This window comes from Triticum urartu, chromosome 2A (assembly GCF_056163025.1).
Source record: "Triticum urartu cultivar PI428250 chromosome 2A, HENAU_Tu73, whole genome shotgun sequence".
NCBI lineage: Eukaryota > Viridiplantae > Streptophyta > Magnoliopsida > Poales > Poaceae > Triticum > Triticum urartu.
This window is the reverse complement of record NC_141874.1, coordinates 739,379,363-739,667,720: the sequence shown is the minus strand read 5'-3', so window position 1 is coordinate 739,667,720 and position 288,358 is coordinate 739,379,363. Positions and strand designations below refer to the sequence as shown.

General features: G+C 46.5%; 15 protein-coding genes, 2 long non-coding RNA genes and 1 pseudogene across 33 annotated transcripts in view; 6 read left to right on the top strand and 12 right to left on the bottom strand.

Annotated features, from left to right (window-relative positions):
- Positions 1-9,031, top strand: part of LOC125540252 (uncharacterized) — an 11,370-nt gene extending 2,339 nt beyond the window's left edge. For 4 of the 15 annotated variants that reach the window (XM_087545339.1, XM_087545338.1, XM_087545334.1 and 1 more), the window contains exons 6-14: positions 837-1,067; positions 1,572-1,774; positions 4,040-6,283; positions 6,414-6,842; positions 7,592-7,772; positions 7,864-8,083; positions 8,422-8,558; positions 8,654-8,692; positions 8,797-9,031. In XM_087545339.1, coding sequence (XP_087401465.1) covers positions 6,033-6,283; positions 6,414-6,842; positions 7,592-7,772; positions 7,864-8,083; positions 8,422-8,558; positions 8,654-8,692; positions 8,797-8,808 — 1,269 coding nt within the window. In that variant the 5' untranslated portion in view covers positions 837-1,067; positions 1,572-1,774; positions 4,040-6,032 and the 3' untranslated portion in view covers positions 8,809-9,031. Of the gene's footprint in view, positions 1-836; positions 1,068-1,571; positions 1,775-1,939; positions 2,380-2,419; positions 2,721-2,787; positions 2,844-3,237; positions 3,508-3,586; positions 3,670-4,039; positions 6,284-6,413; positions 6,843-7,591; positions 7,773-7,863; positions 8,084-8,421; positions 8,559-8,653; positions 8,693-8,796 lie in introns of those variants that run through there. The other 11 variants (XM_087545336.1, XM_087545337.1, XM_087545335.1 and 8 more) reach the window with 11 other exon arrangements.
- A 91,967-nt stretch (positions 9,032-100,998) lies between these two features.
- LOC147987496 (uncharacterized) lies at positions 100,999-101,925 on the bottom strand. Its single transcript, XM_087542404.1, has one exon. The coding sequence runs from the start codon at positions 101,923-101,925 to the stop codon at positions 100,999-101,001; it is 927 nt and encodes a 308-aa protein (XP_087398530.1).
- Positions 101,926-117,564: 15,639 nt separating this feature from the next.
- LOC147987495 (uncharacterized) lies at positions 117,565-118,927 on the top strand. Its single transcript, XR_015615291.1, has 4 exons — positions 117,565-117,987; positions 118,188-118,338; positions 118,433-118,471; positions 118,576-118,927. It is a non-coding gene; the product is annotated as an uncharacterized LOC147987495 (long non-coding RNA).
- Positions 118,928-120,381: 1,454 nt separating this feature from the next.
- LOC147987494 (uncharacterized) lies at positions 120,382-125,505 on the top strand. Of its 3 annotated transcripts, none has more exons than XM_087545327.1 (12): positions 120,382-120,725; positions 121,091-121,174; positions 121,280-121,567; positions 121,650-121,931; positions 122,016-122,297; positions 122,382-122,663; positions 122,748-123,029; positions 123,114-123,395; positions 123,480-123,761; positions 123,846-124,127; positions 124,212-125,030; positions 125,185-125,505. In XM_087545327.1, exons 2-12 carry the CDS (start codon positions 121,161-121,163, stop codon positions 125,261-125,263), a joined length of 3,174 nt encoding a protein of 1,057 aa, XP_087401453.1. In that variant the 5' UTR covers positions 120,382-120,725; positions 121,091-121,160; the 3' UTR covers positions 125,264-125,505. The 3 variants fall into 3 exon arrangements, with proteins under 3 accessions (XP_087401453.1, XP_087401454.1, XP_087401455.1); XM_087545328.1 differs by having other exon boundaries at positions 121,088-121,174; XM_087545329.1 differs by lacking the exon at positions 121,650-121,931.
- Positions 125,506-154,852: 29,347 nt separating this feature from the next.
- LOC147987493 (uncharacterized) lies at positions 154,853-156,306 on the bottom strand. Its single transcript, XM_087542403.1, has 3 exons — positions 155,971-156,306; positions 155,354-155,531; positions 154,853-155,224 (listed from the first exon to the last, which is right to left on the bottom strand). The coding sequence occupies exons 1-3, from the start codon at positions 156,102-156,104 to the stop codon at positions 154,853-154,855; spliced, it is 684 nt and encodes a 227-aa protein (XP_087398529.1). The 5' UTR covers positions 156,105-156,306.
- Positions 156,307-159,188: 2,882 nt separating this feature from the next.
- Positions 159,189-165,038, bottom strand: LOC147987491 (uncharacterized). Its single transcript, XM_087542402.1, has 5 exons — positions 164,750-165,038; positions 161,507-161,884; positions 160,919-161,096; positions 160,600-160,791; positions 159,189-159,485 (listed from the first exon to the last, which is right to left on the bottom strand). Exons 1-5 carry the CDS (start codon positions 164,992-164,994, stop codon positions 159,189-159,191), a joined length of 1,290 nt encoding a protein of 429 aa, XP_087398528.1. The 5' UTR covers positions 164,995-165,038.
- Positions 163,436-164,422, bottom strand: LOC147987492 (uncharacterized). Its single transcript, XR_015617666.1, has 3 exons — positions 164,288-164,422; positions 163,671-163,848; positions 163,436-163,543 (listed from the first exon to the last, which is right to left on the bottom strand). It is a non-coding gene; the product is annotated as an uncharacterized LOC147987492 (long non-coding RNA).
- Positions 165,039-165,949: 911 nt separating the features above from the next.
- Positions 165,950-167,262, bottom strand: LOC147987490 (uncharacterized). Its single transcript, XM_087542401.1, has 3 exons — positions 167,066-167,262; positions 166,449-166,626; positions 165,950-166,321 (listed from the first exon to the last, which is right to left on the bottom strand). The coding sequence occupies exons 1-3, from the start codon at positions 167,260-167,262 to the stop codon at positions 165,950-165,952; spliced, it is 747 nt and encodes a 248-aa protein (XP_087398527.1).
- Positions 167,263-169,684: 2,422 nt separating this feature from the next.
- On the bottom strand, positions 169,685-170,584 carry LOC147987489 (uncharacterized). Its single transcript, XM_087545326.1, has 2 exons — positions 170,298-170,584; positions 169,685-170,213 (listed from the first exon to the last, which is right to left on the bottom strand). The coding sequence occupies exons 1-2, from the start codon at positions 170,540-170,542 to the stop codon at positions 169,832-169,834; spliced, it is 627 nt and encodes a 208-aa protein (XP_087401452.1). The 5' UTR covers positions 170,543-170,584; the 3' UTR covers positions 169,685-169,831.
- A 3,720-nt stretch (positions 170,585-174,304) lies between these two features.
- Positions 174,305-175,841, bottom strand: LOC147987488 (uncharacterized). The gene is made up of 3 exons (XM_087542400.1): positions 175,423-175,841; positions 174,806-174,983; positions 174,305-174,676 (listed from the first exon to the last, which is right to left on the bottom strand). Exons 1-3 carry the CDS (start codon positions 175,824-175,826, stop codon positions 174,305-174,307), a joined length of 954 nt encoding a protein of 317 aa, XP_087398526.1. The 5' UTR covers positions 175,827-175,841.
- Positions 175,842-178,253: 2,412 nt separating this feature from the next.
- LOC147987487 (uncharacterized) lies at positions 178,254-178,981 on the bottom strand. Its single transcript, XM_087542399.1, has 2 exons — positions 178,660-178,981; positions 178,254-178,575 (listed from the first exon to the last, which is right to left on the bottom strand). Exons 1-2 carry the CDS (start codon positions 178,902-178,904, stop codon positions 178,254-178,256), a joined length of 567 nt encoding a protein of 188 aa, XP_087398525.1. The 5' UTR covers positions 178,905-178,981.
- An 879-nt stretch (positions 178,982-179,860) lies between these two features.
- On the bottom strand, positions 179,861-181,680 carry LOC147987486 (uncharacterized). Its single transcript, XM_087542398.1, has 4 exons — positions 181,436-181,680; positions 180,974-181,351; positions 180,358-180,535; positions 179,861-180,232 (listed from the first exon to the last, which is right to left on the bottom strand). Exons 1-4 carry the CDS (start codon positions 181,678-181,680, stop codon positions 179,861-179,863), a joined length of 1,173 nt encoding a protein of 390 aa, XP_087398524.1.
- A 2,066-nt stretch (positions 181,681-183,746) lies between these two features.
- LOC147987485 (uncharacterized) lies at positions 183,747-187,213 on the bottom strand. The gene is made up of 5 exons (XM_087542397.1): positions 186,969-187,213; positions 186,507-186,884; positions 185,890-186,067; positions 185,636-185,766; positions 183,747-184,128 (listed from the first exon to the last, which is right to left on the bottom strand). Exons 1-5 carry the CDS (start codon positions 187,211-187,213, stop codon positions 183,747-183,749), a joined length of 1,314 nt encoding a protein of 437 aa, XP_087398523.1.
- Positions 187,214-190,220: 3,007 nt separating this feature from the next.
- LOC147987484 (G-type lectin S-receptor-like serine/threonine-protein kinase At2g19130 pseudogene) lies at positions 190,221-191,086 on the top strand (annotated as a pseudogene).
- LOC125527952 (G-type lectin S-receptor-like serine/threonine-protein kinase At2g19130) lies at positions 190,848-191,789 on the top strand. The gene has a single exon (XM_087545325.1). The coding sequence runs from the start codon at positions 191,112-191,114 to the stop codon at positions 191,787-191,789; it is 678 nt and encodes a 225-aa protein (XP_087401451.1). The 5' UTR covers positions 190,848-191,111.
- Positions 191,790-203,887: 12,098 nt separating this feature from the next.
- LOC125527548 (uncharacterized) lies at positions 203,888-206,060 on the bottom strand. Its single transcript, XM_087542396.1, has 6 exons — positions 205,666-206,060; positions 205,050-205,227; positions 204,715-204,922; positions 204,385-204,524; positions 204,261-204,299; positions 203,888-204,151 (listed from the first exon to the last, which is right to left on the bottom strand). Exons 1-6 carry the CDS (start codon positions 206,058-206,060, stop codon positions 204,065-204,067), a joined length of 1,047 nt encoding a protein of 348 aa, XP_087398522.1. The 3' UTR covers positions 203,888-204,064.
- Positions 206,061-207,923: 1,863 nt separating this feature from the next.
- On the bottom strand, positions 207,924-211,263 carry LOC125527547 (oryzain beta chain). The gene is made up of 5 exons (XM_048692061.2): positions 210,662-211,263; positions 209,326-209,564; positions 209,099-209,239; positions 208,539-209,006; positions 207,924-208,256 (listed from the first exon to the last, which is right to left on the bottom strand). Exons 1-5 carry the CDS (start codon positions 211,164-211,166, stop codon positions 208,191-208,193), a joined length of 1,419 nt encoding a protein of 472 aa, XP_048548018.2. The 5' UTR covers positions 211,167-211,263; the 3' UTR covers positions 207,924-208,190.
- Positions 211,264-212,639: 1,376 nt separating this feature from the next.
- LOC147987483 (uncharacterized) lies at positions 212,640-256,019 on the top strand. Its single transcript, XM_087542395.1, has 2 exons — positions 212,640-213,957; positions 255,880-256,019. The coding sequence occupies exons 1-2, from the start codon at positions 212,640-212,642 to the stop codon at positions 256,017-256,019; spliced, it is 1,458 nt and encodes a 485-aa protein (XP_087398521.1).
- Positions 256,020-288,358: the final 32,339 nt, after the last annotated feature.

Here is a 288,358-nt window from a genome sequence, read left to right as displayed (position 1 = left end):
ATGGTCTTTTTTCAGGGGGGAAATGGTACCTTATTTACTATTTAGTTGACTACATGCTTCCTGAGGTGCCTTTGTTTCGAAATAGTCATAGAATATGATTTTCAGATTATTTATTTGAAAGCATATATTGGGCATACAACTGAAATCTCCTTATGTTGGAGTCGATTTCCACCACCCTTAAATTCCCTTAGTATGACTCTTTATATAACCTTTAAGGCAAATGTGAAGTTAACTCAAGAATTTGCCAGGTGATTATGCACTGACACTTCATTTTATCTCTATGATCTCCTCATGAAAACAATCATAGTGCAGGATGTTGTTCCCCAATTTGTCATTTATCTTTGAATATCCCTTTATATTGGGGCTACTACCTATCTAGCTCACTGAGTGTTATCCAAAGTGCTCTTCTAGCTTACACTGAATGATACAAAGGTGTCTTCTCTGCCTTTGTTTTATATTTTTGCTAAACATGCTGGTATGTATCTTCATTTGTATATCATCTCCTGTGTTTTGTGATACTTCGCCGGATTCTTTGTTAATAGTTTGAATAAAGTCTCTTAAACAATCTGATTAAAGGATAGCTACAATGAATACATGTGTAGCTAAATCTAAATGCATATTGTTTTGGCTAAGAGTTAAATCCATATACCTACATTGTTGTTGTTTTAATTTTCCTCAGTTGCACCAGTGTGATACTACTTTTCATGCCTCTGCTAATTAACGGAATAGTTGTTATAAAGGTCTGATGCGTGACGAAATCCTTGGATTTGCAAAATTACCACTCTGTTTCTCTTAATATCATTTTCTTTTGATTCAAATTTGCTCTTGTTTCGCAGGGGCGCCATAGCTAAAATCTGACGTGAGAAGTGCAGCCACGACAATGGGCAGCCGAATAAAAAATATAGGGAGACACAAGGAGAATATAACTGGTCATACTTCAACAATGGCCACACTACTTATGATGGTTCAAGAGAAGATATCCGTGATACTGAGCCTGGTGATGAGGACATCAAGACAAAGATATTAATTCACAACTCTGCTGTTGATAGGTTGTACAAATTTACAAGGTACCACTATTTCTTTCTATGTATAAATTTGTGAGCACAGCTACTTGGAAATTCAGCGATTCATGGTGGAAGCAAGTTTTTTTGTTTTCCTTTAGTCATTTCATCATGTGTTCACATCTTAGTTTCTTGCATTATGGAATTATTTTGTGACATCAGACATGTATTCTTGCCATTAAAGTGTGACAGATGTGCCATAGAAAAGGTGTCATCCATCGGGACCTTAAACCAGAGAACTTATATGCGAACAACAAGGAGAGTTCTCCTCTAAAGGCAATTGATTTTTGTCTATATGTGTTCTTTAGGCCGGGTATGCTCAGTAGACAACTGATGCTCAAGAACATACGTTTGCAGCTTATAATCTTGACATGCTAAAATAAGTGATGTAGATCTTCCTATTTTTTCTCTGGTTTGTGTAGTAATTTCAAGCCTACCAATATATATGTTACACAGTGAAGTCCTGAATCTACTGTTATGACAGAATTTGAATTTCATTGACTTCTGTAGGCACCATGATATGTAACTTATGTTTGTTGCTTCGGAGAGTACTGCCATGCTGTCATGGTCTTCAAGATGTGGAAGGTGACTTTTGCTTGATCTAGAGTGGATGTTGAGTTGCCTTGTGGTGGCAGTAGACAAGGAAGTCGCCCATCGATTGATCTTGAGATGGCCATGTCCCTGCATTGCGGACGCTGAAGACAGTGTGTGTGGTATGAGCCCTGTCTCCTCCAACTTATATTTTGGAAGCATGTTTTCATCACTATCCGCGCCAAATTTTCTGCTCATCCAGTCCTACAATGTGTTCCTCCTATTCCATGGTTGTACCATTTTTGCTGTGCTCTGTTTGAGTGTCTGGCATCCTCTCTCTGCCTCAGACAAGAGATGCACTAGCTGCGAGGAGATATGGAAGGGCCAGTTTGGAATCTTCATGGAACTACTGAATTTGAACGCATACTTTGGCCTCTTTCTGGTCCAGCGTTTTTGCATCAACATTTGAATCATTTTTTATAAATGTCTTGAGAATATGGTGATTACGGTTGTCTGATGTTCAATTCTGTTTTTAGCAAATTATTCAGGAAGCCACCATCCTTAGTTGAGGCTGATGAGTGGAGGAATTATGTAGTACTGGTGGCACGCAGTTCACACTCCAACCCAATTCGAGTTCATCTCCCGTCAACCCTACTGCACACCGCCGACAAATAACCCTGCGACGCTAAATCCCTTTGTTCCATGGTCTGATGAATTTAACAGAAAGCCTCAAATAGACCGGCTTGATCCGTAATGTTTCATCAAGAAAAATGTTTTTTTTCGTGTCTCTCGTTCTGCACTACTCTTTACCAAATTATATATTGTAGGGAGCCTAGGAGAATCAGCTAGGGTTATGCATCACCTGAAGTGGCACCCTGCAGCAAGCTTGCGTTCACTACATACAGTTCACATCGATTGTTTATAGGAGCTTTATAGAAGTTCTTCCATTGACCCCTATGTTTGCCAACGGAGTTAGTTGATGATTCCTACATGGAGAGGATTCCGATGTTGTATATTGTTTCTTACAAACCAATAAATGGTAGCTCTCAGATTAATAATTCTCTCTCTATATGTAATAATTCTCTCTTTGAATATTAATTAAAGGAATGTCTGTTGGCATTTAAGTTTTACGAGCTTGTCGATTTCTTCAAATCATTATAATAGAGTGTGTAATATTTCCTTGGTATATCTGTAGTAAGGTATCGCCTACTTGGAGATATAGAGGTTTTTAGGACACCACACACATTTATGGTATGTTGAAAAGGGAACCAGATCTATGTTTTTAATGTTTAACATTCATATGAAGTTTTTCTGCAAATGTGACCATGGAATCCATATTTCTAGGTTCGCTTTTAATAATATGCATGATCTTTCATTTGTAGTTCCAGAGACCTGCTACATATTCATAATTTCATACTCCCTCCGATCCGTAATAAGTGTCGCGGGTTTGAAATAAGTTGAACTAACCTTAGTTCAAAACTACGATGCTTATTATGGATCAGAGGGAGTAATATATTTTCAGCTGCACATCAGAGTGCCATTTCATCTATTTTCATTTAAAGAAGTGAGTAGTGCACATTGTTAATGATATAAATATTGTCAGTGACCAAATTAATAGATTTATGCATTCGATTGTATGTACCAGAATTTTTAGAGTACATGCTTGGCACTACATCTACTACTCTTAAGATTATGTGGTGCTGCCTTGCTGACCCAAATGTCTGGGGTCTCTTTAAGGAGAAGCCAGATGGAACAAAACATGATAAAGGTCATTTGCCTTTCTCTGGGTAATATCGAAGTGACTGCTCGGCTACTAACCAACGTCTCACCTTTTGTTTCATTGTGTATGCTGTCAACTGGCACTGAAGAAAATAGTGATTTGTTGCTAACTGACATAGTGAAAAAAAAAGAAGAGGTATAGTTGAATCAATAGTACTTTTCCATAAGCATGTCTCATGTAGCTAAAAATTTGCATCTTTTTTCTCATCATGTAGAAAAATTAGCAACGAGTCGTCCTTGCCTGCACACTCCCACAGTTGACAGGCAAGAAGGGCAGGAATTAAATCAGTAACCTCATGTATATAGATTCCATCTTCTACTCACCTTTCTAAGAAATTCTTTTGCGTTTGTTTTTCAGCATGTGGTTTGTTGGATCTAGCCAGAACTGGTTACCATGATTTATCTATTGGCTCGCATTGGGAAAATAATTATGCTTTTCCTTTTGTTATAGTTCAGCCAACAATAGAAATAGGCAACATCATGTTAGTTAAATGCAACCGTTATGGTTCTATGATATTATGATATTGGTACGGCTTGGTCCATCAAACATCACTTGTTGTCTACTTATTCTTTGCTGACTTCCTTTTTTTATCTCTTATGAAGAAAGGTTATTACTCACTTTATTTATGATGTCCTGTTTCTTGTCTCACGTTGCATCATTTCAACAGGTGTGAGTCTTTTGGTGGTGCCTTTTGGAGATAATAGTTATGTAACAGAGATAATAGACAAAAAACAAAGAAGAATTATCGGGTACTCAACTATGATATGGAAGGCATTTCTGCTTTTGTCAATGACAACCCACCAAATACACCCATCACGAAGAGTTGCTTAGATGTTGAGGTCATTTTTCATACCAATGGAACATGTAGCGATGACTCTACCTGATGTAAATGACTGCATAACTTAGTTAACATAAGCTGAATGACCAGAGCTATCTATATGATGCATTTCTGCCTATGTAGCTTTGCTTATCATGAACTGATCTCATGCCTTTCTTTTGGCCTATAAACCCACCATGCATTGTAGTATATAATATTATGTATGAACAGTGACTGTGTATGAACATCATACCTAGATATTTATCTTCTTATGCTTCAAGTATTTTATGATTGGTCTCTAAATATTCTTACTTGCATGGTTTGAAAGCTCGGTTTGCTCTCGCCCTTTGCGCCATTGGCGCAACTGGTCAGGATTAATTTCATTGCTCAAAACTTGTCAGAAATATCTTGGAAATTTTCACATATACTACTACTTATATAATAAAACTTTGTGAAAATGACTTTTCAGGAGTATTTGACTGCCCTTTTCCAGATTTGGTTTCAAATATGCCCTGAGTTTGGGTTTGAACTGTAAGCCGGTGATATGAAATTCTGAAATTCATTAATCTTTCACAAGAGTTTGTAAATAACACATGACTCGGAGATATAGCATGGAGTATGACTTAGACGTGTCAAACTATTTTAAAAATTTGTTTGCAGATAACTCTTGGTTTGGATCAGTTTTTTTCGTCTTAGAAAACATGTATCATCACGAAATATTTTAATGCACATTCTTACAATACTTGGCCTACACTTGGCCTTTGCGCCATTGGCGCAACGGGTCATCTAGTATGCATTGCATCTGACTCATCTGAAGTGGTGGCAAACACTCAGACCTTTGCTCTGTGTTGATATGTTGCTATACTTCGTGAAATAAATCATTGACAGGGATCGTTTCGAGCAACCAGGGTTATTCATGAAAAGCGGGAGCACAATGTAGAAGCTCATTCTTCGGCTAAGGCTGCTACTTCATTTTCTTCCGGACGCCATGTGTGGCTTACTGTCTTGCCCGATATCATATGTATGCCTATGACCATTGATTAATAAAGGTCTATAGTTTCTAAAAAAAATTACTCTCCTGGTAGCGAGCGCAAACATATAAAGCTTCGTTAAGTATGTCTTAAAAACATAAAGCTTCATTAAGGTAGATTAGCTGGCAATCCTTTTGCACCGTTTTAGGAAGCTTTCGATGGTTTTTTTTGGTTATTCTTTCCTTTGCTATTTTTTTTCTGCTAGGTTTTTGTTCTGTTTTATTTTTCTTTTATTTTTGGGTTTTCTTTAAATTTATATTTTAATTTTTTTCATTGTATAATTCATGACCTTTTCAAATCCGTGAACAAGTTGAAAAATATTTTTAAAATTCATTGAATGTATTTTCGCATTCATGATTTATTAAATCCATGAACTTCTAAAATTCTTAATAAAATATTTAAAACTGTGAATGTTATAGTATCAAATGTGTGAATTTTTCAAATACGCAAACGTTTTCTAAATCCATTAACATTTTTTCAATTAAAAAAACATGAGTTCTCAAACTTTTTTAAACAATATCTTTTGAAATTCATGATTGTTTCAAATGCGTAAATAAACAGTATCGGTTTCTTCTAATCTAGAAAAAAAAAGATCGAGTGGTGAGAAAAAAGTTCGTGCCAGCGACGGACTGCTATTAATTTTGGCTGCGGCCCACGAACGTCCGAGGGAAAGGGCTGGGCGGCGCCTTCACGAAGCGCCGGGAGACGCGCGCCTCCCGTCGAAATAGCCGTCCGATTCTCCTCAATCTGAGAGGATTATCCCGTAATTGAAATCTGCAAACCCCAATCGTCTTCCTCCGGCGGCGGCTCTCATGGCGTCCAAGGCGCTTCTTCCTCGGGAGTGCCTCCCCCGGCGCAGTCCCCGCGGCGGCTTGGAGCCGATTACAGTCTACGTCCGCGTCGACGAGGAGGGGAACTATCACCCGAGGTACATCTCCGCCAAAGTTGGGCGAGTGTTCCGAGATCTCCAGGATCTTAAACAAGCAGTCCGTACATTCTACACCAGCCTCTACATCGCCCGTCACCTCCTAAAGAGGCCTCTGGCTCCGCCGCCGTCTCCGACGTGTGTACCTCTCCCTCTCCCTCTCGAATCTTATCTTCTACTTATTCCAGTTTATTACTGTACTACTTTATTTCATTTCACTGATCGATCAATGGAAATTCCAATTTATTTTGATTGCTTTTCCTGCCAGCGACGAGGTATTCCAGTTCAAGTTCGTGGTGGAACCTGCAGCAGATGTGTCGTCCCTCAAGGCTAGTACATCATTGGAGGAGAAATCGTCCGGTTCCGACAAGGTTCCTGATGAGAAGCCTGCAGAGGTGTCTTCCCTCAAGGACTCGCTCAAGGCTACAACATTGGAGGACAAATCGTCTTCCTCTGGGCAGCAGCCGGATCAGGACACGGTTATGGCCTCACCACCATCAGCGAACTGCCTTGCCTCACCTTCTGGACCAGGCATTTGGCAACGAGAACGACAGGACTGGTGTTTCGGATATTACATCAGGCTTGATCTTAAGGGATCTTTCCACACATATCCGAATGCAGGCGGGCCGTTTAAGAGCTTAGAGGAAGTCGATAAGGCTATGGATCGCTATTTTCATCAACATCGGGATCCAAAGCTGTAAATCTCCTCAACTCAATTCTGGATGAATGTTCATCGCTCTTACCATAGTGCATATCTGCTATTGACTCGTTATGTCGAATTTAATAACAAATGACTTTTCAAGCTGGATTCCTCTGATAACCTAACAATTTGATTGTAGGAAACACAACTAGTATACAATGATGATTTGTAGTATATCCCTGTTTCGATGGCACCAAAAGTTAGTGGTATACTTTTGTAAATGTATTTGCGAGACAGTTGTTTAAATAGTGCATGTATGTATGTATGTATAAATCATAGAAATAGCTGAAACTAATATAGTACTCCCTCTCTCTGGAAATACTTGTCTGAGGAATGGATGTATCTAGATGTATTTTAGTTTTAAATACATCCATTTGTATCCATTTCCACGACAGGTATTTCCGGACGGAGGGAGTATCACACACCTCTATTTCTGTCAATTAATGGTGATAGCCAGAAAGTTCGTCTCTGTTAGTTAACTAGGCCAAACAGTTTGCAACCTTGAAATCAAAAAAGGGATAGCTTTTTCTCTAGGAGTAACGCACCGAGAACTTATACACATGTGAACAATCCTGGTTTTCTTTTCAGGTCTTGTTCTTGTTGCTCACCAGTCTGCAACCTTCTGTCCAAACTAGTGCATCGTAGTCCTACTGATAACATTAACTTTTGTACAGTATAACTTACTATTGTCCACTTCTGAGAAAGTACAAGCTACTAACCATATACAATGCTCTGATCTAAATTAGGCTAATGAATAAAGGTGGGGTTCCGTCACGAGAGATTTCTATAGAAAAAGCTCGTTATTGGCCTGATGGCAGAAGGAAGAAGCTTTCCAGATCCTATATCATCAAGCAATTCCATAATCAAATGCGCCGATTACTTCAAGCTTTGGTGGACAAGCATAATGAGGATCACAGCCTTTCGGGGGTTTGCTCTCTCTCCTCTCTATCTCTCTCTCTTTCTCTCATTGTTTTATCCATGCAATAGTTGTTGATCAGACCCATGCTTCTTACGATAGGATCTTGCATATGAACTCAAAGATGTTTTGCACGCCACAACAATTTCTGAGGGGCGTACTACATGCTACTATCATCTCAATTTCACGGTGACTAAAGGAGCTGGTGATTCTAACACTGGCATTGAAAACCTTTTCTTTGCGGAAGTCAAATGTGTGCTACAAGGAAAAGAAGAGGAATTTTCGGTCACCTGTTTCTGCCCGGTTGAATCTACCGATAATGGTACATTCTACCCTTTTCTTAGATTTTGAGTATTGATGAAATGCATTTTGTGGTTGGCACCAACTTGAGATTATCTGTTACATATAGCCATAAATGTGTTTCTGACCACAGCACTTGATCTTTAGTTTCGTGAGTTGTTAGTTTGCCCCTTGCTTAGATCCGTGAGCTTTAGATTTGTGAACATTTTCAAACTGGTTCATGCATGGCCATGACTGATGTGTACAAAGAAAATCTTTTACTTTCAGTACTTAAAATAGTCAGCAATTATGATGTAGTATTGGTGCCTGGTTGGTTACCTTGCAGTTAACTCTTTTCTTGTGTTTTTTGTTAATATAAAGGATACTGCTATGGTTGTACCATGCATAGGGATGTCAATATGAAGCACCCCATCAGTGCCGATGCATACCTTGCCGGTCAGGTGAAGGCGGGATATTATTGTTATGAAGGCTGCAGCAGCGACTCAGACGACGAAAATGTATGAACGATACCATCTTTAATTTTTTTGCTGAGCCTTGTACCATTCTTGTTGCTTTGCTGTTAACTATACATGTGTTTCACCCTCTTTTGCAGATGGAAGCTAAGAAAGGAAAGGTAAGATATATTTGGACGGTAATGCCATTCTTTGACACTCTGACGTTAATTAGTACAACTAACACAATGCTCCTGGTTACTTGGTTGGTTGTAAATCGTTTCTCGTGTATTTATTTCTGTAGGACGGTTGCTGATAAAACGTGTATGAAGATGTTGACGCAGCCTCCGACTATGAGGGCTTTTGACGCCGACAACATGACTTTTGACGACGCCAAAACCTACGTTTAGCTAAAATAAGTAGACGTAGCATAAAATTTGAGATGAGCATAGCACAACAAGGCCAGCTTGCCTCCATGTCAGAGAAAAAACAACTTGATTGCTCCTACTTTCGTACGCAACATCTATGCTAGTACATAACTAAGAGGACTACGAAAAATGACGGGTGATCACTCGACGGCCGCCGATGCACATTTTATACATCGCTTCACTTCTTTGAAGAATGAATTGCTGCCGTGTTCACCATGCAAAGAACGTTTTTGATGCAAACAACATACGGCAGCAAATACAACATAGATGTGCGTTCTCGTTTCATACTAACCTGGGTGGATGTGATAAAAACGCCATGGACAAAGCGGTCGCTAGGATGGAGATATGAACACCAAATGAAACATAGATAATTCCCAATATTAATATGTGACAGCATCTCTACTAAATAGGGAATAATTATCTCTATCAATAAGCAGAAGCAAACAACTGAAAAAAGATAACCATCTCATTTCAATCCTTACATTCACACGCCAATTTGGCCTCACCTCCGCGCCCCAGCCTCACTTTTGAAAGCCTGCAAGAGCGCGAGAGATGGGAGTAAGCACAATATCCTGCAATCAAATGAAAGAGAGTCAGGGAGCAATTAGCATTTTTGTCGTGCTCCCCTGCTCAGACCATATTGGTGCCGCCACATCTCGTTCAGAAAAAAAAGCAGTAGCAACAGCACCCAATCCCCATGGAGATATCTCAAGCAAGGTGCCCCTTCTCTTCTGTACACATCACCACTCCTCACCATCCAGCACCGGCGGAGCCTCATAGAGGCCAAACAGATCATGACCCTGCCTTCCAAAACTGCAAACAAAAAATTACTACTATGCATACTAAGTGTTTGATCCAACCCATTAGTGAATAATACTCCTCCCAACCCCATTATTAGTACTACCTCCGTCTAGGTGAATAAGTCATTTGCGTAGTTCTAGGTCATCGATTTGAGCAATTAAATATGTGTTATATGTCATGAAAAATATATCACTAGATTTCTACACGGATGTAGTTTTTAGATATATATTTTTTGTCACGTATAATACATATTTAGATAGTTAAATCATTGACCTAGAACTACGCGAATGACTTATTCACCGAGACGGAGGTAGTAGATGAATACCCTCGATGGATACACACATGCATATTCGTGTGTGAAGCTAGCTAGCTACTCCATGCAACTTGATTGAATGTTGTACGAGCAGCTTCCTGCTGCATGTGCACATAATGCTTGCTTACTGCTACATTAGATGGATTCACCCGGCTGGTGGCTGCCTGCTGCATATGTTGGCATTAGGTCGATTCGCCCCCTGCTTGCTGCTGCGCCTACACGGACCATCTCATGCTATGCGCGCAATCGGCAAGACGATGAGCTGACGACCGTTGATGAGCCAAGCTGCCAAAGGATGGAAGGAGTATATGTTCGATTACAGTGTAATTTTACTTCTAGGCTATTTTGAATTAAAAATTTGCTTTGAGTTGAAAATTTGCCCCCTTCCTCCTTGATTGCTTGCCACGCTCCGCCACTGCCATCCAGCGCTGCTCCTCCTCTTCTACATCCATCTCCCACAAGTGGCTTGCGTCACCCCTCCCCCAGCTCCCACCTATCAACGGATGGCCGTGCTCCACCCGCACCCTCGTCGCAACGCCCGTGCTCCAGCCACACTTATGAAGCCGCATAGAGAGCTCAGGCTCCCTTCCTCTTCCCTGACCGTGGCAAGGGTGAAGTTGCCGCCCCGTGCTCCCTAGACCTCCATCCGCCCGTGATCCATCCCCCTACCATCCAGAACGGGCATACAAAAAAACGGGGCCATCCTGTACTCCCTTTCCCTCCTCCACAACCAAGCAACTGCCACATGCTCGTCCACCAAGCGTCAACTGTGGCGCCCGGATCGAGCATGGATGCACGCGCCGCCTGCCGGATCTGGCACGGATGCGCGCGGTGGCTCCTGACTTCCCTGATTTATGGGAGATGCCGTGTTGGGCATGTGATGCCCTGTCGATCGATGGGGTGAGGGAGGCTAACGACATGAAACGACAATGTACTCCCCTTTAATAGTAGAGATATATGGAATTTTTTATTATAAATTCTTGATCAACCAATATTTAGCACCTGGGGAGCTGGGCCAATAAATAAAGCCTACATGCTACAAAACGAATAGGAAGGGCTCATATGGACACAAAATCAAGCATCTATCCCCATTGGATGTACATATTTTAAGCACGAGCACTTTTGAGTTTCAGTTATACAGGTTGTTTTAGTAAATTCGAAGTGCAAATGTGTGATATATTAAGAGATTTACTCACACTGCATATGCAGTACATGAGCGGCAGCCGGCAGGCATAGCAAAAAAAGGAGATTCTAAACTTCACAGAAAACACAAGATCACCTTCCAATCTGAGTATAAAAGGGTCTCATTCAGATCCAGAAATATCATAAAAAACATGTCTTTTAGGAGGCATATCTAGGAGTTTTTCTGATGATGGTGAAACAAATCCCTACATTACATATAGTTTTTAGTATCGCAAGGAGCGTACAGTTGACAATATACAAAATGGTACACCAATAACAAAAAGACTGCCCTTTTTTACTAACCTAAATTTGATCTTCAATTTGGCTCCTGACTTCAAGTAGAGGTCAATATAGCAGCAGTAGGAGCTGCATAATAGAACATACAATTTATACTAAGCAGGCAAAAAGAAGGAATGACTGAACAGATAAGCAATCTAGGCAGACAATTAAGATGTTACTACAGAGCCTAGCTAGCTGCTCAGGTTTATCAATAAGCTCACGGCATGGTCCTTCCCTGTCATATGCATTTGCATAGAGCAATCCAGAATATGCACATAGAAACATTACCATGCAATGATTTACATCCAGGTTGAATAGATTATAGCCAAAAATTTAGTATGAATGTCACCTGCCCTTCGTACTGATCGCAGTAAATAAAAACATATAATTTGATACATTTTTTTCTTCTGTTACGGTCTAATGACATGGTTGGTACAATTTAACATACCTTCCCTAGTCCAAAGGGGACACAAGCTTCTATTGATAGTCCAAAGAGGCTAAGTATGCATGCTTAAACAATACACCATGTCTATTTAGTCACATGTGAGCTCTTCTTGATCATGAAAGGTACCAGCCGTACCAGGTACCACAAAAATAGTTCAGCACCATCCAAATTAAATAAGGACCGAATAAATTGGCAATGAATCCTAATGCAATGATTGGAATAAGAATAAGACAAAAAAGAGAAGCAACATAATAAACATAGAAAGATTAAACGGACAGGTGATATAATGTCTGCCTCTTCTCGGAAAATCTAATGGCAACTCTATCAATTTCAAGTACTCTTATTATAGATAACATCAGCATAAAACTTATGTATATCTATTGATTCAAGGCTACGGATTTCTTTCTTGAAAAGGAAGACAATTTATATATGAAAGGTAGCGGCTTTCATCGAAAAAGATTCTTGCTCCTGACACATAATTTCTTTACTGGTTTCTCAGCTACGGAGAAGAAAACGATTTCTTACCCACACACAGAACCAATGGGCACCAAGAGCATTTGCTCATTTCAATTGACTTGATGCTTCAAAAAAGTGTCTCCTCTGCCCGAACAACTGAACAAATGTTGAAAACTCAGAGGCCATGGCATGCTAGAAAGGGAGGGAGGGAAAGGAGAAAATATTACATGAACAGCAGCTCGGGTCTCCCATGTCAGCTCACCCCCTCAAGCAGGCCCAGATCTCTTTCCTTGCGCCCGTTCAAACAATCGATCCGTCCGTTGTATGCAGGGGATTCCACAAATGCGAGCCATGGCGGTGAACCTGCAGAGCAAACACATGCAATGACTGAAATGAATGGGATGCTTTTCTCGGTTCTTCGAGGCCCATGCATACTCGAACAGATTGATACCTGTGTTCATCCTCCAAACAGGGCACGGCCGGCACGGTCTCCTCCAATCAGTGCAACGCGACCACACCCTGCTCTGTTCGGCGGCGTCTGCGTCATCGGTGGGGATCCGCAGCAGCGGCGGCGGCCGTGGGGATCCGTGGCCAATTCTTTTAATAATCAAACATGACTCTTGCATAAGTGATATCAGTATCCGATTAAGATGATTTTTTAAGGCACCAAAATAAGAACTGGGTGAAGACAACAATAATATATATTAGTATCCGAGTAAGATGATCTAGCTAAATACATGTGGGTTGCCACAGAATAACTCCTCTTGACATGCACGTCAATTGCCTCCCTTTAATAGCCCTCCCTTTAATAGCCCCTAATGCATAAGTTTACAACTACAAGTCGTGCTTGGGAACAAGATCACAAACATATATTTATTTCATTGATCAAAATAGATTTATAATAACTTATTTCATTTGTCGAAATAGACCAGTAATCCTAGAAGAAGAAAAGTAATATACAACATATATTATAACTCCGCACTACGGTCAACCAGCTACATCACCCATGCGGCTTCACCTTCGACAACTAATAAAATTTCTAATATCATCCACCTTGAATAATATAATAACATTCACTTTCATTTTATTTTTATCTTGGAGCCTCATGGTCACATGTTCTAGGAATTTTTAATTTCAGACAGCAATGGTATCTACCAGCAACAAGATTTCTAGATGTCCAGAAATGCAGTATATTTCTGTGTATGGCATCATCAGAATTATCCATGCCATTATAGGATCTATCAATTCAAAATAAGTGAAAATAATGGGTGTTATCCCAGTTTGCGAAATTGATGAAGTTTTACCTTGGCGCTGAAGCTGCTGGAGAACTACATCGCAAGCAACCCAGAGGAGAAGCTTCCTTGACTTCCTTTTGATACTCATTTGCTCAGTCCCATGCTTATCAATGGTGGCTGCAGAAACTGGAATCAAGGAGCAAGCTATGCTTTTGCGTCTTTTTCTTGGCCCTCCGGAAAAAATCATTAAACAGTTAGGCAATTAATTCAGCGGGGTAAATGCGGAAAATTGTATGTGATTTTCCTATCCTTGGAGTGAATATCCTAAGTAAAGTCGAAGCAAAGGAGAGCCAATATGCTAACAGTTCATAGCACAAGTTTAACATACATGACAAAAAAAATGCCGTCGCTGCATTTTTGCAGAGCATGCCTACCATGAGATGAATATTAGAAGACTGATTGGGCCGAGAAGGCTGAGAAAGATCATCGTGATGGTGCTGGTAAACACATCTTGGGTTGGTTGGCTGGATTATACATTCACTCTCGATGGAAATCCCCAACCAGAATGTACATTTTCTAAACCAGCAGAATATCAAAGAAGAAATTCTGGTTTTTGGTTGGTGGGATATCAATCCACATATTAAATTGATTCTAAACCCGGAACCAACACTACAAGCACAACATTAAGTTTATGGGTTCGAAAGGTACATCAAAAAGTATCTACAAACAGTTTAACTTCGAAACAAGAGATTGAGATGCATGTCCGTATGTAGGTTTATTTGTTTTCTTAGCAATGAAAGTAGGAGAGACTCTTATTGTTCAATTAGGCTATAGAAAAAACAAGTCCATTTCTCTTGTCAAGCAAAATAACTCAGGAAGCTAATTAATAGTGCAAACGGAGCTTACTTTTTTCTAAGGAAATTATTTGCTTCACATAACATTTGTTCCTGCAATATTATAATTATAATATCATGTATTGTTGGTAATAGGCAAATTTATATCTGAACAAATTCTATGAGAAAGCGACGGGGCTCCATGAAACTACACGGCTCCCTGAAACTACACATTATACCCTTTGTATTAGCCAAGATCAAAAAATAGCTAGGCATTGGTAATCATGATTGTACCTTATAATCAAGTTATTTGTTGCGTTGATGTCTGGGTTGAAGTATATCCGAGACTGCTCAGTCGTACGCAAGATAGCATCTGAAATTCAGTGCATACAATCAGAGGCATGTTACCTCCAGAAATCCCTATCAAAAGACACTGGTTTCCTTCCCTGCATTACATATGCCAAAAGATACTAAGCATAACATTAACCCATTTAGTTGTCTAGATAACCAGATTAAATCATAAGCATTACATGGTTCTTATTTTAGTGAAAAGGAATACCGTTGAATAATGATTACCAATGCATGTCAGCATGCATAATTCAGAAACCACACGTTTAATCATTTAGGGGGCAGATACATTTGTTTTCAGAGCCTGCAACTATGAAATGCTAGACAAGTTTATTGTCCTACTAAAAATATGAGGAAATTATCAATGTCAAAGTTGTTGTGTCTAGTGCCAAAATTAACTACTATATCAGGTTAGGTCTGCTAGAAATAACAGTGGTAAGTAAGAAACGTGACAAAAATTAAGCATCGACTCATATGTATACATGCAAGTCTAGCCAAAAGCTTTGACACGCAAGAACAACAATAACAATGAACCTGCTCGAGTCTAGGCATATACTTGACTTCCCGTGCAAATCTATTCGCTATATTATTTACCCATAAATCACTCTTCATTATCTTCTTATTTCTCTAACAGCTATATCTGCATGACCAATCCAAGTTCACCACCTCTGATAATGACATATCCAACTCACAATCCCCCCTTCCACCTCCACCAACACACTTAGAATTTCAAACACTTACCGGTGCACTTGTCTTCCACGGCTCATTATATTTACACGGTGTAATGCAACTTCTCGAACTTCATCCCGGCTCATTAACTCCACCACTCTAGCGCACACACAAAATATTGATTATGCTCTATAGAACAAAGAACAAAAATGGCACACTGTTTCGAGAAGCTGATCAATACTCGTAAGATCTGTAGTAGGTACAGATGTTGCATAAGTTGATGTACTTTCTGAAGCCGGGATGACCATGCTAGAAAAGCAAGTTGTTTGCAAATCTAATTGGATGAATAAACTGGAAGTACAAATGTACTTAAAATAAAGAAGTTTTGATCAAGTTCATTAATAAATAGGGTTAATTATCCTTTTGCCCTCAGTGGTGTTCATGTACTCAGTTTTGTCCTCATATGCGAATTGTGCTCAGTTTTGCCCCTAGTCCATGCGCACCGACTCGTTCCGTGAACTCTGCCGTCTCCGTCAGGTCAACCTTTTGACTCGGCCCTTACAGGTGGGACCAGGCGGCAGAGACGGCCAATTTTATTCAGACCGTTACACGCGTGGCTTGTGGGACCCAGCAGAGAGTCGTTGGCGGGTGTGCTATATAAACGGGCGACAGTGGCGGTGACCACGGCGACAGAGAGCACGGCGGTGACCACGGCGAGAGAGAGAGAGCACGGTGGTGGGAAGCTAGCTATGGAGGGCGCGGCGGTGGGAAACTAGCTGTGGAGGGCGCGGTGGCGTTGAGATCCCCTTTGGCTCCGAGCTCCATGTCTTCCTCAAGCTCCCACGCCACCTCGCGGATGCAGAGTCGGGCGCGTGTGGACATGCCTGTCTTCGTCTGTCCCGGTGCCGGGCGGGCATTGATCGGAGGGTTTCTCACACACCGAGGAACCAGAATCGTCTGTTCTACGTGTGCAGCGAGAATGGGGTAAGAATTCGGGCAATTGCACCATTTTCGTGGTCGGGATCTTTGAGCAATGGGTTGATCTGTTTGGTGTTCATGCAGGTGACATGTTTCTTTCTTTGGGTCGATGCTCTGGCCAAGACTCTGATGAATGAACTGCAAGAAGAGCATGAAGAATGGTTGCGCATGCTGCCACGAATGGCAGTGGCCGCAGCACGAGCTCCGGAAGAAGAGATGGAGGGCGAAGCACGCACTGACAGAGAGCTAGCTGTTGAGCTTAGGATGTTGAAGAAGAAGGTTAGGAAGCTTGAAGATCAAGCACTACCAATACCCATTTGCAAATACTTTTGTGCATTTGTAGGTATGGTAATCGCACTGGTTGTAATGTTGAAAATGTATGGAAAGACATGAATTATGGACGAATTTGTAATCTTGAAATTGTATGAGAAATTCACCTAGTTTAAATGTTGGTCAAAGTTGTTTAAATGTTGAAAAAAAGAGAAGAAGTGACCGACATTTAAATATGTTGAAAAAAGGAGAAGATATGAGGAATTCAGAAACTTTTGATCAATGAAATGCAGCTCTCTGCTCTGCCTTTCTGTCAAAAAAAAGGTTGCTCTTGGGCCAAATTCAGAGCGTAGAGCCAAGTGCAGGCTAGACTAATGGGCCAACTGCATCCAATTAGGCCAATTCGGGGGTTCTCTTGCGTATTTTTCTGTTTTCCGTTCTGATTTAATTTAGGCAGTAAATTATAGTGCTGAAACTTTTTGTGGAAGCTAATTGAATTATTCTAGAGCCAAACAATTAAGGTTAGAAATTTTTTGGAGCTGTTAATTAATCCAATTCAAATACACCATGATTTAAATCAAAGACCAAAATGTCATGAAAAATGTGCCTCAGCTTTGGTAAAGGTTTACACCTGGTGCCAAAATAAATGAACATTTTTTAAGGGCATTGCATTGAGAAAAAAATAATTTGTTTAAAAAAATGAAGGGTGGAAAATGCACAAAAAAATGGTGCGGCTGGGGACTCGAACCCAAGACCACATGGGTTTATGGTGTTTAGGACTGCGTTGGTAACCTCTAGGACAGATGGCAGGACTTTTACATGGGTAGGGAAGGAAGGTATACATAGTGAGACTGTGAAATTTGTCAAAAAAATAGTGAGACCGTGAATGTTTGCACACGTGTGAGAGTGGTTTTTCTTTGTTTTGCACTGAAATTTTGGAGGGTTGGAAGGTTGAAAACGTATGTTTGCACTAACACATGATTTTGGTTAGAGTGGCACTTGGTTTAGGATTTAAAGGGAATAAATTTGCATGTTAGTTCATGACTTATTTTTTTGAATGAAACAGAGGGCTTCTCACCCCCTCCGATTTTCATTAGGGTTTTCATTAATGAAAACCACAAGTTCTCGAACTTCATGACTTGGTTTAGGGAAGAAATGATATGTTTGAGCACGGACATTTTTTAACACACATAATAAACCCTAATAACTTAGATAAGATGCAACACACCGTACCATTACTATAAAAAGTTCACGGACACATGACGAAACATGACACGGCACGACACGACATAGAAAAGCAACAAAATAAAAAAACGAAACATGACGAGCTTGACTCCGGGCTTGAACATATTCTTCTTGAACTCCTTCTCCACCTTGGCCTCGCGCGCCCCTTCAACACGATCTTCATCTTCACACCTCCTCCTCCTCGTCGTAGGGAAGGGAGTGCATCTGGCCTGGAGTGGGGAAGATGCTCTCGTAGTTGGTGTAGATGTTGTAGACGGTGAAGAAGATGGCCTCGCAGCCGCACCAAAAGACTTGGCCGAGGAGCTTGCGCGCGTCAAATGGGTTGGTGAAGGTGACCGTGAGCAGTAGGAGGTTGCCGCCGCGGTCACGAACCTCGTTGAGGGTGAACATCCTCGCCGAGCCCCGTGGGAGGTGGGCATAGCCGGCTCTGAGGAAGGCGCAGGTGAGTTCGATGGAACCCCTCCACCTTGATATAGCCCACACACGGATCTCCCTGTCCACGAGCACGCCCGGTGGGTAGTGCACCTCCGGCACGACAGGCGGACGGTTGAAGGTCGGCCCGTTGAACTGCATCTTCACTTGGTCTCGCTTGGGGAGGGCTCGGTCGCGAGAATGGACCGGATCTGGCTTGTGGGTGGGAGAGGAAGAGAGGCACCCCATTTATAGTCCTATGGGTGGAAGAGGAAGAGAGAAAGGATGAGAACGGTGCGTGTGTGAATCCGGATGCGTGTGTGTATCCGAACGCGTATGTGTATCCGTTACGTTTTGCACTCTTAAATTTTTGCACGAAAATGATGCGTGGGGCGCGTGCGTGCATCTGACTCACCGCATAACTCTTTGACCAAGCGGTGCATCTGACTCGCTGCCCTGAACCACTGCCCTGAACCACCTAGCTCGCCTAGCGCGCCTCGCTCGCCTCGCTCGCATGCATGCACGTCGCCGCCTCCCGCACATGCAAACCCATGTCGCCGCCTCCCATGCATGCAAGGCCTGGAAAGGCTGAGACGGGATATTTACTGTGGTCTCAGGCCCAGACAACGAGACGGCCCAACGGTCCATCCAGCGCGCCCGATATTTGTTTAAAAAAACAATCTCCCAGCCAATCAGATTGCATCTCGCGGATCGCCCCCCTCCTCCCCACAAATTCATTCTAGAAGGGTGAGATCGACGACCCTTGATCGCCGCTAGGGTTAGATGAACGGTCCTTGTTCAGCGCTAGGGTTAGCGGGGTTTGGGAGGGGTTTGGAGCAGTCAAAGCTATGTTTGACCAGATTTCAAATGAGCATAATAAATTAAATAAAAATCAGAAAAATTAAAAACCTGCGCACATAGTCTTCTTATGTCATATACTAACGATTTAAGTTGAAAAACAAGGTTTACATACATTTAAACGGTAAGTTCATGTGTATTGTGTGATATCTCAAGTATCTCAAACTCTCTTGTATGAAGTGAAGAGAAGTGTTTTGGGGAAATGAACATGAAAAATTCAAAAAACTCACCACAGCTTCATTTTGGAGTGATTAAGAAGGATCCAGGCTTAGTTTTTCATTTTGATGTTTTACACTTGTTTAAATCTTGGTCAAAGTTAAGTTTGACCAGAATTCAAATGAGCAAAACAAAATTAAAAAAATCAAAAAATGGAAAAACCAGCGCACATAGTCTGTATATATAGAATATATGTGTAGGGAAGTTATTTGGATGATTTAGACAAGGTCGAAAAAAACCTTGCTTACAAATGAGGCTGTGTACCCTACCTTTGGACCCCTCTTTTTAACACATTTTTCATGAAAATTTCAAAAACCTCACCGCAGCTTCATTTTGGATTGACTAAGAAGGATCCATGCTTAGTTTTTCATTTTGATGTTTTAGACTTGTTTAAATCTTGGTCAAAGTTTGGTTTGACCAGAATTCAAATGGGGAAAACAAAATTCAAAAACATCAAAAAAAGGAAAAACCACGTGCTCATTCAAACATCATCCAACAGATTTAAATATCATGTCAAACATACTTCTAACATAGGTCCAACATCATCCAACAGAAATACTGAAGGAAATATGCCCTAGAGGCAATAATAAAGTTATTATTTATTTCGTTATATCATGATAAATGTTTATTATTCATGCTAGAATTGTATTAACCGGAAACATAATACATGTGTGAATACATAGACAAACAGAGTGTCACTAGTATGCCTCTACTTGACTAGCTCGTTGATCAAAGCTGGTTAAGTTTCCTAACCATAGACATGAGTTGTCATTTGATTAATGAGATCACATCATTAGGAGAATGATGTGATTGACTTGACCCATTCCGTTAGCTTAGCACTTGATCCTTTAGTTTGTTGCTATTGCTTTCTTCATGACTTATACATGTTCCTATGACTATGAGATTATGCAACTCCCGTTTATCGGAGGAACACTTTGTGTGCCACCAAACGTCACAACGTAACTGGGTGATTATAAAGGTGCTCTACAGGTGTCTCCGAAGGTACTTGTTGGGTTGGCGTATTTCGAGATTAGGATTTGTCACTCCGATTGTCGGAGAGGTATCTCTAGGCCCACTCGGTAATGCACATCACTATAAGCCTTGCAAGCATTGCAACTAATGAGTTAGTTGCGGGATGATGTATTACATAATGAGTAAAGAGACTTGCCGGTAATGAGATTGAACTAGGTATTGAGATACCGACGATCGAATCTCGGGCAAGTAACATACCGATGACAAAGGGAACAACGTATGTTGTTATGCGGTCTGACCGATAAAGATCTTCGTAGAATATGTAGGAGCCAATATGGGCATCCAGGTCCTGCTATTGGTTATTGACCAGAGAGGTGTCTCGGTCATGTCTACATAGTTCTCGAACCCGTAGGGTCCGCACGCTTAACGTTCTTTGACGATATAGTACTATGAGTTATGTATGTTGGTGACCGAATGTTGTTTGGAGTCCCATATGAGATCACGGACATGACGAGGAGCTCCGGAATGGTCCGGAGGTAAAGATTCATATATTGGATGATATGGTTTGGCCAAGGGGTCAGGCCCATGGGGCTATAAGTCGGTGCAAAAGGTGTTTTGCGGAGGCCAGGGGGCCAAACGCCGGAGACCCTGGGCCAGACGCCAAGGCCCATGGCGTCTAGGCCAGATGCCAATGATTGTGGCGTTTGGTCCTGGAGTCCGAGTGGGACTCTTGCCTTTCAGGCAAAACCGACTTTGAGGAGGCTTTTGCTCCAAGTTTCGACCCCAGGGCTCAACATATAAATAGAGGGGCAGGGTTAGCACCAAAGACACATCAAGAAACACCAAGCCGTGTGCCGGCAACCCCGTCCCCTCTAGTTTATCCTCCGTCCTAGTTTTCGTAGTGCTTAGGCAAAGCCCTGCGGAGATTGTTCTTCACCAACACCGTCACCACGCCGTCGTGCTGCCAGAACTCATCTACTATTTCGCCCCTCTTGCTGGATCGAGAAGGCGAGGACGTCACTGAGCCGAACGTGTGCAGAAATCGGAGGTGCCGTGCTTTCGGTACTTGGATCGGTCGGATCGTGAAGATGTACGACTACATCAACCGCGTTGATATAACGCTTCCGCGAACGGTCTACGAGGGTATGTAGACAACACTCTCCCCTCTCGTTGCTATGCATCACCATGATCTTGCGTGTGCGTAGGAATTTTTTTGAAATTACTACGTTCCCCAACAGTGGCATCCGAGCCTAGGTTTTATGCGTTGATGTTGTGCACGAGTAGAACACAAGTGAGTTGTGGGCGATATAAGTCATACTGCTTACCAGCATGTCATACTTTGGTTCGGCGGTATTGTTGGATGAAGCGGCCCGGACCGACATTACGCGTACGCTTACGCGAGAGTGGTTCTATCGACGTGCTTTGCACACAGGTGGCTGGCGGGTGTCAGTTTCTCCAACTTTAGTTGAAACGAGTGTGGCTACGCCCGGTCCTTGCGAAGGTTAAAACATCACCAACTTGACGAACTATCGTTGTGGTTTTGATGCGTAGGTAAGAACGGTTCTTGCTAAGCCCAGTAGCAGCCACTAAAACTTGCAACAACAAAGTAGAGGACGTCTAACTTGTTTTGCAGGGCATGTTGTGATGTGATATGGTCAAGACATGATGCTAAATTTTATTGTATGAGATGATCATATTTTGTAACCGAGTTATCGGCAACTGGCAGGAGCCATATGGTTGTCGCTTTATTGTATGCAATGCAATCGCCCTGTAATGCTTTACTTTATCACTAAGTGGTAGTGATAGTCGTAGAAGCATAAGATTGGCGAGACGACAACGATGCTACGATGGAGATCAAGGTGTCGCGCCGGTAACGATGGTAATCATGACGGTGCTTCGGAGATGGAGATCACAAGCACAAGAAGATGATGGCCATATCATATCACTTATATTGATTGCATGTGATTTTTATCTTTTATGCATCTTATCTTGCTTTGATTGACGGTAGCATTATAAGATGATCCCTCACTAAATTATCAAAGTATAAGTGCTCTCCCTGAGTATGCACCGTTGCGAAAGTTCTTCATGCTGAGACATCACGTGATGATCGGGTGTGATAGGCTCTACGTTCAAATACAACGGGTGCAAAACAGTTGCACACGCGGAATACTCAGGTTAAACTTGACGAGGCTAGCATATAACAGATATGGCCTCGGAACACGGAGACCGTAAAGTCGAGCGTGAATCATATAGTAGATATGATCAACATAGTGATGTTCACCATTGATACTTCTCCATCTCACGTGATGATCGGACATGGTTTAGTTGATATGGATCACGTGATCACTTAGGGGATTAGAGGGATGTCTATCTAAGTGGGAGTTCTTAAGTAATATGATTAATTGAACTTAAATTTATCATGAACTTAGTCCTGGTAGTATTAGCATATCTATGTTGTAGATCAATAGCTCGCGTTAGCTCCCCTGTTTTATTTTTGATATGTTCCTAGAGAAACTAAGTTGAAAGATGTTAGTAGCAATGATGCGGATTGGATCCGTGATCTGAGGTTTATACTCATTGCTGCACAGAAGAATTATGTCCTTGATTCACCGCTAAGTGACAAACCTATTGCAGGAGCAGATGCAGATGTTATGAACGTTTGGCTAGCTCAATATGATGACTACTTGATAGTTTAGTGCACCATGCTTAAACGGCTTAGAATCGGGACTTCAAAGACGTTTTGAACATCATGGACCATATGAGATGTTTCAGAAATTGAAGTTAATATTTCAAGCAAATACCCGAGTTGAGAGATATGAAGTCTCCAACTAGTTCTATAGCTAAAAGATGGAGGAGAATAGCTCAAGTAGTGAGCATGTGCCTAGATTGTCTGGGTACTACAATCGCTTGAATCAAGTGGGAGTTAATCTTCCAGATAAAATAGTGATTGACAGAATTCTCTAGTCACCATCACCAAGTTAGTAGAACTTCGTGATGAACTATAATATGCAAGGGACAACGGAAACGATTCCCAAGCTCTTCGTGATGCTGAAATCGACGAAGGTAGAAATCAAGAAAAGCATAAAGTGTTGATGGTAAACAAAACCACTAGTTTCAAGTAAAGGGACAAAGGGAAGAAAGGGGAACTTCAAAAAGAACGGCAAGCAAGTTGCTGCTCAAGTGAAAAAACCCAAGTCTAGACCTAAGCCTGAAACTGAGTGCTTCTACTGCAAAGGGACTGGTCACTAGAAGCGGAACTACCCCAAGTAATTGGCGGATAAGAAGGATGGCAAAGTGAACATAGGTATATTTGATATACATGTTATTGATGTGTACTTTACTAGTGTTTATAGCAAACCCTTAGTATTTGATACTAGTTCAGTTGCTAAGAATAGTAACTCGAAACGGGAGTTGCAAAATGAACAGAGACTAGTTAAGGGTGAAGTGACGATGTGTATTGGAAATGGCTCCAAGATTGATATGATCATCATCGCACACTCCCTATACTTTTGGGATTAGTGTTGAACCTAAAATAAATGTTATTTAGTGTTTGCGTTGAGCATGAATATGATTGGATCATGTTTATTGCAATACGGTTATTCATGTAAGTTAGAGAATAATTGTTGTTCTGTTTACATGAATAAAACCTTCTATGGTCATACACCCAATGAAAATGGTTTGTTGGATATCGATCGTGGTGATACACATTTTCATAATATTGAAGCCAAAAGATGCAAAGTTAATAATGATAGTGCAACTTATTTATGGCACTGCCATTTAGGTCATATTGGTGTAAAGCGCATGAAGAAAATCCATGCTGATGGGCTTTTGGAATCACTTGATTATGAATCAGTTGATGCTTGCGAACCATGCCTCATGGGCAAGATGACTAAGACTCTGTTCTCTGGAACAATGGAGCGAGCAACAGATTTGTTGGAAATCATACATACTGATGTATGTGGTCCGATGAATATTGAGGTTCACGGCAGGTATCATTATTTTCTGATCTTCACAGATGATTTGAGCAGATATGACTATATCTACTTGATGAAACACAAGTCTGAAACATTTGAAAAGTTCAAAGAATTTCAGAGTGAAGTGGAGAATCATCGTAACAAAAAATAAAAGTTTCTACGATATGATCGCAGAAGTAAAATATTTGAGTTACGAGTTTGGCCTTCAGTTAAAACAATGTGAAATAGTTTCACTACTCACGCCACCTGGAACACCACAGTGTAATGGTGTGTCCGAACATCATAACCGTACTTTATTTGATTTAGTGCAATCTATGATGTCTCTTACCGATTTACCACTACCCTTTTGGGGTTATGCATTAGAGACAGCTGCATTCACATTAAAAAAAAGGGCACCATCTAAATCCGTTGAGACGACACCGTATGAACTATGGTTTAGCAAGAAATCTAAGCTGTAGTTTCTCAAAATTTGGGACTGCGATGCTTATGTAAAAAAATTTCAACATGATAAGCTCGAACCCAAATCGGAGAAGTGTGTCTTCATAGGATACCCAAAAGAAAATATTGGGTACACCTTCTATCACAGATCCGAAGGCAAGTTATTCATTGCTGAGAATGGATCCTTTCTAGAGAAGGAGTTTCTCTTGAAAGAAGTGAGTGGGAGGAAAGTAGAACTTGATGAGGTAACTGTACCTGCTCCCTTATTGGAAAGTAGTTCATCACAGAAATATGTTCATGTGACTACTACACCGATTAGTGAGGAAGCTAATGATGATGATCATGTAACTTCAGATCAAGTTACTACCAAACCTCGTAGGTAAACCAGAGTGAGATCCGCACCAGAGTGGTACGGTAATCCTCTTCTGGAGGTCATGTTACTTGACCATGATGAGCCTACGAACTATGAGGAAGCGATGATGAGCCCAGATTCCATGAAATGGCTTGAGGCCATGAAATATGAGATAAGATCCATATATAAGAACAAAGTATGGACTTTGATTGACTTGCCCAAAGATCGGCGAGCCAATGAGCTTAAATGGATCTTCAAGAGGAAGACGGACGCTGATAGTAGTGTTACTATCTACAAAGCTAGAATTGTCGCAAAAGGTTTTCGACAAGTTCAAAGTGTTGACTACGATGAGAGTTTCTCACTTGTATCTATGCTTAAGTCTGTCCGAATCATGTTAGCAATTGCCACATTTTATGAAATCTGGCAAATGGATAAACAAAACTACATTCCTTAATGGATTTATTAAAGAAGAGTTGTATATGATGCAACAACAAAGTTTTGTCAATCCTAAAGGTGCTAACAAAATATGCAAGCTCCAGTGATCCATCTATGGACTGGTACAAGCATCTCGGAGTTGGAATATATGCTTTGATAAGTTGATCAAAGCATATAGTTTTATACAGACTTGCGGTGAAGCCTGTATTTACAAGAAAGTGAGTGGGAGCACTACAGCATTTCTGATAAGTATATGTGAAAGACATATTGTTGATCGGAGATAATGTAGAATTATTCTGCAAAGCATAAAGGAATATTTGAAAGGAGTTTTTCAAAGAAAGACCTCGGTGAAGCTGCTTACATATTGAGCATCAAGATCTATAGAGATAGATCAAGATGCTTTATAAGTTTTTTCAATGAGTAGATACCTTGACAAGATTTTGAAATAGTTCAAAATGGAACAGTCAAAGAAAGAGTTCTTGCCCGTGTTACAAGGTGTGAAATTGAGTAAGACTCAAAGCCCAACCACGGTAGAAGATATAAAGAGAATGAAAGTCATTCCCTATGCCTCAGCCATAGGTTCTATAAAGTATGCCATGCTGTGTACCAGACCTATTGTATACCATGCCCTGAGTTTGGCAAGGGAGTACAATAGTGATCTAGGAGTAGATCACTGGACATTGCTCAAAATTATCCTTAGTGGAATAAGGATATGTTTCTCGATTATGGAGGTGACAAAAGGTTTGTCGTAAAGGGTTACGTCGATGCAAGTTTTGACACTGATCCAGATGACTCTAAGTCTCAATCTGGATACATATTGAAAGTGGGAGCAATTAGCTAGAGTAGCTCCGTGCAGAGCATTGTTGACATAGAAATTTGCAAAATACATACGGATCTGAATGTTGCAGACCCGTTGACTAAACTTCTCTCACAAGCAAAACATGATCACACCTTAGTACTCTTTGGGTGTTAATCACATAGCGATGTGAACTAGATTATTTACTCTAGTAAACCCGTTGGGTGTTGGTCACATGATGATGTGAACTATGGGTGTTAATCACATGGTGATGTGAACTATTGATGTTAAATCACATGGCGATGTGAACTAGATTATTGACTCTAGTGCAAGTGGGAGACTGAAGGAAATATGCCCTAGAGGCAATAATAAAGTTATTATTTATTTCCTTATATCATGATAAATGTTTATTATTCATGCTAGAATTGTATTAACCGGAAATATAATACATGTGTGAATACATAGACAAACAGAGTGTCACTAGTATGCCTTTACTTGACTAGCTCACTACTACAAAAAGGGCTATAGATGGGATTGACACTAATGGTGCACCAGACAAGCGGTGCGCCATTAGTATATACTAATGGCGCACCACCTTCTGATACGTCATTAGAGTTGAAACTACTAATGGCGCACTTGACCCAGGGTGAGCCATTAGTATCAATTTTTTTTGAACTAGTGCGCCTGTCCAAACATACTAATGGCGCATCCAGACACAGTGCGCCATTACTAGTTGTAACTAGTAATGGCGCACCTGTCGGAAAGTGCGCCACTAATGTTGTTTTTTTTATTATATTTTTTATTCCTTTTTTTGCAAAACTACTAATGGCGCACTGTCCTACAGTGCGCCATTACTAGTTTAAACTAGTAATGGCGCACTGTGGGACAGTGCGCCATTAGTATGTTTTTTTACAAAACTACTAATGGCATACTAATGGCGCATTTAGAGTTGGTGCGCCATTAGTAAGTGGGCAGCAACAAGATATTTTGGACAGCCTCTCCTACCCACACTCACTTTCTCCCCACTTCATTCTCTCCACCTCCTCCTTGTCTCGGGTGCCTCCTCTTTTTTACCTCATTTCCACCATAGATTCATTCAATTTAAGTTGTTAAATTACCTTGTTTTGATAGGTAAGTAAGGGGGGAAGCTATATTTATGTTGTTCTCCCTACAACAATGTGCACATGCACTTTTTATGGCCTAGCTAGATCTATGTATGTTCGTGGTGTTGCATATGTTTGTGGTGTTGCATATGTGTTTGTGTTTGGAGGTGTACCGGTATTTGAAATGCGATAGTTGCCAATATTTTGCCGGAATGTTGATTCATTTCCGTTTCGGCGAGAATTTTGGCATTAAGCATTCTTTTTGGTCCTATTTTTAGGGAAAGTCATGCCAAATTTTTTCTTGGTTCTAAAATATCGTTTTGCTCTACCCCGCAGGCGACCATGGTCCGCATGATGACCGAAGGCATCGTGAATAGGTTTTTGAGGTCCGCGAAGGCCGAGATGCTTCAAAAGAATGAGACGGAGATAAGATGTCCGTGTCAAAGATGCAAGCTGAATTGCCTTATTGCGGACCCGGAATCCGGGCAGGTGCGGGACCACCTGCTCTTGCGTGGTTTCATGGATGGCTATCGGTGGCAAGGTGATGAAGATGACTACGAAGTCATCCATGGGGGCCGGGCAAGAAATGAGGAAGGGCAGCAAGACAACCACCGCGGCTCGGGCGGGCGAGAAGACGAAGAATCCCCAGGAGATGATCACGACGGTGATGCTGTACACAGTCATCATGTAGAAGATGCAGGACATGATGATGAGGAAGATGCCAGAGCAGACGACGGGCATGATCATGAAGATGATGATGCCGGCGGAGCAGACGACGCTGGACCATCGATGGGCTGGGTGTAGGACCCTCATATTCAAGAGCTGCTTCTCAAGCAGACGGATAACGCAAGAGCTGCCGCCCGAGAGAAAGCCAAGATGGATCAACTTGAGTTAGACACGGTTACTCCATTGTATGAAGGATGCAGGCCCGAGGATACCCGCCTGAAAGTAACGCTCATGGCTCTGGAGATGAAGGTAAAACACAAAATGACCGACGCATGCTTCGACGAGAACATGTCATTCTGGCACGAACGTCTTCCCAAGGGGAACAAGTGCCCGACCAGTTTGGAGGAGGCGAAGAAAATCGTGTGTCCTCTGGATTTACCGCACGTGAAATACCATGTGTGCATGAACAATTGCATCATTTATCAGGACGAGCACGTGGAGTCTACCATATGTCCGGTGTGCGGCCTCACTCGATACAAGAAGAGGAAGAAAGCTCCTCGAAAAGTGGTGTGGTACTTTCCGATCACTCCTCGTCTGCAGCGGTATTTCACGGACCCTAAGGTAGCAAAGCTCCTGCGTTGGCACGCGGATAGGGAGGAGAAGAAGCGAGAAGATGATGCAAATGATCCGGAGATAGATAAAAAAGACAAGAAGCTGAGTGACCCTAAGGATGCGAGCCAGTGGCAATCGTTGAACTTTGAATATCCAGAATTTGGGAAGGATCCAAGGAACATCGTGCTGGGCGCGAGCACCCATGGAGTCAATCCGTTTGGCAGCCAGAGAAGCACACATAGCACCTGGCCTGTGTTTGTGTGGATGTACAACCTTCCCCCTGGTTGTGCATGAAGAGGAAGTACATTCACATGAGTATGCTAATTGAAGGGCCGAAATAACCAGGGAACGACATCAATCTGTATCTGGGGCTGCTGAAGGAGGAGCTAGACACAATGTGGAAAATGCCAGCCAATACGTGGGACGCCGCAGAGAAAGAATATTTCCCTATGAGAGCCGCACTGCTCACGACGGTGCACGACTATCTCGGTTACGGATATCTCGCGGGGCAGGTAGTCCACGGATTTTCTGGATGCGTAAGGTGCATGGATGACACAATGTATCGCCAGCTAGATAGAGATCCCGGGTCTTCGAAAACCGTGTTCATGGGACATCGAAGGTGGCTTCGCGACGATGACCCGTGGAGGAAACGCAAGGATCTGTTCGATGGTGAAACCGAACCCCGAAAACGCCCGTGTACGAGGAGCGGCGAGGAAATAGACAAGCTGTTGAAAAATTGGAAAGACTGCCCACTGCCGGGAAAGAAGCAAAAGGCGCCAGAGCCGGGAAAGAAGCGAAAGGCGCCAGAGCCGCTGCTGAAGGTATGGAAAACGAGGTCAGTTTTCTGGGACTTGCCGTACTGGAAGATCCACCGTGTGCCTCACAGCCTTGATGTCATGCATATCACGAAGAACGTGTGCGAGAGTCTGCTTGGTACCCTGCTCAACATGCCAGAGAGGACCAAAGATGGGCCGAAAGCAAGGGCAGACTTGAAATCAATGGGCATCAGGCAGGAGCTTCATGCTATATATGATGATGATGATGATGATGAGGCGAAGCAGGACACAGAAAGTCGTCGCAAAGGCAAAAAGGCCAAGAAGACCGGAAATGACTACCCTCCCGCGTGCTTCACTCTAAGTCAGGAGGAGATCGAGCAGTTTTTCACCTGCCTCCTAGGAGTAAAACTTCCTTACGGTTACGCGGGGAAGATAAGCAGATACCTAGACCCAGCGAAGCAGAAGTTCAGCGGGATGAAGTCTCACGACTGTCACGTGCTGATGACGCAGATACTTCCAGTTGCAATCCGTGGGATCATGGATGCGCACGTCCGTGAAACGCTATTTGGCCTATGCAACTTTTTCGACGTCATCTCTCGGAAGTCGATTGGCGTGAGGCAACTCAGAAGGCTACAGGAAGAGATCGTGGTGATACTATGCGAGCTTGAGATGTACTTCCCGCCCGCATTCTTCGACGTTATGGTGCATCTGCTGGTCCATATCGTGGACGATATCATCCAACTCGGGCCGACGTTCCTGCACAACATGATGCCATTCGAAAGGATGAATGGTGTCATCAAAGGATACATTCGCAACATGTCACGTCCAGAGGGAATCATAGCCAGGGGCTTTCTGACCAAAGAGTGCATCTCCTACTGCACGAATTATCTAGGCATCGAGAACCCCGTTGGTCTGCCCGTCAACAGGCACCTCGGCAGGCTCGCTGGATGGGGTCACCGTGAGGGTCGCTGCGAAATGCATGTCGACTTCGAGGGTCGACTCGCCGACTTTGAAAGAGCAAACCTAGTCGCGCTACAACACATAGACGTGGTCGATCCTTGGGTGGTAGAGCACAAAACCTTTATTAAGAAGACGTACAATGACCGAGGCCAACAGAGGACGGACGGAGATATACTCAAAGAGCACAACTCATGTTTCACGCGTTGGTTCAAGCAGAAGCTTCTGTCGTACCCTTTACATGAGGATTCTTTCGCGGAAGAACAACTCATATTCGCCTTGTCACAGGGCGCCGAGCACAACCTAATGACCTATGAGGCGTACGATATCAACATCTACACATTCTACACCGAGGCCAAGGACATGAAGAGCGATGGTTATCAGAACTCCGGGGTAACGATGGAATCCTACACCGGTAACGACAAGGACAGATACTACGGAAGGATCGAGGAGATCTGGGAGCTGAGCTATGCTGGAGAGAAGGTCCCGATGTTCCGTGTCAGATGGGCGAAGAGCGTCCTAAAAGAAGACCGGTATTTCACCACCATGGTTATACCCGAAGCCAAATCCAAGACCGCGGGCGCAAACATCACCGCGAAAAATGAGCCATGGGTACTGGCTTCCCAAGTGGACCAATGCTTCTTCATTACCGACCCGTCAAAGCCCAGTCGTGTTGTCGTGAGGAGAGGCAAAAGGAAGATCATCGGAATGGATGGAGTAGCCAATGAGGAAGACTTTGACAAGTACGGCGACCCGAGGATCGAACATGACGACGATGATGAAGTAGCAGCATACACCACAAGAAGAAGCAGGACCACCCTACCTAAAGGACGTCCGTTCCACAGAAGAACTCCATTTGCGAAAAAGACGGGCAAGAAGATTGTGAACAGATAGCTAGCTAAGATCGATTGTATTTAAATCGTAGCCTTCATTTCTCGATTGTATTTCATGGGCACTTTTTGAACTATCATGAATATTTTTAAATTTCATGGACACTCGATCTCGATCCCCCTCCATCTCGATCGCTATCCCACCTCGCCAGATCCGGTCCCCCTCGCCGCCGAGCACCCCCCGGTCCACCGGCCGCCGCCGCCGACCCCCCGCACCCTCGATTCCCCTACTCAACCGCCGCCGCCGACCCCCCGCACCCCTCCCCTACTCAACCGCCGCCGCCGACCCCCCGCACCCTCCCCCGCTCCACCGGCATTACTGTTTGATGATATTTTCTAAAAAATTATTACTGTCTTATAAAAAAATATTACTGTTATGATTTAAACAAGTTTGAACATATTTAAACACAAATAAGTATCAAACAACATTTTAAATGCATAAAAAAATTGTGGAGCCTGGGAATCGAACCCAGGACCTCCTGGTGTGAGAACTAGCTGCTGACCAGTCGAGCTAGTAGAGGGAACTTGGTGTGGATCAGGTCAGGCGGAAGATAACCTGTTGGCTCGAGCAGAAAAAAAATAAATACTAATGGCGCACCAGGGTGAGGTGCGCCATTAGTATGGATGTACTTATGGCGCACCGAGGGGTGGTGCGCCATTAGTATTGTGCCGCCCCCATCCATATTTCCTCCCCGGCCCAAACCTATCCCCTCTCTCTCCCTCGCCCTCGCCCTCGATCCCCTTCCCCTCTCCCCTCTCGACGCCGCTGCCCCGCCGCCTCGACGCCGCCCCGTCGTCCTCATCTCCTCCCAAACGCGATCTGGATCGGGGCGCCTTGCCCCTGCGCCCATCGCCGGCGCCCCGTCGTCCCTTTCGCCCGTCTCCAACCACTGCTGCCTGAGGCCCCGATGTCGGCGCCGCTCTCCCCGTCGCCCCACCTCGTTGGACGCCATCGCCCCGCCGCCCTCGTCGCCGGCGGCCCGGACGCCGCCCCGTCCACACCACCGTCGCCGGAGCACCACCACCACCCGGACCTCGTCGCCTCCTCCCCTGCGTCGTCGTCGTCCCCGACATCCTCCCCGCGCCCCACTGCCCTATCCCTACGGCCCCCGTGAGCTCCCCCTCCTCCTCTCCCCCTCTCCCCCTCGCGCGCACGCGCTTACGTCGTTTAGCACATTCTCGGTCATGTCCCGGATTCATGAGTGGTTGCTCGGCTGTGTCCGTTGACGCGGTGTAGATCTTATGTTCGTCTAGATTTGGGGGGATCTTTGCGCACTGGACCTACTTTCATGCGTTCATCAAATTGGATGGTTGCTCCGGTGTGAATTTTTAGGCGGTTTGCTATTTGGGGGTTGATTTGAGCAAGTGCAAGTTATACTAGTATGCACTGGCAACAATCGCTGAATGCTGGCCTTTTGTGATTATTATGTGAATCTTCTGATGCAGGTAGTTGCTTAGTTATGCCCATTGACATGATAGCTGTTCTGCTTGTGTAGTGGGGGAATTGGGGATGTTTGCAAACCTGCCTCTCAACTGATTATATTTGCTCATCATGCTTCTATTTTTTTTCTTTCTATTGGAGCTTTGGTTGGATGGTTGCTGTGATATGGGGCTTTTAGTTTGTGTGGAATTGGGCATTGGTTTTGGGTCATACATATAGGATTGCAAATAATATCAGTAGGCACTGGAAAAAATGTGTCAGTGTTAGCCTTCTGTGATCATGTGAACCTTCTGATGTAGGTTGTTTCCTAAGTTATGCCTATCGACACAATAGTTGTTCTAATGGTGTAGTGGGTGATTTTGGGATCTTTGCAAACCTGCCTCTGAACTGATTTTATTTGTTCATCATGCTTTTGTACTATTGGAGCTTCAGTTGGGTGGCTGCTGTGATATGGGGTTTTAGTTTTCTTGGAATTGGGGATTGATATTTGGATATACAGATAGGATTGCAAATGCTGTCAGTAGGACTGACTACTGATAGGCACTGTTGTTGGGGAACGTTGCAGAAAACACAATTTTTCCTACTCGTTTCACCAAGATCATCTAGGAGTTCATCTAGCAACGAGTCATTGGATGCATCTACATACCTTTGTAGATCGCTCACGGAAGCGTTCAAAAGAACGGTGATGATGTAGTCGAACACGACGTGATCCAAATCACCGATGACCAGCGCCGAACGGACGGCACCTCCGCGTTCAACACACGTACGGGACGGGATACGTCTCCTCCTTCTTGATCCAGCAAGGGGGAAGGAGAGGTTGATGAAGATCCAGCAGCACGACAGCGTGGTGGTGGATGCAGGGCGTCACAGTAGCAGGGCTTCGCCTATACTGCGAGAGAGAGACGTAACGGGGAGAGAGGGAGGCGCCAGGGGCTGGTGTATGAAATCCCTCCTATCCCCCACTATATATAGGAGGGCCAAGGGGGGGTGGTGCGCAGCCTAGGAGATCTGATCTCCTAGGTGCGGCGGCCAGGGGAGGGTTTCCCTCCCCCCCAAGGCACCTCGGGGTGCCTTCCACCACTTGGACTCCTCCTTGGTGGAAACCCTAGGCGCATGGGCCTATAGGGGCTGGTGCCCTTGGCCCATATAGGCCAAGGCGCACCCCCTATAGCCCATGTGGCTCCCCGGGACAGGTGGCCCCACCCGGTGGGCCCACGGGACCCCTCCGGTGGTCCCGGTACAATACCGATAACCCCGAAACTTGTCCCGATGGCCGAAACAACACTTCCTATATATAATTCTTTACCTCCGGACCATTCCGGAACTCCTCGTGACGTCCGGGATCTCATCCGGGACTCCGAACAGCATTCGGGTTTCTGCATATACATATCTTCGTAACCCTAGCGTCACCGAAGCTTAAGTGTGTAGACCCTACGGGTTCGGGAGACAAGCAGACATGACCGAGACGACTCTCCGGCCAATAACCAACAGCGGGATCTGGATACCCATGTTGGCTCCCACATGCTCCACGATGATCTCATCGGATGAACCACGATGTCGAGGATTCAATCAACCCCGTATGCAATTCCCTTTGTCAATCGATATGTTACTTGCCCGAGATTCGATCGTCGGTATCCCAATACCTCGTTCAATCTCATTACCGGCAAGTCACTTTACTCGTAACGTAATGCATGATCCCGTGATCAGACACTTGGTCACTTTGAGCTCATTATGATGATGCATTACCGAGTGGGCCCAGTGATACCTCTCCGTCATACGGAGTGACAAATCCCAGTCTTGATCCATGTCAACCCAACAGACACTTTCGGAGATACCCGTAGTAGACCTTTATAGTCACCCAGTTACGTTGTGACTTTTGGTATACCCAAAGCACTCCTACGGTATCCGGGAGTTACACGATCTCATGGTCTAAGGAAAAGATACTTTGACATTGGAAAACTCTAGAAAACAAACTATACGATCTTGTGCTATGTTTAGGATTGGGTCTTGTCCATCACATCATTCTCCTAATGATGTGATCTCGTTATCAATGACATCCAATGTCCATAGTCAGGAAACCATGACTATCTGTTGATCAACGAGCTAGTCAACTAGAGGCTTACTAGGGACATGTTGGTGTCTGTTATTCACACATGTATTACGATTTCCGGATAACACAATTATAGCATGAATAAAGACAATTATCATGAACAAGGAAATATAATAATAATGCTTTTATTATTGCCTCTAGGGCATATTTCCAACAGTCTCCCACTTGCACTAGAGTCAATAATCTAGTTACATTGTGATTAATCGAACACCCATGGAATTCTGGTGTTGATCATGTTTTGCTCTAGGGAGAGGTTTAGTCAACGGATCTGCTACATTCAGGTCCGTATGTACTTTACAAATCTCTATGTCTCCATTTTCAACATTTTCACGAATGGAGTTGAAGCGACGCTTGATGTGCCTTGTCTTCTTGTGAAACCTGGGCTCCTTGGCAAGTGCAATAGCTCCAGTGTTGTCACAAAAGAGTTTGATTGGCCCCGACGCATTGGGTATGACTCCTAGGTCAGTGATGAACTCCTTCACCCATATTGCTTCATGTGCTGCCTCCGAGGCTGCCATGTACTCCGCTTCACATGTAGATCCCGCCACGACGCTCTGCTTGCAGCTGCACCAGCTTACTGCTCCACCATTCAACATATACACGTATCCGGTTTGTGACTTAGAGTCATCCAGATCTGTGTCGAAGCTAGCGTCGACGTAACCCTTTACGACGAGCTCTTCGTCACCTCCATAAACGAGAAACATTTCCTTAGTCCTTTTCAGGTACTTCAGGATATTCTTGACCGCTGTCCAGTGTTCCTTGCCGGGATTACTTTGGTACCTTCCTACCAAACTTACGGCAAGGTTTACATCAGGTCTGGTACACAGCATGGCATACATAATAGAACCTATGGCTGAGGCATAGGGGATGACGCTCATCTCTTCTATATCTTCTGCCGTGGTGGGACATTGAGCTGAGCTCAATTTCACACCTTGTAACACAGGTAAGAACCCCTTCTTAGAATGATCCATATTGAACTTCTTCAATATCTTATCAAGGTATGTGCTTTGTGAAATACCTATGAGGCGTCTTGATCTATCTCTATAGATTTTGATGCCTAATATATAAGCAGCTTCTCCAAGGTCCTTCATTGAAAAACTCTTATTCAAGTAGGCCTTGATGCTGTCCAAGAGTTCTATATCATTTCCCATCAACAGTATGTCATCTACATATAATATGAGAAATGCTACAGAGCTCCCACTCACTTTCTTGTAAACGCAGGCTTCTCCATAAGTCTGCGTAAACCCAAACGCTTTGATCATCTCATCAAAGCGAATGTTCCAACTCCGAGATGCTTGCACCAGCCCATAAATCGAGCGTTGGAGCTTGCACACCTTGTCAGCATTCTTAGGATCGACAAAACCTTCCGGCTGCATCATATACAATTATTCCTTAAGGAAACCATTAAGGAATGCCATTTTGACGTCCATTTGCCATATTTCATAATCGTAGAATGCGGCAATTGCTAACATGATTCGGACGGACTTTAGCTTCGCTACCGGTGAGAAAGTCTCATCGTAGTCAACCCCTTGAACTTGTCGATAACCCTTAGCGACAAGTCGAGCTTTATAGATGGTCACATTACCATCCGCGTCTGTCTTCTTCTTAAAGATCCATTTATTCTCTATGGCTCGCCGTTCAATGGGCAAGTCAGTCAAAGTCCATACTTCGTTTTCATACATGGATCCTATCTCGGATTTCATGGCTTCTAGCCATTTTTCGGAATCCGGGCCCGCCATCGCTTCTTCATAGTTCGAAGGTTCACCGTTGTCTAACAACATGATTTCCAAGACAGGGTTGCCGTACCACTCTGGTGCGGAACGTGTCCTTGTGGACCTTCGAATTTCAGTAGGAGCTTGATCAGAAGTATCTTGATCATTATCATTAACTTCCTCTCTAGTTGGTGCAGGCACCTCAGGAACATTTTCTTGAGTTGTGCCATTTGCCGGTTCAAGAGGTAATACTTCATCAAGCTCTACTTTCCTCCCACTTACTTCTTTCGAGAGAAACTCTTTCTCTAGAAAGATTCCGTTCTTGGCAACAAAGATCATGCCTTCGGATCTTAGGTAGAAGGTATACCCAATAGTTTCTTTAGGGTATCCTATGAAGACGCATTTTTCCGACTTGGGTTCGAGCTTCTCAGGTTGAAGTTTCTTGACATAAGCATCGCATCCCCAAAATTTTAGAAACGACAGCTTAGGTTTCTTCCCAAACCATAATTCATACGGTGTCGTCTCAACAGATTTCGACGGAGCCCTATTTAAAGTGAATGCGGCAGTCTCTAAAGCATAGCCCCAAAAAGATAGCGGTAAATCGGTAAGAGACATCATAGATCGCACCATATCTAATAGAGTGCGATTACGACGTTCGGACACACCGTTACGCTGAGGTGTTCCAGGCGGTGTGAGTTGTGAAACTATTCCACATTTTCTTAAGTGTGTGCCAAATTCGTGACTCAAGTATTCTCCTCCACGATCTGATCGTAGAAACTTGATTTTCCTGTCACGTTGATTCTCAATCTCACTTTGAAATTCCTTGAACTTTTCAAAGGTTTCAGACTTGTGTTTCATTAAGTAGACATACCCATATCTACTCAAGTCATCAGTGAGGGTGAGAACATAACGATAGCCACCGCGAGCCTCAACACTCATTGGACCGCACACATCAGTATGTATGATTTCCAATAAGTCGGTTGCTCGCTCCATTGTTCCTGAGAACAGAGTCTTGGTCATTTTACCCATAAGGCATGGTTCGCACGTGTCAAATGATTCATAATCAAGAGAATCTAAAATTCCATCTGCATGGAGCTTCTTCATGCGTTTGACACCTATGTGACCAAGGCGGCAGTGCCACAAGTATGTGGAACTATCATTATCAACCTTACATCTTTTGGCACTCACATTATGAACATGTGTAGCATTACGTTCGAGACTCATTAAGAATAAACCATTCACCATAGGAGCATGACCATAAAACATATCTCTCATATAAATGGAACAACCATTATTCTCAGATTTAAATGAGTAGCCATCTCGAATTAAACGAGATCCCGATACAATGTTCATGCTCAAAGCTGGCACTAAATAACAATTATTGAGGTTTAAAACTAATCCCGTAGGTAAATGTAGAGGCAGCGTGCCGACGGCGATCACATCGACCTTGGAACCATTCCCGACGCGCATCATCACCTCGTCCTTCGCCAGTCTCCGTTTATTCCGCAGCTCCTGCTGTGAGTTACAAATATGAGCAACGGCACCGGTATCAAATACCCAGGAGTCACTACGAGTACTGGTAAGGTACACATCAATTACATGTATATCAAATATACCTTTGGTGTTGCCGGCCTTCTTGTCCGCTAAGTATTTGGGGCAGTTCCGTTTCCAGTGACCCTTCCCTTTGCAATAAAAGCACTCCGTCTCAGGCTTGGGTCCATTCTTTGGCTTCTTCCCGGCAGCTTGCTTGCCGGGCGCGGCAACCTCCTTGCCGTCCTTCTTGAAGTTCTTTTTACCCTTGCCTTTCTTGAACTTAGTGGTTTTATTGACCATCAACACTTGATGTTCCTTCTTGACTTCTACCTCCGCTGATTTCAGCATAGAGAACAACTCAGGAATGGTCTTTTGCATCCCCTGCATGTTGAAGTTCATCACAAAGCTCTTGTAGCTTGGTGGAAGCGACTGGAGGATTCTGTCAATGACCGCATCATCCGGGAGATTAACCCCCAGCTGAGACAAGCGGTTATGTAACCCAGACATAGTGAGTATGTGCTCACTGACAGAACTATTTTCCTCCATCTTACAGCTGAAGAACTTATCGGAGACTTCATATCTCTCGATCCGGGCATGAGCTTGAAAAACCATTTTCAGCTCTTCGAACATCTCATATGCTCCATGTCTCTCAAAACGCTTTTGGAGCCCCGGCTCTAAGCTGTAAAGCATGCCGCACTGAACAAGGGAGTAGTCGTCAACACGTGTCTGCCAAGCGTTCATAACGTCTTGGTTCTGTGGGACGGGTGGATCACCTAGCGGTGCTTGTAGGACATAATCTTTCCTGGCAGCTATGAGGATGATCCTCAGGTTCCGGACCCAGTCCGTATAGTTACTGCCATCGTCTTTCAGCTTGGTTTTCTCTAGGAACGCGTTGAAGTTGAGGACTACGTGGGCCATTTGATCTACAAGACATAGTGTAAAATATTTTGGACTAAGTTCATGATAATTAAGTTCATCTAATCAAATTATTAATGAACTCCCACTTAGATTAGACATCCCTCTAGTCATCTAAGTATTACATGATCCGAGTTAACTAGGCCATGTCCGATCATCACGTGAGACGGACTAGTCAACGTCGGTGAACATCTTCATGTTGATCGTATCTTCTATACGACTCATGCTCGACCTTTCGGTCTTCTGTGTTCCGAGGCCATGTCTGTACATGCTAGGCTCGTCAAATTAACCCTAAGTGTTTTGCATGTGTTCCGAGGCCATGTCTGTACATGCTAGGCTCGTCAACACCCGTTGTATGTGAACGTAAGGATCCATCACACCCGATCATCACGGCGTGCTTAGAAACGACGAACTTTAGGAACGGTGCACAGTTAGGGGAGAACACTTCTTGAAATTGTTATGAGGGATCATCTTATTTACTACCGTCGTTCTAAGTAAACAAGATGCAAAACATGATAAACATCACATGTAATCAAATAATTAACGTGACATGATATGGCCAATATCACATAGCTCCTTTGATCTCCATCTTGGGGCTCCATGATCATCTTATCACCGGCTTGACACCATGATCTCCATCATCGTGTCTCCATGAAGTTGCTCGCCAACCATTACTTCTACTACTATGGCTAACGCGTTTAGCAATAAAGTAAAGTAATTTTACATGGCGTTTCTCGATGACACGCAGGTCATATAAAAGAATAAAGACAACTCCTATGGCTCCTGCCGGTTGTCATACTCATCGACATGCAAGTCGTGATTCCTATTACAATAGCATGAACATCTCATACATCACATATAGATCATTCATCATTCATCACAACTTTGGCCATATCATATCACAAACCACTTGCTGCAAAAACAAGTTAGACGTCCTCTAATTGTTGTTGCAAGTTTTACGTGGCTGATTTAGGGTTCTAGCAAGAATGTCTTCTTACCTACGTTAAAGCCACAACGTGATTTGTCAACTTCTATTTACCCTTCATAAGGACCCTATTCATCGAATCCGCTCCAACTAAAGTGGGAGAGACAGACACCCGCCAGCCACCTTATGCAACTAGTGCATGTTAGTCGGTGGAACCGGTCTCACGTAAGCGTACGTGTAAGGTTGGTCCGGGCCGCTTCATCCCACAATACCGCTGAAGCAAGAAAAGACTAGTAACGGCAAGAAAGTTGACAAATCCACGCCCACAACTCATTGTGTTCTACTCGCGCAAGAAGAACTACGCATAGACCTAGCTCTGATACCACTGTTGGGGAACGTTGCAGAAAACAAAATTTTTCCTACTCGTTTCACCAAGATCATCTAGGAGTTCATCTAGCAACGAGTCATTGGATGCATCTACATACCTTTGTAGATCGCGCACGGAAGCGTTCAAAAGAACGGTGATGATGTAGTCGAACACGACGTGATCCAAATCACCGATGACCAGCGCCGAACGGACGGCACCTCCGTGTTCAACACACGTACGGGACGGGAGACGTCTCCTCCTTCTTGATCCAGCAAGGGGGAAGGAGAGGTTGATGAAGATCCAGCAGCACGACGGCGTGGTGGTGGATGCAGGGCGTCACAGTAGCAGGGCTTCGCCTATACTGCGAGAGAGAGACGTAACGGGGAGAGAGGAAGGCGCCAGGGGCTGGTGTATGAAATCCCTCCTATCCCCCACTATATATAGGAGGGCCAAGGGGGGGTGGTGCGCAGCCTAGGAGATCTGATCTCCTAGGTGCGGCGGCCAGGGGAGGGTTTCCCTCCCCCCCAAGGCACCTCGGGGTGCCTTCCACCACTTGGACTCCTCCTTGGTGGAAACCCTAGGCGCATGGGCCTATAGGGGCTGGTGCCCTTGGCCCATATAGGCCAAGGCGCACCCCCTATAGCCCATGTGGCCCCCCGGGACAGGTGGCCCCACCCGGTGGGCCCACGGGACCCCTCCGGTGGTCCCGGTACAATACCGATAACCCCGAAACTTGTCCCGATGGCCGAAACAGCACTTCCTATATATAATTCTTTACCTCCGGACCATTCCGGAACTCCTCGTGACGTCCGGGATCTCATCCGGGACTCCGAACAGCATTCGGGTTTCTGCATATACATATCTTCATAACCCTAGCGTCACCGAACCTTAAGTGTGTAGACCCTACGGGTTCGGGAGACAAGCAGACATGACCGAGACGACTCTCCGACCAATAACCAACAGCGGGATCTGGATACCCATGTTGGCTCCCACATGCTCCACGATGATCTCATCGGATGAACCACGATGTCGAGGATTCAATCAACCCCGTATGCAATTCCCTTTGTCAATCGATATGTTACTTGCCCGAGATTCGATCGTCGGTATCCCAATACCTCGTTCAATCTCGTTACCGGCAAGTCACTTTACTCGTACCGTAATGCATGATCCCGTGACCAGGCACTTGGTTACTTTGAGCTCATTATGATGATGCATTACTGAGTGGGCCCAGTGATACCTCTCCGTCATACGGAGTGACAAATCCCAGTCTTGATCCGTGTCAACCCAACAGATACTTTCGGAGATACTGGTAGTCTACCTTTATAGTCACCCAGTTACGTTGTGACGTTTGGTATACCCAAAGCACTCCTACGGTATCCGGGAGTTACACGATCTCATGGTCTAAGGAAAAGATACTTTGACATTGGAAAACTCTAGCAAACGAACTATACGATCTTGTGCTATGTTTAGGATTGGGTCTTGTCCATCACATCATTCTCCTAATGATGTGATCTCGTTATCAATGACATCCAATGTCCATAGTCAGGAAACCATGACTATCTGTTGATCAACGAGCTAGTCAACTAGAGGCTTACTAGGGACATGTTGGTGTCTGTTATTCACACATGTATTACGATTTCCGGATAATACAATTATAGCATGAATAAAGACAATTATCATGAACAAGGAAATATAATAATAATGCTTTTATTATTGCCTCTAGGGCATATTTCCAACAACTGTGATATGTGTTTGGTGCTGTGTTTTTGTGGTTATCTGAACCTTCTATTATGTCTAGAGTGTTGAATTCTCGCCATTACGTGTTGGACTTGCCATGTGCTGTGTAGTTTAGCTCCATTATTGTTCTCATATGTTGCCACCTTTTCTTTGGGGTAGTTTTTGTTTGGAGATTGCAATTGGAATTGTTGTATTTGGTGCATCTGTCAGTCAACTACTGCTGACCAGTTGATCGTCGTAACTTAAATCATCAACCAACTATGCAAGGGAATTAACCAGATTTGACAATGTTTAATCACAACTGTTTTAAAGCTTTTTTAGTACAACATGGGTCCACAATTGGCACAGATTCTGTTATTGAAGTTTCATGCTCCTAACTAACACTCATAATGCACCCATGGTATTATTTTCCAGCTTCTTACCTAGGTGCTTCTGTATTGTGATTATTTTGTTTCGAGGGACTACAAAAATGCTTCCATTTATCAACAGAATTCCGGTTCTGTTTTGAAAGTTGGCGACACAGAAGATGCATCAGCGTCTTGCTACCATGCTTAGTTTTTTTTATCCATTCTCAGTTTTCTATCTGTCATACCAATATTAGTTATGTAGAGTTCTCATCTTATGTAATGTTCAACTCTGACTAAACAGGTTCTGCAAACGGTCTTTTACTGCACTTGACTGAAGAAGTAGGTGTCTGCTATATCCTGCACTTGAGGTGAGTTGTGTTCTCAGGTTTACATTGCAATGGGCACTCTTCTTGTAAACACAAATTCAGATTTATATACTATATGCTGGCATGACTGTTTTTATTAGGCAGGACAGTGCAGTAGTTGATGTATCTTGGGTTAATATTAACCTAACTATTCTTTTTTCCTTAGGTTAATATTAAAATGTCCAGTGTATATATATATATTTGAAAATGATTGCTGCTAGATGTTAATTTGCTGGTACTAGCTAGAATTTGGCACTGAAAAGCAAAAGCAAAAGCTAATTAACTGCTGGGTAATAGCACTGGTACTAGGTAGCTAAAATATGTGTTCTGAAACACTGAGAGCAGAAACACTTACTACATACATATGCTCAAGAAACACTTACTAACCAGAAAAGGTTTTGACTTGAAATGTTAATAGCACAGAGAGCACCACAAGGAGCTTACCACGGATCCGAAGACCAGGGCGCTTGAGCTTGTTCTGGTAAGGAATACACCCCCGCGTAATTAGCTCCATATGGTTGCATTCTAATTAATGAAGCCAAATTTCTAAATGGTTCACATTCCTTCCGCAGGCGACTGAAAGCAGTAGCGCGGGGTCGACTAAGAGCAACCCTTGGGACACCACTCTAAATAGGGCGTTGAATGTAATGAAGAACAAGGATAAGCTCAGTAAGCCAACGTCAGCTGGTCGTGTGGCCGGCAAAGGCTTGTCGACAAAATGGTCGTCATACTATAACACTGGTGGGCGAAAGGAGAAAAAGACCAGCTCAGAAAGCCAGGCACGCGAGGTTCAAGAACTCAAGGCACAGGTGGCGCAGATTCCGGAGATTGTCCAAGAGCAAGTGCAACAACAACTCGGAGCAACGATCACCGCCATTGTGCCTACCTTGATCGCGTGGATTGCGGGCGGCCAACAGGGGCCGCCCCCGATTCCTAGCTTCAAAGCCAGCAACTCGCAGAACGCGATGGCGGGGCCATTGGTGTCTCCGGCGGAGGCGGCATTGGTGTCTCCGACGCCGGCACGAGAGCTTAATGCACCCGGGTGTACGCCGGCCGGCACCTCTGCAGCAAGCGGCCCCTCCGTCAACTGCACGCCCGCCGTTGGCGGTGCATCGACATTAGCCGAGCTCGACGCCATCATCACGGTAACTAATTAAGCCTCTCTCCGCCGAGGACTTCATCTCCTTGCCTTTGACTGGGCATCCCTGACGCCCTACATGTTTTCGCAGGGCGTCGCCGACGTTCCGTGCACTCTCCTGCACTTCGTGAAGAACGAGTTGGTCGATGTCGCCAAGGGCAAAATCGTTCAACCGGGCAACCCCTTGTTCCACGGTACCCAGATGCCACCCAACTTGTTTAGGGTTCAACTAGTTCAGGTGCTGCCAGGCTGCGACGAGTTGTTACCTCCGATTCGACCCGTCGGGGCCGACAATGATGACGTGATGACCCTCAGCGCCTGCTTGAGCTGGCCCCTGCTTTGGCCGAAGAGCCAGATTCGTTTGGGGGCGGGGGACACCACCCCAAAGACAACACCGCCAGTCGTGCCGGCGCCAAGTCGGCCCCATGGCAAGACCGCCGCAACGGTGCCGGACATCCCTATGCCACTGGATCCAAACATGCATATGGCACAGGATCAGAACGACGACGACGACGATACATTTGGCAACGTCGATCAGTACTTTGCCGATCATGGGTACGGTGGCGACTTCATGGGGCCTCCTTCTCAAGAACCCAACCCAACAAAAGACGTGCGCGATCTAGCTGGTACCGCGGAGAAGCCAAGTTACAACAGGCGTCGTCTGCCGTTCAGCTCTCAGGAGACGCCTCCAGCTGCCGACTTCACCGAGCCTCAAATAGGCGAGGTGCGAAATATTATCAGCCCCAACACACTCAAGAAGGCGGTCTGTGAGAAGAACTCGGTCCCATTACAGGAGAAGAAGAAGGCACGCAAAAGAAAGACTAACAAGGGTGCGGGCCAGCCGGCACCGAGTACGATCCGTGCTCAGGACGGGCCACCTTCACCTGAGGATTTAATGAGGAGGCTGCATGTGGCGGGTAGGCCGATGCTACCGAGAAATAAGCTCGATGCTGCAACCGGTGCTATGCGGAGTCTGCATGACAGTGTTCTTTCTTTGGAGAAGCGGCGTCTCAGAGAGAAGGATGTGGCATACCCGGTTTTTGCGGCCAAGGTGCCAGAGGGCAAGGGCTTTGTGGATAACTCCATCGGGGGTACGATCGTCCTGCGGTTTGATGACATCCACGCTATGTTGAACCTTCATCCGCTGCACTACACCTTCGTTCGGCTATTTTCGCTGAGTATGGAGATGCGGATCATTCGCGACAAGACCCCGGACATCGTGATAGTCGACCCCTTCTACATGCGTGCCAAGATCTTGGGCAGCGCTAGGGACCGGCAAGTCACGAGTTTTTACCTCGAAGGCGTCATTCTGGCAAACCAAGATAAGGATAACTTCCTCGTGCCTTACTTTCCCGAGTAAGTCCTCCCCTCAACCGCCCCGTAACATATGAATTCTTAGATTTCGATCGTTTTTCTTTTAACATTCCGTGTTTTCTGCAGTGACACACATTGCACGCTCATCCTCCTAAGCCCCAAATATTCCATGGCCACGTATTTCGACCCGGACCATCAGTCGAACGTAGACTACACAAATGTCAAGAAGGTTCTTGATGATGTTCTCCCTGGCTACGTCAAATCTGGAGGCACCTTCACCAAGCCTATTCGTAAGTACGGCAAGCACGTGTTCTCCCACAATACGACGTTCTGCTGCGTCAAGCAGCTGCCTGGCGGTCAGAAGGGTGCCTACTACGCCATCCATCACATGCGGGCGATCGTACGGGACCATCATCAACTTCTGCTACCGAGTAAACTCAAAGATTGGGCCGCGAGCGTGTCGGCAATCCAGGACGCGGACATCAGACAAGAATTCTTTCGCATCCAGTCGGAGTTTGCGGAAATCATCCATCAAGATGTCCTTCGTACCTCGGGGCAGTTCTACCTCAGAAATCAACCATCCAACAGTGACATCGACACAATGCTACAAATGCAGGCTGACAACGCCCGTTATTTCATGACTCCCACGATAGACGGCGGCTTCATCCACGCTCCGGTCCCTTGAGTCGAGTCGAAAGCAGTGATGCTGTGTCTAGTTCTGAAACATCGATCGGCTCATGTTGTAATTAAACTTTAATGAACTTGCAGTATGTCTCTTTGGTTTCGAGAGTCGTTCAACTTAGATGTAATCGATGCTATTAATGTCTTGCTTTTCTCTTCCGATCGTTCTGTTGCATACTTATATATTGCTTATGTATTGTCTGTGAATTGGTACTAACGTTTCGTTTGGCTAGTGCATAGCGATGCCGTCGTATGTCGTGTACAAGGGTAAGGTTCCCGGAGTCTACGACGACTGGGAGGAGTGTCGGAGACAGGTTCACCGATTCAACGGTAACAGTTACAAAGGGTACACCACTAGGGCTGAGGCCGAATCTAGATACGCCCGCTATCTAGCGGGAGAGGGGAGGGAGCGTTGGAGGAACCGGATGAAGACGAGTTTCATCGTGATGATGCTCATCGTGATGACCGCAGCTCTCTTCTATGTGATGGTAGTTTAGATGATCGATATCGACTTGTAATGTGAAGACAAACTTGCTACTCGCGGTCTCGAGACTTGTAATATAATGTTCTATCTTTGTTCGGTCTTTTCAATTCGGAGACTAATATGATGAATTGTATTCGGAGACTAATATGATGAATTGTATTCAGATACTAAACTTCTATTGTATTCGATGAATCTGTTGTTGATGTGTGCTGTCTACATTTTGTCCAATTATACATTTTGTAACCTGTGCAAAAAACAGAAAATAAAAAAATAAAAAAACCTAATATTCATACTAATGGCGCATCACATCACAGTGCGCCATTAGTATGCCAAAGGATACTAATGGCGCATCATTAAATAGTGCGCCATTAGTATGCCGAAGTTACTAATGGCGTATCTTGTTGTTGTGCGCCATTAGTATGCCAAAGCACCTGGGTATACATGGCCCCCTGGGAGGCATACTAATGGCGCACTGTTGTATATACTAATGGCGCATCTGAGGTCCGCCATTAGTATACCAGATACTAATGGCGCACCAGTGGTGCGCCATTAGTAAAATATACTAATGGCGTGGCACTAACGGCGCACCACTAATGCGCCATTAATGGCCAAATTAGGTGCGCCATTAGTAGGCCTTTTCCTAGTAGTGACTCGTTGATCAAAGATGGTTAAGTTTCCTAACCATATACATGAGTTGTCATTTCATTAACGGGATCACATCATTAGGAGAATGATGTGATTGACTTGACCCATTCCGTTAGCTTAGCACTTGATCGTTTAGTTTGTTGCTATTGCTTTCTTCATGACTTATACATGTTCCTTTGACTATGAGATTATGCAACTCCCGTTTATCGGAGAAACACTTTGTGTGCCACCAAATGTCACAACGTAATTGGGTGATTATAAAGGTGCTCTACAGGTGTCTCCGAAGGTACTTGTTGGGTTGACGTATTTCGAGATTAGGATTTGTCACTCCGATTGTCGGAGAGGTATCTCTAGGCCCACTCGGTAATGCACATCACTATAAGCCTTGCAAGCATTGCAACTAATGAGTTAGTTGCGGGATGATGTATTACGGAATGAGTAAAGAGACTTGCCGGTAACGAGATTGAACTAGGTATTGAGATACCGACGATCGAATCTCGGGCAAGTAACATACCGATGACAAAGGGAACAACGTATGTTGTTATGCGGTCTGACCGATAAAGATCTTCGTAGAATATGTAGGAGCCAATATGGGCATCCAGGTCCTGCTATTGGTTATTGACCAGAGAGGTGTCTCGGTCATGTCTACATAGTTCTCGAACCCGTAGGGTCTGCACGCTTAACGTTCGTTGACGATATAGTACTATGAGTTATGTATGTTGGTGACCGAATGTTGTTCGGAGTCCCATATGAGATCACGGACATGACGAGGAGCTCCGGAATGGTCCGGAGGAAAAGATTCATATATTGGATGATATGGTTTGGCCAAGGGGTCAGGCCCATGGGGCTATAAGTCCGTGCAAAAGGAGTTTTGTGGAGGCCAGGGGACCAAACGCCGGAGACCCTGGCGTCTGGCCGTGGGCCAGAAGCCAAGGCCCATGGCGTCTAGGCCAGATGCCAAGGATTGTGGTGTTTGGTCCTGGAGTCTGAGTGGGAGTCTTGCCTTTCGGGCAAAACCGACTTTGAGGAGGCTTTTGCTCCAAGTTTCGACCCCAGGGCTCAACATATAAATAGAGGGACAGGGCTAGCACCAAAGACACATCAAGAAACACCAAGCCGTGTGCCGGCAACCCTGTCCCCTCTAGTTTATCCTCCGTCCTAATTTTCGTAGTGCTTAGGCGAAGCCCTGCGGAGATTGTTCTTCACCAACACCATCACCACGCCGTCGTGCTACCGGAACTCATCTAATACTTTGCCCCTCTTGCTGGATCGAGAAGGCGAGGACGTCACCGAGCCGAACGTGTGCAAAACTCAGAGGTGCCGTGCTTTCGGTACTTGGATCGGTCGGATCGTGAAGACGTACGACTACATCAACCACGTTGATATAACGCTTCCGCGAACGGTCTACGAGGGTATGTAGACAACACTCTCCCCTCTCGTTGCTATGCATCACCATGATCTTGCGTGTGCGTAGTAAATTTTTTGAAATTACTACGTTCCCCAACAAATACAACATGTCAAGTGATAAATGTTTCATAATGTTTCATAATACAACATCATCCCTTATTCATAATGTTTCATAATTATTCATATATAGCGTTGGGGCTTCTTTCTATTCCTTGAGCTTCTTGACATCACTTTGCTCCTCGTGCACCTTGTGCTCATTGCTTCTTCTCTTCTCCTCTTGGTTGTCGATACCTTGCGCGTCTTCGTCAAACCTATCATAGAGCTGTGCAAAACATAAAGGGTAATGAGATCATGTCAAGTGATAAATGTACAGTAGTATTTGACCCTTGCAAGATTTACATACCTAGCAGAACTCACAACAACATAAGGTTGGTCACCATTTGGAGCCTCACTTGGATCATCATTTAGAGCCTCACTTGGATCACCATGATCACTATTTGGAGCCTTACTTGGATCACCATTTGGAGTCTCACTTGAATCATTATTTGGAGGATATTTTGGATCATCATCAAAATCATGCGGCTATTGACCATCATCATTTGGAACCTCGTCAAAATCATCATGTGATGCAACCGGCCGTTGACCATCGTTTTCATCATCCGTTGAGGCAACCGGCTGCTGGCCAACATTTTCATCGAAGCCTTCATCGAAACTCTCTCCGAACGCTGGATCTACTGTGTTATCACAATACTTACCGAAATGACCAGACCCACCACACCTTGTGCACTTACGCTTCCTCGCTCCAAGTCCAGCTCCTTCGCTGTGAGGTCTGATTCGACTCTTCCTTGGTTTACCTGTTGCTCTCTTCATAACTGGAGCGCAAAGCTTGAATCCAGGGTCCACCATGTCCCATTGTTGTTTTCCCTCCATAGCAGGCAAGGCATAAGCATATGTGGCTTTGAACCTTGCAACAGAGTAGTAATCATGCACATACTGTTGTATGTTCCCTGCCGGACCTGGGAGAGAAGTGATGAAAAACAAGGCATGAATGCATGGCAGCCCAGTTATCTGCCATTGCCTACAACTGCAAGTTCTAGCTTCTAAATCCAATGGATATCTCCATTCCCTCTTCTCTTTATCCAAATATGATATCTTTGCTATGGTACCCGAGCAAAGAGTCATGTTCATTTCCATGCCTGTTGTCTTCTGCTTCAGTTCATTCATCATGGTAGGGATGATAATGTGGCCCATGAATTTTGCCTCGGCTATTCCTGCATGATAATGAAATTTCTGCATGTATTCTATCCTTATCCTGTCAAGCAAATCCACCACATAATGACCCTTTAGTTTCCGGATCGTTGAGTTGAAAGACTCTGCTAGATTATTGTGCACATAGTCAACTTTGCTCACTTCACTGAATTGGCTTCTGGCCCATAACTTGGAGTGGTGTGTTTCCAAGTATTCTTTCACTTTGGGATTGATGTATAACTGCCTCAAGTGGTAGTTGTGCTTCTTCACACTGCAAGTCAAAGATGCTGGCCATAAATTGTCGGTATACACCTTTCCTTTCAATTTCTTCATGAAATTTGCAGCAAGGTGACGCATGCATTCCCTATGCTCTACTCCAGGGAACACATTGTCCACGACCACTTCTAAACCTTTGCAGGCATCTGTATGAATGACCAACCCATTGGGATGTGCAATAGCCCGGCGCAGATTATGCAAAAACCAAGTCCAGCTCTCCTCAGACTCTGTCTCCAGCACACCGTAGGCAACTGGAAATACAAAACTGTGTGCATCAACTACACAAGCTGCTACTAACTGTCCTTTAAACCTCCCTGTGAGAAAAGTGGCATCAATAGCCAAATAAGGCCTGCAGCCTACCAAAAAACCCCGGTGACAAGCCTCAAAGCAGACAAAAACCCTCCTAAAGCATTCCTTGGTCTTTGTCACTCCCCTGAATGTGTACTCCACGGTGTGGTGATCAATATCTACAATACTACCTGGGCTTGTCCTCTCCACTGCACCTTTGAATGAATACAACAATTGAAAACTTTCCTGCCAGTTACCATAAATAGAATCCATAGCATGTTATTTACCATTGAACAACCTCATGTATGGTAAATCTACCTTGAACTTATCTTTGATGTTCTTCTGCAATTCCTTTGGACCCACTTGCTGGTTTTCTTTCACCCACTTCTTTACTTCTTCTGCCACCCATCTTGACTTGGCTCTACTGATTGTATCCTTCCTAAGGGTTGATTCCTGGCATGTGTGCTTAAAAGGGTTCACTTTGACCTGAACATTAGTGCTATTTCGCATTTTAGATGCGAGCAGCCTCCATGGACAACCCTCAGTCGGACGGTGCACTCTGTAACGTACTTGATCGCTCTTGTCAACTTTGAAAGTACGTTCTACCTTGATGTGGTATGTCACAAGTGCATTTCTACACTCATTCATGGATGCAAAAACTGTACCTTCTTCCATATGAGGGTTCAAAGGGTCCAATTCAACAGCTGCAAGGTCTTCGTCCTCACCCACCACGTCATCATCCACACGGACTGCATTGTGAGCCTCATCTTGGTTTTCAGTCCGAGGTGCCCGTCATAAATTCCGAATAACATCAGAATATAGCTTCTCTTCATCAACCCCAGAATTGTAATCATCAGGCTCCACTTCAAGGGGGACCCTACTGCTGTTGCCCACACTTGTCGAGCCAACATGTCGCCGTGCACCAACAGAACTGTTCTGGCTAGAGATGCCACTACGATGACTTGGTTCTCCCCGAGATGTTGCACCTGTCATCCTAGGTCCAAATGCCTGCTCAAGCACATCAACTTGCAGCCTCACATGAAAATTATCTTTCTCTTTATGCCTAACAAACATGGTAGCTAGCTCTTCATCATTACTAACTGTCACCCATTTCTTTTCCCCATCATAGTATTTGTATACCACTTCATCAAGTAAACCCCAAGGATATTGGTTACAAATTACCTCCCCAAATTGTCTGAAACTCCAATTACTAGCCAATTGGCAACCGATAATTGCTACCTCTTGAGCACTGCGTTGGTTTTCCCCGAAGAGGAAGGGATGATGCAGCAAAGTAGCATAAGTATTTCCCTCAGTTTTTGAGAACCAAGGTATCAATCCAGTAGGAGGCTACGCGCGAGTCCCTCGTACCTGCACAAAACAAATAAATCCTCGCAACCAACGCAAATAGGGGTTGTCAATCCCTATAAGGCCACTTACGAGAGTGAGATCTGATAGATATGATAAGATAATATTTTTGGTATTTTTGTGATAAAGATGCAAAGTAAAATAAAGGCAAAGTAAATAGCAAAGGAAATAACTAAGTAGTAGGAGATTAATATGATGAAGATAGACCCGGGGGCCATATGTTTCACTAGTGTCTTCTCTCGAGAGCATAAGTATTCTACGGTGGGTGAACAAATTACTGTTGAGCAATTGACAGAATTGAGCATAGTTATGAGAATATCTAGGTATGATCATGTATATAGGCATCACGTCCGAGACAAGTAGACCGACTCCTACCTGCATCTACTACTATTACTCCACTCATGACCGCTGTCCAGCATGCATCTAGAGTATTAAGTTAAAAACAGAGTAACGCCTTAAGGAAGATGACATGATATAGAGGGATAGACTCATGCAATATGAAGAAAAACCCATCTTGTTATCCTCGATGGCAACAATACAATACGTGCCTTGCTGCCCCTACTGTCATTGGGAAAGGACACCGCAAGATTGAACCCAAAGCTAAGCACTTCTCCCATTGCAAGAAAGATCAATCTAGTAGGCCAAACCAAACTGATAATTCGAAGAGACTTGCAAAGATAACCAATCATACATAAAATAATTCAGAGAAGATTCAAATATCATTCATAGATAGACTTGATCATAAACCCACAATTCATCGGTCTCAACAAACACACCGCAAAAAGAAGATTACATCGAATAGATCTCCACAAGAGAGGGGGAGAACATTGTATTGAGATCCAAAAAGAGAGAAGAAGCCATCTAGCTAGTAACTATGGACCCATAGGTCTGAGGTAAACTACTCACACTTCATCGGAGGGGCTATGGTGTTGATGTAGAAGCCCTCCGTGATCGATGCCCCCTCCGGCGGAGCTCCGGAACAGGCCCCAAGATGGGATCTTGTGGATACAGAAAGTTGCGGTGGTGGAATTAGGGTTTTGGCTCCGTATATGATCGTTTGGGGGTACGTAGGTATATATAGGAGGAAGGAGTACGTCGGTGGAGCAACAGGGGGCCCACGAGGGTGGAGGGCGTGCCTGGGGGGGGGGGGGGGGGTAGGCGCGCCCCCCTACCTCGTGGCCTCCTCTTTTCTTTCTTGATGTAGGGTCCAAGTCTCCCGGGTCTTGTTCGTTGAGAAAATCACGTTCCCGAAGGTTTCATTCCGTTTGACCTTCGTTTGATATTCCTTTTCTTCGAAACCCTAAAACAGGCAAAAAACAACAATTCTGGGCTGGGCCTCCGGTTAATAGGTTAGTCCCAAAAATAATATAAAAGTGGATAATAAAGCCCAATAATGTCCAAAACAGTAGATAATACAGCATGGAGCAATAAAAAATTATAGATACGTTGGAGACGTATCAAGCATCCCCAAGCTTAATTCCTGCTCGTCCTCGAGTAGGTAAATGATAAAAACAGAATTTTTGATGCGGAGTGCTACTTGGCATAATTTGAATGTAATTCTTCTTAATTGTGGTATGAATATTCAGATCCGAAAGATTCAAGACAAAAGTTCATATTGACATAAAAATAATAATACTTCAAGCATACTAACTAAGCAATTATGCCTTCTCAAAATAACATGGCCAAAGAAAGTTCATCCCTACAAAATCATATGGTTTAGTCATGTTTCATTTTCGTCACACAAGAATGCTCTCATCATGCACAACCCCGATGACAAGCCAAGCAATTGTTTCATACTTTAGTAATCTCAAACCTATAAACTTTCACGCAATATATGAGCACGAGCCATGGACATAGCACTATGGGTGGAATAGAATATAATGAGGGGGGTTATGTGGAGAAGACAAAAAAGGAGAAAGTCTCACATCAATGAGGCTAATCAATGGGCTATGGAGATGCCCACTGAGGGAGTCCTGGATTAGGGGGTATCTGGATAGCCGGATTATATCCTCTGGCCGGACTGTTGGACTATGAAGATACAAGATTGAAGACTTCATCTCGTGTCCGGATGGGACTCTACTTGGCGTGGAAGGCAAGCTAGGTGATACAGATATGTATATCTCCTCCCTTGTAACCGACCTTATGTAACCCTAGCCCCCTCCGGTGTCTATATAAACCGGAGGGTTTTAGTCCATAGGACAACATACAATCATACCATAGGCTAGCTTTTAGGGTTTAGCCTCTCCGATCTCGTGGTAGATCAACTCTTGTAATACTCATATCATCAAGAATAAATCAAGCAGGACGTAGGCTTTTACCTCCATCAAGAGGGCACGAACCTGGGTAAAACATCATGTCCCCTGCCTCCTGTTACCATCCGCCTTAGACGCACAGTTCGGGACCCCCTACCCGAGATCCGCCGGTTTTGACACCGACATTGGTGCTTTCATTGAGAGTTCCTCTGTGACGTCGCTGTAAGGAAGGATGCCTCATCTCGTTGTTAGAAACAACATTACCGCCGGGGGAGCTCTGGCTGTCGGCCAAACTCTCTGGCTAGGCAGTTTCGTCATGACCGCCTGTTCGGCTGCTGCACCGACGATGACTTCTCGGGTCATCAAAAATAGCCTCCATGTTGGCTCGGAATTCGCCGAGCAGATGGATCCAATGAAGCTCTCCTCCCTAAACGAACTCTTGGATCGCATCGCCGCCTTGGGAGTCGCTAGGACTATGATCGGATTTGGCTTAAACCCGATCGAAGGGAGATTAACTCTCCACCGGTCACCCATCATGTTGCGGTGGTGGAGGAACAATGTGGTGATTCTCCCTCTATCTTGAAGACTAACTATGTCCGAATTCCTGAGCCCTCTGAGCCGGATTCACGTTTACGGGAGGACATCACCCAAACCCTAAACCTAGAGTCAGGCAGCGGGCCGGACTCATCGGGCAACATACCGGAATCCGAACTTCCAAGATCGGAAACCCCTCGGCCCCTGGGTCTCAGATCGGGTAGGGGTCCGGACTCAAATACACCCACCCACCCAGACATAAATGATCTTTCCCGCATCAGGCAAGAGCCCCATGAAACAGTACATCATTATTGGGCCAGATTCCTCCTTGTGATGAACAAGGTTAAGGACTGTCGCGAGGAAGACGCAGTCTCACTTTTCTGCAATAACTGCACGGACAAGGGAATCCTTAACGCCATAAGTCGCTGTGACATATCACGCTTCGCCGACTTGGCGTCCATAGTACAAAAGTACTATGCGATGGAAAGTGCATGGAAAACCGAAACGAAATTTTGGGATAATCCGGCTCCGTATATGCACCCAGTCCGAGGTAAAAGGGTGCACTATCATAAGACACCCGAGTTCATTACAAAGAAGCAAAAACCCTCTACAGGGCATGGAACCGTATTGGAGGGATGGCTTAACGGACCCTGCAAAATTCATAGAACAGCGGATACAATACCAACGCACAGCCTTAGAGCATGTTGGATACTCCGGCAGGTGGCCAAAAGTGGTGAGGATCTTCTTATCCCAAATGCCATAGAGCACCATCCCGTGGATAATAATACGGTGTTAACAGTCTTTGAGACCTTCGCGTCAAATAATAGGCGCAAGCGAACACTCCGCAGCATGGCCGAAATCTACCACGTAGCAGCAATAAATCCATGGAGTGACACGGCTATTACCTTCAATGCCAGTGATGAACCTAAATCCTGAACAACCCGAGCACCAGCCACACTGGTCCTCAGTCCAATCGTGGACGGCTTTCGACTCGCCAAAGTACTCATGGACAGCGGCAGCGGATTAAACCTCATCTATGAGGAAACTCTTCAAAAAATGGAAATAGACTGGAACCGCATTGAGCAAAGTAGCACAACCTTCAGAGGAATCATACCCAGTCGGGAAGCACTATGCGCTGGGAAAATCACACTAGATGTGGTATTCGATACGCCAAAGAACTATAGGTCCGAAGAAATTACATTTCAAGTGGCCCCGTTCAGCAGTGGATACCACGCCCTTTTAGGACGTGAGGCGTTCACGATCTTCCAAGACGTACCCCATTATGGGTACATGAAGCTCAAAATGCCCGGGCCCAACGGAATCATCACTCTCGCCAGTGATCCGGACACAGCACTCTGCGCCGAAAATAAAACAGCCGCACTGGCCCTTGAGGCATTATCTGAAGCCCTCTCGGTCAAGGAATTAACCACGCTACGCTCCAGAGTGGACAGGGACGACGTGATACTCGACAAGAGATCCAAGTCCACCTCTTTTAAACCAGTGGATGAAATAGTCAAATTCCAAGTCCACCCAACGGACCCTACAAAAACAGCCTCCATCGGGGCACAGTTAAACCCCGCCGTGGAAGCCGCACTATGAGAGTTCCTGCGCGAGAATTGGGACATATCCGCCTGGCATCCCTCAGACATGCCAGGAATCCCACGTAGGCTGGCCGAGCATAGCCTCAATATCCTAAAGGGATTCAAGCCAGTCAAGCAAGCTCTTCGACATTTCTCCGAACCTAAGAGACATGCCATGGGAGAGGAACTAGCCAAGTTATTGGAGGCCGGATTCATCAGAGAAATAAAACACCCGGACTGGCTAGCAAACCTGGTGATGGTACCAAAGAAGGATAAATCCAAGCGTCTTTGTGTCGATTTCAAGGACCTCAATAAAGCTTGCCCAAAGGATCCCTTCCCCCTCCCCCGCATCAATCAAATTATTGATGCTACCGCAGGACACGAGTCATTGTGTTTCCTCGACGCATACTCCGGTTACCACCAAATCAAGATGGCGGAGTCTGACCAAGCCGCAACGGCATTCATCACACCATACGGTCCCTTATGTTTCAACACAATGCCTTTTGGGCTCAAAAACGCCGGCGTAACATATCAGTGCATGATTCAGACATGTCTGGAGAAACAAATCGGCAAAACCATAGAGGCATACGTAGACGATGTGGTCGTCAAAACCAAACACGTTGACTCTCTGATAGACGACTTGAGGCTCACATTCGACAACCTCCAAACATACGGCATCAAGCTCAATCCAGAAAAATGCGTTTCCGGCGTACCAGCCAGAAAGCTCATGGGTTTCATTGTCTCCAGTAGAGGTATTGAAGCTAATCCGGCCAAAATCCGAGCTTTGCCACAGTTGGCTACCCCAACAGACCTCAAACAAATCCAGAAGTTAACTGGATGTGTGGTGGCTCTATGCCGCTTTATCTCCCTCTTAGGAGAAAAGGCATTACCCCTTTATCGCCTCCTTCGGCGCACCGAACACTTCGAGTGGACGGACGCTGCCACAGCCGGATTGGAAGAAATAAAAGCCATACTGGCAACCAACCCAATCCTGGCCGCGCCAAACATCGGCGAACCAATGCTATTATACATTGTGGCAACTCATCAAGTTGTAAGCGCTGTGCTCGTCGTCGAACGAGAAGCGGACGGACATAAATTCCCTCTTCAAAAGCCAGTATATTATGTATCCACTGTCCTCACTCCATGCAAATCACGGTACCCACATTATCAAAAGATAGCCTATGCGGTATTCATGGCATCCCGGAAACTGTGACACTACTTTCAAGAGTGTTTGATTACAGTAGCCTCGGAGGTGCCACTCAATGATATTATAAACAACCGCGATGCCACGGGCCGGATTGCCAAATGGGCCATTGAGCTCCTCCCGTTCGACATAACATACAAACCTCGGTGAGCCATTAAATCGCAAGTATTGGCCGACTTTGTCGCTGAATGGACGGAAGCCGAACTCCTTAAAGAGTACGGCGCATACTCCAATTGGATTATGCACTTCGACGGCTCCAAAATGCTGGCTGGACTGGGGGCTGGCATCGTCCTGACGTCCCCAACCGGAGATACAGTTCAATACGTACTACAGATACTGTATATAGACTCCAACAATGCAGCCGAATATGAAGCCCTGTTACATGGTCTTCGGATGACAGTTTCCATGGGCATCTAGCGCCTGGAGGTGCGTGGGGATTCGAACCTTGCAATATCCCAAATAAATGGAGACTTTGATGCCAAGGATCCGAAGATGGCAGCCTATCGTAACGCCCAGCTCGGTTCGAGGGGCTCGAATTTCACCATGTGGCTCGGGAAAACAATCAGGTGGCGGATATCCTCGCCCGCATCGGTGCAAAACGCGATGCGGTCCCCCCAACATCTTTTTAGAGAGGTTGTTTAAGCCATCCATGGTATGGGAGGGGGACACCGGCAATATTAGTCCGGACCAGGCCACAACACTCGATACCGAACACTCTGACATAATCGGAGGCTTTGCCACCGAAACAACACCTTCAGCCCACGTAATAATGGCCATCATAGCCCCGTGGACAGAACCATTCTTGGCCTACCTAACTAGGCAGGAACTTCCGGAGGACCAAAATGAGACACGCTGCATACTGTGGCGATCTAAGGCCTACAGGGTCCATGAGGGAGAACTGTATAAAAAAAGCACTACCGGAGTCCTTAAAAGGTGCATCTCTGAAGAGGAAGGGCGCAACCTTTTGGCAGAAATTCATGCCAGACTCGGCGGTCACCACGCCGCAGCCCGGGCTCTTGTAAGCAAGGCCTTCCGTACAGGATTGTATTGGCCGACTGTCGGGACCCCGATTCCATGTCACATCGATGTAGCCGGTAAGACCTCATATCACTTTGCGGCCTCACGCACGGTATTCCCACGCGTGTCGCCTTACCATGGCCCGGGACCATTTGCGCCTTTTGGCTCACGTATATGATAGTGTCGCTAGCATCCATATGACAGAGAACCTGGGCCGACATGGCTAGTCATGGACCCAAAGCGGCACATACCTATGGGGACAGGCATACATGAATCACATCGAGCATGTCGGTCAACAGCGTGTGAATCCGGGCTGTAGCACTAGGCTAACAGGACTCCGGGGAACCCGGGCTGTAGCAGGCTAGGCAGGACTCTGGATGTCACCGCGTGACATTTCCCCGAAGGGACAGACATAGGAACAAAGTGAAACACATGCCGGCCAGTCAAGTGTCCTGAGCAGTAGTGCTGGGCTAGCAGGACTCCGGTGAACCAGGCTCTAGCGGACTACTATGGCTCATGGAAGCACTAGACTACATTTCCCCATAAGAGAGGCTGCCAAGGATAAACAACTAGATTGTCGGATCCCACACATACCAAGCATTTCAATCATACACGCAATATGCTCGATATGTGTAAATACAATATGGCATCACAACATAACTCTATGACTCAAGTATTTATTCATTAGGCTCCGAGGAGCGAGAAATTACAAACATGGGTCTCATGACCCAACAATCATAGCATACAAATCAAAGCACATGCGGAAGCTCAACATGTCTGAGTACAGACATCTACAAATGAAAAAGGCTAAGAAGCCTGACTATCTACCAGATCCTGCCGAGGGCACAAGATCGTAGCTGAGGTATCAAGCTAAACGTCGAAGTCCACGCGGAACTACTAGCGAGACTGAAGTCTCTCTGCAAAACATAAATTAAGCAAACATGAGTACAAATGTACCCAGCAAGACTTACATCAGAACTAACTACATATGCATCGGTATCAACAAAGGGGTAGTGGAGTTTAACTACAGCAAGCCAGCTTTGACTCAGTGGCTAACCTGAACTACGACTACAAGCAACTCTTTTGAGGTGGCGCACATGAGTCCACATATTCACCATATCAATACACCACTATGGATACGCTCCCGTCTCCCTACGAGAAGGCCATCCATAGCCCTCACGCTTATCTTGCGAGTTTTAGAGTATCCACTTCAAGTTATCTATGAACTGTATAGGCAACCAAGCAGTCCTTTACCGCGGACGCGGCTATTCGAATAGATGATGTTAACCCTGCAGGGGTGTACTTCGTCATACACGCTCTCAGCACTTACCGTCGTTTACACGACATGTACTTGGCAACCTTCAAGCGGAAGCCCAACGAGGGTGTCGGCCATGGCCTACCTAAACACGCAAGTCTCTAGTCCAGGTTTATCGCCTATCCAGGTTCCATCCGCAGGGAGTCCGGCAGAGGTTTCCACATACGGCCCCGAACGATGTGTACAGGGTTCCAAGACACCAAGCGGGCGCCCGGCATGCCCGGCCACGGTGTATCTACCGCATCATAGCCCACCCCTAGGGTCGGCGCTACGCACAGCCGCCAACACATATCCTATAAACACCAGAAACTAGTTGCAACTCCTGGACAGAGTACTAGGGTGATTAAGAAGCCGAGAGGGTCCATTGGTTTCGGGCCCAATGCATGGTAGTAGCTGGTTCTTAAATCACATATACAGATCTCGGTGCTTAAGGACAGTTCCAATGAAACAACCCACCATGTAGTCCTACATGGCCTCTCATCGATACCTTTACCAAATCATGTTCAACACACTTAGCTCACACACAGTAGGACATGTTCACAACTTTCCAATTCATCCCCGATGAATCAGACCTGACACAACTCTAAGCAATAGCAGGCATGAAAAACAAGCATGAATGAGTAGGCACATCAGGGCTCAAACAACTCCTACTCATGCTAGTGGGTTTCATCTATTTACTGTGACAATGACAGGTAATGCAGAGGATAAGGGGTTCAACTACCGCAACAAGTAACAGATGAATCGTTGTTGTCCTAATGCAGTAAAAGACAGTAGGGGCGAGAGAGTGGATTGTATCGGAATGAACCAGGGGGTTTTGCTTGCCTGGCACTTCTAAAGATAATATAGTTCTTCATCGGTGTCATCGATCACGTCGTCGGAAACATCGTCGACTGAGAGGGGACGGTTACCGGCAAACAGAGAAGGACACAATCAATGCAATGCAACAATATGATGCATGAATGTGACATGGCAATATGCTGTTGATTGGCCTAATGCAACTAGCAACAAGTTAAATGGAGTTGGTTTGAACACTAGGTTCAAATTCAAACTCCATATGTGCTTTCTTAAATGTTATTTAATTGAATTGTCCTAAACAGAGGATATAAGTTGCTCTAACATGCATGAAAATGCCATAAACAGATTCTTTGGATTTTTCTGATCATTTTTCATATATAATTTGTTTCATTTGGAGTTACGGTTAATTTTTATGATTTTTAGAAGTTTTGGATGTTTTCTGAAAATAATAAATCATTTCTGATTTATATCAAAATTCCAGAAAGTAATTATCGCGTCAGCCTGATGTCAGGGTGATGTCAGCAGGTCAAAGGCGTCGACCAGGTCAAACCTGACCAGTGGGACCCACTGGTCAGTGACCCAGTCAACTAACTAAGTTAGTTAGCCCTAACTAACTAGCCTGGGCCCACTGGTCAGCGACTATAGTAACTAACCTAACTAGTTAATTAGTGCTAACTAGAGTAATTAGTCGGGCGGGGCCCGTAAGTTAGTGAGAGATAGGGGGGTCAAACCGGGCAGTGGGGTCAACCCACGCCGGTCAACGGGTCAGCGGTCGCCGGCGTTTAGCTGCCGGCGAGTCCAGACGCGGCGGAGGGCTTCAGAAAACGCCCACAGGGCTCGGTTTTGGACGCGGTTTGTGGCTACGGAAAGCTGAGAGTCTCGCGCATCCAACGGAGGCAACAGCTCGCGCCAGAGTGGACTAAATCAACGGCGGCGGCAACTTTTGCGACGGCCAGAGTTCGGGCAACGACGGGTTTGGCACTATGGTGCATGGGAGGAGGAACTGGCGGGCGCTTCGGGCTCCTGGAGATGCGCTGAGCACGGCAGTGTGCTCGGCTTTGAGCCACTATGCCTCAGGCCATGATGGCGATGAGGCACGGCGGCGGTGAGCTCCGGCCGTGGTGGAAGATGGAGCTAGGGGACGGAAACAGAGGGGGGAGAGCAAAGGAGAAGCAGCAGGAGCTCACGGCGGATCCGTAGGGATCGTTAGTGGGCTCGGGGACGCTCGGGAGGCGGCGAATCGACGACGACGATCTTCGGTGGCCGACGAGGGAAATGGCGACGGTGGCGGCGTTGCGGCGCGTCCGGGGCCTCATGGGTCGTCGAGGAGGTCGGGGACGTTGAGACGGAGCTCGCAGGCACGGCGAGGGGTCTAGGGGGAGGCGGTGGCCGCGGCAGCAGCAAGCGGCGGCGACGGCAGCATTCGGTGGCGTCGCGGGAAGGTGAAGAGGAGGGGGAGGTCCAGCGAGAGAGGGGAGAGGTGCAGATGGGATCGAGGGGGTCGCGTGGCAACGTCCAGGGCGAGGGGGAGCAGCTGCGTGGTTAGCAGGAGGTGGCCGCGGCTCAGCTGTGCGCGCGCCACGCGCAACGCTAGTAGGCGCGAGGAAGACGACGCGCGAGGGGCTGGGCTGGGCCTAGCATGCCGGCTGTCTAATGGGCCGCTAGTGGGCTGCTAGGTAAGTTGCACAGGTAACCTCTCTCCCTCCTTTTATTTCTGTTTTCTATTTTCTGTCTTTGTGTTTTTTTGGATTTAGTAAAATACTAAACCATTTTATAAAATCCTGAAATAAATTGTGGGCACTGTTGAAATGTTTTTCAACAGCCCTCAAACATTTTCAGAATTATTTGGGCAATTAAAATATTTATAGTAATTAAATGCCCAAATGCAAATACTTTATGGATTAATTCAGAAATCCAAATTGGCCTAGAAAAATGTGCACCATTTTTGGCAGAGGTTCTGGACCAATTCAAAAATGATGAACTTTTCCAAAGGCATTTTGGATCCATTGAAAATATTTTGAGGTTGAACCTATTTGGGTTTTTCTGGTGCTAGGGTTTATCATCCCCATTTCATATTTCTTTCAAACTTAAACATGATGCACACAAGAAGGGCTAGCCTAGTGCATACTAGAAGTAGGGATGTGACAACTCACCCCTACTAAACAAGAATCTTGTCCCGAGATTCAAGTCGTGAGGTAAGAAGATAGAGGGGTCACAAGCTAACACGATCTTCATGATCCGATTTGCCCTTCTCGATGATGTTGATTCATTTCTCCAATTGATCTTGACGTCTTTGCTTTGAAATCTTCTTGCAACTATGATGACGGAAGAGAGGAAACTCGATAGAATTCGATCTTCACAAAGATCAATCGATACACGATCAACTCATGGAATGAGACGATAGAACGTCTCTTAAGCCGGGACACAATACACACATCAAGACGGATGGATAAAAACTGATAACAAAGGTTCTATTTGGTAGGCAACATTTCCACGCTTAAGAAGATGGTGGATGCATTTCAAGTAGCAAGGAGTTAAGTTGCCCTTCATGTCAAACAGGGCACCTTAGAGGAGGTGACTCGTAGAGCTATTCCCTTAAGTGGCAAAAAGAATTACTTTGATTCAGAGATCATTGAAACTCTTTATACCAGCCTAAGGCAATTCACAACAATCGTTTGGCGGAGTACAAAGGGATGGCATACCCGGACTAGAATGGATGATGTGGACTACCTTGTTGAAGACAACGCAAAGGATGATTTGCTTATCATCGGAGGTGGAGGGGACCCATGGTAAGTCCACTTTTGAAGATGATCCTGGACAACAACTACTGAGGTGCAAGATGGGAACAAAATGCAAATGCTGGGAATTTTTCAACCATCATATCTGCCTGAGATTCAGATCTGGTTGGTAACAGGATACTTTAGACGGCATGTGCGGGGAAGGAAAGGTTGCAACACAAGTCGACGAGATGATGTTGCGAGATTCTAGGGAAATGAAGTATGGTAGTAAGCTCCCAAACACGAGCCGGTTCTGCTACATACATGTGAACACACCGTCCCAGACAAGCATGACCACGTAGTAGTCTTACAACAAAAACACTACCGAGTTCTGGTTGGGAACCATAATTAATGATATTGAAGTCTCCGCGCGGAAGTCTAAAGGATTAACACTTTAGAACAGACTCCTTTATCTTGAATAAATCAATCAGTGGCTTGGTGTGCTAGGGATACGTATAGAATGAAGATGATCAGTCTATCAGACCATAGAATACTTCGCACATGCATGACTGACTTGGGATGATTCTAGAGGAAGCAAAACAAACTTTCTCGAATTCATGGCGGCAACTTACATCAAATGCACGTGAATCAAAGGAAGTCACTTCTTTCATCCAAACATATACTTCATGAACGGGGCATGAAGAAAATGCTTACACAAGTTTCCAACACTAGCTGTATGTTCAACACAAATCATGGAGGAGACAAAATGCTGCTGATGGGCTCAATAGCAACTCATCGGAATTTCCATATCACTGGACTTCCACCATTATGTGAACAATGTGATAGTATTGGTCAGACCAAAAGATGTAATGGTGTATGCTCGAGGAGTCAACCAAGAGTAAGACAACATTACGAATATCATTGGTACTGATTTGATTTGAGGATAGCCCACACTCAAATCAAAGTTTCGACAAGACAACAGATCCAAAAACCGATCACGAGGAACAATCGATGAAGATATCATCTTTCTTCAACTAACACACAAACACAAGGATATCCCTTTGGAATGAACTAAGTGGATTAAGCTTTTATCTTCCAACTCTGAAAGTTGTTGTTTAGCTCGAGCGACTAGTTCAGGTATCCAACACAGAATCTTGGAGAATGGGTGGTTTGGAGGAAAACCGACATGATCACGAACTCAAAATAGCGGTTAGGTGAGAACCTGGTAATACTTCCGAGAAGATATTCAGAGCATCACGAACCACCAATATGTTACTAAGCTCGAGAACAATCTTGCTTTTCAGAGCAAGACGATATGAACAAATAAGTAAGGGATTGAGTAATCCTAACTCATTGATCGAAGAGTGCACCGTAAATAAGGACAAGGTAACATGATCAATCCTAGAATAGTGTTTCGATAACCAACACGCTAAGAATGATATTAGTGTCCATTAACTATCGAGCAACACGGTTGCTAGGAGTATTGATTTCACACATCATGGTTCACTTGCCGACATTCCGGTTGCGACAACGCGGGACCAGGAATAAAAAATGATGGCAAGAAGTATCATTGCATAAAGAATTCATAAGAGATGGTGCAATTCTCACGATATTCTTGACATAAAGTGGGTAATACTTCAGGGTAGAACAGAATCAAAAGCTTGATTGCATTTGATCTGCGGAATACAACTGCTTTGACCCAATCCTAGAAATGGATGAGGTACTGGAGCTTGTTTCTCCTAGTCATTCTAGAATAGAATGGCTTGACGGACCACAAGAATAATAAGCATTGATAGACAAGGATGCACAATTACTCCTGACTATCAATTGATAGACTATGGTCGGAATACAAATGAAGAGGGACAACTCAAGAGGACATATATCTTTTTGAGTTGTGGATGCATAGATTAATATGTCGAACCAAGTTCAACAAGTTTCTTCCAGATAACCCATGCAGAAAGGTAGAACTGGCAGAATCACAATTATGAATGGAGAACACCTCAAGAGTACTCTGATTGTGATATTTTGGTTCAAAAGAACTTCTGCCTTAATGGTACATGGTATTTGGAAGAAGGAAATACCATGGACCTCAAGGACTGTCGCAAGGTTACTAATATCCTAAAGGAACGAGCAAACACTATCAATAGGAGGTGACTGGAGTGAATCTTGGGTTCAAACCCAGGAATAGAATACCTACTAACTAAATGGCATCACGGGATGCTTTCTAGAATTATGGACAGAATCATCACATTGGGAACACAAGACATGACTAGATTACTAGGTGATCCTCTAAAACACCTAGGGTCATAATACTAGCTCCAACCTATATGTCGAGGCAACAGAGTGCCTCAACTCACCGATTAGTGTGGTTAATCTGGCCCAAAAGGATATCAGAAACGGGAAGAAAAGATTTGCAAATGCATCAGACTATTTAGAGACCTGGGATGACTCGGACAACATAATGGCTGTAAATGCTCAAAATTATTTGAGACATCCTACAAAATGGTGGCATAACCACTTAACATCACAATATCAAAGTTCCGAGACCAACTATGAACACACGGAAGTACTGGAAACGGAACTGAGACAAGAATCCATCAATCCTATAAATCTATGGATTAGTAACACGCCATCCTGTTAGATAGATGAGAAGGCCTAGTTTCTTAACCCCGTAGAAAAGAAGTGGTTGACTCAGATCGGAAGGGCATAAGGTAAAGGAGTAAAAGGAGCCTTACATTCCCTTCCACAATCAATTCCCTTATATAACTAAAGCATTTCTAGACTCAACTTCGACCAGTTTGGCTTGGCAATCCTACAGGCAGTCAGGCTCTGATACCAAAGCTGTCGGGACCCCGATTCCAAGTCACATCGATGTAGCCGGTAACACCTCATATCACTTTGCGGCCTCACACACGGTATTCCCACGGGTGTCGCCTTACCATGGCCCGGGACCGTTTGCGCCTTTTGGCTCACGTATATGATAGTGTCGCTAGCATCCATATGACAGAGAACCCGGACCGACATGGCTAGTCGTGGACCCAAAGCGGCATAGACCTATGGGGACAGGCATACATGAATCACATCGAGCATGTCGGTCAACAGCGTGTGAATCCGGGATGTAGCACTGGGCTAACAGGACTCCGGGGAACCCGGGCTGTAGCAGGCTAGGCAGGACTCCGGATGTCACCGCATGGCATTTCCCCAAAGGGGCAGACATAGGAACGAAGTGAAACACATGCCGGCCAGTCAAGTGTCCTGAGCAGTAGTGCTGGGCTAGCAGGACTCCGGTGAACCGGGCTGTAGCGGACTACTATGGCTCATGGAAGCTCTAGACTACATTTCCCCATAAGAGAGGCTGCCAAGGATAAACAACTAGATTGTCGGATCCCACACATACCAAGCATTTCAATCATACACGCAATATGCTCGATATGTGTAAATACAACATGGCATCACAACATAACTCTACGACTCAAGTATTTATTCATTAGGCTCCGAGGAGCGAGAAATTACAAACATGGGTCTCATGACCCAACAATCATAGCATACAAATCAAAGCACATGCGGAAGCTCAACATATCTGAGTACAGACATCTACAAATGAAAAAGGCTAAGAAGCCTAACTATCTACCAGATCCTGCCGAGGGCACATGATCGTAGCTGAGGTATCAAGCTAAACGTCGAAGTCCACGCGAAACTACCTACGAGACTGAAGTCTCTCTGCAAAACATAAATTAAGCAAACGTGAGTACAAATGTACCCAGCAAGACTTACATCAGAACTAACTACATATGCATCGGTATCAACAAAGGGGTAGTGGAGTTTAACTGCAGCAAGCCAGCTTTGACTTAGTGGCTAACCTGAACTACGACTACAAGCAACTCTTTTGAGGTGGCGCACACGAGTCCATATTCACCATATCAATACACCACTATGGATCCGCTCCCGTCTCCCTACGAGAAGGCCATCCATAGCACTAGCGCTTATCTTGCGAGTTTTAAAGTATCCACTTCAAGTTATCTATGAACTGTATAGGCAACCAAGCAGTCCTTTACCGCGGACGCGGCTATTCGAATAGATGATGTTAACCCTGCAGGGGTGTACTTCGTCATACACGCTCTCAGCACTTACCGTCGTTTACATGACATGTACTCGGCAACCTTCAAGCGGAAGCCCAACGAGGGTGTCGGCCACGGCCTACCTAAACACGCAAGTCTCTAGTCCAGGTTTATCGCCTATCCAGGTTCCATCCGCAGGGAGTCCGGCCGAGGTTTCCACATACGGCCCCGAACGATGTGTACAGGGTTCCGAGACACCAAACGGGCACCCGACATGCCCGACCACGGTGTATCTACCGCATCATAGCCCACCCCTAGGGTCGGCGCTACGCACGGCCGCAAACACATATCCTATAAACACCAGAAACTAGTTGCAACTCCTGGACAGAGTACTAGGGTGATTAAGAAGCCGAGAGGGTCCATTGGTTTCGGGCCCAATGCATGGTAGTAGCTGGTTCTTAAATCACATATACAGATCTCGGTGCTTAAGGACAGTTCCAATGAAACAACCCACCATGTACTCCTACATGGCCTCTCATCGATACCTTTACCAAATCGTGTTCAAAACACTTAGCTCGCACACAGTAGGACATGTTCACAACTTTCCAATTCATCCCCGATGAATCAGACCTGGCACAACTCTAAGCATTAGCAGGCATGACAAACAAGCATGAATGAGTAGGCACATCAGGGCTCAAACAACTCCTACTCATGCTAGTGGGTTTCATCTATTTACTGTGGCAATGACAGGTCATGCAGAGGATAAGGGGTTCAACTACCGCAACAAGTAACAGATGAATCGTTGTTGTCCTAATGCGGTAAAAGAGAGCAGGAGCGAGAGAGTGGGATTGTATCGGAATGAACCAGGGGGTTTTGCTTGCCTGGCACTTCTGAAGATAATATAGTTCTTCATCGGTGTCATCGATCACGTCGTCGGAAACATCGTCGACTGAGAGGGTTCGGTTACCGGCAAACAGAGAAGGACACAATCAATGCAATGCAACAATATGATGCATGAATGAGACATGGCAATATGCTGTTGATTAACCTAATGCAACTAGCAACAAGTTAAATGGAGTTGGTTTGAACACTAGGTTCAAATTCAAACTCCATATGTGCTTTCTTAAATGTTATTTAATTGAATTGTCCTAAACAGAGGATACAAGTTGCTCTAACATGCATGAAAATGCCATAAACATATTCTTTGGATTTTTCTGATCATTTTTCATATATAATTTGTTTCATTTGGAGTTATGGTTAATTTTCTATGATTTTTAGAAATTTTGGATATTTTCTAAAAATAATAAATCATTTCTGATTTATATCAAAATTCCAGAAAGTAATTATTGCATCAGCCTGACATCAGGGTGATGTCAGCAGGTTAAAGGCGTCGACCAGGTCAAACCTGACTAGTGGGACCCACTGGCCAGTGACCCGATCAACTAACTAAGTTAGTTAGCCCTAACTAACTAGCCTGGGCCCACTGGTCAGCGACTATAGTAACTAACCTAACTAGTTAATTAGTGCTAACTAGAGTAATTAGTCGGGCGGGGCCCGTAAGTCAGTGAGAGAGAGGGGGAGGTCAAACCGGGCAGTGGGGTCAACCCACGCCGGTCAACGGGTCAGCGGTCGCCGGCGTTTAGCCACCGACGAGTCTAGAAGCGGCTGAGGGCTTCGGAAAACACCCACAGGGCTCGGTTTTGGACGCGGTTTGTGGCTACGGAAAGCTGGGAGTCTTGCGCATCCAACGGAGGCAAAAACTCGCGCCAGAGTGGACTAAATCGACGGCGCCGGCAACTTTTGCGGCGGCCGGAGTTCGGGCATTGACGGGTTCGGCACTATGGTGCATGGGAGGAGGAGCTGGCAGGCACTTCGGGCTCCTGGAGATGCACTGAGCACGGTAGTGTGCTCGGCTTTGAGCCACTGTGGCTCTGGCCACGATGGCGACGAGGCACGGCGGCAGTGAGCTCCGGCCATGGTGGAAGACGGAGCTAGGGGACGAAAACGGAGGGGGAGAGCAAAGGAGAAGCAGTAGGAGGTCACAGCGGATCCGTAGGGATGGTTAGAGGGTTCTTGGATGCTCGGGAGGCGGCGAATCGACGACGACGATCTTTGGTGGCCGATGAGGGAAATGGCGACGGTGGCGGCATTGCGACGCGTCCGGGGCCTCGTGGGTCGTCGACGAGGTCGGGGACGTTGAGACGGAGCTCGCAGGCACGGCGAGGGGTCGAGAGGGAGGCAGTGGCCGCGGCAGGAGCAAGCGGCGGCGACGACATCGTTCGGTGGCACCGCGGGAAGGTGCAGAGGAGGGGGGGACGTCCAGCGAGGGAGGGGAGAGGTGCAGAGGGGATCGAGGGGGGTCGCGTGGCAACGTCTAGGGCGAGGGGGAGCAGCTGCGTGGTTAGCAGGAGGTGGCCGTGGCTCGGCTGTGCGCGCGCCACGCGCAACGCCAGTAGGCGCGAGGAAGACGACACGCGAGGGGCTGGGCTGGGCCTAGTAGGCCGGCTGTCTACTGGGCCGCTAGTGGGCTGCTAGGTAAGTTGCACAGGTAACCTCTCTCCCTCCTTTTATTTCCATTTTCTATTTTCTGTCTTTGTGTTTTTTTGGATTTAGTAAAATACTAAACCACTTTATCACAGTCTGGATTTAATAAAATACTAAACCACAGTCTAGACACCCTGGAGGAGGAGCGCGACGTGGCAAAAGCCCCTTCCGTATTTTATCAGCAACAGGCTCGCAGATACCAAAGCAGAGAAGTACGGGCCAAAACTTATAACGTTGGCGAATTAGTTCTACGCCTGCCGGATAAGAAAAAGAACAAGCTCGAGCCCAAATGGGAAGGTCCCTTCATTATTGACCAAGTTCTGATTGGTGGAGCGTACCGTCTGCGAGATGCATCGAATAATCGACTCGAGCCGAACCCATGGAACGCGGCCAGGCTCCGAAGATTCTACGCCTAGCGCCGGACTCTATGTTCGTCTCCTTCCTCTGTCCATTTTTTGCATATACATTATCTGCCTTGTTTTTCTTTCTCTCTTTCTTTTATTCCTTCTCTAGGCCTTCAAGGGCCAACTTGTGCCTTGCTTGCACATTATAGATGAGCTAGCCGCGCTCATCATACCTGGCGGCTTCTTTCACAGAAGCTTAATTATTTATCTGGGCCTCGTGCCCCGCACATGTGTTATGCTTCCCCATGTACCTTTTTTCGCCATTATATGCATCGATATGACTTAAGTTTTGGCCAAGATGGGTTGCCTGGCTCTTGTATTTATGCCCTATGTTCCCGTTAATTCGGCTAGGGCATAAGGGGAGCACCTCTGTGATTGTTACTGCCGGGTCAGCCGGATGTGTACCTCAGACTGGGTGAAGCCGAAAGCTAGCGTTCTTAAGGGAATATTCGGTCGGTGAACAAAAGATGATTTTTATTTATTTTCCTTATGTGCCCCCAGATGTTTTTTCCTGCGTTTCCTATCACAGTCCGGACATGCACTTTAGGGCATGCGTACTAGGGAAAGGAACCCTTAACGGAACTATTATCCCTGGAAGATGTTTCTTACTACCCATGTAATATAACATAACTAGTTGGGCACTTGTCTGTTCAAGCACTAATGACCCCTACGCCTGGTCTCCACGCATACCCCGGTTCTTATATAACTGAGCGGGTATTCGGATACACTCCGAACTATCGGGTCCCGAGGTTGAAGCGAAAAGGTCCGCCATGACAAATGATCTACAATCCGGCTAGAAGGCATTATACATGTCACTTTAATTACATAGTCATGCGGACTGACAAAATTCCTCTTCTATACCATCCAATAGGCGGTCTAGCCTACAATCCTGTTGGGAATACTTTGCGGCTAATTCTACTTGCCCATAAACTAAGCTAACGGGGATCTCTTTTCCGTCAGGCCCCACAGGTCCGACCTCGGCCATGTGATTTGGGTCAGCCTTGGTATACCGCGTCTTCACCATGGCCCAGGATTCCCTGGCACCTTGACGGCAGGCCGATATCTTCCATAATCGGAAGCGCCGCCGCGCTCCCTTGAGTTTCTCCGTAAGCTCTGCAACGCCTTCTGGCAGGGAGACGGATGGCCACAAGGCCTGGGCAACACCTTGCATCACCTGTCGAACTTGTTCGTGCAGTTGTGAGAGCTCGGATAGAAGATCACCCGCAGACCCGGGCATTTCCTCCGCGGGATGACCCGTCAGCATACCTACAGACATAACGCTGTTAGTCAGCTTCTTCGCCGAACTCCTTCAAAAGGATTCGTTCAAGCACTTACTGAAAATGCCTCGTCGAAGCCGCTTATTCTCCTTCTCGGAGTCTGCAAGCTGGGCTCGAACGTCTTTCAGTTCAACACTCAGCTTGGTATTGGCGTCTTGGAGATTGTTTTTCTCCCGCCTGACCTCAGTCAGCACGCGTTCGCCAGCCTCTAGCTGTCGCACGACATGCTGGTCCTCCGGATTTTCTCCGGATTCATCTGCAACATCTATTGTTAGATCTGTAGCCACGCCGCACACTATATGGTAACCATCATTCTTTAAAGTAAATGTTACCAGCGGGGGACTTTTTCGGTTCCTTCAATGCGGCAACAGAATCCCACAGTTGGGATTTGCATTCCTCCAGCTCCTATGACAACCTCGTATTCTTCTCTGTAAGAACCTGCACAATAAAGATGATCCTTAAATCAGTTATGCTAACTGTTTCAAGTTTCAGGGGCTACTGATACATATAAATCGTCAGATTTACTTACCCGTACATCCTTTACATACTGATCCGTGGCTCTGGCTAGACCATCTTGAGCAGCACGGAGGTACGCCTCTCTAGAATTAAAGGCATCAAATGCCTCTGGTGAGAAACAAGCGTCGCGGAGTACGGCCCGGCGGCGCCTGTGATTCATGGCGCTTTCCACTTCTAAATTTGTAGCGGATAATCTATCCGCATCCTCTGTAGGGGGATTATCCGGCGCCCACCCCATATCGGCTTCCGCCTCTATGTCCGGTCCTGGCGCCCGACTGGTGGAAGCGTGATCAGCAACATCGTCGGACAGATTCCTGTGAGCGTTTTTCTGTTAAAGAAACACGGGCGTCGTTACATTTCGAGAAAGACGACAACCACAGAGCGGGGTTTCTATTATACCTTTGCGCCGGCGTCTCCGTCCTGACCGCCTTCCTTTTTGGCCTGCCCGGCCTCGGTGCCTCTTGTTGGCGAGTTGCTGCGGGTTCGGCAGGGCGTCCCGAATGCCTTCCCTGTAAAACACCATATGTATATGGTAGGTGAAGTATCTAAAAGGGGATCCTAGTTTTTGGAGTTGGGATTTTTGGTTTTTATTATGTGCGATGCAGGAAGCACTCCGGGATAGTCAGATGTAATAGCCACCATGGCATCATCACAGCTTAACTGATAGAACTGCTGGTCTATCAGCTCCATGAATATAACCGGATCTTCTTTGAGTCCGGAGTCGAGGGCCCGGTCAGGGTCCTATGGTTGTGGAGAGGGGCTGCTGACCTCCTTTATGGCTTTTCGTAGTTCTTGCCGCAAAGTGGCAAGGTGAATACTTACGACAAAGAATGCGGGAAGAATGGGAGTAAGGAGATATAACTTACCCAGCTTGGAGGATTGTACATGGAGAATCCATCCCGTGGCTTCATGCGGATGAACTCCTCTTCCTCTCCCTTGAACAATTCGGACAGAATTTTTTCTAAAGCGGCAGCATTGTCCGGACCCTTACACCCGCAGCGGGTGGCATCATCCTCCCCGTTAAAACACCACAAGGGGTGCCCACGATATTGAAGTGGCTGCACTCCCCGCATTATGCAAATCGACATAACTTCGATTACTGTCAATCCTGATTGAGCCAGTGCTTTAATCCAGTTCATCAGGTAAAGGACTTCTCCATTGTGTTCCTCCTGGGGGCTCCGTGGGCGCCAACTTCGGCGTTTCTTCAGAGGAGCATTGCTGAATTCAGGAAGACCCCGCCAAACAGGGCCCGGAAGGGGAACGTCCTCCATATAAAACCATTCCGAAGGCCAGTCTTCGGATGACTTCTTCGGGGTACCGGACAGGTATCCGGTTCCGGCGATGCGCCATATTTCGGCTCCACCCACTTGATAAAGTGACCCCCTCTGTGTGCGAGGGACGAGGCAAAATAGCCTTTTCCATAGCTCAAAGTGAGCCTCGCAGCCCAGGAACAACTCGTAGAGAGCAACATAGTCGGTGATGTGTAGAATGGAGGCAGGGGTGAAATTGTGTAATTGGAGGCCGTAGAACTCCAGGAGCCCGCGGAGGAATGGATGAATTGGAAATCCGAGTCCCCTTAATAAATAAGGAACAAGGCAGACCCGCTCCCCCATAGAGGGACTGGGAAAGCTCTCCGCTTGCTCCCTGCCATTGTAGGTGGCAAGCCCGGCTCGAATGGGCACCATGTATGCTGGAGGGAGAAATCCCTTAGTCTGCAGTTCGATTAATCGACTGTGTGGGACTGAACACCTCTCCCAATCACCGGGCTTAGGGCTACGGGGGCGGGAGGAGGAGCTGCGGCGGTCGGCCATGCTGGAATGGATCTTTTCGAAGCGCGATCTGATGGGTTCTCGCTAGGGGAGGATGGTATGGATCGGATCTGAGAATCCCCATCCTTTTAATAGACAATTTATTTATCTGGCTAGGGGGGCGAATGTAAAAACGCCCTGGCGCCTCGTATTCATTCGACGCGTGGGAGATAGCCCTTAATGGGCACACAAGCCAAGACATCCAAACATTTATGGGACCGGGCATTGCTTTACAAACGTTCGAAATATGGAGAAGAACCCGCCTTGCAATGCCAAAGACAACACTGCACGCCGGACCCATCGACATTGAAGCCTGGTTCAGGGGTATCCGGACAGCCGGATTATATCCTTTGGCCGGACTGTTGGACTATGAAGATACGGTTGGAAATATGCCCTAGAGGCAATAATAAAATGATCATTATATTTCCTTATTCATGATAATTGTCTATTATTCATGCTATAATTGTATTATCCGGAAATGGTAATACATGTGTGAACACATAGACCACAATGTGTCCCTAGTGAGCCTCTAGTTGACTAGCTCGTTGATCAATAGATAGTCATGGTTTCCTGGCTATAGACATGGGGATGTCATTGATAACGGGATCACATCATTAGGAGACTGATGTGATGGACAAGACCCAATCCTAAGCTTAGCTCAAAGATCGTGTAGTTCGTTTGCTGTAGCTTTTCTGAGTGTCAAGTATCATTTCCTTAGACAATGAGATTGTGCAACTCCCGGATACCGTAGGAGTGCCTTGGGTGTGCCAAACGTCACAACATAACTGGGTGACTATAAAGGTAAATTACAGGTATCTCCGAAAGTGTCTGTTGGGTTGGCACGAATCGAGACTGGGATTTGTCACTCCGTATGACGGAGAGGTATCTCTGGGCCCACTCGGTAATGCATCATCACAATGAGCTCAAAGTGATCAAGTGGTTGATCACGGGATCATGCATTACGGTACGAGTAAAGTGACTTGCCGGTAACGAGATTGAACGAGGTATTGGGATACCGACGATCGAGTCTCGGGCAAGTAACGTACCGATTGACAAAGGGAATTGTATACGGATTGATTGAATCCTCCACATCGTGGTTCGTCCGATGAGATCATCGTGGAGCATGTGGGAGCCAACATGGGTATCCAGATCCCGTTGTTGGTTATTGACCGGAGAGGCTTCTCGGTCATGTCTGCATGTCTCCCGAACCCGTAGGGTCTACACACTTAAGGTTCGGTGACGCTAGGGTTGTAGAGATATGAGTATGCAGTAACCCAAAAGTTGTTCGGAGTCCCGGATGAGATCCCGGACGTCACAAGGAGTTCCAGAATGGTCCGGAGGTGAAGAATTATATATATAGGAAGTGCAGTTTCGGCCATCGGGAGAGTTTCGGGGGTCACCGGTATTGTACCGGGACCACCGGAAGGGTCCCGGGGGTCCACCGGGTGGGGCCACCCATCCCGGAGGGCCCCATGGGCTGAAGTGGGGAGGGGAACCAGCCCCTGGTGGGCTGGTGCGCCCCCCCCCCTTGGCCCCCCCATGCGCCTAGGGTTGGGAACCCTAGGGGAGGGGGCGCCTCCACTTTCCTTGGGGGGTACTCCACCCCCTTGGCCGCCGCCCCCTAGGAGATCCCATCTCCTAGGGCCGGCGCACCCCCCTAGGGGGCCTATATAAAGGGGGGAGGGAGGGCAGCAACACCTCAAGTCTTGGCGCCTCCCTCTCCCCTGCTACACCTCTCCCTCTCGCAGAAGCTCGGCGAAGCCCTGCTGCGATCACTGCTGCATCCAACACCACGCCGTCGTGCTGCTGGATCTTCATCAACCTCTCCTTCCCCCATGCTGGATCAAGAAGGAGGAGACGTCATCCGCTCCGTACGTGTGTTGAACGCGGAGGTGCCGTCCGTTCGGCACTTGGTCATCGGTGATTTGGATCATGGCGAGTACGACTCCATCATCCCCGTTCTCTTGAACGCTTCCGCTCGCGATCTACAAGGGTATGTAGATGCACTCTCCTCTCATTGCTAGTTGACTCCATAGATTGATCTTGGTGAAACGTAGAATTTTTTTCTGCAACGTTCCCCAACAGTGGTATCAGAGCCAGGTTTATGCGTAGTTACTATGCACGAGTAGAACACAAAGTAGTTGTGGGCGTTGATATTGTCAATTTGCTTGCCGTTACTAGTCTTATCTTGATTCGGTGGCATCGTGGGATGAAGCGGCCCGGACCAACCTTACACGTACGCTTACGTGAGACCGGTTCCACCGACTGACATGCACTAGTTGCATAAGGTGGCTGGCGGGTCTCTGTCTCTCCCATTTTAGTCGGATCGGATTCGATGAACAGGGTCCTTATGAAGGGTAAATAGAAATTGGCAATTCACGTTGTGGTTTTGGCGTAGGTAAGAAAACGTTCTTGCTAGAACCCTATTGCAGCCACGTAAAACTTGCAACAACAATTAGAGGACATCTAACTTGTTTTTTGTAGCAAGTGTCATGTGATGTGATATGGCCAAAGTTGTGATGAATGATGAATGATATATATGTGATGTATGAGATCATGTTCTTGTAATAGGAATCACGACTTGCATGTCGATGAGTGTGACAACCGGCAGGAGCCATAGGAGTTGTCTTTATTTTTTGTATGACCTGCGTGTCATTGAGAAACGCCATGTAAATTACTTTACTTTATTGCTAAACGTGTTAGCCATAGTAGTACAAGTAATAGTTGGCGAGCAACTTCATGGAGACACGATGATGGAGATCGTGATGATGGAGATCATGGTGTCATGTCGGTGACAAGATGATCATGGAGCCCCAAGATGGAGATCAAAGGAGCTATATGATACTGGCCATATCATGTCACTATTATTTGATTGCATGTGATGTTTATCATGTTTTTGCATCATGTTTACTTAGAACGACGGTAGTAAATAAGATGATCCCTCATAATAATTTCAAGAAAGTGTTCCCCCTAACTGTGCGCCGTTGCGACAGTTCGTTGTTTCGAAGCACCACGTGATGATCGGGTGTGATAGATTCCAACGTTCACATACAACGGGTGTAAGACAGATTTACACATGCAAACACTTAGGTTGACTTGACGAGCCTAGCATGTACAGACATGGCCTCGGAACACAGAAGACCGAAAGGTCGAGCATGAGTTGTATAGAAGATACGATCAACATGAAGATGTTCACCGATGTTGACTAGTCCGTCTCACATGATGATCGGACACGGCCTAGTTGACTCGGATCATGTTATACTTAGATGACTGGAGGGATGTCTATCTGAGTGGGAGTTCATTGAATAATTTGATTAGATGAACTTAATTATAATGAACTTAGTCTAAAATCTTTACAATATGTCTTGTAGATCAAATGGCCAACGTTGTCCTCAACTTCAACGCGTTCCTAGAGAAAACCAAGCTGAAAGACGATGGCAGCAACTATACGGACTGGGTCCGGAACCTGAGGATCATCCTCATAGCTGCCAAGAAAGATTATGTCCTACGAGCACCGCTAGGTGAAGCACCTGCTTTCCCTGCAGAACAAGACGTTATGAACGCTTGGCAGACACGTGCTGATGATTACTCCCTCGTTCAGTGCGGCATGCTTTACAGCTTAGAACCGGGACTCCAAAAGCGTTTTGAGAGACACGGAGCATATGAGATGTTCGAAGAGCTGAAAAATGGTTTTTCAAGCTCATGCCCGGGTCGAGAGATATGAAGTCTCCGATAAGTTCTTCAGCTGTAAGATGGAGGAAAATAGTTCTGTCAGCGAGCACATACTCAAAATGTCTGGGTTGCATAACCGCTTGACTCAGCTGGGAGTTAATCTCCCGGATGACGCGGTCATTGACAAAATCCTTCAGTCGCTTCCACCGAGCTACAAGAGCTTTGTGATGAACTTCAATATGCAGGGGATGGAAAAGGCCATTCCTGAAGTATTTGCAATGCTGAAATCAGCAGAGTAGAAGTCAAAAAGGAACATCAAGTGTTGATGGTGAATAAAACCACTAAGTTCAAGAAAGGCAAGGGTAAGAAGGACTTCAAGAAGGACGGCAAGGGAGTTGCCGCGCCCGGTAAGCAAGATGCCGGGAAGAAGCCAAAGAATGGACCCAAGCCCGAGACTGAGTGCTTTTATTGCAAGGGAAGTGGTCGCTGGAAGCGGAACTGCCCCAAATACTTAGCGGACAAGAAGGCTGGCATCACAAAAGGTATATGTGATATACATGTAATTGATCTGTACCTTACCAGTACTCCTAGTAGCTCCTGGGTATTTGATACCGGTGCAGTTGCTCACATTTGTAACTCAAAGCAAGAGCTGCAGAATAAGCGGAGACTGGCGAAGGACGAGGTGACGATGCGCGTCGGGAATGGTTCCAAGGTCGATGTGATTGCCGTCGGCACGCTACCTCTACATTTACCTACGGGATTAGTTTTAAACCTCAATAATTGTTATTTAGTGCCAGCTTTGAGCATGAACATTGTATCAGGATCTCGTTTAATTCGAGATGGCTACTCATTTAAATCTGAGAATAATGGTTGTTCTATTTATATAAGAGATATGTTTTATGGTCATGCTCCGATGGTGAATGGTTTATTCTTAATGAATCTCGAGCGTAATGCTACACATATTCATAGTGTGAATACCAAAAGATGTAAGGTTGATAATGATAGTCCCACATACTTGTGGCACTGCCGCCTTGGTCACATAAGTGTCAAACGCATGAAGAAGCTCCATGCAGATGGACTTTTAGAGTCTCTTGATTACGAATCATTTGACACGTGCGAACTATGCCTCATGGGTAAAATGACCAAGACTCCGTTCTCAGGAACAATGGAGCGAGCAACCAACTTATTGGAAATCATACATACTGATGTGTGCGGTCCAATGAGTGTCGAGGCTCGCAGTGGCTATCGTTATGTTCTCACCCTCACTGATGACTTGAGTAGATATGGGTATGTCTATTTAATGAAACACAAGTCTGAGACCTTTGAAAAGTTCAAGGAATTTCAGAGTGAGGTTGAGAATCAACGTGACAGGAAAATCAAGTTCTTGCGATCAGATCGTGGGGGAGAATACTTGAGTCACGAATTTGGCACACACTTAAGAAAATGTGGAATAGTTTCACAACTCACGCCGCCTGGAACACCTCAGCGTAATGGTGTGTCTGAACGTCGTAATCGCACTCTATTAGATATGGTGCGATCTATGATGTCTCTTACCGATTTACCGCTATCATTTTGGGGCTATGCTTTAGAGACTGCCGCATTCACTTTAAATAGGGCTCCGTCAAAATCCGTTGAGACGACACCGTATGAATTATGGTTTGGAAAGAAACCTAAGCTGTCGTTTCTAAAAGTTTGGGGATGCGATGCTTATGACAAGAAACTTCAACCTGAAAAGCTCGAACCCAAGTCGGAAAAATGCGTCTTCATAGGATACCCTAAAGAAACTATTGGGTATACCTTCTACCTCAGATCCGAAGGCAAGATCTTTGTTGCCAAGAATGGATCCTTTCTAGAGAAAGAGTTTCTCTCGAAGGAAGTAAGTGGGAGGAAAGTAGAACTCGATGAAGTATTACCTCTTGAACCGGAAATAGGCGCAACACAGGAAAATGTTCCTGAGGTGCCTACACCGACTAGAGAGGAAGTTAAAGATGATGATCATGAAACTTCAGATCAAGTTGCTACTGAACTTCGTAGGTCCACAAGGACACGTTCCGCACCGGAGTGGTAAGGCAACCCTGTCTTGGAAATCATGTTGTTAGACAACGGTGAACCTTCGAACTATGAAGAAGCAATGGCGGGCCCGGATTCTGACAAATGGCTGGAAGCCATGAAATCCGAGATAGGATCCATGTATGAAAACGAAGTATGGACTTTGACTGACTTGCCCGTTGATCGGCGAGCCATAGAAAATAAATGGATCTTTAAAAAGAAGATAGACGCGGATGGTAATGTGACCATCTATAAAGCTCGGCTTGTCGCTAAGGGTTATCGACAAGTTCAAGGGGTTGACTACGATGAGACTTTCCCACCTGTAGCGAAGCTGAAGTCTGTCCGAATCATGTTAGCAATTGCCGCATTCTATGATTATGAGATATGGCAAATGGATGTCAAAACGGCATTCCTTAATGGTTTCCTTAAGGAAGAATTGTATATGATGCAGCCAGAAGGTTTTGTCGATCCTAAGAATGCTGACAAGGTGTGCAAGCTCCAACGCTCGATTTATGGGCTGGTGCAAGCATCTCGGAGTTGGAACATTCGCTTTGATGAGATAATCAAAGCGTTTGGGTTTATGCAGACTTATGGAGAAGCCTGCATTTACAAGAAAGTGAGTGGGAGCTCTGTAGCATTTCTCATATTGTATGTGGATGACATACTGTTGATGGGAAATGATATAGAATTCTTGGAAAGCATAAAGGCCTACTTGAACAAGTGTTTTTCAATGAAGGACCTTGGAGAAGCTGCTTATATATTAGGCATCAAGATCTATAGAGATAGATCAAGACGCCTCATTGGTCTTTCACAGAGCACATACCTTTACAGGATATTGAAGAAGTTCAAAATGGATCAGTCAAAGAAGGGGTTCTTGCCTGTATTGCAAGGTACGAGATTGAGCACGGCTCAAAGCCCGACCACGGCAGAAGATAGAGAAAAGATGAGTGTCGTCCCCTATGCCTCAGCCATAGTGTCTATCATGTATGCTATGCTGTGTACCAGACCTGATGTAAACCTTGCCGTAAGTTTGGTAGGAAGGTACCAAAGTAATCCCGGCATGGAACACTGGACAGCGGTCAAGAATATCCTGAAGTACCTGAAAAGGACTAAGGACATGTTCCTCGTTTATGGAGGTGACGAAGAGCTCGTCGTAAAGGGTTACGTCGATGCTAGCTTCGACACAGATCTGGATGACTCTAAGTCACAAACCGGATACGTGTATATTTTGAATGGTGGGGCAGTAAGCTGGTGCAGTTGCAAGCAAAGCGTTGTGGCGGGATCTACATGTGAAGCGGAGTACATGGCAGCCTCGGAGGCAGCACAAGAAGCAGTCTGGGACTCTGGGTGAAGGAGTTCATTACCGACCTAGGAGTCATACCCAATGCGTCGGGCCCGATGACTCTCTTCTGTGACAACACTGGAGCTATTGCCCTTGCCAAGGAGCCCAGGTTTCACAGGAAGACCAGGCATATCAAGCGTCGCTTCAACTCCATTTGTGAAAGTGTTCAAAATGGAGACATAGAAATTTGTAAAGTACATACGGACCTGAATGTAGCAGATCCGTTGACTAAACCTCTCCCTAGAGCAAAACATGATCAACACCAGAATTCCATGGGTGTTCGATTCATCACAATGTAACTAGATGATTGACTCTAGTGCAAGTGGGAGACTATTGGAAATATGCCCTAGAGGCAATAATAAAATGATTATTATATTTCCTTGTTCATGATAATTGTCTATTATTCATGCTATAATTGTATTATCCGGAAATCGTAATACATGTGTGAACACATAGACCACAATGTGTCCCTAGTGAGCCTCTAGTTGACCAGCTCGTTGATCAACAGATAGTCATGGTTTCCTGGCTATAGACATGGGGATGTCACTGATAACGGGATCACATCATTAGGAGAATGATGTGATGGACAAGACCCAATCCTAAGCTTAGCTCAAAGATCGTGTAGTTCGTTTGCTGTAGCTTTTCTGAGTGTCAAGTATCATTTCCTTAGACCATGAGATTGTGCAACTCCCGGATACCGTAGGAGTGCCTTGGGTGTGCCAAACGTCACAACGTAACTGGGTGACTATAAAGGTACATTACAGGTATATCCGAAAGTGTCTGTTGGGTTGGCACGAATCAAGACTGGGATTTGTCACTCCATATGACGGAGAGGTATCTCTGGGCCCACTCGGTAATGCATCATCACAATGAGCTCAAAGTGATCAAGTGGTTGATCACGGGATCATGCATTACGGTACGAGTAAAGTAACTTGCCGGTAACGAGACTGAACGAGGTATTGGGATACCGACGATCGAGTCTCGGGCAAGTAACGTACCGATTGACAAAGGGAATTGTATACGGATTGATTGAATCCTCGACATCGTGGTTCATATGATGAGATCATCGTGGAGCATGTGGGAGCCAACATGGGTATCCAGATCCCACTGTTGGTTATTGACCGGAGAGGCTTCTTGGTCATGTCTGCATGTCTCCCGAACCCGTAGGGTCTACACACTTAAGGTTCGGTGACGCTAGGGTTGTAGAGATATGAGTATGCAGTAACCCAAAAGTTGTTTGGAGTCCCGGATGAGATCCCGGACGTCACGAGGAGTTCCGGAATGGTTCGGAGGTGAAGAATTATATATAGGAAGTGCAGTTTCGGCCATCGGGAGAGTTTCGGGGGTTACCGGTATTGTACCGGGACCACCGGAAGGGTCCCGGGGGTCCACCGGGTGGGGCCACCCATCCCGGAGGGCCCCATGGGCTGAAGTGGGGAGGGGAACCAGCCCCTGGTGGGCTGGTGCGCCCCCCCTTGGGCCCCCCCATGCGCCTAGGGTTGGGAACCCTAAGGGAGGGGGCGCCTCCACTTGCCTTGGGGGGTACTCCACCCCCTTGGCCGCCGCCCCCCCTAGGAGATCCCATCTCCTAGGGCCGGCGCACCCCCCTAGGGGGCCTATATAAAGGGGGGAGGGAGGGCAGCAACACCTCAAGTCTTGGCGCCTCCCTCTCCCTTGCTACACCTCTCCCTCTCGCAGAAGCTTGGCGAAGCCCTGCTGCGATCACTGCTGCATCCACCACCACGCCGTCGTGCTGCTGGATCTTCATCAACCTCTCCTTCCCCCTTGCTGGATCAAGAAGGAGGAGACGTCATCCGCTCCGTACGTGTGTTGAACGCGGAGGTGCCGTCCGTTCGGCACTTGGTCATCGGTGATTTGGATCACGGCGAGTACGACTCCATCATCCCCGTTCTCTTGAACGCTTCCGCTCGCGATCTACAAGGGTATGTAGGTGCACTCTCCTCTCGTTGCTAGTTGATTCCATAGATTGATCTTGGTGAAACGTAGAATTTTTTTTGTTTTCTGCAACATTCCCCAATAGATACAAGATTGAAGACTTCGTCTCGTGTCTGGATGGGACTCTACTTGGCGTGGAAGGCAAGCTAGGCGATACGGATATGTATATCTCCTCCTTTGTAACCGACCTTATCACTAGTAGAAAAAGGGTCAAATGTGAAGCACATTAGTGCCAGTTTGAATTTGAGCCGGTACTAATGTGTGCATTAGTGCCGGTTCCAACGGCTAGCCGGCCACTCTCATTAGTACCGGTTCGTGGCGAACCTTTAGCACCGGTTCGTGCCACGAACTGGTACTAAAGTGAGTGGTGGCAGGATGTTGTCAGTCCGGGGCCCCTCCAGCACCTTTAGTACCGGGTCGTATCACGAACCGGTACTAAACATCGTCCTACATAGACCCTTCGTCCACCCGAGCTCGCTCTGTTCTTCCCATTTCCCCTCTCCTCTCTATTCTTTTCCCTCTTCCTCTCAAGCTCGTCACACATTTTGCCCAAAATTTGTCAAGATTTGAAGGCCCCCATCCATTCAAATGATCACAAAGGTTAGCAACTTTGTCCTTTCGTCTCTCATTGCTAGATTAGCTCGTGCAATGCTTTATATAGTGATTGATTTTTGAGTTTAGTAATTTGGGAGGAATTATATATATGTGCTAGTATTTGATTTATATGCAATTTGAGGTCAAAAATAAGACTTAGTTTGCATATGTAGGTGTGGTTTACTTAGTACCTTCTAAATCTCCGTCGTAACCACCATCGATCGCTCGCAACGTCCCGTCGCCGGCACCACCTTGTGGTGAGCCTCTTGTTCATGAAGTTTTATATAAAAAATTGATGTTTGTGTGATTTGGATATATAGTTACTCGTATAATTATCTTACCCATACGTTGTTTGTTATACATAGTGCCATGGTTTTGATATCCGTCCCCGTCGGCCCTCGTCCGGGTTATGATTCGGATGTGGTATATTCTCTTTTAAAACTATTCATTGCATTTCGTGTTTATGACAAATTATGCCCATCAAGTTGACATAGATATTTGTATGTAGGAGGTAGTTGAACCGGAAATTCCAACCGACCCTATTGTCGAGAGGTTAAATTTAGTTGAAAGGGAAAACGAGGATTTGAAGGAAAAATTGAAAAGAATTGAGGGGGAGAAGATGGAATTGGAGTTGCATGTTGCCGATGTCATCGATGATCACAAGATTAAGATGGAGAAAATGCGCTTGAAGATTAGAAATATTAGAAAATATGCCATTCATAGTGAGGCTTGGTATCATTATGCTGTTGGATCAATTGTTACCTTAGTTGCGATCTTGATCGCATTTGTTGTTGCATTTAAATTCTTTAGCTAGAGAGTTATTTGTTTGTTGCATTTAAGTGTTGTATGATCTTTATGTATGAAATTTATGTATTGTATTAATTTGGTGTTTTCGGTGCTGTGTATTGAAGATGAGCCGGCAATGGATGTACGATGACCGATGCTCTCCCGAGTTCATTAATGGCGTGCGTACTTTTCTACTTGCGACTGAGGCAAACAAGCGGGCGGATGGTTTTATGCCTTGTCCATGTGCTGGCTGTAAGAATGGTCACAATTACTCTACGTCAAGAACCATTCACGTCCACCTGTTTGAGTCCGGTTTCATGCCCCACTATAATGTTTGGACCAAGCATGGAGAAAGAGGGGTTATGATGGAAGACAATGAAGAAGAAGAGGACGACGACAGCTATCCTGGCCATGGGTTCCCTGAATATGATGATACAACAATGAGGGAAGAAGCTAAGCCGGTAATGCGGGAAGAAGCTGAGCCGGCAATGCGGGAAGAAGCTGAAGAAGAGGCATCGGATGAGCCCGTTGATGATCTAGGTCGGGCCATTGCCGATGCAAAGAGAAACTACGCAAGTGATTTTGAGAAGAAGAAGTTGCAGCGCATGTTAGAGGATCACAAAAAATTGTTGTACCCTAATTGCGTAGGTGACAAGAAAAAGCTGGGCACCACACTGGAATTGCTACAATGGAAGGCAGAGAATGGTGTATCTGACAAGGGATTTGGAAAGTTGTTGGTAATGATAAAGAATATGCTTCCAAAGGACAACGAATTACACGAGAGTACGCACAAAGCAAAGAAGGTTGTCTGCCCTCTAGGGTTAGAGGTGCAGAAGATACATGCATTCCCTAATGATTGCATCCTCTACCGCGGTGAGTACGAGGATTTGAACGCTTGCCCAGTATGCGGTGCATTGCGCTATAAGATCAGCCGCGATGACCCTGGTGATGTCGAGGGCGAGCACCCCAGGAAGAAGATTCCTGCCAAGGTGATGTGGTATGCTCCTATAATACCATGGTTGAAACGTTTGTTCCAAAACAAAGAGCATGCCAAGGCGATGCGATGGCACAGAGAAGACCGTAAGAAAGACGGAAAGTTGAGAGTACCCGCTGACGGGTCGCAGTGGAGAAAAATCGAAAGAAAGTACGGGAAGGAGTTTGCAGATGACGCAAGGAACGTATGGTTTGGTCTAAGCGTAGATGGCATTAATCCTTTTGGGGAGCAGAGCAGCAACCATAGCACCTGGCCTGCTCATGATCACTGTTGGACAACTCGTCGATATTGAGCCCATGTCTCCGACTAGAGAGGAGGAAATAAAATGGAAATATGTCTGGGGCCAACCTTTGGTCGAGCCAGACGAGGTCAAGAAGCTCCCAACGAGAATGTATGAATTGTATCAATGGTACATGGACATTACCAAGATTTCCAATCGAGAGTCCCTCATGGTGAATGTCAAGAAGGATCATTACTACCATGAGAAAGCTGTGTCCGTTGAGTATTCAGAACTATTTCAGCTATACAATCAAGACGCACTCGACAAATCTATCGTCAGTTGCCATTGTCTGTAAGTGATTTCTTTCTGTAATTTAAATCTCAAGCTAGCTGTAGTGATCGTTTTGATCAATCATTACCTGTAATTATCCTCACTATATTCTTTTCTGTGGTATTATGCAGGATGAAGATTTATGAAATGAAAAAAGGTGGACGCTATGGCATTGGGTTCGTTGACCCAAATACCATTAATGAATACACATGGAAATTAGATCCATATTACGAAAAAAGTGTAGAGGAAAGCATGCTAGAGTTCTTCAAGTGCCTCAAATACAATGAAGATATACTACTTCCTTACAACTTCGAGTGAGTCACACCGTCTTGTACTACAAATTCTATTTTTGCCTACTAGCTAGCTACATGTTTTTGCTTACATATGCCCGCTTAATTAAGACATGCAAACGTGTGTGCATGCAGATTTCACTGGATCTTGTTAATCATTAAAGTTGATGAAGGAACAGTTGAAGTACTAGACTCACTACTTAAGAAACCAACTGACTACACCATCGTGAAGGGGATAGCCAAGAGGTAATTTCAATCATTATTAACTATATCTCGGCCTATTTAATTAGTTCGTCATTTCCTGATAACAACTATTTAATAACCCATTTATTCATTTTCTTTGTCGACGGGCAGGGCTTGGGCAAAGTTCATCAGGGCCACTCCTGGCCCATGGAAACAAAATCTGAAATGGTATCGACCCTAGGTAAGTAATTAAGTAGTACTAGCTAGCTGCCATCTCTTTAATTATCATGCTTGATTAATTATTATCTGATCAAATTCCATTCTCGTAAAGGCCCTGAAGCAGGCACCGGGGAATAATCTGTGTGCATACTACGTTTGCAAGAATATTCGCATGATGGCGTCCGAAAGGAGCAGATCTCAAAGACAGGAGTGGGTACGTTTGTTAGAACACTATTCACTTTTTTTACACCATTATCGATATCTAGTCACACAACTAATACACATGCATATTGATCTCCTTCTTAACAGTTCAAAGAGGTGCGGGAGAAGCTCCTACCAGAGGACCTCATAGAAGCAATTCAAGAGGAAATAGCGGGATTTTTGCTCGACTAGGTCATAGATCCCAAAGGGGAATACTATTACCCGCTACTGCCCCCATGAACCACTTCCAATTGTTATCGTGCTCCGAAGGCACCAATTAGGCTAATGCCACTGGCATATATATATATATATTATGATTGGTTCTACTAGAAATTCTATTTATATATATGCATAACGTGTACAATATGTAGTATCATAAAATACCAACAAACGAAAAAGAATTAAATGGAAAACACAAAATTAAATGAAAAAGAAATCATAAACCCAACCCCCCCAACCTTTTAATACCGGTTGGTGTCACCAACCGGTACTAAAGGGCTCCCTGCCCCCGAAGCTGGCTCGTGCCACGTGGTTGCCCTTTAGCACCGGTTCGTGCTGAACCGGTACTAAAGGGGGGGGGCTTTAGTGCCCACACTTTAGTGCCGGTTACCGAACCGGCACTAAAGGGCCTTACGAACCGGTGCTATTGCCCGGTTCTGCACTAGTGTATGTAACCCTAGCCCCCTCCGGTGTCTATATAAACCGGAGGGTTTTAGTCCATAGGACAACATACAATCATACCATAGGCTAGCTTTTAGGGTTTAGCCTCTCCGATCTCGTGGTAGATCAACTCTTGTAATACTCATATCATCAAGAATAAATCAAGCAGGACGTAGGGTTTTACCTCCATCAAGAGGGTCCGAACCTGGGTAAAACATCGTGTCCCCTTCCTCCTGTTACCATCCGCCTTAGACGCACAGTTCGGGACCCCCTACCCGAGATCCGCCGGTTTTGACACCGACACCCACCGATTGATGTTAATACAAGGAGTAGGGATTGCCATGCAACGGATCCACTAGAGCTATAAATGTATGAAATCTCAACAAAAGAAACTAGTGGGTGTGCATCCAACTTGCTTGCTCACGAAGACCTAGGGCACTTGAGGAGGCCCATCGTTGGAATATACAAGCCATGTTCTATAATGAAAAATTACCACTAGTATATGAAAGTGACAAAACAAGAGACTCTCTAACATGAAGATTAAGGTGCTACTTTGAAGCACAAGTGTGGCAAAGGATAGTAACATTGTCCCTTCTCTCTTTTTCTCTCATTTTTTTTGGGCCTTCTCTTTTTTTATGGCCTTTCTCTTTTTTTGGGCCTTCTCTTTTTTATGGCCTTTTTTTATTTATTCCTCACTTGGGACAATGCTCTAGAAAATGATGATCATCACACTTCTATTTATTTACAACTCAATGATTACAACTCGATACTAGAACAAAAGATGACTCTATATGAATGCCTCCAGCAGTGTACCGAGATATGCAATGGACCAAGAGTGACATGTATGAAAGAATTATGAATGGTGGCTTTGCCACAAATACTATGTCAACTACATGATCATGCTAAGCAATATGACAATGATGAATGTGTCATGATGAACGGAATGATGGGAAGTTGCATGGCAATATATCTCGGAATGGCTATGGAAATGCCATAATAGGTAGGTATGGTGGCTGTTTTGAGGAAGATATAAGGAGGTTTATGTGTGAAAGAGTGTATCATATCACGGGGTTTGGATGCACCGGCGAAGTTTGCGCCAACTCTCAATGTGAGAAAGGGCAATGCACGGTACCAAAGAGGCTAGCAAGGATGGAAGGGTGAGAGTGCGTATAATCCATGGACTCAACATTAGTCACAAAGAACTCACATACTTATTGCAAAAATCTACAAGTCATCAAAAAACCTCAGTACTACGAGCATGCTCCTAGGGGGATAGATTGGTAGGAAAAGACCATCGCTCGTCCCCGACCGCCACTCATAAGGAAGACAATCAAATAACACCTCATGTTTCAAATTTGTTGCATAACATTTACCATACGTGTATCCTATGGGACTTGTAAACTTTAACACAAGTATTTCTCAATTTCACAACTACTCAACTAGCACGACTTTGATATTATTACCTCCATATCTCAAAACAATCATCAAGCATCAAACTTCTCTTAGTATTCAAAACACTCTTAAGAAAATTTTACTAACTTTGAATACCTAGCATATTAGGATTTTAAGCAAATTACCATGCTATTAAGACTCTCAAAATAATCTAAGTGAAGCATGAGAGATCAATAGTTTCTATAAAACAAATCCACCACCGTGCTCTAAAAGATATAAGTGAAGTACTAGAGCAAAACTATATAACTCAAAAGATATAAGCGAAGCACATAGAGTATTCTAACAAATTCCAAATCACGTATGGCTCTCTCAAAAGGTGTGTACAGCAAGGATGATTGTGGTAAACTAACAAGCAAATACTCAAATCATACAAGACGCTCCAAGTAAAACACATATCATGTGGCGAATAAAAATATAGCTCCAAGTAAAGTCACCAATAGAAGTAGACGAAAGAGGGGATGCCTTCCGGGGCATCCCCAAGCTTTGGATTTTAGGTGTCCTTAGATTATCTTGGGGGTGCCATGGGCACCCCCAAGCTTAGGCTCTTGCCACTCCTTGTTCCATAATCCATCAAATCTTTAACCAAAACTTGAAAACTTCACAACACAAAACTTAACGTAGAAAATCTCGTGAGCCCCGTTAGCGAAAGAAAATAAAAGACAACTTCAAGGTACTGTAATGAACTCATTCTTAATTTATATTGGTGTTATACCTACTGTATTCCAACTTCTCTAAGGTTTATAAACTATTTTACTAGCCATAGATTCATCAAAATAAGCAAACAACACACGAAAAACAGAATCTGTCAAAAACAGAACATTCTGTAGTAATCTGTAGCTAGCTCAAGCTCTGGAACCCCCAAAATTATAAAATAAATTTCTGGACGTGAGGAATTTATCTATTAATCACCTTCAAAAAGAATTAACTAAATATCACTTTCCAAATAAAAATGACAGCAGTTCTCGTGAGCGCTAAAGTTTCTGTTTTTTACAGCAAGTTGAACAAGACTTTCCCCAAGTCTTCCCAACGGTTCTACTTGGCACAAACACTAATTAAACACAAAAAACACAACCAAAAGAGAGGCTAGATAAATTATTTATTACTAAACAGGAGAAAAAAGCAAGGAATAAAAATAAAATTGGGTTGCCTCCCAACAAGCGCTATCGTTTAACGCCCCTAGCTAGGCATAACAAGCAAGAATAGATCTAGGTATTGCCATCTTTGGTAGGCAATCCATAAGTGGCTCTCATAATAGATTCATAAGGTAATTTAATTTTCTTTCTAGGAAAGTGCTCCATGCCTTTCCTTAATGGAAATTGGAATCTAATATTTCCTTCCTTCATATCAATAATTGCACCAATCGTTCTAAGGAAAGGTCTACCAAGAATAATAGGACATGAAGGATTGAAATCTATGTCAAGAACAATAAAATCTACGGGCACATAATTCCTATTTGCAACAATAAGAACATCATTAATTCTTCCCATAGGTTTCTTAATAGTGAAATCTGCAAGGTGCAAGTTTAGAGAGCAATCATCGAAATCACGGAAACCTAACAAATCACACAAAGTCTTTGGAATCGTGGAAACACTAGCACCCAAATCAAATAAAGCATAGCATTCATGATATTTAATTTTAATTTTAATAGTTGGTTCCCACTCATCATAAAGTTTTCTAGGGATAGAAACTTCCAATTCAAGTTTTTCTTCATAAGATTGCATCAAGGCATCAACGATATGTTTAGTAAACGCTTTATTTTGACTATAAGCGTGAGGAGAATTTAGCACGGATTGCAACAAGCAAATACAATTAATCAAAGAGCAATTTTCATAGTTAAATTCCTTGAAATCCATAATAGTGGGTTTAGCAACATCTAGGGTTTTAATTTCTTCAATCCCACTTTTATCAAATTTAGCATCAAGATCAACAAATTCCGAATTCTTGGAACGCCTTCTAGGTAAAGATGGATCATATTCAGTCCCATCATTATCAAGATTCATATTGAAAAACAAAGATTTAATAGGGGACACATCAATAACTTTTAGATCTTCATCTTTATTTTCATGGGAACTAGAAGAAACACTCTTATTAGCAAATAATTTCATAAGTTCATCCATCTTTCCACTCAAAACATTAATTTATTCTACCACATGCACCTTTTTATTAGTAGATCTTTCAGTATGCCATTGAGAATAATTAACCATAATATTATCTAGGAGTTTATTAGCTTCTCCTAAAGTGATTTCCATAAAAGTGCCTCCCGCGGCCGAATCTCAAAGATTCCTAGAAGCAAAATTCAATCCGGCATAAAATTTTTGTATAATCATCCACAAATTTAAATCATGAGTAGGGCAATTATGTATCATTAATTTCATTCTCTCCCAAGCTTGTGCAACATGTTCATGATCAAGTTTCTTAAAATTCATAATATCGTTTCTAAGAGAGATGATCTTAGCGGGAGGAAAATACTTACAGATAAAAGCATCTTTGCACTTACTCCATGAATTAATACTATTTTTAGGCAAAGACGAAAACCAAGCTTTAGCACGATGTCTAAGCGAAAAAGGAAATAGCTTCAATTTAACAATATCATTATCCACATCTTTCTTATTTTGCATGTCACACAAATCAACGAAGCTATTTAGATGGGTAGCGGCATCTTCACTAGGAAGGCCGGAAAACGGATCTTTCATGACAAGATTCAGCAAAGCAGCATTAATTTCACATGATTCAGCATCGGTAAGAGGAGCAATCGAAGTGCTAATAAAATCATTGTTGTTGGTATTGGTGAAGTCACACAATTTAGTATTATCTTGAGCCATCGTGACAAGCAAGCAAACTAACACACAAGCAAACAAAAAGCAAGCAGGCAAAAAGAGGCAAATAGAGAAAGAGAGGGAGGATAGAGAGAGAGGGCGAATAAAACGGCAAGGGTGAAGTGGGGAGAGGAAAACGAGAGGCAAATGGCAAATAATGTAATGCGGGAGATAAGGGTATGTGATGGGTACTTGGTATGTTGATTTTTGCGTAGACCTCCCCGGCAACGGTGCCAGAAATCCTTCTTGCTACCTCTTGAGCACTGCGTTGGTTTTCCCCAAAGAGGAAGGGATGATGCAGCAAAGTAGCGTAAGTATTTCCCCTCAGTTTTTGAGAACCAAGGTATCAATCCAGTAGGAGGCTACGCGCGAGTCCCTCGTACCTGCACAAAACAAATAAATCCTCGCAACCAACGCAAATAGGGGTTGTCAATCCCTATAAGGCCACTTGCGAGAGTGAGATCTGATAGATATGATAAGATAATATTTTTGGTATTTTTGTGATAAAGATGCAAAGTAAAATAAAGGCAAAGTAAATAGCAAAGGAAATAACTAAGTAGTAGGAGATTAATATGATGAAGATAGACCCGGGGGCCATAGGTTTCACTAGTGGCTTCTCTCGAGAGCATAAGTATTCTACGGTGGGTGAACAAATTACTGTTGAGCAATTGACAGAATTGAGCATAGTTATGAGAATATCTAGCTATGATCATGTATATAGGCATCACGTCCGAGACAAGTAGACCGACTCCTGCCTGCATCTACTACTATTACTCCACTCATCGACCGCTATCCAGCATGCATCTAGAGTATTAAGTTAAAAACAGAGTAACGCCTTAAGCAAGATGACATGATGTAGAGGGATAGACTCATGCAATATGAAGAAAACCACATCTTGTTATCCTCGATGGCAACAATACAATACGTGCCTTGCTGCCCCTACTGTCACTCGGAAAGGACACCGCAAGATTGAACCCAAAGCTAAGCACTTCTCCCATAGCAAGAAAGATCAATCTAGTAGGCCAAATCAAACTGATAATTCGAAGAGACTTGCAAAGATAACCAATCATACATAAAAGAATTCAAAGAAGATTCAAATATCATTCATAGATAGACTTGATCATAAACCCACAATTCATTGGTCTCAACAAACACACCGCAAAAAGAAGATTACATCGAATAGATCTCCACAAGAGAGGGGGAGAACATTGTATTGAGATCCAAAAAGAGAGAAGAAGCCATCTAGCTACTAACTATGGACCCGTAGGTCTGAGGTAAACTACTCACACTTCATCGGAGGGGCTATGGTGTTGATGTAGAAGCCCTCCGTGATCGATGCCCCCTCTGGCGGAGCTCTGGAACAGGCCCCAAGATGGGATCTCGTGGATACAGAAAGTTGTGGCGGTGGAATTAGGGTTTTGGCTCCGTATCTGATCGTTTGGGGGTACGTAGGTATATATAGGAGGAAGGAGTACGTCGGTGGAGCAACAGGGGGCCCACGAGGGTGGAGGGCGCGCCTGGGGGGGGGGGGGGTAGGCGCGCCCCCTACCTCGTGGCCTCCTCTTTTCTTTCTTGACGTAGGGTCCAAGTCTCCCGGGTCTTGTTCGTTGAGAAAATCACGTTCCCGAAGGTTTCATTCCGTTTGGACTCCGTTTGATATTCCTTTTCTTAGAAACCCTAAAACAGGCAAAAACAGCAATTCTGGGCTGGGCCTCTGGTTAATAGGTTAGTCCCAAAAATAATATAAAAGTGGATAATAAAGCCCAATAATGTCCAAAACAGTAGATAATATAGCATGGAGCAATCAAAAATTATAGATACGTTGGAGACGTATCAATAATCAAAACCTCCTAGGTATTTCTTATTATCCTTTGCATCGAACATGTACCGGTCCCTTCTAATGTGCACCATGAAAGCAAACCGCAACTCCATCCTAACCGGCGAAAAACAGAGACACAATCAGCACACTAATTGGGAAAACCTACTCGAATCGAGTGTTCAAATGCACAACTAAGCTCAATCTAAACAAGAGGCGAGACTTACCCCTCGGGAACCCAGTTGTGGACGTGGCGGATCTCCGGCCCGATGCCTGCCTCTCCGAATATTCTGGGGTCGCCGCTGCTCGCCATTTCACCCTAGGGTTCTTCCTCCTAGTTCAAATAGCTCCAGCAGCCCCCACCTTTGAGCGCTCTGGCCGGGCGCACGGAAGGAGGCCGTGTCGCGGGTCCAGCAGGTGGCGGGCGCCCCACCCGTGGCGTCGCAGGAAGGTGGCGGGCGTCGTAGGTATCCGTGGAGCGTATGCGCAGGACGGTAGCGGCGGAGCAGGCCGTGCAGCTGGTGGCGGGGCAGGTGCAGGCGGCGGCGGCACAGGACAGCCGGCCGGCGGATGGGCAGAGTGAGCTAGAATGATTTGGGGATTTAGTTGCATGGGCCTACATATCAGCTCCGGACCCACATCCACACGGTCCCACATGTAAGCTCCGGACCCACAACCACTAACGCCGGCGGACGGAATGGACTCAAATATGGCCATTTGGCCTCATCATAGTTGTTGCGCATGGACTAGGGGCAAAACTGAGGACAATTCGCATCTGAGGGTAAAACTGAGCACATGGACACCACTGAGGGCAAAAGGATAATTAACCCTGATAAATAACATGCACCAAACCACTTGTTAGAATAAGGATGCTAGAGAGATTACTTGAAATCCATACAAGCCACCAAACCACTTGTTAGAATAAGGATGCTAGAGAGATTACTTGAAATCCATACAAGCGAGCAATTAGAATTATGTGGTGCAGAAGAATGACTTTGGGCTGTTAAAAATAAAGAACAATGATTGTGTCTATCTATACACGATTTTCCTCTGCTCAAGCAAGCAAGAATCAAACAACACAATATACAACAATTTGATTGCAAACACGTTCAAACTGGACGGATACGTGCACATTAGCGAACACCACCAAGTTGTGTCCAGACCATTTGCAATCAAAAGATGAGATGTGCAGGGAAGGGGGTGGAGCTCACCACACCAGGCCAGGGGGTAGGAGGAGGGAGTAGGCAGCCGCAGCAGCCATGAGGGAGGGCTCGTCCTCGTCCACCTGAAGCAGTAGGAGCAGTAGCTGGTCCAGATCCGAGCAACCTGCACAGAAAGCAAAGGAAAGGAAAGGAAAGGAATCACAAGGAGTGGCGTGAGGAAACCGACGAAGACAAGGGAAGGAGGCGCGCACACCATGGTCGGAGGTTGCCGGAGATTGAGCCGTCGGACCTCCACGGGTAGCTAGGGTTTCAGGCGTCTCAGTCCTTGGCTGCAGCCGGGTCGGACCTCCATCGACGATCTCGAGGGACGGCGGCCCGTCGGTGTGGCTGCGGATCTGAGCGCTGCCTCCCCTTGCCGCCGGATCCCTTCCATTCCCTTCCCTCCCTTGGGAGAGGGAGAGAAGGTGAGGGGGGAGGAGGAGGCCGGGCAGGGCTCCTCCCGCCTGCCCGCGATGGGAGGTGGCGGGGGCGGTAGCGACGGGCGGCGGCGTTTGAGGGAGGGGATCGGCGGCGGCTGCGAGGGCGAAGGATCTGGTGTGGCGTCGCTGGAGGGCAAAACTTCGCTCGCTCGTTCGCAACGCACGGGCAACGTCTGGCTAATTTTCGTAGGTTAACTGTCGTAGATTTTTTTAGGACGATTTTCTGTCGATGAACCGTAGTGTTTCACAACGGGCATTGTCGTATCATACCGACTTTTTTTGTCGGTCTCGAGGGCGGAAGGGGGGAATCGCTGGGTTGTTGGAGGTGGGATCGAGGACGAAAATTAACCGTCTCTGGTGAGACGAAAATTGACCGGCGGAGACTACCAACTGCTCCATTAGGATTAGAGATACGTTCTAAGCAATTTTGTAGTTGAAATCTCTATAATGCAAGCAATTATTAGACTTATTTTGAATACAAGTTTCTTTTAACTATTCAAGTTATAATCCCTGTAACTATTCAAGTTTGATTAATAACGCCTGAGGGGTGGTTAAAAAAATCAACGGGCATTTTAGAGGGATTTAGACACGGGGTCGGCTAGACCACCAATTGAAAGTTGGGGGATACCACTGTTTTCCTAAACACTCAACCACAGGTTTCAAGTCATGGTACTTGCATTTTTTTGGATTTATTATTGGCTTTCCGGCGATATGCGTTCAGTTGGAGTAGACGTTTTCGTCGACTACGAGATGTCTATGGTGACTTCATAAATCTCAAGATAATATGACAAAGGAACGCCAACCAAGAAAGAAAATTACAATCAAGACCGAAGAATCCCCGAGCTTGACACTAACGCCTTCCACCTGCCTCTAGTACCACCAAAGGAAAAATTGACGGATCACCTCCTCGCCCGAGTTCGACGCGGCTTCATCGTTGATATGCAGCTTTGTGGACTTCTAAAGTGGCTCACCAAAGGTGAAACTATTGTCGTTGAACGAATCAGACCGAGATTACACCACGAACACGCCATCAAACTCTAGATCTAACACCCCAGCACGACTAAGACGTCGGAGCAGGAAACCATACCTGCAAATCACCAACCACAAACCCAACACACGATTCGTCTTTCAGATGTCGTTCTTGCATACCGCAATCTGCATGAACGTCGTCGCAAGATCGGAGCCCGAGGACACAAGTCCGCCACAAGGATGCTGCCGCCACCACGACATCCCCGTTCCAAATCCATCACTGACCATAGAGCTGATCGCCTTGTCGAGGGAGGAATTTGAGCTTTTTTTATTCAGCGTCGCCGCTGCCGCCGCCGAAGCCAAGACGTCGAATGACTCAAAACCTAAAGTGCTAGTGCCCTAAAACCTAAAGCTACCTGGTCCGCAGGCGTGACATCTGGCGACCCCCCTCACTACTGACGATCAAGAGGCCGTTAGTGGAGGGGAGCCACACTACCGGACTCGCGGGCTATGCCTACGGCCCAGGGCCGTCGGCATAGGTCCTTTGCCGTCGGCATAGATCTATGCCTACGGCTGCCGTCGGCATAGCCCTGTCGGCGTAGATCACGTCAGCGTAGATGTGTCAGACCGTCGGCGTAGTATAGCCGTCGGCATAGGTGCATATGCCGACGGCCGTGGGATAGCCGTCGGTGTTGTTTTCCGTCTGACAGCAACGGACGGCGCCGTCAACAGCGCTGGCGATTCAGGGGACGGCAACAGATGGAAATCTATGCCGACGACCTAGCCGTCGGCATACCTACGCCACGTGTCGTCCCCCGGCTTCTCCTGGCGGCAGGGCTATGCCTACGGCAAAGCCGTCGGCATAGATGGAAATCTATGCCGACAGCTTTGCCGTAGGCATATCTCTGCCATGTGGCAGCTCCTGGTTTCTCCTGGCAGCAGGGCTATGCCTACGGCAAAGCCGTCGGCATAGTTTTTCATATATGCCTACAGCTTTGCTGTAGGCATAGATGTGCCACGTGGCAAGCCCTGGTACCTCCTGGGTGTATATATGCCGACGGCTTTGCCGTAGGCATAGTTTTTTTATATTTCCCCTGTTTTCTCTTTTCCAAATCATTTGACAGCATTTCAAAATAGAACAATATGAAATTATGCAGAAATATGACAATTCATCATGTGAACATACTCAAGTTCATCTAAACATACTCAAGTTCACCATCATCATCTAAACATACTCAAGTTCATCACATCATCTAAAGATCATCACCGACGGAAGTTCATGAACATAAAAGTAGTGCAAGACATGAAACATGATAAAAGTAGGAATATGAAAGGCATGGCACGATGGCCACATGCACGGAATCATCAAGCAAGAGCACCTCCGCCAAAACCACCACCTCCGCCATAACCACCACCACCTCCGCCAAAAGCACCACCTCCGCCAAAACCACCACCACCACCTCCGCCAAAACCGCCATCGCGACCACCACCACTCTGCCAGATCGGAGTGACTGGGGTCGATGGAGCAGGAGTCGAGCCACCGGTTCCCTACATGTTTCAGAAAAGATTCTAACGGTAAATATGATATGATAGTGTTTCATGAACGAGAACTAGTTTGCTAGTAGTTAGGCAAATGTACTAACCGGACCATCACTGCCTAGTGCCACCCATTCATCGAACGTGGGCACGTGTGGGGGTTCTCCCGCAGGTGGTGGTGGGGGTCCCATTTGTGGTGGATCCGTGCGGTTAGTCCAAGACGCCAACATAGCCTGAATGTTAGTTAAACAAGCAAACTAGATGATCAGAAGGAATGAAAGTGCAAAAATTTAGGTTGGTTTTAAGAGGGCAAAACTAACCGTCATCATCTGACGGTTGTAATCATCGTTTGCCTTCACTCGTTTCAAGTACTCCCGCACCTCGAGATTCCTATGCTCGACAAACTCCTTATATGCCTACATAATTTAGGTTGTTTCTAAGTGAGCAATGCTGAAAATAAACTGAGAATGCAAGATAGAAAAAGATAAAGAGGAAGTACTTACAGCATGCTGGCGGGCTAAGGGAGTCTGTGAACGCCCCGTACTCTCTAACTGGCTCGGGTTGCTAGCCCGAAGCTGTGTGTACGAGATCGAAGGAGTGATCAAGCCATCGAAACACGGATACCGGCCATTCTTCTTCCCCTGGATGGCCACCACCGCCGTGTCGTCAATCTGAGACTGGGCGACCTCAGCAACAGGAACATCCGGGTGCAACTCCTGATAGTGATGAATGTAAGACCCCAGGTGCTCCTCGGTCTTGCCGTAGTACTGGCTCTCGCCCTCCTTGCGATGACTCCGCTCGCGGGCCAGCTTCCACGACTCCATGTCTGAGAGCGGCCTCTTCAACTTGTCCTCCTACAACGTCAAATAGAAGTCAGCCATACATAAGAACATGACGTAAAGAAGAACAAAAATGCATCATGCACATAGATATACCTTCATGGCCTTGAAGCCCCAGTGGTTCCTGTTTCCTTGGCCGTGTGTCCCGTCGTCTCCACGGTTAGCCCGGGCCTTGATGCTCTTGGCAGCAAACTCTGCATCGGCGCCGAGCCACCTATCCACCAAACTCGCCCATCCGTCATGCCTTCCATAGCACCAACGAGGAACAACCTATGCAAATTTTGGAAGCATGACATGTGAGCACGAAACATATAGTTGACTGCTTGAAACAATGAAAAGTTAGTAATAGTTACCATCATGAACTGCTCCTTGCCCAAGGTAAGTCGTAGCTTCTGCGCTTGAGTTTTGGTCATCTTTTGGTGCAGGTAGTAGTGGTAGTACTGCGAGACGGCAACCCAGCGCACCTCGTACTGCAACTGACGAGCTTTCTTCTTCGCAGCCACAAGCAAGACCACGTCGGCTCTGGCCTTGTGCTCGTCAAGAACTCTATAGAGTTGCTGCAATCATGCATAAACCAGAAGCAAACAAGGCATGAGTTGAGTGATTCAATGATAAACTATGAACGAAACTGAAGACAAGTGATTCAGAAGAGAACTTACCCAAAATTTGGTGATCACGGCCTTAGCGGTCGTCCCGTACTCCGCGTTGCTGCAAGCCTCGTAGTGGGCCCAGCTCGTGGCCAAAACCCGCTGCTGCGGGTCCCTGTCTGGCCGCGGGCAGAATAGGCCAGGCCAAAACTCCTTCAACAGGACAGTGATAAGGTCGTTTGGTTTACGGCCCTTTCCGCGAAGGATCCAGTTTCTGCAAAAGAATCAAATGATTGCCATGTGTACAATAAGAAAATGTTGTCATGTGTTGAAAATATTATTGAGAGGCACTTACTCTGTCCCCACAGGTTCAATGAGCCACTTGTGCTCCTCGATAGAAGGTGGTGTAGGTAGTCCGGCATTACCACGCAGCCACCCCTGCGAAGAACCTGGTGGCAAGTCACCCCACAACGTGGGATCAACCTCCCCTCCACCCTCCTCGGCCTCCTCCTCACCCTCCTCCTCGGCCTCCTCCTCCTCACCCTCCTCCTCGGCCTCCTCCTCCTTGCCATCAGGAACATACTCCTCCTCCTCAGACTCAGAAGGTGCCTCTGTAAAGGAGGGCATCGAAGAAGACCCTCCTATTTCAGACACGGCCCGGAGTTTTTTGCCCCGATTGCCTCTCCCCCCATTTCCTCCTCCTCTAGGGGCTCTCCCCCCACCGCCTCCTCCTCTAGGGTCTCCTCCCCCGACCCCTCCACCTCCCTGTGAGGTGTCATCCTCGCGTAGTCGGCAGGGAACCTTGTGGGCTCGTCCACTCCAAGTAAGTCCTTTAAATTTACTGAGGAAACTAGCGCCGCTGGACTTGCCCATGATTAGCAAACCTGCATTGAGAAGAGAATAAACAATTAGTAAGGATATCAATTAAACAAGCATACAGGAAAAACATTAATACCAGAAGAGCACATTAAGCATACTATTGTAATGATCATTAAAAGAACTTACATTTTCTAGAACCCATATGAATCATCACTATTGTAATCTATTTCTGGACCAGTCTCATCATCACTATCACGCATATCTTCTTCGTTGTCTGACGGAGGTGGAGGCTCTTCCTCATCGTCAGTGTCTTCATTTAACTTTTCAAGCATAATTATGTCTCTTTGATTCACAACTGCCTCACCATCAATCCGTGCGTCGTCGTCGTTTGGGTCTAGGTCAACATAACCCAAGTCATCATCCTCGTTGTTTTGGACCACGTCATCATGTTCCTCTTGATAGAACACTCCCTCGTATGTCATGGGGTTTATGTTGTAGTAATCATCATCGTTCGGGTCCGGTAGCTTACCATGCGGCGACACCTTGAACACAACTTCCCAACCCTTTAGGTACTCTTTCTGGCATGGGTAAGGCAGATAATATACTTGTGTGGCCTGGGTAGCGGCGATAAAGAGATCAGCTCCGGCATAGACGGTTGATGGTTTAACTTCAACTAAACCAACAGAAGGCGTATGTCTCAGACCCTTATTGGGGTCGAACCATCGGCATTTGAACATAGTGAGACTTAGGTGTTCGTGGCCACGTTTGAATGTAAGCTCGTATATTTTTCCTACCCTTCCGTAGTAATCTACTTCATTATCTCCTTCAGTGAAGACTCCGGTATTTATGGTTTTGGGATCAGGCCGACTGTTCTGGTGCTCCTCTGTATGGAAGCGATACCCATTCACATCATACTTTTCGCATGTCATGACGACAGGATCAAAACCCATGGAAACCCATCTCAATTCTTCATCCATTGATTCGGTCGGATCATTTCCCTACAAGTTTAATTGAAATTATAGGGTGCATGAGTTTAATTGAAATTATAGGGTGCATGAGTTTAATTGAAAGTGTGAAAAATTACTTTCTCGATGAACCACGCAACGAAATTTTTCCTTCCATCAGCACCCTTTCGGAGAAGAGCAAGTGCCTCCGCTTCAGAAGGAGGCAGCATTCCCGTCCATTCTTCTTCAACGAATCGACTACAATAAGAAAAGCGGTATAAGAACTAGGCAAAGTGAACATAACGAATTGACTAAAAGAATGGTGCAAAGGTATTACCTCATCCACTCATCCTCAACTTCCTTGATGTTGTGCAAGATATAGAACATGACATCCTCCCACTCATCTCGTGGCATGAGATAAGATTTCGAGCATCCAGCCCTACTACCTTTCCCGATGAATAGAGGCAACTTGGGTTTATACTTGGGTTCTTCTGTATTGTATCGAGACACCTTATTGTGCAACGTGGGAACATGGTCCGGATAGTAGGCTGTCCTGAGGTCTGCCACCTCCTCTAGGATAACTGCCTCAGCTATGGAAGCTTCAATCTTAGCTTTGTTTCCACATTTCTGTCTCAGATGCTTGTTCTGTCTCTCAGGGCCGTACTGCCAACGATTCTGCACAGGGTCCCCCAACAATACCTCGTTCGGGAGGTGCAAAAGGAGATGTGTCATCGGAGTAAAGAAGCCTGGCGGGAAGATCTTCTCTAGCTTGCATATCAACTCCGGCGCCTTCTTATGCATTTCTTTTATCTTCTCGGGACATACTTCTTTAGCACAAAGCGTGCGGAAGAAATGGCTTAACTCCGCAAGCACACGCCAGACACGCTCGGGAACATAGCCCCGAACCATCACCGGCATAATCCGCTCAATCCATACATGATAGTCATGACTCTTGAGCCCGGTCACTCTGCCCGTTGAAAGATTGACCCCCTTACTTATATTCGACGCATAACCATCAGTGAACTTCACAGCGTGTTTCAGCCACTTGAATGTCTCCATCTTATGATCCTTTTTAAGTACGAAGTCAGCATCTGGCTTGAACCAAGATTTTTGACTGCCTGTGGGAGGCTGCATGTGTAGACGTGGTCTATCACAAATATTCTGTTGATCAACTCTAGCATTAACATTATCCTTTGTCTTATCAGGAATGTTGAGGATCGTGTGAAAAAGGGACTCTGCGACATTCTTTTCGGTGTGCATCACGTCTATGTTGTATGGAAGTTTGAGGTCCTTAAAATAGGGAAGCTGCGTGAAGGGGGTAATGTGAGTCCAGTTGTGCGTCTCACCATATCCTTCAAAAATTTCCCTTTACTTTTTCCTTTGCCCTCGCCCTCGTCTTTGCCTGTGGCTTTCCCTTTCCCTTTGCCTTTGCCTTTGCCTTTGCCTTTCCCCTCACCGGCAGGCTTAAGAGCTTTCAGCTGAGCAAGCACATCCGCACCAGAAAACGTTGGAATCTCGTTTACTTCATGGACAACTTTGCCTTTTGTGAAGTTCTTCTTGTCTTCCCTATCAGGATGGTCTGGAGGGAGGAACTGTCGATGCAGGTCAAATGCAACATACTTGCCACCCTTCTTCAGCCAAATGAAAATCAAGGCCTACATGCACACTGGGCAAGGCATCTTTCCACTTGTACACCATCCGCAGAACAAGGCATAACCGGGAAAGTCATGCATGCAATATTGTAGCCAAACTTTCATCAAGAAATTTTTCTGCAGATGTCGGTCGTATGTCAACCTCGGGAAGTACCAAGAATGGTGCAAATCATCCACCAACGGCTGCATAAACACACTCAAATTCTTCCCCGGATATTCAGGCCCCGGAATTATAAGCGACAGGAACATGGTCTTGCGTTGCATTATGGCGCCGGGAGGGAGATTCAGCGGAATAACAAATACGGGCCAACAGCTGTATGGATTAGACGACATACCATATGGATTGAACCCATCACCTGTTATAGCAATTCTGACATTCCCAGCCTCGGCTGCTTCCTCCGGGTACTCTATATCGAATGACTTCCATGCTTCACCTCCTGATGGATGTACAATTTTTTTTGGATTGTACCTTTTCCCTTCCTTGTGCCACTTCATCATTTTGGCAGACTCCTCAGTGATGAAAAGGCGCTGCAGTCTTTTTATAAAATCAAGATACTGAAGAACCTTCACAGGGATTTTTAGCTGCTGCTTCTGACCATGCTTATCGACCACCTCAATATACCGAGAGGAACCACACTTCCTACAGTACTTGTCATCCGCATACTCATGCCTAAACAAAAGGCAATTCTTTGGACAAACATGTATTTTCTCATAGTCCATCGAGAGCGCCTTCATGATTTTCTTCGTACCGTACATGGTTTTCGGCAGTTCATGGCCCTCAGGCAGGCTGTTAGCCCATACTCCCAGAAATGCTTCGAAGCAACCTCGGCTACAGCCGTACTCAGCCTTGACTGCCATCAGTTGCGAGATGGCATCCAGCACAGACAGCTTGGCACCCTCATAGAGAGGTTTCTTTGACGAGGCCAAGATTTCCAGGAAGGCCTTTGCGGTTTCCTCCGGCTCCTTCGGTTCATTCGCTGAATGTGACGGAGGTGTCGGCTGTGCAGCAAAGACATCATCTAGCATGTCTCTAACCCCATCGTCCTCATAACCAGCGACGCATTATCGTATCACATCCTCTCTACCACGGTCCCGCTGGGCAAAGTTTATCGGCATATTAAAGTTGGGCATAAATCCATGCGTGCGAAGGTGCTTAGTCATCTCACTCTTATCTCTGCGGATACGCCTCTTACATCTAGCACACGGGCATTCTGGCACCATCCTCATTGGACTACGGAATATCTCTTTCAAAAACACATCAGTTTTCTCGACCCACTCTGTTGTTACTTGATTCCGACGGAAAAACCCACTATACATCCACTGATTATCTGCCATCTCTGCTTTATTGGAAGCCACACAACAAAATTAAGGATTCATTTAAATTACTCACATCAATATTTTATTTTTTACAAGGTTCACGAGAAACGACATTTAATCCACCTACATCTCTAATAGGTAAAGATGGGTCCTAATCCCACCCGAGAATGTGTAGATTGAGTACGTTGTCCATGCTCTACCCCATTCCGAGACAAAATTTCGGCAGCACCTCCCCGCTGTTCTCCAAATACACGTCTCGGCAAAATGCCGAGAGAATGTGCATCCGGAGAACAACAGGGAGGCGCCGCCGAAATCCTGTCTCGGAACGGGGTAGAGCATGAACAACGTACCCAATCTACACATCCTCGGGCTGTCCGTGGAAAGCGCTGGACAATCCGAAAGAGCTGCAGTGATAAATATGCAATTGAATGCATATTTATCAATGCAACCCTTTCGGACGGGAGACCTAGGTTACGCGACTTGATGTGAAAATTTAATCTAGTGACATGGAAAAAAAAGTGGACGAGGTCATGGAATTGTTGCTCACCCTCCGATGTAGTCGATCAAAGGAGACGGACGATCGTGGACCAACACCTCCAACGTCGACAATCACTCCACGAAGATGGAACACCACAAATCCTGTTAATTACACCGAGTGAAAAAAATTTAGGTCATCACCTCACATTAAGCATTGATACTTTTAACTATGAAAAAAATCATGTTTCGTCAAGTGTCAAAAAATTTACTCTTCCCTCTCATCTCATCTTCAAATACATATATCTATAATATTGAGTATGTATCTAAAAACATAGTAAAACTACACAAATATCCATTCATCTACCATCTATCTATCTCACATTGTGCACTTAATTTTTTTCACATTTATACTCTCTTTCATTTCATTCATCTATCTAACATCCATCTATCTAATCATCTATTACTATATATATATATGCATTCATCTACAACATTACTACACAAAAAAAAGTTAAAAAAGTTCTTACCTACGGATGAGGGGGCGACCACCGGAGCAGGGGGGCGGCCGGTCAGGGCAGGGGACGACCACCGGAGCGGCAGGGGGCGGTCGCCGGAGGGGCCGGCCGGTCGGACCAGCAGGGGGCCGGCCAGGCTAGGCCGTGGGCCGGCCGGGGCGGCGTCCACGCAGGGAGGGCCGGGGTCGAGGAAGGAGGGGCGGTTGGAGCGAGGGAGGGGCGGGGGCGGCTGGAGCGAGGCCGGCGCCGGCTGGAGCGAGGGAGGAGCGGCGGCAGGCGGCGCGGGTAGACCCGACGCGTCCGTTTCCCCCCTCCAGGTGCCGGCGGTGGCGCCGTCCGTGAGGGGGGCCAAACCCCGGAGACGCGTGCTGCCTCTTCGGACATGCCACCACACCACCCCGCATGTATGAGGGCCCGGTGTGACGCTCCGGTGGCATTGCTACCCCCAGGGCCCCCGTCCCGCCTAGCCCTGTAGCGTTTGACCACGGGATCTAACCCTTTGACTTTGCACGGACGGGATTTGACCAGCGGACCTCCCCACCCGGTTGTGTTAGGTCATCCCATAGAAACACTTTGGAGCAACATCCCGGCCAGACCCACAACAAGATCCCCTCCGTGTAGACCCGACGCATCCGTTTCCTCCCTCCAGGTGCCAGCGGCGGCGCCGTCCGTGAGGGGGGCACACCCCGGACACACGTGCCGGGCGTTTGCAACCACCACAACACTTCCAAACTTGTGTGAGGCCGCCTACGCAAGATTTGGCGGCATGCTAGCCCCCGGAGGCCGCCGGCCACAGCCGTAGACGCGCGAAGGGCAATCCGCGTAGAGGGGATTTTTCGGATACTTCTCCATCACCAAAAATTATGAAAAAAATATTATCGTTCCTATAGCACATGTGCCCACGTCATGCAAAAAACTCATGATTTTATCGCGCTCCGAGTATTTAATAATATTCATGCCGCATCGTTACCGCAGAATGGCTACTACCGTGTCATCGCCGTCCGTTAGGGGGGGGCCACGCCCCGGAGACGCGTGCCGCCTCTTCGGACATGCCACCACACCACCCCGCATGTATGAGGGCCCGGTGCGACGCTCCGGTGGCATTGCTACTCCCCAGGGCCCCCGTCCCGCCTAACCCTGTAGCGTTTGACCACGGGATCTAGCCCTTTGACTTTGCACGGACGGGATTTGACTAGTGGACCCCTCCACCCGATTGTGTTAGGTCAGCCCATAGGAACACTTTGGAGCAACATCCGGGCCAGACCCACAGCAAGATCCCCTCCGTGTAGACCCGACGCGTCCGTTTCCCCCCTCCAGGTGCCGGCGGTGGCGCCGTCCGTGAGGGGGGCCAAACCCCGGAGACGCGTGCCGCCTCTTCAGACATGCCACCACACCACCCCGCATGTATGAGGGCCCGGTGTGACGCTCCGGTGGAATTGCTACCCCCAGGGCCCCCGTCCCGCCTAGCCCTGTAGCGTTTGACCACGGGATCTAACCCTTTGACTTTGCACGGACGGGCTTTGACCAGCGGACCTCCCCACCCGGTTGTGTTAGGTCAGCCCATAGAAACACTTTGGAGCAACATCCGGGCCAGACCCACAACAAGATCCCCTCCGTGTAGACCCGACGTGTCCGTTTCCTCCCTCCAGGTGCCAGCGGCGGCGCCGTCCGTGAGGGGGCACACCCCGGACACGCGTGTCGGGCGTTTGCAACCACCACAACACTTCCAAACTTGTGAGAGGCTGCCTACGCAAGATTTGGCGGCATGCTAGCCCCCGGAGGCCGCCGGCCACAGCCGTAGACGCGCGAAGGGCAATCCGCGTAGAGGGGATTTTTCGGATACTTCTCCATCACCAAAAATTATGAAAAAAATATTATCGTTCCTATAGCACATGTGCCCACGTCATGCAAAAAAACTCAGGCTCCGAGTATTTAATAATATTCACGCGGCATCGTTACCGCAGAATGGCTACTACCGTGTCATCGCCGTCCGTTAGGGGGGGCCACGCCCCGGAGACGCGTGCCGCCTCTTCGGACATGCCACCACACCACCCCGCATGTATGAGGGCCCGGTGCGACGCTCCGGTGGCATTGCTACCCCAGGGCCCCCGTCCCGCCTAACCCTGTAGCGTTTGACCAAGGGATCTAGCCCTTTGACTTTGCACGGACGGGATTTGACCAGTGGACCTCTCCACCCGGTTGTGTTAGTTCAGCCCATAGGAACACTTTGGAGCAACATCCGGGCCAGACCCACAGCAAGATCCCCTCCGTGTAGACCCGACGCGTCCGTTTCCTCCCTCCAGGTGCCAGCGGCGGCGCCGTCCGTGAGGGGGGCACACCCCGGACACGCGTGCCGGGCGTCTGCAACCACCATAACACTTCCAAACTTGTGAGTGGCCGCCTACGCAAGATTTGGCGGCATGCTAGCCCCCGGAGGCCGCCGGCCACAGCCGTAGACGCGCGAAGGGCAATCCGCGTAGAGGGAAATTTTCGGATACTTCTCCATCACCAAAAATTATGAAAAAAATATTATCGTTCCTATAGCACATGTGCCCACGTCGTGCAAAAAAACTCATGATTTTATCGCGCTCCGAGTATTTAATAATATTCACGCCGCATCGTTACCGCAGAATGGCTACTACCATGTCATCGCCGTCCGTTAGGGGGGGCCACGCCCCGGAGATGCGTGCCGCCTCTTCGGACATGCCACCACACCACCCCACATGTATGAGGGCCCGGTGCGACGCTCCGGTGGCATTGCTACCCCAGGGCCCCCGTCCCGCCTAACCCTTTAGCGTTTGACCAAGGGATCTAGCCCTTTGACTTTGCACGGACGGGATTTGACCAGTGGACCTCTCCACCCGGTTGTGTTAGTTCAGCCCATAGGAACACTTTGGAGCAACATCCGGGCCAGACCCACAACAAGATCCCCTCCGTGTAGACCCGACGCGTCCGTTTCCTCCCTCCAAGTGCCGGCGGTGGCGCCGTCCGTGAGGGGGGCCAAACCCCGGAGACGCGTGCCGCCTCTTCGGACATGCCTCCACACCACCCCGCATGTATGAGGGCCCGGTGCGACGCTCCGGTGGCATTGCTACCCCCCCCCCCCTCCCAGGGCCCCTGTCCTGCCTAACCCTAGAGCGGTTGACCACGAGATCTTGCCCTTTGACTTTCCACGGACAGGCTTTGAACAGTGGACCTCTCCACCCGGTTGTGTTAGTTCAGCCCATAGGAACACTTTGGAGCAACATCCGGGCCAGACCCACAGCAAGATCCCCTCCGTGTAGACCCTACGCGTCCGTTTCCCCCCTCCAAGTGCCGGCGGTGGCGCCGTCCGTGAGGGGGGCCAAACCCCGGAGACGCGTGCCGCCTCTTCGGACATGCCACCACACCACCCCGCATGTATGAGGGCCCGGTGCGACGCTCCGGTGGCATTGCTACCCCAGGGCCCCCGTCCCGCCTAACCCTTTAGCGTTTGACCAAGGGATCTAGCCCTTTGACTTTGCACGGACGGGATTTGACCAGTGGACCTCTCCACCCGGTTGTGTTAGTTCAGCCCATAGGAACACTTTGGAGCAACATCCGGGCCAGACCCACAGCAAGATCCCCTCCGTGTAGACCCGACGCGTCCGTTTCCTCCCTCCAGGTGCCAGCGGCGGCGCCGTCCGTGAGGGGGGCACACCCCGGACACGCGTGCCGGGCGTCTGCAACCACCATAACACTTCCAAACTTGTGAGTGGCCGCCTACGCAAGATTTGGCGGCATGCTAGCCCCCGGAGGCCGCCGGCCACAGCCGTAGACGCGCGAAGGGCAATCCGCGTAGAGGGAAATTTTCGGATACTTCTCCATCACCAAAAATTATGAAAAAAATATTATCGTTCCTATAGCACATGTGCCCACGTCGTGCAAAAAAACTCATGATTTTATCGCGCTCCGAGTATTTAATAATATTCACGCCGCATCGTTACCGCAGAATGGCTACTACCATGTCATCGCCGTCCGTTAGGGGGGGCCACGCCCCGGAGATGCGTGCCGCCTCTTCGGACATGCCACCACACCACCCCACATGTATGAGGGCCCGGTGCGACGCTCCGGTGGCATTGCTACCCCAGGGCCCCCGTCCCGCCTAACCCTTTAGCGTTTGACCAAGGGATCTAGCCCTTTGACTTTGCACGGACGGGATTTGACCAGTGGACCTCTCCACCCGGTTGTGTTAGTTCAGCCCATAGGAACACTTTGGAGCAACATCCGGGCCAGACCCACAACAAGATCCCCTCCGTGTAGACCCGACGCGTCCGTTTCCTCCCTCCAAGTGCCGGCGGTGGCGCCGTCCGTGAGGGGGGCCAAACCCCGGAGACGCGTGCCGCCTCTTCGGACATGCCTCCACACCACCCCGCATGTATGAGGGCCCGGTGCGACGCTCCGGTGGCATTGCTACCCCCCCCCCTCCCAGGGCCCCTGTCCTGCCTAACCCTAGAGCGGTTGACCACGAGATCTTGCCCTTTGACTTTCCACGGACAGGCTTTGAACAGTGGACCTCTCCACCCGGTTGTGTTAGTTCAGCCCATAGGAACACTTTGGAGCAACATCCGGGCCAGACCCACAGCAAGATCCCCTCCGTGTAGACCCTACGCGTCCGTTTCCCCCCTCCAAGTGCCGGCGGTGGCGCCGTCCGTGAGGGGGGCCAAACCCCGGAGACGCGTGCCGCCTCTTCGGACATGCCACCACACCACCCCGCATGTATGAGGGCCCGGTGCGACGCTCCGGTGGCATTGCTACCCCAGGGCCCCCGTCCCGCCTAACCCTTTAGCGTTTGACCAAGGGATCTAGCCCTTTGACTTTGCACGGACGGGATTTGACCAGTGGACCTCTCCACCCGGTTGTGTTAGTTCAGCCCATAGGAACACTTTGGAGCAACATCCGGGCCAGACCCACAACAAGATCCCCTCCGTGTAGACCCGACGCGTCCGTTTCCTCCCTCCAAGTGCCGGCGGTGGCGCCGTCCGTGAGGGGGGCCAAACCCCGGAGACGCGTGCCGCCTCTTCGGACATGCCTCCACACCACCCCGCATGTATGAGGGCCCGGTGCGACGCTCCGGTGGCATTGCTACCCCCCCCCCCTCCCAGGGCCCCTGTCCTGCCTAACCCTAGAGCGGTTGACCACGAGATCTTGCCCTTTGACTTTCCACGGACAGGCTTTGAACAGTGGACCTCTCCACCCGGTTGTGTTAGGTCAGCTCAGAGGGACACCTGGGAGCAACATCCGGGCCAAACCGACAGCTACATCCCCTCCGTGTAGACCCGATGCGTCCGTTCCCCCCCCCCCCCCCAGGTGCCGGCGGCGGCACCGTCTGTTAGGGGGGCCACGCCCCTGAGATGCGTGTCGCCTCTTTGAACATGCCACAACACCACCTCGCATGTATGAGGGTCTGGTACGATGCTCCGGTGGCATTGCTACCCCCCCCCCCCCCCGGGCCCCCGTCCCGCCTAACCGTGGAGCGGTTGACCACGAGATCTAGCCTTTTGACTTCCCACAGACGGGCTTTGACCAGTGGACCTCTGCACCCAGTTGTGTCAGGTCGCCCGTAGGGACACCCGGGAGCAACATCCGGGCCAAACCCACAGCTACATCCATCGTGTAGACCCGACGCGTCCGTTTCCCCCCTCCAGGTGCCGGCGCCGTCCATGAGGGGGGCACACCGCGGACGTGAGGGGGGTCACACTCTGGAGACGGGTGTCGGGCGTTTGCAACCGCCACAAAACTTTTGTCGGCATAGCTGTTTTTGATTTTAATAAAATATAATGATCTATATTCAAAAGAACATGATCGCACATTATTAACGTGCTCGAAAAAATACAAACCATATATATATATTCATAATATATGAAAAAAATACAAACTACATATATATTCATATGTATGTTTATATTTAACATGCTACATGTTAGTTTATATAATAATACATTAAAAAGCTTAAAAAATACATATGAAAAAAAAGTCTACCTATGCCGATGCCGTCGGCATAGAGACGGCTAGGTTTTAGGCGGCGGGCGGCGGGCCGCGGATCGCTGACGTGGCGGTATGCCGACGGCAGCCGTCGGCTTAGCTCGTGGACGGTGCGCCGCGGATCGGTGACGTGGCATGACGATATATGCCGACGGCCGCCCGTCCAGGCCGTCGGCATAGATTTGACGACGTTAGCCGCTGGTCACGGGCTGGGTCGCCGGGCCCACGGGTATGCCGACGGCCTGGGTATGCCGACGGTTGCTGTCGCCATGTTCGCAGATGGGCCGACGGCATATGTATGCCGACGGGTACCGTCGGCTTAGCTCGTGGTAGCCCGACGGCCAAGATACGCCGACGGCCAAGACGTGGCTGTCGGCATAGCGCAAAGTAGGCCGACGGCAGCCGTCGGCATGGATTTGGCCGTCGGGGTAGGGCCAGTTTCCGGTAGTGACAGGGGGACGGCGCCAGAAGATTGGAAAATGTTCCAGGCGTAGGGGCATATTCAACTTAGCAGCGCGTACAAACGAAGAAGGGGTGGTCTAGCATTTTCATTACGTGGTATAGACTTAGACGCTCATACATACACACGTACGCTCAACCCTATGAATACACACACACATCCTATCCTGATGAGCATCCCTTCATAGTCGAACGAATGTCTCCTCCCACTGAACATACATTGCTGGAATGCCTGAAATAAATCGGGGAAAATATGAGCACCGGTGCAAGTCTAGGACTTGAGCCCTGATTGGCGGGGAATACCACTATACTCCTAAATATCCAACCACATATTGGCTTGCTATAAGTCTAGCATTTTTTCTCTAGGTGTATCCGTCCTAATCCTGCACCCGTAACACAATAGTTTTAAAAATCCGACCAGACCGGCGGTTGGACCAGAAATAATCGCCGGTGAAAACCAAACGAAACAGTCGAAAAGGAGAAGAAACGGTCTCCATCAAGCCAAGATCCAAGAAAAAGCTATATCAGCAAAACTGCGTTGTGAGTCTCTGAACAGGCGTCGCGAACTGCGCCACACCTGTCGTTGTGGGTCGTCGGCTGGAGCAAATGTCTACTCCACTTGGATCATGATTATGAAGTCTTCATGCGGCAACGCTGCTGGGGGGCTCCAGAACCAGCAACCATCTTCCACCTTTGAAGAAACTCTAGGTCCACCATACCATGGGCGAGACTACCGCCGCAACGCCGGCCACATCCAACACCAATACTTTTGGCTTCGTGACAGCGCCGGAGGAACCGCTGATGTGACATGGACGAAGCCAAAGAAATAGGACCCTTAGCAAGACCTCCTCTGCCGTCTTGAAGGCCTTGCCCTGGAAGCACATCCGTGACTCCTCGACACCGACACACCGTCATGGAACGCCGTCAAGGCGGTGGTCCGGAAACTTTTATTCCTGACGAAGACGCCAGCACCGACAAAGCGACGTCGTCTGAACAAACTAAACCTAGACAAACACGAGCCAAGGAACCGGGCTCCCAAACCCAGCCACCGCCGCTGGAGCGACGAGCGGGGGGGAGGGGAGCCGGCCGCTGTGCGGCCAGGAAGCGGAACTGCTCTCCTTGCGTATCGCCTATTCGCCTGGAGAGAGAAAGAGGAAGCGGCTTTACGATTGCTATATTTACATGCTCTCAGGAAAAGAAAACTCCGTCTTGTCCCCGATCGGAATCGTCAAACCCTAATCGTCTTCCCGTCTTCCTTCCCCACCTCGAATTATGGCGGCCGCTGTGATGGCGGCCAAGGTTCTTCCTCGGGAGTGCCTCCCCGGCGCAGTCCCACGGCCGGCGGCTTTGAGCCGATCACAGTCTACGTACGTGTCGATGGGAACGGGAACTACCTCCTCAGGCATCTCTACCTGAAGGGTGGGCGGGCGTGCCGAGACCTCAAGGATCTTAAAGGCGCAGTCCGTGCATTCTACACCGGCAAGTACATCTCCGCGCATCGCCGAAACAAGCCTCTGGCTCCGCCGCCGTCTCCGACGTACGTGTGTCTATATCCACCGCCATCTCTCCCTCTTGCTTCATCTTCTATCCCAGTTTATTTGTATATCACTGATCGACCAATGGAAATTTTGATTACTTTCCCATCCCAGCGACAACATATTCCAGTTCGAGTTCGTGGTGGATAGGCCTACACCACCTGCGGAACCTGCTGCAGATGTGTCTTCCCTCAAGGAGTCTGTCACGACCCGATCGTTGGATGGATCGAGGACGCACAAATTAGCTCAGTATTTGGATCGATTTGGGATAATTTGGGAGAATTAGGGGGTGAGGAATCACAGAAGGGGATGAGGACCAGAAGGACACAAGATGAGATTCAGAACATTTATTCATTCCTTTGCTGCCTCCTCCTGTGCTCCCCCTGCTGTATATGTAGCCTTGCCTCCATGTGACTTCCATGTGGGACCAACCTCCAAGAGATGACCCACCACCCAGCTGTGCTTACCAGTGCATAGGTCGGGCATGACACTCTCGCCCTCTTGAAATCCTGCTTGCCCCCAAGCCGGGCAATGGTAAAAGCCGCCAGGGTCCCATGTGCAGCGCACATAACCTGGGGTCAATCGATGTTGTATTCCGGTAATAAGAAGCATTGTTGGACAATGGTCCTTTTGTGGTGCCGTTGACAAAGAGTTCAACATAAAAGAATTCCTCATGGTGCATACCATGATTTGCTTCCTAAAGAACATGTCAGTCGGATCCCAGAAGTTGTCAGCATAAAAGCCACTGGACATCTGACATGTCGAGCATAGGCAATATATTGTGGTTGAGCTCCGTAAACTCCTATTGGCTTCACCTATTGCAAGACTGAGATTTACTACCTGACAGTTGTTAGTTATTACTGCTGAAACACCAGGATCCCACAGCCTTTGCCCACGCCTAGCACTAATAGCTTGTGCCAAAATTTCCTTCACTGAACGAAGAATGAGCTGCCCGTTGAACAGTTTGTGACAAGGAAAAGTTCTGAAAACTCATCAAACAGTTGCAGCAAGATCCACTTAGCTGTAGCAGAACTCCATGTCATAACAACAAAAGGATGTTGATATGTACGGATGCCTCCCCAGGTGACTTGTTGTCCACTATGCAATCCTTGTCCCCAATCATGATGTATCAAGTAGCCTCCCTGCATATGAGTATGAAGAACACCACGGTTCAACTGCACTATCTTGTTCAGATTACTATTAACATTCAGCTGCCCAACACTTCTACTACTGTCGTCCAACCAAACGCTGAAATGACATTTTGTGCACAAAAAACCGAGCCTGCTCACACAAACACTTGCAGGGTCTATAAGCAATAAATGCTCAGGATTATAGCAAACAAGCTCATCCTTGTCTAACTTGTTCTTCCAAAATGTTACTTCCAGTAACCATAAGATGGTGACAGAGAAATATCCGGAAGCATTGACTGGAAAACAATGTGTTGATTCCACCATGATATTTACAGAGGAGATAAAGCATTGTACCTTCAACATGAATCCCTGTATAGCTGCAGAAAATTGAGTAATGAGCCAACTAAACTTCCGTTGCACTGAGGTGGTGCCCAAGGTTTTAGCTCAACGAAGGATAGTGAGAATAACACCAGGTAGATGAAACTGGATCTCTCCATGGTCAGCCATACAACGTAATCACTTGAACTCTTAGAGCCGCACCAATTATATGCGAGCCATTTCACTTTCCACTCGTAATCAAACCCTTTGTATTTTGTTGCCCAGAGAAACTTGTTATCTGCACATAGTCTCGGTGTTCTGTTCTCGTTGACCTTTGTCACTTCATAGAGCTTCAGGAACTCCAGTTGCCAGTTTGTGGCATGTGAGCAACACCCAAGTGCTACCCTTTGAAAGTCCAGGACAACCACCCTCAATTGCTTCTTAATGTAATTGTTCCCAAGGTTGCTTGCCCCAGCCTTCCTCCAAACGAACACATGGACCCAATTCGACATCCCAAATCCATACTATTGCAGTTTGTTCACCACACTTCCACTACCTTGACTCTGCCGCGGATCCGGCCATGGCTTCAGCTCAATCACTGGCATAATAGAATCATTCCTTGACAGCAACAACACAGTGCATGTTTCTGGTGGTAGCCATGACGGCTGGCCTACTCCCCTGGCATAGAGCTCCACGTGTGGAGATGGCGACCATGGTTGGGATGTGACCACCTTCATTGACAATGAACACGGTAACATTGCACACCAACTATGCTTGCACCACCTGACTTGGAAGACCTTGGTGAAGGTGGTGACCTCATCTCCATCCCCACCGATCTGTTCTTGCACAAGGGACGACCATGGTGGTTTTGGTGGGGCGCTGACTTGGTGATCCCCGAACAGCAGCAGTGAAAGCATGGAGCCGAACCTTAGGTGTGCGTAAGCCTCTGCCCGGAGCCGGAATGGCGAGACCATGGTGGGCGCCTTTGTCACATATTGGCTGACGGTGTCGAGGCTGACACTGTGGTTGACATCTGTAGCCCCAGATGCAAACGGGGTTGTAGTGGGTGCCGCAGAATTGCAAATGAGCGTCGGTTCAGCTGCTGGACGCAGCGAAGACCTCGGTGTAGTGGTGGTTGGGGACGCTGAGAGTGGCATGTCGACAACCTGGCCCAAGCCATCTGTCAAATGGGTGGTAGGCGTTGATGCAGCCGGGTACTTGCCGTCGATGACGTCGATGTTGTGGTTTGTGTCGAGCACTATGATCGGTGTCGGTGCAGCAAAACTGTTGGCATCGACGCCGCAGTCTGCACTGCACATCACTGGGGTAGTTAACTCAGAGGAGACAATGTTGAGGGCCTCAGTAGACATGCGACCGTGTACTCCATGGTCGTAGCCATCACCACGCTCGTTGGCGCCCATCGCCTCATCCTTCAAGATCTCTTCCTCCATTATTCGAGCAAGGCAGGACGCTCTGGTGATGCTAGACGGAGATTGTGTCTTCACGGCTGCTTGAATATTCTTGTGCAAGCCCTTGATGTAATGGTGGATGAAGCACTTGGTGCTCAGGCTGGGGTTGAGATGTAGCACATGGTGTAGACACTCCCAAAACATCGCCGTATACTCAGCCACTGTGCCCATCTGTGTCAGCTCTAGCAGTGAGCGCATGCGCGGGTCGAACTCACTCTCAGGCATTTCGTCGAACATGTGGTAGACAGGAACTGGAGTGGTGACTGCAGGACTAGTCGGAAGGAGCGGGGGCAAGTCCATCACCAGCCGCGCATATGAGGTGGAGCCTTGGTGAGGGTGGAGCGGTGACACTGCTGCTGGTGAACACGGCAGGTCCGGCGTGGGCGAGCCTGCCTGGGACGTCACGGAGGCCGTCGTGTTGTCGCACGCCCTGCGGACGCCGTCGGGCGCTTTGCGGGTAGGATGGATATGCTTTTGTAGATCATGGTAGATTTGCTCGTTGAAGGCGCGCTGCGCTCCCAGGCGCTTGTCGTTGGTGGCTTTAGTCTCATCCAACTTGCTAAGGAGGGACTCGAGCAACACCTTCAGTTCGCCGGTGTTCGCGGCCATGCCGGAGAGAACGTGGCTGTCTGGGCAGATGGTTGGGTCGGCACTGTCGTGGCTGTTGCCGAGGATCGAACCCCACGACGGATTTCGAGCGGCCTCTCGAAAGAAGCGGCACCGGACGCGATGGATGTTACCGATCGAGCGGACGAACAAATCACGGGGCAGCGAAAATTTTGGATGGATCAACCTTGCTCTAATTACCAAATTGTCACGACCCGATCGTTGGATGGATCGAGGACGCACAAATTAGCTCAGTATTTGGATCGATTTGGGATAATTTGGGAGAATTGGGGGTGAGGAATCACAGAAGGGGATGAGGACCAGAAGGACACGAGATGAGATTCAGAACATTTATTCATTCCTTCGCTGCCTCCTCCTGTGCTCCCCCCTGCTGTATATGTAGCCTTGCCTCCATGTGGGACCAACCTCCAAGAGATGGTCCACCACCCAGCTGTGCTTACCAGTGCATAGGTCGGGCATGACGGAGTCGCTCAAGGCTAGTACAGCATTGGAGGAGAAATCGATTTCCTCTTGTCCCGACACTGTTATGGCCTCACCATCATCTCCCGGGTCACGCATTTGGCAACGAGAAGCGACATGGCTGGGGGTTCGGATATTACATCAGGGTTGATCTTGGGGGATCTTTTCACACGTATCCTTATGCGGGCGGGCCGTTTCAGAGCTTAGAGGAAGTTGACAAGGCTATGGATCACTATTTTGATCAACATCGGGATCCAAAACTGTAAATTTCCTCAACTCATTTCTAGATGAATGTTCTTAAGTACTACTACTACCCCTGGTTTTGTGTGCATATCTGCTATTGATTATATCCAAACAGAGTTACTCTATTATATTAAATTAACCACAGGCTTCAGCCCACGAAAGACGAGCACATGGATAGGGAAATTAATATCAAATGACTTTAAGCTAGATTCCACAGAACCTGAAAATTTCGTTGTGGAAAACACTAGTCTACAATGATTTGTATATTCCTGTTTTTTGTGCCACTGAAAGGTTATACGGTATATCTTTGTAAATTTATCTGTGAGATAATTGTTAAAATATATAGTGTATAAATCATAAAAATAGCTGAAACTAACAAATTGCCACACGCACCTCTGTTTCCGTCAATTAATGGTGATAGCGCTCTATTAACAGTCAAAAGAGTGTGCAATCTGAAGTCAAAGAAGCGATAGCTTTTTCTAAGAGTTGTGGTCCGAGAACTTATAGGCATGTGAACAATCCTGCTTTGTTCTGTTCTTGTTCTTTGTTCTGTTCTGTTCTTGTTCTTGGGTTGCCAGTGTGCAACCTTCTGTGCAAACTAGTGCATCATAGTCCGGTATAACTTCCTATTGTCCACTTTTGAGAAGGTACAAGCTATTGACCATATACAATGCTCCGATCTAAATTAGGTTAATGAATCAAGGTGGGGTTCCTTCACTAGAGATTTCAACAGAAAAAGCTCTTTATTGGCCTGATGGCAGAAGGAAGAAGCGTTCAAGATCGTATATGATCCAGCAAGTTCATAATCGAATGCGCCGATTACTTCAAGCTTTGGTGGACAAGCACAATGAGGATCATAGTCTTTTGGGGGTGCTCTCTCTCTCTCTCCCATTGTTTTATCCATGCAACAATGGGAGAGAGAGAGAGAGAGCATTGCAAAACAATTTGTGAGACGCGTACAAACTACTATCATCTCAAGTTCACTATGACTAAAGAAGCTGGTGATTCTAACTGTGGCAACGAAAACCTTTTCTTTGCCGAAGTCAAATGTGTGCGACAAGGAAAAGAAGAGGAAATGTTGGTCAGCTGTTTCCGCATGGTTGAATCTACCGATAATGGTACAATCTACCCTTTTCTTAGATTTTGAGTATTGTTTTGTGGGTGTGGCACCAACTTGAGCCTATCTGTTACATATAACCATAATTGTGTGTTTCTGGCTATAGTACTTCAGTACTCAAAATAGTCAGCAATTATGATGTAATATTGGTGCCTGGTTGGTACCTTGCAGTTAACCCTTTTCTTGTGTTTGTTAATAAAGGACACTGCTATGGTTGTATTGTACCAAGGATGGGGATGTCAATATGAAGCACCCCAACAATGCCGGTGAATATCTTGCTGGTCACTTGAAGGTGGGTTCACCGTTTGGACATTGTTATGTAGGCTGCAGCAGCGACTCAGACGACGAAGATGTATGAATGATACGATGATTAATTTTTTGGCCAGGCTTTTAACATTCTTGTTGCTTTGCCTTTAACTATATATGTGTTTCACCCTCTTCTGCAGATGGAAGCTAAGAAAGAAAAGATAAGATATAGTTTGACGGTAATGGCATTTCTTGGCTCTATGACGTTAATTAGTACAACTAACACAATGCTGCTGGTCACTTGGTTGGTTGTAAATGGTTTCTTGTGTATTTATTTCATTAGGGCGTTGCTGATCCAAAGTGTATGAAGATGTTCACGCTGCATCAAGTGCTTTCAACGACGACAATGACTAAAGAGACCAGAGGGGCAGACAAGCCAACTAGTGGCCGGGCCCAACAAGTTCAAGTCCCAACTCCCAAGCAGCTTTGCTAGCTCTTTACTTTTGTTTGACTATCTTGTAAGCTTGGTTGTAGTGATGCTGCGCCTGCTTAATGTAAATAAACTGAGCTTTCGGGGGCATCAGGACTCAGGATCGATCCTAGATTTTACACTTTGTGCGTGTACGAATCAGGATGACATGTTTTCATCTTTGACCTGTGACATCCTCCGCTTAAACTTACACCAGTAAGTTAACCATGTTTGATTAGCCCTGTTTCGGTTAATGCAGTTAACCTGAAAGTTAAGTTCGATTAACTGGTCGGTCAAAACAGTTTTTGTAATCTTCTGAAATATAAGATGGAACGGTCTGTCTTCAGAGTGATTGACCAAGAACTTATAGGCATGCGCAGTTTTGTTCTGTTTCTGTCGATTATGCTAGCATGCGCTGGTTTGCCATTTGGGTGTCTTTCAGACTTTCAGAGTAGAGCTACTGGGATTGCGACCATGTAGAATATGACAGTTTAGATTTACCGTCGAGCGTCTTTTGATTTATTTATTTTTGCTGCTCTGCCTTTGTCGATTAAATGTGTTAGATCTGCCCTCTATTACAGGTGGAAGCTAATAAGAAGAAGGAGCACATGATTATGTTCGCTAATGGCATATCTTTGGCGTTACGACACTATTTCTACTAATTAACACGATGCTAGTTACTTGATTGGTGGTTGGTTGTAGACCATTGCTTGTGCGCCGATTTTTTTTAGGGCATTGCCTCTGGATTCATTTATGCTGAGGTCTTATGCGTGAGAGTGTGGAGCTGGAGTGCTGGACTCAGTCTAAGAAGTTCAAGACCCAAGTAAATTTGCTTTGCTCTTTCCTTTTTGCAAAGACGCCACGAAAATGAAATGGACCTACTTGCAGCAAGCTACTGTTATCGTCTCTGAAGATGCTACAGTAGCTAACTTGGCACCGAGAGTTCAATTGTTGTTTCAATATTTCTTACTCCCTCCGTACAAAAATATAAGACGTTTTTGCAGTTTAAATTGAGCTGCAAAAACATCTTATATCACGGTACAGAGATGTTTTTGTAAGGTGATGTTCATCATCATCTTGCTATTTAATTTTTTTTCCATCTCTGCTTAAAAAAATTTCAGTTTCCAAACAAACAAATAACCATCTATCAATCCTTCTTCCAATTCTGATTAGGTTTGGAATGATTGGTGATTCAGTTCATCCGACTGGTCATTTATTGACGAATTGGTGAGGGCACGACGTTTTGGCTCCTCGGAGCAAATGAACATCAAATAAAATTTTAAATTGTGATTGTTTTTCTTTGCACATGATCATGTTAGTGTCAAAAGTGTGATTGACAATTGTCATGTGAAACTGAACAACTATGCTTCGTCAGTGGAAAAAACAAAGTCTACTGGTCTATAAATGCCAAAAATTTGCTGGCGTTGTACTTTCGCTCTAAACATTTGCAGACGACATTTGGACATAAAAATTTACATGTCTAGAAAAAATCGTATTTTTTGGGCATTTACAATGCTCACGCGTAATTCGCTTTTTTTATTGGTGCATCGTTTCCCATTTTTTAAGCCCCTGTATGTTTCGGCCCGAAGTCTTAGCCCAGCCCAGCTGCAGCCCACGGCGGAAACGAAGGCACGACACGCGCACGACCCCCTTGGGCCCTACCCACGCGTCCCACTCACGACCTAGTTGCTCTCCGCCGGCTGCCGGCCGCCGCCGTCACGCTAGCTGCCTCCTCTGTGCGTCCGCCTACGCGCCATTCCCCTATCGCCCAGCAGTGCTCCTAGCCAGCCTCCCCGTCTGGCCCCCGCCCAGCCGCCGATCTCGCTCCGCTGCTCGCTGACTCGCGCAGGAGCTGCTGCCTGCTACTCCACTCGGTAACTGTGTCGGCTGATGAAATTGCTTCGAGATCAAGCGGGCGATCAGCTTCAGTTGGTAGTGTAGGTGGTGGATTGCTCTGATTCTGCTTCAGGTTCTGATCCAGGGCAACTTTGGGACAGGCGCAGCCCGCAGCCGGACCCCCGAGGGTAATTCCTAATTTCTACAGTACTAGGTTCTAATCTAAACTGATGCATCATCATATATTCTAACAAAAAATAAACCCAGATGCATACTGCATTGAACGATTCGACCAAAATTGAGTTGAAATTATGTGTATGCGGGGTGGATTTACTCAGATCTACGCGTCCCGTTACTTGCATTCATGCTGTAGAATAGAAGATGAAGAGATCTGCTCTCCTTTGTATCTCCACACTATTGTTTTATATATACATACATTTTCTCATCTTGCATCTATTTTGTTGGATTGTTAACTGTTGAGTTCAAATTATATACTTATTGTGCAATCGCTTCCGTCCTGACTCCGCCACTCTATACGGCACGCCTTCAGCAGGTCGCCCCTTCTGGTTGAGCTGTGTAGCTGTGAGAGCTGCCGTGGAATCATCCCCCACGACCTCCTCGCTATGGCGACCATGCGGTGAGTTCTACTCTCCTGCACTTGGTTCATTTGTTGGTACTGCCACACATCACAGAAATGTATTTGCTCGCCACAATGTACTCAAAATTACCCCTTTATACTCAGGCCTCAAACAATCCTACTACCGCGGCGCATCGACCCCATGTTCATCATCGACGGCAATGGAGGTTCACTAGTCAACGGCAACGACATTGGCGATGGTAAACATTTCTATTGTGCCAAGTGCATGTCTGTCGTGCCATGTGCATGTATTCGGCCCTGCTTCAGCATGTGCGACCATGACTTCTGCTCGAGCTGTGTTGCCATGAAGCTACCCCACAACGTCGCCCGCCTCAAATGCACTGGGGAGAGCTCGACGGCGTCGGAGAAATATCGCGGCGTGACGATCTTGCGGTGATTTTATTTGCTTGTGCTTATTTCATTCGTTCCTACTATCACACGGTTTAACAAACTCAACTCACCCCTTTATACTCAGGCCTGAAACGGTCCAAGTACCGTCGCGCATCGACCCCATGTTCATCACCGATGGCAATGAAGGTTCACCCGTAAACGACATCAGTGACAGTAAGCGCTTCTACTGTGCCAAGTGCATGCATGTGGTGCCATGTGCATGTATCAGGTACAACTTCACCATGTGCGACCACGACTTCTGCTCAAGGTGTGTCGCCATGAAGCTGCGCCAGAACGTCGCCCGCATCAAATGTACGGGAGAGAGCTCAACAGCGTCGGAGGAATATCGCAGCGTGACAATGTTGCAGTGAGTTTTACTGCCTTGCGCTTATTTCATGCGTTCCTACTACCACATGGTGTAACGAACCCAAAATTACCCCTTTATACTCAGGCCTGAAACGGTCCAATTACCGTCGCGCATTGCCCCTTTGTCCATCACCGATGGCAATGAAGATTCACCTGTGGACAACATCACCGATGGTAAGCTCTTCTTCTGTGCCAAGTGCAGGCATGTGGTGCCATGTGCATGTATAAGGTCCAACTTCACCACTTGCGACCATGACTTCTGCTCGAGGTGTGTTGGCTTGAAGCTGTGCCAGAACGTCCCTCGTGTCAAATGTACCGTGGACAACTCAACGGTGGCGGAGAGATACCACAGCATGGCGATGGTGCGGTGAGTTTTACATGCTTGCGCGTGGTTTATTCGTTCCTACTACCACATGGTGTAACGAACCCAAAATTACCCCTTTATACTCAGGACTGAAACGGTCCAAGTACCATCGCGCATCGACCCCATGTTCATCACCGATGGCAATGAAGGTTCACCCGTAAACGACATCGGTGACAGTAAGCGCTTCTACTGTGCCAAGTGCATGCATGTGGTGCCATGTGCATGTATGAGGTACAACTTCACCATGTGCGACCACGACTTCTGCTCAAGGTGTGTCGCCATGAAGCTGCGCCAGAACGTCGCCCGCGTCAAATGTACGGGAGAGAGCTCAACAGCGTCGGAGGAATATCGCAGCGTGACAATGTTGCAGTGAGTTTTACTGCCTTGCGCTTATTTCATGCGTTCCTACTACCACATGGTGTAACGAACCCAAAATTACCCCTTTATACTCAGGCCTGGAACGGTCCAATTACCATCGCGCATCGACCCCATGTTCATCACCGATGGCAATGAAGGTTCACCCGTAAACGACATCAGTGACAGTAAGCGCTTCTACTGTGCCAAGTGCATGCATGTGGTGCCATGTGCATGTATGAGGTACAACTTCACCATGTGCGACCACGACTTCTGCTCGAGGTGTGTCGCCATGAAGCTGCGCCAGAACGTCGCCCGCGTCAAATGTACGGGAGAGAGCTCAACAGCGTCGGAGGAATATCGCAGCGTGACAATGTTGCAGTGAGTTTTACTGCCTTGCGCTTATTTCATGCGTTCCTACTACCACATGGTGTAACGAACCCAAAATTACCCCTTTATACTCAGGCCTGAAACGGTCCTAGTATCGTCGCGCATTGCCCCTTTGTCCATCACCGATGGCAATGAAGGTTCACCCGTAAACGACATCAGTGACAGTAAGCGCTTCTACTGTGCCAAGTGCATGCATGTGGTGCCATGTGCATGTATGAGGTACAACTTCACCATGTGCGACCACGACTTCTGCTCGAGGTGTGTCGCCATGAAGCTGCGCCAGAACGTCGCCCGCGTCAAATGTACGGGAGAGAGCTCAACAGCGTCGGAGGAATATCGCAGCGTGACAATGTTGCAGTGAGTTTTACTGCCTTGCGCTTATTTCATGCGTTCCTACTACCACATGGTGTAACGAACCCAAAATTACCCCTTTATACTCAGGCCTGGAACGGTCCAATTACCATCGCGCATCGACCCCATGTTCATCACCGATGGCAATGAAGGTTCACCCGTAAACGACATCAGTGACAGTAAGCGCTTCTACTGTGCCAAGTGCATGCATGTGGTGCCATGTGCATGTATGAGGTACAACTTCACCATGTGCGACCACGACTTCTGCTCGAGGTGTGTCGCCATGAAGCTGCGCCAGAACGTCGCCCGCGTCAAATGTACGGGAGAGAGCTCAACAGCGTCGGAGGAATATCGCAGCGTGACAATGTTGCAGTGAGTTTTACTGCCTTGCGCTTATTTCATGCGTTCCTACTACCACATGGTGTAACGAACCCAAAATTACCCCTTTATACTCAGGCCTGAAACGGTCCTAGTATCGTCGCGCATTGCCCCTTTGTCCATCACCGATGGCAATGAAGATTCACCTGTGGACAACATCACCGATGGTAAGCTCTTCTTTTGTGCCAAGTGCTTGCATGTGGTGCCATGTGCATGTATAAGGTCCAACTTCACCACTTGCGACCATGACTTCTGCTCGAGGTGTGTTGGCTTGAAGCTGTGCCAGAACGTCCCTCGTGTCAAATGTACCGTGGACAACTCAACGGTGGCGGAGAGATACCACAGCATGGCGATGGTGCGGTGAGTTTTACATGCTTGCGCGTGGTTCATTCGTTCCTATTACCACGCAATGCAATGAACACAACATTACCTGCTTATACTCAGGCCTGAAACAGCTGTATCGTCGCGCATTGACCCTAATTTCGTTACCGGTGGCAATGAAGATTCACCACTGGTGGATGGCAACGACACCGGCGATGATAAGCACTTCTACTGTGCTAAGTGCATGCATGTAGTGCCATGTGCATGTATACGGTCCAACTTCAGGACGTGCAACCACGACTTCTGCTCTAGGTGTGTCGCCGTGAAGCTAGGCCAGAACATCGCTCACGTTGGATATTCTGAAGGTGAGGACGGTGATGATGATCTGTTCTATTGCAACATCTGCATGGAGATGGTGGCGAGGACCCTCAAGTTCAGCGTCAACTCGTGTGGCCACGTCTTCTGCTCGAGCTGTATCACCCAGTACGTCGCTGAGAAGCTGGACAACAATGTAGCTCGCGTCGAATGCCCTGACCCAGGCTGCAAGGGCGGTGTCGTTGAGCTGGAGAGGTGCCATGACATCATTCCCCCGGACCTCCTCGACAAATGGGGTTTCCTGCTGTGCGAATCTGCGCTTGGCACCAAGAGGATATACTGCCCATACAGAGAATGCTCGGCGCCTCTGCTTGCTGACAGCGAGGCCGGGGTGACTGCGGTCACGGAGGCGGAGTGCCCGCACTGCCACCGGCTTTTCTGTGTCCGGTGCGCTGTGCCATGGCATGGCGGCATCACTTGCAATGAGTTCCAGAAGCTTGGACTGGACGAGCGTGGCCCGGAGGACATCTTGCTCAGGCGTCTCGTCGGCAGGGAGGGGTGGCAGCGGTGCCCGAAGTGCCAGATGTACGTGGAGAAATCAGAAGGGTGCAATTACATCAAATGCAGGTACAGCAAACTAAACCTGAGTTAGTTTCTTCATGTCAAATTGCTCATTGGTCCCTTTGGAAATTACGATCTGACCATGAAGATCATTCACACTGAAATGATTTGAGCTCGGCCCCAGCTTGTTTGATATTAATTTGATTTTCTCCAATTGTAGGTGTGGATACAGCTTCTGCTACCGGTGTGCATCCAAGTTGTCCGCGCTAAACCATTTCTGCAACAAGTGCAAGCGCTGACGATTTATTTGGGGTGTGCAGACCTACGAATATATAGCCTCCTTGATTGTCTATATATATCTAATACTCCCTCCATCCCAAAATGGTTGTCGCTCAAATGGATGAATCCGTGGCTTGGATATTTCAATGGGCGATCCATAATTGTACAATGTATCAGAGGATTAATATTGCATATGCATTCATATGCACTTGAGCGCCGGCGGACATGAACACCTACCACACCACCACTTCTATAAGGTGCATCGACACACAAACACTCTATTAGGCCTGGGCGTTCGGTAGGTTTCTACTGTTCGGTTTTTTTATGAATTCGGTTACTCAAAGTGAAAACCGAAATAGACACAAAAAATCAACTAACCAAAAGTTAGGTTAACCGATTTTTCGGTTCGGTTCGGTTTTAACCGAACTATGAAGCATGTGCAGAAAACATATTTTTATTTTACAGTAGTAGAAAGAATATATAAACTCAAAACCACACTGTAAAGTGTTTCCTCGTCACGAGTTGACTGTTCTGCGCATTGTACGTATCGTACCCTGTCTTCTTAAGTAGCCAAGCTCAATATCTCATCCCCTGTAGCTAGCCGAGGTGGGACAAATCCAAGTGAAGTGACGCCATGCGCTGCCTGACAATACTATTCTGCATACTGTGGGCCTTGGCTAGTTCCATGTCACGTGGAAGGCCCACGAGAGGTACAAGGCCGTCCCTGACTCGCACATGCGGCCACGCGTAGTACGGTTCATAGCGACCTGGGCGCCGCGATTTTTGCGTGTTTGATCCCGTACTTCGGTTTGTGTTACGGTTATCGGTATAAAACCGAACTGTCCGAATTAAATTCGGTTAGTATACTTGAAAACCGAAATTTACTGTAGCATCAGTAAAAACCGAAAATTCAGTTTTTTTCGGTTTCGGCATCGGTTCGGTCTTCGGTTAGTCGGTTTTTATGCCCACCCCTACACTCTATAGATGATCGATTCTGGCTTCGTCCCATGAGTCGCGCCCCTGGTTGCCGATCATGGCTCCTGATCCGGAGAGTGGAAGCTGGGAATTGGGGGAGTAGGCTGCTGTTCTTGTGGGGAAAGAGAGACCATGGAACATCTTCTCTTCCTTTGCCCGCCGTCAAGTTTTACTTCTGTGTGTGGGTGAAAGTGCGAAGAACATTTTTTTTTCTGAAATGAAGGTGGTGTCGGTGTCGGTGATAAACAACCAGTAGCGTGCCATGTCCTGAGTGATCATGGTTCTGTTCATTCTCCTTTCGAAACGACACCGTTGCCTCTCCAAGGTCACAGACTCGAGCCATTGTGCCTGTTTGCAAGTCAAAGTGGCCCGCTATTGCACAAAGACGCATAAAGAGGCCCTTCTCCTTGCTTGAGGTCGAGGCGCTCGTGGAAGCTGTCGAATAGCTTGGAACAAGAAGGTTCAGGTGGCCTCTTGAACAACAAAGGTTCAGGTTGCAGCAAAGATGTTCTCATTATGTTGCCTCTTGGTCTGTTAGGTTCAGGTGGAGAGACGTTGAAATGCCCACGTTCGACAATATGATCTGAAGGTAATTCAGTAACCACAGCCTAAAAACTGCTGCTATTGCATTGCTGATTGCCTACTGTCAGCTACTTCTCTCTACAGAGAACATAGATTTCAGGACAAGGCTGCTCCTCCAGTTGCTGAAGACACTCATCTCTGCCTTGCCTGCCTAGAGAGGAAAACTGTTACTCTGTAAAAAAATGTTTAAAGGATGTTAACAAATTTCTGTGTTTATTCCAAGCTCACAGGTCATTTTACTTTTCTATTCTTCTCTGTTTGGTGCTCAGGCCAGGTGCTCACTTTTCCTCTGTTGATTTTGACAGCCCTTGTAAATGATTTTCTAAACTATTTGGAATGCTTCGGAATTTACCAGATGTTCATATAAAAACGATTCAACATTCCAGCTGTTGCACATCTATCCTATTAATTATTTGTTATTACTCTGTCTTGCATTGGAATTAGTTTTTTTCATTTAGAGATTAGATTTGATAATTGAAACCAGTATTTTTTTTGACGAAACTGTAATTTTTTGGCGAGAAATGGTAATCTGATAGTAAAAAAAAAGGACACAAGTTTTTTCTAGAAAAAATACTAGGACGAGTGATGTCGGCCCAGTTATATTTTGTTGGCGACAGGCTGAACTAGCTATAGCCCAGTGGATAAGGCCCATTAGCCCAACAACACCCTGCACTTTACCACTCCTCTCCCGAGCCGGCGGCGGCACATGAGCGCGGGCCTCGCCCAGCTGCTCCTCTCATGTCTCGCCGGCGACCACCTCCGCCGCGTCCTCCCAGTGGCACACACATGCATCGTCGTCTCGGATGCCCTCCCAGAGCTCTTCCTCGCCAACCTCCCTAGTCCACCGCATCAACATTTTGTCATGAGCCTAGGAGGAAAAAAAATGATTCAACAAAAGTCTAGCAGTAGGAGGAGAGCGATTTGCAATCAATTTGAGTGAGAAATAAGGAAGTCCAGCCAGAAAGGGAAGAAACCTTTGTGTTACTCCAACCGAAAGGAAATAAAAAAAACACCAGTTCAAGCAGAAATAAATAAATGATAGGCATGTGTCCATTTATTTTCTAAATAAATAATGACAAGGAAAGGAATGGGCATTTATTTTCTAAAAAAAGATAAGGTAGTAATAAAAAAAGACTGACGCCTCTCCACAAACTCTGACCCCCCACACACCCGGAGGCGACCTAGGGTGACAGGCCTGTGGGTTTAACCCGAGCAGAATTTATGTCATGACTGCTTTTGCCTCGGCAAGGCTGGTTCACCCTGTGCGTTCGGTTTATTCGGTTTACATGGTTCGGTTTATATGGTTTTTCGGTTTGTACGGTATTAATACTTTGATAAATACGGTATGAAATTAAAATACGGTTCGATTTCGGTATATACCAAATTATTTCGGTATGGTTTCGGTATATACCATAAAAATCAAAGTTGACGCGAATTTGAAAATGACGTAATAATAATTTGCAAATTTATGACTCAAAACACATTCTATTTTACACAAATAGTATATAACTATATATATAAGTATATATGCATGCATTAATTCATCTGTTGATGGTTATGGACGTGCTTATAGCATTTTAAAAAGAAAAAAATGACTATGTTACAAGAAAATTTTACATGCTTATTAGTGAATTTGACTCATGTACAAGAAAAATGACAACTTGTATGGTTGTTTATCTCAAGAAATATAAATTTATTTTTACTTCGGTTAACCGTTATGAAAAGTTCATATTATACCAAAACCAGAAATCTTAAAAACCATAAAATTGGTTCAGTTTATTTTTAGTATGGTTTTTTGGTTCGGTTTTGAAATGCACAGGGTAAAGGCTGGTACCTGCCTTGCGTCGTCGGCGAACACGATGGACGACGCAGCGTATTTAAGCCGCGGAACAAATTCCTGCGGGGGCGATGTGGTACTAAACAAACTAAAACGGGGGCGACAAAAGAAGAAGTGACGAGCGGCGGGTCTCTCGGCCCGGGTGGGGAGTATTTCGGCCCGCTAGCACAGCCCAGCCCAGCCAATTGGTGGTGTTTGCCGTTTCAATCAATTCCAAAATAAAACGACCGTGGGCGCCGCGCAGCGCGTCCGTATCCGTCGGTGCATCCCCATCCGACTGCGCCCTCTCGCCGTAGCCGGTACATGGCCGACGGCAACTTAATTTTCACTAGCAGCATGAGGAGACGCCTATGGATCACAAGCAAGTGAGGATCAATCCTGAATGCAATTATTAACACAAGCAAAGTGCAAAACCCTGATTGAAATTATGGGCCCAGGTAATGCTGAAAATGAATCCATACAGCTCACTATACAAATTCCCTCAAAAATATGAGTCATACATCAGACAAGTAGATCAAAAGGGCACACTCTTGTTATCCTTACAACTCCCTATATATACAAATCATATAGCTACGAACTAATCCATTATGGTGCTTGCAGATCATGGCATTGGGAGTCCAAGGTGGTTGCGGACGCGGGCGGGGCGGGCCTGATCTGGGCTCACCCAAACCCGTCGCGGGCGAGCGGGGCGGCAGATCTGTGCCGGATCGGCCGTGGGGTGCAGTCTCGGGCAGAGGCTGCTGCTTGGACGCCGATGGGTGTGTTGTGGCGGCTTCGTCCTGGCATGCGTTGATTCCTGCGGTCATTTTCGGAGCGGTGTGAGGTGTGTTGGGGCGGTGCGGGCGACTGGCGGTAGTGTGGTCAGGAATTTCTGTCCTTGGCGTTCGGGTCCAGATTCTCCGGATGAAAGTCTTGCTCGATGTCGGTGATGGCAACGTTCGTGGATGTTGTTTTCCTTCTTGGAGGCATCACTGAGGAGATCTATCACCCTCCTGCCTTTGGATCCTTTCTTCGGGTGAAAACCTAGATCCGTCTTGTCGGATAGGCAATGAGGCATCTTTGGCTGCCTTACTTTGTTGGAAGCATTGCTTTGGAGAGGTTCTTGGTGGGCACACTTGGTCTGAGGTGGTCTGGATGGTCGGGGCTCCGGTGGTGTGTGGAGTCGTGATGGCGCATTCGTCCGAGGATGGTCATTGGCCGTTGTGCGGTGGCGGTGGGCGGCAGGAGCACACTTGAGATGCTTGGTGCGGCGGACAAGTCTTTGTTAGTCCTCCTTTGGAGCGGCACATGGCTGCCCTACTTCGGATATGTCTTGTCTCTCCAATGTCCATGAGGTCGAGGAACACACTTTGCGGCGGACATGCTTGATGCGGGTGCCCTTTAATGTTGCAGTGAAGTCAAAGTCATCGGGTTGCGGGTGCGATGGATGATATAGATGACACTGCAAAGATCGGCGGGGTGCTTTTCTCTGTCATGTTTAGTTGTGCCGGCGACCTTGTATCTCTTGTGGTGTTGTTGGTCTGGGTTAGCTGTCAATCTTCTCTTTGGCTAGGCTGACGGACCTTTTTTCTGTTTTCTTTGTTTTCATCAGTTCGAACAGATAAAATGTAGCGTCAGTCGGAGCGGAAGTAAAAATGATTAACTTTACATTTTTATTTTGAGAAACACCCAAAGTCATCTCATATAAGATATTTATGGAGAAAATAGTAGACATCGCAAAGAAAGCAAAACAAGACACGAAACAATCTGTATATTGACTGCCTTCTTCCACCGTTTATTCATCCTCACTGTAGTTTAAAAAATAGACTGAACAGACAGTGAGTAAAAGGGACATCGACAACGTCATCGCCATGGAAGGTTTTAAAGACCACAATAGCCACTCCCCGCTAATAATGAGATCTAGTAGCCGCTAAAGGAACATCAGTTGAGGTAGCACCCCATGAAAACAAGCTTGCAATCCTTCAAGAGGGTTATAAAAAACGAGCCATGCCGCAAAAAAAAAAAGAATGAAAGAGGTCAAAGTCTTCATGACAATAGATAGCCAACTTGTTTCCTGGATAGACACACCAATCGCAAGATCCTAAGAGAACCAATAGATATTGCAACACCTATCCTCATAGGCCCTTCATTGAAGCCTAGCCTCATGTCATCAAGGTAAGGAGAGGTCAAAGAGACATTATTTAAACATGCAATTGTTGCCACCCGCTCTCAAATGCCGCTAGGAAAAAAACAAAGAGAACATGATCTACTAAAAATACGAAATGAAAGGAACGACTCCCCACTTCTCTAGCCGTTGGACGGAAGGGGACCGAGATGGAGGAAACAAAAAACTAGGCGATGACGGTTGCTACTATTGTTGGAGTCATGACAAATAATAGTTTGACATGAAAATGATAATTTGATGTGGGTTTGGAGGAAAAGAAAAACTAAATAGAAAAAAGAGATATTTAATGTAAAAAAGAGAAAGATCAAACTCCTCACACCAATAGGTAGCCAACTTCTTCTGTGGATAGACACACGAACTTCCAAGATCGCAGATCAGACAACACCGACCCTCATAGGCCATTCGTTGATGCCTAGCCTGACGTCATCGAGGTTGGGAGAGGTTGAAGATACAATATTTCAACGTATCATTGTTGCCACCACTTCGCCGATGTCGCTAGGTAAAACAAAGAGAACATGACCTGGTAAGAAAACAAAACAAAAGGTGACGAGTCCACATTTTTCTGACCATCGGTCGGAAGAGGACCAAGATGGTGGCGAGAAAAGGAAAACCTAGGCGAGGCGGTTGCTATCATTGTCGGAGTCATGACCAAAATAACTTGATAGCAGTTCGGACGAAAAGGGGGTTGCTACTATGCTCGGAGCCAAGACAAAAAATAATTTGATGTTAGTTCGGACGAAAAGAAAAACAAATTAATATAAAAAGTAATAATTTAATGTAAAAGTCACAAGGAAAAACAAATAGAACATGACATGCTAGAAAACAAAATGAAAGGGGTGATTTCACACTTTTCTGGCCGTCGGATAGAAGAGGACTGAGACGGTGCCGAGAAGAAAAAAACTAGGCGAGGCTGTTGTTACTACTTTCGGAGTCAAGACAAAAATTAATTTGATGTCACTTGGACAAAAAGATATAAATAAAAAATTCATAATTTAATGTAAAAGTCGCTAGGAAAAACAAAGGGAACATGACCTGCTAAAAAAACAAATCGAAAGGGATGAATCCATACTTTTCTGTCCATCTGGCGGAAGAGGACCGAGATGGTGGCAGGAAAGAAAAACTAGACAAGGCGGTTGCTTTTTTTTTGCGGGAGAAATAGCATTGCATTACTCAATCACAACGTCTTTACAATCATAAGATTCTATTTCCACTACTTCATCTCGACCAGCTCCTAACCAAGTCAAGGTCCTGCCTTGGGTTCTAGCAAACTTAGCTAAGCAATCACTAGCTTTATTTTAAGATCTAACTATATGAGAAATACAAGTCTTCCTTAAACCCATTAAGTGCTTAATTTCTATAACAATAGAAGAGTAACTAGACGAGGCGGTTGCTACTATTGTTGGAGTCAAGATAAAACAATCTATTTGATGTCAGTTCGGACGAAAAGAAAAAAAGTGAATAGAAAAAGTGATAAGTTAATGTAAAAGTCGCTGCGAGAAACAAAGAGAACATGACATGCTAGAAAACCAAACGAAAGGGATTGTCCCACACTTTTGTGGCCGTCAGACGAAAGAGGAACAAGACCGTGGCCAGAAAAAAAATAACTAAGTGAGGCGGTTGCTAGTATTTCGATGTCAAGACAAAAAATAATTTGATGGCAATTTGGACAAAAAGGCGGTTACGAGGACTATCGAAATCAAGACAAAAATAAAAATTTGTTGCCAATTCACGCGAAAAGGAAAAATGGTAAATAGAAAAGGGTCGGAAGGTCCGGCCTAGTCGTGCTGCTCCGGTGACTCATGGCCGTAGGTTTCCAGCTCCTCGAAGAGCCAGGCTCGAGGCGCCTCGTTGATGCGAAGCTGCCAGAGCTCGCAGAGAGTCGTTGAGGTGATGTGCACAGTCGCCCAATGTCAAAACGTCTAGGTCCACCTCCATCACGGCCACGATGAACACACGCTTCGCCTCCAGCTGAACCTCCGCCAAGCAGTGCTCCTCCAGGAGGACTAGGTTGCACTGTTTCTCCGCCTATTTCTGAACTTGGATGGTGATGAGTGGATTTTATGCTTACCTTTTAGAGTACATTTTAGTGTCAAAATCTTTCATATCATATCCATCTAAGAACTAATTCATGTCATTAATACATAGTTTTTAGTCTTTACTAGTTTAACCAAGTTCATTGCACACATTTTTTTATTTAGTTTTTCCTTGTATTGTGGTCTTTGTACATATCTTTGGCATGTTCATGGACCTGGCACATCAAAATCATCAAGTTGGGGGACAAACTGAAGAAGTTCCAGGCATAAGATTTGGGCCTTATGGAGTGTTTGGTGTTTTGACATTTATTAAAGTGTCCAAATTGAAGTTCCAGGCATAAATTCAGGAATAATGCGAGCATCGGGATTTGAACCCTGGTGAGTTGGGGATACCATTGTCCCCTAACCAACTCAACAACAGGTTGATTCGCACAGTAGTATTTTTTCGAATGGTAAAAAATAGTAGTATTTGCTACTAATAAGATGCGCATGTTTCCAAACCATACTTTCTTTTCTTTTTCCTTTTTTTGTTTTTTTCTTTTCTTCCTTTTCTGATTTTTTTATTTTTAAAATAATGTTTAAAGTATTCAAAAAAATTTAGCGCTCTCAAAACTAGTTCAGATTTTTTTAATGAATCGCATTTATCGAAAATAGTTTGAGGTTTCAAAATTTAGTCACAGTATATAAAAGGGACATTTACATTCCCCCACCCCCCTAATTTTCGTCTGACCTCATATTTACCTCTAAATAAAAATAGTGCTCAACTTTGCCCCTCTTCCATCATGTGCGTTTATGGAAATACCTTTCCATGCCATTTTCATTCGCTCAAAGGCCTTTGACCGTCTAAGGGACGTTTCCTGGACATTTTTACCCTCACTGCGTATGTCACTTACATGTGGGCCACTTCATCCCTAGAAAAAAAACACTCGCTCCCTCTCACCTCTTTTTATCTCACTTACATGTGGGCCTACCAAGAAAAAAGGGAAAACTCTCTCTCACACACCTATTTCTCTGCCAACTCCGGCGAACCCGATGCCCCGACCTGCGCCCCTGCGACCGCGAGCTCCACACCAATCTCTGCGCTCTCCCCCTCCTCTCTCTCTCTCTCTCTCTCTCGCCCTAGTTCTCTCCCGTCTCTACCCCTCTCCCACAAGAACACCCGAGAGCCCCCAGGTTGCCGTCGTCAACCACCTCTCCAAGAAGCGCTGACGAGAATCCCTCGTCCTCTTAGCCAATGAATTCGAGTAGTGAAGGACCGGATAGGGTGCCACAATGTCATCTTCCCCGCCTCCGGCCTCGGACCGCCGCCGTTGATTTGATGCCGTTGAAGTGCCCCGCTCGATATCTGCCGCTCCACGAGGATCCCGAGTTGCCGCAGAAGACGTAGGCGGCCTCCATAGCAAGCCAGTGACCTAGGGCCTCTTCCCTGCGAGCTCCGAGCCCTGCCATGGCCGCCGCCGTCGTGGGATTGGTCGTCGCCATTGACTCCGGCGACAGATGGCCCTAATCCACCACCTCTTGATGCATCAGAGCCAGGGCTATTGCCGGGTGCCCTCAGTCGGCCTCCCCGCCGCTCCGTGGCATGCCTCCGCAGAAGGATTATTACATCTCTACACAACGTGTATAAGAATGGGCCCATGACGAATGAAGGTCTTTATGTAGAGACGTGATAGAGCGCATCTAGCATAACGTCTATACATACCTAGAGATGATTTTTGAACGTCTTAATATAGTGTCTCATATGCCATGTAGACACGCTTAGCTAGCATGTCTACATGTTTTGAGATGGTCCGTGAGAAGACGCTTTACTAAATCGACTCTATGATTGCCTAGAGATGAAATAAGACGTCTCTAGCTATGAAATTGCACGTCTCCACAGGTAGATTTTCTTGTAGTGCGTGATGATTTTGAATACCTCAAGACCGCCCCTATCACTCAAGCACCACCTCTTTATTTTATCCGCCTTTCTATTTACATTTTACCTTTGCTTAGTTGATTAGTTGAAACCACACATATTATTGTTTTCATTAGCAATAGTCAAATTAAATATTTCCAGATAACGCTCTAGGTGTTATCTCTAGGTGTGAACGTAGCCGCGTGAGTGACGACTTAGCTGCGGGGCTGGTAGTTTCTTGCACAATCGCTTCATGTAGGATCAACATACTTTACTTACCGCAAAATGCAATAGCCATGTGCACTTATAGTCCATCAGATACAGCGGGGAATCGACGGCCATCACATCCTCCCTTGCAGACACGCGCTCGCCTTTTTGCGACGTACTCCATGGCCATGGTGTCGCCCTCCTCCTCTAAGCTCGGCTCAAAAGAGCTCGGAGGTTGATCCGCCATACTGTGTGCCTAGGGCCAGGTCTGAGGCGTGGACCTCCGCCACAAGCTTGGCGCGATGCTCCAGCATTAGCATGTTGTATCACATAATATTAGAGTTGCCCATGGCTATGGCGGCCGGCGGATGCGGGTTAGGTTGCTTGGCCGGCGGGATTTCGGCTTGGAGGTGTAGTGTTGGGGGTTGTCCAGCCGACTTTAAATAGTCGAAGTAGACGGAGCTACGAAGGCGTGAATGTGGGTAACCGGAGTAGGTTTCTCGGATACTGAATGCGTGAAGGGTTCTAGGGCAAGGCGTCCGAAGAGTGTTTTTGGGTGAGATGAGGGTATCGGAGTCCGACGTGGTGGACGTCTGCACTCCTTAGAATCCAACGTGGTGGACGTCTGCACTCCTTAGAACACCCTCCGGTCGGGGGAGGGTCTGTGGGATTTCGGACGTCCAAACCACCCATTTTGATGATCCGGGTTGGATGGTTAAAATTGTACCAGTATAGATAATTACGAACATTTCAATGATCGGCGTTGGAGATGCCCTCACCCCGGAACAGGCTTGAGGAAATCTGGTTGGCAGTTTGCCACACGCCCCTGTTTCTGTTGAGCATGTAGTTGGGGCGCTACATTTTTTGACATTTCCTTTGTCATTGCCCTGCGCTGGCGTAGAGTTGATGCCATAATATACTACGTATAGTACTGAAAAGTGAAAATACAGAAAATTGTACTCCCTCTGTAAAGTTCTTCACAAAGGAAGTACTATGTATAGGACAATCTTGCTTGACATCAGTACAGCTGGACACACTATTAATAAAATTAACTCTTGAATAATGGAACTCTGAATCAGTACCAAGATGAATATCTTTTGGAAGAAATGAAGGATCCCAGCGTTCCAATTCCTCCGCCCAAGTATAACGCAGAACAACTGGACACACTATTAATAGAGAGCCCTCGTCCTTGAATCAACAAGCTATTGCAATTGCCTGCATTTAAATAAATGAGAACATACTGCTTCCCCATTCTGTTCAAGAAAATAATACTGCTTCAACATGGGAAAAAAAATTACGCTCAAAAGCAGATATGATGATTTTTTAATAAGATCTAAAAAGCAAGTGCTGTATAATTAACAGTTCAGTAAAATAGACATAAAAGTCCAATCCGTTACTGCCCAAAATGTATTGATACAAGCTCAATATCCATATGCAAACAAAGACATGGATAGATAGAGCACTACAAGATTAACAAAACATCCTTGCTGATTATCCTCAAAATAGGCACGGATCGCTAGAAAACAACATGAACATATGGCATATTGAAATAAACAGATCAAGGACTTAGTGGAAATGCTAAGTCCCTGAAATCAGCATTAACAAATGCACCACTTTGCAAGCTTGTGCTATTCACCACACACATCACAAAAATACATGGGTTGCACCTCTGGATAGATGGCAAAACATATAACAAAACTCATGAAGAGCTCATGGGCATAACATGCACACAATAATCATGGCAAAAATGACAAATATCTAATTGGAGCAGCAGATCTGATAATTATCTCAAATAGCATTCTTCTAACAGCATTTCGGACATCAAGATGAACTCAAATGAAAAATGATGCAATGAGATGAAATGATGTGCTCTCCGAGACGAACAATTTTATATGCTATATGCCCAAAACGGAACTACGGATGCAAAGTTACGATGCGATGAACATGGCAAGATAATTAAGGTTTCGGGGCAAAAAGTCAACCGAGGCAATCTCGGATCTGAGATCTGCACGGTTCCCGATGCGGCTCGCCGGAGTTACTGTAGCAAGATCCGCCGGAGTTGGAAGTGGCTGGCCGGAGAGGAACTTGGCGTGGAGGTGGAGATGGCCGGAGTCGCCGGATCGGGCGCGGACGTCGAGGAGGCGGGCGCGGTAGCTCCGGTGGCGCGGACGGCGCCGGCGGAGGTTGGTGGCGGCGGCGGAGGTCCGGAGGGGCGGCACTCGCCGGCGCGGTGGCAGGCGGCACCGACGAAGGCGGCGGGGCGGCGGATCCCGCGGGATCGGGCGGGGGTGGTTCGGGCCTCGGGGGCCCGCTGCGGGCCGCGGCGGGCCGGCGGCGCGGGATGGCGATGTGGTCACGGGGGCGCCACGTGGCGGCTGCTCGTTGGACGGCGGCGGCAGGCGGACGCGTCCGGTGGCGTCCGGACGTGTCCGGTGGCGGCGGAGACGAAACTTTTTTAGGGTTTGGAAGGAGAGATCCGGAATTTGGAGGAGGGGGTCTATATATAGAGGTAGAGGGAGCTAGGGGTGTCCAAATGAGGTGCGGTTTTCGGCCACGCGATCGTCATCGAACACTCTAGATGATGGAGAGGGTTTTGGTGGGTTTTGGGTCAAAATGGAGGGGTGTTGGGCTGCAACACACACGAGGCCTTTCCGGTCCCTCGGTTAACCGTTGGAGTATCAAACGAAGTCCAAATGATACAAAACTTGACAGGCGGTCTACCGGTAGTAAACCAAGGCCGCTTGGCAAGTCTCAGTCCAATCCGGAAATGTTTAATCCTCACACACGAAAGAAAGGTAGAAATGACCACCGGAGGAGAACGGAGCGCCGGAATGCAAAACGGACAACGGGGAAAATGCTCGGATGCATGAGACGAACACGTATGCAAATGCAATGCACATGATGAAATGATATGAGATGCATGACAACAACAACACACGGAGACAAAAACCCGAACCCGAGAAAATAAAATAACTTAACGCCGGAAATGGCAAGAGTTGGATTACATAATGAGTAAATCATATCCGGGGTGTTACGCTACTGCATGCTCTACTCCGATTACTTCGCCGATGCTCCACTACACGGCGACAAAGTATTGAACTATATAATTTGTATTGAACTATTTTAATTTTTATTGATTTGCTGTGATGAATATGTGACACAAAAACCACGCCAAATATGGGCCGATTCGCGCCGATATCGGGTCATTTTTCTTCAAAAGTGGGCCGAAAGGCGGCCAGGAATGGGCCGATATCGGCGCCTGGGGCGGCCTGGGGGCGACGGCTAGATGCCCAACCACCCCCAGGGCCGATTCTACCGCCGGCTCGCCTCCAGGTGGCGATTTTTATGCCTCCTGGGGGGGGGGGGGGGCGCAACGGATGAAGATGCTCTTACAAGACTTGTCTGATCATTCAAATCAGAGAGCTTCCACTGGAGTAAATAGCATCGCAATTCTTCATCATCAGCCCTTTCAAGTATGCTGACAGCATAAGCACATACCTTCATAGAAAAAGGACAAGAATGTTTAGAAGGGTGGGAAAATGATAAACATGTCGCCCCCGGCCGTCACAGGCTAGTTACTCAAACATTCTTTAGTAACTAATAAAGAGATAGAGAAATCATCTATAACCTTAAGAAAGTTGTATTGTTCAGGTTAAAGAAGAAAATGTACCACTGCATGAGAAAGTTTGTTAAGATTAAAAAGTGAATGCTCACAAGCAAAAACCGTGGAAAAAATTATACATATTTTCATCTTTTTAATAAACAGAGTAAAAAGCCAACAAATGCCTCTACCCAAACTGCTACTCGCTCCACTCAACGGACTTGTCTGACCATGGAGCGAAGAGCTTGCACTAACTGGAGTAAGTACCATAGCAATTCTTGGTCATCAAGCATTTCAAGTATGCTTACAGCATAAACAAGGACCTACGCAGAAAAAGTACAATTTAGAAGTCCATGATTTCCAGTTTGAGCAATCAAACCATCAAAAGAAATCATTTGAATAAACTAGAAAGCACACCACAAATTAACCACGACCTCATACGCAGCTCAACTATTGTAAATGAGATGTATGTATATGTTTGTACAGTTACGAAGCATGTTACAGCTTCTGGAGGAAAAGAATTAAACTCAGAAACAGATGTTTGGGACTTCTCAACTGCCCAACTGAGTGTTGTACCACAAAAAACAACATCCGATCTAATCGTACATCTAGTGAACTCAGGCTGTCAAGCCAGGCGACCAACGTGCTTTCTTTGTGCCTGTCTCTAACATGAGTCACCCCTAACAGTCAAGAAGTTTGTGTTTCTTAAGGGGGTTTGGGTCCCTGGCTCATCATCTGGCAGTCTTGTGTTGTAGACCCTTGTCTTGAAGTTTTGCTTGCCAGCACTGGATGGTGAATCATGAGCGTCGATCTCAATGGAGATCCAGCCTCTGCGAGCTTGCAGGAACTTCTGTGGCGGCTGGTGACAATGATTGGGTGGTAGCTAACCTCTGTCGTTCCTTGGAGAAGAGAGCCATGGCATCGGGGCTACACCACAAAGGTTGCCAGGTACTGTCTGCTGCCACCGCTACTGCTGCATTGGCAGCTGCCACCCTGAGTTCGATGGCAGTATCCATCTGTTGTTTCTTTCTGGTGCTCCTCTGGTGTCCCTTGGCGGCTGCCACCAGAGCAGTCATGGGATATGCAACGTGCGATAGGGAGCGGGCCGCCATGGGAAGCACAAGTAGCTGAGCGGAAGTAGCAGTTGCCGCCGCTGCTGCTACGGTGGCATCAGAAGGCAACGCAGATGAGCTTGGGTCAGAAGTCTTGGTCAGTTGATCAGGAGGCTCAGACCTCGCCCTCTCATCAGCCTTCTTCTTATTCTTGCCTCATGTCGATTTGTACACCCTGCATATGGCAAGCTTCTCGGGCACTTGTGGTCCGCCCTAAGTGAGCTCATGCATTGGGAAGCCCGTTCTGTGCTTGTTGCCACGATCCTCCTTGATGTAGGACAAACCCAAGTTCCAGCCTAGGATGGCGGAGCTGCCGTTCAAGTCGAATGACCGCACGTAGTCTGCCTTCCATTCCGTTCTCCAGAAACCATCGGTGGAATGCACTGCTCGGTTTTTCTTTCTTGAGTGCTTCGTCTTTGCACGAACGATGGAGATGAAGTACCAGGCACTTGCTCCGTTAGCTGCCATGACCATTGGAGATGGAGGCCGGGTTCATCGTCGTAGACATCAACAATAGGAATCCACAAAGGCAGAGCTTCCCCTGATGCCACATGGTGGCCACGCAACTGTAGTAGCTTTACATCATCCGGTAGTGAGGGTAGTAGCACTGCGGCGGCCGGTGGGCGAAGGCAGGGTGGTGGGCGAAGGCAGGGTGGCGTCGTCAGTATACAACTTCGACTATTAGCACATCCGAAACCCTAAACCTAGAAATGCCCTTAAATGTGGGTTTTGGTGCACCATCATAAGTTCAAATATATATGTGGCAAACATAACTGATTTATATCGAACTTTTTAACTTTTATAATTAATATTTATTATCGGCATATTAACTAGTATAATTTCTATAATACTAGCAAATTAGATCATTATACAAATAAATATTAAGATACAATATTTTTATTATATTGTTTTAATATGAGTCATTGAGAACGCATGGTCACTAAAGTTGAAGCATATATTACAAGAAGTGTGCCAGTCGTTACTTATTCAAGACATCTTTCTTGCTTATTTATTTAGTTTGATTAAATTCTTATAGATTAGAGTAAAATAAAAAAACATGTATCTATTAGTTTCCACATTATTCACGTATTAATTTATGTCACTTAGATGAATTGCAAATAAATGTTAGTGTTTGTGTCTATTAGTTTCCTTATAAATATCGTGGCAGACAACTATGAAGTTGACCGAGTTCTCTAGAATGCATGCTTGTCTCCTAAAGAAAATTATCAATGTACTGAATAGAAAATGGAGAACATGAAAATTTGTATGAGTGGTTTGTCCTGGAACTTCTATATTGCTTGCCTGCTGGTTCTTCCAATGCCAACTATCTTTCATGTTATTGGGTTCAACAATCAGACGACATTCCATGCATTTATGTAGAGCTCCAATTAGAAACATGATATGATTTCGCACAAGTGTTGTAAAATATAATGTGACTGTTCTCATCAAAGAGATTCCATTTGAAATGCACGAGAATTGACTACTGCCTAATGTGTGTCCGCTATGTGTGTTTAGGGTTGAGGTTCTGTGGACCATGAAGACAAAAGGAAGGTTTGGGAAGAAAAGGATTCGACTTTCAGAGCAAGGAGCATCAAGGGAGAGACGGGTTGGAGCCAACCTAGACGCTTGGGCACCATCTGACATGCATCTGGACTCTCCAGGAGCTCTCTGGAGACCCAAGATTAATATTGGACATTCAGGCTACCATCTGACCACCCATAGAGGGTTTCGGCAAACCGGAAGCACCCCCATGTGCACGGATGTCTGGGTTTGCCTTGGAGGTTCCTGGTGGAACTGCGAGTCCAGGTTTGGGCACGACCCATGTAACTCCCCTTTGTTTAAGCCTTTTCGAGGGAGACATGTAAATGCCGATACACCAACACCTCTCTAGGTTAGCAATGCATTTTAGACAAACTTCATAGAGCTTTGCTCATCTACCTCCCCCATGTGGGATCCAAGGCCACCTTAAGGTGGTGAATTCAATGTCGCCGTCTTTGATAAGGTACGGCCCTCCATATATACCCTGTGATTGGAGAAGATATCTACTATTGAAAATACGCCCTAGAAGGAATAGTAAATTTGTTATTATTCTATTTTCATTTTCAAAATTAAGTTTATATCTATGTGCTATAATTGTAGCGGTTCTTGAATGTGAGATTCGGAGGAAAACTTATTTGCATGTGTGCAAAGATAAACACCATATATGTCCCTAATTCGGCCTCTAAACTAGCTCATGTATTGTTGATGGTTCTATTTTCCTAACCATGATCATTTTCATTCTAGCAAGAATGCAGACAATAATGACAATACATGTTAGGGTAAAAAGGGTGCTGGATAGACCCAACTTATGAAATACAGCAGGACCACGTCGTCAATATGGTGTTGGTATTACTTTTTTCCTTAGATCATGAGAATATCGTGTACAAAGATATCGGATGGTTAGTTCAGGGTTAATAAACGTCACTTCATAACTAGGTGGTTATAAAGGTAGATTTTGGGTATACCAGAAAAGTATGTTCTGGTGTTCGAGAAAAGTATGTTTTGGTGTTCGATATGTCAAGATTAGGATTTACTCCTCCACTGATGGAGATATACACTCTGTGCCCACTTGGTATTATGATGTCCATGATCGCTTGGCCAAGTATAGTGTGTAAGGTGTTAGTCACGAGGACATTGGAAAACGTTAACAAGAAAAGAGCACAAACCGATAACGAGGATAACTAAGTATAATGATCAAAGTGTTGAACACGGGGATACCGTAAAAGTCTCGCCTTTGTTTTGTATCATATCATGAAGTAAAGGCAATTATATATGATAACTAAAGGCTTGCTCTAAAGATATTCGTTGATATGCGGTACTTATTATGGGTGTCCAGATCCCGCTAATAATTATCGAGCGGAAGGTGTTTCGTACATGTTGCTACTAGGAAAACAGTTTTTAACAACATCATTTGTGGTCATTAAAAGTTGAATTGTGGTCATTAAAGGTCATTAACGACCACACTTTGTTGGTCTCTGTAGGCTTCGTCATTAAATGTATAATGACCACATACCTTTTGTGATGAAGCCGGCAGAGATGGCTGGAGCTTCACGATGGACGCCATTCGACCATAAGAAGCATGGGTGGATGGATGAAGCCGGCAGCCGAACATCAACGCTCGTCGATGGGTGCCGTAGCTTGCCCCTGAACCCCCAGCTGATACGCTCCAGGAAGGAATGGCTCTTGCAACTCGGTGAAGGGTGAAGATGGAGCCTCGCTTCATCCACCTTTCTCCATGGACCACCATGGTTTCTAGAAGAGGTCGACAGATGCAGGGGATCTGGGTCCTTCCGTAGGAGTACTATACACATCTGGCTCCATTCGTAGGACTGGGAGCACCGCGAAGAGGATGAAGATGGTTGCCATGCATCGGAGGCCGCTCGCAAGCCCGAGACAACACCCTCCCAACAGGCATCTAATATATACACAAACACAATGGATGCAACACACAAACTACTCATAATATAATAATAATATATACAAAAGGATTTCGAGCTCCTTTCCCAAGCCATCTCTGGCCGATGACACTGTTGGAAGAGGCAGGGGATCTGGCCGGCCGCCCTTGTCAACTCTCAAAGGGATACGATGGGGATAGAAGGTGTGGAACAGAGGAAGGGAGTGCGGCCCTGCATGCCGCCAGCAACCGTCTCGTGATGTTGGGTGCTTGTGCGAGGAGAAACTCAAACTTATCCATTCTTTGTGACACTGACTGACCTGGCGAGTGGGGCGTGGGCATGGCTATACTTTGATAAGAACAATCTTCCTAGCTTGAAACGTGATTAAGACGACAACATCTGGTAATGAGTCGGATAGTGTACTTGCAAACGAAACGATGGGTGAAATCGTAGGAAGAAAATAAAACGGGAGCCGATTAGCAACACAAAGTACAAACTCTCCCTCCATAGTTCTGAGCTAGTATAATACACGCGTAGTGGTTGACAGAGCACATCACGACCTGGAGAAGAAGCTGAAATCTAAGCTGGAACACTTGCTTGTAGTCCATTGTTCCGTTCCGTTCTGACTTATAAGATGCTCTAATAAACGGGAGCCTATTGTTGTAACACCCCCCCCCCCCCCCCCCACCACCACACACACACACACACAAAGGCCCATCATTCCGTTCTGACTTATAAGATGCTTTAACTTTTTTCTGAATCGAATGTATATAGAAGCACTTTAGTGTGTTTTTTCACTCTCACTCTGCATGTAGTACATTGAAATATCTAAAACATCTTATAGTTTGGAACGAAGGTAATAGTACTCAAGTTCGTGGGATGCTATCTAGTGCCCGAGCCCCTGGGACACCTGAGCCGCATCTCATGCCGACTCGTCCCCGTAGCCTGACACTGAAGGTGGGAATGTGGCATGCCGGTCTTGGCGACCAGGTCCTCACCTACTACCCGTCGTGTGCCCGTGTTGCTCTGGCACCATGGCGGCCTGCACAAGTGACCGACGACGGGCGAGAATCCTTCCTAGGTACCAGGCAGTTCTGAATTCTCGACAGGGCAGCCAGCCCAACCATGTTTGCATTGCCCACACAAAAATGTGTTTTTCACTCAAATCGTGAGAGCTGCTAACAAGCACTCAGAGTCAGAGTATCATTTTGTGAAGACTGAAATGTTAATCCAAATAAGTATTCTGGCGCAAACAATGTTTGAGGATAAGTGCCAAAATCAACATTCATAGAATTGAGTGTTTTACTTGTGTTTCATAGGCACTTCCGTATACATTTAAATACTAGTGAATTTGGAGAAATGAGATGAGATGACCGCGAACTCTCTCGTTGCTGGCTTCGTGATTGATTTCCAAATGCTAGAGCTAACACCGAGGGGTGGCATGCTATGCACAGACTCTCCTTCCTTCTGGATTGTACAATACTTCCATCAAGATTCAAGAAGGTCACCCACTATGTTGAAAAAGAAATAACCGGTAGCATCACACTACGTGAATAAGCTAGCATGGCACAACCACCGAGAAATAAACTGAATGATTCGTCTTCCACTTTCTTGGTTTAATTTCCTCCAGTATCTCAGAGCTCATTGACATAATGGATGGGGGTGGAAACGAATGCAAGCCAAGCATAACACATTAGCGTGGATTGTCACTCTTGATCTACATGTAGTCTTGTTTTCAAGCAACTTCAGAAGCATATATATAGTACCTGGATGTCATCCTCTAAAAGGTGTGAGCTTGCAGGTGAGTACAGGATTCATTTGTTTTGTGGTTCATAAACATTCCTTTTGTGGTTCATGTACCGTACGAGGCATGGTAGCAAAGAGGTGTGGCGTTTGGTGGCGAAGAGTGTTGGTCGGGGTGAAAGCCTGTTCTATCTTCAGACGGACCGGCAGCGGCAAAGCTCGTTCCCCTTCTTGAAGGCGTTGTCGCGGCTCTCATTGCCCGTTGTGTTGCTCCGGAGGAAATTCTGATCCTCGGGTCGGGCAGTGATGGCACTCCGGTGTCGTAACCTTCTTGAAGGCGCCGCCTTGGAGCTCACGGTTCGTTGTATGCGGCTTCATCTCCTTGTGGTGGCGTTAGTGCTAGGCGTGGTGTTGCTGCGCTTAGTGCCTATGTATCCTACCTTGGTTATATGCGTGTGTTGCGGTGGCGTGTGTTTGTACTAGATTGTTGATAATCATTGCTTTATATATAAAACGGGGCAAAAGCTTTTTCGGTAATGGGTGCGGAATTGTGTGACCCCGTCTCGTGGATGACGCTGACGACATGGCACCTGTTCAGCCCGACGTAGGTCATGAACTGGTGATCACCAGCTTTAACAAGTATTATCATTCTCAATCTACATGTTGCTTTGCTTTCAGGCAAGTTCCTAGAAGAAATTCTAGAAGTGTGAGCTTGCACTTGAGCTTGGCATTCATTCACACAGCATGTTCTTTTGGTGATCAAACCGTGATAAAAAAAATTGTACTTGAGTAGGCAGGGTTTGGAGAAAATTCAACAGAAAAGCTCCGGGACTGCCGAAGGAGCTGTAATTTAGACACCCGAAAGTAAGTACTATAGTAGCATGTTCCGCGCATCTCTTAGTGATTCAAGCGCTAGTTTCATCAATACCATTTGACATTCTTGCTTATCAGTTTGATTGACCTCTATTTCTTGTAAAGTGGTTGTGGCAGGAACAAGGGAATGATTTCTGTGGATACTACGTCTGCGAGTCCATCCGCTACACGACCTGTGAGCGGGGCTACTCTGACGAACAATATGAAGTGCATAAATAACAATATTCACAATTTTATTTTATTACCATAATTTGTGTTGAGTTTCATTCATTCATATATATATATATATGTATTGACCCCCTTCTTCAAATTAGATGTTTCGAATGCGGAATGAACTCCTAGCACCAGATCGCATGCGAGCAATTCAAGAGGAATTGGCGGCATTCTTTATTGACCACGTGATCGCTGAAGACGGAGAATACTATATGGACCATGCGTCCGTAATTTAGGAGATTATATTTGTAAGAGATAATTATTGTGTATATGTAGCCGGTAGTGTCGGATAGATATACGAGAACTTGTTGTTCCACCAATCTCTCGGAGAAGGAGAGGTGGTCGATATCACTTCTCTCTGTATGCATATATGTTCATGACGATCTTCTGTTTCCTTCGTTTGCTTACTAGCTAGTTAGCGTGTCTAGTCCTCTCTATACGTATGTATAGTACGTAGCGTCGACCAAGCACGAACATAAGAGGGGACACTTCTCTCTATTAATTAGCTAGCTAACACAATATATGAAATACCTAAATTAACCCCCCAAAACCCTCAAACCCCCCCCCCTCCTTAAAAAAACAAAAACCCCAGCCACAGAAATGCTGACGCGTGGATGTCTATTGGTTTTGGTTGGTGCCATCAACCGGGACCAAAGGCCCTCCTGCCTGGGCTCAGCGCGCAGGCCACGTGGAGGTCCATCTGTCCCGGTTCTGGTTAGAACTGGGACTAAAGGGTCAGGGCATTAATAACGACCCTTTAGTCCCGGTTCTGGAACCGGGACAAAAGGCCCTTATGAACCGGGACAATAAGCCCGTTTTCTACTAGTGTGATCTTTAAAACAGTTGATTTCCTGTCGCAGTGGAGGGTGCTGCTCCCGGAGAAACGTAAGGAGATGCTTCTGAAGGTCATTTGCAGTCTCCAGCTTCGCGAAAGCCAGCACCTCTGGCTTGGGTGCACCTCCAGGAACCGAGACAGCTCCAAGTTGGGCAACGACGGTCATGTCCTGGTTTCATGGGTTTCTCGCCCCTGGTTAGAAGTTCTACATATGTGGTTGGCTTAGCTGCTATTTGTTGGGCTATTCAACACCCAGATCAGAGACAAGCTACTGGGGAAAGACCGCTGACATCAACATCACACTTGATAACATGACTGGCCAAAGTTTCTGTCAGAAAGTAAATTAGTACTGGGAGCAGTTGAACGGCGAGGAGCAGGAGTTGTTATATCCAATCTAGGCACTTGGAAACCTCAGGGATGCTTATATTTGGCATCTGGATTGATTTTGCCAACTTGACGTCAGCTCCCTTGTATCCGCCTTGGGCGTGTGGTGTCGGGTGATTTGCCGTATGTATGTTGATCGTTGTTTTATATATAAAGCGGGGCGAAAGCCTTTTTCAGTAAAAATACGCTGAAAACAGAGACCTAACTGGGAGAACTGTGTGGCCGATCAGAGAGAACTACAAATATTTGTCAAACATCATGAGGTCTCTGTTAAATCTGAATGCTTGCCTGACATCATGAGGTCTCTGTAGTCATCATGAGGTCTCACGCAACGGTCAGAGAGAACTACAGAGACCTCATGATGTTAGACTCTAACATCATGAGGTCTCTGTAGTTCTCTCTGATCTACCATGACCTATGCGTGAGATATATATTATAATAAACAACTAGGGCATTGTGTTGCATTAACTGAATGCTTGTCTAACATCATGAGGTTAACCTTGTGGCCAATACGTTCTCTGGTAATCTTTCTAGTAAGACTGAACTACAGAGACCTCATGATGTTAGACAAGCATTCAGATTTAACATATTTGTTGCTCTTGGTAGATCAGAGAGAACTACAAATATTTGTCAAAAGAGAAAACCAGGACAGAAGCTACGCCTCGTCCTGCAGCTCTGTGTGGATGCCAACAGTGACATCCGGCTCTGGCGATCTTGCCACGTACCCGCGGGCCTTGAGTTGGTCCTCGAACATCTTCTGCAGCCTCTTACCCTGCTCCTCTATCCTCACCTGCAGACCCCGCTGAATCTGCATCACCAGGAAGTGAAGACCAACAAAGTCAGACAAGACTACTAAGGCTAGCGAACTGCTCTGAAAAATGCCGGCGATCACCGGGCGGTGTGTCACTCATATGTAGAGCCTAATTTTGTGCTTGAGCTAATTTCCTCGTACCTCGAGCTGCTCGTGGAGGCGGCGCTGCACGTCGAGCTGGACGCGGAGCGCTTCCGTGAAGCGCATTCCACTGCACACAGAACGAGTAACGACACCATTAAACCATTAGTGCATGCCATGGTCACACGGCAGGAGGATTCCATCAAAGATGTTGCTAGTAGTTATAGCGCGCGAAAGATACGTACGCTTTCGGGTCCAGATTCTCCAGGGCCATTTGCTCCTGTTGATTCACATCATGACAGGCCATGGGTGGAAACTTTATTTACACACTGTATTTGGAATCTGCGGGAGAATTGGGAAATTTGGGATTGAAGGATGAGCGCAGAGATGGCTCTCTTTTAACAGCCGATCGAGCAAGTGGCAAGAATATAAATATGCAAAGATATAGTATAGTACATTTCATTCAGACACGACAGACAATGGAGTAGGGAATAACTGGCCGGCCACCTTGGAGCTTTCACCCTTCTCCTCCTTATCCTTGTTGGGTTGCCTTGGCCCTTCTAGCCTCTAGCTCATCGCCCGTATCCAATTCTTCTCTATGTTCTTGTATTTTTCTATCCCGACATAGACATGCGAGATTATGAACTTAGTTTTTCATGGATGTGATGTCGATCTGTACATATGCCTCCAAAATCAAGAAATTGCATTACAAGAGCCACGATGAAAATGAGGGAATCATACATCTTACTGAGACAGCCCCTACTAGCAAAGCATTATTAGTTATTTTTCTGCTCTCACAATGCAGCACATCGAGAAATTTGTTATAGCAGCTGGATTTGATAGCTTCGTACTCAAATAGCATGTGATCTGCACACAAGTGCCATTTTTTTTTTAAAAAGTAGTGAAATCTCGAAATATGCCCCACTTTAAATCCTTTTCAATTCTATGATCCGGTCGTTCTTGTAGCAGATATAGAGTAACCTTTCGTCCACGTGAAGGACAAAGAGCGTCTCTTCGTTCATGTAGAGACCGAAGAGATGTCTTCGTTCCCTTGGACGAAGAGACGCTCTTCGTTCACCACGTGAACGAAAAGAGGGGTTGTCCCACGTACAGTACACAAATGCAAATTTCACTAGTAATATGTGGATTTTGTGGCAGAAAAGTGACACCATTGGTTCTATATTGAAAAATACTTTGTAACGCCATCACTTTTTTATATATGAATCAAGTATCATTTGCATGAACTTGCTTGGATTTTCAATTCACTGTGTTACGTAAATTTGGAGAAGATGTGTACAAGATGTCAACCCAGAGACCTATCAACGGACAATCTATCGACATAAAAGTTATTCGGAGTAGCATTCACTCCAACCCAATTGTCCGAATAGATATCCTCAAAGAAGGTTTAGGCTACACCTTTAGAGAAATATTTTTTCATGTAGGGGGGGGGGGGGGATGAGATAGAAATGACTCACGGTGTGCCTTTTATAGGGTCATGTGTGTCCGAATAACTTTCTCTTCCATGCCTTCTCGAAAGAAAAGAAAACGTTGTCTTTCATGACTGGTAATTCTTGTCTTTTGGCATTCCGGTGTGCATCCTATGAGGATTGAGAGCCCTTGATCAGTATCCCAGAATTCTCCCTTACAAGAAATACTACGGAGGAAAAATTATTTCTGGGTCTGTTTGGGAATGCTTCACTCCATCAAATCCACTTTGGAGCAGTTCCACCTTTGCAGCTCCATCATAGAGCAGTTTATCATGTTTGGCTTGCAGCTAGCTACAGCTTCAAGAATAAGAAATTTGGTGGGGAAGATCTATTGGGGGATATGTGGCATGGGGAGGCGAAGGGGTGCCCACTTATCGGTGGCAGTGGTGGGTAATTTTTCCCAACTCCATGAGGATTTTTTTTTGAACTAGAGTTTTTGGAGCACCCTCTAAAGAGCTTCATGAAAAACATTGAGTTGTATCTCAGATTCTAGTTTTTTTGCGGAGCGGGGCATCATGTTGCTATCCCGTTTGGCTTGAGTTCGGAGCAGTCCCAAACATGACCTTATCACCTAAAAAATAGGCACTCCATTTTCATGGAACACTATGATTCCAACAATTAAGGACCAAAGCAAAATTATGGGCCACCAGATCAAGAATATGATTACCTTGAGGCTGATATATCACAAATACAAATACTAATACCAATATTGTTCCATCTCATTTTATCAATTTAACAATGAATCGATGATTTTGAGTTTCATCGCGGTTGCCCCATTTGGGCACCAATTTCAAAAAGCATGTTTGCAATTGCAATATCCTTTGTGATAAAGTGAAAATACTCACTATGCCTTCATTTATTGAGTGATAATGTCATGTTGTCTAAACTGTGGGCCACATACATCCTACCTTTATGGATAAACCAACTTTACAGATCTGTTTAGTCTGATTGATTCCACAATTAATTTGATAGATTGTCCATGCTACAGTCTGTTTGTTTTCTTCTAGTATCTCAAGGATCACATTTATATTGAACAGGGAAGAAAAAGGAAATTTTGAGAATCGCATGACACATTAACAAGTATTATCACTCTCAATCTACATGTTGCTTTGCTTTCGGGCAAGTTCCTAGAAGAAATTCTAGGAGTGGGAGCTCGCATTTGAGCTTGGCATTCATTCACACAGCATGTTCTTTTGGTGATCAAACCGTGATAAAAAAATTGTACTTGAGTGGTAACAAATGTTATTTGTGCTTGGTCTTAGATGTGGTGCTTGGTGTTGGTTGTGGTGAAGGATGGGGGTGAACACTCGTCTGGGATGTACCATGTGGCCTTGCACTTTTTTCTAATGGTGGAAGGGTCACAACTCACAAAGGACCCGGCTTCTATTAGATAAGCAATATCAGTACATATTACACAGGGACTCAACACAAACTATGAACTGCAACCTAGTCCTAACCTTTTATAGAAAGGACCCAAAATTACATTCATGGCAATTTGATCCTGCCTAACAGCCGTCGCCAAGAACCAAGACTACCACCACTAGGGACGAACCACTTGAGTGGAGATCTAACTGCAGCATCTCCGCCAGCTCGTCACCAGTGGAACGAGATGCGGACGCCTAACGAACACTGCATTGCCTCCCTTTTGGCATCGGGCCAGGAGGAATAAGAGGAGCTGATGCCAAAGTCGTTGGAGCTTCACGAGATGGCCGTCATTCGACCAGAAGAAGCATGTGCGCTCATCGATGGGCACAATTGCTCTTGCAGCTCGGTGAAGCGTGAAGATGGAGCCTCACTTCATCCACCTTTCTCCATGGACAACCATGGCTGCTGGAAGAGGTCAAAAGATGCAGCGGATCTGGGTCCATCCGTAGGAGTACTCTCCCTACGCATCTGGCTCCATCCTTAGGACTAGAAGCACCGCAAAGAGGATGAAGATGGTTGATATGCATCAGAGGCCGCTCGCAAAAGGACTTTTTGGCCCAGCATGGACTATGAGACTACAAAAGGAGTTCGTCTTATATGGTATGACGCAACTTGGATTGGTCTCCCCGCATATTTATTTGAACTTTGCTACACTTACGAAATCAATCCCACGGAAGGTTTATTACAAACTGAGGTGGGAACTAGTTTTATGATGCTTGTTAGGCCGTCCATACTGGTGTATGGTTTATTCTCCACCATCAGGGATTGTACCTAAGCACAAGTGCTCATGATGTCGAGTGCTTGTGCAAGGAGAAACTCAACCTATCCATTCTTGTGACAGTGACTGACCTGGCAGTGGGGCGTGGGCATGGCTACACTTTGACAAGAGCAATCTTCCTAGCTTGAAACGTACCAAAGGCGACGTAGGAAGAGGCCCGGAGAGGAAGCTAGAACACTTGCTTGCTATTGTTGTAACCCCAGCGGCCCATCGCTCCTACTCCCTTTGTTCGAAACTTCGAATTATAAGATGTTTTAATTTTTTTTCTGAATCGAATGTATATAGAAGCGTTTTAGTGTGTTTTTCACTCATTTCAGTCTGTATGTAGTCCATTGAAATATTCAAAACATCTTATAATTTGGAACGGAGGTAATAGTACTCAAGTTCGTGGGACGCCATCGCGTGCCTGAGCCCCTGGGACACCTGAAGTCACATCTCATGCCGACTTGTCCTCGTAGACTGACACTGAAGGTGGGAATGTGGTGTGCCGATATCGGCGACCAGGTCCTCACCTACTACCCGCCGTGTGCTCATGTAGCTGGGGCACCATGGCGGCCTGCACGAGTGATGACAACGGGCGAAAATCCTTCCTAGGTATCAGGCAGTTCCGAATTCTCGACTGGGCAGCCAACCCAACCATGTTTGCACTGCCCACACAAAAAATGTGTTTCTCAATCAAATCGTGAGAGCTGCTAACAAACACTCAGAGTCAAAGTATCATTTTGTGAATACTGAAAATTTTAATCCAAATAAGTATTCTATCGCAAACAATGTTTGAGGATAAGTGCCAAAATCAACATTCATAGAATTGATTGTTTTACTTGTGTTTCATAGACACTTCCGTATACATTTATATACTAGCGAATTTGGAGAAATGAGATGACAGCGAACTCTCTCGTCGCTGCCTTCATGATCTCCTAATGCTGGAGCTAACACTGAGGGGCCGCATGCTATGCACAGACTGTCCTTCCATCCGGACTGTACAATACTTCCATCAATAAGGTCACCCATTATGCTGAAAAAGCGAAAACCGGTAGCACCTCACTACGTGAATAAGCTTCAGGGGATTAAGAATCCGGTTTTAGAGGTGAGGAGGTGATGTGGCTGAAACGTGATACTTAAGGGGGTTACGTATACTTTTTTTCCAAGGGAACCACAAGCGGATTCGAGTGGGACGGTAAGAAGTGGGACGGCGAGCGATTTCCGTGGTGAAAATTGGATTTGGGATTTTGGATTCTAGGCCTAGACTCTAGAGGCGAGGTGGGTGGGTGTCGCATCTCACCCAAAAGACGGCGAGCAGGCTTGTCGACGCTCCGGTGGCCAAGCAGGGTGGGTGGGTGTGCTCTAGTGTAGACAGGGAAACGATTTGAGGGCTGGGTTGCGATGCAAGAGGATGGTTCGGTTCGTTCGCCAAGCAGTAACAAAAGCTGATGTGGCCGGGCTGCTGTGGTGATCGGGCCCATTCGTAAGCCGGTATGAAATGTTGACGTGGCAGACCTGCTGAGATGGATAGGCTGCATGTCAACAGAAATAGATTAATGGGGATGAATTATTTAGGTATTATAGATATGCACGTTAAAAGATGATTAATCCCTACTAAAATGGTGTAATTTGATGAGCTGGCCCTCCCCAACAAAGCTAAACAACACTTCGGACACCCATACTCCACTTTCCTGGCTCCGCCACTGCTTCCGTATTGTACAATACTTCGATCAAGAAGGTCACCCACTATGTTGAAAAAGCAATAACAAGTAGCACCACACTACGTGAATAAGCTAGCATGGCACAACCACGGAGAAATAAACTGAATGAAGGGCCTTCCACTTCCTTGGTTTTCCTCCAATATCTCAGAACTCATGGACATATTGAATGGGGGTGGAAACGAATGCAAGCCAAGCATAACCTATTACCGCGGATTGTCACTGTTGATCTACATGTAGTGTTGTAAAAATGGGCATAACTTTTGCATACTAACTCGGATGAATTTTTTTTTATATGAAAAATCATCTACTCGAAAAGTTACATCCGAATTTGGCGGCATGCTAGCCCCCGAAGGCCGCCGGCCACAGCCGTAGACGCGCGAAGGGCAATCCGCGTAGAGGGAATTTTTCGGATACTGCTTCATCACCAAAAATTATGAAAAAATACCATCGTTCCTATAGCACATGTGCCCACGTCGTGCAGAAAAACTCATGATTTTATCGCGCTCCGAGTATTTAGTAATATTGACGCCGCATCGTTACCGGAGAACGTCTACTACCGTGTCATCGCCGTCCGTGAGGGGGGGCCACGCACCGGAGACGCGTCCCGCCTCTTCGGACATGCCACCACACCACCCCGCATGTATGAGGGCCCGGTGCGAAGCTCCGGTGGCATTGCTACCCCCCAGTGCCCCCGTCCCGCCTAACCCTGTAGCGTTTGACCACGGGATCTAGCAGGGGGAACCTCGTTAAACAGGAGGAAAATCATCTACTCGAAAAGTTACATCCGAATTTAACAGGGGGAACCCCGTTAAACATTTTCAAAATCCTCAAAAACCTAATAGAAAAAAGTTACGGGGCTTTTAAGATCTAGAGTGAAAAAAATCGAAAAAATTCAAACAGTGGGCAAACTGTGGTCAAACAATGGTCAAACTAATTATTCTAGAATATTAGTGTTACTAAATAATTATTTCAGTTATTTCAATTTTGGTCAAATCTGGTCAAACTATGGTCAAACAATGGTCAAACTAATTATTCAAGAAATATTAGTGTTACTAAATAATTATTGTTTTTTAAAACAATAGTTTCAAAATAAAACTATGAGATGTGTCACTTCATGCTCAAGCAAAATTCCTGAAGGTTAATAGGATTGACATCTTAGTATTGTTAGGAAAACAACAAGTGCAGACTTGGAGCGAGGGAGAATAGAACCCGGAAGTTAAGCGTGCTCAGGCCGGGAGAGTGAGAGGATGGGTGACCGTTCGGGAAGTTAGATGATTTGGAATGATGAGGGATGATTAGAGGATAAATTGAGAAGTGATGAGGGGTGATGATTACAAACTAGAGGTTAAAATAATTCAGAAATTTGAAAATAAAAAAAATTCAATTTTTTTTTCAAAAAAAATCATAAAATTTCCACGCCAGTAGTCCTCCTTCCCACTATTCGCCTTCTTCCTCCATGCATCCAGCCATGTTTCCGCCGGTCTTCGGGCTTCTCCTGCTCATCGCCTTCCCTCCGTGCCACGCCGCCACGGACACCCTCTCGCCCAACCAAGAGCTCGCGGGCCGCGAGAAGCTCGTGTTCCTCAACGGCAGGTTCGCGCTCAGCTTCTTCCAAACCGGGAGCAACTTCTCCGACGGCACCACACCCAAGTGGTACCTCGGGATCTGGTTCCACACGGTCCACGCGTGAAAAATGTTGTCGCCACGATCAGTTCCTTTAGTCAAAGTGAAATTGAGATGATAGTACCACCCACGCTTCTCACTGAATACTTTGCACTCCACAACATCTTTGAGTTCATACGCAAAATCCTAAAATATGAAGCATGGGTTAGATCAACAATTCTTCCATGGATAAATCAGTACAACACATAGGGCAGTCGTGATAGTGGGGCAGAGAGTGAAAGCAGGTTGGAGAGAGAGAGAGAGAAGAGAACAAACCCCCAAAAGACTGTGATCCTCGTTATGCTTGTCCACCAAAGCTTGAAGTAATCGGCGCCTTCCATTACGGGCTCTCTCAGCGTGATCTGACTTTGAACGCTTCCTGGCGCCATCAGGCCAATAAAGAGCTGCTTCTATGGCCATTTCCAGTGAAGAAACCCCACCTTGGTGCATTAACCTAATTTATATCCAAATTATGGTCAGTGCCAATTCCCAACAGTGGAGAATAGAAAGTTATACAAGGACCATATAAATGCTATCAATAGGGCTATGATGCACTAGTTTGCATAGAATGCTGTTAAAATAATTCATGCTAGTGATCAACAAATGCAGAACAAAACTGCACACGCCTATATATAAGCTCCTGGGCCTTCTTTGATTTCATATAGAAAACTGCTTTCACCAGATAATGGAACTTAACTTTCTAGCTAACAGCATCGATATAAACAGAGGTCCGTGGGGCAAAGGACTGCTAATCAACTGTGCATATTAGAGTTCAGATAAGAATAAACAAAGTGGTGCATTGTTTGCATGTGGCTAGTTAACTCTGAACATATTCAATTGCAGGTGTGCAAACAGAACAAAACCAGGAGAAACAAGTGGTTGAGGAACTTTACAGTTTTGGGTCCCTATGTTCAAGAAAATAGCGATCCATGGCTTTGTCAGCTTCATCTAGGCTCTGAAACGGCCCGCCCGCATAAGGATACGTGTGGAAAGAGCCCCCGTGATCGACCCTGATGTAATACAACATTCACAAGTCACGTCGCAGCCGTTCCCAAATGCCTGACCCAGGAGGTGATGGTGCCGAGGCCATAACAGTGTCCTGATCCGGCTGCCCGAAGGAAACGGCGGGCGATTTCTCCTCCAGTGTTGTAGCGCTCAGCGACTGCTTGAGCGACGACACATCTGCAGCAGGTTCATGCGGCCTCTGCAGCATGGGCGGTGAAGCCTGCTTCCCGTCCGCCACCACGAACTCGGATTGGAAAATCCTATCGCTGGAAAAGGCAATCCAAACGCACATCGATCGATTATTAGCAAGTAAAAGAAATCGATTTCAAGTAGAAGATGGTCGTATGTATGTTGAAGGCGGCGGCGGGTCGTTGGGCTTCCTCCGGCGATGCCAGTTGAGGTAGATGGAGGCGTAGCGCGCGCGGACGGTATCTTCGAGATCCGTGAAGTCCCGGAACGGCCCGCCCGTGATGGGGAGGTGCCTGGGGAGGTACGTGCCGTCCCTGTTGACGCGGACATGGATCGTGATCGGGTGGAAGCCGCCGGTGGGGATGCGCCGCGGGAGGGACTCCGAAGGAAGATGCTTGGGCACCATGAGGAGGGAGGGAGGGCCGCCGGCCGGCTTGATCGATTTGGGGAGGGGGGTTAGGGTTCGGCGATTTCGTCGGCGGAGGGGGGGATTAGGGTTCGGCGAGTTCGTCTCTTGGTTGGGGAGGAGGCGGAGGGGAAAAAAAGAGATTGAGAAAACTGCTCACGCGGTTGGGTTCTATACTTATTCAGGCTAGATAGACTCGGCCTGTCGTGCGGCCCGCTTGGAGCTCGGGCCGAGTAGGGCTACACTCTCCTTCCTTTTTGGTGATGTAAAAATGGGCATAACTTTTGCATACTAACTCGGATGAAAAAGTTTTTTATATGAAAAATCATCTAATCGAAAAGTTACATCCGAATTTAAGAGGGGGAACGCCGTTAAACACTTTCAAAATCCTCAAAAACCTAATAGAAAAAAGTTACGGGGCTTTTAAGATCTAGAGTGAAAAAATCGAAAAAAATTCAAACAGTGGGCAAACTGTGGTCAAACAATGGTCAAACTAATTATTCTAGAATATTAGTGTTACTAAATAATTATTTCAGTTATTTCAATTTTGGTCAAATCTGGTCAAACTGTGGTCAAACAATGGTCAAACTAATTATTCAAGAAATATTAGTGTTACTATGAAATGTGTCACTTCATGCTCAAGCAAAATTCCTGAAGGTTAATAGGATTGACATCTTAGTATTGTCAGGAAAACAACAAGTGCAGACTTGGAGCGAGGGAGAATAGAACCCGGAAGTTAAGCGTGCTCAGGCTGGGGGAGTGGGAGGATGGGTGACCGTTCGGGAAGTTAGATGATTTGGAATGATGAGGGGTGATTAGAGGATAAATTGAGAAATGATGAGGGGTGGTGATTACAGACTAGAGGTTAAAATAATTCAGACATTTGAAAATCAAAAAAATTCAAAAAAAATTCTCAAAAAAAATCATAAAATTTCCACGCCAGTAGTCCTCCTTCCCACTATTCGTCTTCTTCCTCCATGCATCCAGCCATGTCTCCGCCGGTCTTCGGGCTTCTCCTGCTCATCGCCCTACCTCTGTGCCACGCCGCCACGGACACCCTCTCGCCCAACCAAGAGCTCGCGGGCCGCGAGAAGCTCGTGCTCCTCAACGGCAGGTTCGCGCTCAGCTTCTTCCAAACCGGGAGCAACTTCTCCAACGGCACCACACCCAAGTGGTACCTCGGGATCTGGTTCCACACGGTCCACACGTGAAAAATGTTGTCGCCACGATCAGTTCCTTTAGTCAAAGTGAAATTGAGATGATAGTACCACCCACGCTTCTCACTGAATACTTTGCACTTCACAACATCTTTGAGTTCATACGCAAAATCCTAAAATATGAAGCATGGGTCAGATCAACAATTCTTACATGGACAAATCAGTACAAGACATAGGGCAGTTGTGATAGTGGGGCTGAGAGTGAAGGCAGGTTGGAGAGAGAGAGAGAAGAGAACAAATCCCCAAAAGACTGTGATCCTCGTTATGCTTGTCCACCAAAGCTTGAAGTAATCGGCGCCTTCCATTACGGGCTCTCTCAGCGTGATCTGACTTTGAACGCTTCCTTGCGCCATCAGGCCAGTAAAGAGCTTCTTCTATGGCCATTTCTAGTGAAGAAACCCCACCTTGTTGCATTAACCTAATTTATATCCAAATTATGGTCAGTGCCAATTCCCAACAGTGGAGAATAGAAAGTTATACAAGGACCATATAAATGCTATCAACAGGGCTATGATGCACTAGTTTGCATAGAATGTTGTTAAAATAATTCATGCTAGTGATCAACAAATGCAGAACAAAACTGCACACGCCTATATATAAGCTCCTGGGCCTTCTTTGATTTCATATAGCAAACTGCTTTCACCAGATAATGGAACTTAACTTTCTAGCTAACAGCATCGATATAAACAGAGGTGCGTGGGGCAAAGGGCTGCTAATCAACTGTGCATATTAGAGTTCAGATAAGAATAAACAAAGTGGTGCATTGTTTGCATGTGGCTAGTTAAGTCTGAACATATTCAATTGCAGGTGTGCAAACAGAACAAAACCAGGAGAAACAGGTGGTTGAGGAACTTTACAGTTTTGGGTCCCTATGTTCAAGAAAATAGCGATCCATGGCTTTGTCAGCTTCATCTAGGCTCTGAAACGGCCCGCCCGCATAAGGATACGTGTGGAAAGAGCCCCCGTGATCGACCCTGATGTAATACAACATTCCCCAGTCACGTCGCAGCCGTTCCCAAATGCCTGACCCAGGAGGTGATGGTGCCGAGGCCATAACAGTGTCCTGATCCGGCTGCCCGAAGGAAGCGGCGGGCGATTTCTCCTCCAGTGTTGTAGCGCTCAGCGACTGCTTGAGCGACGACACATCTGCAGCAGGTTCCTGCGGCCTCTGCAGCGCGGGCGGTGAAGCCTGCTTCCCGTCCGCCACCACGAACTCGGATTGGAAAATCCTATCGCTGGAAAAGGCAATCCAAACGCACATCGATCGATTATTAGCAAGTAAAACAAATCGATCTCAACTAGAAGATGGTCGTATGTATGTTGAAGGCGGCGGCGGGTCGTTGGGCTTCCTCCGGCGATGCCAGTTGAGGTAGATGGAGGCGTAGCGCGCGCGGACGGCGTCTTCGAGATCTGTGAAGTCCCGGAACGGCCCGCCCGTGACGGGGAGGTGCCTGGGGAGGTACGTGCCGTCCCTGTTGACGCGGACATGGATCGTGATCGGGTGGAAGCCGCCGGGGGGGATGCGCCGCGGGAGGGACTCTGAAGGAAGATGCTTGGGCGCCAGGAGGAGGGAGGAAGGGCCGCCGGCCAGCTTGATCGATTTGGGGAGGGGGGTTAGGGTTCGGCGATTTCGTCGGCGGAGGGGGGGATTAGGGTTCGGCGAGTTCGTCTCTTGGTTGGGGAGGAGGCGGAGGGAAAAAAAGAGATTGAGAAAACTGCTCACGCGGTTGGGTTCTATACTTATTCAGGCTAGATAGACTCGGCCCGTCGTGCGGCCCGCTTGGAGCTCGGGCCGAGTAGGGCTACACTCTCCTTCCTTTTTGGCGATGTAAAATTAAATGGGCATAACTTTTGCATACTAACTCGGATGAAAAAGTTTTTTATATGAAAAATCATCTACTCGAAAAGTTACATCCGAATTTAAAAGGGGGAACCCCGTTAAACACTTTCGAAATCCTCAAAAACCTAATAGAAAAAAGTTACGGGGCTTTTAAGATCTAGAGTGAAAAAAATCGAAAAAATTCAAACAGTGGGCAAACTGTGGTCAAACAATGGTCAAACTAATTATTCTAGAATATTAGTGTTACTAAATAATTATTTCAGTTATTTCAAGTTTGATCAAATCTGGTCAAACTGTGGTCAAACAATGGTCAAACTAATTATTCAAGAAATATTAGTGTTACTATGAAATGTGTCACTTCATGCTCAAGCAAAATTCCTGAAGGTTAATAGGATTGACATCTTAGTATTGTCAGGAAAACAACAAGTGCAGACTTGGAGCGAGGAAGAATAGAACCCGGAAGTTAAGCGTGCTCAGGCTGGGGGAGTGGGAGGATGGGTGACCGTTCGGAAAGTTAGATGATTTGGAATGATGAAGGGTGATTAGAGGATAAATTGAGAAGTGATGAGGGGTGGTGATTACAGACTAGAGGTTAAAAAAATTCAGAAATTTGAAAATCAAAAAAAATTCAAAAAAAATTCAAAAAAAAATCATAAAGTTTCCACGCCAGTAGTCCTCCTTCCCACTATTCGTCTTCTTCCTCCATGCATCCAGGCATGTCTCCGCCGGTCTTCGGGCTTCTCCTACTCATCGCCCTCCCTCTGTGCCACGCCGCCACGGACACCCTCTCACCCAACCAAGAGCTCGCAAGCCGCGAGAAGCTCGTGTTCCTCAACGGCAGGTTCGCGCTCAGCTTCTTCCAAACCGGGAGCAACTTCTCCGACGGAAGCACACCCAAGTGGTACCTCGGGATCTGGTTCCACACGGTCCACACGTGAAAAATGTTGTCGCCATGATCAGCTCCTTTAGTCAAAGTGAAATTGAGATGATAGTACCACCCACGCTTCTCACTGAATACTTTGCACTCCACAACATCTTTGAGTTCATATGCAAAATCCTAAAATATGAAGCATGGGTCAGATCAACAATTCTTACATGGATAAATCAGTACAAGACATAGGGCAGTCGTGATAGTGGGGCAGAGAGTGAAGGCAGGTTGGAGAGAGAGAAAGAAGAGAACAAACCCCCAAAACACTGTGATCCTCGTTATGCTTGTCCACCAAAGCTTGAAGTAATCGGCGCCTTCCATTACGGGCTCTTTCAGCGTGATCTGACTTTGAACGCTTCCTTGCGCCATCAGGCCCGTAAAGAGCTTCTTCTATGGCCATTTCCAGTGAAGAAACCCCACCTTGTTGCATTAACCTAATTTATATCCAAATTATGGTCAGTGCCAATTCCCAACAGTGGAGAATAGAAACTTATACAAGGACCATATAAATGCTATCAATAGGGCTATGATGCACTAGTTTGCATAGAATGTTGTTAAAATAATTCATGCTAGTGATCAACTAATGCAGAACAAAACTGCACACGCCTATATATAAGCTCCTGGGCCTTCTTTGATTTCATATAGCAAACTGCTTTCACCAGATAATGGAACTTAACTTTCTAGCTAACAGCATCGATATAAACAGAGGTGCGTGGGGCAAAGGGCTGCTAATCAACTGTGCATATTAGAGTTTAGATAAGAATAAACAAAGTGGTGCATTGTTTGCATGTGGCCAGTTAAGTCTGAACAAAACCAGGAGAAACAGGTGGTTGAGGAACTTTACAGTTTTGGGTCCCTATGTTCAAGAAAATAGCGATCCATGGCTTTGTCAGCTTCATCTAGGCTCTGAAACGGCCCGCCCGCAGAAGGATACGTGTGGAAAGAGCCCCCGTGATCGACCCTGATGTAATACAACATTCCCCAGTCACGTCGCAGCCGTTCCCAAATGCCTGACCCAGGAGGTGATGGTGCCGAGGCCATTACAGTGTCCTGATCCGGCTGCCCGGAGGAAAAGGCGGGCGATTTCTCCTCTAGTGTTGTAGCGCTCAGCGACTGCTTGAGCGACGACACATCTGCAACAGGTTCCTGCGGCCTCTGCAGCGCGGGCGGTGAAGCCTGCTTCCCGTCCGCCACCACGAACTCGGATTGGAAAATCCTATCGCTGGAAAAGGCAATCCAAACGCACATTGATCGATTATTAGCAACTAAAACAAATCGATTTCAACTAGAAGATGGTCGTATGTACGTTGAAGGCGGCGGTGGGTTGTTGGGCTTCCTCCGGCGATGCCAGTTGAGGTAGATGGAGGTGTAGCGCGCGCGGACGGCGTCTTCGAGATCCGCGAAGTCCCGGAACGGCCTGCCCGTGACGGGGAGGTGCCTGGGGAGGTCTGTGTCGTCCCTGTTGACGCGGACATGGATCGTGATCGGGTGGAAGCCGCCGGTGGGGATGCGCCGCGGGAGGGACTCCGGAGGAAGATGCTTGGGCGCCATGAGGAAGGAGGGAGGGCCGCCGGCCGGCTTGATCGATTTGGGGAGGGGGGTTAGGGTTCGGCGATTTCGTCGGCGGAGGGGGGGATTAGGGTTCGGCGAGTTCGTCTCTTGGTTGGGGAGGAGGCGGAGGGGAAAAAAGAGATTGAGAAAACTGCTCACGCGGTTGGGTTCTATACTTATTCAGGCTAGATAGACTAGGCCTGTCGTGCGGCCCGCTTGGAGCTCGGGCCGAGTAGGGCTACACTCTCCTTCCATTTTGGCGATGTAAAAATGGGCATAACTTTTGCATACTAACTCGGATGAAAAAGTTTTTATATGAAAAATCATCTACTCGAAAAGTTACATCCGAATTTAAAAGGGGGGACCCCGTTAAACATTTTCAAAATCCTCAAAAACCTAATAGAATAAGGTTACGGGGCTTTTAAGATCTAGAGTGAAAAAAATCGAAAAAATTCAAATAGTGGGCAAACTGTGGTCAAACAATGGTCAAACTAATTATTCTAGAATATTAGTGTTACTAAATAATTATTTCAGTTATTTCAATTTTGATCAAATCTGGTCAAACTGTGGTCAAACAATGGTCAAACTAATTATTCAAGAAATATTAGTGTTACTATGAAATGTGTCACATCATGCTCAAGCAAAATTCCTGAAGGTTAATAGGATTGACATCTTAGTATTGTCAGGAAAACAACAAGTGCAGACTTGGAGCAAGGGAGAATAGAACCCGGAAGTTAAGCGTGCTCAGGCTGGGGGAGTGGGAGGATGGGTGACCGTTCGGGAAGTTAGATGATTTGGAATGATGAGGGGTGATTAGAGGATAAATTGAGAAGTGATGAGGGGTGGTTATTACAGACTAGAGGTTAAAATAATTCAAAAATTTGAAATTCAAAAAAATTTCAAAAAAAAATTTCAAAAAAAAATCATTAAGTTTCCATGCCAATAGTCCTCCTTCCCACTATTCGTCTTCTTCCTCCATGCATCCAGCCATGTCTCTGCTGGTCTTCGGGCTTCTCCTGCTCATCGCCCTCCCTCTGTGCCACGCCGCCACGGACACCCTCTCGCCCAACCAAGAGCTCGCGGGCCGCGAGAAGCTCGTGTTCCTCAACGGCAGGTTCGCGCTCAGCTTCTTCCAAACCGGGAGCAACTTCTCCGACGGCACCACACCAAAGTGGTAGCTCGGGATCTGGTTCCACACGGTCCACACGTGAAAAATGTTGTCGCCACGATCAGCTCCTTTAGTCAAAGTGAAATAGAGATGATAGTACCACCCACGCTTCTCACTGAATACTTTGCACTCCACAACATCTTTGAGTTCATACGCAAAATCCTAAAGTATGAAGCATGGGTCAGATTAACAATTCTTACATGGATAAATCAGTACAAGACATAGGGCAGTCGCGATAGTTGGGCAGAGAGTGAAGGCAGGTTGGCGAGAGAGAGAGAAGAAAACAAACCCCCAAAAGACTGTGATCCTCGTTATGCTTGTCCACCAAATCTTGAAGTAATCGGCGCCTTCCATTACGGGCTCTCTCAGCGTGATCTGACTTTGAACGCTTCCTTGCGCCATCAGGCCAGTAAAGAGCTTCTTCTATGGCCATTTCCAGTGAAGAAACCCCACCTTGTTGCATTAACCTAATTTATATCCAAATTATGGTCAGTGCCAATTCCCAACAGTGGAGAATAGAAAGTTATACAAGGACCATATAAATGCTATCAATAGGGCTATGATGCACTAGTTTGCATAGAATGCTGTTAAAATAATTCATGCTAGTGATCAACAAAAGCAGAACAAAACTGCACACACCTATATATAAGCTCCTGGGCCTTCTTTGATTTCATATAGCAAACTGCTTTCACCAGATAATGGAACTTAACTTTCTAGCTAACAGCATCGATATAAACAGAGGTGCGTGGGGCAAAGGACTGCTAATCAACTGTGCATATTAGAGTTCAGATAAGAATAAACAAAGTGCTGCATTGTTTGCATGTGGCTAGTTAAGTCTGAACATATTCAATTGCAGGTGTGCAAATAGACCAAAACCAGGAGAAACAGGTGGTTGAGGAACTTTACAGTTTTGGGTCCCTATGTTCAAGAAAATAGCGATCCATGGCTTTGTCAGCTTCATCTAGGCTCTGAAACGGCCCGCCCGCAGAAGGATACGTGTGGAAAGAGCCCCCGTGATCGACCCTGATGTAATACAACATTCCCCAGTCATGTCGCAGCCTTTCCCAAATGCCTGACCCAGGAGGTGATGGTGCCGAGGCCATAACAGTGTCCTGATCTGGGTGCCCGGAGGAAACGGCGGGCGGTTTCTCCTCCAGTGTTGTAGCGCTCAGCGACTACTTGAGCGACGACACATCTGCAGCAGGTTCCTGCGGCCTCTGCAGCATGGGCGGTGAAGCTTGCTTCCCGTCCGCCACCACGAACTCGGATTGGAAAATCCTATCGCTGGAAAAGGCAATCCAAACGCACATCGATCGATTATTAGCAAGTAAAACAAATCGATTTCAACTTGAAGGTGGTCGTATGTACGTTGAAGGCGGCGGCGGGTCGTTGGGCTTCCTCCGGCGATGCCAGTTGAGGTAGATGGAGGCGTAGCGCGCGCGGACGGCGTCTTCGAGATCCGCGAAGTCCCGGAACGGCCCGCCCGTGACGGGGAGGTGCCTGGGGAGGTACGTGCCGTCCGTGTTGACGCGGACATGGATCGTGATCGGGTGGAAGCCGCCGGTGGGGATGCGCCGCGGGAGGGACTCCGGAGGAAGATGCTTGGGCGCCATGAGGAGGGAGGGAGGGCCGCCGGCCTGCTTGATCGATTTGGGGAGGGGGGGTTAGGGTTCGGCGATTTCGTCGGCGGAGGGGGGGGATTAGGGTTCGGCGAGTTCGTCTCTTGGTTGTGAGGAGGCGGAGGGGAAAAAAAGAGATCAAGAAAACTGCTGACGCGATTGGGTTCTATACTTATTCAGGCTAGATAGACTCGGCCTGTCGTGCGGCCCACTTGGAGCTCGGGCCGAGTAGGGCTACACTCTCCTTCCTTTTTGGCGATGTAAAAATGGGCATAACTTTTGCATACTAACTCGGATGAAAAAGTTTTTTATATGAAAAATCATCTACTCGAAAAGTTACATCCGAATTTAATAGGGGGAACCCCGTTAAACATTTTCAAAATCCTCATAAACCTAATAGAAAAAAGTTACGGGGCTTTTAAGATCTAGAGTGAAAAAAATCGAAAAAAATTCAAACAGTGGGCAAACTGTGGTCAAACAATGGTCAAACTAATTATTCTAGAATATTAGTGTTACTAAATAATTATTTGAGTTATTTCAATTTTGGTCAAATCTGGTCAAACTGTGGTCAAACAATGGTCAAGCTCATTATTCAAGAAATATTAGTGTTACTATGAAATGTGTCACTTCATGCTCAAGCAAAATTCCTGAAGGTTAATACGATTGACATCTTAGTATTGTGAGGAAAACAACAAGTGCGGACTTGGAGCGAGGGAGAATAGAACCCGGAAGTTAAGCGTGCTCAGGCTGGGGAGTGGGAGGATGGGTGACCGTTCGGGAAGTTAGATGATTTGGAATGATGAGGGGTGATTAGAGGATAAATTGAGAAGTGATGAGGGGTGGTGATTACAGACTAGAGGTTAAAATAATTCAGAAATTTGAAAATAAAAAAATTCAAAAAAATTCAAAAAAAATCATAAAGTTTCCACGCCAGTAGTCCTTCTTTCCACTATTCGTCTTCTCCCTCCATGCATCCAGCCATGTCTCCGCCGGTCTTCGGGCTTCTCCTGCTCATCGCCCTCCCTCTGTGCCACGCCGCCACGGACACCCTCTCGCCCAACCAAGAGCTCGCGGGTCGCGAGAAGCTCGTGTTCCTCAACGGCAGGTTCGCGCTCAGCTTCTTCCAAACCGGGAGCAACTTCTCCGACGGCACCACACCCAAGTGGTACCTCGGGATCTGGTTCCACACGGTCCACACGTGAAAAATGTTTTCGCCACGATCAGCTCCTTTAGTCAAAGTGAAATTGATATGATAGTACCACCCACGCTTCTCACTGAATACTTTGCACTCCAGAACATCTTTGAGTTCATACACAAAATCCTAAAATATGAAGCACGGGCCAGATCAACAATTCTCACATGGATAAATCAGTACAAGACATAGCGCAGTCGTGATAGTGGGGCAGAGAGTGAAGGCAGGTTGGAGAGAGAGAGAGAAGAGAACAAACCCCCAAAAGACTGTGATCCTCGTTATGCTTGTCCACCAAAGCTTGAAGTAATCGGCGCCTTCCATTACGGGCTCTCTCAGCGTGATCTGACTTTGAACGCTTCCTTGCGCCATCAGGCCAGCAAAGAGCTTCTTCTATGGCCATTTCCAGTGAAGAAACCCCACCTTGTTGCATTAACCTAATTTATATACAAATTATGGTCAGTGCCAATTCCCAATAGTGGAGAATAGAAAGTTATACAAGGACTATATAAATGATATCAATAGGGCTATGATGCACTAGTTTGCATAGAATGTTGTTAAAATAATTCATGCTAGTGATCAACAAATGCAGAACAAAACTGCACACGCCTATATATAAGCTCCTGGGCCTTCTTTGATTTCATATAGCAAACTGCTTTCACCAGATAATGGAACTTAACTTTCTAGCTAACAGCATTCATATAAACAGAGGTGCATGGTGCAAAGGGCTGCTAATCAACTGTGCATATTAGAGTTCAGATAAGAATAAACAAAGTGGTGCATTGTTTGCATGTGGCTAGTTAAGTCTGAACATATTCAATTGCAGGTGTGCAAACAGAACAAAACCAGGAGAAACAGGTGGTTGAGGAACTTTACAGTTTTGGGTCCCTATGTTCAAGAAAATAGCGATCCATGGCTTTGTCAGCTTCATCTAGGCTCTGAAACGGCCCGCCCGCATAAGGATACGTGTGGAAAGAGCCCCCATGATCGACCCTGATGTAATACAACATTCCCCAGTCACGTCGCAGCCATTCCCAAATGCCTGACCCAGGAGATGATGGTGTCGAGGCCATAACAGTGTCCTAATCCGGCTGCCCGGAGGAAACGGCGGGCGATTTATCCTCCAGTGTTGTAGCGCTCAGCGACTGCTTGAGCGATGACACATCTGCAGTAGGTTCCTGCGGCCTCTGCAGCGCGGGCGGTGAAGCCTGCTTCCCATCCGCCACCACGAACTCGGATTGGAAAATCCTATCGCTGGAAAAGGCAATCGGAACGCAGATCGATCGATTATTAGCAAGTAAAACAAATCGATTTCAACTAGAAGATGGTCGTATGTACGTTGAAGGCGGCGGCGGGTCGTTGGGCTTCCTCCGGCGATGCTAGTTGAGGTAGATGGAGGCGTAGCGCGCGCGGACGGCGTTTTCGAGATCCGCGAAGTCCCGGAACGGCCCGCCCGTGACGGGGAGGTGCCTGGGGAGGTACGTGCCGTCCCTGTTGATGCGGACATGGATCGTGATCGGGTGGAAGCGCCGGTGGGGATGCGCCGCAGGAGGGACTCCGGAGGAAGATGCTAGGGCGCCATGAGGAGGGAGCGAGGGCCGCCGGCCGGCTTGATCGATTTGGGGAGGGGGGGTTAGGGTTCGGCGATTTCGTCGGCGGAGGGGGGGGATTAGGGTTCGGCGAGTTCGTCTCTTGGTTGGGGAGGAGGCGGAGGTGAAAAAAGAGATTGAGAAAACTGCTCACGCGGTTGGGTTCTATACTTATTCAGGCTAGATAGACTCGGCCTGTCGTGCGGCCCGCTTGGAGCTCGGGCCGTGTAGGGCTACACTCTCCTTCCTTTTTGGCGATGTAAAAATGGGCATAACTTTTGCATACTAACTCGGATGAAAAAGTTTTTTATATGAAAAATCATCTACTCGAAAAGTTACATCCGAATTTAATAGGGGGAACCCCGTTAAACATTTTCAAAATCCTCAAAAACCTAAGAGAAAAAAGTTACAGGGCTTTTAAGATCTAGAGTGAAAAAAATCAAAAAAAATTCAAACAGTGGGCAAACTGTGGTCAAACAATGGTCAAACTAATTATTCTAGAATATTAGTGTTACTAAATAATTATTTCAGTTATTTCAATTTTGATCAAATCTGGTCAAACTGTGGTCAAACAATGGTCAAACTAATTATTCAAGAAATATTAGTGTTACTATGAAATGTGTCACTTCATGCTCAAGCAAAATTCCTGAAGGTTAATAGGATTGACATCTTAGTATTGTCAGGAAAACAACAAGTGCAGACTTGGAGCGAGGGAGAATAGAACCCGGAAGTTAAGCGTGCTCAGGCTGGGGGAGTGGGAGGATGGGTGACCGTTCGGGAAGTTAGATGATTTTGAATGATGAGGGGTGATTAGAGGATAAATTGAGAAGTGATGAGGGGTGGTGATTACAGACTGGAGGTTAAAATAATTCAAAAATTTGAAAATCAAAAAAAATTTCAAAAAAAAATCATAAAGTTTCCACGCCAGTAGTCCTCCTTCCCACTATTCGTCTTCTTCCTCCATGCATCCAGCCATGTCTCCGCCGGTCTTCGGGCTTCTCCTGATCATCGCCCTCCCTCTGTGCCATGCCGCCACGGACACCCTCTCGCCCAACGAAGAGCTCGCGGGCCGCGAGAAGCTCGTGTTCCTCAACGGCAGGTTCGCGCTCAGCTTCTTCCCAACCGGGAGCAACTTCTCCGACGGCACCACACCCAAGTGGTACCTCGGGATCTGGTTCCACACGGTCCACACGTGAAAAATGTTGTCGCCACGATCAGCTCCTTTAGTCAAAGTGAAATTGAGATGATAGTACCACCCACGCTTCTCACTGAATACTTTGCACTCCACAACATATTTGAGTTCATACGCAAAATCCTAAAATATGAAGCATGGGTCAGATCAACAATTCTTACATGGATAAATCAGTACAAGACATAGGGCAGTCATGATAGTGGGGCAGAGAGTGAAGGCAGGTTGGAGAGAGAGAGAAGAGAACAAACCCCCAAAAGACTGTGATCCTCATTATGCTTGTCCACCAAAGCTTGAAGTAATCGGCGCCTTCCATTATGGGCTCTCTCAGCGTGATCTGACTTTGAACGCTTCCTTGCACCATCAGGCCAGTAAAGAGCTTATTCTATGGCCATTTCCAGTGAAGAAACCCCACCTTGTTGCATTAACCTAATTTATATCCAAATTATAGTCAGTGCCAATTCCCAACAGTGGAGAATAGAAAGTTATACAAGGACCATATAAATGCTATCAATAGGGCTATGATGCACTAGTTTGCATAGAATGCTGTTAAAATAATTCATGCTAGTGATCAACAAATGCAGAACAAAACTGCACACGCCTATATATAAGCTCCTGGGCCTTCTTTGATTTCATATAGCAAACTGCTTTCACCAGATAATGGAACTTAACTTTCTAGCTAACAGCATCGATATAAATAGAGGTGCGTGGGGCAAAGGGCTGCTAATCAACTGTGCATATTAGAGTTCAGATAAGAATAAACAAAGTGGTGCATTGTTTGCATGTGGCTAGTTAAGTCTGAACATATTCAATTGCAGGTGTGCAAACAGAACAAAACCAGGAGAAACAGGTGGTTGAGGAAGTTTACAGTTTTGGGTCCCTATGTTCAAGAAAATAGCGATCCATGGCTTTGTCAGCTTCATCTAGGCTCTGAAACGGCCCGCCCGCATAAGGATACGTGTGGAAAGAGCCCCCGTGATCGACCCTGATGTAATACAACATTCCCCAGTCACGTCGCAGCCGTTCCCAAATGCCTGACCCAGGAGGTGATGGTGCCGAGGCCATAACAGTGTCCTGATCCGGCTGCCCGGAGGAAACGGCGGGCGATTTCTCCTCCAGTGTTGTAGCGCTCAGCGACTGCTTGAGCGACGACACATCTGCAGCAGGTTCCTGCGGCCTCTGCAGCGCGGGCGATGAAGCCTGCTTCCCGTCCGCCACCACGAACTCGGATTGGAAAATCCTATCGCTGGAAAAGGCAATCCAAACGCACATCGATCGATTATTAGCAAGTAAAACAAATCGATTTCAACTAGAAGATGGTCGTATGTACGTTGAAGGCGGCGGCGGGTCGTTGGGCTTCCTCCGGCGATGCCAGTTGAGGTAGATGGAGGCGTAGCGCGCGCGGACGGCGTCTTCGAGATCCGCGAAGTCCCGGAACGGCCCGCCCGTGACGGGGAGGTGCCTGGGGAGGTACGTGCCGTCCCTGTTGACGCGGACATGGATCGTGATCGGGTGGAAGCCGCCGGTGGGGATGCACCGCGGGAGTGACTCCGGAGGAAGATGCTTGGGCGCCATGAGGAGGGAGGGAGGGCCGCCGGCCGGCTTGATCGATTTGGGGAGGGGGGGGTAGGGTTCGGCTATTTCATCGGCGGAGGGGGGATTAGGGTTCGGCGAGTTCGTCTCTTGGTTGGGGAGGAGGCGGAGGGGAAAAAAGAGATTGAGAAAACTGCTCACGCGGTTGGGTTCTATACTTATTCAGGCTAGATAGACTCGGCCTGCCGTGCGGCCCGCTTGGAGGTCGGGCCGAGTAGGGCTACACTCTCCTTCCTTTTTGGCGATGTAAAAATGGGCATAACTTTTGCATACTAACTCGGATGAAAAAGTTTTTTATATGAAAAATCAACTACTCGAAAAGTTACATCCGAATTTAAAAGGGGGAACCCCGTTAAACATTTTCAAAATCCTCAAAAACCTAATAGAAAAAAGTTACGGGGCTTTAAAGATCAAGAGTGAAAAAAATCGAAAAAAAATCAAACAGTGGGCAGACAGTGGTCAAACAATGGTCAAACTAATTATTCTAGAATATTAGTGTTACTAAATAATTATTTCAGTTATTTCAATTTTGGTCAAATCTGGTCAAACTGTGGTCAAACAATGGTCAAACTAATTATTCAAGAAATATTAGTGTTACTATGAAATGTGTCACTTCATGCTCAAGCAAAATTCGTGAAGGTTAATAGGATTGACATCTTAGTATTGTCAGGAAAACAACAAGTGCGGACTTGGAGCGAGGGAGAATAGAACCCGAAAGTTAAGCGTGCTCAGGCTGGGGGAGTGGGAGGATGGGTGACCGTTCAGGAAGTTAGATGATTTGGAATGAGGAGGGGTGATTAGAGGATAAATTGAGAAGTGATGAGGGGTGGTGATTACAGACTAGAGGTTAAAATAATTCAGAAATTTGAAAATCAAAAAATTTCAAAAAAAATTTCAAAAAAAATTTCAAAAAAAGTATCATAAAATTTCCACGCCAGTAGTCCTCCTTCCCACTATTCGTCTTCTTCCTCCATGCATCCAGCCATGTCTCCGCCGGTCTTCGGGCTTCTCCTGCTCATCGCCCTCCCTCTGTGCCACGCCGCCACGGACACCCTCTCGCCCAACCAAGAGCTCGCGGGCCGCGAGAAGCTCGTGTTCCTCAACGGCAGGTTCGCGCTCAGCTTCTTCCAAACCGGGAGCAACTTCTCCGACGGCACCACACCCAAGTGGTACCTCGGGATCTGGTTCCACACGGTCCACACGTGAAAAATGTTGTCGCCACGACAGCTCCTTTAGTCAAAGTGAAATTGAGATAATAGTACCACCCACGCTTCTCACTGAATACTTTGCACTCCACAACATCTTTGAGTTCATACGCAAAATCCTAAAATATGAAGCATGGGTCAGATCAACAATTCTTACATGGATAAATCAGTACAAGACATAGGGCAGTCGTGATAGTGGGGCAGAGAGTGAAGGCAGGTTGGAGAGAGAGAGAGAAGAGAACAAACCCCCCAAAAGACTGTGATCCTCGTTATGCTTGTCCACCAAAGCTTGAAGTAATCAGCGCCTTCCATTACGGGATCTCTCAGCGTGATCTGACTTTGAACGCTTCCTTGCGCCATCAGGCCAGTAAAGAGCTTCTTCTATGGCCATTTCCAGTGAAGAAACCCCACCTTGTTGCATTAACCTAATTTATATCCAAATTATGGTCAGTGCCAATTCCCAACAGTGGAGAATAGAAAGTTATACAAGGACCATATAAATGCTATCAATAGGGCTATGATGCACTAGTTTGCATAGAATGCTGTTAAAATAATTCATGCTAGTGATCATCAAATGCAGAACAAAACTGCACACGCCTATATATAAGCTCCTGGGCCTTCTTTGATTTCATATAGCAAACTGCTTTCACCAGATAATGGAACTTAACTTTCTAGCTAACAGCATCGATATAAACAGAGGTGCATGGGGCAAAGGGCTGCTAATCAACTGTGCATATTAGAGTTCAGATAAGAATAAACAAAGTGGTGCATTGTTTGCATGTGGCTAGTTAAGTCTGAACATATTCAATTGCAGGTGTGCAAACAGAACAAAACCAGGAGAAACAGGTGGTTGAGGAAGTTTACAGTTTTGGGTCCCTATGTTCAAGAAAATAGCGATCCATGGCTTTGTCAGCTTCATCTAGGCTCTGAAACGGCCCGCCCGCATAAGGATACGTGTGGAAAGAGCCCCCGTGATCGACCCTGATGTAATACAACATTCCCCAGTCACGTCGCAGCCGTTCCCAAATGCCTGACCCAGGAGGTGATGGTGCCGAGGCCATAACAGTGTCCTAATCCGGCTGCCCGAAGGAAACGGCGGGCGATTTCTCCTCCAGTGTTGTAGCGCTCAGCGACTGCTTGAGCGACGACACATCTGCAGCAGGTTCCTGCGGCCTCTGCAGCGCGGGCGGTGAAGCCTGCTTCCTGTCCACCACCACGAACTCGGATTGGAAAATCCTATCGCTGGAAAAGGCAATCCAAACGCACATCGATCGATTATTAGCAAGTAAAACAAATCGATTTCAACTAGAAGATGGTCGTATGTATGTTGAAGGCGGCGGCGGGTCGTTGGGCTTCCTCCGGCGATGCCAATTGAGGTAGATGGAGGCGTAGCGCGCGCGTACGGCGTCTTCGAGATCCGTGAAGTCCCGGAACGGCCCGCCCGTGACGGGGAGGTGCCTGGGAGGTACGTGCCGTCCCTGTTGACGCGGACATGGATCGTGATCGGGTGGAAGCCGCCGGTGGGGATGCGCCGCGGGAGGGACTCCGAAGGAAGATGCTTGGGCGCCATGAGGACGGAGGGAGGGCCGCCGGCCGGCTTGATCGATTTGGGGAGGGGGGTTAGGGTTCGGCGATTTCGTCGGCGGAGGGGGGGATTAGGGTTCGGCGAGTTCGTCTCTTGGTTGGGGAGGAGGCGGAGGGGAAAAAAGATATTGAGAAAACTGCTCACGCGGTTGGGTTCTATACTTATTCAAGCTAGATAGACTCGGCCTGTCGTGCGGCCCGCTTGGAGCTCGGGCCGAGTAGGGCTACACTCTCCTTCCTTATTGGTGATGTAAAATTAAATGGGCATAACTTTTGCATGCTAACTCGGATGAAAAAGTTTTTCATATGAAAAATCATCTACTCGAAAAGTTACATCCGAATTTAAGAGGGGGAACCCCGTTAAACATTTTCAAAATCCTCAAAAACCTAATAGAAAAAAGTTATGGGGCTTTTAAGATCTAGAGTGAAAAAAATCGAAAAAATTCAAACAGTGGGCAAACTGTGGTCAAACAATGGTCAAACTAATTATTCTAGAATATAAGTGTTACTAAATAATTATTTCAGTTATTTCAATTTTGATCAAATCTGGTCAAACTGTGGTCAAACAATGGTCAAACTAATTATTCAAGAAATATTAGTGTTACTATGAAATGTGTCACTTCATGCTCAAGCAAAATTCCGGAAGGTTAATAGGATTGACATCTTAGTATTGTCAGGAAAACAACAAGTGCAGACTTGGAGCGAGGAAGAATAGAACCCGGAAGTTAAGCGTGCTCAGGCTGGGGGAGTGGGAGGATGGGTGACCGTTCGAAAAGTTAGATGATTTGGAATGATGAAGGGTGATTAGAGGATAAATTTAGAAGTGATGAGGGGTGGTGATTACAGTCTAGAGATAAAATAATTCAGAAATTTGAAAATCAAAAAAAATCAAAAAAAATTCAAAAAATTTTCAACAAAAATCATAAAGTTTCCACGCCAGTAGTCCTCCTTCCCACTATTCGTCTTCTTCCTCCATGCATCCAGCCATGTCTCCGCCGGTCTTCGGGCTTCTCCTACTCATTGCCCTCCCTCTGTGACACGCCGCCACGGACACCCTCTCGCCCAACCAAGAGCTCGCGGGCCGCGAGAAGCTCGTGTTCCTCGACGGCAGGTTCGCGCTCAGCTTCTTCCAAACCGGGAGCAACTTCTCCGACGGCACCACACCCAAGTGGTACCTCGGGATCTGGTTCCACGCGGTCCACACGTGAAAAATGTTGTCGCCACGATCAGCTCCTTTAGTCAAAGTGAAATTGAGATGATAGTACCACCCACGCTTCTCACTGAATACTTTGCACTCCATAACATCTTTGAGTTCATACGCAAAATCCTAAAATATGAAGCATGGGTCAGATCAACAATTCTTACATGGATAAATCAGTACAAGACATAGGGCAGTCGTGATAGTGGGGCAGAGAGTGAAGGCAGGTTGGAGAGAGAGAGAGAGAAGAGACCAAACCCCCAAAAGTCTGTGATCCTCGTTATGCTTGTCCACCAAAGCTTGAAGTAATCGGCGCCTTCCATTACGGGCTCTCTCAGCGTGATCTGACTTTGAACGCTTCCTTGCGCCATCAGGCCAGAAAAGAGCTGCTTCTATGGCCATTTCCAGTGAAGAAACCCCACCTTGGTGCATTAACCTAATTTATATCCAAATTATGGTCACTGCTAATTCACAACAGTGGAGAATAGAAAGTTATACAAGGACCATATAAATGCTATCAATAGGGCTATGATGCACTAGTTTGCATAGAATGCTGTTAAAATAATTCATGCTAGTGATCAACAAATGCAGAACAAAACTGCACACGCCTATATATAAGCTCCTGGGCCTTCTTTGATTTCATATAGCAAACTGCTTTCACCAGATAATGGAACTTAACTTTCTAGCTAACAGCATTGATATAAACAGAGGTGCGTGGGGCAAAGGGCTGCTAATCAACTGTGCATATTAGAGTTCAGATAAGAATAAACAAAGTGGTGCATTGTTTGCATGTGGGTAGTTAAGTCTGAACATATTCAATTGCAGGTGTGCAAACAGAACAAAACCAGGAGAAACAGGTGGTTGAGGAACTTTACAGTTTTGGGTCCCTATGTTCAAGAAAATAGCGATCCATGGCTTTGTCAGCTTCATCTAGGCTCTGAAAAGGCCCGCCCGCAGAAGGATACGTGTGGAAAGAGCCCCCTTGATCGACCCTGATGTAATACAACATTCCCCAGTCACGTCGCAGCCGTTCCCAAATGCCTGATCCAGGAGGTGATGGTGCCGAGGCCATAACAGTGTCCTGATCCGGCTGCCCGGAGGAAAAGGCGGGCGATTTCTCCTCCAGTGTTGTAGCGCTCAGCGACGGCTTGAGCGACGACACATCTGCAGCAGGTTCCTGCGGCCTCTGCAGCGCGGGCGGTGAAGCCTGCTTCCCGTCCGCCACCACGAACTCGGATTGGAAAATCCTATCGCTGGAAAAGGCAATCCAAACGCACATCTATCGATTATTAGCAAGTAAAACAAATCGATTTCAACTAGAAGATGGTCGTATGTACGTTGAAGGCGGCGGCGGGTTGTTGGGCTTCCTCCGGCGATGCCAGTTGAGGTAGATGGAGGCGTTGCGCGCGCGGACGGCGTCTTCGAGATCCGCAAAGTCCCGGAACGGCCTGCCCGTGACGGGGAGGTGCCTGGGGAGGTACGTGTCGTCCCTGTTGACGCGGACATGGATCGTGATCGGGTGGAAGCCGCCGGTGGGGATGCGCCGCGGGAGGGACTCCGGAGGAAGATGCTTGGGCGCCATGAGGAGGGAGGGAGGGCCGCCGGCCGGCTTGATCGATTTGGGGAGCGGGGTTAGGGATCGGCGATTTCGTTGGCGGAGGGGGGATTAGGGTTCGGCGAGTTCGTCTCTTGGTTGGGGAGGAGGCGGAGGGGAAAAAAGAGATTGAGAAAACTGCTCACGCGGTTGGGTTCTATACTTATTCAGGCTAGATAGACTTGGCCTGCCGTGCGGCCCGCTTGGAGCTCGGGCCGAGTAGGGCTACACTCTCCTTCCTTTTTGGCGATGTAAAAATGGGCATAACTTTTGAATACTAACTCGGATGAAAAAGTTTTTATATGAAAAATCATCTACTCGAAAATTTACATCCGAATTTAAAAGGGGGAACCCCGTTAAACATTTTCAAAATCCTCAAAACCTAACAGAAAAAAAGTTACGGGGCTTTTAAGATCTAGAGTGAAAAAAATCGAAAAAATTCAAACAGTGGGCAAACTGTGGTCAAACAAAGGTCAAACTAATTATTCTAGAATATTAGTGTTACTAAATAATTATTTCAGTTATTTCAATTTTGATCAAATCTGGTCAAACTGTGGTCAAACAATGGTCAAACTAATTATTCAAGAAATATTAGTGTTACTATGAAATGTGTCACTTCATGCTCAAGCAAAATTCCTAAAGGTTAATAGGATTGACATCTTAGTATTGTCAGGAAAACAACAAGTGCAGACTTGGAGCAAGGGAGAATAGAACCCGGAAGTTAAGCGTGCTCAGGCTGGCGGAGTGGGAGGATGGGTGACCGTTCGGGAAGTTAGATGATTTGGAATGATGAGGGGTGATTAGAGGATAAATTGAGAAGTGATGAGGGGTGGTGATTACAGACTAGAGGTTAAAATAATTCAAAATTTGAAATTGAAAAAAAAATTCAATTTTTTTTTTCAAAAAAAATCATAAAGTTTCCACGCCAGTAGTCCTCCTTCCCACTATTCGTCTTCTTCCTCCATGCATCCAGCCATGTCTCCGCCGTTCTTCGGGCTTCTCCTGCTCATCGCCCTCCCTCTGTGCCATGCCGCCACGGAAACCCTCTCGCCAACCAAGAGCTCGCGGGCCGCGAGAAGCTCGTGTTCCTCAACGGCAGGTTCACGCTCAGCTTCTTCCAAACCGGGAGCAACTTCTCCTACGGCACCACACCCAAGTGGTACCTCGGGATCTGGTTCCACACGGTCCACACGTGAAAAATGTTGTCGCCACGATCAGCTCCTTTAGTCAAAGTGAAATTGAGATGATAGTACCACCCACGCTTCTCACTGAATACTTTGCACTCCACAACATCTTTGAGTTCATACGCAAAATCCTAAAATATGAAGCATGGGTCAGATCAACAATTCTTACATGGATAAATCAGTACAAGACATAGGGCAGTCGTGATAGTGGGGCAGAGAGTGAAGGCAGGTTTGAGAGACAGAGAGGAGAACAAACCCCCAAAAGACTGTGATCCTCGTTATGCTTGTCCACCAAAGCTTCAAGTAATCGGCGCCTTCCATTACGGGCTCTTTCAGCGTGATCTGACTTTGAACGCTTCCTTGCGCCATCAGGCCAGTAAAGAGCTTCTTCTATGGCCATTTCCAGTGAAGAAACCCCACCTTGTTGCATTAACCTAATTTATATCCAAATTATGGTCAGTGCCAATTCCCAACAGTGGAGAATAGAAAGTTATACAAGGACCATATAAATGCTATCAATAGGGCTATGATGCACTAGTTTGCATAGAATGCTGTTAAAATAATTCATGCTAGTGATCAACAAATGCAGAACAAAACTGCACACGCCTATATATAAGCTCCTGGGCCTTGTTTGATTTCATATAGCAAACTGCTTTCACCAGATAATGGAACTTAACTTTCTAGCTAACAGCATCGATATAAACAGAGGTGCGTGGGGCAAAGGGCTCCTAATCAACTGTGCATATTAGAGTTTAGATAAGAATAAACAAAGTGGTGCATTGTTTGCATGTGGCTAGTTAAGTCTGAACATATTCAATTGCAGGTGTGCAAACAGAACACAACCAGGAGAAACAGGTGGTTGAGGAACTTTACAGTTTTGGGTCCCTATGTTCAAGAAAATAGCGATCCATGGCTTTGTCAGCTTCATCTAGGCTCTGAAACGGCCCGCCCGCATAAGGATACGTGTGGAAAGAGCCCCCGTGATCGACCCTGATGTAATACAACATTCCCAGTCAAGTCGCAGCCTTTCCCAAATGCCTGACCCAGGAGGTGATGGTGCCGAGGCCATTACAGTGTCCTGATCCGGCTGCCCGGAGGAAACGGCGGGCGGTTTCTCCTCCAGTGTTGTAGCGCTCAGCGACTGCTTGAGCGACGACACATCTGCAGCAGGTTCCTGCGGCCTCTGCAACGCGGGCGGTGAAGCCTGCTTCCCGTCCGCCACCACGAACTCGGATTGGAAAATCCTATCGCTGGAAAAGGCAATCCAAACGCACATCGATCGATTATTAGCAAGTAAAACAAATCGATTTCAACTAGAAGATGGTCGTATGTACGTTGAAGGCGGCGGCGGGTCGTTGGGCTTCCTCCGGCGATGCCAGTTGAGGTAGATGGAGGCGTAGCGCGCGCGGACGGCGTCTTCGAGATCCGCGAAGTCCCGGAACGGCCTGCCCGTGACGGGGAGGTACCTGGGGAGGTCTGTGTCGTCCCTGTTGACGCGGACATGGATCGTGATCGGGTGGAAGCCGCCGGTGGGGATGCGCCGCGGGAGGGACTCCGGAGGAAGATGCTTGGGCGCCATGAGGAGGGAGGGAGGGCCGCCGGCCGGCTTGATCGATTTGGGGAGGGGGGTTAGGGTTCGGCGATTTCGTCGGCGGAGGGGGGATTAGGGTTCGGCGAGTTCGTCTCTTGGTTGGGAAGGAGGCGGAGGGGAAAAAAGAGATTGAGAAAACTGCTCACGCGGTTGGGTTCTATACTTATTCAGGCTAGATAGACTCGGCCTGTCGTGCGGCCAGCTTGGAGCTCGGGCCGAGTAGGGCTAGACTCTCCTTCCTTTTTCGCGATGTAAAAATGGGCATAACTTTTGCATACTAACTCGGATGAAAAAGTTTTTTATATGAAAGTCATCTACTCGAAATGTTACATCCGAATTTAAAAGGGGGAACCCGTTAAACATTTTCAAAATCCTCAGAAACTTAATAGAAAAAAGTTACGGGGCTTTTAAGATCTAGAGTGAAAAAAATCGAAAAAAAATTCAAACAGTGGGCAAACTGTGGTCAAACTAATTATTCTAGAATATTAGTGTTACTAAATAATTATTTAAGTTATTTCAATTTTTGTCAAATTTGGTCAAACTGTGGTCAAACAATGGTCAAACTAATTATTCAAGAAATATTAGTGTTACTATGAAATGTGTCACTTCATGCTCAAGCAAAATTCCTGAAGGTTAATAGGATTGACATCTTAGTATTGTCAGGAAAACAACAAGTGCGGACTTGGAGCGAGGGAGAATAGAACCCGGAAGTTAAACGTGCTCAGGCTGGGGGAGTGGGAGGATGGGTGACCGTTCGGGAAGTTAGATGATTTTGAATGATGAGGGGTGATTAGAGGATAAATTGAGAAGTGATGAGGGGTGGTGATTACAGACTAGAGGTTAAAATAATTCAGAAAATTGAAAACCAAAAAAATTCAAAAAAAATTCAAAAAAAATTTCAAAAAAAAATCATAAAGTTTCCACGCCAGTAGTCCTCCTTCCCACTATTCGTCTTCTTCCTCCATGCATCCCGCCATGTCTCCGCCGGTCTTCGGGCTTATCCTGCTCATCGCCCTCCCTCTGTGCCACGCCGCCACGGACACCCTCTCGCCCAACCAAGAGCTCGCGGGCCACGAGAAGCTCGTGTTCCTCAACGGCAGGTTCGCGCTCAGCTTCTTCCAAACCGGGAGCAACTTCTCCGACGGCACCACACCCAAGTGGTACCTCGGGATCTGGTTCCACGCGGTCCACACGTGAAAAATGTTGTCACCATGATCAGCTCCTTTAGTCAAAGTGAAATTGAGATGATAGTACCACCCACGCTTCTCACTGAATACTTTGCACTCCACAACATCTTTGAGTTCATACGCAAAATCCTAAAATATGAAGCATGGGTCAGATCAACAATTCTTACATGGATAAATCAGTACAAGACATAGGGCAGTCGTGATAGTGGGGCAGAGAGTGAAGGCAGGTTTGAGAGAGAGAGAGGAGAACAAACCCCCAAAAGACTGTGATCCTCGTTATGCTTGTCCACCAAAGCTTGAAGTAATCGGCGCCTTCCATTACGGGCTCTTACAGCGTGATCTGACTTTGAACGCTTCCTTGTGCCATCAGGCCAGTAAAGAGCTTCTTCTATGGCCATTTCCAGTGAAGAAACCCCACCTTGTTGCATTAACCTAATTTATATCCAAATTATGGTCAGTACCAATTCCCAACAGTGGAGAATAGAAACTTATACAAGGACCATATAAATGCTATCAATAGGGCTATGATGCACTAGTTTGCATAGAATGCTGTTAAAATAATTCATGCTAGTGATCAACAAATGCAGAACAAAACTGCACATGCCTATATATAAGCTCTGGGCCTTCTTTGATTTCATATAGCAAACTGATTTCACCAGATAATGGAACTTAACTTTCTAGCTAACAGCATCGATATAAACAGAGGTGCGTGGGGCAAAGGGCTGCTAATCAACTGTGCATATTAGAGTTTGGATAAGAATAAACAAAGTGGTGTATTGTTTGCATGTGGCTAGTTAAGTCTGAACATATTCAATTGCAGGTGTGCAAACAGAACAAAACCAGGAGAAACAGGTGGTTGAGGAACTTTACAGTTTTGGGTCCCTATGTTCAAGAAAATAGCGATCCATGGCTTTGTCAGCTTCATCTAGGCTCTGAAACGGCCCGCCCGCAGAAGGATACGTGTGGAAAGAGCCCCCGTGATCGACCCTGATGTAATACAACATTCCCCAGTCACGTCGCAGCCGTTCCCAAATGCCTGACCCAGGAGGTGATGGTGCCGAGGCAAGAACAGTGTCCTGATCCGGCTGCCCGGAGGAAAAGGCGGGCGATTTCTCCTCCAGTGTTGTAGCGCTCAGCGACTGCTTGAGGGACGACACATCTGCAGCAGGTTCCTGTGGCCTCTGCAGCGCGGGCGGTGAAGCCTGCTTCCCGTCCGCCACCACGAACTCGGATTGGAAAATCCTATCGCTGGAAAAGGCAATCCAAACGCACATTGATCGATTATTAGCAAGTAAAACAAATCGATTTGAACTAGAAGATGGTCGTATGTACGTTGAAGGCGGCGGTGGGTTGTTGGGCTTCCTCCGGCGATGCCAGTTGAGGTAGATGGAGGCGTAGCGCGCGCGGACGGCGTCTTCGAGATCCGCGAAGTCCCGGAACGGCCTGCCCGTGACGGGGAGGTACCTGGGGAGGTCTGTGTCGTCCCTGTTGACGCGGACATGGATCGTGATCGGGTGGAAGCCGCCGGTGGGGATGCGCCGCGGGAGGGACTCCGGAGGAAGATGCTGGGGCGCCATGAGGAGAGAGGGAGGGCCGCCGGCCGGCTTGATCGATTTGGGGAGGGGGGTTAGGGTTCGGCGATTTCGTCGGCGGATGGGGGGATTAGGGTTCGGCGAGTTCGTCTCTTGGTTGGGGAGGAGGCGGAGGGGAAAAAAGAGATTGAGAAAACTGCTCACGCGGTTGGGTTCTATACTTATTCAGGCTAGATAGACTCGGCCTGTCGTGCGGCCCGCTCGGAGCTCGGGCCGACTAGGGCTACACTCTCCTTCCTTTTTGGCGATGTAAAAATGGGCATAACTTTTGCATACTAACTCGGATGAAAAAGTTTTTATATGAAAAGTCATCTACTCGAAAAGTTACATCCGAATTTAAAAGGGGGAACCCCGTTAAACATTTTCAAAATCCTCAAAAACCTAATAGAAAAAGGTTACGGGGCTTTTAAGATCTAGAGTGAAAAAAATCGAAAAAATTCAAACAGTGGGCAAACTGTGGTCAAACAATGGTCAAACTAATTATTCTAGAATATTAGTGTTACTAAATAATTATTTCAGTTATTTCAATTTTGATCAAATCTGGTCAAACTGTGGTCAAACAATGGTCAAACTAATTATTCAAGAAATATTAGTGTTACTATGAAATGTGTCACATCATGCTCAAGCAAAATTCCTGAAGGTTAATAGGATTGACATCTTAGTATTGTCAGGAAAACAACAAGTGCAGACTTGGAGCAAGGGAGAATAGAACCGGAAGTTAATCGTGCTCAGGCTGGGGGAGTGGGAGGATGGGTGACCGTTCGAAAAGTTAGATGATTTGGAATGATGAGGGGTGATTAGAGGATAAATTGAGAAGTGATGAGGGGTGGTGATTACAGACTAGAGGTTAAAATAATTCAGAAATTTGAAATTCAAAAAAATTCAAAAAAAAATAAAAAAAATCATAAATTTTCCACGCCAGTAGTCCTCCTTCCCACTATTCGTCTTCTTCCTCCATGCATGCAGCCATGTCTCCGCCGGTCTTCGGGCTTCTCCTGCTCATCGCCCTCCCTCTGTGCCACGCCCCCACGGACACCCTCTCGCCCAACCAAGAGCTCGCGGGCCACGAGAAGCTCGTGTTCCTCAACGACAGGTTCGCGCTCAGCTTCTTCCAAACCGGGAGCAACTTCTCCGACGGCACCACACCCAAGTGGTACCTCGGGATCTGGTTCCACACGGTCCACACGTGAAAAATGTTGTCACCATGATCAGCTCCTTTAGTCAAAGTGAAATTGAGATGATAATACCACCCACGCTTCTCACTGAATACTTTGCACTCCACAACATCTTTGAGTTCATACGCAAAATCCTAAAATATGAAGCATGGGTCAGATCAACAATTCTTACATGGATAAATCAGTACAAGACATAGGGCAGTCGTGATAGTGGGGCAGAGAGTGAAGGCAGGTTTGAGAGAGAGAGAGGGAGGAGAACAAACCCCCAAAAGACTGTGATCCGTGTTATGCTTGTCCACCAAAGCTTGAAGTAATCGACGCCTTCCATTACGGGCTCTTACAGCGTGATCTGACTTTGAACGCTTCCTTGTGCCATCAGGCCAGTAAAGAGCTTCTTCTATGGCCATTTCCAGTGAAGAAACCCCACCTTGTTGCATTAACCTAATTTATATCCAAATTATGGTCAGTGCCAATTCCCAACAGTGGAGAATAGAAACTTATACAAGGACCATATAAATGCTATCAATAGGGCTATGATGCACTAGTTTGCATAGAATGCTGTTAAAATAATTCATGCTAGTGATCAACAAATGCAGAACAAAACTGCACACGCCTATATATAAGCTCCTGGGCCTTCTTTGATTTCATATAGCAAACTGCTTTCACCAGATAATGGAACTTAACTTTCTAGCTAACAGCATCGATATAAACAGAGGTGCGTCGGGCAAAGGGCTGCTAATCAACTGTGCATATTAGAGTTCAGATAAGAATAAACAAAGTGGTGCATTGTTTGCATGTGGCTAGTTAAGTCTGAACATATTCAATTGCAGGTGTGCAAACAGAACAAAACAAGAAGAAACAGGTGGTTGAGGAACTTTACAGTTTTGGGTCCCTATGTTCAAGAAAATAGCGATCCATGGCTTTGTCAGCTTCATCTAGGCTCTGAAACGGCCCGCCCGCATAAGGATACGTGTGTAAAGAGCCCCCGTGATCGACCCTGATGTAATACAACATTCCCCAGTCACGTCGCAGCCGTTCCCAAATGCCTGACCCAGGAGGTGATGGTGCCGAGGCCATAACAGTGTCCTGATCCGGCTGCCCGGAGGAAACGATGGGCGATTTCTCCTCCAGTGTTGTAGCGCTCAGCGACTGCTTGAGCGACGACACATCTGCAGCAGGTTCCTGCGGCCTCTGCAGCACGGGCGGTGAAGCCTGCTTCCCGTTCGCCACCACGAACTCGGATTGGAAAATCCTATCGCTAGAAAAGGCAATCCAAACGCACATCGATCGATTATTAGCAAGTAAAACAAATCGATTTCAACTAGAAGATGGTCGTATGTACGTTGAAGGCGGCGGCGGGTCGTTGGGCTTCCTCCGGCGATGCCAGTTGAGGTAGATGGAGGCGTAGCGCGCGCGGACGGCGTCTTCGAGATCCGCAAAGTCCCGGAACGGCCCGCCCGTGACTGGGAGGTGCCTGGGGAGCTACGTGCCGTCCCTGTTGACGCGGACATGGATCGTGATCGGGTGGAAGCCGCCGGTGGGGATGCACCGCGGAGGGACTCCGGAGGAAGATGCTTGGGCGCCATGAGGAGGGAGGGAGGGCCGCCGGCCGGCTTGATCGATTTGGGGAGGGGGGTTAGGGTTCGGCGATTTTGTCGGCGGAGGGGGGGATTAGGGTTCGGCGAGTTCGTCTCTTGGTTGGGGAGGAGGCGGAGAGGAAAAAGAGATTGAGAAAACTGCTCACGCGGTTGGGTTCTATACTTATTCAGGCTAGATAGACTCGGCCTGTCGTGCGGCCCGCTTGGAGCTCGGGCCGAGTAGGGCTACACTCTCCTTCCTTTTTGGCGATGTAAAAATGGGCATAACTTTTGCATACTAACTCGGATGAAAAAGTTTTTTATATGAAAAATCATCTACTCGAAAAGTTACATCTGAATTTAATAGGGGGAACCCCGTTAAATATTTTCAAAATCCTCATAAACCTAATAGAAAAAAGTTACGGGGCTTTTAAGATCTAGAGTGAAAAAAATCAAAAAAAAATTCAAACAGTGGGCAAACTGTGGTCAAACAATGGTCAAACTAATTATTCTAGAATATTTGTGTTACTAAATAATTATTTCAATTTTGATCAAATCTGGTCAAACTGTGGTCAAACAATGGTCAAACTAATTATTCAAGAAATATTAGTGTTACTATGAAATGTGTCACTTCATGCTCAAGCAAAATTCCTGAAGGTTAATAGGATTGACATCTTAGTATTGTCAGGAAAACAACAAGTGCAGACTTGGAGCGAGGGAGAATAGAACCCGGAAGTTAAGCGTGCTCAGGCTGGGGGAGTGGGAGGATGGGTGACCGTTCGGGAAGTTAGATGATTTTGAATGATGAGGGGTGATTAGAGGATAAATTGAGAAGTGATGAGGGGTGGTGATTACAGACTAGAGGTTAAAATAATTCAGAAATTTGAAAATCAAAAAAAATTTCAAAAAAAAATCATAAAGTTTCCACGCCAGTAGTCCTCCTTCCCACTATTCGTCTTCTTCCTCCATGCATCCAGCCATGTCTCCGCCGGTCTTCGGGCTTCTCCTGCTCATCGCCCTCCCTCTGTGCCATGCCGCCATGGACACCCTCTCGCCCAACCAAGAGCTCGCGGGCCGTGAGAATCTCGTGTTCCTCAACGGCAGGTTCGCGCTCAGCTTCTTCCCAACCAGGAGCAACTTCTCCGACGGCACCACACCCAAGTGGTACCTCGGGATCTGGTTCCACACGGTCCACCCGTGAAAACTTTGTCGCCACGATCAGCTCCTTTAGTCAAAGTGAAATTGAGATGATAGTACCACCCACGCTTCTCACTGAATACTTTGCACTCCACAACATCTTTGAGTTCATACGCAAAATCCTAAAATATGACTCATGGGTCAGATCAACAATTCTTACAAGGATAAATCAGTACAAGACATAGGGCAGTCGTGATAGTGGGGCAAAGAGTGAAGGCAGGTTGGAGAGAGAGAAGAGAACAAACCCCCAAAAGACTGTGATCCTCGTTATGCTTGTCCACCAAAGCTTGAAGTAATCGGCGCCTTCCATTACGGGCTCTCTCAGCGTGATCTGACTTTGAACGCTTCCTTGCGCCATCAGGCCAGTAAAGAGCTTCTTCTATGGCCATTTCCAGTGAAGAAACCCCACCTTGTGGCATTAACCTAATTTATATCCAAATTATGGTCAGTGCCAATTCCCAACAGTGGAGAATAGAAAGTTATACAAGGACCATATAAATGCTATCAATAGGGCTATGATGCACTAGTTTGCATAGAATGCTGTTAAAATAATTCATGCTAGTGATCAACAAATGCAAAACAAAACTGCACACTCCTATATCTAAGCTCCTGGGCCTTCTTTGATTTCATATAGCAAACTGCTTTCACCAGATAATGGAACTTAACTTTCTAGCTAACAGCATCGATATAAACAGAGGTGCGTGGGGCAAAGGGCTGCTAATCAACTGTGCATATTAGAGTTCAGATAAGAATAAACAAAGTGGTGCATTGTTTGCATGTGGCTAGTTAAGTCTGAACATATTCAATTGCAGGTGTGCAAACAGAACAAAACCAGGAGAAACAGGTGGTTGAGGAACTTTACAGTTTTGGGTCCCTGTGTTCAAGAAAATAGCGATCCATGGCTTTGTCAGCTTCATCTAGGCTCTGAAACGGCCCGCCCGCATAAGGATACGTGTGGAAAGAGCCCCCGTGATCGACCCTGATGTAATACAACATTCCCCAGTCACGTCGCAGCCGTTCCCAAATGCCTGACCCAGGAGGTGATGGTGCCGAGGCCATAACAGTGTCCTGATCCGGCTGCCCGAAGGAAACGGCGGGCGATTTCTCCTCCAGTGTTGTAGCGCTCAGCGACTGCTTGAGCGACGACACATCTGCAGCAGGTTCCTGCGGCCTCTGCAGCACGGGCGGTGAAGCCTGCTTCCCGTTCGCCACCACGAACTCGGATTGGAAAATCCTATCGCTAGAAAAGGCAATCCAAACGCACATCGATCGATTATTAGCAAGTAAAACAAATCGATTTCAACTAGAAGATGGTCGTATGTACGTTGAAGGCGGCGGCGGGTCGTTGGGCTTCCTCCGGCGATGCCAGTTGAGGTAGATGGAGGCGTAGTGCGCGCGGACGGCGTCTTCGAGATCCGCGAAGTCCCGGAACGGCCCGCCCGTGACGGGGAGGTGCCTGGGAAGGTACGTGCCATCCCTGTTGACACGGACATGGATCGTGATCGGGTGGAAGCTGCCGGTGGGGATGCGCCGCGGGAGGGACTCCGGAGGTAGATGCTTGGGCACCATGAGGAGGGAGGGAGGGCCGCCGGCCGGCTTGATCAATTTGGGCAGGGGGGTTAGGGTTCGGCGATTTCGTCGGCGGAGGGGGGGATTAGGGTTCGGCGAGTTCGTCTCTTGGTTGGGGAGGAGGCGGAGGGGAAAAAAGAGATTGAGAAAACTGCTCACGCGGTTGGGTTCTATACTTATTCAGGCTAGATAGACTCGGCCTGTCGTGCGGCCAGCTTGGAGCTAGGGCCGAGTAGGGCTACACTCTCCTTCCTTTTTCGCGATGTAAAAATGGGCATAACTTTTGCATACTAACTCGGATGAAAAAGTTTTTTATATGAAAGTCATCTACTCGAAAAGTTACATCCGAATTTAAAAGGGGGAACCCCGTTAAACATTTTCAAAATCCTCAAAAACCTAATAGAAAAAAGTTACGGGGCTTTTAAGATCTAGAGTGAAAAAAATCGAAAAAAAATTCAAACAGTGGGCAAACTGTGGTCGAACAATGGTCAAACTAATTATTCTAGAATATTAGTGTTACTAAATAATTATTTCAGTTATTTCAATTTTGGTCAAATTTGGTCAAACTGTGGTCAAACAATGGTCAAACTAATTATTCAAGAAATATTAGTGTTACTATGAAATGTGTCACTTCATGCTCAAGCAAAATTCCTGAAGGTTAATAGGATTGACATCTTAGTATTGTCAGGAAAACAACAAGTGCGGACTTGGAGCGAGGGAGAATAGAACCCGGAAGTTAAGCGTGCTCAGGCTGGGGGAGTGGGAGGATGGGTGACCGTTCGGGAAGTTAGATGATTTGGAATGATGAGGGGTGATTAGAGGATAAATTGAGAAGTGATGAGGGGTGGTGATTACAGACTAGAGGTTAAAATAATTCAAAAATTTGAAAATCAAAAAAATTCAAAAAAAATTCAAAAAAAAATCATAAAATTTCCACGCCAGTAGTCCTCCTTCCCACTATTCGTCTTCTTCCTCCATGCATCCAGCCATGTCTCCGCCGGTCTTCGGGCTTCTCCTGCTCATCGCCCTCCCTCTGTGCCACGCCGCCACGGACACCCTCTCGCCCAACCAAGAGCTCGCGGGCCGCGAGAAGCTCGTGTTCCTCAACGACAGGTTCGCACTCAGCTTATTCCAAACCGGGAGCAACTTCTCTGACGGCACCACACCCAAGTGGTACCTCGGGATCTGGTTCCACACGGTCCACACGTGAAAAATGTTGTCGCCACGATCAGCTCCTTTAGTCAAAGTGAAATTGAGATAATAGTACCACCCACGCTTCTCACTGAATACTTTGCACTCCACAACATCTTTGAGTTCATACGCAAAATCCTAAAATATGAAGCATGGGTCAGATCAACAATTCTTACATGGATAAATCAGTACAAGACATAGGGCAGTCGTGATAGTGGGGCAAAGAGTGAAGGCAGGTTGGAGAGAGAGAAGAGAACAAACCCCCAAAAGACTGTGATCCTCGTTATGCTTGTCCACCAAAGCTTGAAGTAATCGGCGCCTTCCATTATGGGCTCTCTCAGCGTGATCTGACTTTGAACGCTTCCTTGCGCCATCAGGCCAGTAAAGAGCTTCTTCTATGGCCATTTCCAGTGAAGAAACCCCACCTTGTTGCATTAACCTAATTTATATCCAAATTATGGTCAGTGCCAATTCCCAACAGTGGAGAATAGAAAGTTATACAAGGACCATATAAATGCTATCAATAGGGCTATGATGCACTAGTTTGCATAGAATGCTGTTAAAATAATTCATGCTAGTGATCAACAAATGCAGAACAAAACTGCACACGCCTATATATAAGCTCCTGGGCCTTCTTTGATTTCATATAGCAAACTGCTTTCACCAGATAATGGAACTTAACTTTCTAGCTAACAGCATCGATATAAACAGAGGTGCGTGGGGCAAAGGGCTGCTAATCAACTGTGCATATTAGAGTTCAGATAAGAATAAACAAAGTGGTGCATTGTTTGCATGTGGCTAGTTAAGTCTGAACATATTCAATTGCAGGTGTGCAAACAGAACAAAACCAGGAGAAACAGGCGGTTGAGGAAGTTTACAGTTTTGGGTCCTTATGTTCAAGAAAATAGCGATCCATGGCTTTGTCGGCTTCATCTAGGCTCTGAAACGGCCCGCCCGCATAAGGATACGTGTGGAAAGAGCCCCCGTGATCGACCCTGATGTAATACAACATTCCCCAGTCACGTCGCAGCCGTTCCCAAATGCCTGACCCAGGAGGGCTGCTAATCAACTGTGCATATTAGAGTTCGGATAAGAATAAACAAAGTGGTGCATTGTTTGCATGTGGCTAGTTAAGTCTGAACATATTCAATTGCAGGTGTGCAAACAGAACAAAACCAGGAGAAACAGGTGGTTGAGGAACTTTACAGTTTTGGGTCCCTATGTTCAAGAAAATAGCGATCCATGGCTTTGTCAGCTTCATCTAGGCTCTGAAACGGCCCGCCCGCATAAGGATACGTGTGGAAAGAGCCCCCGTGATCGACCCTGATGCAATACAACATTCCCTAGTCACGTCGCTGCCGTTCCCAAATGCCTGACTGACAGTTCTTCTTGTTTTACTGGTCGCACATATTTGACTTCGACAAATATGTGCGTGGGGCAAAGGACTGCTAATCAACTGTGCATATTAGAGTTCAGATAAGAATAAACAAAGTGGTGCATTGTTTGCATGTGGGGCAAAGGGTTGATCCGCCGTCTCGTCTCCACGTAGAATGCCGTTGACCAGACTCCCGGCATGTACTCGTACGAGTTATCTGGCGACAGTGGTGACACTTCCATTGTTTCTATGTTCAACTCGTCCAAGCAATACTGGTCCAGCGGGGACTGGGACGGCCAATACTTCAACAACATCCCGGAGAGCATGGGTCAGAAATGGCTGTCGCTTCAGTTCACCAGCAACAAAGAAGAGCAGTACGTCCAGTATGCCATTGAGGATCCGACAGTGCTGTCACACAGCATAATGGACGTCTCCAGTTAAATGAAGGTGCTCTTGTGGTTCGAGGGGTCATCACAAGATTGGCAAGCCGTCTACACGGTGCCGAAATCTCAGTGTGATGTCCATGCTACATGTGGCCCTTTCACGGTCTGCAGTGATGTCCCGTCCCCCTCCTGCAGCTGCATGAAGGGCTACTCCATACGGTCACCTCAAGACTGGGAGCTTGTTGATCGATCTGCTGGATGCGCAAGAAATACTCCACTCTACTGCAACAGCAACAACAGTAGAGCCGGCGGTGAGACAGATAAGTTCTACCCTATGACTTCTGTCCAACTTCCTGCTGATGCCAGGAACATTGTGAGGGCCACCACTGCAGATGAATGCTCACTTGCATGCCTGGGAAGCTGCTCCTGCACTGCGTATTCCTACGATCAAGGTGGCTGCTCTGTTTGGCACGACAAGCTGCTCAACGTTCGGCAACAAGGTAACAGTGTTCTTCACCTCTGCCTCGCTGCAAAAGAAGTGCCAAGCAGTAAAACCAACAGAAGGGGACTGATCATTGGCGCTGCTGTTGGTGCAAGCACTGCCGCTTTGGTTTTCATCTTTCTGCTGATGATTTGGATGGTAAAAAAGAAGCAGTATGGTGATGATGCTCAGATTGGCATGGGGATCATCGCATTTCGGTATGTCGATTTACAGTCTGCAACAAAAAGGTTCTCAGAGAAGTTGGGGGCCGGCAGTTTTGGTTCAGTATTTAAGGGTTCCCTGAGTGACTCGACAGCCATAGCGGTGAAAAGGCTTGATGGAGTCCGCCAAGGAGAGAAGCAATTCAGGGCTGAGGTGAGCTCAACTGGAGTCGTCCAGCATGTCAACTTGGTGAAACTGATTGTCTTTTGCTGCCAGGGTGACAGGAGGTTACTTGTGTACGAGTACATGCCCAATGGCTCCGTGGATCACCATCTCTTCCAAAGCAATGGCATGGTGTTGGATTGGACTACCAGGTACAAAATAGCTCTTGGGGTTGCTAGAGGACTAGCCTATCTGCATTCAAGCTGTCGGGACTGCATTATACACTGTGATATCAAACCAGAGAATATACTTCTGGACGGGTCTTTCACCCCTAAGGTTGCGGACTTTGGAATGGCCAAACTTTTGGGAAGGGATTTCAGTCAGGTCGTTACCACAATGAGGGGAACCATCGGGTACCTTGCTCCTGAGTGGATCAGCGGAACTGCCATCACATCAAAAGTTGATGTTTACAGCTATGGGATGGTTCTGTTAGAGATCGTATCAGGTAGCAGGAAGTCGAGCAAGCAATCATCCTCCCAAGACGGTACCCATGAAGGATATTTTCCGGTGCGAGTTGCACGTAGTCTTATTGAGGGAGACGTTGCAAGTCTGGTGGATGTGAAATTGCTGGGCGAAGCGAATCTGGAGGAGGTTGAAAGAGTTTGCAAAGTCACATGTTGGTGTATTCAAGATGATGAGTTTGATCGACCGACGATGAGTGAGGTGGTGCAGTTTCTCGAGTGTCTGTCTGAAGTTGAGACGCCTCCGGTGCCAAGATTACTTCAAGCCGTTGCAGGGCAGCCAAATCCGAAGATAATCTAGTTGCTAAGTTTGGTTTCTGCTTAAATCTTCCTTTTTACATGGTAGTTGAGCCTACTGCTTTTCCTTTGTATACTACTCTTGTAATTTGGTCTCGCCAAACAGGCTGTGAAAGCTACTACTATGCTAAGCTTAAGATTCAGTTAAGGCGTGGCTACATTTGGGCTCAGGAAGAATTACGTTGCTCTGCTCACTAATCGCGCTCATGCTTTGATCTTTTCGGTTGGTGCAACTATGTCAAGATACAAATCATGTTAATGTTCAATTAGCGCCTTTGGGGCCCGGTTAGCATAGAGAAGAGGGGAATTGCAGATATTTTCAGTAGCCCTAATGTCAAATCCCCCAAAATCATGAAAAGCTAATCCTAAGATTTTCTCCCCAATTCCGAGCCTTATAATGAACAATACCGAAATGCTTGGCCTCGGGATCCCAACCTTGATTACCCCGCTCGACATCTCCGAGCAGTCGGAGTCCGCACGGCCCCGCCGCCGTGCGAATATGCTGATGGCGCGACGCCACCGTCTCCCCGGACGGCGTGCGGAAAGAACAGAGGCGCTGCGCTGGACGATCACGATGCGCGGCCGGCACGGCAACCATCGCCCTGTCGTTCCGCCGCCTTGTGCCATTCGCGCGATGCGGCTAGCGCCGTTCGACGGGGCAGCGCGCGGCCTCTGGCTGAGGCACGCTCCTCCGGCGAACGGGGCCACCGCGCCGCCGTGGACCCCGGCCGGATGGCGCCGCCGCGCCGTTAGCCGTCGACCTTTTTTTAAAAAAACTTGCCGTCGACCCTTTTTTACGGTGGTGCAGTGAAATCGGCGCAAGGGAGAGAAATGACGAGGTTTCGCGGCCGCCGGCCGTGTTGTTCCAGCAGGGCCTTGGCAGTAGGCACAGTCCAGATCGAGGCGGAACAGTTGGCCGGCCTGCGGTTGCTTCTTGCGCCGCAAAGGTTTATTCATACTACTCCCAAACGGAAGCAAATGGCATCCCTTACACCTAAGAAAACAATTATAAAAAAAGAGCTAATGGCATCTCTTTCAAATATAATAATACTTTGGTGTTATGGTTCCTTTTTTGATTATTTCTTGGAAACTGTGAGCAAAATTTTTAAAAGCGAGCAATGTTTGAAAATTTGACAATTTTTTGAACGACTTGATTTTTTTTTAAATCTGTAATTTTTTAAATAGAAACAAATTTTGAAAATCCTGAAAATTTTCAGAATTTTGAGAACATAATTTGATAATGCCAACATTTATCAAAATTTTGATCAATTTTGCAAAAGCACGAACAATATATAAATTTACCGAATATTTTTCGAACACGTGATCATTTCTTAAGTTTCTGAAAAAAAAATGAAAACCGTAAAAATTGAAATTCCTGTTTTTTTCAAATTTTAAAAAACATTCACCAGAAAGAAATAGCAGTGCAAGGGATCAAACCCTGTAACTCCCGTTGTTGACCGCTCGTCACTAGCCACATGAGCCAATAAGCTTTAGTGCCTAAGTAGGAAACGTGGAATACAACAATTATCCCTCAGCGATTGGTTATTGTAGGGAACCGATAATTTTCTCACTTTTTGTTTTTCTTTTTTTGGTTAGTTTTTTGTTTCTTTTTCATTATTCGTGGACTAAAAAAATCAACATAAATATTTTTTGAAAAGCACCAAGAAATTTGGATTTAAAAAAACATAAAAAATTGTAACCAATTGTTTTTGAATTTACCCGAACATCTTTCATATTTGTGTAGAAAAAATTGAATATAGGAATATTTTTGAAATTCCAAATAAATTTAAAAAGCATGATCATTATTTGAAACTCTTAGAGCAATTTTTTTCAATTTGTGAACAAATTTTGCAAAAGGGAACATTTTTGAATTTATGAATCAATTTTGTTCATACTATTCCCAAACGGAAGCTTACACCTCACAAAAAATTCTAAAAAAAACACCTAAAAAAGAGCCAATGGCATCTATTTTGCGTTATTTCTTTCAATATAATAATATTTTGGTGTTATGGTTCTATTTCCTACTTTCTTTGTATAAAAATATAAGAATTGTTTAGGGAAAATATATGACTTTTTTGACACTATGATAATATCAAAAAACTGTATTATATTTTGTTACAGAGACTGACTTGCTGAATGTCCTTGTGTTGTCACAAACTAGTGAAAAATAGATACATGTGTGTTGCTTCAACACAATAACAAAATAGCAGTATATAGATATTGGTCAACGTAAATTATATCGTGTCAATGGCGTGGTGGTGGACGGCTGTGGCTACACCGGGTGTGGTGCTGGCTGCGGCAGCCCGTGGTGGTGCCCAGCAATGGCTCGGGAGAGTGATAGGAAAGAAGAGGGAGAGAAGAAAGATAATTAAGGGAGAGAGAGAGCACTTACATGTGGGACCTAGATGTAAGTTAACGGTCAAACAAACAGTCAATTAATGGTTTGTTTAGTAGCGGGTCTGACCTGTCATAAACCAGATTAATTCTAAATCGTCTGCTCATTAGGATGTTTTGGAACAACGAATCAATTTTATGGTAGTTTTTCGAAAGATTAAAGAAAGTGATAGTTTTTTTTGTAGACATTGTGATAGTTTTTTGCTATATACTCGTATCGTTCTAGCCGACCGCATCACCGCCTACTCTGGATCGTTCTGACAAGGTCGTCTTTAGCGCGATGCTTTGCATCTCATCTATTTATCTCTAGCAATCTACTGTTGCTACAATTGTTTTGAGGGCAAATACCAAACGTGCTTTGATTTTCCTAGTCCATCTGCATCTTCCAAGGAGACAAAGTGTAGCTTTCCACATGTCTTCATTGCTCTTTGCATGCAGTCACCACCTCAAAAGGGAGATCCAAGATCGACACACAATATTTCAACTACGTCATCTCCTCCTTGTTTGGTACTATAAGTGCACCATTTGCAACTACATCACCTCTAAACCGTCCTAAACGTACAACAAAAGTACTAATTACAACTTAATGACAACACTAACAACATTGTGCCTGTGAAAAAAAACATAGATGGACATACTAATATTGATGTACAACATTTGCAGCAACATCTTGTCAGTATTAGTACTACTAGCAAAAAGGCCCGTGCGTTGCGACGGGAGAAAAAAATATCACACGCTCTTAATTTACAAAAATGGTCTATGATCTGAGAATTTGTAGCTACGGCCCAAATAAAGATGGTCTTAGCCTACAAAAGCGCGGTTCAAGATTCCACAGGTATTCTATTTCAACACAGCTTGCATATAGATTTAATCCGTATAAAAAAACGGGCAAGTGATCATGCATTTATTCATGTCATGTGTGAAATGGGGTATTGTTATGGGCCGGTAAGGAAAACGACCAAAAACAGACGATGAAACATTAGCACACTACGGAGACATGTGTGCATCAAGGGCGGTTTTCAGTTTAAGCATCACCAACTTAGGGTAACTCTTGTATATTTTTTTCACATGCATGTTGCTTAAATACATAAAGATTTGTTAAAAAGATACATGATTTTTTAAGCATAAAGAGAGATTTTTTTGTCTAGAAAAGAACAATTTTGTATATCGGTATTAAGAAAGACGAATAATGCATTATTGATTAACATTGCATCCTAGATAGTATATTTTTAAAAAGTTAACAATTAAATAACATCATATTCGGATTCTACATATTTTTCTAATCAAAATTCATATATAACATGTTAAATTTGGAGTTACGGTTTAGAAGATATAAGTATTTTTAAAAACATTTGAAATCTACTGCGGGTTTAATGTCAGAAAAATCAGGGGTTTTCTATAAAATAGCATGACGGTCTAAAAATACCTATTTCTTTTATTAGTAGGTATAGATAAGTGCACCATATCTTGTCCGGTCATGTTCCAAAAAATCTGTAATACAACATCACTTAGCTAATTACAAGCTCAAAAACAAACAAATTTGCACGATGCATGTCACGAAAAACTCATGTATTACATAGCCCATACCTTGAGGTTCAACTTCTTAGTTCACTTCTCGCGATAAATCATACTCAAAATGCTCCAAATGACTCACCAAAATGATCAACTAATGCCTAAACCAGCAAAGGATGCATACCTAGGAGCTAATCAAGCAAAACAAAAATAGCGTGCATGTGAACGAAAAACATATAAATGGATAGATCTTTCCTTGATCTACATTTTCTTCAACTACAACATCTTCTGGATCGGCCTTCAAATCGATCAAAATCACAGTCAAAGTGGCTATTTCTCCTCAGCGTTCTTAGTTGGAAAGGAAGAGAGCATGAGGTCAAATTTTGCCTCCATGCATAAATATGTGCTTACGCTGTACTTGTACCAGTTTGATGGAGTGAAAGGACTTGCCAGTATACGGAGAGGCATGCAGAAGCCGGCGGTTTTGATTGCTTTTCCAACGCCGGTGTCGTCGCCGGCGTAGTAGTGCGACCACTACAGCTTTGTGGCCAGCTCGTATGGCGTCCAGAGCGTGTGCCTGGCGTGGCGCTGCCCGGCCAAGGCGAGCACCTGCCGCAAGGACCGCAAACGTGTGCTGCCCGTTCGAGTACCCCGGCTGCAGCAACGCCGGGAACTCCGTACGTGAAGGCGACGCGACCCAGGACGCTTGTCCATCCGGGAGTGACCGGGAGCTAGTTGCTTCGAAGTTTTCGTCCGGACGCCATAGCCGGCCGGCCATGGGGTGCTCTACCTCCATAGACTCATAGAGGCGCGCCGCGGCATGCTCTGGGCGCGAGCCGGAGCTTTTCGCTGCGCTGCTCGCCGGTGACCGACAGAGGCTGCGGGCCAAGGACGCGTCGGTGCCAGGCAACCTCGGCAGCTCGGCCTCGCCTAGGACGGGCATCATCGGCCAACGCCAACGACGCCGCCGTGGGTCCAGTCCGACGAGTACGTGCCATTGCCTTGGAGTTTTACCCGGAGATACTGTCCGACTTCCCTTACCGGAGGTCACGTCGCTGATCATGGCTAGCTCGCTCGCGAAGACAAGGCGGAACCGACGTCGATTGATGCCAATGCATGCACGCCGGTTTCGCCGCCCACAAGGGACATGCCGGCCGGAGCTGTCCGACATCAACGCGTTCGAAGAAGAGCAACTCGAAGGTGTCTGCGGCGGCGCTGGTGTCGCCGGAGGGAAAGCGCATGGCGGTGGTACCAGCCTCGGCGGCGTGCGCAAGACGCTCGTGGACTGGTGCGCCGTGCCCAGCCACGGCTCGCGTGACCTTCTCATGTGCGCCGCCTTCAAGTGGGAGCTCATCAGGGCGCGGAGGACGTCTCGCGCACGGCGGAGGGGTGCGCAACAGCTCGGCCTCCGAGGATCTCTGACAGAGGCGCACCGCCACCCGCATCTCGGTTGGTCTCCGGCCTCGCGGGCGCAAAAGCGAAAGAGCCGTTTGCACGAACCAACTGACTAGTCAAAAGGGACCCACAAGGCAGAGGCACATCGGATCGGAGGCAGCGGACGAGTCAAGTCTGTTTCTAGATCGGAACCTGTCCCTAAAACCCTGGTCGCCGCCGCGTCGCCCCCGACCCCCGCCGTCTTCGCCCGGGCGCCCCTCGCCGTCGGCTTCGCAATCCGGCCGCCTCACGTCATCCCCGGCCGGTCGCCGTCGCCATCTCCGCCCTCCAGCCGGGTCCGGATCGACCGCTTCTCTAAGGTGAGTCGATCAACCACACACCTGCTTCCCGTGCGGCAATTTCTGGGCGCGCCGGCGTGGGCGCCTCGCCGATGAGCGGAAATGCGAGATGCCGGAGTGGAGCGGCTCGTCTCCTAAACCATTTCGTTGTGGCGGTGGATTCATGGACCCTCCTCCTCTCGTCGCAACGCGATTGCTTTGTTTGGTTGGTTACATTCGTCGTTGTTCTAATCTTGTGTTGCGTTGCACGGAACCTATTTGACAGTTTGGCAAAACCAAGAATCTGTAGTGTATTAGTATATTCTACCTCGATCTGCATGCCGTGGCTTGTGCCTTACTACTGACGATGATTAGCTGATCGAATATGAATCTTGTTATCCAATTGCAGGCAGGATGGACGGTGACTTCAAGCTGTATGACAACTTGGACGGCGATTTCCGGATGGAACGACAAGACAACGGCAACATGGAATTCTCCTTGCGCAACCAGGAGGATGAGTTGACATGCGTGTTTGAGGCCGCACTCACAGCAGCAGAAATATTATGGGTTAGGAATCAAGCACAGCATCTGCTCAACAACGGGCCAAGTACCAGCACTCCGATGGCAAGTACCGGTAGCAACACGGCCAGTAGCAGCACCCCGAGTAGCAGCAGCACGGCAACTACCAGCATGGCGAGTGTCAGTAGCAACAAGGCGAGCAGCAGCAGCACGGCGACTAGCAGCATGGCGAGTGTCAGTAGCAACACGGCGAGCAGCAGCAGCACGGCGACTAGCAGCATGGCGAGTGTCAGTAGCAACACGGCGAGTAGCAGCACCCCGAGTAGCAGCAGCAGCGGAATAACCAGGATTACCTTTGATACTCCCAACTTCATCAAGGCGTACCAGGCTCGGATCGGCATGACACTTGAGGAGGACAACCGCAGGCGCAGAGCCTGGGGCTTCCGTGCGTCCAAGGCCTTGGAGTTTTTCGAGGAAGTTGGCGTTGAGGCCACGTTAGATTCCTGGCCCAAGGCGAGGACCATTCGACTCAGTTCACACAGAACAGTGCGCCATCCGGGGTTTCGACGGTTGGCGCAGTACATTCTCAGTGGGAAACCCCTGATGGGCGTCATCCCGGTTGGCCCGGACCTAGAAAAACTCAGACCCGGCGAGATCTACGAGTTCAGTGATCCGAGGGACCCTTCGCCTGAGCCTCCGATATGTGGTCACATGGTGGTTTTCATTCGCTACGGTGAAGCTGGCCCGCTTCGAAGGAGAAGTACATGGATGAACCCGGTTACATATGAACCCATTTTGGAAAACACATTTCTAAATTCTAAAAAAATCTGAAAAAAATTACATGGGTACGTCTCCTTGTTTTATATGCGTGCATAAAGTTTCACGGAAAAACAACTTTTTTATGGCCTGTGCAAAAAAGACAAAACATTATGTCATGAAACACTATTTAGAAGCACTGAAATTTGTCTTTTTTGCAGAGGCAAAACAAAAAGACATTTTTTCATAAAACTTTGTGCCGTGCACACACATTTGCGAACTTGTATGCGTGATATTTTCTTTTGATTTTTTTGACATTTTAAAATGTGCTTAAAATGCATTTTATGAAAATTGGGTGCATATGCCCATGGGTTCAGATGGTGCCCTCTCCGCTTCAAAGGCCGTACTTACTTTTCCTCAACTCGTATGGCGAAAAGTTTGGAGAGAAGGGAATTGCTAGAGTCTATTTTGATCAGGTCTACATTGATCGGCTGTACCAGCTCCTGTGTGTCCGGCGGCCGCCAATGATGACGATGATGTCCTGCTAAATGATGAGGATGCTATTGCGGAAATCGACGCCCTTCTCGACGATTAGCATTCTGTCAGCGAAGCTGCCATCGCTTTGTCCTGAGAAAAAGTCAGAATATGCATGGTACAGTAACCATTGATCTTAGCAGTAAGTAACAACTACTAGTTGTCTTGGTTGGCTCTGTGGGCGAAGCTGCCGTGAGCTCGCGTGACTGCAACGTTTGACTCTGAGACCTCATGAGTGCTGTTACGCTATGGCATGCCACGTTTTGGCGTAAGCGTAGGACAAATGTCACACTGTGGTAACAACAAAGTGATGCCATTGTTTTGGCGTAAGCATAGGACAAATTGCCACACTATGGTACAGTAACCAAGGATTTTAAAGTAGCAACTAGTTGTCTTTACGCGGAGCTGTTTTGGGGTGACTGGGCCAAGCGAACTTTTTTAATTGTTGCAATGCAATTAACTAGTAGTATTGTCAGTTTTGCAATTCTACAATTGATGCGATGCATTATGTTTGCCCCTTATAGCTTCTGCGTTTGATGATGCCATTCATTATTTCAGTTATATAGAATTGTGGATGCCGATAACCTCTTATAGCTTCTGTGTTTGATGATGCCAATCATTATTTCAGTTCTTATAGAATTATGGATGCCGATAACTTCTGAACGAGGTAGGTGACCATGGCAAAACAAACGTTTTTATGGCAATATATATTTGTTGAGGATGACAAGTTTAGTTGGCGAGTATGACAAATCTGCCTTAGTTTATTTTTTGCTAGAAAATTGTCGTGCTTGTAAGCAAAAATTGACATCCTCGCATCAATTAAAATTGCCATAAAAAAGTTCATTTACCATGTGCACGTACGTGACGTCGGGTACTTATCATTTCCAAAAGTAATATGGTTGAGTTTTCCAGTTTTTTGGGGCTTTGTGCACATTTTTTTATTCTTCTTTATTTTCTACTTATTAAAATTTGAATTGGTGATGAGTTCACATATGAACCCAATAAAATTCATAAACGGTTAAAATACACTTCTACACACACGTGAAAGTAACAACCTTGCAAGTATGTCTTAAAAAAACCTTTCAAGAGATATAAATAAACAATATAGTTTACGCACATGTGGGACTTAACACAAATAAACTAATATGCTAATACTAAGACCAACTTTCTTGTAAAGCACATAAATAACAAACGCAAAAAACGCGTCTCAAACTCGAAATCATGGTACTGATTAAACTTTTCTTGAGGGAAAGCCAGTTGGCACTTTATTGTTGGTCCGAAAATGTTACATCCTTCAAGACATGAGGAAGAAGAAAAGTAGGTGGACCATTCATCCCACCAGTAGACCAAGTTTACATCATAAACATGTCTAGCAAGGAAATGTACCAAGGTGTTGGCCTCCCGAGAGCAATGCTTGAATCTTATAGACGGAATTTCACGGGCCAAATGAAAGCAATCCGCAAGTGTTGGTGACTAAGGAGCCAAAATATATGTCTCTCCATTGCATGCCTTGATGACCTCCAGGCAGTTTGATTCAACTAGGACCTTGGTGCATCCAATCAGCTGAACAAGCTAAAAACCGCGACGGATCGTCAATGCTTCTGTCATCATTGCACTTGCAGTAAAAACAAATGGTTCAACGACACCCGCAATAGCTTCTCCTCTACTGTTCCTTAAAACAACAGCTACAACACCCGAGCCATCCTCAAAATAAGATGCATCAGAGTTCAATTTATAGGATCCAGTGGTTGGTTTGACCCAGCCAGTTCTAACAGGGCTGCTTGACTTCTTTACTGCCGAGTTTGTCATGATTGCATGGATGGCAAAAGTTGTACTCTTTGGAGTTTTCACAATCTCACCTTTGCGTGCCTGCCAACGCTCCCACCAAATGTACCATGACGCCACCGCCACTGTTTCATGCAATCCCAGCGGACCAAGAATTGGGGAGGGACCTCTTGGCCTCCTGAGAATTTCCTCGAGCACCACCGAGCTAGAGCGACCAACCTGTAGTGCTTGATCTATGATTTCTTCCAGTCCAAGGGCTGACCAAACTTGGGTAGCACGTGGGCATGAGAACAGCAGATGTTTAACATCCTCAAGCCATGTTTGCCATATTGGGCAAACCGGCGAGACCTTGATGTGTCTATGAGCTAAAACAGACATTCCCAGAATCAGACCATGGAGTGCCCGCCAAATGAAAATTTTGGTTTTGCTTGGGACTTCCAACTTCCAGACTATATCCCACACTGGCCTGATTGTAGCTGAACCTTGGGCGTTGTTCATTCTCGCCCCGAACTGATGCTCTCACTCAGTGTAATACGCAGACTGTACGGAGAAGGAGAAAGATTTGGTTCTGTTCCATGCCACAAAATCCTCAACAAGGTGCTCTGACAATGGAATTCTTAAAATGTTCTCAGCATCCACCGGACGAAACACACTTCTGATCAGGTCTTCATCCCATATCCTCGTGTGAGGAATCATCAACTCATTTACTGTTCTCAGCAATGTATTGCCTCTCCTTGTGAACACCATCCTTGTGGGGCTCGAGGGGATCCAATGATCATCCCATATACCTATTTTCTCACCAAATCCGATCCTCCAAATGTGTCCTGTCCTAAACGTATGTAGTCCTGCCCAAATGCTTTGCCATGTGTAGGAGGAGCCTTTCTTCGATCCTACCTTTAGTATATTCACGTCAGGGAAATATTTTGCTCTCAGAACTTGGGCACATAAAGATTCAGGATGAGTAATCATTCTGCAACTCTGTTTAGGCAGCACTGCTAAGTTAAAAGCGTGTAAATCTCTGAACCCCATGCCTCCACTTGATTTTGGAAGACACATCCTCCACCAAGCTACCCAATGCATTTTCTTTTCTTATTCTATGTCTCCCCACCAGAAAACTGCCATAACACCCTTAATTTCCTTGCATACCTTCTTTGGTAATTTAGGAACAACCATAGCAAACATGGGGATTGATTGGATGACAGCTTTTAACAAGATTTCCTTACCACCGAGGGATAATAATTTCTCCCTCCACCCATTCACACGGTTCACCACCCTTTCAACAAGATGTGTAAAACTTTCATTCATATCTAATCCGATCATAGCCGGCAGGCCAAGATAAGTATCAGAGAGGGCATCAATCATAATATTTAATTCAACACGGACTTGGACCTTTACATCAACATTAGCATTGGAGCTGAAAAATATACTACTCTTTCCTTCACTCTCCATTTGACAAGAACTGGCGCAATAGTCATTCAGGACCGGTCTCAATGAGGTTGCATTAATCATCTTTGCTTTCATAAGGATCAGGGAATCATCAACAAAGAGTAAATGAGAAACCGATGATGCATTTCTACACACCTTGATACATTCAATGCCACGAACCTCCTCTGCATGAGCCAAAGCACTAGAAAGACCCTCTGCACACAAAAGAAAAAGATATGGTGATAAGGGGTCCCCTTGACGGAGCCCTCTTGAAAGCGGAGGTTTACTCCCAGAGGGGGGTGGATGGGAGACTTTTAGAAATTCCTCAAACTCGGATGAATTTGACGAAGATCAGAGCGAAGAAATAGAAATGTGAGGAAACTAAATCATCACAAAAACAGAAAGCATGCATACACGCGTTTCTACAGACTTCTCGGCATGTAGATGGCGGGGCGGTGCACAGTGGCTAGGGTAGTTTGGCGTAGCAGTAGGCGTAGTTTGCATGTTTTATGTTTTTTGTACAAATTTCAATGAAATTTCGCCGAGTTCATGCCAGATCGCCGATTTGCACAAATTTATACGAAATATCGCCGAATTCGCGCGATATTAGCGGCGACCTTCCCAGTCGTCGCCCCCACACGCCAAGTTAGCGCCGGTTCGCCCCAGACGGCTCTTTTCCGACATCCGGGGGGGCGAACGGCTGGGATGCTCTTACACAAGGCGAGGCAGGCGCTAGGCGGGACGAAGCCACGAGCCAGCGACGCGGTGCTTCCTCTTCAAAATTATGACGCGGTGAATCGATGAGAGGGCAAAACCGTCCTGAAAATTATGAAGTGCAGGCCCATACGTGAAAAATGTTGTCGCTAGTTCACTGGTGACCGGTCTTTCAGGCATAGGTGGCCGTTCAGTTCAATGGCATCAACTAGTTACCAGTGACTTGTTACGACTTACGAACAAGCACATTACATCGTAAATGAACCAGAATTAAGGGCTCATTTGATTCAAAGAAATTTTATAGGATTTCTGAAGGATTAAAATACTTCCTATGTTGGTCGTCTGAATCATAAGGTTGGATCCCATAGAAATTTTTCCTATGGAATCTAACATCCACTCCAACCTCTTTTTACAATTTCTTCGTTTTTTCTATGACATCAAACACTCATTACTAATCTTATACTCCCTCCCTTCCAAATTACTCGTCGTTTGAACTAAAACCACGACGAGTAATTTGGAACGGAGGGAGTAGGATTCAACTGGGCATGCCACTTTAACCCTATACTTTCCTATTTCTAGATTTTCAAAATCGTATAAATCAAAGAGGCCTAAGTGCTTGATCTCGCGTGCCATCAACCCAATAGACAACATCACAGAAAATCTGACAGAAATCTCATTTTATTTACAGTAAAGCAGATGCATTATCAGTACAGTGAAACGTAGATACTGACCACACAAACGAAGTAGTAACAAGGCCAACAGGGGAGCTAACAATAGGCGCTAGGAAGGAAATCCTGCTCAATTTGTCAGCGTAGCTTTCTACCTAGTGGCAACAGAGACTACTCTTATTTGCTTTGTGTCTTACAAACAGGAAAGAGCAAAGCTACTTGGGTCTCCAACTTCTTGTGCTGGGTCCAGCTCTCGGCTCTCATATACAAAGCTCCTCTCTGCTGCCCTCCTGCAAAAATGCATTCGGAGGCACCGTGGAGACTTCCTTCACCTCAGGATCAACGCCCTATACAAATAAATGCACAAGCAATGGTTCACAACCAAGCAACAAAAGTAACTAGCATTGTATTATTAGAACAAATAGTAGCTGCCTTAACAACAGAAATGCGATTTACCGTGAACACAGCTCTGAGCTCTTTCTTCTTGGCTTCCAGCTGTAAAGTGGGGATTTCACACATGTAGTCAGCAACAGCAAAGCAGCAAAAATGTTAAAAGAGGAAATAAACCGTCATGTCATACATCGTTATAATCCCAGTAGCTCCAGTCTGAATAGCATCCAAATGGCATACCAACATCCAAGTGACCACCAGTGTATTCATCCGCACTGTTGGGGTGCTTCATATTGACACTTCCATTGTTGGTACAGCCATAGCAGTGTCCTTCGTCAAGAAAAAAAAGAAAGAAAACAAGAGTTAGGCGCAAAGTGATCCAATGGGCACGAACGTATATAATAACAGCTGACTAACTGAAGGTATAAGATTTCTGTGTATTCAGCCATGCTGGGATAAGCTCAACTTAGTGCCACCCACCAAAGGCAATACTTGATATAAGGGGAGGGTATAGCATTACCGTTATCGGTAGGTTTAATCATGCAGAAGCAGCTGACTGACAGTTCTTCTTGTTTTACTGGTCGCACATATTTGACTTCGACAAAGAATAGATCTTCGATGCCACGATCAGCTCCTTTAGTCAAAGTGAAATTGAGATGATAGTACCACCCACGCTTCTCACTAAATACTTTGCACTCCACAACATCTTTGAGTTCATACGCAAAATCTTAAAATATGAAGCATGGGTCAGATCAACAATTCTTACATGGATAAATCAGTACAAGACATAGGGCAGTCGTGATAGTGGGGCAGAGAGTGAAGGCAGGTTGGAGAGAGAGAGAGAAGAGAACAAACCCCCAAAAGACTGTGATCCTCGTTATGCTTGTCCACCAAAGCTTGAAGTAATCGGCGCCTTCCATTACGGACTCTCTCAGCGTGATCTGACTTTGAATGCTTCCTTGCGCCATCAGGCCAGTAAAGAGCTGCTTCTATGGCCATTTCCAGTGAAGAAACCCCACCTTGGTGCATTAACCTAATTTATATCCAAATTATGGTCAGTGCCAATTCCCAACAGTGGAGAATAGAAAGTTATACAAGGACCATATAAATGCTATCAATAGGGCTATGATGCACTAGTTTGCATAGGATGCTGTTAAAATAATTCATGCTAGTGATCAACAAATGCAGAACAAAACTGCACATGCCTATATATAAGCTCCTGTGCCTTCTTTGATTTCATATAGCAAACTGCTTTCACCAGATAATGGAACTTAACTTCTAGCTAACAGCATCGATATAAACAGAGGTGCGTGGGGCAAAGGGCTGCTAATCAACTGTGCATATTAGAGTTCAGATAAGAATAAACAAAGTGATGCATTGTTTGCATGTGGCTAGTTAAGTCTGAACATATTCAATTGCAGGTGTGCAAACAGAACAAAACCAGGAGAAACAGGTGGTTGAGGAACTTTACAGTTTTGGGTCCCTATGTTCAAGAAAATAGCGATCCATGGCTTTGTCAGCTTCATCTAGGCTCTGAAACGGCCCGCCCGCATAAGGATACGTGTGGAAAGAGCCCCCGTGATCGACCCTGATGTAATACAACATGACCCTGATGTAATACGTTGAAGGCGGCGGCGGGTCGTTGGGCTTCCTCCGGCGATGCCAGTTGAGGTAGATGGAGGCGTAGCGCGCGCAGACGGCGTCTTCGAGATCCGCGAAGTCCCAGAACGGCCCGCCCGTGACGGGGAGGTGCCTGGGGAGGTGCGTGCCGTCCCTGTTGACGCGGACATGGATCGTGATCGGGTGGAAGCCGCCGGTGGGGATGCACCACGGGAGGGACTCCGGAGGAAGATGCTTGGGCGCCATGAGGAGGGAGGGAGGGCCGCCGGCCGGCTTGATCGATTTGGGGAGGGGGGGTTAGGGTTCGGCGATTTCGTCGGCGGAGGGGGGGATTAGGGTTCGGCGAGTTCGTCTCTTGGTTGGGGAGGAGGCGGAGGGGAAAAAAAGAGATTGAGAAAACTACTCACGCGGTTGGGTTCTATACTTATTCAGGCTAGATAGACTCGGCCTGTCGTGCGGCCCGCTTGGAGCTCGGGCCGAGTAGGGCTACACTCTCCTTCCTTTTTGGCGATGAAAATGCTGATTTCTCTTTTGTCCTGATGAAGAGCATATAAGGGATTCTTTGAAATCTCTATAATCAATTTTCCCGAACCCGTCTTCGTATTTTGTGTTTGGACCATGCTATTCTTCGCTTGCAGAAAAATGGTACTCCCTCCGTTCCGAATTATTTATTGTACGTATGGATGTATTTAGATGTATTTTAATTTTAGATATATCCATTTTAACGACGAGTAATTTGGGACGGAGGGAGTACAAATCGCACACCCGGCACCTCTGGGAGTGCTTTTCTTCAGACTCTTTGTGGTTTTCTATAGAGCGCGAGTTTTCCTGCCATGTTTATACCGTGTCTGCTTTTTTGTTTTTTATATTTATTCATTTTATTATTATCTTCTAAAAAATCATTAAGTTTTTCTATGACCCTTTTATAGAAACATTGAACATTTTTATGTCCGTAATTAATTTTAACATCTTGGATATTTTAAAATTTATGCAGATTTTCAAAAACCATGATTTTTAGAAAAACATGAGTATTTTATAAATATATGAAAAAAATGAATGTTTTGTGTTCATGAATATTTTAGACAGTCTTTGAACATTCGAAATTTTAAATTAATTTTTTTATTTAGGAAAGCTGGACCTGCGGATGGGCCTTAGAGGCCGGCCCAGTGGAGTGGAAATGGCCAGAGGCCTGGCTGCTGGGTTCCGCTGGGGGTCTCTTCTCCCCTTCCCTTCTCTTTCTGCTATATTAATATTAAAAAAAACGAGATAAGACAGAAAAGAAAGAGAGGTTAGGGATGGAGCTTGAGCAGGAGGGTATTTTTCTCGGACTCATAAAAATGAGTTTGATCCAAGAAAAATAGAAATGACCACGTGTGTGAAGTTGAATTCAAACGCATTTGAATTTAATTCAAATGAGTGTGAGAAGGAAGTGGGTATTCGGTAGGTCCAAAAAATGTTGAGAATTTAGGAGGAGCCTCGATAAATGAAGAAAGGATTATGGAGAAAGTTTGGAGAACAAACTTAAAGCAAAAAGGCATGAGAATCAAATTGCAAGTGGGTTATGGTGATTCCAAAATTAATGAAATATTTTAATATAGCTTCCTAATAATATTGGAAGGATATATTATAAAGAGAAATCATCATGTAAATTCCCTCGTTTTAAATGGATCAAAGATTCATGCAATTTATTTATTTGAGTTGCAAAGAGTTAGTGACATGATGCAATGCAAATGATGACATGTAAATACAACAAATAATTAATTAACACAGCTGACACGCAAAACATGAAAGGCATCTGAAACTGAGAAACCCATGAAATAGCGAATTCTGCACAAACTCTTTTCACTGAATAAAGATTTTAGCAAATTCTACACACATGTAGGAAAACTATTATCACTGAAGATTTTTTTTTATTGTGGGTATATAAATTGAAGACGATGGAGAGTTGCATATGGCAGAGAAGCAGAGAGAGCTTCTGGTTGAAGAGGAGGAAGAAGAGTGATTTTATTGTTAAAATCGACAATGTCATCAAATACGCAAGGATATGTAGACACTATCGGTTTTGAAAAACTAAACTGTTGCATCCACATATAAGCATCAAACAGCATGTAAACGATGATCACCAATTAGCTTTGACATTCTTTAAGATAGTAAGAGTACAAATGGGGCGAGCTATGTACAATGAGTACATGTAGAAGTAGGGGATATATAAAGCGAGCGGTACTGCTAGAATCGTAATACTAAGCAACAATAATTCTACAAAAGCAATGTCTGGTTCAAATTTTGCACAAAGGCTTGTTGGGTGCACGGAGGGAGAAAAGCTCCAGCAGCCGCATCCTTCTACTCCACCTTAGACACCGCTGTCTACCGACGAGTTCATGCCGTGTTTCGCATGGCCAGGGTGCGCTTCAAGGCCTTCACGCTCAGCGGGCTGTTCTTGGTCTGCTTAATCCAAACAAAAACAAGTCAGTGGATCCGCTATGGCATTCTACTACAATCTAAGATGAACAAGTAAAACCTAAGTATACACTAGTAGTATGTATTTTTCAAGAAAAAAGCATGACAAGGTCAGTTTGGTCATGCATACGGCATGAATATTTAGAACTGCCTAACTTGCATCAGCTGAACACTTCAATCAAAGGCATAAACGGAAAAAACAGATGTAGATACTATTATCGCAATGCTGCAGAAAGAATAATAAACCAAGAAAGCAGAAGTAATTACCGCTGAGCAAGTCCCAGCCCTGATGTTGCAGACGGGGTAGTCCGGTGGGCAGCAGCTGGAGTGATCCTTGCAGCAGGTTGCGCCTTCGGCCGGGCAGCAGCCCCACACCAGGCAAAGGTTCCTGAAGCCGAACGAGCAGCAGCAGGTGCTGCCTGCAGGGCATGAGAAGTTCTCGTCGCAGACGTGGTCAGGGGCGACTGGGGGAGGTGGCGTCGGCGGTGAGGGAGGTGTTGGGGCTGGCTTGGGCGGGTTAGCGCCCTTCTTGGTGGGGTACGATGACATCATGGCTATCCCGCACTTCCCACTGGTCACGTTGATGTTGCGCTCCATGCGGAGGTACCCAGATTCTCCCCAGTTTGGACCCCATGAGTTGCGGACGATCCAGTAGTCCTTGCCGTTCTCAGTGCCGTAGCCAACAGCAACCACACCATGGTCAAGTTGCGTGCCACACCTTCCACTGAAGACACCCTGTAATGTAGATCAATCAAAGGCCTGTTATCACCAGACTGGCCTGAATGCTGGATAAAATGTTAGCTGCCTGCTGCAACAAGTTCACTTACCGAGTGGTAGAGCTGGAACTCCCGGCCTCCAGCTTCAATGGCAACACTCACGGGCTGGTGAGCAACCGCCTTCTGCAGCGATTTCTCATCATTTTCAGGGACATCTTCAAAGCCATCAATGCTCACCACCTTCGCATTTTTCTGCAAAGATATGACAAAATGTACCAGTCAGAACATCAGAACCGAGCATCATCTGGATTATTTGAAGTAAGCAAGCAAGTACCGACCCTGAGAACATCACATCTGCCATCAATGGCTTTGTAAGGGTAGTCATCTTCGGTATCAATGCCACCGTTCTTGATGATGAACTCAAAGGCGTCATCCATAAGACCCCCATTGCAGCCACTGCTCTGCCCGTTGGTGTCACACTCCACAAGCTCCTGCTCCGATAATGTCACCATCTCACCAGTGACAATTTGGTTGATGCTCTCTACTGTGCTGACTGCAGAAAAAGCCCAGCAACTCCCTGCACACACCACCATTACAAACGATGCATCAGCCAAGAGCAAAATAATTACTACAAACGAAGCTTCAGTCAACAGTAATAGAACAACTTGTCATCAACAGTTTTAACTAGTACATCAATTTCCTGCCAAAGCGTTCGTTTGCTTCTTCTGTTTTTCCCCATGGCCCAATATCAACGGCAGCTGACAGAATATGCAGAGCAGCAAACCTACCACATACTACTAACAGCATAATCACCATGCAGAACAATTTGTACAGTAGGTTATAAGCTGGCGGTACTGAAATTGAACGTTGTCAGATCTGGTTAATTCCCTTGCATAGTTGGTCGATGGTTCAAGTTATGATGATTGGAACCGCCTGCCATTAATAGTTGTTCAAGTGAAAGTGGCCATTGCTTCCTTCTTACTAAGAAGGATACATACATAACGTTTGTTTGCTTCTTCTGCTATTCCCCCCATGGCCCAGTACTAAAGGAAGGTGACAGAATAACAAAAAATCTGTATAGTTCGTTATATGCTAGTGGCTAGTGGTACTGATAGCTTAACAAAAATCTGTATAGTTCGTTGTCAGGTATGGTTAATGCCTTAGGTAGTTGGTTGATGTTTAAGTTCCGGTTATCAACTGGTCAGCAGCGCTTGACTGACAGATGCACCAATACGACAATCTGAAGTGCGAGGAACAAACAAAACCTAACCCAAAAAGGGCAGCCACAGATCGGAATAATACTTCTGTACTACTTCCAAACCACACAGCGCAAGGCAACCCGACGAATCGCATGCCATGAACTCTTGTGCAAGTCAAAGCCGGGCGACTCATGGCCATTGCTTCCGTCCTAAGAAAAGCATGAACTTTTTGCAACTGTAACCTACCCGTGCGTCAACAAATTTGCAACAAATTAAGCCCCAAAAGAGGATTTTTTTTCCTTGGGACAACGGCTGCACCGCTTGCATCAAGGATCGATTTTGGGATCCGGAATCACTAGGGTAAAGGTGACGAAGAACCTAGATCTGAGATTGCCGTCAGCAGAACAGGGGATCGCATCTAACAATCCGGCAACAAAATCGGCCTAGTAAGAGGAGAAGAGGAGGGATTTCTCACCGCATTGGCCCTGGTTCTTGACGGGGGCGACGGCGCCCTTCTCCCTCCAGTCGACGGCCTCGGGCAGCTCCTCGGCCCCATCGTGGCGGTACCTCTCGCCCACGACGCGGCCGGGCCTCGCCCTCTGGGCCTTGACCCCGAGGTAGGCGGCGCGGAACTCGTCGTTGGTGAGATCGGCGAAGCGGTTCATGCCGAGGCGGTACCCCTCCTCGCCGGCCGCGGCGCGCGCGTTGTGGGCGTCGACGAAGCGGAGGTTGTCCCAGAAGGCGCGGAACCGGCGCTCGCGCTCCGGGATGGAGTTGGCGTTGGGGGAGGAGCCCCCGCCGTGCTCGGCCAGCCAGAGGTCGTAGACGGCCCGGGCCTCCGCCTCCGTGCGCTCCAGCCCGCGCGCCCCGTGCTCCGCGTTGTAGGCGATGATGGACATGTCCGCGGACGCGGCCAGGGCGCCGCCCGCCACGGCAAGGAGCAGCAGCAGCGGCAGGATGGCCGCGGCGGCGCGTGCCATGGTGGCGGTGGGGGAGACGGGCGTCGCTCTCCGGGTCGGGCCTGGAGCTTTTCCGAGTTTTTTTTCTGGGAGTTTGTTTTCGGTGGGTGGGTTTGTGGGGGGAGGGGTCGGGTGCGGTCGGATTTATAGATGGGGGGAGGGGTCGGGTCGGGTCGGTTTGGGTTGGGATTGGGGTTGGAATCTGGTGCGTGCAGAGATTGTTTGTCTGTTTAATTCGTGTTCAAGTCCTAAAATCTTCTTCTTTTCCTGAGGGAATATTCTAATCTAATTCTAATAATTGTAATCCTGATTAAGCACGATCGATCAATGAGTTTGATCTCATCTGATGAGGACTCTGGCATGTTGGTGACGCGTCGTAACGGCCGTCCGGGGCCGTTGGATCAAGATCAATGCCCGCCGTTGCTTAACAGGAGTATGTTTTCAATGTGGATGTGCATATCATTACTTCTTTCATTCAAATACTACTTTCTTACCGGAAAAAACTTGAGATAGCTTTTTTTGCATGGAAACTCAAGATATGAGATATCTGACCACATCTCGTGTGGCATGTACTCCCTTCGTTTCTAAATATCTTTTAGATATTTCAAATACGGGTTACATATAAATATATATAAACGTATTTTAAAATGTAGATTCGCTCATTTTGCTTTACATGTAGACCGTATTAGAATTTTAAAATAATCTTATATTTAGGAACGGTGGAAGCATTATATTATGTAATTTGATTTGGCACATAGGTAGAACTGCAATTTTTACGTCCACAAGCAATGCGAAATTAAGGTCGCGATTTGTAGAGAACTATGAAATTAAGGTCGAAATTAAGGTCGCCGGTGCGCCAGTCTCTACGTATGGGACTTCGCCGGCTGGGATGTCCGTTCCTTCGCAGTTCCATCCCGGAGGGATTGTGGCACAACCAGTACAAAAACGTAAGAAGAAGAAGAAGCCGCATCAACAACAGTTTGCTGGGGAGCTTTGCAACATGGTTATCACCCGCCGGCTCAGCACATGCAGGTTCACCAACATATACCGCATCAACCTATACAATAACAACATGTGCAGTCTTATCAGCAAGGGCAATATCAGCAATTTGTGTAGCAGCAGAACACTCAGGTGCCACAGTTGCCACAGGGGCTTACTACTGTCGATGTCCCTTCTCTGGGAGTTCCCGTGTCTGATGTGCAGGTGAATCCTACAGGGCCTAAGAACAAGGCTAAGAAAGGGGTTCGATGCTGGAAGTGTGCGGTGGATACGCATGCCGCGAAGGATTGCACAGTGCAGCATTACTGTTATATTTGTGACAAAATCGCTCATCCAACGTTGCAATGCCCAGTTCTGAAACTCCCAAAGCCCAATGCTTTTGTCTCGGGAGTTGGTGCTGAGGAGACTTACTTTGCCCAGCTGCCAGATAGTGTGGTGAAGGATCATTTGGCGCCGACACAGACACCGATCGCCCATGTTCGTGTGAGTGGGTTGATGGTACCGGCGAGCATTGTCGAGAGTCAGTTTGCTAGGAGATGTCCGGTACATGATCAGTGGAAGTGGGAGGCTATTCAACACGGGTTCGATGCTTACCTCGTTAGCTTTCCTTCTTTCGAGGATTTGGACAGGGTTGGCGGAATTCAGATGAACGTGTCGTCGGTTAATGCCCAGATGATTGTCACCGCATGGAGGTCGCAGGAGGTTCCACATAAGCTTGAGCTTCAACAGATTTGGCTCCATGTCGAGGGTGTTCCTCATACAGTGCATGATTTTTGGGGTCTATGGGCCGTTGGTACTTTGATGGGCAAGACCTTAGATGTGGATCTCATTGGCCTGCGACGCCGTGGTGTAGTCCGGATTCTCGTGGCTATGACCAACTCTCAGATTTTGTCTAAGGACAAGGATGATGTGGGGCCTTTTGTTGCAACAGATGTGTTGGTTAAGCTCAAGGGCTACGCATTCACGTTCAGGAAGGAACCGGCTGGATACATTCCTGATCCTGACTTTGTCCCGTTTATCTGGAGACGCAAGGGTGATGATGCTGATGATGAGAGTGGCGCCAAGGAGAAGGACGATGTGATGGACACCTCAGAGCACACCGAGAACCCTTCCAATCATCCGTCTTCTAGTTCTGCTCCGGTGAATAAAATCCTTGACACTCAAGTTCAACAACGTGTATTATCGAGTGTGGTCTCTAGAGATGTGATGGGATGTGGTTCAGTGCTCTTACCGCAGGAGTCTGCCTCGCCTTCTATGCCACGGGCTGTCGTGGTGTCGCAGCCGTCGTCGCCTTCTCAGACTGCAACGTCGTCGCCCGCTGCCCTCCAATCGATGCAGGTCACCGGCGGCTCAGCGGGACACCCGGACTCTTCACCTGCTGAGGTGGCGCCGCAGCCGCCACCGTCGTCGCGGACGGCGCCGTGGCAGACGGCTGTCTCCAAGCCGGTGCAGGCAGCCGGAGTTTCAACGGGGCGCCCTATAGCGCCTTCAACTAGCAGGCATCCAGCGGCTCGGGTAGGGCCAACCCAGCATGCACCTCAGTTGGAGCCGTGCATGCATGCTTCGAGTGTGATGGGACACAAAGGGCTGGCCTCGGGTATGCAGCCATGCAACGCTACACATTCAACTGTTATTCGATCTTCATCGAAGCCGGACGCGTCCGTGGCTGCTCAACAATTTCTGATGAAGCCAAACGTGTGCGTCTCACCCATGCACGCACCACCTGTGGTCCCGCCTCCAGACATGCCATCTTCAGCGGCGGCGTTGAGTTTATCGGTGGTCGTGACTGCCGGAGAGGGGGTTGTTGGGGAACGTAGTAATTTCAAAAAAAATTCCTACGCACACGCAAGATCATGGTGATGCATAGCAACGAGAGGGGAGAGTGTTGTCTACGTACCCTCGTAGACCGGCAACGGAAGTGTTGACACAACGTAGAGGAAGTAGTCATACGTCTTCCCGATCCGACCGATCCAAGCACCGAATGTACGGCACCTCCGAGTTCTAGCCCATGTTTAGCTCGATGACAATCCCCGGACTCCGATCCAACAAAGTGTCGGGGAAGAGTTCCGTCAGCACGACGGCGTGGTGACGATCTTGATGTTCAACTGTCGCAGGGCTTCGCCTAAGCACCACTACAATATTATCGAGGATTATGGTGGAAGGGGGCACCGCACACGGCTAAGAAAACGATCACGTGGATCAACTTGTGTCTCTAGGGGTTCCCCCTGCCCCCATATATAAAGGAGCAAGGGGAGGAGGCCGGCCGGCCCTATGGCGCACCAAGGAGGAGTCCTCCTCCTAGTAGGAGTAGGACTCCTACTAGGAGGGGGAAGGAAGTGGGGAGGGAGAAGGTAAGGGGGGCGCCGCCCCCCCTCTCCTAGTCCAATTCGGACCAAGGGGGAGGAGGCGTGCGGCCCACCCTGGCTGCCCTTCTCTCTCTCCACTAAGGCCCATATGGCCCATTACTTCTCCCGGGGGGGGGGGGGGGGGTTCCGGTAACCCTCCGGCTCTCCGGTTTTCTCCGAAATCACACGGAACACTTCCGGTGTCCGAATATAGCCGTCCAATATATCAATCTTTATGTTCGTCATGTCCGTGCTCACATCCGGGACTCCGAACTAACTTTGGTACATCAAAACTCATAAACTCATAATATAACTGTCATCGAAACCTTAAGCGTGCGGACCCTACGGGTTCGAGAACAATGTAGACATGACCGAGACACGTCTCCGGTCAATAACCAATAGCGGAACCTGGATGCTTATATTGGCTCCCACATATTCTATGAAGATCTTTATCGGTTAGACCGCATAACAACATACGTTGTTCCTTTGTCATCGGTATGTTACTTGCCCGAGATTCGATCGTCGGTATCTCAATACCTAGTTCAATCTCGTTACCGGCAAGTCTCTTTACTCGTTTCGTAATACATCATCTCGCAACTAACTTATTAGTTGCAATGCTTCAAGGCATATGTGATGTGCATTACCGAGAGGGCCCAGAGATACCTCTCCGACAATCGGAGTGACAAATCCTAATCTCGAAATACGCCAACCCAACATTTACCTTTGGAGACACCTGTAGAGCTCCTTTATAATCACCCAGTTACGTTGTGACGTTTGGTAGCACACAAAGTGTTCCTCCGGTAAACGGGAGTTGCATAATCTCATAGTCATAGGAACATGTATAAGTCATGAAGAAAGCAATAGCAACATACTAAATGATTGGGTGCTAAGCTAATGGAATGGGTCATGTCAATCACATCATTCTCCTAATAATGTGATCCCGTCAATCAAATGACAACACATGTCTATGGTTAGGAAACATAACCATCTTTGATTAACGAGCTAGTCAAGTAGAGGCATACTAGTGACGTTTAGTTTGTCTATGTATTCACACAAGTATTATGTTTCCGGATAATACAATTCTAGCATGAATAATAAATATTTATCATGATATAAGGAAATAAATAATAACTTTATTATTGCCTCTAGGGCATATTTCCTTCAGTCTCCCACTTGCACTAGAGTCAATAATCTAGATTACACAGTAATGATTCTAACACCCATGGAGTTTTGGTGCTGATCATGTTTTGCTCGTGGAAGAGGCTTAGTCAATGGGTCTGCAACATTCAGATCCATATGTATCTTGCAAATCTCTATGTCTCCCACCTGGACTAGATCCCGGATGGAATTGAAGCGTCTCTTGATGTGCTTGGTTCTCTTGTGAAATCTGGATTCCTTTGCCAAGGCAATTGCACCAGTATTGTCACAAAAGATTTTCATTGGACCCGATGCACTAGGTATGACACCTAGATCGGATATGAACTCCTTCATCCAGACTCCTTCGTTTGCTGCTTCCGAAGCAGCTATGTACTCCGCTTCACATGTAGATCCCGCCACAACGCTTTGTTTAGAACTGCACCAACTGACAGCTCCACCATTTAATGTAAACACCTATCCGGTTTGTGATTTAGAATCGTCCGGATCAGTGTCAAAGCTTGCATCAACGTAACCATTTACGATGAGCTCTTTGTCACCTCCATATATGAGAAACATATCCTTAGTCCTTTTCGGGTATTTCAGGATGTTCTTGACCGCTGTACAGTGATCCACTCCTGGATTACTTTGGTACCTCCCTGCTAGACTTATAGCAAGACACACATCAGGTCTGGTACACAGCATTGCATACATGATAGAGCCTATGGCTGAAGCATAGGGAACATCTTTCATTTTCATTAGTAGAAAATAGGGCTTTGGTCCAGGCCGGGTCAGCCCATTAGTCCCGGTTCAGTCCAGAACCGGGACCAATGGGGGAATTGTTCCCGGTTCGTGAGCCCAGGGGGCGGCTGGGCCACGTGGGCCATTGGTCCCGGTTCATCTGGACCTTTTGGTCCCGGTTGGTGGGATGAACCGGGACCAATGGGCCTCGCTCCTGGCCCACCACCATTGGTCCCGGTTGGTGGCTTGAATCGGGACCAAAGGCTCCCCTTTAGTCCCGGTTCATGTCACCAACCGGGACCAATGAGGTGCCTATATATACCCCTCGCTCGCAAGCAGAGCACCCCAGTGCTCTGTTTTTCTCTGGCCGAGGGGGAGAGGGCTTGGTGGTGCTCTAGCTCACCTCCTATGCACACAAGGTGTTCGATGGAATGTCCGAGCCACACTACTTAAGATTTCTCCTCTCCAAGCTCGACCTCCAAGCTCCATTTTCCATAATATTTGTCTAGGTTTAGCGGTCTGTCACGCCCCGTCCTCGTCTTCACCGTCGTCGATCACCCGCGCCGAGCTCATCACCGGCACCACCATGGTGAGCCTCTTGTTCTTATCTTCTTTCTGAAAGGAAAAATATTCTTACTTGTATGTTTACATAGATACTTATATTATTTTCTTACTTTTATTATTGCATCTTATATAGTGCGATGGTTTTGGTATCCGCCCCCGTCGGCCCTCGTCCTGTCTATGATTCGGATGTGGTATATATATTATCTTTATAACTATTGGTTCATTTATTGTTTATGAAAATTATGTCGACCAACGTGACATAGATTTTATTTATGTAGGATGTATGTGAATCGGAAATGCCAACCGACCCTATTGTCGAGGGGTTAAATTTAGTTGAAGAAGAAAACAATTTGTTGAAGGAAAAAATAGAAAAATTGAGGAGGAGAAGATGATATTGGAGTTGCATGTTGCGGATGTCGTCGATGATCACAAGATCAAGATGGATGCAATGCGCTTGAAGATTAGAAAGATTAGAAAATATGCCATTCATACCGAGGCTTGGTATCATTATGCCGTTGGATCAATTGTTATCTTGGTTGCGATTATGATCGCATTTGTTTTTGCATTGAAATGTTTTACATAGTTTCAATGTATGGTTTAATTAATTAGATGCTCTGGAGAGCTATATGTTGTTAGATGAGAACTATGTATGCACTTTGGTTTTAATGTGATGATGAACTTCTATTAATTTGGACACTTAATTATATATAATGCACGCAGATGAACCGGCAATGGATGTACGGTGACAGACGCACCTGCGAGTACATTAAGGGCGTGCATGAGTTTCTTGATGCGGCCGAGGCAAACAAGCAGAATGGTTTTATGTGTTGTCCATGCACTGAATGTGGGAATACGAGGTCTTACTCTAACCGGAAAATCCTTCACTCCCACCTGCTTTACAAGGGTTTCATGCCACACTATAATGTTTGGACGAGGCACGGAGAAATAGGGGTTATGATGGAAGACGACGAAGAAGAAGAGTACGATGACAACTATGTGCCCCCTAAATACGGTGATGCTGCAACAGGGGGAGCTGGTGAAGATCAAGAGGAACCAGACGATGTGCCCAATGATGCTGCAACGGGTGAAGCTGCTGAAGATCAAGAGGAACCAGACGATGTGCCCAATGATGCTGCAACGGGTGAAGCTGCTGAAGATCAAGAGGAACCAGACGATGTGCCCGATGATGATGATCTCCGCCGGGTCATTGTCGATGCAAGGACGCAATGCGAAAGTCAAAAGGAGAAGCTGAAGTTCGATCGCATGTTAGAGGATCACAAAAAAGGGTTATACCCCAATTGCGAAGATGGCAACACAAAGCTCGGTACCGTACTGGAATTGCTGCAGTGGAAGGCAGAGAATGCTGTGGCTGACAAAGGATTTGAGAAGCTACTGAAAATATTGAAGAAGAAGCTTCCAAAGGATAACGAATTGCCCGACAGTACATACGCAGCAAAGAAGGTCGTATGCCCTCTAGGATTGGAGGTGGAGAAGATACATGCATGCCCTAATGACTACATCCTCTACCGCGGTGCATACAAGGATCTGAACGCATGCCCGGTATGCGGTGCATTGCGGTATAAGATCAGACGAGATGACCCTGGTGATGTTGACGGCGAGCCCCCCAGGAAGAGGGTTCCTGCGAAGGTGATGTGGTATGCTCCTATAATACCACGGTTGAAACGTCTATTCAGAAACGAAGAGCATGCCAAGTTGATCCGATGGCACAGTGAGAACCGAAAGAAAGATGGGAAGTTGAGAGCACCCGCTGACGGGTCGCAGTGGAGAAAAATCGAGAGAAAGTACTGGGATGAGTTTGCAAAGGACCCAAGGAATGTATGGTTTGCTTTAAGCGCGGATGGCATTAATCCTTTCGGGGAGCAGAGCAGCAATCACAGCACCTGGCCCGTGACTCTATGTATGTATAACCTTCCTCCTTGGATGTGCATGAAGCGGAAGTTCATTATGATGCCAGTTCTCATCCAAGGCCCTAAGCAACCCGGCAATGACATTGATGTGTACCTAAGGCCATTAGTTGAAGAACTTTTACAGCTGTGGAATGGAAACGGTGTACGTACGTGGGATGAGCATAGACAGGAGGAATTTAACCTTAAGGCGTTGTTGTTCGTGACCATCAACGATTGGCCCGCTCTTAGTAACCTTTCAGGACAGACAAACAAAGGATACCACGCATGCACGCACTGTTTAGATGACACTGAAAGTATATACCTGGACAAATGCAGGAAGAATGTGTACCTGGGCCATCGTTGATTTCTTCCGACTAACCATCAATGTCGAAAGAAAGGCAAGCATTTCAAAGGCGAGGCAGATCACCGGAAGAAGCCCGCCATGCGTACCGGTGATCACGTACTTGCTATGGTCAATGATTTACACTACGTAATCTTTGGAAAGGGTTCCGGTGGACTAACTGTTCTGAATGACGCTGAGGGACACGCACCCATGTGGAGGAAGAAATCTATATTTTGGGACCTACCCTACTGGAAAGACCTAGAGGTCCGCTCTTCAATCGACGTGATGCACGTGACAAAGAACCTTTGCGTGAACCTGCTAGGCTTCTTGGGCGTGTATGGGAAGACAAAAGATATACCTGAGGCACGGGAGGACCTGCAACGTTTGCACGAAAAAGACGGCATGCCTCTGAATCAGTATAAAGGTCCTGCCAGCTACGCTCTTACGAAAGAAGAGAAAGAAATCTTCTTTGAATGCCTGCTCAGTATGAAGGTCACGACTGGCTTCTCGTCGAATATAAAGGGAATAATAAATATGCTAGAGAAAAAGTTTCAGAACCTAAAGTCTCATGACTGCCACGTGATTATGATGCAACTGCTTCCGGTTGCATTGAGGGGGATTGTACCGGAAAACGTCCGATTAGCCATTGTGAAGCTATGTGCATTCCTCAATGCAATCTCTCAGAAGGTGATCGATCCAGAAATCGTGCCAAGGCTAAGGAGTGATGTGGCGCAATGTATTGTCAGTTTCGAGCTGGTGTTCCCACCATCCTTCTTCAATATCATGATGCACGTCCTAGTTCATCTAGTCGACAAGATTGTCATCCTGGGGCCCGTATTTCTACACAATATGTTCCCCTTTGAGAGGTTCATGGGAGTCCTAAAGAAATATGTCCGTAACCGCGCTAGGCCAGAAGGAAGCATCTCCATGGGCCATCAAACAGAGGATGTTATCGGGTTTTGTGTTGACTTCATTCCTGGCCTTAAGAAGATAGGTCTCCCTAAATTGCGGTATGAGGGGAGACTGACTGGAAAAGGTACTCTTGGAAGAGACTCAATAATATGCAGGAACGGATATTCTTGGTCTCAAGCACACTACACAGTTCTACAGAACTCTACCTTGGTGACCCCGTATGTCGATGAACACAAGAACAGTCTACGCTCCAAACACCCGGAGCAGTGCGACGACTGGATTACATGTGAACACATCAGGACTTTCAGCAGTTGGTTGGAAACACGTCTCAGAGGTGACAACACTGTTTGTGATGAGTTGTACTTGTTGTCCAGGGGACCATCTTTGACTGTATTGACTTACAAAGGATATGAGATAAATGGGAATACATTTTACACGATCGCCCAAGATCAAAAGAGCACCAACCAAAACAGTGGTGTCCGCTTTGATGCAGCAACCGAGAGCGGAAAGGACACATATTATGGTTACATAGTGGACATATGGGAACTTGACTACGGACCTGATTTTAAGGTCCCTTTGTTTAAGTGCAAATGGGTCAATCTGTCAGGCGGCGGGGTACAGGTAGACCCATAGTACGGAATGACAACAGTGGATCTGAAAAAAATCTTGGGTACACTGACGAACCGTTCGTCCTAGCCAATGATGTGGCACAGGTTATCTATGTGAAGAACATGTCTACCAAACCGAGAAAAAGAAAAGATAAGGAAGCGAATACATCATACGATGAGCCAAAGCGCCACATAGTTCTTTCAGGAAAAAGGGACATCCTGGGAGTGGACGGCAAGACAGACATGTCTGAAGATTATGAAAAGTTTCATGAAATTCCTCCCTTCAATGTCAAGGCTGACCCAAGCATCCTGATAAACATTGAAGATTATCCATGGTTACGGTGCAATAAGCAAATGACACAAGCGAAGAAAAAGTGAAGACTTTCTCCCGCAACTATTATGATGATACCATGCCAACTTTGTAACACACGAATATGCTACCATTGTCCGTTTTGTACATGCACATGCTATGTGGGTGAAATTATGATACCATGCCAACTTTCAACTTTTTCAGAGTTCATTTGAAATGCTGTCATGTCTTATGGTTCGGCCCTCGTAATACCATTATTCAAATTTTAACTATTCAAATTTGAAAACTAATGGCACTAACAGAAAGTTTATAATTTTTTCTAAAACTGATGGCACTAACAGAAAGTTTATAATTTTTCTGACCTAAAAGCAAAAAGAATTAAAAAATGCAAAAACAAAAGAAAATAAATAATGCAAAAAAATAAAAAAAAACTGGAAAAAGTAAAGTTAATCATAAACTTGTGATTCAAACAAATATCAAAGAATTCAAATTTTAACTATTCAAATTTGAAAACTAATGGCACTAACAGAAAGTTTATAATTTTTCTAAAACTAATGGCACTAACAGAAAGTTTATAATTTTGCTCCTCGTCGCTGGCCCATGACCATTAGTCCCGGTTTGTGCCACAAACCGGGACTAAAGGGTTGGTCCTCGTTGCGGGCAGAGTTTAGTCCCACCTCGCCAACCGAAGGGGGCTCACACCGGTTTATAAGCCCTTCCCTCTCTGCCTTGTTGAGCTCCTCTCAAAGTGAAAATAGATGCCCTAATAGAGAAAAGTTTAACCTAAATTCATAGTGAATTTCTCTGAAATTCATAGAAATTTAGTATGAATTTAGGTTGAATTTTCTCTATAAGCGCATCTATTCTCATTTTTTTAGTAAGTTAATCACAAACTATTCAAATTTGTAAACTAATGGCACTAACAGAAAGTTATAATTTTTCTAAAACTAATGGCACTAACAGAAAGTTTATAATTTTTCTAAAACTAATGGCACTAACAGAAAATTAAAGCAAAAAACAAAATAAAATAAATAATGCAAAAAACAAAACAAATAAACTGGAAAAATAGCAACAATAAGTATTTTGTTGTAATTAGAAACAAAATAAAATAAATAAAGCAACAAAGAAAACAAAAAAAAGTGTTTTCAAATTTGAAAACTAATGGCACTAACAGGAAGTTTATAATTTTTCTAAAACTAAAACCAAAAAGAATAAAATAAATAAAGGAAAAAACAAAAGAAAATAAATAATGCAGAAAACAAAACAAAAAAATTGGAAAAAATAGCAACAATAAGTATTTTGTTGTAAGTAGAAACAAAATAAAATAAATAAAGCAACAAAGAAAACAAAAAAACAAAAAAAGTGTTTTCAAATTTGAAAACTAATGGCATTAACAAAAAGTTTATAATTTTTCTAAAACTAAAAGCATACAGAATTAAAAAATAAAGCAAAAAACAAAAGAAAATAAAATAAAGCAACAAAAAAACAAAAAAATGCCACCTACTGGGCCCCCACGGCCTGAATACGACTAGAAACCCATCCAAGGGCCAGGATTCAGGCCCGCAGGAGGCCCAGTAGGCCCACACGCATAGCAGTGATAATTAGGCCCGTAAGCCTGCAATAGAGAGAAGCTCGAGAGGGGTGCGGCAGTGGGGCTTATAAACCACTGCGCACCCCTCTCAACTAGCGAGGTGGGACTAAACTTTCGACGCCGCAGTAGCACAAGGTCTTTGGTCCCGGTTGGTGGCACCAACCGGGACTAAAGGGGGCATTGGTCCCGGTTGGTGCCACGATCCGTGACCAATGCCCCCCTTTAGTCCCGGTTGGTGCTACCAACTAGGACCAAAGGCCGCCGCTTCCCGCCCTTTGGGCTGCTGAAAATTGGCATTTGGTTCCGGTTGGTGGCACCAACCGGGACTAATGCCCACCTTTAGTCCCGGTTGCTGCCACGAACCGGGACTAAAGGCTCTGCTATATAAGTCCACACTTAGGAAATTTTCACTCTCATCTTGCAGTTGCCGCTCCCGACGACGCCGACGCCACCAGGCTGCCCCGACGCCGCCCGCCCCGGCCCGCCCCCGTCGTCGCCGTCACCCGCGCCCCTGCCCCGACGCGCGTCGCCCCGGCCCGCCCCCGTCGCCATCGCCCGCGTCCCTGCCCCGACGCGCGCTGCCCCGGCCCGCCCTCGCCGTCGCCCGCACCGGCCCCTTCCCCGACGCGTGCCGCCCCGGCCCGCCATCGCCGTCGCCCGCGCCCCCTACCCCGAGCATGCGCCCACTGCTCCATCGCCATCCTCGCCGCCGACCCCGCGGTCCTCCTGCTCCGGCCGGCGCCCTCCCTAGCTAGCTAGCATTTTTTTCATATATATGCCATTTTTTTTCTTATATATGCTTGTTTTATATATATATATATGTTCTCTGTGTATATATATGTTCATGTATATATGCAATAGTTTTTTAGAAAAATTAGGATTTTTTTTCTGTTCATAGATTTTTTTGGTGATATTAATTATTGTAAATATGCAAATGTTTGTATATTCATATGAACAATGAATTAGGCAATACTACTTCATGAATTTTTAAGAAGGAAGAAGAAGAAAAAGAATGAGAGGAAAAAGGAAATAAGAAGAGGAAAGGAGAAGAAGAGGGGAGAGGAAGACGACGAAAATAAGTAAGAAGAAGAAAAAAGAAGAAAAAGAAGAGGAGAAGAAGAAAGAAATAGAGGAGAAGAAGAGAAAAATAGAATATATATATTCTATTTTCTCTTTTCTCCTCTATTCCTTTCTTCTTCTCCTCTTTTTTTTCTTCTTTTTTTTCTTCGACACGTGGGGGGGGGGGGTCGAGAACATCGGACATTCATGAGAGAGGCGAGGAAGAAGGGGAAGAAGAGGGAGAAGAAGAGGAGAGGAAGAAGAGGAAGTCTTCTCCTCTATTCTTTCTTCTCTTCTTTTTTCTTCTTCTTCCTATATGTATTAGTTTTTTTATTTAGGTTGTTAATTAGTAGATATTAATTTTGTTCATATATGTATGGATGCATGTGATATGTATGTATGTATGTATGTATCGGGTATGTCGTTGTCGATATACCCCCTATCCGATAACTTCGACATGAGGGGGTCGAGAGGGGGTCTAGGGTCGCCGAGGGGTCGAGGGTCGTCGAACATGAGAGGAAGAAGAGGATAAAAAAAGAAGAGGAAGAAGAAAAAAAAAGAGGAGAAGAAAGAATAGAGGAGTTCTTCTCCTCTATTCTTTCTTCTCCTTTTTTTTTCTTCTTCTTCCTCTTTTTTTATCGGGAACGAGGGTCGTCGAGGGTCACCGAGAGGTAGAGGAAACCCTAAATAGAAAGTATCCTCGGTGTGAGATACATGTACCGTCGGTGTTGGACACTACATCCACGTCCCACAAGTGGCGCGGGCTTCGACGCCCACGTCACTTGTGGGACGTGGATGTAGTGTTCGACGCCCACGTCACTTGTGGGACGTGGATGTAGTGTCCGACACCGACGGCCACATGTATCTCACACCCACGATACTTGCTATTTAGGGTTTCCTCTACCGTTCGGCGACCCTGACCCTCGACGACCCTCGTTTCCGATAAAAAAAAAGAGGAAGAAGAAGAAAAAAAGAGAAGAAGAGAAGAAGAAAAAAAAAAGAGGAGAAGAATGATTATGATGGCTCCGGTGACCTAATGCCGGTGCAAGAAGGAGACCGTGAGGACGGCTCCGGTGACCCAATGCCGGTGCAAGAAGGAGACCGTGATGACATCTCCGGTGACCGAACCGAGTCCGGCCAGGTATATATATTAGTTAAGCTTCTGCTGACTAGCTAATTGATACATACATTGTTTTGGTATGTACACATATTAATTAAGTCTTTGTTCTTTTTCTAGCCCTCTGGATCGAGCACAACTTCGGTAAAGAGACGAGGCCCGAAGAAAAAGTTGAGCTCGGATGAAAAGTTTGAGATCATAGCAATCGTGCCCGACGGCCAACCGATTGAACCCCTCCGGACAAAGAGCGCATTTGTTGCTCAGTGCGGGGTTTTGGTTAGGGACAAGATCCCGATCAGCATCCAGCAATGGTTAAAGCCGGCTACGGAAGACCCTGAGGTGTCTTATGTCAATGATATGTAGAAAAATGATCTTTGGACTGAGCTGAAGTCAAATTTCACCCTACCGCCAGAGGATGATCCAGAGAAGCCAGTTAAAGAGCAATTAATCAAGTCTTTTGCTCTTAAGAGGATGGCAGAACTATTCAGGAGGTGGAAGAAAGAGCTGAATAAGTTTGTCGAAAATAATGAGACACCAGAATTCAAGGGCAGATATGAGAAGATCAGAGATCACTGGCCCGCATTTGTGGCCCATAAGACATCGGAAAAGAGTAAGAAGATGTCGGCGACAAACAAGCAAAATGCTGCGAAGAAGAAGCATCACCATCGCACGGGGTCAGGTGGCTACCTCGTAGCCCGGCCTAAGTGGGCCAAGACTGAGAATGATCTGGTTGATAAAGGTATCGAACCAGAGACAATTAACTGGCCAGACCGTTGCCGGACTTGGTTCTTCGGGGCTGGCGGAACCTTGGACCCTGTAACAGGGAAGTGCATTTGGACAAACGATCAAATGGACATACCAGTCAAGAAGCTTCAGCAGTATATCGAAGCAGCGCAGCAAGGGACGTTCTTTCCAGATAGAGAGAACGATGAGCTCACAATGGCCCTCGGGAATCCTGAGCACCCTGGACGGACACGAGGCACGCCAGGCTCCATTCTGTGGAAGGTTGGGTTTTCGGACGCAGGCGGTTACAAATCCCAGGAGAGGAGGAAAAAATTGTAGCAGACCCAAATGCAGGCGCTGCAAGCAAGGGTACAAGCGATAGAGGAACGAGAAGCAAATCGCAGCAAACGTACTGCCGAAGCTTCCCCCGAAGCTACCCCGCCATCTCAGCGGAGAAGCAGCGTGGCTTCCACCGAGCTGCTTCAGTCGGAGCATGCCTTGACGGCTCCTGTCAGCTATCCCGTGGATGCTATCACAGAGTCTCAAAATTGCCACCTTATGATGCAATGGATGAATTTGAAGGTCAAGGCGGCTGTTGGCTCTGTTTATCCTACTGAACCCGGCGCAACTTTTCACTGCCGGCCGATTCCAGAAGGATATGCTAGGATGATGGTGGATGAACTGACGGAGGGATTTGAGGACCTCCAGCTTGACCACCCTACCGGTGAAGGGGAGACTAGGCTGGGGTCTGCTCTGAAGACTCCATGCCTATGGCGGAAGGAGCTCATCAACCTTCCGAACTGGACGCCTCCGCCTCCTCCGACAAGTCAGGGCACTCCGTCTCCTCCACCGCCTCCTCCTCCGGCGAGTCAGGGCACCCCGCCTCCTCCTCCGGCGAGTGACGATCAGGGCACTCGACCGGCTCCTTCTTCGGCGCGTGGCGGCACTCCGCCTCCTTCTCCGCTTGCGCCGACGCGCCCGAGCAGCCAGCCTCCTCCTTATCCGACTCGTCAGCAAGGGCGGAAGAGACCTGCCGCCGCTCCGGCTGCTCCGGCGCGTCGTAGTCTTTCTCCTCCGCCTTGTAAGCAAGTAAAGAAGACAACCGCTCCGTCTGCTCTGCCAGCGTCTAGCAGTACAGCCAGAGGCGGGAGGAAATACAGATTCGGTCCTTCTCTGAAGACTCCAGAGAAGTTACCATATGAGAGGACCCCGGAGGAGAACACCGAGATCGCACGAGAAGAAGTGAGGAACTACTTTGAAGGGGTGAAAGCAAAGAAACATCCACCTCCGGAGGAGAAGGTAGATCCGGTGAAAGCGAAGCGCACTCTGGCTGCCCTGACAAAACCACCCAAGTCTCCGCCGAAAGGAAACTATGAGCGCATTATTGGAAAGGAATTTGCCGAAGCGGAGCGGTCGGGAAGTACTGTCAGTGATCAAAGGCTGAAAGAACGACGAGCTGGGAAACAAATTGCCCAGCTCGGCGAACAAGCGAAGCAATCGTGCCCCCCGCTCAAGGTGCCTAGCGACAACGTCGCTAATGATCCGAGGATGGTGCCCGGTTATAGCAATCTTGGCGATTACCTTCCCGACGATGTACATTATGATTTCATGGAGGTGCAGATACAAAGATACGAGTACGGGAAGCCTCTCGTCAAAGATGAAAGATCTCTATCAACGATGATGCGAAGATTGCATGATTGGTACTTGAAAATCTGCAGAGACTCTGGGGGGAGGAGTACTTTGTATGTGAAAGTTAAAAAGGAGCATGACCTCGTTGGAATTGAACTGTTGCCTGTTCCATTTGAGGAGTTCTTTCAGTTTTTCAATCAATTGGCCCTCGATAAAACAACGGTCACCTGCTACTGTCTGTAAGTAGTACTACTTCTATCATTAAGTCTCTCTATATAGCTCAGCTCTTTCATTTCATGTATTTATAATCATCCTCACTATATTATGCAGATTGAAGATCGCCGAATTGAAGAAAAGACAAGTCGGTGATATTGGGTTCATTAACACATATCTCATAGATGCAACTCAGGTTAAATTTCATGCCGCAGCTACCGAGGCCAACTTGCTACGATCGTTGGTAATAAATGAAAACAAAGATATAATACTCTTTCCTTACAACTTCAAGTGAGTGTTACTGTCTTGTGCGTATTCGGTTTCCCTTATATATTAGTCAAGGTTATAGTAATGTAATTGATGAGTTATGCATGCGTGTGCAGTTACCACTATATTCTCCTAGAGATTAAGCTTGAGCAGGGACTAGTAACCGTCTTAGACTCAAGACGAAAAGATCCCCAGGACTATGCGGACATGTCTCAAATGCTCGAGAAGTAAGTTAAATCGATCATTATCCACCATATCAGCAACTTTGTTCATTTCCTGATATATCAAGTAATTGTTTTCTTTGTCTGGCAGGGTTTGGAAAAAATTCTCCAAAAAAGCTCCAAGACTCGCGAAGAAGCTGCAATTTAGACACCCGAAAGTAAGTACTATAGTAGCATGTTCCGCGCATCTCCTATTGATTTGGCATTCTTACTTATCAGTTTGATTGACCTCTATTTCTTGTAAAGTGGTTGTGGCAGGAACAAGGGAATAATTTCTGTGGATACTACGTTTGCGAGTCCATCCGCCACACGACCTGTGAGCGGGGCTACACTGACGAACAATATGAAGTACGTAAATAACAACATTCACAATTTTATTTTATTACCATCATTTGTGTTGAGTTTCATTCATTCATTCATATATATATATATATATATGTATTGACCCCCTTCTTCAAATTAGATGTTTCGAAAACGGGATGAACTCCTAGCACCAGCTCGCATGCGAGCAATTCAAGAGGAATTGGCGGCATTCTTTCTTGACCATGTGATCGCTGAAGACGAAGAATACTATGTGGACCATGAGTCCGTATGATTATATTTGTAAGAGATAATTATTGTATATATGTAGCCGGTAGTGTCGGATAGATATACGAGAACTTGTTGTTCGACCAATCTCTCGGAGAAGGAGAGGTGGTCGATATCACTTCTCTCTGTATGCATATATGTTCATGACGATCTTCTGTTTCCTTCGTTTGCTTACTAGCTAGCTAGCTAGCGTGTCTAGTCCTCTCTATACGTATGTATAGTATGTAGCGTTGACCAAGCACAGACATAAGAGAGGACACTTCTCTCTATTAATTATAGCTAGCTAACACAATATATGAAACACCTAAATTAACCCCCCAAAACCCCCAACCCCCCCCTTTCAAAAAAAACAAAAACCCCAGCCACAGAAATGCTGACGCATGGATCCCTATTGGTCCCGGTTGGTGCCACCAACCGGGACCAAAGGGTCTCCTGCCTGGGCTCCACGCACAGGCCACGTGGAGGCCCATCTGTCCCGGTTTTGGATTGAACCGGGACTAAAGGGACAGGGCATTAGTACCGACCCTTTAGTCCCGGTTCAGGAACCGGGACAAAAGGCCCTTACGAACCGGGACAATAGGCCCTTTTTCTACCAGTGTTTCTCTCTATCTTCTGCATTGGTCGGGCATTGAGTCTTACTCAATTTCACACCTTGTAACACGGGCAAAAATCCTTTCTTTGCTTGATCCATTTTGAACTTTTTCAAAACTTTGTCAAGGTATGTGCTTTGTGAAAGTCCAATTAAGCGTCTTGATCTGTATCTATAGATCTTGATGCCCAATATGTAGGCAGCTTCACCGAGGTCTTTCATTGAAAAACTCTTATTCAAGTATCCCTTTATGCTATCCAGAAATTCTATATCATTTCCGATTAGTAATATGTCATCTACACATAATATCAGAAATGCTACAGAGCTCCCACTTACTTTCTTGTAAATATAGGCTGCTCCAAAAGTCTGTACAAAACCAAATGCTTTGATCACACTATCAAAGCGTTTATTCCAACTCCGAGAGGCTTGCACCAGTCCATAAATGGATCGCTGGAGCTTGCACACTTTGTTAGCTCCCTTTGGATCGACAAAACCTTCCGGTTGCATCATATACAACTCTTCTTCTAGAAATCCATTCAGGAACGTAGTTTTGACATCCATCTGCCAAATTTCATTATCATAAAATGCGGCAATTGCTAACATGATTCGGACAGACTTAAGCATCGCTACGGGAGAGAATGTCTCATCGTAGTCAATCCCTTGAACTTGTAGAAAACCTTTTGCAACAAGTCGAGCTTTGTAGACAGTAATATTACCGTCAGCGTCAGTCTTCTTCTTGAAGATCCATTTATTCTCAATTGCTTGCCGATCATTGGGCAAGTCAACCAAAGTCCATACTTTGTTCTCATACATGGATCCCATCTCAGATTTCATGGCTTCAAGCCATTTTGCGGAATCTGGGCTCACCATCGCTTCTCCATAGTTCGTAGGTTCATCATGATCTAGTAGCATGACTTCCAGAACGGGATTACCATACCACTCTGGTGCGGATCTTACTCTGGTTGATCTACGAGGTTCAGTAGTATCTTGTTCTGAAGTTTCATGATCATTATCATTAGCTTCCTCACTAATTGGTGTAGGTGTCACAGAAACTGGTTTCTGTGATGTACTACTTTCCAATAAGGGAGCAGGTACAGTTACCTCATCAAGTTCTACTTTCCTCCCACTCACTTCTTTCGTGAGGAACTCTTTCTCTAGAAAGTTTCCGAATTTAGCAACAAAAGTCTTTTCTTCGGATCTGTGATACAAGGTGTATCCAATAGTTTCTTTTGGATATCCTATGAAGACACATTTCTCCGATTTGGGTTCGAGCTTATCAGGTTGAAGTTTTTTCACATAAGCATCGCAACCCCAAAATTTTAGAAACGACAACTTTGGTTTCTTGCCAAACCACAGTTCATAAGGCGTCGTCTCAACGGATTTTGATGGTGCCCTATTTAATGTGAATGCGGCCGTCTCTAGAGCATAACCCCAAAACGATAGCGGTAAATCAGTAAGAGACATCATAGATCGCACCATATCAAGTAAAGTACGATTACGACATTTGAATACACCATTACGCTGTGGTGTTCCGGGTGGCGTGAGTTGCGAAACTATTCCGCATTGTTTCAAATGTACACCAAACTCGTAACTCAAATATTCTCCTCCACGATCAGATCGTAGGAATTTTATTTTCTTGTTACGATGATTTTCAACTTCACTCTGAAATTCTTTGAACTTTTCAAACGTTTCAGACTTATGTTTCATTAAGTAGATATACCCATATCTGCTTAAGTCATCTGTGAATGTGAGAAAATAACGATATCCGCCACGAGCCTCAACATTCATCGGACCACATACATCTATATGTATGATTTCCAACAAATCTGTTGCTCTCTCCATAGTACCGGAGAACGGTGTTTTTGTCATCTTACCCATAAGGCACATTTCGCAAGTACCAAGCGATTCATAATCAAGTGGTTCCAAAAGTCCATCAGTATGGAGTTTCTTCATGCGCTTTACACCGATAGTGCCACAAATAAGTTGCACTATAATTATCAACTCTGCATCTTTTGGCTTCAACATTATGAATATGTGTATCACTTCTATCGAGATTTAATAAGAATAGACCACTCTTTAAGGGTGCATGACCATAAAAGATATTACTCATATAAATAGAACAACCATTATTCTCTGATGTAAATGAATAACCGTCTCGCATCAAACAAGATCCAGATATAATGTTCATGCTTAACGCTGGCACCAAATAACAATTATTTAGGTCTAATACTAATCCCGAAGGTAGATGTAGAGGTAGCGTGCCGACCGCGATCACATCGACTTTGGAACCATTTCCCACGCGCATCGTCACCTCGTCCTTAGCCAATCTTCGCTTAATCCGTAGTCCCTGTTTCGAGTTGCAAATATTAGCAACAGAACCAGTACCAAATACCCAGGTGCTACTGCGAGCATTAGTAAGGTACACATCAATAACATGTATATCACATATACCTTTGTTCACCTTGCCATCCTTCTTATCCGTCAAATACTTGGGGCAGTTCCGCTTCCAGTGACCAGTCTGCTTGCAGTAGAAGCACTCAGTTTTAGGCTTAGGTCCAGGTTTGGGTTTCTTCTCTTGAGTAGAAACTTGCTTGCTGTTCTTTTTGAAGTTCCCCTTCTTCTTCCCTTTACCCTTTTTCTTGAAACTAGTGGTCTTGTTGACCATCAACACTTGATGCTCCTTCTTGATTTCTACCTCCGCAGCTTTCAGCACTGCGAAGAGCTCAGGAATAGTCTTATTCATCCATTGCATATTATAGTTCATCATGAAGCTCTTGTAGCTAGGTGGCAGTGATTGGAGAATTCTGTCAATGGCGCAATCATCTGGAACATTAACTCCCAATTGAATCAAGTGATTATTATACCCAGACATTTTGAGTATATGCTCACTGACAGAACTGTTCTCCTCCATCTTGCAGCTATAGAACTTATTGGAGACTTCATATCTCTCAATCCGGGCATTTGCTTGAAATATTAACTTCAACTCCTGGAACATCTCATATGCTCAATGACGTTTAAAACGTCGTTGAAGTCCCTATTCTAAGCCGTAAAGCATGGCACACTGAACTATCGAGTAGTCATCAGCTTTGCTCTGCCAGACGTTCATAACATTTGGTGTTGCTCCAGCAGCAGGCCTGGCACCCAGCGGTGCTTCTAGGACATAATTCTTCTGTGCAGCAATGAGGATAATCCTCAAGTTACGGACCCAGTCCGTGTAATTGCTACCATCATCTTTCAACTTTGCTTTCTCAAGGAACGCATTAAAATTCAACGGAACAACAGCACGGGCCATCTATCTACAACCAAACATAAACAAGCAAGATACTATCAGGTACTAAGTTCATGATAAATTTAGGTTCAGTTAATCATATTACTAAAGAACTCCCACTTAGATAGACATCCCTCTAATCCTCTAAGTGATTACGTGATCCAAATCAACTAAACCATGTCCGATCATCACGTGAGATGGAGTAGTTTCATTGGTGAACATCACTATGTTGATCATATCTACTATATGATTCACGCTCGACCATTCGGTCTCCGTGTTCCGAGGCCATATCTGTATATGCTTGGCTCGTCAAGTATAACCTGAGTATTCCGCGTGTGCAACTGTTTTGCACCCGTTGTATTTGAACGTAGAGCCTATCACACCCGATCATCACGTGGTGTCTCAGCACGAAGAACTTTCACAACGGTGCATACTCAGGGAGAACACTTCTTGATAATTAGTGAGAGATCATCTTAAAATGCTACCGTCAAACAAAGCAAGATAAGATGCATAAAAGATAAACATCACATGCAATCAATATAAGTGATATGATATGGCCATCATCATCTTGTGCTTGTGATCTCCATCTTCGAAGCACCGTCATGATCACCATTGTCACCGGCGCGACACCTTGATCACCATCGTAGCATCGTTGTCGTCTCGCCAAACTTATGCTTCCACGACTATCGCTACCGCTTAGTGATAAAGTAAAGCATTAAAGCGCAATTGCATTGCATACAATAAAGCGACGACAACATGGCTCCTGCCAGTTGCCGATAACTTGGTTACAAAACATGATCATCTCATACAATAAAATTTAGCATCATGTCCTGACCATATCACATCACAACATGCCCTGCAAAAACAAGTTAGACGTCCTCTACTTTGTTGTTGCAAGTTTTACGTGGCTGCTACGGGCTTAAGCAAGAACCAATCTTACCTACGCATCAAAACCACAACGATAGTTTGTCAAGTTGGTGTTGTTTTAACCTTCGCAAGGACCGGGCGTAGCCACACTTGGTTCAACTAAAGTTGGAGAAACTGACACCCGCTAGCCACCTTTGTGCAAAGCACGTCGGGAAAACCGATCTCGCGTAAGCGTACGAGTAATGTTGGTCCGGGCCGCTTCATCCAACAATACCGCCGAACCAAAGTATGACATGCTAGTAAGCAGTATGACTTATATCGCCCACAACTCAGTTGTGTTCTACTCGTGCATATAACATCAACACATAAAACCTAGGCTCGGATGCCACTGTTAGGGAATGTAGTAATTTCAAAAATTTCCTACGCACATGCAAGATCATGGTGATGCATAGCAACGAGAGGGGAGAGTGTTGTCTACGTACCCTCGTAGACCGGCAACGGAAGTGTTGACACAACGTAGAGGAAGTAGTCGTACGTCTTCCCGATCCGACCGATCCAAGCACCGAACGTACGGCACCTCCGAGCTCTAGCACACGTTCAGCTCGATGACGATCCCCGGACTCCGATCCAGCAAATTGTCGGGGAAGAGTTCCGTCAGCATGACGGCGTGGTGATGATCTTGATGTTCAACTGTCGCAGGGCTTCGCCTAAGAACCACTACAATATTATCGAGGATTATGGTGGAAGGGGGCACCGCACACGGCTAAGAAAATGATCACGTGGATCAAATTGTGTCTCTAGGGGTGCCCCCTGCCCCCGTATATAAAGGAGCAAGGGGAGGTGGCTGGCCGGCCCTATGGCGCACCAAGGAGGAGTCCTCCTCCTAGTAGGAGTAGGACTCCTACTAGGAGGGGGAAGGAAGTGGGGAGGGAGAAGGAAAGGGGGGCGCCGCCCCCCCTCTCGTAGTCCAATTCGGACCAAGGGGGGAGGAGGCGCGCGGCCCACCCTGGCTGCCCTTCTCTCTCTCCACTAAGGCCCATATGGCCCATTACTTCTCCCGGGGGGGGGGGGGGGGTTCCGGTAACCCTCCGGCTCTCCGGTTTTCTCCGAAATCACACGGAATACTTCCGGTGTCCGAATATAGCCATCCAATATATCAATCTTTATGTCTCGACCATTTCGAGACTCCTCGTCATGTCCGTGATCACATCCGGGACTCCGAACTAACTTCGGTACATCAAAACTCATAAACTCATAATATAACTATCATCGAAACCTTAAGCGTGCGGACCCTACGGGTTCGAGAACAATGTAGACATGACCGAGACATGTCTCCGGTCAATAACCAATAGCAGAACCTGGATGCTCATATTGGCTCCCACATATTCTACGAAGATCTTTATCGGTCAGACCGCATAACAACATACGTTGTTCCCTTTGTCATCGGTATGTTACTTGCCCGAGATTCGATCGTCGGTCTCTCAATACCTAGTTCAATCTCGTTACTATTGGAAATATGCCCTAGAGGCAATAATAAAAGCATTATTATTATATTTCCTTGTTCGTGATAATTGTCTTTATTCATGCTATAATTGTGTTATCCGGAAATCGTAATACATGTGTGAATAATAGACACCAACATGTCCCTAGTAAGCCTCTAGTTGACTAGCTCGTTGATCAACAGATAGTCATGGTTTCCTAACTATGGACATTGGATGTTATTGATAACGAGATCACATCATTAGGAGAATGATGTGATGGACAAGACCCAATCCTAAACATAGCACAAGATCGTATAGTTCGTTTGCTAGAGTTTTCCAATGTCAAGTATCCTTTCCTTAGACCATGAGATCGTGTAACTCCCGGATACCGTAGGAGTGCTTTGGGTGTACCAAACGTCACAACGTAACTGGGTGACTATAAAGGTATACTACGGGTATCTCCGAAAGTGTCTGTTGGGTTGACACGGATCAAGACTTGGATTTGTCAGTCCGTATGACGGAGAGGTATCACTGGGCCCACTCGGTAATGCATCATCATTATGAGCTCAAAGTGACCAAGTGTCTGGTCATGGGATCATGCATTACGGTACGAGTAAAGTGACTTGCCGGTAACGAGATTGAACGAGGTATTGGGATACCGACGATCGAATCTCGGGCAAGTAACATACCGATTGACAAAGGGAATTGTATACGGGGTTGCTTGAATCCTCGACATCGTGGTTCATCCGATGAGATCATCGAGGAGCATGTGGGAGCCAACATGGGTATCCAGATCCCGCTGTTGGTTATTGACCAGAGAGCCATCTCGGTCATGTCTACATGTCTCCCGAACCCGTAGGGTCTACACACTTAAGGTTCGGTGACGCTAGGTTTGTGATGAACTTCAATATGCAGGGGATGGAAAAGACCATTCCTGAGTTATTTTCAATGCTGAAATCAGCAGAGGTAGAAGTCAAGAAGGAACATCAAGTGTTGATGGTGAATAAAACCACTAAGTTCAAGAAGGGCAAGCGTAAAAAGAACTTCAACAAGGACGGCAAGGGAGTTGCCGCGCCCGGCCAGCAAGCTGCCGGGAAGAAGCCAAAGAATGGACCCAAGCCCGAGACTGAGTGATTTTATTGCAAGGGAAGTGGTCACTGGAAGCGGAACTGCCCCAAATACTTAGCGGACAAGAAGGCTGGCAAAACAAAAGGTATATGTGATATACATGTAATTGATGTGTACCTTACCAGTACTCGTAGTAGCTCCTGGGTATTTGATACCGGTGCAGTTGCTCACATTTGTAACTCAAAGCAGGAGCTGCGGAATAAGCGGAGACTGGCAAAGGACGAGGTGACGATGCGCGTTGGGAATGGTTCCAAGGTCAATGTGATCGCCGTCGGCACGCTACCTCTACATTTACCTTCGGGATTAGTTTTAAACCTTAATAATTGTTATTTAGTGCCAGCTTTGAGCATGAACATTGTATCGGGATCTCGTTTAATTCGAGATGGCTACTCATTTAAATCCGAGAATAATGGTTGTTCTATTTATATGAGAGATATGTTTTATGGTCATGCTCCTATGGTGAATGGTTTATTCTTAATGAATCTCGAGCGTAATGCTACACATATTCATAGTGTGAATGCCAAAAGATGTAAAGTTGATAATGATAGTCCCACATACTTGTGGCACTGCCGCCTTGGTCACATAGGTGTCAAACGCATGAAGAAGCTCCATACAGATGGACTTTTAGAGTCTCTTGATTACGAATCATTTGACACGTGCGAACCATGCTTCATGGGTAAGATGACCAAGACTCCGTTCTCAGGAACAATGGAGCGAGCAACCAACCTATTGGAAATCATACATACTGATGTGTGCGGTCCAATGAGCGTTGAGGCTCGTGGTGGCTATCGTTATGTTCTCACCCGCACTGATGACTTGAGTCGATATGGGTATATCTACTTAATGAAACACAAATCTGAAACCTTTGAAAAGATCAAGGAATTTCAGAGTGAGGTTGAGAATCAACGTGACAGAAAAATCAAGTTCCTACGATCAGATCGTGGAGGAGAATACTTGAGTCACGAATTTGGCACACACTTAAGAAAATGTGGAATAGTTTCACAACTCACGCCACCTGGAACACCTCAGCGTAATGGTGTGTCCGAATGTCGTAATCGCACTCTATTAGATATGGTGCGATCTATGATGTCTCTTACCGATTTACCGCTATCTTTTTGGGGCTATGCTTTAGAGACTGCCGCATTCACTTTAAATAGGGCTCCGTTGAAATCCGTTGAGACGACACCGTATGAATTATGGTTTGGGAAGAAACCTAAGTTGTCGTTTCTAAAAATTTGGGGATGCGATGCTTATGTCAAGAAACTTCAAACTGAAAAGCTCGAACCCAAGTCGGAAAAATGCGTCTTCATAGGATACCCTAAAGAAACTATTGGATATACCTTCTACCTCAGATCCGAAGGCAAGATCTTTGTTGCCAAGAATGGATCATTTCTAGAGAAAGAGTTTCTCTCGAAAGAAGTAAGTGGGAGGAAAGTAGAACTTGATGAAGTATTACCTCTTGAACCGGAAAAAGGCGCAACTCAAGAAAATGTTCCTGAGGTGCCTGCACCGACTAGAGAGGAAGTTAATGATGATGATCAAGATACTTCTGATCAAGCTTCTACTAAAATTCATAGGTCCACAAGGACACGTTCCGCACCAGAGTGGTACGGCAACCCTGTCTTGGAAATCATGTTGCTAGACAACGGTGAACCTTCGAACTATGAAGAAGCGATGGTGGGCCCGTATTCCGACAAATGGCTAGAAGCCATGAAATCCGAGATAGGATCCATGTATGAAAACGAAGTATGGACTTTGACTGACTTTCCCGTTGAGCGGCGAGCCATAGAAAATAAATGGATCTTTAAGAAGAAGACAGATGCGAATGGTAATGTGACCATCTATAAAGCTCGGCTTGTCGCTAAGGGTTATCGACAAGTTCAAGGGGTTGACTACGATGAGACTTTCTCACCCGTAGCGAAGCTAAAGTCCGTCCGAATCATGTTAGCAATTGCCGCATTCTATGATTATGAGATATGGCAAATGGACGTCAAAACGGCATTCCTTAATGGTTTCCTTAAGGAAGAATTGTATATGATGCAGCCGGAAGGTTTTGTCGATCCTAAGAATGCTGACAAGGTATGCAAGCTCCAACGCTCGATTTATGGGCTGGTGCAAGCATCTCGGAGTTGGAACATTCGCTTTGATGAGATGATAAAAGCGTTTGGGTTTACGCAGACTTATGGAGAAGCCTGCGTTTACAAGAAAGTGAGTGGGAGCTCTGTAGCATTTCTCATATTATATGTAGATGACATACTTTTGATGGGAAATGATATAGAACTCTTGGACAGCATTAAGGCCTACTTGAATAAGAGTTTTTCAATGAAGGACCTTGGAGAAGCTGCGTATATATTAGGCATCAAGATCTATAGAGATAGATCAAGACGCCTCATAGGTCTTTCACAAAGCACATACCTTGATAAGATATTGAAGAATTTCAATATGGATCAGTCTAAGAAGGGGTTCTTGCCTGTGTTACAAGGTGTGAAATTGAGCTCAGCTCAATGTCCGACCACGGCAGAAGATATAGAAGAGATGAGTGTCATCCCCTATGCCTCAGGCATAGGTTCTATTATGTATGCCATGCTGTGTACCAGACCTGATGTAAACCTTGCCGTAAGTTTGGTAGGAAGGTACCAAAGTAATCCCGGCAAGGAACACTGGACAGCGGTCAAGAATATCCTGAAGTACCTGAAAAGGACTAAGGAAATGTTTCTCGTTTATGGAGGTGACGAAGAGCTCGTCGTAAAGGGTTACGTCGACGCTAGCTTCGACACAGATCTGGATGACTCTAAGTCACAAACCGGATACGTGTATATTTTGAATGGTGGGGCAGTAAGCTGGTGCAGTTGCAAGCAGAGCGTCGTGGCGGGATCTACATGTGAAGCGGAGTACATGGCAGCCTCGGAGGCAGTGCATGAAGCAATTTGGGTGAAGGAGTTCATCACCGACCTAGGAGTCATACCCAATGCGTCGGGGCCAATCAAACTCTTCTGTGACAACACTGGAGCTATTGCACTTGCCAAGGAGCCCAGGTTTCACAAGAAGACCAGGCACATCAAGCGTCGCTTCAACTCCATTCGTGAAAATGTTCAAGATGGAGACATAGATATTTGTAAAGTACATACGGACCTGAATGTAGCAGATCCGTTGACTAAACCTCTCCCTAGAGCAAAACATGATCAACACCAGAATTCCATGGGTGTTCGATTCATCACAATGTAACTAGATTATTGACTCTAGTGCAAGTGGAAGACTGTTGGAAATATGCCCTAGAGGCAATAATAAAAGCATTATTATTATATTTCCTTGTTCGTGATAATTGTCTTTATTCATGCTATAATTGTGTTATCCGGAAATCATAATACATGTGTGAATAATAGACACCAACATGTCCCTAGTAAGCCTCTAGTTGACTAGCTCGTTGATCAACAGATAGTCATGGTTTCCTGACTATGGACATTGGATGTTGTTGATAACGAGATCACATCATTAGGAGAATGATGTGATGGACAAGACCCAATCCTAAACATAGCACAAGATCGTATAGTTCGTTTGCTAGAGTTTTCCAATGTCAAGTATCCTTTCCTTAGACCATGAGATCGTGTAACTCCCGGATACCGTAGGAGTGCTTTGGGTGTACCAAACGTCACAACGTAACTGGGTGACTATAAAGGTATACTACGGGTATCTCCGAAAGTGTCTGTTGGGTTGACACGGATCAAGACTGGGATTTGTCACTCCGTATGACGGAGAGGTATCACTGGGCCCACTCGGTAATGCATCATCATTATGAGCTCAAAGTGACCAAGTGTCTGGTCATGGGATCATGCATTATGGTACGAGTAAAGTGACTTGCCGGTAACGAGATTGAACGAGGTATTGGGATACCGACGATCGAATCTCGGGCAAGTAACATACCGATTGACAAAGGGAATTGTATACAGGGTTGCTTGAATCCTCGACATCGTGGTTCATCCGATGAGATCATCGAGGAGCATGTGGGAGCCAACATGGGTATCCAGATCCCGCTGTTGGTTATTGACCGGAGAGCAATCTCGGTCATGTCTACATGTCTCCCGAACCCATAGGGTCTACACACTTAAGGTTCGGTGACGCTAGGGTTGTAGGGATATGTATATGCAGTAACCTGAATGTTGTTCGGAGTCCCGGATGAGATCCCGGACGTCATGAGGAGTTCCGGAATGGTCCGGAGGTAAATAATTATATATAGGAAGTGTTATTTCGGCTATCGGGACAAGTTTCGGGGTCACTGGTATTGTACCGGGACCATCGGAAGGGTCCCGGGGGTCCACCGGGTGGGGCCACCTATCTCGGAGGGCCTCATGGGCTGAAGAGGGAAGGGATCCATCCCAAAGTGGGCTGGGGCGCCACTTCCCCTAGGGCCCATGCGCCTAGGGTGGGGGAAACCCTAAAGGGGGCACCCCCTTGCTTGGGGGGCAAGCCCCCCACCCCTTGGCCGCCGCCCCCCTAGGAGATTGCATCTCCTAGGGCCGCCGCCCCCCCTTAGTGAAGGAAATATGCACTAGAGGCAATAATAAAGTTATTATTTATTTCCTTATAATCATGATAAATGTTTATTATTCATGCTAGAATTGTATTAACCGGAAACATAATACATGTGTGAATACATAGACAAACAAAGTGTCACTGGTATGCCTCTACTTGACTAGCTCGTTAATCAAAGATGGTTATGTTTCCTAACCATGAACAATGAGTTGTTATTTGATTAACGAGGTCACATCATTAGTTGAATGATCTGATTGACATGACCCATTCCATTAGCTTAGCACCCGATCGTTTAGTATGTTGCTATTGCTTTCTTCATGACTTATACATGTTCCTATGACTATGAGATTATGCAACTCCCGTTTGCCGGAGGAACACTTTGGGTGCTACCAAACGTCACAACGTAACTGGGTGATTATAAAGGAGCATTACAGGTGTCTCCAAAGGTAGATGTTGGGTTGGCGTATTTCGAGATTAGGATTTGTCACTCCGATTGTCGGAGAGGTATCTCTAGGCCCTCTCGGTAATGCACATCACATAAGCCTTGCAAGCATTACAACTAATCTGTCAGTTGTGAGATGATGTATTACGGAACGAGTAAAGAGACTTGCCGGTAACGAGATTGAACTAGGTATTGGATACCGACGATCGAATCTCGGGCAAGTAACATACCGATGACAAAGGGAACAACGTATGTTGTTATGCGGTCTGACCGATAAAGATCTTCGTAGAATATGTAGGAGCCAATATGGGCATCCAGGTCCCGCTATTGGTTATTGACCAGAGACATGTCTCGGTCATGTCTACATTGTTCTCGAACCCGTAGGGTCCGCACGCTTAAGGTTACGATGACAGTTATATTATGAGTTTATGCATTTTGATGTACCGAAGGTTGTTCGGAGTCCCGGATGTGATCACGGACATGACGAGGAGTCTCGAAATGGGCGGGACGTAAAGATTGATATATTGGAAGCCTATATTTGGATATCGGAAGTGTTCCGGGTGAAATCGGGATTTTACCGGAATACCGGGAGGGTTACCGGAACCCCCCGGGAGCTATATGGGCCATAGTGGGCCTTAGTGGAAAAGAGAAGGGGCTGCCCTAGATGGGTTGCGCCCCCCCTTCCCCTAGTCCTATTAGGACTAGGAGAGGTGGCCGGCCCCCTCCTCCTCTTTTCCCCTCCGAGGAATCCTAGTTGGACTAGGATTGGAGGGGGAATCCTACTCCCAGAGGGAGTAGGACTCTCCTGCGCCTCCTCCCTTGGCCGGCCAGCCTCCCCTCCTCTCCTCCTTTATATACGGAGACAGGGGGCACCTCTAGAGACACAAGTTGATCCACGTGATCTATTCCTTAGCCGTGTGCGGTGCCCCCTGCCACCATATACCTCGATAATACTGTAGCGGAGTTTAGGCGAAGCCCTGCTGCTGTAGTTCATCAAGATCGTCACCACGGCGTCGTGCTGACGGAACTCTTCCCCGACACTTTGCTGGATCGGAGTCCGGGGATCGTCATCGAGCTGAACGTGTGCTTGAACTCGGAGGTGCCGTAGTTTCGGTGCTAGATCGGTTGGATCGTGAAGACGTACGACTACTTCCTCTACGTCGTGTCATCACTTCCGCAGTCGGTCTGCGTTGGGTACGTAGACAGCACTCTCCCCCTCGTTGCTATGCATCACATGATCTTGCGTGAGCGTAGAAATTTTTTGAAATTACTACGAAACCCAACAGTGGCATCCGAGCCTAGGTTATTTATGTTGATGTTATATGCACGAGTAGAACACAAGTGAGTTGTGGACGATACAAGTCATACTGCCTACCAGCATGTCATACTTTGGTTCGGCGGTATTGTTGGACGAGACGACCCGGACCAACCTTACGCATACGCTTACGCGAGACCGGTTCCCTCGACGTGCTTTGCACATAGATGGCTTGCGGGCGACTGTCTCTCCAACTTTAGTTGAACCAAGTATGGCTACGCCCGGTCCTTGAGAAGGTTAAAACGGAGTCTATTTGACAAACTATCGTTGTGGTTTTGATGCGTAGGTGAGATTGGTTCTTACTTAAGCCCGTAGCAGCCACGTAAAACATGCAACAACAAAGTAGAGGACGTCTAACTTGTTTTTGCAGGGCATGTTGTGATGTGATATGGTCAAGGCATGATGCCGAATTTTATTGTATGAGATGATCATGTTTTGTAACCGAGTTATCGGCAACTGGCAGGAGCCATATGGTTGTCGCTTTATTGTATGCAATGCAATCGCGATGTAATGCTTTACTTTATTACTAAACGGTAGTGATAGTCGTGGAAGCATAAGATTGGCGAGACGACAACGATGCTACGATGGAGATCAAGGTGTCGCGCCGGTGACGATGGTGATCATGACGGTGCTTCGAAGATGGAGATCACAAGCACAAGATGATGATGGCCATATCATATCACTTATATTGATTGCATGTGATGTTTATCTTTTTATGCATCTTATCTTGCTTTGATTGACGGTAGCATTATAAGATGATCTCTCACTAAATTATCAAGAAGTGTTCTCCCTGAGTATGCACCGTTGCCAAAGTTCGTCGTGCCCAGACACCACGTGATGATCGGGTGTGATAAGCTCTACGTCCATCTACAACGGGTGCAAGCCAGTTTTGCACACGCAGAATACTCAGGTTAAACTTGACGAGCCTAGCATATGCAGATATGGCCTCGGAACACGGAGACCGAAAGGTCGAGCATGAATCATATAGTAGATATGATCAACATAAACGATGTTCACCATTGAAAACTACTCCATCTCACGTGATGATCGGTTATGGTTTAGTTGAGTTGGATCACGTAATCACTTAGAAGATTAGAGGGATGTCTATCTAAGTGGGAGTTCTTAAGTAATATGATTAATTGAACTTAAATTTATCATGAACTTAGTACCTGATAGTATCTTGCTTGTTTATGTTGATTGTAGATAGATGGCTCGTGCTGTTGTTCCGTTGAATTTTAATGCGTTCCTTGAGAAAGCAAAATTGAAAGATGATGGTAGCAATTACACGGACTGGGTCCGTAACTTGAGGATTATCCTCATTGCTGCACAGAAGAATTACGTCCTGGAAGCACCGCTGGGTGCCAGGCCTGCTGCTGGAGCAACGCCAGATGTTATGAACGTCTGGCAGAGCAAAGCTGATGACTACTCGATAGTTCAGTGTGCCATGCTTTACGGCTTAGAATCGGGACTTCAACGACGTTTTGAACGTCATGGAGCATATGAGATGTTCCAGGAGTTGTAGTTAATATTTCAAGCAAATGCCCGAATTGAGAGATATGAAGTCTCCAATAAGTTCTATAGCTGCAAGATGGAGGAGAACAGTTCTGTCAGTGAGCATATACTCAAAATGTCTGGGTATAATAATCACCTGATTCAATTGGGAGTTAATCTTTCGGATGATTGCGTCATTGACAGAATTCTCCAATCACTGCCACCAAGCTACAAGAGCTTCGTGATGAACTATAATATGCAAGGGATGAACAAGACTATTCCCGAGCTCTTCGCAATGCTGAAAGCTGCGGAGGTAGAAATCAAAAAGGAGCATCAAGTGTTGATGGTTAACAAAACCACTAGTTTCAAGAAAAAGGGCAAAGGGAAGAAGAAGGGGAACTTCAAGAAGAACGGCAAGCAAGTTGCTGCTCAGGAGAAGAAACCCAAGTCTGGACCTAAGCCTGAAACTGAGTGCTTCTACTGCAAGCAGACTGGTCACTGGAAGCGGAACTGCCCCAAGTATTTGGCGGATAAGAAGGATGGCAAGGTGAACAAAGGTATATGTGATATACATGTTATTGATGTGTACCTTACTAGAGCTCACAGTAGCACCTGGGTATTTGATACTGGTTCTATTGCTAATATTTGCAACTCGAAACAGGGACTACGGAATAAGCGGGCACTGGCAAAGGACGAGGTGACGATGCGCGTGGGAAACGGTTCCAAAGTCGATGTGATCGCGGTCGGCATGCTACCTCTACATCTACCTTCGGGATTAATATTAGACCTAAATAATTGTTATTTGGTGCCAGCGTTGAGCATGAACATTATATCTGGATCTTGTTTAATGCGAGACGGTTATTCATTTAAATCAGAGAATAATGGTTGTTCTATTTATATGAATAATATCTTTTATGGTCATGCACCCTTGAAGAGTGGTCTATTCCTATTGAATCTCGATAGTAGTAATACACATATTCATAATGTTGAAGCCAAAAGATGCAGAGTTGATAATGAAAGTGCAACTTATTTGTGGCACTGTCGTTTAGGTCATATCGGTATAAAGCGCATGAAGAAACTCCATACTGATGGACTTTTGGAACCACTTGATTATGAATCACTTGGTACTTGCGAACCGTGCCTCATGGGCAAGATGACTAAAACACCGTTCTCCGGTACTATGGAGAGAGCAACAGATTTGTTGGAAATCATACATACCGATGTATGTGGTCCGATGAATATTGAGGCTCGTGGCGGATATCGTTATTTTCTCACCTTCACAGATGATTTAAGCAGATATGGGTATATCTACTTAATGAAACATAAGTCTGAAACATTTGAAAAGTTCAAAGAATTTCAGAGTGAAGTTGAAAATCATCGTAACAAGAAAATAAAGTTTCTACGATCTGATCGTGGAGGAGAGTATTTGAGTTACGAGTTTGGTGTACATTTGAAAAACTGTGGAATAGTTTCGCAACTCACGCCACCTGGAACACCATAGCGTAATGGTGTGTCCGAACGTCGTAATCGTACTTTACTGGATATGGTGCGATCTATGATGTCTCTTACTGATTTACCGCTATCGTTTTGGGGTTATGCTCTAGAGACGGCCGCATTCACGTTAAATAGGGCACCATCAAAATCCGTTGAGACGATGCCTTATGAACCGTGGTTTGGCCAGAAACCAAAGTTGTCGTTTCTTAAACTTTGGGGCTGCGATGCTTATGTGAAAAAGCTTCAACCTGATAAGCTCGAACCCAAATCGGAGAAATGTGTCTTCATAGGATACCCAAAGGAAATTGTTGGGTATACCTTCTATCACAGATCCGAAGGCAAAACATTCGTTGCCAAGAATGGATCCTTTCTAGAGAAGGAGTTTCTCTCGAAAGAAGTGAGTGGGAGGAAAGTGGAACTTGACGAGGTAACTGTACCTGCTCCCTTGTTGGAAAGTAGTACATCACAGAAAATTGTTTCTGCGACACCTACACCAATAAGTGAGGAAGTTAATGATAATGATCATGAAACTTCAGAACAAGATACTACTGAACCTCGTAGATCAACCAGAGTAAGATCCGCACCAGAGTGGTACGGTAATCCAGTTCTGGAAGTCATGCTACTAGATCATGATGAACCTACGAACTATGAAGAAGCGATGGTGAGCCCAGATTCCGCAAAGTGGCTTGAAGCCATGAAATCTGAGATGGGATCCATGTATGAGAACAAAGTATGGACTTTGGTTGACTTGCCCGATGATCAGCAAGCAATTGAAAATAAATGGATTTTTAAGAAGAAGACTGACGCTGATGGTAATGTTACTGTTTACAAAGCTCGACTTGTCGCAAAAGGTTTTCGGTAAGTTCAAGGGATTGACTACGATGAGACCTTCTCACCCGTAGCGATGCTTAAGTCCGTCCGAATCATGTTAGCAATTGCCGCATTTTATAATTATGAAATTTGGCAGATGGATGTCAAAACTGCATTCCTGAATGGATTTCTGGAAGAAGAGTTGTATATGATGCAACCGGAAGGTTTTGTCGATCCAAAGGGAGTTAACAAAGTGTGCAAGCTCCAGCGATCCATTTATGGACTGGTGCAAGCCTCTCGGAGTTGGAATAAACGTTTTGATAGTGTGATCAAAGCATTTGGTTTTATACAGACTTTTGGAGAAGCCTGTATTTACAAGAAAGTGAGTGGGAGCTCTGTAGCATTTCTGATATTATATGTGGATGACATATTGCTAATTGGAAATGATTTTTGGATAGCATAAAGGGATACTTGAATAAAAGTTTTTCAATGAAAGACCTCGGTGAAGCTGCTTACATATTAGGCATTAAGATCTATAGAGATAGATCAAGACGCTTAATTGGACTTTCACAAAGCACATACCTTGACAAAATTTTGAAGAAGTTCAAAATGGATCAAGCAAAGAAAGGGTTCTTGCCTGTGTTACAAGGTGTGAAGTTGAGTAAGACTCAATGCCCGACCACTGCAGAAGGTAGAGAGAATATGAAAGATGTTCCCTATGCATCAGCCATAGGATCTATCATGTATGCAATGTTGTGTACCAGACCTGATGTGTGCCTTGCTATAAGTTTAGCAGGGAGGTACCAAAGTAATCCAGGAGTGGATCACTGGACAGCGGTCAAGAACATCCTGAAATACCTGAAAATGACTAAGGATATGTTTCTCGTATATGGAGGTGACAAAGAGCTCACCGTAAAAGGTTACGTTGATGCAAGCTTTGACACTGATCCGGGCGATTCTAAATCGCAAACCGGATACGTGTTTACATTAAACGGTGGAGCTGTCAGTTGGTGCAGTTCTAAACAAAGCGTCGTAGCGGGATCTACATGTGAAGCGGAGTACATAGCTACTTCGGAAGCAGCGAACGAAGGAGTCTGGATGAAGGAGTTCATATCCGATCTAGGTGTCATACCTAATGCATCGGGTCCAATGAAAATCTTTTGTGACAATACTGGTGCAATTGCCTTGGCAAAGGAATCCAGATTTCACAAAAGGACCAAACACATCAAGAGACGCTTCAACTCCATCCGGGATCTAGTCCAGGTGGGAGACATAGAGATTTGCAAGATACATACGGATCTGAATGTTGCAGACCCGTTGACTAAGCCTCTTCCACGAGCAAAACATGATCAACACCAAAGCTCCATGGGTGTTAGAATCATTACAGTGTAATCTAGATTATTGACTCTAGTGCAAGTGGGAGACTGAAGGAAATATGCCCTAGAGGCAATAATAAAGTTATTATTTATTTCCTTATAATCATTATAAATGTTTATTATTCATGCTAGAATTGTATTAACCGGAAACATAATACTTGTGTGAATACATAGACAAACAAAGTGTCACTGGTATGCCTCTACTTGACTAGCTCGTTAATCAAAGATGGTTATGTTTCCTAACCATGAACAATGAGTTGTTATTTGATTAACGAGGTCACATCATTAGTTGAATGATCTGATTGACATGACCCATTCCATTAGCTTAGCACCCGATCGTTTAGTATGTTGCTATTGCTTTCTTCATGACTTATACATGTTCCTATGACTATGAGATTATGCAACTCTCGTTTGCCGGAGGAACACTTTGGGTGCTACCAAACGTCACAACGTAACTGGGTGATTATAAAGGAGCATTACAGGTGTCTCCAAAGGTAGATGTTGGGTTGGCGTATTTCGAGATTAGGATTTGTCACTCCGATTGTCGGAGAGGTATCTCTAGGCCCTCTCGGTAATGCACATCACATAAGCCTTGCAAGCATTACAACTAATCTGTTAGTTGTGAGATGATGTATTACGGAACGAGTAAAGAGACTTGCCGGTAACGAGATTGAACTAGGTATTGGATACCGACGATCGAATCTCGGGCAAGTAACATACCGATGACAAAGGGAACAACGTATGTTGTTATGCGGTCTGACCGATAAAGATCTTCGTAGAATATGTAGGAGCCAATATGGGCATCCAGGTCCCGCTATTGGTTATTGACCGGAGACATGTCTCGGTCATGTCTACATTGTTCTCGAACCCGTAGGGTCCGCACGCTTAAGGTTACGATGACAGTTATATTATGAGTTTATGCATTTTGATGTACCGAAGGTTGTTCGGAGTCCCGGATGTGATCACGGACATGACGAGGAGTCTCGAAATGGTCGAGACGTAAAGATTGATATATTGGAAGCCTATATTTGGATATCGGAAGTGTTCCGGGTGAAATCGGGATTTTACCGGAATACCGGGAGGGTTACCGGAACCCCCCGGGAGCTATATGGGCCATAGTGGGCCTTAGTGGAAAAGAGAAGGGGCTGCCCTAGATGGGTTGCGCCCCCCCTTCCCCTAGTCCTATTAGGACTAGGAGAGGTGGCCGGCCCCCTCCTCCTCTTTTCCCCTCCGAGGAATCCTAGTTGGACTAGGATTGGAGGGGGAATCCTACTCCCAGAGGGAGTAGGACTCTCCTTCGCCTCCTCCCTTGGCCGGCCAGCCTCCCCTCCTCTCCTCCTTTATATACGGAGGCAGGGGGCACCTCTAGAGACACAAGTTGATCCACGTGATCTATTCCTTAGCCGTGTGCGGTGCCCCCTGCCACCATATACCTCGATAATACTGTAGCGGAGTTTAGGCGAAGCCCTGCTGCTGTAGTTCATCAAGATCGTCACCACGCCGTCGTGCTGACGAAACTCTTCCCCGAAACTTTGCTGGATCGGAGTCCGGGGATCGTCATCGAGCTGAACGTGTGCTCGAACTCGGAGGTGCCGTAGTTTCGGTGCTAGATCGGTTGGATCGTGAAGACGTACGACTACTTCCTCTACGTCGTGTCATCGCTTCCGCAGTCGGTCTGCGTTGGGTACGTAGACAGCACTCTCCCCCTCGTTGCTATGCATCACATGATCTTGCGTGAGCGTAGAAATTTTTTGAAATTACTACGAAACCCAACACTTAGGCCCCCTATATATAGTGGGGGGGGGAGGGAGGGTCTCTTACCTTTTGCCTTTGGTGCCTCCCTCTCCCTCTCCAACACCTCCTCCTCCTCCATAGAGCTTGGCGAAGCCCTGCCGGAATACTGCAGCTCCATCACCACCACGCCGTCGTGCTGCTGCTGGAGCCATCTTCCTCAACCTCTCCTTCCCCCTTGCTGGATCAAGAAGAAGGAGACGTTACGCTGACCGTACGTGTGTTGAACGCGGAGGTGCCGTCCGTTCGGCGCTAGGATCTCCGGTGATTTGGATCACGTCGAGTACGACTTCCTCATCCCCGTTCTTTGAACGCTTCCGCGCGTGATCTACAAAGGTATGTAGATGCAATCCGATCACTCGTGGCTAGATGAACTCATAGATGGATCTTGGTGAAACCGTAGGAAAATTTTTGTTTTCTGCAACGTTCCCCAACAGTTACCGGCAAGTCTCTTTACTCGTTTTGTAATACATCATCTCGCAACTAACTTATTAGTTGCAATGCTTGCAAGGCTTATGTGATGTGCATTACCGAGAGGGCCCAGAGATACCTCTCCGACAATCGGAGTGACAAATCCTAATCTCGAAATACGCCAACCCAACATTTACCTTTGGAGACACATGTAGAGCTCCTTTATAATCACCCAGTTACGTTGTGACGTTTGGTAGCACATAAAGTGTTCCTCCGGCAAACGGGAGTTGCATAATCTCATAGTCATAGGAACATGTATAAGTCATGAAGAAAGCAATAGCAACATACTAAACGTTTGGGTGCTAAGCTAATGGAATGGGTCATGTCAATCACATCATTCTCCTAATAATATGATCCCGTCAATCAAATGACAACACATGTCTATGGTTAGGAAACATAACCATCTTTGATTAACGAGCTAGTCAAGTAGAGGCATACTAGTGACATTTAGTTTGTCTATGTATTCACACAAGTATTATGTTTCCGGATAATACAATTCTAGCATGAATAATAAACATTTATCATGATATAAGGAAATAAATAATAACTTTATTATTGCCTCTAGGGCATATTTCCTTCAGGGGTTGCTACTACACCCTCATCCCCTCCTCCGGTGGAGGTTCCTACACGTCTTTCTTCATTGGAGGTAACACCCACACGTCGCAGTGCCCGTCATGCGGTGGCCGACGATGGAACGGCGGACACCGACGAAGACTCTTTGGCCAAGGCTATGCGGCGTAAAGATGTGCAGAACCTCGACAACCAAGGTACTTCGTCATCACCCAAATCATTTTTGTCTTTTTATACTACATCCATCGTTGCTAAGTTGAATAATGTGGGTGTTAGTCTAGGAAATAATGAGAATGATATTTCTATTTCCACAAACGCATTGAGACATTTGGAATATGACCGATTAAAGGTCACTCCACGAGTTTCTAGCAAATCTTTTACCTCTAATCTAGATGAGGAGGAGTTGCATGCCACATCAGATGGTCAGCTACTCGCTCATGTAGTAGGGGAGGTTTCGGACATGGGCTTGGAGGAACCCGGGCTTAGTTCATTGATTGAGCTTACAGCTTCCGGTCATAAATCCAAGTCCGACCGTTCGAAAAAAGGCCGTAAACCCTCTAAGAGGGTGAAATTTTCTAAATCTCCTATTGTTTCCTCATGAATGGCTTGTTTTTTAATAGCAGAGGTCTTGGTGACTTGGCTAAACATCTATTCATTGCGGAGTGTAATAGGGAGTACAATTTAGACTTTCTGGCTTTATCTGAAACGGGGAGACGTGATTTCTCAGCAAGTCTGCTTAACCACCTGTCTGGTGGGATAAACTATAATTGGATTTCACGACCACCTCGAGGTCGTTCTGGGGGCATTTTACTTGGCATTAACACAGGGACTATGGATGTTCTAGCTAGTTCGTATTGTTGGGGAACATTGCAGAAAACAAAAAATTTCCTACGGTTTCACCAAGATCCATCTATGAGTTCATCTAGCAACGAGTGATCGGATTGCATCTTCATACCTTTGTAGATCACGCGCGGAAGCATTCAAAGAACGGGGATGAGGAAGTCGTACTCGACGTGATCCAAATCACCGGAGATCCTAGCGCCGAACGGATGGCACCTCCGCGTTCAACACACGTACGGTCAGCGTGACGTCTCCTCCTTCTTGATCCAGCAAGGGGAAGGAGAGGTTGATGAAGATCCAGCAGCACGATGGCGTGGTGGTGGATGCAGGGGTCACCGCAGCAGGGCTTCGCCGTTCTACTACAAGAGGGAGAGGTGTAGCAGGGGAGAGGGAGGCGCCAAGACTCAAGGGTGCGGCTGCCCCTCCCTCCCCCCTTTATATAGGCCCCCTAGGGGGTGTGCCGGCCCTAGGAGATGGGATCTCCTAGGAGGGGCCGGCGGCCAAGGGGTGGAGTGCTCCCCAAGCCAGGTGGGGCGCCCCCCCCCCACCCTAGGGTTCCCAACCCTAGGCGCATGGGGTGGGCCAAGGGGGGTGCACCAGCCCACTATGGGCTGGTTCCCCTCCCTACTTCAGCCCATGGGGCCCTCCGGGATGGGTGGCCCCACCCGGTGGACCCCCGGGACCCTTCCGGTGGTCCCAGTACAATACCGGTGACCCCCGAAACTCTCCCGATGGCCGAAACTGCACTTCCTATATATAATTCTTCACCTCCGGACCATTCCGGAACTCCTCATGACATCTGGGATCTCATCCAGGACTCCGAACAACTTTTGGGTTACTGCATATTCATATCTCTACAAACCTAGCGTCACCGAACCTTAAGTGTGTAGACCCTACGGGTTCGGGAGACATGTAGACATGACCGAGATGGCTCTCTGGTCAATAACCAACAGCGGGATCTGGATACCCATGTTGGCTCCCACATGCTCCTCGATGATCTCATCGGATGAACCACGATGTCGAGGATTCAAGCAACCCCGTATACAATTCCCTTTGTCAATCGGTATGTTACTTGCCCGAGATTCGATCGTCGGTATCCCAATACCTCGTTCAATCTTGTTACCGGCAAGTCACTTTACTCGTACCGCAATGCATGATCCCGTGACCAGACACTTGGTCACTTTGAGCTCATTATGATGATGCATTACCGAGTGGGCCCAGAGATACCTCTCCGTCATACGGAGTGACAAATCCCAGTCTTGATCCGTGTCAACCCAACAGACACTTTCGGAGATACCCGTAGTATACCTTTATAGTCACCCAGTTACGTTGTGACGTTTGGTACACCCAAAGTATTCCTACGGTATCTGGGAGTTACACGATCTCATGGTCTAAGGAAAAGATACTTGACATTTGGAAAAACTCTAGCAAACGAACTATACGATCTTGTGCTATGTTTAGGATCGGGTCTTGTCCATCACATCATTCTCCTAATGATGTGATCTCGTTATCAATGACATCCAATGTCCATAGTCAGGAAACCATGACTATCTGTTGATCAACGAGCTAGTTAACTAGAGGCTTACTAGGGACATGTTGGTGTCTAAGTATTCACACATGTATTACGATTTCCGGATAACACAATTATAGCATGAATAAAAGACAATTATCATGAACAAGGAAATATAATAATAATCCTTTTATTATTGCCTCTAGGGCATATTTCCAACACGTATGGAGAGTTTCATATTAAACTCCATATCCGAAACAAAGCTGGCAACTTCACATGGACCCTTGTCGCCGTGTATGGGGCAGCCCAGGATGAGCTCAAGGCCATTTTTCTCCGTGAACTGGTTAATCTGGCGAAAGATAATCCCTACCCCATTCTTATTGGTGGGGATTTTAACTTGCTACGATTTCCAAATGAGAAAAGCCGAGGTAGGTTTGATAATCATTGGCCTTTCCTTTTCAACGCTGTCATTGATAGTCTAGATTTGCGAGAGGTTTCCATGATTGGAAGACAGTTCACTTGGGAGAATAGTCTTCCGGAGCCGACATATGAGAAACTAGACCGTGTTTTAATGGATACCGACTGGGAATGCAAATTCCCAATGGTTTCTGTTCGCGCTCTTCCTCGTATAGAGGCTATTTCAGACCATGCACCCATTCTCTTAACCACTGGATTACCTCGACCACAGCACCGACGCAGGTTCAAGTTTGAACTGGGTTGGTTGCATCGGGATGGATTCCATGAAATGGTTAAGGAGGTGTGGAATAAACCGGTTGCCGGGCTTACCCCAATACACATATGGAACAACAAAATGCGTGCATTACGTAAGTTCCTTTGTGGATGGGCTAGGCATACAGCGGGTATCCTCAAAAAGGAAAAGCTCCGTCTTTCATCTATTATTGATGATTTAGAAGCTCTCGCAGAGATTAGACCTCTCTCTGACATCGAAATCATCGAAATAGAGATCAAGAGTCAATCAAATGCCCAGTTAGCTCGCATGTTGCGCGAGGAGGAACTCAAGTGGTACCAACATTCAAACTCTCAGTTTATCCTGAAAGGTGATTCGAATACGAGGTTTTTCCATGGTGTCGCTAATGGTAGACATCGGAAGAAACTTATTCATTCCCTACAACAGGAGGAGGGCACGATTGAAGGGCATGAGCAACTTAAGTCTTATATCACTAGTTATTATAAAAATCTATTCGGAACCCCTGAGGAAGGAAACTTCTCGATGGATGAGTCTCGAACAGATGACATCCCCCAGGTTTCTGATGCAGAAAATAGCCTTCTAACATCTCCATTTTCCGAGGAGGAAGTTCGAAAGTCGGTTTTCCTAATGGAGCATAACAAAGCACCGGGACCTGATGGTTTTCCCGCTGAGTTCTACCAGAATTTTTGGGAGGTCATCAAACAAGATTTCCTACTCTTGTTTGGATGCCTTCACGCTGGCCAACTAGAGTTGTTCCGTTTAAACTTTGGTGAAATTATTTTATTACCTAAGGTTAATGAGGCTGAAAGGATACAACAATATCGTCCAATTTGCCTCCTTAATGTTAGTTTTAAAATATTCACCAAGGTAGCAACGATTAGGCTAAATTCAGTTGCTGAACATGTGGTTCGTCCTTCTCAAACTGCTTTCATGCAAGGTAGAAACATCCTAGATGGGGTTGTTGTCCTTCATGAAACAGTTCACGAATTGCATCGAAAAAGCTGAATGGGGTGGTTCTTAAAATTGACTTTGAAAAAGCTTATGACAAAGTCAAGTGGTCTTTTCTTCAACAGTCTCTCAGAATGAAAGGTTTTTCTGCTGAGTGGCACGCTATGATCCATAGTTTCGTTTCTGGAGGTAGTGTTGCCATTAAAGTCAATGATGACGTTGGCAACTATTTCCAAACGAAGAAAGGATTGCGACAAGGTGACTCAATATCGCACATGCTATTCAATATAGTGGCTGATATGTTAGCGGTCATGATTGAGCGTGCCAAGGTTGATGGCCAAATTGATGGGGTAGTGAATCATCTAGTGGATGGTGGCCTATCTATCCTCCATATGCCGACGATACGATTCTCTTTATGGATCATGACCTCGAGAAAGCAAGAAATCTGAAATTAATTTTATCAGCATTCGAGCAACTCTCAGGGCTTAAGATCAATTTCCATAAAAGTGATCTGTTTTGCTTTGGTGAGGCTCAAGACGAGGCCAATCTGTATGCTGAGCTATTCGGATGCGGATTGGGCCAGTTTCCGATCACTTATTTGGGGATACCGATACATTATCGGAGACTCACAAATGCTGAATGGAAACACGTCGAGGAGAGACTACAAAAAAGACTTAGTAGTTGGAAAGGTAAATTGCTATCTCTGGGTGGAAGGTTGGTCCTCATAAATTCAGTACTAAGTAACATGGTACTATATATGATTTCCTTCTTCCAATTGCCAAAAGGAGTATTACATAGATTGGATTACTTCCGATCGAGATTCTTTTGGCAAGGAGATAGCGAGAGAAAAAATATCGACTGGCTAAATGGAGTGTGGTTTGCCGTCCCAAGGACCAAGGCGGGTTGGGCATTCATGACCTTGAGGTTAAGAACAGGGCCCTCCTCGGCAAATGGTTGTTTAAGTTGTTGACGGAAGATGGTGTATGGCAAACCCTTCTAAGGAGAAAATATGTGGGTTCTAAGGCGGTATCCCAAGTATACTCGAAGCCTGGGGACTCTCATTTTTGGGCCGGACTAATGGCAACGAAGAAATATTTCTTCCGCTATGGTTCCTTCTCAATTAAGGATGGCTCGGAAATTAGATTCTGGGAGGATAAGTGGCTAGGTAGTGCTACTCTCCGGGAACAATATCCAGCTCTGTACAATATTGTGCGTCACAAGGGCGATACTATTGCCAAGGTTTTGGAATCATTTCCGCCAAATGTGACGTTCAGAAGGGATTTAATTGGACCTAGACTCCAATCGTGGAACATACTGCTCCAACGGTTAACCACGGTACAGTTGTCACAAGGGTCCGATATCTTTCGTTGGAACCTACATGGGAATGGGCAGTTCTCAGTGGAGTCTATGTATAGAGCTCTGATCCAGTCAGATGTGCCAGTTGATAATAATAAGAAGATCTGGAAGATGAAGATACCTCTTAAGAATAAAATCTTTGCGTGGTATCTTCGTCACGGAGTCATTCTTACTAAAGATAACCTTATTAAGAGGAATTGGCATGGAAGTACGCAATGTGTATTTTGTCCGCATGATGAGACAATAAAACATTTGTTCTTTCATTATAAATTGGCTCGTTCTATATGGTCAGTCATCCAGATAGCTTCTGGCTTGTATCCTCCGTGTAGTGTTGCTAATATATTTGGCAACTGGTTACATGGGATTGATCACAAGTTTAGAATTCTTCTCGGGGTGGGAGCGCTTGCCGTGATTTGGTCGCTTTGACTATGTAGAAATGATAAGGTTTTTAATGATAAAAGTACTTTCCTTATGCAGGTTATCTACAGATGTACCGGGACGCTTCGTTTATGGTCCTCTCTACATCAAGTGGAGAATCAAGACCTGTTTACGGAGGTGTGTACACGATTGGAGGTTGCGGCGAGGGATACTTTTACCCAACATGGGTGGCAGCATGATCTTAGGATTGGGCCTCCTACCGTTTAGGTGTGATACAAATATTCATTTTTGTATTTCGCCTTCTTCTTTTATTTTGGCTTGTCATGACGACTTTGTTGGCTGTGTGCATCTTAATTATGCAGAGGCCGGGTGTAATACTTAAACCTTTTAAGTAATAAAGCGCCCCTTTTCGAAAAAAAAATGAAACAAGCAAATTAATCAGAGGATTCCAATCCATAAAGGATGTCCTCCAAGAATGTATATATAAGCGTCTGCTACGTGTCATCCATCTGAAGCATCACGTGTTAGTTATGGAGCACCTTTATTCCTCAGTTCACTTGGTGGCGGGGGTATCTAATTACAAACTAAATAAAAATGGAGGAAGTATCTAATTACAGACTAAATAAAAATGCGGTTTAGATTATGAACGTCCTCATATGCATCAAAATCTTCGAGATCATAAGATGTACACGCAGCTACTAAATAATCTTATGAAGCACATATGGAGCCACAATGGCAATCAAGAAGCTAATGCTTGAGTTGTGCATTTAAAATAGATTTTATGTAAACGATATCTATGCTCTGTACCAACATTTGTTATTTGCATGTGACATTGTCTTTTACGATCGACGTTTTAAGAGTCCAGATTTGAGATATGTAAATGCCAAGAGAAATATGAGGGTCCGTGCGAACGCGTCCGCGGGCGTGTGGAAGTATAGGGGGTCGGATTTGTCAGATCCGGCTGCATCTGCTCTAATCATGCAGCACTGCAATGCCATTCGAGGAGTATTTGCAAGGACTATGGTGATATCTAGATCAAATTGCACTATTTGGCACCAGAGTACAACGATTCTAGGTCCATCATCATTGTTCGCCTGCAAATGCTATGATATATACTCCCTTCTTTTTGGTTTATAAGGCTCAATTCAAAAATCTCATCAACCAAGGTAGATGATGAGTGGTGAAATATTTTTTTGTAGTTTGCAAAAGTATCCAATTAATGCTCTTATTTTTCTCAAAAAATTATGTTTACGAATGCATTAATTGCAATGCATGCATGCATAAATATATGGATTGGTCAGTTTTGTTTTAATACTTGCATGCAATGATTTAATGCATCTTAAAGTCTGAACATGTGATGGGGAACAACCAAATTAAGCCTTATAAAATGAAAAAACTAAAATTTTAAGATAAGATCTATAAATCGGGAGGGAGTAGGTGGGATTGAGAGGATTCAGAGATCGAGTGCCTTGCCCCCATCGATGGTGTCGTGTCATCCGTTGATAGACGACCAACCGTATCACGGGATGGGCTGGAATAGTTGTACTCGTCAGTAGTAGATCACACCGAAAGATTCCTGCAGAAAGAACGAGCGCACGTGAGCGCGTGTACGCATAGTTGTACGTACGTTGAAACACATAGGCATGCATGCACTGCCGCACACCAGAATCTGAGAGACTGAGACCCGTCATATCGTGCTCGTACGTATTACGTGACGCGCCATGCCGTTCGGTCGGATTATGTACGTACCACGTCGTCGAATCTGAGCCACCGTTACGCCACGCGCGCACGCAATTTGCATTGCTCAGGGTCATAGCGACGCCGGCGGTTCTCCTTTTCAAGAACGGTCTGCTGTTCCGGTTGGACGCGGACCGGAGGAGAGCTTAACAACTTGCTCAGAACCGGCTACGAGCCTACGGCAGGCGTCAAAGATCGGGGGTTGCTTAGCCGGAAAGGGAGAAGCGGGTGCATCCTTGACGCGGGGTTCGTTTGGCGGCGTTGAACGTGCGTGCGGGTGCGGCGGCCGCTGGACCGGACGGACGGACGGCCCTTTGGAGGCGTCCGAACCCAACCCGATCTCATTCTCATCGGGAACATGGGCCTGCCCTTTCCTCGACGTTTCCTACGCCGCCCGACTCGGCTCCCCGGCCGGGCTCACGGGACGTTGCTTCGCCCGAGGGGTCATGGCCTGCATGTGTGCGCTGTGCGTATCGATCGGCGAATGGCTCCGGCGGGCGGCATACGCACGCACGCACGCACGCGTTCCTTGCGTGTCCCCGCACCGCACATCTCCCTACACTATCCTATCGCCGCCGTTCTACTATTGGAATAATGCCCTGGGATAAAGTGCGCCGTCCCCAGAAAAGTGAAAAGGGCAAAAAGAATGCTCCACTACATCAAAGACAACATTTCAACTACAGGATACGATTATCAGAAGGGAATTTTTTTTTATTTGCGATAGAGAAGGGAAAATGTTAGTACTACGGTAGGACAAGCGCGCCTTGCAAGCATTTCTTTTAAGAGTATAAGTCCTTGGTTAATTATCATCTACGTAGTACGTACTACTTTAGGAAAAGATAATCACGGTACTTATCATGTGTCGCACCGCACAGATCATTACTCTGTTCCTCGCAATAAACAATAATTTCATGCATGTGCGCTCATATTCGTTGCTTCACACTATTGTTCTCCTCTGAGCTACTACTACTTCTCGAATGATTAAAATTAAAATGATATAATATAATATGCATTGCTTGACACTGTTGATCTCCTCTGATATGAGTCGTTACTCTACGCTATCCAATAAGCAAAGTCTCGTCGGGCCGATCAAATTTCGATCTTCTTTCGTCTTTGCCGTGGTGGGCCGCGTCATTGCTTTCAAAAGTAGGAGTAAGTTTAGCAGGTAGAGCTTAAAAGAGGAAAGACGCATTTGACTTTGAGTTGGCAGTGGAGATCATGTCGCTCGCGCGTCCAAACGCTTTTCCACTTTCATTTCATCGTGAGAGTATTTTTCCTTTTGTGAATAATCGTGGGAGTAAGGGTATCTACAGCCGTGGCCTGCAAATCCGGGCCCGAGGACGGCGGGCACAGACCAGGCACTTCTTAAGTCCTATCGTCCACATCCGTATATGCCAGACCTGGTCCCTCGTATCCATACTAGCATGCAATGTAGATAAAAACAACGTAGATCATCACGCAAACATAGAATCGGACATAGAAATGCACATTTCGATCACCAAAAGATCATCGACGGATGTCCAAAAGATTGTCAAAGTTCACATAATTCACATAAACGACGAACAAGTTTAAACTAGATTACTAAAAAATTGAAATTGAAGACGAAGACGGCGGAGATCCACTACTTCCTCGCCGGCCCTTTGCCCTTCTGGTCGCGGGCGCAACTGTAGGCGTCAGCGGCTGGTGGCTGATCGTCTGAGTCGTCGGATGAGGAGTCGTGGTCGTCGCCAAAGGTGTCGGAGAGGATGATGAGCCCTTTCAGCCGCCAAACCTGCCTGTCCTGCTGCCGCGCTTGACATTGCTCCAAGACGATTCCGAGGGCAAACTCATAGTCCGAATCCAACTCGGAGTCGAAGCGGCTGCCGGAGCTCGACATTGCGCCTGATTCGATCGGAATCGGTGCGGCGAGAGGGGAGGACGGCGAGAGAGGAGAGTGTGGGTGAGCTAGGGTTTTGGAGCGATGAGCCAGATGGGTTTTTTTTGTGAGACAACCGTGGGGCTGGTGGTGGGTTGGGTGTAATGCCACGGACACACCCGCCGGTGGTCATTACTCTTGGCGGGATCTAGAATGCCCCCACAGATCAATACTCGTCTTTTATGTGCATTTTGTCCTCACTCGTGCGCACCCGGGAGCAACTTTCCGGTCGGTCACATCCTGAAATTACTCCAAGCTGAGCACGCTTAACTTTGGAGTTCTTTCCGAATAGCCCCCGGAAAAGAAGAAATTTCTTATTGATATGAGTAATATATCATCCCTAATAAGCCAAGCTATCACATTGGGCTTATCAGGCGGACGCACCAGGGCGTGCCCTGGCCACCCCATATCCGCCTCATATTTGGACTGAATATGAGGGGTGTCGGTCTGCCCGGGCGTTTGAGGCCCGTTTGAGGCGTTCGTCTGGGTCAAAAATCGTGACCAGTGAGTGACCGAGTGGGACGCCCAGGCGTTTGAGGCCTGTTTGAGGCGCCCGGCTGTAGATGCTCTAATTTAGCTATTAACATAACACACTCTAAGATAAATTTGCTGATGTGACAAATAGTTAATAAGGAGAGAGGTGTTTGTTGTAACATAAGAGCATGGTTAATAATTAACATGTTGCCATATCATCTATAGTCAATGTAAGAGACAACATGCATAGTTGTTAGTTGTACAAGGAAGTACTACTTTATTATGTTAAAAAATCAAACAAAAGGAAGTACTACTTTATTCTACATCTCTCACCTTGCACTCTCACAAACTATCTTGGAGCCCATGTTGTAGCCTGCTTTTCCTTTCTCTCCTCCAATTCAACAAAAATATAATATTTGAAGTCTTATAATCCGTTTGCGTCACTTTATTATATTTGCTCTAATATATTACCATAACATAACACGTGTGAAGGAAAAATGAATCTACGTGTAGATAAATGAAGGCTTGCATAATATCAGACATATGTTAATACCCACTACAAAGGTAGTAACACAAACTAGTAAGATATGCATGTTAGAATGGTCATAGTGGAAAGTATAACTTAGATTAGTGTCATGCATCCTCATACAATGCTAACTAGGGGAATGATGACATGACATATTATTAAATGAGTAAAGAGATTATGGTGGTAGTAACACATGCCTCTTCCAATGCACGGGTGCTTAAATAAGGTGCTAAGAACATTAAAAAGTTTAGCAACTAAAACTCATAATGCATAGGTGCTTAACTTGTTGTAGTTCCATTCATTTATTGATTTAACAACTAAACTCTTTCATGCATTGTTGAATTTCCTTCATTTAAGTGTTTTGTCTAGGTTCAAGCGCTTGTCTTTGTTTCTTCCTGGATCATCAAAATCATCTTGCTCCTTTATATTACCTTGCCAGATCAGATTTTTTGCCTACCTAGCAGCCTTAGCACTTGTACACAAAGGTAGAGTCTTGGGAAGGACCTACCCTCACATGGTGCTTCTCAAGAAAAATCGAATCTATAAGTTAATAAATGCAACCATCTATAATAATAATTCTATGATATTTTGCATTGAAGGTAGTAACATATATTAGTGTCATATGCGTACCTTGTGTCCACATTAACCTCTCTTACTACTAGATAATCAGTTGCGACATTTGTGCAAACGTCAATTGCGGCCAAGAATTTAAGCAAGATATGGCGATATTTTTCATGAATTATTGGATAAAGGGCGTTTTGTTCCCTGCATGATTAGAAATAAGCACCACATACGCATGAACATACGGTCATAGGCATAGCAGCTTAGGACAAACAGACTAACAAATAGGGATAGCTACTCTTGGATGATGGGGACCGGGACGCGATGCGAGTGGTGCTCTCGGCTGCCATGTTGCTTCAATGCCGACCCTAGTGACAGGTTGCGTTCACTCTCGACTTCCGCGGGAGAGAGCGTGGTTGTAGAAGATGATTTTGGGTTGGACCGTTGGACGTGTACGTGGCGGTTGTCCGGATGCCTGCAAAACTTACTTGTTTGTGTCCGGTTTGCAGGATTTCGGGCAACCGGACGCGTCCACGAATAGATGGGGTACCATGCTGGACAGTAAAATGCGTGTTGACAGTTCGGTCCGGATCTATGCAGCGATTTGAGGATTCATGTTGAAGATGACACAAGATGACTAGATCCATCATGAAATATATTTTGGTACTTGACTTGGTAGAAATCTGATATCTGGAGTAGAACGAAACCGAGGGAGTATGTAGGGAGCAGGTACTAGGTGACATCAAAGATACCTGCAGGAGGATTCAGTGTACGTGAGCGTGGGCACATGCGTATAGGCGCGTGGTGTGTTGAAACATAGATACGCGCACCGGAACGTGAGACCGACGTATCGTACATACGTGACGCACCATGCCGTTGGTTTCTGGTTCCTTAACGCCGAGCTCGAGCGACAGGCCTGCCTAGCTACCACGGAGTATCATGGCTGCCAGACCGGGCCGTCTTCTTTTCAAGAACGGCCGGTTTTGTTTGCTGTTTCGGTTGGACGCGGACCGGACCGGCTTTCAAAGGTGGATACTGTTTGACCCGCAAAAAAAAGAGGATGAATATTGATTAGGCCAACTTCATCGCACAATATCAAACGGACGTTCGTTTTATCCGGATTCTATCCGTTTGGGTAGGGCAATGAGTCATGTCCGGTCATTTCTGGAATGCGATGGCCGTGCGTCCAACGCGCAAACGCATCCTGGCCGCGCACTTTTTTCTTTACAAGCCCTTAAACTTTTTTTTATCATTCATTCTCGATATATGGGAATAAATCGTCAAATTTTAACTAGAAAAGAAAGACCAAAGAAAACAAGAACCACAAGAATACATTTTAGAAGATACCTAACTTTTATAACTGCTCCTGTAAGTTGGATTAGTGCCTTCTCGATGCATTCATTATTGATCCGTGGAGGAGCCGCCTCCATCTTGCATGTTTCTTTTTTCTTCGAGTCTAAAGAAGTAGAGGTTGCTTCCCCGCATCCAGTCTCGTGTCTAGCCTCTAATCTAGCAACAAGTGCACTTGTCTCATATATGGCCTCTATGCTAGCTAAAAGTGCACGAACATCTCCTAAATTGCGCTCTATCAATATATCGATGTACTCTTCTTTCCAATATCAAAACTTGCATCTATTCTACACAACAAAATTTAAAGTTAGCACAACTAGACAAATCTAGAGCACATACCGAAGGTAAAATGAGCACATACCCCATCGTTCAAGCACTTGATGAACATCCATCCGGGATGTTCCGGCGTTGTAGACACGCGGTGCACGACCTTCTTTAGGCAGTGGTCGCACTTAATGAGCGGCAACGGTGCGCCGACGAGCTTTTGGGCTAGCACTGAGCCCGGCCGACCGCCATTCGTGTATCTACCGGCGGACCACCGACGATGCAGATCCGAACGGCTAGAGGAGGAGCCACTGCCTGCATGTGGCCTTGCAGCCTTGCCATGGCCTTCTGGCCCGGTGCCCGGCCAGTCCATGGCGCGGCATGGCCTCCCACAGCCGGGCGAGCTCAAGACCGACCGGATCCGCCCCAAGTCCGGCCGTCGGGGTGCGCAAAATAGGTGGCCGTGGTTGGGTAGCTCGGGGGTGCCGAGGGGAAGGGGTTGGCCGAGCGCGCGTCCGAGCTGCACAGCTACAATGGCAGGGACGGCGGCGAGGGAAGAGTGGGGAAGAGTGAAGAAGAATGGAGGACGTGCGACCGAAGGGAGGGAAGGGACGGATAGAAAAATGCGCCCCTGTGCCACCGACGGGCGGGCCAGGAGAGGACACGCGCAGACAGCCCGCGTGTCCGCGTGCTGTCCGTTTCATCCTAAAGCGGCGTAAACTTGGACCGAGAATGGATCGAAAGCGGACAGAAAACGGACAAAAGTTCGTTTGCGCCCGCGCGTTGGGTCGTTTGGTTCGTCCGTTTTATTTCAAACGGACGCGCGCGGACAGGACGGAGTTGCGCGGTGGACTTGGCCTTATAGCCGGAAAAAAAAAAGAAGCAGGCGCGCGCGGGTTCGCCGGATGGCAACATGTTGGAATCTCCTCGCGGCGACGTGCCATACGTACGAGCGCGCCCCTGTGAATCTTCTGGCCGTGAACGTGGGCGTGTGCGGTGGCCGGCCGGCCGGCCCTTTGAGGCGCACTTCAGCCCAACCCAACCCGATCCCATCGGGAACTGGAGCGAACATGGACCGACGCAACGGTACCTTGCCGGCGGAAAGCGAGCCAGATGCGGTGCGGTTGCCATTTCGACGAGGTTTCCCAGGCCGATTTCGCGTCCCGGCTGGAACGGTTGCTTTGCTTCGGCCGGGGGTTCATGCAGATGCAGGCATGTCTGCGCTGTGCGTATGGCCGCACGCACGCGTTCCTTGCGTATCCCCTCCCCGCACATCCCACTGTGTACCCTATCAAGGCGGCTATCGCATCCGTATGGTCCTGCAACAGCGTCTGCAACGGCAACTTGCGAGCCTTTTCGCGTCCAAGTACCGAAACATAAAAAAAATCATTTATTTTGTTATTAATAATGCAATTGCAATGCGGCGCCATATGACCGTCCATGCAAAATAATAAAAAAAATAAAAAAGGAAATTACCTTGAGGTGAAGGGTACGCCTGGACGGGGGAACATGCGAGAGCATTTTGAGGGTGAAGGGTAGGGTAGGTGTGCTTCTACTTTTCGAATGCCCTGAGATAAAGTGCGCCGTCCCAGGAAAGGAAAATAAAAGAGGCAAAAAGGACAACATTTTGAAAAGATATAAAGAGCGCCTTGGAAGTACTGAAGTATTTCTTTTGAGAGCAACTACTTAATTCATTATCATCTACTTTTTGAAAACAAAATACTCGCTATCAATATTCGCACCGTACAGATCATTATTTTGTTCTTCGGAATAAAGAATTGTTCATGCATGTGCGCTGATATACATTGCTTCACACTATTGTTCTCCTCTGAGCTACTGCTCAAATGATTAAATTAAAATAATGTGCATTGCTTCACACTATTGTTCTCCTCTGATATGACTCGTTTGCTCTACTCGTTCCTCTACGCTATCAAATAATCAACGCCTCGTCAAAGTCGATCAAATTTTGATCTGCTTTCGTCTGTGCGGTGGTGGGCCGTACCTGTCATTGCTTTCAAAAGTAGGAGTAGGTTTAGCAGGTAAGGCTCAAAACAGGAATGACACATCTGACTTTGAGTTGGTAGTGGAGATCACGTCGATCGCGCGTCCAAACGCTTTTCCACTTTCATTTCATCGTGACAATATTTTTCTTTTTTTTTGCGGGGTGGAGAGTATTTTTCTTCTTTTGCATGTTACTGAAGGAAATATGTCCTGGAGGCAATAATAAAATTATTATTTATTTCCTTATATCATGATAAATGTTTATTATTCATGCTAGAATTGTATTAACCGGAAACATAATACATGTGTGAATACATAGACAAACAGAGTGTCACTAGTATGCCTCTACTTGACTAGCTCGTTGATCAAAGATGGTTATGTTTCCTAACCATAGACATGAGTTGTCATTTGATTAATGGGATCACATCATTAGGAGAATGATATGATTGACTTGACCCATTCTGTTAGCATAGCACTTGATCGTTTAGTTTGTTGCTATTGCTTTCTTCATGACTTATACATGTTCCTATGACTATGAGATTATGCAACTCCCGTTTACCGGAGGAACACTTTGTGTGCCATCAAATGTCACAACGTAACTGGGTGATTATAAAGGTGCTCTACAGGTGTCTCCGAAGGTACTTGTTGGGTTGGCATATTTCGAGATTAGGATTTGTCAGTCCGATTGTCGGAGAGGTATGTCTGGGCCCTCTCGGTAATGCACATCACTTAAGCCTTGCAAGCATTGCAACTAATGAGTTAGTTGCAGGATGATGTATTACGGAACGAGTAAAGAGACTTGCCGGTAACAAGATTGAACTAGGTATTGAGATACCGACGATCGAATCTCGGTCAAGTAACATACCGATGACAAAGGGAACAACGTATGTTGTTATGCGGTCTGACCGATAAAGATCTTCGTAAAATATGTGGGAGCCAATATAAGCATCCAGGTTCCGCTATTGGTTATTGACCGGAGACGTGTCTCGGTCATGTCTACATTGTTCTCGAACCCGTAGGATCCGCACGCTTAAGGTTTCGATGACAGTTATATTATGAGTTTATGAGTTTTGATGTATCGAAGGAGTTCGGAGTCCCGGATGAGATCGGGGACATGACGAGGAGTCTCGAAATGGTTGAGACGTAAAGATCGATATATTGGATGACTATATTCGGACATCGGAAAGGTTCCGAGTGATTCGGGTATTTTTTGGAGTATCGGAGAGTTATGGGAATACGTATTGAGCCTTATTGGGCCATACGGGGAAGAAGGAAAAGGGCCTCAAGGGTGGCCGCACCCCTCCCCTTGGTCTGGTCCAAATTGGACTAGGGAAGGGGGGTGCCCCCTATCGTGGTTCTAACTCTGACAGTGATGTAGGGGGGTGTGTATGGAGAGGCTAGATCTCAGCTATGGAGAGGTTGTAAACACACCAGGATGTACGAGTTCAGGCCCTTCGCGGAGGAAGTAACAGCCCTACGTCTCGGTGCCCGGAAGCGGTCGATTGGATTATAGGTGTGTGAATAACAGGGGTGCGAACCCTTGCTACTGAGGAGGGGGTGGCTTATATAGAGTTCGCCAGACCCCTCCGGCCCTCAGTAATGTGGGGTTAAAATATATTAAGACTGGGCGTTACTGGTAACGTCCCTAATAAAGTGCTATGATGACCATAAAGACTACTTAATAGCCGACCGTTTGCCTGCGGAGTGACTTTAGATCTCCTGTCAGTCGAGTGGTTGGCTTCGTGGTCGAGTGATTGCTTCGTGGTCGAGTGTCTTGAATCCTTCGAGTGGGATACCTCCAAGTCGATTGAAAGGTGACATCTTCTAGGGATGTCCTTGGGTAGGGCTCCTAGGACAGGTCCATGCCCCTACCCTAGGTACATAGCTTCATCATTAGCCCCCGAATGGATCGAGGTTCGAGTGGGGAAGGAGTTGGGGGTCCTTCCGTCTGGTTCTTAGCGTCATATGAATGTCTTGTACTGGATCGATCGTCACGGATGACGTTGTCAACTTCTTTCGGTCACCTTGATCCATTCTTGGTCTCTCGTCGAGTGAATTTCCTTACTTATGAAATACCGAGTGCCGGCACGAGCGGGATCTTCTGTTTGACGAGTTGTTCTACAACACGCGGATTTTGCGGGATCTGAATTTCGGGAAGCGAGCGGGACGGGGGCGGTCACAGTAATCGGATGGGATAGGATGGAAGCTCCTCGATCTCCGCGCCACCTTTTTCGCCACGTACCGCGCGCGCGCCTGTTGCGGGATTTGACGGGATCGCCCGGGCCTACCGGTCAGCCACTCGGAAGCGGCTCCTTATAAGTTGCCGGCTCGGGGCTCCCCAACAGTGTGCTCTCGCCCTTTCTCTTCCCCCCGCAAGGTCCTCTGCCACCTTCGCTCTCACCCTAGCGCCGTAGGTCCGTTCGAGCCTCGCCGGCGACGATGGTGAAGGACAAGTCGTCGGCTTTGGAGCGCGCGAAGAAGGCGGTGGTGCAGGGGAAGGGGAAGAAGTCCGCTCGGGGCGGATCTTCCTCGAGGACTGCTCTGCCCAGGGATTGGATCCAGGGCGACTGGATGCCGTCAGTGATTCGGCAGGAAGACCTTGACGACATGGTCGAGGGGGGAGTCATTCCCCATGAAGCTGCGCGTCTCCCGGGGAGAGAAGTCGAACCCCAACCTCGTGACGGTGAGTGCGTCCTCCTCGCCACCCATATCGATCGTGGATTTTCTCTACCTCCTCATCCTTTTTTCCGGAGCTTTTCGAACTTCTTCGGAGCGCAGCTCCACCATTTCACTCCCAATTCCATCATGTATCTTGCGGCTTTCGTTTCCTTGTGCGAAAGTTTCTTGGGTTGCCGCCCTCATTGAGGACTCTTTAAACACATCTTCACTTGCCGTTCCCAATCGGTAAAGAAAGCCAAGTCGAGTGACGAACGGACGCAAGTGATCCAGCTGTGCGGGGGCCTGGCAATCCAGATGAGGGGAAAAAGTTCTTTTCCGTCTATCACCTTTCCCGAGTCGGTCCGTGGTTGGCAGTCGGCCTGGTTTTATTGCCAAGACCAGGTGACCCCAGGGCAGTCGACTGGGCTTCCTCCTTTCTCTCTGGACCGAGCTCAAAAGCCTGCCTCTCTGAAAGTGCTGCCGGAGGAAAAGGCGCAAGTCAAGGTGCTGGTTGGTCGAGTGGTTCAGCTTGTCCGAGAGGGCATGACCGGCATGGACTTGCTGGAGGTCTTCCTTCGAAGGCGCATCCAATCTCTCCAGGCTCGTGACCACCCGATGTGGCTGTACTCGGGTCTCGAGGACACCACTCGGATTCACCCAGAGGAGGTCACTGACGAGATGCTGGAAGGGTGGCTGTCGAGCATCACAGGGAACAAAGACAACCCCCGAGGATCCAGGAGGGTCCCTCCGCTCGACAACTCATATGAAGTGGACCAGGTTTGACCTTGTGTTCCCGACTGAGATCTTGCTTTCTTCATTTGCTCTCTTCGAATCGGTCGACTGACTTTCGACTTGTCTGCCGTTCTCCAGGCAACTACGGAGATGTACTCGACACCCAACGGAGCGCAGGAGCAGGCCGAGGAAGGGGAGGCGAGCGGAGGCGAAAGCGGAGACGAACAGGGGGAGTGGGAATCTGACGGCGAAGGAGAGGGAGACGACAACGTCGACTCCAGCGAAGAGGAGGAGGAGGAGGAAGCTGAACCTCCCCGCTCGGAAAGGCGATCCAAGCTTACACACAACCCTGCGCGGGAACGAGGTAAGGCGACTGCTCCCGCTGGGCAGCCGTCGAAGCGCCCTCGGACCTCTTCTCCAGCGCTGACTGAAAAAGGTCCCAAGCACCCCCGTGCGGCGCCGTCCAAGCCACCCAAGGCTCTGCCCAAGATGAGGATGACTGTCCCCACCATTTCTGGGTAATGATAGAACTTGTTCTCCTTCGTCGACCGCGGACGGATCCTTGGTCGATTCACTGAGCCAACTGACTGTCTTTCAAAAAATTTGTAGTGCTGCTACTTCTGAGATCTCCGCCAAGGACGATGATCAAGAGATGGAGGATGCTGTTACTTCCAACCCTGGTATGATTACTGATGTTCTGCCTTGAATCGACTGACGATTTCTCATAACTCCGGTCGATTGAATTTTTCTCGTAACTCCTTCTCATGTTATTAACCTCCCTGACGACGACGATGAAGTGCCACCGAGAGTGAGGCGGAACAGGAAAGCGTCGGCCGGCGAGACCCCACAATCCACTCTGGCGCCTGAGGTCGTAGCTCGAGACGGTGGTGATACCACTCGGGCTTCTGTGACTTTCGCCATTCCTCTGACGAGTGTGCGGCCCTCGACGTCGACTGCAAATCTGCCTTCGCTCTTCGCCACACACCACGTCCCTGAGGACCAAGTGGATGCAGCTAAGGAAGCCGTACGCCAGGCAGGGATCATGATGGAGCAGGTCAAGGTGGTTCGAGAAGCCAGCCAAGCAGTTTATGACGCGAGTTCAACTCTTCAGAGTAACGTCCAAGTCAGGCGATTCACTGCTTGTTCTGTTAGGGTATGCTGTCTGAAGAATCTCTTTTCTGAAGATCTTTAAATCTGTACACCCACTGGATGTGTCTGTTAAGTCTTGGACGAGTGGGGGCACGCTTAGTGCACCCACTGGGTGTAGTCCCCGAGACTACGGTGGACTGCTGGCAGTCGACTGTAGTCTTTATATTGTGTTGCTGAAGTTGTACTTCTTCACTCGGTCTGGTTAGGCCATGTCGAATGAAACTGTATCCGGTCGACTGCGGGCAGTCGATTTTTTTTTGCAAAACCAGTGGGGGCACGCTGAGTGCACCCACTGGGTGTAGTCCCCGAGACTACTGTTGAATGTTTTTGATTCAGCTGTAGTCTTAGAAACGCCATCATTGTCTCTTGGTTACTCGGAAGCAACTTATCTTGGACCTTTGTCGACTGATTTTTGCAGAAATCCTGTGGACTTGTGGCTCTCTATACTGAGTTGGAGAACAAACAGATCCAACTCAACCTTGACTTGAAGCTTGCTCAACAGAACCTGCAGAAGGCGCAAGAAGAAGCAAAAGGTATGGCTGGTGAGGTTTCTCATTCTTGACGAGTGACTTTTCTTTCTTGCCCGTTCTTGATGTTGAGCTCACTCGACGTTTTGTAGATAAACTGGAGGAAGCTCTGAAGAAGAAGGATCGAGATCTTGCCGAAGAGAAGAAGGAGGCCTTGAGCAAAACGAAGCTTGCAGAAGAGAAACTGGCTTCGGTCGGAACTCTTGAGCAGGAGAACTCCAGACTGAAAACTGCTCTCGAGACAGCTAATCAAGAGGTTAGCCGACTGAAGAACGACAAGATGGTTCTGCACGACAAGGCGGGTGAGCTGGCGGGGAAGAGGAACGATCTGGAGGCTTATCTCGGTGGACTCGCCAAGAAGCTGTTCGTCATGCTCGAAGGTAATTACTCCGACCCGACTGTCTTCCAGTTACCAAGCCTGTGTAGGGCCACTGTGTTATTCTTGAACCGTGTTTGCAGAATTCTGCCAGAGCTTCGAGGAGGAAACCAGTCGAGTGGAGCCAGGCTTGGACCCCGCCAATTCTCTCGTGAAGGACGAGGCTGCTATGAACGTGCTCCGACTGGAGTCTCGTGTTACCAGTGTTGTTGACTACCTTGCTCGGCTGAAGGTTGCGATGTCGCGGATCGACACTTCACTCTGGCCTGGGACGACGCTTCAGAATGACCTCGAGTCTCTGATGGTCCGACTGAATGAAGTCCCGGGTCGAGTGGCGGAATGGAAGAAATCTTCTGCTAGATGTGGTGCTGATGTCGCTCTGTCTCTGGTCCACGTTCATTGCAAGGAGGTGCGAGAAGAAAAGCTGGCCGCCATCCAAGTTGCCAATACCAGGAAGCACAGCTTTCAAGACTTCATGGAGACTTTCATCGCTGCTGCTACTCGTATTGCAGACGGGATCGACTTGGACGAGTTCGTCACCCCTTCCAGTCCTTCGCCTGAGGAATGAAAATCTTTTATGCTTCACTTTAAATTTGCCTCGGAATGCCGAGTGGATTTTGTAACCGTTAAACTCCGTCGAGATGAGGGCTCGAGTACTTTGATCTGAGGTCCAGGACTTTTAGCTCTTATCTGAACTTGATTTATCGTTGAATATCTTCATGGATGATCCGTTGAGTGGAACTTGATCTTCACTCGGTATAACCTTGTATTTGTGGTGCGGCTCCGAAGCAGAAGGTATCAATCGATTTGCGCCTCGTCGTCCTTGCGGATTGGGTTGCGTTCCGCACTTAGGCGAGCGCTGGGCTGCAGCTAAGCCCCCGAGTGGGAGGTTTGCTCTCCACTCGGTAGGATTTTCAAACTTAGGCGAGCACTGGGCTGCAGCTAAGCCCCCGAGTGGGAGGTTTGCTCTCCACTCGGTAGGATTGTTCTAAACTTAGGCGAGCACTGGGCTGCAGCTAAGTCCCCGAGTGGGAGGTTTGCTCTCCACTCGGTAGGATTTTTTCAAACTTAGGCGAGCACTGGGCTGCAGCTAAGCCCCCGAGTGGGAGGTTTGCTCTCCACTCGGTAGGATTTTTTCAAACTTAGGCGAGCACTGGGCTGCCGCTAAGCCCCCGAGTGGGAGGTTTGCTCTCCACTCGGTAGGATTTTTTCAAACTTAGGCGAGCACTGGGCTGCAGCTAAGCCCCCGAGTGGGAGGTTTGCTCTCCACTCGGTAGGATTTTTTCAAACTTAGGCGAGCACTGGGCCGCAGCTAATCCCCCGAGTGGGAGGTTTTCTCTCCACTCGGTAGGATTTTTTCAAACTTAGGCGAGCACTGGGCCGCAGCTAAGCCCCCGAGTGGGAGGTTTGCTCTCCACTCGGTAGGATTTTTTCAAACTTAGGCGAGCACTGGGCTGCCGCTAAGCCCCCGAGTGGGAGGTTTGCTCTCCACTCGGTAGGATTTTTTCAAACTTAGGCGAGTACTGGGCTGCAGCTAAGCCCAAGAGTGGGAGGTTTGCTCTCCACTCGGTAGGATTTTTTCAAACTTAGGCGAGCACTGGGCTGCAGCTAAGCCCCCGAGTGGGAGGTTTGCTCTCCACTCGGTAGGATTTTTTCAAACTTAGGCGAGCACTGGGCTGCAGCTAAGCCCCCGAGTGGGAGGTTTGCTCTCCACTCGGTAGGATTTTTTCAAACTTAGGCGAGCACTGGGCTGCAGCTAAGCCCCCGAGTGGGAGGTTTGCTCTCCACTCAGTAGGATTTTTTCAAACTTAGGCGAGCACTGGGCTGCAGCTAAGCCCCCGAGTGGGAGGTTTGCTCTCCACTCGGTAGGATTTTTTCAAACTTAGGCGAGCACTGGGCTGCCGCTAAGCCCCCGAGTGGGAGGTTTGCTCTCCACTCGGTAGGATTTTTTCAAACTTAGGCGAAACGGATTCGCAGCTAAGTCACCCACTGGGGGATTTCGTACGCAAACAAAAGTGACAGCAATTATTGGAACACTCTTGTCTTTGATAAAAATGAACTGCAGAAGTTTTTCTTATTACATCTCGTCCGAGAGAGAACTCAAGTGTAAAAGGGGCGGAGCAGTTCCGCATTCCAAGCTCGCGGCTCGTCGATCTGGCGATCAACATTGTAGAGGTGATACGCTCCATTTTGGAGGACTCTGGTGACGATGAAGGGGCCTTCCCAAGTAGGATCAAGCTTGTGTGGTTTCTGTTGATCCACTCGGAGGACCAAATCTCCTTCTTGGAAGGCTCGACTCTTCACATTTCTGGCGTGGAATCGACGCAAGTCTTGCTGATAAATGGTCGATCTGATCATGGCCATTTCCCTCTCTTCTTCTAGGAGGTCGACTGCGTCTTGCCGGGCTTGTTCTGCTTCATCTTCGGTATAAAGTTCGACTCGGGGTGCGTTGTGAAGAAGATCACTCGGCAGAACTGCTTCGGCTCCATAAACCAGAAAGAATGGAGTTCTTCCAGTCGACTGGTTTGGGGTGGTCCTCAATCCCCACAGAACTGACGGAAGCTCGTCGACCCAAGCACCTGCCGCGTGCTTGAGATCACGCATCAGTCGAGGCTTTAGTCCTTTGAGAATCAGACCATTTGCCTTTTCAGCTTGTCCATTCGACTGGGGATGGGCGACCGATGTGTAGTCGACTCGTGTGCCTTGTGAGGCGCAAAAAGCTCTGAATTTGTCCGAATCAAAGTTTGATCCATTGTCAGTGATGATGCTATGCGGGACTCCATATCTGAATGTTAACTCCTTGATGAAACTGATAGCAGTGCAGGCATCAAGATTCTTGATAGGTTTAGCTTCGATCCATTTGGTAAACTTGTCGACTGCCACAAGCACATGGGTGAAGCCGCTCCTGCCTGTTCTCAACGGGCCAACCATGTCCAGTCCCCAAACAGCGAAGGGCCAGACGAGTGGAATGGTCTTCAGGGCTGACGCAGGCTTGTGCGACATGTTGGAGTAGAACTGACACCCCTCACACTTGTCGACTATCCCCTTTGCCATTTCATTTGCTCTTGGCCAGTAAAATCCCGCTCGGTATGCTTTAGCCACGATGGTCCGAGAAGACGCATGGTGACCACAGGTCCCCGAGTGGATATCGTCAAGGATTGTCTGCCCTTCTTCTGGTGTTATGCACTTCTGACCGATTCCGGTCGCGCTTTCCCTATACAACTGTCCCTTTATGACTGTGAAGGCCTTGGATCGACGGACGATCCGTCGAGCCTCTTCCTCGTCCTTCGGGAGTTCTTTCCTTAGGATATACACGATGTACAGTATCGTCCAATCGGGAGTGATTGCCAAGACTTCCATGATTAGGTCGACCACAGCAGGAACTTCGACTTCAGTCGGATCTGTGGCACTTTTCGGCTGCGGGGCTTCTTCTGTAAAATGATCTTCTTGGACTGACGGCGAGTGGATGTGCTCCAGGAACACGTTGCTAGGAATGGCTTCTCTCTTGGAGCCTATCTTTGCCAAATCGTCAGCCGCCTGATTTTTCAGTCGGGGGATATGATGAAGCTCTAACCCCTCGAATTTCTTTTCTAGCTTTCTCACCGCACTGCAATAACCAGTCATTGCCGGACTTCTGACGTCCCACTCCTTCATCACCTGATTAACCACCAAATCTGAGTCGCCATAGACCATGAGGCGACGGACGCCGAGTGAAATGGCCATGCGCAACCCATACAAAAGTGCTTCATATTCTGCTTCGTTATTGGAGGAATCGAAGTGAATCTGGAGAACGTATCTGAGCTTATCTCCTCGGGGGGAGACTAATACTACCCCAGCACCGGAACCATTCAGCATCTTAGATCCATCGAAGAACATGGTCCAGTGCTCCGAGTGAACTTGAGTCGGAAGTTGCTATTCAATCCACTCGGCGACGAAATCTGCGATTGCTTGGGACTTGATAGCCTTCTTTGCTTCAAAGTTGATATCTAAGGGAAGGAGTTCAATCGCCTACTTTGCCACTCGACCAGTTGCATCTCTGTTGTGCAGAATCTCTGACAGTGGGGCGTCGCTGACAACTGTAATGGAGTGGTCAGAGAAGTAATGTGCAACCTGTTGGAAATATGCCCTGGAGGCAATAATAAATTGATTATTATTATATTTCCTTGTTCACAATAATCGTTTATTATCCATGCTAGAATTGTATTGATAGGAAACTCAATACATGTGTGGATACATAAACAACACCATGTCCCTAGTAAGCCTCTAGTTGACTAGCTCGTTGATCAATAGATGCTCACGGTTTCCTGACCATGGACATTGGATGCCGTTGATAACGGGATCACATCATTAGGAGAATGATGTGATGGACAAGACCCAATCCTAAGCCTAGCACAAAGATCGTGTAGTTCGTTCGCTAAAGCTTTTCTAATGTCAAGTATCATTTCCTTAGACCATGAGATTGTGCAACTCCCGGATACCGTAGGAGTGCTTTGGGTGTGCCAAACGTCACAACGTAACTGGGTGGCTATAAAGGTACACTACGGGTATCTCTGAAAGTGTCTGTTGGGTTGGCGCGAATCGAGACTGGGATTTGTCACTCCGTGTAAACGGAGAGGTATCTCTGGGCCCACTCGGTAGGACATCATCATAATGTGCACAATGTGATCAAGGAGTTGATCACGGGATTATGTGTTACGGAACGAGTAAAGAGACTTGCCGGTAACGAGATTGAACAAGGTATCGGGATACCGACGATCGAATCTCGGGCAAGTATCGTACCGATAGACAAAGGGAATTGTATACGGGATTGATTGAATCCTTGACATCGTGGTTCATCCGATGAGATCATCGTGGAGCATGTGGGAGCCAACATGGGTATCAAGATCCCGCTGTTGGTTATTAACCGGAGAACGTCTCGGTCATGTCTGCATGGCTCCCGAACCCGTAGGGTCTACACACTTAAGGTTCGATGACGCTAGGGTTATAAAGGAAGTTTGTATGTGGTTACCGAATGTTGTTCGGAGTCCCGGATGAGATCCCGGACGTCACGAGGAGTTCCGGAATGGTCCGGAGGTAAAGATTTATATATGGGAAGTCCTGTTTTGGTCACCGGAAAAGTTTCAGGGTTTATCGGTAATGTACCGGGACCACCGGGAGGGTCCCGGGGGTCCACCGGGTGGGGCCACCTGCCCCGGGGGCCACATGGGCTGTAGGGGTGTGCGCCTTGGCCTATATGGGCCAAGGGCACCAGCCCCAAGAGGCCCATGCGCCAAGAGATAAGGAAAGGAAGAGTCCTAAAGGGGGAAGGCACCTCCTAGGTGCCTTGGGGAGGAGGGACTCCTCCCTAGCCGCACCCTTCCTTGGAGGAAGGGCCAAGGCTGCGCCCCCCTCTCCCTTGGCCCTATATATAGTGGGGGGAAGGGATGGCAAACCAATCTAAGCCCTGGCGCCTCCCTCTCCCTCCCGTGACACATCTTTCTCCTCTCCCGTGGTGCTTGGCGAAGCCCTGCAGGATTGCCACGCTCCTCCATCACCACCACGCCGTTGTGTTGCTGCTGGATGGAGTCTTCCTCAACCTCTCCCTCTCGCCTTGCTGGATCAAGGCATGGGAGACGTCATCGGGCTGTACGTGTGTTGAACGCGGAGGTGCCGTCCGTTCGGCACTAGGATCATCGGTGATTTGAATCACGACGAGTACGACTCCATCACCCCCGTTCTCTTGAACGCTTCCGCTTAGCGATCTACAAGGGTATGTAGATCCACTCTCCTTCCCCTCGTTGCTGGTTTCTCCATAGATAGATCTTGGTGATACGTAGGAAAATTTTGAATTTCTGCTACGTTCCCCAACACAACCTTCTTCGTGGTCATATAAATCCCATATACAAGCTTCTGGTAATGAGGATATCTTTGTTTTGAAGGGGTCAAAACTTCAGACACATAATATACTGGGCGCTGAACTCTAAAGGCCTTTCCTTCTTCTTCCCGCTTGACCATAAGTACTGTACTGACAACTTGTCCTGTGGCTGCAATGTAAAGCAGCAGACGCTCTTTACTGATTGGGGCAGCAAGCACCGGCTGGGTGGAGAGCAGAGCTTTGAGCTCTGCAAATGCTGCATCAGCTTCTGGAGTCCACTCGAACTTGTCAGACTTCTTCATCAGTCGGTAAAGAGGCAACGCCTTTTCACCGAGACGAGAAATGAATCGACTTAGAGCGGCCAAGCAGCCTGTAAGCTTTTGGACATCGTGCACACGCACAGGACGCTTCATCCGGAGTATGGTACCAACTTTTTCAGGATTGGCGTCAATCCCCCGTTCAGAAACGAGAAAACCGAGTAACTTTCTACCTGGAACTCCAAATGTGCACTTTGATGGATTGAGTTTTATATCATACCTCCTGAGGTTGGCAAAGGTTTCAGCAAGGTCAGTCCGCAGGTCGGAACCTTTCCGTGACTTGACCACAATATCATCCATGTATGCCTCCACATTCCGACTGATTTGAGTGAGTAAACACTTCTGAATCATCCTCATGAACGTGGCTCCGGCATTCTTGAGGCCGAACGACATGGTGACGTAACAGAAGCATCCGAATGGAGTGATGAAAGCCGTTTTGATCTCGTCGGGTCCATACAGACGGATCTGATGGTACCCGGAACAGGCGTCTAGAAAAGACAATCGCTCGCACCCCGCGGTCGAGTCGACTATTTGGTCGATGCGAGGGAGAGGGAAATGATCTTTCGGGCAGGCCCGATTGATATGTTTAAAATCAATGCACATGCGAAGTGACTTGTCCTTCTTGGGGACTATGACAACATTGGCGAGCCACTCGGAGTGGTAAATCTCTCGGATAAACTCCGCTGCTAAGAGCCGAGCCACCTCCTTGCCAATAGCTTTCCTCTTCTGGACGGCGGACCGTCGAAGATGTTCTTTCACAGGCTTGAATTTTGGGTCGACTCGTAGACGGTGCTCAGCCAGCTCCCTGGGAACTCCAGGCATGTCAGGGGGCTTCCATGCGAAGATGTCCCAGTTCTCGCGGAGGAGCTGGACGAGCGCTTCTTCCTATTTGGAGTCGAGCGTCGTTGAGATGTGAGTCGGGGCAGCATTAGGGTCGGTCGGGTGAACGTGGGCTGGCTTTGTTTCACCGGATGACTGAAAAGCTGATTCTGAAGCAGGCTTCTTGGCTCGTAGCAATTCACTCGGATCGGCAGTCTTCTGGTACTCTTGCAGCTCGACCACTGCCATCTGAGCATCAGCGATCTTTGAGCCTTTCTGAAAACATTCTTCTGCTTTCTTTCGATTGCCTGTAACAGTGATCACACCTCTGGGGCCAGGCATCTTCAGTTTGAGATACACGTAACACGGTCGAGCCATGAAGCGTGCATAAGCTGGCCTGCCCAAAATGGCATGATAAGCACTTTGGAAGTCCACAACCTCGAATGTCAACTTTTCCTTGCGGTAATTCTTCGAATCACCGAAAACCACATCAAGAGCAATCTGGCCGAGTGATTCGGCTTTGTTCCCGGGAATGACTCCGTGGAAGCTCATGTTACTGGTACTGAGCCTGGACATCGGAATGCCCATCCCTTTCAATGTTTCTGCATACAGTATGTTCAGGCCGCTGCCACCATCCATCAGGACTTTGGTCAGTCGAGTGCCTTCGACAACTGGGTCGACCACCAAAGCTTGCCTCCCAGGGGTGGCAATGTGCGTAGGGTGATCAGACTGGTCGAATGTGATGGCAGTCTGGGACCACTTCAGATAACTGGGTGTTGCCAGAGCAACCATATTCACCTCACGGTTAATGACTTTCAATCGACTTTTGCTTTCGACATCAACAAAAATCACCAGGGTGGAATTGACTTGGGGATATCCATCGTCACTATCTTCCTTGTCCTCAACTCTGTCCGACTCTTTTTCCTTATCTTTGGACTGCTTGCCCTGAAACTGCTGGATCAGGAGCCGTCACTGTCGAGTGGTATGCTTTGGGTGAATAAGATTACCCTCTTCATCTTTCTTGGTGTGGATGTGACATGGCAGATCCAAAACATCATTTCCATCTTGATCCTTGACTTTCTTGGGGTTCCAGGGCCCCTTGGGTTTTCCCTTGAATTTTCCCTGGGTTACGGCCAGGGCTTCCCCAGGGGCGGCTGGCTCGGCCTTCCGCTTCTGTTTCCGACTGGAATTTCCTCCGGTTTCTTGGGCGACTGCCTTGTGCTTGCCACTCCGGAGTCGATCTTCGTCTTCACCATTAGCGTATTTGGTGGCAATCTCCATCATCCGATTCAGAGACATCTCTCCAGTTCGACCGAACTTCAGATTCAATTCTCTGTACTTAACGCCTTCTTTAAAGGCACAAACTGCTTGATGATCTGGTACATTCTCAACTGTGTGATGCAATGTGATCCACCTCTGGATGTAATCCCTTAGAGTTTCATTCGGTTTCTGCACGCAAGACCGCAATTCTGTAAGGCCTGCAGGTTGCTTGCATGTTCCCTCAAAGGTTGTGACAAACACTCGGGAGAGGTCCTCCCAAGTGTAGATGTTGCTGGGTGCTAACTGATTTAGCCACGCTCTGGCTTAGCCCTCTAACATGAGAGGCAAATGCTTCATAGCCACCTCATCATTGCCACCGCCAATCTGTACAGCCACTCGGTAATCTTCGAGCCAAGTGTCAGGTTTAGACTCACTGGTGAACTTGCTGACTCCAGTCACCAACCTGAAGTTGGGAGGAATCACTGCGGCTCTGATGGCTCGACTGAAACACTCTGGCCCCGAAACATGTACTCTGCTGCTGGCAGGCGCATCTTTGTCGTGGCCTTCTCGGTGTGCTCTGTTCCTGTCAACCAAACCTTGAACGAGGATGGATCTCGCATCAAAGCCTGGGTCCCTGGGGTCGACTGGAATCCTCCGCCCAACACCATGAGGGCGTCTGTCATCTCGCTGTCGAGGTGCATATGACCCACTCCTCGGGGGAGGGGTTGGCACTCGACGTCGATCATCACGATCGAACCGGTGATCATACTGCTCATTTCTTCTGTACTGATCGTGCCGGTCTCCACGTCCCTCACGCCTCGGGGGCGATCTTGGGTTGTGAGCCGACTGGACTGTATCCGTTGCAACGGATCGATTGTGGATCCTATTCCGCGACTGAGAAACAGCGGAATTCTGGTTTCCCGCCGCCCGGAGCAACGCTCTGATCTGCAACAAGCCCATGCCAGCCTCTGACTGGGAGGGCTGAATCGATTCTGCTATACGGGCCGCGGCGGCCAAATTCTGAACTGGGGTTCGATATACCTGCGTCGGCGGGAAGAGCTGACGTCGACTGGACTCGGGAGCTCGCTGACGCGCTTGCTCATCGAGTATTCGCTGGAGATTCTCCAGTCGAGTGCACTCGGCCAAGTTAGCCAAGCGCGCGTCCTCCAAGGCTCGGGCCTCGGGAGTTTCTCTGACGATAGGAGTGTGGAGTGCGTCCATGTTCCAGCGGCGAAGCTCCTCTCGCTGCAATGACGTGAGAGGTTCGGGGAGATACTCATCGTGGGGATGCGACGGGTCGCCCCCACCCGCGCCTCCATCTGTGCGAGGGAAACCGGGAGGACTGTGTTCCATCGACCGCCAGAACCTCAGCCGCTGGGTCGCTGCTGTCGCACTCGGATGCGGTCTCCGCGGAGCCAGTCGACAGGTCGAACAGGCCGTAGAGGGATTCGTCGGGCTCGATTGCCGTGACTTGTGGGGCGGCCGACTGGCGAGCCACGGCATGCCTCACCCACCTCTGAAGTCTCGACCGACCGGAGCGCTTGCGCCGGCGGGAGACAGGGCGGGAAGACGACACGGGGGCCGATCGATACTGGGTCGACGGCTGTCGCAGGAGGACGCCACGAACGCATGCGCGGAAGTGCGTCGCACCGCGGACGGGGAGCGCGTCGATGTCGAGTGGAGCCTTTTGAAGCCAAGCGGAGTCGTCGGCGATGACGTGAGCGCGCCGAGACGGATCTCGCGGCCCTCCACCAAAACTCCGCACGAAACCATGATCAAAGGGATCGGAAAAATCGCAACTTCTCCAACTAGGCGCTAAGATTCCTGCCCCACGATGGGCGCCATTTGTCGTGGTTCTAACTCTGACAGTGATGTAGGGGGGTGTGTATGGAGAGGCTAGATCTCAGCTATGGAGAGGTTGTAAACACACCAGGATGTACGAGTTCAGGCCCTTCACGGAGGAAGTAACAGCCCTACATCTCGGTGCCCGGAGGCGGTCGATTGGATTATAGGTGTGTGAATAACAGGGGTGCGAACCCTTGCTACTGAGGAGGGGGGTGGCTTATATAGAGTTCGCCAGACCCCTCCGGCCCTCAGTAATGCGGGGTTAAAATATATTAAGACTGGGCGTTACTGGTAACGTCCCTAATAAAGTGCTATGATGACCATAAAGACTACTTAATAGCCGACCGTTTGCGTGCGGAGTGACTTTAGATCTCCTGTCAGTCGAGTGGTTGGCTTCGTGGTCGAGTGATTGCTTCGTGGTCGAGTGTCTTGAATCCGTCGAGTGGGATACCTCCAAGTCGATTGAAAGGTGACTTCTTCTAGGGATGTCCTTGGGTAGGGCTCCTAGGACAGGTCCATGCCCCTACCCTAGATACATAGCTTCATCACCCCCTTCCTTCCTTCTCCTTTTCCCTTCCTCTTTTCCTATTCCATATGGGAGGTGGAATCCTACTAGGACTAGGGAGTCCTAGTAGGACTCCACACTTGGCGCGCCCCCTCCTAGGTCCGGCCTCCTCCTCCCTTGCTCCTTTATATACGGGTGCAGGGGGGCACCCCAAAGACACAACAATTGATCATTGATCTCTTAGCCGTGTGCGGTGCTCCCTTCCACCATAATCCTCGATAATATTGTAGCGGTGCTTAGGCGAAGCCCTGCGACGGTAGAACATCAAGATCATCACCACGCCGTCGTGCTGACGGAACTCTTCCCCGACATTCTACTGGATCGGAGTCCGGGGATCGTCATCGAGCTGAACGTGTGCTAGAAATCGGAGGTGCCGTAGTTTCGGTGCTTGATCGGTCGGGCCGTGAAGACGTACGACTACATAAACCGTGTTGTGCTAACGCTTCCGCTTTCGGTCTACGAGGGTACGTAGACAACACTCTCCCCTCTTGTTGCTATGCATCACCATGATCTTGCGTGTGCGTAGGAAATTTTTGAAATTACTGCGTTCCCCAACAGTGGCATCCGAGCCTAGGTTTTATGCGTTGATGTTATGCACGAGTAGAACACAAGTGAGTTGTGGGAGATATAAGTCATATTGCTTTCCAGCATGTCATACTTTGGTTCGGCGGTATTGTTGGATGAAGCGGCCCAGACCGACATTACGCGTACGCTTACGCGAGACTTGTTCTACCGACGTGCTTTGCACACAGGTGGCTGGCGGGTGTCAGTTTCTCCAACTTTAGTTGAACCAAGTGTGGCTACGCTCGGTCCTTGCGAAGGTTAAAACAGCACCAACTTGACAAACTATCGTTGTGGTTTTGATGCGAAGGTAAGAACGGTTCTTGCTAAGCCCGTAGCAGCCACGTAAAACTTGCAATAACAAAGTAGAGGACGTCTAACTTGTTTTTGCAGGGCATGTTGTGATGTGATATGGTCAAGACATGATGCTAAATTTTATTGTATGAGATGATCATGTTTTGTAACCGAGTTATCGGTAACTGGTAGGAGCCATATGGTTGTCGCTTTATTGTATGCAATGCAATCGCGCTGTAATGCTTTACTTTATCACTAAGCGGTAGCGATAGTCGTCGAAGCATAAGATTGGCGAGACGACAACGATGCTACGATGGAGATCAAGGTGTCGCGCCGGTGACGATGGTGATCATGATGGTACTTCGGAGATGGATATCACAAGTACAAGATGATAATGGCCATATCATATCACTTATATTGATTGCTCCCTAATAAAAGATGAAATAATGTTCTCCCCGCCTAGTCCCCATCCCGGTGATGTGTCTAGCATTGCCGGTGAGCGTGTGGAAGTGTGTCTCCGACAGATTTGTCCTTAGTGGATTTGCTCGGATCTGGTCGTAGTTTGTCTACGTTCATGTGTTTTTAAATTTGATCCTTCCGATCTATGATACTCTTAATCGACGGCGGTTGTTGTTATGCTGCGCTGGTTCTATGGGGTCTTAGCACAACGACTTCCCGAATGTCTACTACAAGTTTTGCTCAGCTCTGGCAAGGAAGGGGCAATGATGGCGAAGCGCCTTTGGCTCGCTTCAGTGCTTGTAGTCATTGCTAAGCGGTCTATAAATCTGGGTGTAATTTTCATTAGTTCTTATGTTTGTTGTACTATCATAATCGAAGGTAAATAGATCGAAAGTTTTCTCGCAAAAAATTGTCATTGCTTCAAAAGTAAGATTGAGTTTAGCAGGTAGGGCTCAAGAGAGGAAAGAAGCATTTGACTTTGAGTAGGTAGTGGAGATCATGTCAATCGCGCGTACAAACGCTTTTCCACTTTCTTTTATTTTTTTGAATAATCATGAGAGTAATTTAGCTATTAACATAATGCATCTCAAGATAAATTTGCTTATGAGACAAATAGTTAACTAGAAGAGATGTGTTTGTCGTAACATAAGAGCATTGTTAATAATATAACATGTTGCCATGTCATCTATAGTCAATGTAAGAGACAACATGTATAGTGGTTAGCTGTATAAGGAAGTACTACTTTATTACCACGTCTCTCACATTGCAATCTCACAAAGTTTCTTGAAGTACGTATTACAGCCGGTTGTAAATCTGCAACCTGGTTTTCCTTTCTCTCCTACAATTCAACGAAAAAATAATATTCCCTCCATTCATCTATATAGAATCTAATGTGTTTTTCAAGATTGTCTTTGACTGTTGATATGATTAATATATATGAGATGTATAATGTTGAAATTATATCACTGGAAGCTCATTTCACAAACCAAATTTATGGTATGCTTTGTGTAACTTACATGGCATGTATTATTGCTGTAACATGTGATGAAAGTTAGCTTCGGAAAACACATTAGACCCTATATAGATGGATAGAGGAAGTATACTTGAAGTCTTACAGTCCGTCTGCATCACCTTATTATACTTGCTCTAATATGTTACCATAACATAACACATCTAAAAGAAAAATGAGTCTACATCTAGATAAATAAAGGTTTGCATAATATCATATATATATGTTACTACCCATTATAAAGTAACATAAACTAGTAGCATATGCATGTTAGACTGGTCATAGTGGGAAGTAACTTAGACTCGTAACATGGATCATGCAATGCTAACTAGGCGAATCGATGACATGACATAGTATTAAATGAGGAAACAGAGTATGGTGGTAACATAGGCCTATTCGAATGCATAAGTGCTTAGATAAGGTGATGAGGACATTAAAAAGTTTAGCAACTAAAACCCACAATGCATAGTAGGTTCTTAACTTGTACCTAAGCTCCCATCATTTATTGATTTAACAACTAAACTCTTGCATGCATTGACGAATTTCCTTCATTTAAGTGTTTTGTCTAGGTCCAAGCGCTTGCATTGTCTCTTTCTGGGTCATCAACCTCATCTCTCTCCTCTTAATTATCTTGCCACATCAGATTTTTTTGTCTGCATAGTAGCCTTAGCACCTGTACAAAGATAGAGCATTGGGAAGGACCTACCATCACATAGCACTTCTCAGGAAAAAATCGAGTCTATAAGTTAATAAATGCAATCATCTATGATATTAATTCTATGATATTTAGCATTGAAGGTAATAACATAGACTAGTGTCATATGGCTACCTTGTGTCTACATTAACCTCTTTTACTACCAGATAATCCATTGCAACATTGGCGCAAACATCAACTGCAACCAAGAATATAAGCAAGATGTGGGCAATATGTTCATGAATTATCCGTAAAGGGTGTTTGGTTCCCTACATGATTAGAAATAAGCACCACATGCACATAAGCATACGGTTATAGGCATAGCACTTTAGGACAGATAGACTAACAAATAGGGATAGCAACTCTTGGATCATGGGGACCTGGACGTGACACGGGTGGTGCTCTCGGCTAGCGTGTCACTTCAATACCAGCTCTAGTTATGGGTCGCGTCCGCTTTGGATCAGCACGAATGTGACGCGGAGTGCGGACGTGCATTTGCGCGGGAGAGAGCGTGGTCGCGGAAGATGATTTTGAGTAGGACGGGAGGGGGCAGTGTCAGGACGCGTATGTGGCGGTGGTCCGGGTGCCTACAAAACTTCATGGTTTGTGTCCGGTTTGCAGGACTTTAGACAACCAAACGCGTCCACGAACAGGTGGGGTACCGTGTTGGACAGTAAAATGCGTGTTGACAGCTCGGTCCGGATCTATGCAGCGATTTGAGGATCCATATTGGAGATGCCACTAGATCAGTGGCGGAGCTTGGCCCAAATAGTTAGGCGGGCGACTAAAGGAAGTAAGTACTCGACTTTTTGTCATGGCCCCAAAAAAATAGGGATAGAAAAAGAAAAGAAAAATCATAGGCTGAGTGGCCCACGGCCCACGACTCACTCGGCCTTCTATAGCTCCGCCATTGCATTAGATCCGTCATGAATTTCTCTTAAAGAAAAATCAGATCCATCATGGAATATATTTTTCATACTATTTTTTATTAAACTTTGAAGAGTTTTACTTTGGAGAAATCTAATATCTGAAGTAGAAAGAAACCGAGAAAGTATGAAGGCAGCACGTAGGTAACATCAAGATATCTTTTTTCTGCATGATAATACGTGTCTTATTCATATTATATTCATATTATAAAGATTAAAGTACAAGTTACCAAAGACCGACATGACAAAATATCATCAAAGATACCTGCAGGAGGATTAAGCATACTTTTTCATGGTAATATATGTCTCATTTATAACATAAAAATCATAGTACAAGTCATGTACATACTGATCTGGCAAAACTGAATAAATAACAGAACGTTAGCCTTTACACAAAGGAACAACAGTTAAAAAGTAAAATTACAAACAAGACCGAAAAAACCTCTGAGTTTGACACCAACATCCGTCACCTGCCTTTGGCACCACCACAGCAGCCCCCAAAGGTAATAATGACGGATCATCTCCACACTCGAGCTCGAAGCGGCTCCATCGCTGATAAACAGCTTTGCCGGCCTCCAAGGTGGCTCACCAAAGGCAAAACCATTACCGTTGAACGAATTAGACCGGGGCAACACCCCGGACACGCCATCGAACTTCAGATCTGGCACCCCCACATGACTAAGATGCCGGAGGAGGAAACCATACCTGCCATCCACGTACGGCGAACCCCGCACAAGATCCATCATCTTCCAGATGCCGTCGATGCAGACCACAATCTGCATCCGCTTCTGGACTACCTCCCAAGCTCCGCGCCGGCGCTGGAGCTGACGCCGTCACAACGGCAGAGCCCGAGGATACAGGTCCACCACAAGGATGCCGCCGCCGCCACACCATCCTTACTTGAACAGACTGGATTCCAGATCCATCCCCAAGCATAGGACCAATCGCCTCATTGGAGTAGGATCTGAAGAAATTTTAGTCAACGCCACCATCGCCGCCGCCGAGGCCAAGACGATGAACATTCTAAAAAACTAAACTACTTTGACCTAAAACTATCCACACGCGTGGATCCGGCGACCCTCCTCACCGACGACCGAGGCACTTGAGCGTGGGCACATACGTACAGACGCGTGATGTATTTGCACCGAAATAAGAGACAGTCGTATCGTACGTACTACGTCTACGTGAAGCGCGCGCCATGCCGTTGGAAGATGCATGCACGAAGATTCCTGGTTACGCACGACACGCGTGGCTATACTATCGTAGCCCGTCGTCGTAGAATCTTAGCTACCGTTACGCACGCAATGCACGCTCGTAGTAGCAACGGTTGACGTGGACTGCGGGTCACCGCCGGCCGTATGTACGTGTCCGCCGCGCATGGCTGGCAGGCTGCCACTGCCACTGCCAGGCCAGTCTTCTTTTCAAGAACGGCCGGCCGGCCGGTTTATTGTTCCGGTTGGACGCGGACCGGAGGAGGGCTTAACTTTCTCCGATCGAACCGGCTACGATAGGCGTCAAAGGTCGGTGTTGCTTAGCCGGAAAGGAAGAAGCCGACGCGCGCGGGTTCGCCGGATGCCAACTTGGAATCTCCTCGCGGTGACACACGATACGAGACGAGCGCCTCTGCTCTCCTCGCCGTTGAACGTGCGCGCGTGCTCGACATGCCGGCCGGCCCTTTGAGGCGCACACCAACCCGACCCCATCGGGAACTGGAGCCTGGCCGCGCGAAAATTGCTCGCCGGCGGAAGGTGCGGTTGCCCTTTCGACGAGGTTTCCTAGGTCAATTTCGCTTCCCGGACGTTGCTTGGTCCGAGGGAGGGGTCATGCCCGCCCGCGCTGTGCGGCTCCGGCGCCAGCCAGCCAGCTATTGCATCGCACCCATATGGATGGTCCTGCAACTTGCGAGCCTTTTCGGTGCCCGTCTTCTCTCGCCGGCCACACCACTAACCTTTTTTTAACACAGTGTAGGTGTCCACATAAGCGCACTCATCCAAACGCACGTAGGGGCAGAGCCGGGATGAAAACTGAGAGGGGTTTCTGAAAGAAGTATACGATTTTTTTTTCAAAAAAAAAACATGCATAAGGGCAACTCCAACGCGCCGACATAAACTGCCTCGGATTTTGTCTGCCTATTGTCCGTTTGGGTAGGCGTTCTGGGCGGCGTCCGCCCCTGTCCATGTTTGGATGGTCAGTGCGCCCGACGGGACGAAGCATTTCCATCCGTGCGGCCAGTATGCGGCCACATTTTTGCATCTTCTTTTGCATACATATCAAAAACATTACCCAAAGTTTGCATAGTTCACATCCAAATAAAAATATCATAGTTATTACAACCAAATAAAAATCTCATGGTTTACAAACCAAATAGAAATATCATAGTTATTACAGCCTTTTAGCTTTTATTTTTGATTCGTATGTATCTAGACACATTTTAGTATGCATGTTCCCTCATTTTGGTATGTATGTAGTCAATATTTTGAAATAGTTAAAATGTCTTATATTATGGAACGGAGGGAGTACATTGCAAAGAAAAAGAACGGATACATCTATTTGTTGCCAAGGTTAGCCCACATATGCTCAATCAAATCATGTTGAAGTTAAATATGAGTTGCCCAATCACCCATTTCATGATTTCAGAGGGGTGTGCTACGACGGCGGCGAAAACAAGCCACAAACACCGGCAAGAGCGGCCGTCGGGAGCGGTGTGCTGCTGGGGGAGGTTTGTGTCTTGGATGTGGATGGGAGAGGGGGTGGGAATGGTCAATGTGCCGCCAGGGGGTGGGAATGGTCAATGTGCCGCCGACTGGCGGGCTAGGAAGAAGAAAAGGGCGGGCGTCACGCACGTCCACGCTGTGTCCGTGCCGACGCAAACCCGGCCCAAAAAAAGGATGCTCGTCCATTTGCTTCGTCGTGTTGGGCCACGGTTTGTGGCCGTTTCGGCCCAAATGGGCGCGCCAGCACATAACGCATCGGAACGTTGGAGTTGCCCTCAAAGGCCCGAGCACGTCCGCCACATCGAACTCGGCCCACCCGACCCCACATATATTCCTCCCCATCCACTCGTCAGACCAAACCCTAGCCACTTCATTTCACTCCCCTCTGCCGCTCGAGCTCATCTCTGACGATGTCCGGCCTTCTCTAGCATTGCGGGCGGTGGATCTGACCCTGCAGTCTGGATTCATTGACTCAGGTGTCATCCCTGTGGGTTGGAGGCAATGTCTGTTTGATAGCCTGCAAATGCACAGGGTTTAGTTGTATCCTTTTTAAAGTAACATTATCAATCCCACAGGGAGCACATGAATCAGACTTTTGCCTCTGGTAGAGAATTATGTATTTTTGTTTTTGCAGATAATTGTAGACTTAAACCAGAGTAAGGGAGGATATAAATGATTGTTTAGTATTGTGACTTGTAACTAAATAACATAAAGGTAAATGTAGTCCAAAGATTGTAATGGCAAGTGAAACAACATAATAAAAAAGCGTTCTCATGAAGTCCAGAATCCCCATGGGTATGTTTCTAGCGCATATATCACTACTAGGGAAAAGCTTGTATGCAGAAGCTTACTAGTAGCGCGGGTTTATACCCCTCGCTACTGCTACTTAGTAGTAGCTCGGGTTTATACCCCCGCTACTACTAAGTTGATAGTAGTAGTGCGGGTCTATAACCCTCGTTACTACTAAATGGTCTCTACCGTGCCCTCTCGG

Bases quoted from the DNA above. Each gene is read 5' to 3' on its own strand.
- LOC147987496 (XM_087542404.1), bottom strand. From the start codon at position 101,925: ATGCACACCGAAAAGAATGTCGCAGAGTCCCTTTTTCACACGATCCTC.
- LOC147987494 (XM_087545327.1), top strand. The intron at 123,396-123,479 runs GTGAGTTTTACT...CTTTATACTCAG, and splicing joins CGCAGCGTGACAATGTTGCA to GCCTGGAACGGTCCAATTAC. The intron at 124,128-124,211 runs GTGAGTTTTACA...GCTTATACTCAG, and splicing joins CACAGCATGGCGATGGTGCG to GCCTGAAACAGCTGTATCGT.
- LOC147987493 (XM_087542403.1), bottom strand. From the start codon at position 156,104: ATGTTGTATTACATCAGGGTCGATCACGGGGGCTCTTTCCACACGTAT. The intron at 155,532-155,970 runs GTAAAGTTCCTC...GATATAAATTAG, and splicing joins GAACATAGGGACCCAAAACT to GTTAATGCACCAAGGTGGGG. The intron at 155,225-155,353 runs GTTTGTTCTCTT...TTCATATTTTAG, and splicing joins AGGATCACAGTCTTTTGGGG to GATTTTGCGTATGAACTCAA.
- LOC147987491 (XM_087542402.1), bottom strand. From the start codon at position 164,994: ATGGCGCCCAAGCATCTTCCTCCGGAGTCCCTCCCGCGGCGCATCCCC. The intron at 160,792-160,918 runs GTTTGTTCTCTT...TTCATATTTTAG, and splicing joins AGGATCACAGTGTTTTGGGG to GATTTTGCATATGAACTCAA. The intron at 159,486-160,599 runs GTTTGGAAGAAG...AAATCGATCAAG, and splicing joins CGTCGGAGAAGTTGCTCCCG to CTGGCCGGCGGCCCTTCCTC.
- LOC147987490 (XM_087542401.1), bottom strand. From the start codon at position 167,262: ATGGCCTCGACACCATCATCTCCTGGGTCAGGCATTTGGGAATGGCTG. The intron at 166,627-167,065 runs GTAAAGTTCCTC...TATATAAATTAG, and splicing joins GAACATAGGGACCCAAAACT to GTTAATGCAACAAGGTGGGG. The intron at 166,322-166,448 runs GTTTGTTCTCTT...TTCATATTTTAG, and splicing joins AGGATCACAGTCTTTTGGGG to GATTTTGTGTATGAACTCAA.
- LOC147987489 (XM_087545326.1), bottom strand. From the start codon at position 170,542: ATGGCGCCCAAGCATCTTCCTCCGGAGTCACTCCCGCGGTGCATCCCC. The intron at 170,214-170,297 runs GTACATACGACC...TGCCTTTTCCAG, and splicing joins GACCCGCCGCCGCCTTCAAC to CGATAGGATTTTCCAATCCG.
- LOC147987488 (XM_087542400.1), bottom strand. From the start codon at position 175,826: ATGTGCGTTTGGATTGCCTTTTCCAGCGATAGGATTTTCCAATCCGAG. The intron at 174,984-175,422 runs GTAAAGTTCCTC...GATATAAATTAG, and splicing joins GAACATAGGGACCCAAAACT to GTTAATGCACCAAGGTGGGG. The intron at 174,677-174,805 runs GTTTGGTCTCTT...TTCATATTTTAG, and splicing joins AGGATCACAGACTTTTGGGG to GATTTTGCGTATGAACTCAA.
- LOC147987487 (XM_087542399.1), bottom strand. From the start codon at position 178,904: ATGGCGCCCAAGCATCTTCCTCCGGAGTCCCTCCCGCGGCGCATCCCC. The intron at 178,576-178,659 runs GTACATACGACC...TGCCTTTTCCAG, and splicing joins GACCCGCCGCCGCCTTCAAC to CGATAGGATTTTCCAATCCG.
- LOC147987486 (XM_087542398.1), bottom strand. From the start codon at position 181,680: ATGGCGCCCCAGCATCTTCCTCCGGAGTCCCTCCCGCGGCGCATCCCC. The intron at 181,352-181,435 runs GTACATACGACC...TGCCTTTTCCAG, and splicing joins AACCCACCGCCGCCTTCAAC to CGATAGGATTTTCCAATCCG. The intron at 180,233-180,357 runs GTTTGTTCTCCT...TTCATATTTTAG, and splicing joins AGGATCACAGTCTTTTGGGG to GATTTTGCGTATGAACTCAA.
- LOC147987485 (XM_087542397.1), bottom strand. From the start codon at position 187,213: ATGGTGCCCAAGCATCTACCTCCGGAGTCCCTCCCGCGGCGCATCCCC. The intron at 186,885-186,968 runs GTACATACGACC...TGCCTTTTCTAG, and splicing joins GACCCGCCGCCGCCTTCAAC to CGATAGGATTTTCCAATCCG. The intron at 186,068-186,506 runs GTAAAGTTCCTC...GATATAAATTAG, and splicing joins GAACACAGGGACCCAAAACT to GTTAATGCCACAAGGTGGGG.
- LOC125527952 (XM_087545325.1), top strand. From the start codon at position 191,112: ATGCCCAATGGCTCCGTGGATCACCATCTCTTCCAAAGCAATGGCATG.
- LOC125527548 (XM_087542396.1), bottom strand. From the start codon at position 206,060: ATGGCGCCCAAGCATCTTCCTCCGGAGTCCCTCCCGTGGTGCATCCCC. The intron at 205,228-205,665 runs GTAAAGTTCCTC...GATATAAATTAG, and splicing joins GAACATAGGGACCCAAAACT to GTTAATGCACCAAGGTGGGG. The intron at 204,923-205,049 runs GTTTGTTCTCTT...TTCATATTTTAA, and splicing joins AGGATCACAGTCTTTTGGGG to GATTTTGCGTATGAACTCAA.
- LOC125527547 (XM_048692061.2), bottom strand. From the start codon at position 211,166: ATGGCACGCGCCGCCGCGGCCATCCTGCCGCTGCTGCTGCTCCTTGCC. The intron at 209,240-209,325 runs GTCGGTACTTGC...ATATCTTTGCAG, and splicing joins GCAGATGTGATGTTCTCAGG to AAAAATGCGAAGGTGGTGAG. The intron at 209,007-209,098 runs GTAAGTGAACTT...TCTACATTACAG, and splicing joins AGTTCCAGCTCTACCACTCG to GGTGTCTTCAGTGGAAGGTG.
- LOC147987483 (XM_087542395.1), top strand. From the start codon at position 212,640: ATGGTACCGGCGAGCATTGTCGAGAGTCAGTTTGCTAGGAGATGTCCG. The intron at 213,958-255,879 runs GTAGTAATTTCA...TTCCTTATGCAG, and splicing joins AGAGGGGGTTGTTGGGGAAC to GTTATCTACAGATGTACCGG.